General features: G+C 36.4%; 7 protein-coding genes across 16 annotated transcripts in view; all 7 read left to right on the forward strand.

The window, feature by feature from the left end:
* Window positions 1-25,882: 25,882 nt before the first annotated feature.
* On the forward strand, window positions 25,883-156,533 carry plcl5 (phospholipase C like 5). The gene is made up of 26 exons (XM_067364650.1): window positions 25,883-25,890; window positions 39,195-39,329; window positions 39,423-39,579; window positions 40,089-40,178; window positions 42,148-42,322; window positions 42,785-42,915; window positions 44,124-44,275; window positions 44,691-44,846; window positions 49,114-49,293; window positions 49,570-49,657; window positions 50,018-50,140; window positions 50,733-50,825; window positions 53,601-53,807; window positions 58,678-58,772; window positions 59,749-59,891; window positions 60,157-60,312; window positions 61,970-62,021; window positions 64,065-64,169; window positions 65,336-65,452; window positions 67,000-67,270; window positions 85,785-86,093; window positions 130,574-133,063; window positions 139,455-139,658; window positions 142,810-142,885; window positions 149,240-149,349; window positions 155,416-156,533. The coding sequence occupies exons 2-26, from the start codon at window positions 39,202-39,204 to the stop codon at window positions 155,608-155,610; spliced, it is 6,003 nt and encodes a 2,000-aa protein (XP_067220751.1). The 5' UTR covers window positions 25,883-25,890; window positions 39,195-39,201; the 3' UTR covers window positions 155,611-156,533.
* A 2,846-nt stretch (window positions 156,534-159,379) lies between these two features.
* Window positions 159,380-160,923, forward strand: hcrt (hypocretin (orexin) neuropeptide precursor). The gene is made up of 2 exons (XM_067373640.1): window positions 159,380-159,397; window positions 160,477-160,923. Exons 1-2 carry the CDS (start codon window positions 159,380-159,382, stop codon window positions 160,921-160,923), a joined length of 465 nt encoding a protein of 154 aa, XP_067229741.1.
* Window positions 160,924-163,977: 3,054 nt separating this feature from the next.
* Window positions 163,978-191,690, forward strand: kcnh4a (potassium voltage-gated channel, subfamily H (eag-related), member 4a). 2 transcript variants are annotated; one of them, XM_067381817.1, is made up of 16 exons: window positions 163,978-164,702; window positions 173,296-173,529; window positions 174,674-174,805; window positions 174,914-175,038; window positions 178,712-178,973; window positions 179,555-179,712; window positions 181,248-181,455; window positions 182,117-182,311; window positions 182,499-182,698; window positions 184,771-185,020; window positions 186,581-186,780; window positions 188,020-188,058; window positions 188,779-189,131; window positions 189,308-189,393; window positions 189,631-189,707; window positions 189,828-191,690. In XM_067381817.1, the coding sequence occupies exons 1-16, from the start codon at window positions 164,627-164,629 to the stop codon at window positions 190,701-190,703; spliced, it is 3,471 nt and encodes a 1,156-aa protein (XP_067237918.1). In that variant the 5' UTR covers window positions 163,978-164,626; the 3' UTR covers window positions 190,704-191,690. The 2 variants fall into 2 exon arrangements, with proteins under 2 accessions (XP_067237918.1, XP_067237919.1); XM_067381818.1 differs by lacking the exons at window positions 173,296-173,529; window positions 174,674-174,805; window positions 174,914-175,038.
* A 5,155-nt stretch (window positions 191,691-196,845) lies between these two features.
* Window positions 196,846-213,175, forward strand: rab5c (RAB5C, member RAS oncogene family). Its single transcript, XM_067381819.1, has 6 exons — window positions 196,846-196,969; window positions 204,956-205,320; window positions 208,643-208,794; window positions 210,839-210,961; window positions 211,040-211,133; window positions 211,327-213,175. Exons 2-6 carry the CDS (start codon window positions 205,152-205,154, stop codon window positions 211,452-211,454), a joined length of 666 nt encoding a protein of 221 aa, XP_067237920.1. The 5' UTR covers window positions 196,846-196,969; window positions 204,956-205,151; the 3' UTR covers window positions 211,455-213,175.
* Window positions 213,176-213,906: 731 nt separating this feature from the next.
* On the forward strand, window positions 213,907-226,398 carry kat2a (K(lysine) acetyltransferase 2A). Of its 3 annotated transcripts, none has more exons than XM_067373653.1 (18): window positions 213,907-214,175; window positions 214,692-214,815; window positions 216,955-217,100; window positions 217,221-217,310; window positions 217,423-217,604; window positions 218,371-218,562; window positions 218,651-218,757; window positions 219,290-219,394; window positions 219,690-219,826; window positions 219,955-220,163; window positions 220,290-220,416; window positions 221,868-221,978; window positions 222,083-222,226; window positions 222,480-222,594; window positions 222,689-222,725; window positions 224,356-224,419; window positions 224,510-224,594; window positions 224,762-226,398. In XM_067373653.1, the coding sequence occupies exons 1-18, from the start codon at window positions 213,957-213,959 to the stop codon at window positions 224,953-224,955; spliced, it is 2,388 nt and encodes a 795-aa protein (XP_067229754.1). In that variant the 5' UTR covers window positions 213,907-213,956; the 3' UTR covers window positions 224,956-226,398. The 3 variants fall into 3 exon arrangements, 2 of the variants coding, with proteins under 2 accessions (XP_067229754.1, XP_067229762.1); XM_067373661.1 differs by having other exon boundaries at window positions 222,692-222,725; XR_010893437.1 differs by lacking the exons at window positions 224,356-224,419; window positions 224,510-224,594; window positions 224,762-226,398 and having other exon boundaries at window positions 222,412-222,594; window positions 222,689-222,721.
* A 1,018-nt stretch (window positions 226,399-227,416) lies between these two features.
* dhx58 (DEXH (Asp-Glu-X-His) box polypeptide 58) lies at window positions 227,417-239,668 on the forward strand. Its single transcript, XM_067373677.1, has 12 exons — window positions 227,417-227,478; window positions 228,967-229,140; window positions 229,250-229,454; window positions 230,447-230,637; window positions 232,571-232,684; window positions 234,010-234,142; window positions 234,222-234,407; window positions 236,389-236,639; window positions 236,786-237,097; window positions 237,180-237,370; window positions 237,950-238,043; window positions 238,158-239,668. Exons 1-12 carry the CDS (start codon window positions 227,467-227,469, stop codon window positions 238,344-238,346), a joined length of 2,052 nt encoding a protein of 683 aa, XP_067229778.1. The 5' UTR covers window positions 227,417-227,466; the 3' UTR covers window positions 238,347-239,668.
* A 24,447-nt stretch (window positions 239,669-264,115) lies between these two features.
* Window positions 264,116-284,131, forward strand: part of znf385c (zinc finger protein 385C) — a 113,436-nt gene continuing 93,420 nt past the window's right edge. For 5 of the 7 annotated variants that reach the window (XM_067373690.1, XM_067373699.1, XM_067373718.1 and 2 more), the window contains exon 1: window positions 264,116-264,209. In XM_067373690.1, coding sequence (XP_067229791.1) covers window positions 264,161-264,209 — 49 coding nt within the window. In that variant the 5' untranslated portion in view covers window positions 264,116-264,160. Of the gene's footprint in view, window positions 264,210-278,833; window positions 278,871-284,131 lie in introns of those variants that run through there. The other 2 variants (XM_067373708.1, XM_067373746.1) reach the window with 2 other exon arrangements.

Here is a 284,131-nt window from a genome sequence, read left to right on the forward strand (position 1 = left end):
TCAGAGGCTTGATTTTAGTGAATTTGAATGATTGAAAAAAAGAAATGTTTCCTTTTTGATAAACAAGGGATTTGAGTGTCTTTCAGACTGTGGCCACGTAACCTCTTGTAAACTCACACTGAATGCCTGCATGCCGAGATAACCAAGGAGAGGAAAATAGAGATTATACTCTTTTTTTTTTTTTTTTCTTTTTTTTTTTAGATCTTGCTTGTTTGCAGCATGATTGTGTGTTTTCAAGTTGTTTTGCAAACCAGGCCTACCAGAGAACCTTACTGAAATTCAATAGGACTTGAAAATGACATCTATGAGGAGATGGGGCCCTTGTGAACCAGCCCTTTCCAAAGTGATTTGTGTTCATGTGACTGCATTTGTGTGTGTGTGTGTGTGTGCTTTTGTTTATATTACATTGTGGGGACCAAATGTCCCCATGATGTAATATAAACCTGAGTTCACCTACATCGTGGGGACCAGCCAGCGGTCCCCACAATGTAAATGGGTTTATAAATCATATAGAATGAGTTTTTGTGAAAAAGTAAAAGTTTGCACAGTTTCCTGTGAGGGTTAGGTTTAGGGGTAGGGGCAGGGTAGGGGGATAGAATGTACAGTTTGTTCAGTGTAAAATGCATTGAAGTCTATGGAAAGTCCCCACAATTCACAAAAACAAACATGTGTGTGTGTGTGTGTGTGTGTGTGTGTGTAAGCATACTAGCATGCTCAAGCATTGAACAGTAAACCCTCTTTATATGTGAGATGGGTAAAATAGAAAAATAATGAATAGAGACATTTATTCTGATTATGTTTCTTAGCCTATATACTGTTGAAAAATATGTAAGATACGAATGCAGATGCTGATTTAGAAATCAAATGTTGCTTTGTAATACTGTCAGAGTGTTAAAGTATAACTTCTACAATATCAAAAAATATATACAACATTTATTTAAAAAAAAATAAAATAAAAAACAAACATTGATGAAACATTTTGAATTTAATTTTTGTTTGTGTGCATGTGTGTGCTTTTTGAGTAAGTATGGGTTATGATAATAACCTAACTGACTAATAAATTAATTACTGTAGTTGGCTATCATGACTCATTTCCTCTCAAAACACACACATGCATGCACAAAAACAAAAAATATATGCAACCTGTTCCAAAAATTCTCTTCAACATTCATAGCCTGAGGACAAAAAAAACAAAAAAAACAAAACAAATCGTGTTCATTATATGCACACGCTAAAAGGGTTGGACAGTCTTTTAGCACCAGAACCTCAGCTGTCTCTCTATCTGTGTTTCTGGAGGCAATGTGTGTATGTGTGTGTGTCGTTGGCCCCTCTGCTTTTTTGTTATATAAGAAGATTAACACACTGCTCCCTCCCTCTCATGTGGCACACACTCGCTCACACACAAATCACTCATGCGCTTGTTGGTACTGTTCCCCTGCCTCTTCTAATAAAGTTCATTTCAGGTGACAAGGGGAAAATCAAAAGAATCCGGGACCCCCTTCTCAACAGGGATGTGCACTGTACAGAAGTGAATTAAGAAAGTCTTTTAAATTCTCATTCATTTCCAGAATTTAAATTGAATTTGAGTTGATACATCAGTCAGGATGCTGAATTGTAATTTGATTTTGATGAGCTAGAAGAATTAAAGTGAACTGAAATTCTAAGAAATTATAAATGTTTGCCCTTTTGTAGTTTTAAATAATACATTTCATGTTCCAGTATGAATTGTTCATAATATTATTAGAATTTTAGTCTAATCAATCATACAATAACAGGAAATTAAACATTGAGAATTAATGGGGCATAGTTAGTTCAAATGAATTATGGAATTATTTATGTTTTATCTGAAAACAGATTCCAGTTTAGAATCCAGTTCAACATGCTGTGGGTCAATACAAATTCCAGCTCATGAACTGAAAAGGAGACGATTTTTCCATTCTGTCCCAGTCAAACAGAGCTTACACCAGTGGCAAGGCCAGAAATTTTAAAGTGAGTGGATCTTGGCGGAAAAGGGTGGACCTTTTTGTCCGGAGCTGAGGTCTGCATGCTTACAAATGAAGAGTTCAGATGCAAAAGCCTCTAAGTGCCATCTGAAATTTTCTTCTAAAATGAGCATTTTTATCAAGCTTGCATGTTTATGTTCAGTTAATTCACTTTAATGGCTTTGAAAGTTACCTATTAATTGACATTAAAGTGAAATTACTGAACCTAAACATACAAGCTTGATAAAAATGCTCATTTTAGAAGAAAATTTCAGATGGCACTTAGAGGCTTTTGCATCTGAACTCTTCAAATTCTCGCAAAGTAAGACATTCACTGAGAGATCGTAGCATCACGATGAACTAAAAAAAGTGACAGCTTTTTAGTGATTAGTAGAAAAGGTAACACTCTTTTCATGCTTTCTAGACGATATATAATCAGTTCATAATTTGAATAAAACTTGGATCAATTAATACACAAATTAGCCCCGTCTCTATTCACTCACACAAGCCCCGAGATCCACTCGGTCAACTTACTGAGGTAAAGGCTGCAAAATGGTATCGCTCTTTACAACATCGGACACATAACGGTAATTAATATGATTAGCCTTTTACTTGACTATGTTATCAAACAGCTAATAATGTGTAGCTAATGTTCAAGTGTTGTTAATGTTCAAGCATGAAAAACTTGGCCACTGGTCAACCCTCTGCAAAGTTTCAGGAGTGACTTCTATATTGATATATAGGATAAGATATTATCACATATCTACCTTTTCTTTACATTCTTTATATGGTAAATGTTGTTTGTTTGTGTTAGCCGGCATCTCACTGTTGCTCTTTGGGTATTAACTTAAATAGACATTTACTAGTGTAATAATCTGTTTTGTGAGGGAGTGTTTGTTTTCTAACTGTTCTGTTGATGTTCCAGGACATGGTGAGTTGTTTTCCAGTATAAATTCCTGGGAACAGTAGCCTGGCCAGATGCTCTTTGAAGTCAGTATCCTGACATAAACTCTCAGAAACCTTAAGGTGTGCATGTGTGTGTGTGTGTGTGAGGGGAGATTTAAATGGGAATCAGGCCAAATCACAGAAAAGGGTTAAATCCAATTTATCCAAACAGATCAGACCAGTTTCCTGTCGCACTGTGAATATGCTTTATGTATCAAATTCATGTGTTTATGTCAGTGTTCTATTTAGGGCTCCTTATAGGAACCACACACACAAAACAAACAAACAAACAAACAAACAAACAAAAAACAGGCTATTTTATTAACAAAATTATAATTATGTAGTGAATGATTAGGTTAAAGTGAAGCTGTCTTAGAAATGGTTCAATGCTTTCAGGTCAGGTTAGTCAAGTCAGGGAAATCACTAACTAAAATGGACCCTCTCCTACATCCACTGGGATAGAATTTCAGTTTTTAATGTTGTTTATATGTCTGTGTTGTGTTTTTAATATACAAACCGTGTGCAAATTAATGTCAACACCATTGCTGAGTATTTTCTCCTTAAAACTGCAGTGAAAAAAGACAGTCTCAAACCCGCGGTTTGAATTCGCTGATGTCCGTGATGTCACAAACTACCTTGTAACCAATCACGCTTTTGGGCTTTTGCATATAATTAACACTGAACTAGCATTGGAGTCTTGAGAGAAGCCAGGTTATCCCAGTATATTTTTCTGTTGATATGAAAAATCGTGTAGATTTAGCAATATGGTGGGTGTATGATGTAGATTACGATGCTATTATGAATTAAATGCCTATATCTCCACCGATGTTCTGATTTGTTCAAATCATTTGAATAATTTTTAGAAGGCGGCTGTCTGACTCTGACATGGCAAATAGGAACATGGTTTGTGTAACAATAGCAAGCGATACCATTGTGCAGCGTTTACCACAGTAAGTTGACCGAGTGGATCTCTGAGCTGGCGTGAGTGAGTGGAGGCGGGGCTAATTTGCATATTCATTGATCCACGTATATTAAATGAGGCAAGGGTGTAGAGTTAAATTCAAGCTATTTTAAGGGATGAAGGAAAAAATATTTAAATATGTCATTTTAGTGATCAAAGATGAGTTTTAAGGGATACAATGACTGACTACAGGGGGACTTTAAGATACAAACAGAAAATAAAGGACATATGTACACAAAATGTTAAAAAATAAATAAATAAATAAAAAAAGTCAGTGTTTAGTGTGACCTCCTGAACTTCTTTCTCAGAAAATTCTAAGAAACTTCTCATCATACTTTGAAAGTTCTTGTCCTTTTCCATTCCATTTAAGTTTAAGAGAGCCGGTTTAAGGGCAGGTCATCAAATACTCGCCACTTTAGCCTATAGAAGATATATAGAAGATTTTTTTTCCTGTTTTTTTTTAATGCAGCATACAAATTTTCTAAATTTTCTAGTTATAGTCTATTAAAGATACTGAGAAATAATTATACATGGTCATTATACCATTGCTAAAACAACATCTGGTGGCCTAAGACTTTTGCATAGGTCAGATTTTTGTCACTCAGACCACCTCATGCTATAAAACGTTTCTCACATTCATCACACTTAAGGAAAAAAAAGAAGCATGGAACATAACCTTATGCTCCTGTTGTGTGACCTCTGTGTTGTTTTACTGTAAATCATTCAGTGATCCATTAATATAAGAGTCTTTTGCAGTCGGCAAACTGCACACAGACACATGCTCACTCTATCAAATGGAGTGTAAACTTTGTTTGCTCACGCACCTGGTTGTTTAGCACTTTTGCTTGTCTCTGTAGCCCTTCTGTGCTTAACATTCATTCAGATCAGAGAGCAACACCACTCTTTTCCCACAAAAAAGGGGCTTTTTGATTTCCAGTGAGCAGTGTCATGTGAAAATAAGAATCTGCCCTGTTGTGCAAGTTGTTTTGAGAATGCTTCATCTCTTTGACATGCTCCCTCAGGACAGATTTGTTATGCATGTTAGGGACTTTTGTTAGGAACACACTTCATTACAGATTTTCTCTTTTAAAATAATCATAGTTTAAGGAATGCTTGTAGTTGCTAATTTTCTTGAAAAAGATGCATGTGGTCAGGGTCCTTAGGAAAGGATAAATAGGAAAGGATAAATAAGGGTATCATGATTCATGACATTACAGCTCGATTTTGACATTTTTTGAAGAAAATATTCAAGGGTGCCTGCCAATGCAAAACCTTGAAGGCAAGTCAGATCAATTTATGTTTTTAAGTAGGTAATGGTAGCATATAATTACAGCTTTAATGTATTTGAATAGGGAAGGCCTGAAAGTCTTCAAAATCTGTTAGGATTAAGTGTTAATAACATGACATCAATACATTTAGTGACATAGAGCTTAGAAAATACCACTTAAATGCTTATGAATTCAATTGATTTGCCAAAAAAATGAACACAGGGCAGAGTGAGACTTTAGTGCTTAGCAAGAAGATCACATCAGAATCTCAGCAGAAGATGAACCAAAATCCAGTACCTTAAGTAACACTATATTCTGATATTTACACATGGAAAAGTTGTAAAATCTCAAATTATCTATCAGGAAGTTATTGGGAAATGCAGGATCATTTGTATAATGACTACTTCCCAAAGGAAATTGGGCAACTGTTGTACATGTTTGGCCAAGCTGTATTGTTACTCAGTCCCCCTCTGATACTGCTTTTCTGATTACACAGCAACCAGATTTTATGAAAAATGTGTGTTAAGTATTGGGTCACTCCTCATAGATGTGTATTTTTTACAGGGTACACTTTGACCGAGCGAAACATCGTTTTTTTTTTTTTTTTATGTGAATGATGTAACCAGGGTCCAAGGTCTAAAAAATTAGCTTTAAACTATCTGGTTTAAGTTCTGATGAAGACTCAAACTTCAGCATTACACCAGGTGCAACGAGCTTTTGATGTTTATTTTTCTAGGTTTGCTGTGAGGGATTCTTGATGGGTCTGGTGACTGCATGACTGTTTTGTAATAAATGTGGTCATAATTTCCAAATGCTGTCCCACTACTATTACACTAAGGGTTTCCTGAAACTTCAACAATCAGGTTATGGATTACCGAAATCACATCCCAAAAACAGCAGAAGATGACTCAGTAGATGCCATTGAATGGTGATGTACGTTTGTAAAGTGCCAACATTTCTGTGTCACAACTCGTAGCCTTGACCTTCTCAGTATCGTTTCAGGAATTTATGAGAACATTCACAACCCGATTGAGAAATGAGAAGGGGTTTTCGTTAGGTGATTTTTTTGTCAGTTTAGGTTTTCAGCATTCAATATTTTGAGGGAACTGCACTCATAAAAATATGTTTTCTAACTAAGGAAAAAATAGTCTTTGTTGGACAGCATTATATAATATATTGCCAAGGTTAACAGCGGTAGATGGTCTATTTCATCACAGCTTCTGGCACAACTGTAGCCTGTAAAAAAAAAAAATACTGGAACTAATAATCACAGAATGACAACTGCATTGACCAATAACTAGCCATGATCAAAGTTTTACACAACTCTGACAAACATTGTAACACCAGACAGGATTTATTGTATGAAACAAAGTCAATCTGATTGGGAAGTGCATTAATCTATATACAGTGCTTCACTTTTTCCTCATTTTGTTATGTTACAGCCTTATTCCAAAAGGGATTAAATTCATTATTTTTCTCACAATTCTACTAACAATACCCCATAATGACAACATGAAAGAAGTTTGTTTGAAATCTTTGCAAATTTATTTCAAATAAAACATTTAATAAAAATTCACATGTACATAAGTATTCACAACCTTTGCGCAGTACTGTGTTGAAGCACCTTTGGCACCAATTCCAGCCTCAAGTCTTTTTGAGCATAATGCTACAAGCTTGGCACACCTATTTTTGGGTAGTTTCTCCCATTTTCTTTGCAGGACCTCTCAAGCTCCATCAGGTTGGATGGGGAGCGTCGGTGCACAGTCATTTTCAGATCTCTCCAGAGATGTTCAACCGGGTTCAAGTCTGGGCTCTGGCTGGACCTCTCAAGGACATTCACAGAGTTGTCCCGTAGCCACTCCTTTGTTACCTTGGCTGTGTGATTACGGTCGTTGTCCTGTTGGAAGATGGACCGTCGCCTCAGTCTGAGGTCCAGAGCTCTCTGGAGCAGGTTATCATCAAGGATGTCTCATTGCTGCATTCATCTTTCCCTTGATCCTGACTAGTCTCCCATACCCCTTTTCCACCAAGGCAGTTTAAGTGCTGGTTCGGAGCCAGAGCCTAGTTTCAAATCAGTTCTTTATCTTTGGACACACAAAGCCCCAGCTCTGAGATCCAGGGGAGTGTTTGTAGAGCATACGACTCCTTGTGCTTTTGGATTGTTCTCGCCGTGCTTTGATGTCATGTGCCGATCGCTATGAGAGAAGCTGATGCATCTCGAACAAGCCTGGTGTGTTTGTGTTTGGCACTGTGGCGCTAGCTTTGCTGTGAAATATGAAACATATACAGTAACGTAAGACCTGGCTCTGTGGTGGCTCTCTAGCCCGTGGAAAGGCAAACCGGTTCTTAGAAGGCTCATCAGTTGAACCAATTCCTGGCACTAGCACTAGCTCTGAACTAGCACCCGGTTCATGCTGGTGGAAAGGGGGGCCCAGTTCCTGCCGCTGAAAAACATCCCCACAGCATGATGCTGCCACCACCATGCTTCACTATAGGGAGGGTATTGGCCAGGTGATGAGCGGTGCCTGGTTTCCTCCAGACATGACGCTTGCTATTCAGGCAAAAGAGTTCAATCTTTGTTTCATCAAACCAGAGAATTTAGTTTCTCATGGTCTGAGAGTCCTCCAGGCGGACTTTCATGTGCCTTTTACTGAGGAGTGGCTTCCATCTGGCCACTCTACCATACAGGCCTGATTGGTGGAGTGCTGCAGAGATGGTTGTTCTTCTGGAAGGTTCTCCTCTCTCCACAGAGAAACACTGGAGAAACACTCTGTCAGAGTGACCATCGGGTTCTTGCTCACCTCCCTGACGAAGGCCCTTCTCCCCCAGTCACTCAGTTTGACCAGGTGGCCCGCTCTAGGAAGAGTCCTGGTGGTTCCAAACTTCTTCCATTTACGGATGATGGAGGCCACTGTGCTCAATGGGACCTTCAATGCTGCAGAAATTTTTCTGTACCCATCCCCAGATCTGTGCCTCGATACAGTCCTGTCTCTGAGGTCTATAGACAATTCCTTGGACTTCATGGCTTGGTTTGTGCTCTGACATGCACTGTTAACTGTGGGACCTTATATAGACAGGTGTGTACCTTTCCAAATCATGTCCAATCAACTGAATTTACCACAGGTGGTCTCCATTCAAGTTGTAGAAACATCCCAAGGATGATCAGTGGAAACACCTGAGCTCAATTTTGAGTGTCATGGCAAAGGCTGTGAATACTTATTTACATGTGATTTTTTTTTTTTTTTAAATTTGCAAAGATTTCATACAGACTTCTTGTCATTATGGGGTATTGTTTGTAGAATTTTGAGGAAAATAATGAATTTAATCCCTTTGGGAATTAGGCTGTAACATAACAAAATGTGAAAAAAGTGAAACGCTGTGAATACTTTCCGGATGCACTGTAAATAATATTAAATAATCACATGAATTTACATAATAGAAAATAATATTTTATAATGGTTTCATTAGTCAATATTTAGGTGATACTTCTAAGCAAGTATTCCTGTAACCGCACCTTACTTTTCACTACCATTCTGGGTGAGTGCTATAGTAGGCACTTACCCAGCACAAGTTTTCTTTTTCAGTTTGCATGTTTTTAGCATGCTAGGTGAATAATAAAACATTTGGTTTGATAACATGAACATTTCAAGATAACTTTGTCGCCCCCTTGAGCTCAGTGCTTTGTTACCACTACAGTAACTCAAGAATGCACATAAAATAGTAAATAGTAAATACAAAACCACTCCAATGCAATGCATTAATACATTGGATAATGCTAACATTTGCTTTCTGTTTTGTAATTCCAGAGCCACTAGTGGCACCAAACGGAACTGCAATCTGTTTGTTTGACTTGGCAATATGTGCTCAACCAACAGTGTTAGTTTGGTGAATGACTACCTGTTTGTCTGTCTGTGTGACAGTGGCATGAACTTGTTTGAAAACAGACATTATTTTTGCAGTTCTGCTTGGTGTCAGTGGTGTTGCTAGGAAAAAAAAAGTGACGCGTAATCTAATTCACCTGTACGATTCCTCAATTATATAAGTTTAATTTTCTACACTCCATAGTAAAGATGCACAGCATGCAGTCTAAGTTATAGCCTGCTGCGCCTGTGGATTCTCTAGGCTGTCATCAGTCAGGGCTGTTGCATTCTGGGTGATTTACAGGGTGACAGACCTTTAATGGATCATGGGTCTCGGTCTGGCTGGATTAAAGTGCGGCTGGAATTTGATGACTTAGCATATGGTGGCAGGCGCTCCCTGCTTCAAGGCAGTAGTTTAATACATGGCCTCATGTTAAACTGGTCAGGATTTTGCCCTGGGATGTTTCTGTCAGTTAATTTTGCTGCAAGGTGTCATTCTCTACTTCAGCCTGTTTAAAGAGAATGAAGGAGAGTGGAAAACAACAACCTACAGAATGGATTTTGACATTTCCTATAATTAAAGGCTTTTGTGTAATTTTACAGTTTCAACCAGAAATGTTTTAAAAGGGAAGTGTATTTTCCTATATCCCTAAATGAAATTGCAAATACAGTGACTGTTTTCAAACAAGTTTTTCCAACACTTCCTTTCTGCTATTTGTCAAGCATACATATTATCCCGCTCCATGATCTCACATCACTGGTTGAGACCATGCAGGCCAGGACTCAAGTAGTGATTGGATCGGCTGTAAAAAGTTATTGTTATAAGTAGCTGAATGGTTAGAGATGCCTTACATCAAATGATTTAGATATAGTGTGTATTTATATACTTCTTTGCACTTTCTATTTAGGTTGAAATCACACCAGAATCACATAATTAATTTCATAGCTGACTCATAGTGACCATGAAAATTACATACTGTGTTGTGAAAATGTGTGCTACCTAAAATCCTAATTAATAATACACTGTTAAAAAGGTGTCTAATTAGAAAGTATGCCCTTTTTGTAATGACATTTTTCAGTTACATTTATTATATTGGGTAGATGCCATCTAAAGCAACCTATAAATGAGGAAAAGTATGATTGTAATTGCTGCTTTGCAAAATTTCAAATGTTGACCTAAAAGTTCACCTACTACACAGCTTAATTAACCTGAGTTAATTATTTCATTAGTCAGGCATCTTTATATAATTATATTAGTTAATCAGCAACTGTTGCACACTTAGTAGTGCACTTTTATAGCAGTGCACTTATAGTAGTGCATTTTATAGCAGTGCACTTTTATTTAAAAAGTACACTAATACAAAAAACGGTCCTGATTTTCCTGTATGGCAAAACATCACATAAATATATTTTTAAAGTTTAAGTGTTAAAGGTGCCCTAGATTAAAAAATTGAATTTACCTCGGCATAGTTGAATAACAACAGTTCAGTACAGGGAAATGACATACAGTGAGTCTCAAACTCCATTGTTTCCTCCTTCTTATGTAAATCTCATTTGTTTAAAAGACCTCCGAAGAACAGGCGAATCTCAACATAACACCGAATGTTACATAACAGTCAGGATCATTAATATGTACGCCCCCAATATTTGCATATGCCAGCTCATGTTCAAGGCATTAGACAAGGGCAGCCAGTTAACGTCTGGATGTGCACAGCTGAATCATCAGACTAGGTAAGCAAGCAAGAACAACAGTGAAAAATGGCAGATGGAGCAATAATAACTGACATGATCCATGATAACATGATATTTTTAGTGATATTTGTTAATTGTCTTTCTAAATGTTTCGTTAGCATGTTGCTAATGTACTGTTAAATGTGGTTAAAGTTTCCATCGTTTCTTATTGTATTCACGTAGACAAGCCATCGCATTTTCATTTTTAAACACTTGCAGTCTGTATAATTCATAAACACAACTTCATTCTTTATAAATCTCTCCAACAGTGTGTAATGTTAGCTTTAGCCACAGAGCATAGCCTCAAACTAATTCAGAATCAAATATAAACACCCAAATAAACACTAAACTCACATGACCCGAAGCAAGCATGCAGCATACATGATGAACATCTTGTAAAGATCCATTTGAGGGTTATATTAGCTGTGTGAACTTTGTAAATGCACTGTATTATAGAGTCGCGGTGCATAGTTAATGATGCCCCAAAATAAAAAAAATTTATTAAAAAAAAATCTATGGGGTATTTTGAGCTGACACTTCACAGACACATTCAGGGGACACCTTAGACTTATATTACATCTTTTAAAAAAACATTCGATGGCACCTTTAATTGCTTATATTTACTAATATATTTTGCATGTAAATGTTTTCATTCTAAATTTTAAACCTAAATTGTACTTTAAGATTGTTAATGTATTTTCTTGCCCCTTATTTTTGCCATTTGAAGGTTTAAACAAAATATACATTCAATTAAAAAAAAATCTTATATATTTGAAATATATATATTTGGCCAGAATATGGTTTGCCTCTACTTTTAATCTTTTTCTTGGTGCAAAATGTTGTCACTATTCAAGCATGCTGATGGCTATATCATTATTTAAATGTACATCATATAGCAAAAAAAAAAGTCACCAGTAGAGAAGTATCAGTGGTACTGTACTACTGAATGATCCCTCAGCTTATAATCTGTTTAAGTAATTGCTGCCAGCATGCTATATTGATCCTCTTACAGTATTAGCTGGTGTACATCTAGGAACTTGCTTCTCTCTTTTAGATTGACCTCTTTTTGACTACACTCTCCTTATGGTGGCAGCGGTCACAGGTGCTAGCATTCATCAGCAGATGACATGTGGTTCACAGCACTAGCACTGACCTGCCCTGAGCCTTGAACCTGTGATTTGTTAGCAGGACAGCCACACTCTTACACCTTTACTTTACAAGCACTGTACCTCCCTCTGCAAGTGTCAAGTTGCAAACTGTTAGTCCTCTATTGTTTCCTGAACCTGCACTCTCCCTCATTATGCTGAAACTCATCAAACTCAAATGTTTGTAACCCATATTTGAGTAAATGAAACCCATAATTACTGATGTTTTACAAGCACCTTCCAAGCATTTCATATTGATGTAATGGTGTTATGCCTGGTCTAAAGATGTATCTTTACAAGTGTTGGGTTACTAGGTTAAAATAAGCTTGTGGTCTGCAGAAAGAAACTGTCTGTAGGAGGACAGAATGTACAGTTTGTACAAAACCATTTTGCCATTATGCCTGTAGAAAACCATTCTGTTTCTTATGCTTGTGCAAAACTGTTTTTATCAGTAAAATAATCACACACACACACGCATATATATAGTGTATATATTATTTTGAAATATTATTTTAAATGTTTTATATATGTGCTGAATTTTCAGCAGCATTAGTGTCACATGATCCTTCAGAAATTATTCTAAAATTATGATTTGCTGCTCAATAAACATTTCTTATTATTTTTAATATTGAAAACATTTGTGCTGCTTCATATTTTTTTTGTGGAAACTGAAGTACATCTATTCAGGATTCAAAAGAACAGCATTTATTTGAAATAGAAATCACGTGTAACAATATATAAATCTTTACTATCACTTTTGATCAGTTTAATGAAGCTTTTCTTAATGAAAGTATTTATTGCTTTTGAACGCTAGTGTATCACATCCTGCATCATTTGTGCTATGAATATGAATGATAACACAAATGTTGTGCTACGATATTGCTCAAGTTTTTGGTTTTCACAGATAAAGTAGTCAACGAAATCCTTTTAAAAACTTTTAAAAGAACTCAAAACATATCTAGAGACTAGAATATCATCATAAGTATGTGCTCTTTTGACTTATGCCAGTAAGGAAACACTTAAGTAACCACCAAAAACACCATAACAAAAAATCAGCCACATGTTAACACCCATCCAGAAGACCCATAGTGAAAGTGGGCTTTACACACTCGAGCACAACACACACCTTTTCCTCTCACAAATTTGTTTAGTATCTTTTCAACGTGTTTGCCTATACTATTGCAAACGTCAAAGTCAGTGTCTTTGCTTCTTGCTGACTAAAATGATTGTGGTCTGTGAGCCTCAAATCTATATTTGCTTTGTTCCCTCTTTACATTACAACAATTCATGAAACTAAGAAAAAAATACAATGTCATAAAGTAATACCATTTCATGATTTATCAGTTATGCAGATCATTTGTTTATGTGGAGTTCCTGTTGACTGTAATAACACATATGGTGAAAAGTTTAAATTAAAAAATGTGTCTCAGATTTTATTAGTATTTGGTTTGTCCTCTTTTGCAGCACTTGAGCTGCATGAACTCCATGTTTGTGTCAAACCTGATGATTTGAGAAGATGCAAAGAGCATCTTGAGCTTCAATGGAGGCAAGAACGTCTGAGCGTCTGTAATATCGTGATCAAGTTACTTTCTCTTTAAATTCAGTTTTTTATTTTAGATTTTCATTGTGGTCTCAGGCGTTTGGATCCCATGTGTCTTTTTTAGCCTCAACTGAAAGTTGGTTATCAGTCTTACAAATGTGTAGTACTGTAAGTGTTCTCTTCCTTTTTAACACACTCTGAAACCTTTTTTTTTTAACACACCAAAGTTGAAGGAGGATGTGGAAGATACTAAGACTGCTAAGATGCTGCTTCTTTCAGTCATTCTGCAGAGATTTGATTGGATTGAATGAGTGGGTTTTGCCACTGCGGTTGGAGTATATTTTGGTGCATGTGCATTTCTCATTTTAAACATTTTTCAATAAAAATTCAGACTCCTTTGTTTTGGAGATGGTAAATATGGTAAATACAATTAAATAATATTTGGACAAAATTGACAAAATATCAGACATGCTCTTCGCTAGCACAGATGTCTGTTTAATAAACAAGTACAGTAACTTTTAATTACTGTAATTAATGATTTTAAATCATTTTGGTGGAAATATTGCCACAACTGTGTGACAGTCATAATTTAAATGTAATCATATTTTTTGAAGGCTCTTTAGAGTTCAAGATTAAAATTCTGGGGGAAATTGCTTAAAAAGTAGGAAAAATAAATTATGAAATCTGTTAGTTTTAATAAAAATCAAGCCCTGAAACATAAAAGTGGCCAATGCTGAAGATATCTCTCTCTATATATATATATATGTATGTGTGTATGTGTCAGTCAGTATGTTCATTTCTCTTTCTTTCTGTCTGTGTCTCTGGAATGCTTTATAGTTTTCTATGGCAACCAGTAGTTATGAAGTTACTTATTGATCATTTAGTCTTCCATTCCTCTCATTCCACCAGTGTTCAGCCTGTTTCTACACTTCACATGTCCAGACAGCACAATTTCAGCTCTCTTCTCTGTTTTTAACATCCATTCACTACAGCCTCCCCCAGTCTGTCTTTGCATGTTCATTTCGAAAGTACTGAACTTGAGTTTTTATCATTCTAGGAATATTGGGCTTTTAAATGGTTGTGTGCAGTGCGCCTTTGTTAAAAATGTATGTGTGTAGAAATGGCTACAGGAGAGTTGTATTTTTCAGAACTGGACCATCTGTCTATATTTAATACAGTTGCTTTGGAATGAAACACTATGAAATCCTCAGTTTGTCTTGAATGCATTTATAATATGCTATACTAACAGGTTGCTACACCTGCAGACTGATCTAGTTCAATAGAAGTTCAATGGAAATCACATTCTGTAACATATGCACATTTTCTGTACCATACACATCTGCTTGTCCCCCTCACACGCATAACACACAGAAACATGATCTGATGTTGTGCATTTAAAAAGTGTGTGAGGTTTAAAATAAGCTTCACAAAGGACCTGTTAATAGATCAGCAGACACAAATGCACAGAGACACACAACATACCAGTCTTGATAAATATCTGTCGTTGTTGTCCCACCCAGAACACTAAATTTAGAGCTAATGAAGATAATTTGGCTATTACAGTAAGTACTGAAGTCCCTCAGCTTTTGGCACAGTCAATCTCAGCATCCCAATTAACAGTATGATGGGTCTCATAAATGTCACTGGAATGCTGCTCATTTGGCCGAGGCCCTTCCTGCTAGACAAATAACAGCTTGCTTCAAGTTGCTCATCCACATTCATTGACATTTTCTGAATTTACAAAACTCAATTACATTCTTGACCTGATGCCTAAAACAAATCAGCAATTTAAAAATCCAATAATGCTTCCGTTTAAAAAGAAACTCAAATATTGAGTAAAATGCAATTTAAGAATAATAATGAATTATTTTTATTTTATATTTGTATTTTATTTTATCAAATCTTCAGCTTGCTTAAAGACATTCTAAACTAAGAACTAAAGGGTTTTGATACATTTTTGATATTTAAAATGACAAAGCTGTAAATAATGACAGTACTTATGTTTTCTTGAATTCATTTTATTGATCCTTACATAAAGTGCTAGAGTAGCCTACCGTTTCTATGGTTACCTCCTCAGGCGAATGCTACTTCTCTTTGCTGTTTAGTGCACTCTTAGTAGTATATATATATAACCATAGAACCATAGAAACAGTAGGCTACTCTAGCACTTTATGTAAGGATCAATAAAATGATGACAGTTACTTATTGATCATTTAATCTTCCATTCATGGCTCACATATTTGTACAGGTTCTTCCATTTATAATAATCAACACATTAAGGATAAACAAAACATCTCTGTCTCCATATTTGCATGCTCCCTATGATGGCTGAAACAGCAGAATTTTGCAAGCCTTTTTGCTTCCTTTTTTTTTTTTTTTTTTTTTTTTTTGCAGCCCCCCTAACTGCATCCCACTGATCACATTCTTATGGACATGGCCTAAACTTCCAAATACCAGAATTATTAATTTACAGTTGTATCCAAGTTGGTGAATGAGATCTACCAGTGGTTGATATTTCAATAGTTTAGAATAATAGCAAGTATCCATATACAAGTCAAAACAGCAGCCCACCTCAAAAATACATACGGATTTCATAACCTCATTTACAGTTACAATGTCAGGAGTATTTGGAATATTTTTAAAGTACTCACTGTCAAATGTGTTACAATGAAACCAGTTAAATTGTACAGTGCTATGCTTGTAAATCTTACTATCATGTCCACAGGTTACCTTTTGCAAGTCCTTTGCAACCAGATCAACCAGACGGCCATGTCTGGCCACATATAAATATAATTGTAGCATCCATTAAGTATATGAGCAAATGTTTCATTTTCCTGCTGAGTTGGATGTAATATACAGTAGGGTTCATGCTTTGATGGATAGCATTTAGCCAAATTATACTTTGTTGGAAGACACTGTAATCTTGCTTTGATCATAAATATTAGAATGTCATCTGAGATTGAGAAGTTTGTCAGGACAGAATGAGACACTGAATGGTCGGCAAATTGAAGTAATGCAAGTTTTCCTTGCAATCTGAGACCTGTCCAGTGCTGTCCGTTTAGAGTCTGACTAAGGTGAAGAATTGAGGCTCTTGCCTGTTTAATCTGTAGCTGCGGTGTACTATCTTTATTGAAGATCGCCAGGGTGGAGTCCAGCGGATCTGTGATTATGTTGTCGTTTAGAGTAACTACTTCTCCGTGGGGTCCCAGCCAGGACAGCTGTATTCCTGTACGGCAGCAGAGATCATTTAAATCTAGCCAGTCGGAGCGCACTCCAAATCCGGCTGCTCTGATGTCTAACTTTCCGTTCTGCTGTAGTTTAAATCCAAGAAACTGGGACTCGTTTGTAGAAGCAGCAGGTATTTTGCTTCGCTGTAGATGTAAAAACAGTGATTCGCGTGATAATTCTCTGGCAGTTATATCGTCATTGTTGAGCATGTTTAGAAGATGTCCTGTTCTGAAAGCGGTGTAGAGCCATTCAATGTTTGGGACACCGAGACCTCCATCTCTACATGGCTGAAAGATAATATCCCGAGTTGTACGACTATTAAGACAGAACCATTTCCTCACCAACTTCACCGTTTCATGTCAGTGAGTGTTTGTCCAAAGGCCTTAATAATAATAATAAAAAAACAAAGATTTGACTTCCAAAGTATGTAAGGTAGTACAACTAGATCTATTTCATTGAATCCAGAAGGTTTTAATTATTTTTTGCTATATATAAAGGTATTTTAAAGATTTTAAAGTGTCAAAAGGTCATTCGGTTTAACCCTCCAAAGGCCAATGCAGCCATTTCATTTGTGATAAAAATATCTTAAAATGTAATAAATGTATATATTTTTTATTCTGGCATGATTTTATAACATCATATTTCAACATAGTACAAAATGGTATTAAAATTATGTGTAGAAGCCGTTGCTTTGTTATGAGAAAGAATGTCCGGAAAAATTAATTTTATTGATGTCATTCGGAGTAACCGATATAAAGGGACCATTTTGGATCAAGTCATGCGGTCAATATCATGTGACAGGATGTGACATCATTCAGACACCTGCAAAGGACCACATGGTCATGAAGCAAAGTAACTAACTCTCTTTTAAATATTGTAATATTTTAAAAACTTGTACCAAATATAAAATATTTGATTGTCCTTTTGTTAGCTAGATATCAGCCTGTTAGCATTGGTTGAAAATATCGATAACCTAAAGTGTCATTCGGTAAACCGAAATTTTTTTGTAAAAAAAAATACAAAAGCAGTGTTAACTGATTTATAAAAAACACATAATCTCATTGTTAACACTTAATAAAACTTCAAAATTAATTATATATCCATTATTTACACTATAAAAAACCTTATTCGTCATATGGAAGAGCAGTAATAATATATATATATATATATATATATATCATCACTTAAAAAAATTCAGCAGCTTTTTCAAAATGTAAATACAATACAAAGTTCTGTCATGAAACTCTAGATGGTACTAGCTAATAGGTCAGTTTACTCAACCTGCTCGTAATCACATCGTTATCACATCTAAAGGGCACAGCTGATTGGTTCAGTAGCCGCTGAGCTTGTGTGCTCAACTTTCAAAATACTTTGGTAGCATTGCCTTAGCAGAAACCCTCCACCTCCCCCAGCTCCACCTGTACAGATCTGCTATGGGTAATTAATGTACGCTATATTGTACAGCAGCAGCATGTCTTACTTGCTCACAGCAGTGTGTAGTGTAGGTATTGGCAGTAGCAAGTCCCATACTTGCTCAACAGCAGCAGCAGCAATAAAAGCAGCAACAGTAGCAGATCTATTCCGCCAAAAACCAAACATATCAACATTGTCATACCATGCCAAACACTCTGACAGAAATATTTTTAATCTGTATTTTGTTTAGTAATGTGCTGAAAAATGCAAAGGTTTGTTGTCGTTCAGTTTGCTGTTTGCAGATGCTGGGATGAGTGTACAAGGTCTGTCATGATGGTGGTTTGTGTTATTAATGGTGATAACGAGACAGATACTATATGAAAGATATTTGTGTCCTCCCAGTTTCAAGCACTGTGATGTTGCTGTCCACCTAGTCTCAAGAAAACAATCCATTCGCTAGGCTAATTACATGAATGAATGAGCATCCCTATTACGGTCACTTTGGCCTTGGTCTTAATAGGGCCCAAGAGAGCCCTTATTGTACACTTTCTCTTTAAAGCATTACAGATGAACTGGGGAATAGTGCAGTGGAATCAATGTGTCAACGTACAAATCTCTGAATAACTTTGCTTAGCTAGTAGTCATTAATCATTGATCATTTAGAATATCCTTTTTTGTGAGTTTTGTAAATTTAGTATTTTTTTAATGTCATTACATTGTTTATGACATGAAAAAAAATTGACAAATGATATTTTATTCAAATGTTATGCTTTGTCCTCTGTAGAGGACACCAGGACTCAATTTTAAATAATTTTAAATAAAAAGACGTGCATAGACATGAATAGGCAAAAACAATGGGACCACCAATCAATTTTTATGTTTCAGGATATTTTATAACAAGCTTTGTATAAAGATGATTCTCAACTATGTTATGAAAGATATAACAGAATGATTTGATAGACTATTTTGCTTTATTCAATATAAATAAAATTGCCATAAACGTGTTTTCCCATTATTTCCAATGCATCTATACGCTGTATCTAATTTGCATATTATATTAATGTGTTCTTGGGGCAACATGTAATGAAAAAAGAAGTGTAATAATGGGAGTAATAATTGGCAAGATTTTCAGAATAATATCTAATATTTCATAGGAATATTGAAATATAATTTCTTTGGTAAAACTTTAGTAGGGAACACATATTCACTATTAACTGTGATTTTTCACTCAATAAACTCCTAATTTACTGCTTATTAATAATTAGTAAGTTAGTAGTTTAGGTATTTGGTAGGGTTAAGAATGTAGAATAAGGTCATGCAGAATAAGGCATTAATATGTGCTTAATAAGTACTAATAAACAGCCAATATTCTAGTAATATGCATGATAATAAGCAACTAACAACAAGACCCTAAAATAAAGTGTTACCTTTTTTTTCCCTATTCACTTGTTGTGTCTCCCAAAATACCTAATAAACATGATTCCAGATGTCTTCTACAGTGGACATGTATGAATTCAATGTCCTGTTTCGTAACAGAAAGTCATATTTTGATTATAAACCGCATAACATTTGAACAGATGTTGATTTATGACAAACAATTTGAAAAGTAGTCAGATTTAAATGATAATAACAAAATATATTATATTTCCATATGAGTGTTAAAGTTGATCACTGAATGAATGTCAGTCATTTTTAAAAACCAAGGAGAGGAAATTGTCATTGTGAAACTTCTGAACATTTGGAATCTCTAAAAAAAAAAAAAAAAAAAACCTGAATGTGCCCTTTACAGGACATTCAGACTTAAAACTGTGACATGTATGTTGTCAGAGAAATTCACAAAAATATAATGCCCACTGCAGAAGACGAAAGTCTATTCCTGGGTCCCAGGAGGATAATAGGGTAATAATTTCCCCATTTTTGTTATATTTCATATGTTTCTGTGTTGATTACAGGGAATGAATAACTGTGATGCTCTTCAGATTCAGTAACATCTGTTGTTTTGTGTTCCTCCTGTGCTTTAATGTAATCACTTCACAGAACACTTCAAGCCATTCATACTGTGTTGTGTGTGCGTCTGTCTGTCTGTCTGGGGATCACTGAATTTAAACACTTAACCTTCGGACTTCCATGTTCTCTCTCATTTTCACAGTTAATTATCCATCCATCCATTCATCCATCAAGCACAAATGTATGTTTTTCACCACAGATGAAAAATTTTTCCTCTCAGTTCTTCTCTGCACTCATAGCGGCTCTAAGCATTTGCATAAAAATGTGAAAAGCAGACTCCATACTGTGTGCTAATGGATATAAGATCAGGTAATCAGGGCAGTTTCATTAAAACGTGATAAGATGTCTTTTTTTCATTCGCATCCTAGAAACAAATTGCCTGTAAGTGTTCATGTTTTCTTGTGTGTGTGTGTGTTGTTTTGTTAGCGAGTTAGTGGCTGATAGCCTCTAGGCCTAATGCACCTTTCACAAGCGCTACGTCGTCATGGCAACCGGAGGTTAGTGGTAGGCGTGGCGATTACAGCGGTCGAGTCGTTTGCTATTGTTACCTACACAGGAAGTTTGATGCTTGCATTATCTTCTCACAGATTAATCTGCATCAGATGTGTGACATATGCATTCCTGTGTGTTGATTTTCTGACTTTTTCCTTTTCAATCTTGGAAATAATCTTGCTTGTATATTGTTTTAGGGTATTTTAGAGACCAAGGTATTTATAGATGTCATGAGGGACTCTCTGGAGGGTTTGTCTAACTTGATCAGATATGCAATGGCAGATGGTATGCAAACACACACACACACACACATCAGCTCACACACAGGCATGAGTCACTGCCTGTGTTCGCTCAGATAGACTGACCTTTTAATCAGGATTTAGACTAATGATACTGAACACACACAAACAGACACAGATTCTGTTCTGACGAGTTTTATAAATTGTAACCAGTAAATAAACTGTCTTCATATCTTCCACAGGGAATTTCTGGTTGATTCAATTTTATAGAAGCTCAAAAATGATTTCAACTTTTCCTTTGTCTGGTTGTGTCTTGAACTTACTTTCTAATGATTTCAACATAGCATCTTGTTTTACTGCTTTGTTCTGCTTTTCACTTTAACATGTTTAATGTGGAAGAAGTCTGCATGAAGTCAGATAAACAGTAGTGCTTGAGCTCATTCATATAAATTGTTTTGTTTCTATGATCATTTTCCTTCCTGGCAACCTGACTTCTTGTAATAGAGGGCTGTGAGACCGAGGCTTTTGGTTCATTTGGTTATTCTCATAATCCTTCTCCCATTCAAAAAAAAAAAAAAAAAAAGATTCTAGCTGTTTGCTCAGTTCATTTAAATAAACAACACAAATCTTTCGTTTTTTACTTAATTGTCATTTGCACTCAATTGTTAAATGAAAAGTAAATTTGTAAAATGTTAAGTTAACTCAAACCATTTGTGTTGGGACTACATGAATCATTTCTGTTGCATTGACTGAAACTGGGCAGTGGATTTCTAGTTCCCAGCATGCTTTGCATAGGGATAGATAAGGAGATTAAATGTTGAAATTGAGTGCTGTTTAATGTGTTTGTTTGTTTTTAGTAAAGGGAAAGGCTTGTTAGTGTTTAATGTTCAGTTATGCTAGACATGTAAACGATTTTTGTAGTGACCACTGTGCTGAAGAGTAGAGCTTGTTGTTAGGTTGTGGGTGGCGACAACTTTGTTGGCATCAATGCAGTGAAGGGTAACTTCTTGTTCATTATCACATGCTATAGCTATAAAAAGTTATGTATGAACATGTTCCAGACTAGCTATTTATTGTAACTTGAATTAAGATTAGTTGATTACAGTGCTGCTGCTCTTCTTCATACACAGATAAAGCATCTGTGTACAGTCTATGGCCCCGTCCCCCCTCAGACAATCATGGATCTCTCATGTGCACAACAGCTTCCCACAACTCTTCACCACAATGGCAACCACAACAACTTGATGAATTTAAGTCAAGGCTAAAAAAAATTAGTCCAAACTAATTATTTTTTGTTGGAAAAATATAAATGAATTTCAAACGTGTTCCTTACTTTAATTCAGTTCACTCAACAAATTCTTGAAAAGAACCTTAATTGATTGAGTTTGTTCAACAAACCTTTATTAGTTTAAATGGACTTGTTGTAGTCTTGTTGTATGAACCAGGGCCGTAACCACCATAGACATTGAGGGGGACAAGTCCCCCCTCACCAATAATTACAAATGACCAAATTGTTCCCCCCAATATTTAATATTATTGATGCTGCTCTGCTGTACTCCATTATGCACCACTCTGTTTGTTGTTAGGATGACAAAAAAGTTTTTAGGCTGGTCTGCCTCAGTGGTCTAACAGCGCTCATCACTGCCAGAATGAGTGAGCTGGCCAATCAAATTAAAGAAGGCGGGGCTTACCACTGACTGAAGAAAGAAGAGTGCGAATTCTAATGTGATGCTTTCGTTATAGCAGTAAAAGGGAGCGTGGCGAGTAAGTAGCTAAACATTTAATATTTGACGACTGTTTTATGATTTAAATATTTAGCAACTGACTAATATCCAGTGATGCAAACTACTCAACATTTTTGTGAAATTTCGCCGTTTTGCTATTATTTGATTAACATGATCTGATTAATGTGATTCATAACTGAATGTGACGAGACAAGAAACGTTTTGCGTTTTTGACATATCAAAGACACAAATTAAAAAAATGTCTTAATAATTACTTAATTAGCGTTCTTAGTACCTTTTACCATGTTTTTTTTCCCCCTTAAATCCCTTTTAATCCTTTAACTATTTAATTCCTTTTAATAAAGGAATCCCCCCCCCCCTCCCCCAGAAATAAATCATGGTCCATTCAGTAGTTCAAGTACCACATTTGATTGTTTTTTAGGATGAAGTCAAACAAAATGCTATGATTCATATTCCATTTATTAGAGTAGAACTTGGTTGCTGAATTAATTGTACTGTGTCAGTTTCGTGTCCATGTTTATTTATTACAGTGCTCTGTTGTCCCTTTAACTGGGAAGGTAGATTTTTCATTTAAAAAATTGGTTCACCCTGAAAATGAAATTCTTTCATCATTTACCCTCATGTCTTTCTAAACTCGTATGACATTCTTTCTTCCATGCAACCGTAAAAGGAGATGGTTTGCAGAATGTTCACTCTGCTCTTTTTCATATAATAAACATGAATGGTGACAAAAGCACCAGAAAATTGGTATTCACTAATAAACAAATTAAGCTAATTTGGAATGAATTTCAGTATGTTCAATTTAATTTTAGCATGTTAGCTATCAAATTACGACATAATTTTATGTTATTTTTTTATGTTGCTTTTTTTGTCTTTTTGAAGCTTAGCTGCTGGCCACTATTCACATTCTTTGTGTGGAAAAGATCTCATTTGGTGGTCCAAGGAAGAAAGAACCTCAAACGGTTTCAGATACTAGTACATGACTGCTGAATTATTTCTTGAAAGAGAAAAGTACTCTTTTATTGATTCACTCCTCTTTTATTCTTTGCACCATTAGTTTAATTTCTGTCATCAGATTGAGAGGAAAAATGGCTCATTTACTACCAGAATGCAAGAACTACATCTGAAGAGAACTGAGCTTGGAATGTGTGTATATATTTTTGTTGTTGCTGTTGTTGCATAAGGTCAGCCGGCATCAGTCCCTCCCAGCTGTCAGGATTTCTATATCCTCACCGGCCATAAATATGCTTTTATTCATCCTCCCGTAGAGAAAGCGAGTGTTAGTCAGTGTGGAAATGGTGGCGGGTTCATTTGGTGTTGGTTCATCATATTAACATTTATAGCTGGAGGGATGGAAGAGCGTAAGAGAGAGAGGAATGCTCTTTTGGATATCAGCTTGAAAGTATTTGCGCAGTTTGAGTGACGCGACAGCTTCAGGGTTGTCTTTGTGCAGCCATCAATAAACACGCACACACAGATGGTGTGTGTGTTTTTGGTTGTTTGAACATTACCCCTTAAGAAGATTGCCCTCAGCCCCTCTAGCAGCCTGTGAAGTGTCGGATGAGTGTTTTTGTGTTAATATGTGTGACAGTTCACTCTGTATAAACTGGTCACCATATGACACTACATACAAATGCCACTTTTCCATCTGAAGCAGGGTTTGTATTATCTCCTGCTTATCTGTTCCTCCTCACAAGCACTCTCACACACAAATGTTTGTGTTTGTGTTCTTCTCTATGCGCTATCATATCAGATCACGCACAAACTTCCCCTCCTCGCCTCATTAACATCTGTCGTGCATGGTTTTCTACATGGATTCCCTCTTATCTTACCATGGCCTCTGTCAAGAGAGGGTTTCTCTTTAAGATTACATAATCCTTCCCATGAGGTCTAACCCTGACTGGCTTTCTAAAGTCAGTTGTGTTGAAAATGTGCAAGAATCTGTACCTTTGGGTTTCATGCTTTGTGTCCAAAGGGATAGATGTGGATGTTGACTGAGTTGTCGATAGCTGTTGATCAAAACATAAGTGATAATTTTTTGGAGATAGAGTTATCTAAAGATGAAAGATGAAACTGCACACAAATTCATTGAATCTCACAATGTCACTCACTTGCAGTGTTTTTTTTTTTTAACTGTATTTTATATAATATAGATGAAATAGATTTTGATTGATTATGTAGATTTTTCCTTGTACTATATATTAGTGACAAACCACGCAGGTAATTGTGTCACTTGCAGCATCGTAAAAAAGCTAGTGACGGCTCCATCTGTCATTGAAATTGCACAAAAAAGTGAAAAAGCCACATTGTGATTTTATTCCTTTTCATTTTGAAAGTTGAATGTGAGGAATATTCCACGTATGTGTAGCCACATGGAGCTCTGGAGAAAAAATGACTCAAGGCATTCTGGAAGAAGGCACATGTGTTTTCTTCAGCAGAGTGTTTCATTTGAATCAAGCATGTCTCTTACATAAGCGAGGGTTGAATCTCATTCTTACCATGTGATTTAAACCATGCCGTTTCAAATAAAATTATCTGCCAATTGGCGAGCAACTTTATTTACTATTGGTGCTTGGCAAGTGTTGTTTTGAACCCTGCTCTCTTCTGGTGCAGTGCAGAAAATGCACGGCCAAAACTGACTGAAGCTGGTCATATTTTTGATTTAGAAGAGATAAGTCATAGTCTTAGTTCATGGCAGACACTCAGGCGATTTTCAGGGATCATTCCAGAATGCACTAAATCCTACACTGCTGTTTTTGTTGTTGTTGTTGTTTTTTAGAAAAGAACCACATTTTGCATTTATGCAAATGATTCATTATGAGTGTTCATTTTGCATATTATGTTCAGTTTTCCAATAAGTTGATTATTCTCTTTCCAGAGGATGTGTGTGTCCTTTAGTTTCCCCATTCAGCATCTGTGGGCTGTGAATGCACCCAGTAACCGTAGATCAAGATTTAATGCTTCACATTTAATGCTTCGACTGTCAGTGGACATATTCCTCTTTCTCTCACTCTCTCTCTCGTACTCTTACTCTTAGATTTTCTTTCCCTCTGAGAAAAGAACAACAGACTGAGAGGAAGTAACAGTCTTGCAGACCTTAAACTCTTGTATTCTTACCTCACATGTTTAGTGTGTGTATCTCTGTTTAATTAAACAGGACTGTTGCATTGTGAACTTTTTCATACAGAAATGTGTACTTCTCAATACTCAAAACTGCACATGCTAAGACAAAAGGGTTCATACAGTTCTCTCCTTCTCTCTTTCTGCAGGTTTTCCAGGTTTCCTCTCCAGAAGTTCCTGTTCTTAGATGGTAACAGAGAGCTTGAGATAAGAGGTAAAATATATGTCTTCATATGGGTCAATGACATGATGTGCATATTTTTTTTTTACATGAAGTGCCTTATTTCCTTTTAAAATAATTTGATAAATTCATTACATGTATCGCTTTATTCTATAAAACCTATTTAGTTTCAGAATTCATTTTCAGTACGTTCAAATAATAAATATTTTTTATGTTTTGGTATCTTAAAGCCCCAAAATGTCAGGGTGGCACAACTGCAAACATGGGTCTTTTAATATGAATTGCAAAGGTAATAACAGTAAGCATGATAATGCAGCATCCAGAGGACCCCAATTGATCCTTGTTGCAGAGAGAAAAGGTTTGTAGATCTTTCTCAAATACTGATAAAAATAGCTACTTTCAAGTATGAGTAGGTTTGTACACTTTCCATGTCAGGTGGTACAAACAATGTAAAACTATGAAAATGTTATTATATCGTAAACTTTTTTTTTTATTGTATTTAGAAATTCTCTGTATGAACTTGCTAGCATAGGCAAAAGCTAATACAGGCATCCAAATAGAAGCCTGTTCAATTAAGTATCAAGTATCTGTCAGGTGGTGCAACTGCAATGAATATCTCTATATGAAATAAAAAAAACAATATTTAAGCTAAATAAATCATTAATTTAAGCTAAGATTGTCTATTATTCTATTTTTTTTTTATTATTGCTCTAAAATGTTAGTTTTAAATTAAAGATCTTTTACACTTTCAATTATTTTCATGACAATTTTTAAATAATTTTATATGCCACTATCATATCAAGTAAAGAAAAATTGGTCACTTTTATATTTGGTGTCTTTGACTACCATGTACTCGCATAAAAAAGTTAGGTATGATGTACTTGTTCATGTTGTTTTGCAAAACACTTGTGCTGCTATTGACGTGGGATACGGGTAAGGTTAGGACGTGTTTAGTGATATGTGTAGGTATAAGCCTAAGGGGTAGGTTAAGGGGTAAGGGAAGGGTCGAAAGTGTAATTATGGACGTCATTACAGAAATTAATTACAGAGGTAATATGCAGGCATTTTTTTTTAAATATAAGTACAGTGTTAAATGGATATGTATACAATAAGTGCACTGTGTCAAATGATTAATTTAAATGTTAGTACATAGTAGCATTAGTACATGGCACATTCAATTTGAGAGTATCATATCTTCAAAAAAAAGGGTGATGAATCTTGTTTAGTAGTTATTTTATAGTGTTTCATTAATCATTAATGAATTAATTAATCAGCCTATTCCAGTTGTATCTGGAGTTGTATCAGCCTATCTGTTTGTTCTGAATGTGATGTCATGAGATTTATTCTGTTTTTGATCAATTTACGACTTTTACTTCAATAGATACTGTTGACTAAAACACTTGTATTTGTATTTTTTTTTTTTTTTTTTGCATATAATTGAAATAATAATAAATAAAAAAAATCAGGTGGTGCAACCATGTAAATTCTTGATTTAAACCAACAAATAATAGGTCAAAGTGAACAAATAGTTGAAAACTATTTTGTAAATAGTTATAGTATTGAATGCATTTACTGGCATACTTGTATGATTGTTTTTCTGTCCTTAAAAAGTAAAATCACATGCTAAAGATAAATACGTGGTCACAAATGCAATAATTATAAATTAATATGAATAAAATACAAAATAATAATGTGTAGACACTCTAACTTTGAGGGTTACTTTGCTAAGATTTTACTTATAAATTAAATTAGGAATATTTACAAATATTTGGTTGTACCACCATACAGTAAAACAGTCAAAAATTTAAACACTTTGAAATGTTATTTAACAACTGATACTTGTTTAAACACATTGTTCATGACTCAAAAATATGCATTTACATCCATTTTGAAAAAAAAAAAAGAAAAAAAACTTTTTTGAAGCTTTATTTGTCTGTTACCCATATGTGTGTGTGATTGATTGTCTTGTTTATTTTGGTGTGATTATAATTGCAATGTTATTCCTATTGTGATGTGATTGCTATTGTTTCTTTGTTGCTGTTATTATGATGTAATGATAAAGAAAATGTCTCTGGTTACTAAACGCAACCTCAGGTCTCTGAGATGAGAGAACGAGACATTATGTCAGAAGCTGAGGAGAAAGGTGTTTCCCCATAGCGTCAGCTTCTGACGTAATCTCAAAGTGACCAAAATCAAAAGGGAACTAAAACTATTACCTTGAGTTAGTTGGAATAATGAGTTACTCTTTGCATAGCAATGTACACGTTTTCATTAAGTTGAACACTTTTAACAAACAATTAAATTTCATCTACATGTTATTGTGATTCAGGAACAAACATTTTTTTATATATATAAAATAATTATCACAAAATGGCATTAATAAGTAAGATTATTATGATGATACTTAAAGATTATATTAAATATTAATATATTAGTTATTAAATATTCTTTCAATTAAAAGATAAAAATTAAAGGGTGCAGCAATTTTACAATGTTTAAAATAAAATAACACAAAACAAACAAAACAAAACAAGTATCAGTATCAACGAAAAATGCCCAAATCGATGCATCATTTTAGATTATGACTAAAAACCACAGGCTGATACAGATTCCAATATATTATATTATAAAATGAAGTAAATGAAAATACAAAAAAAGATTTGTGTATTTATAAAATGTTATGATAAAATACAATACCGTTTACTGCCCATTGACTTTGGCACACATTATAAACCATAAGACAAATACTAGTCAAAGCATAATTAAGTATCATAATTATAGAGCATAATTAAATCAGGACTGACAATATGCACTCAGTTCCCCCGTGGCACACCTCCCCTCACAGAGTTTGGCATTGTCCTTATGTAAAGGCTTACAGTTACTGGAATGAAAAAATGCCTTTGTAATTTGTTTTTACTGAGCGGAGGAATTATCCCTCCTCCCTGAAGGTGTACTGTTTGTGTATTTTATTTTCTTAGCCTCCTCCACGGTCGTAAAAGGTCACGAAGCCAAGGAAGGCCACAGGGCTTGATACACAGCCTAACTTTTACTATTAATTTAGTTATGTTTATTAGTTTGTTTATTTATTTATTTATTTACTTACATTTTCACTCTGTTTGAGCCTTAAAAATGTGTTTTTTGTTTATTTGTTTGCTTGTTTTGTCTTCCTTGATTGTAAGATTCGTATTTTTTGCAGTTAACCTTTTGAGACTACTGACCTTAAAGGGACAGTTCACCCAAAAATGAAAATAAAAACCTGTATAAATTTCTTTGTTCTGTTGAACACAAAAGAAGATATTTTGAAGAATGTGGGAAACTGAACAGTTTTGGGGCTCCATTGACTTCCATAGTATTTTTTTCCTATATGGAAGTCAATGGCGCCCCAAAACGGCCTAGTTACAAACTTTATTTAATATATCTTCCTTTGTGTTCAGCAGAACAAAGAAATTCATACAGGTTTGGAACGATTTGAGGGTGAGTAAATGATGACAGGATTTTCATTTTTGGGAAAACTATCCCTTTAAGTTTTTGGGACTTTTTGATTCCTATATAGAGTTTTGCTGTATACATTGTTCAAATTATAGATTTACAGATATTGGCATTTACCTTTATGTTTACTAGCACTGTTCCCCAACTAGATGTGATGCAACACAGTTGCAGACAATCAGAATATATTTGATGTTTAATATACAGCTATGTGTTGTGGGACTTTCAGCCGATGAGATTTTACTGTAGGCAGAGCTACTAAGTGTGATTCTGCAGAAATAGAAACCAAGAGGTCAATAAAATGTCATTTTGGTTGCCACTGCTTATACAGGACTCTATGCTGTACCTTAACCACACTTTTTATCTGCACCCTCCACCCCCCGTTCTTTGGTTTCCAGAGGCCTGTTGCATGAAGCTAACAAACTCTGAGTTTCAGAGTAGGTGTAGAGTTGACAAGACCAAACTAATTCATTTGATCTATTTTTATAGTTTAAAAATTGCATGACTGGTAGGATTCAGTTTATGGTTCTCATTTCTGTGGTATCCACAAACAGTGATTGACTCTCGAACAACTCTGAATGAAATTCAGTGACATTAAGGCTGTACTGTGATTGGTTATCAAGGAACATGTGATCCAAGTTAGCCACTATACTTTCTCCAATTGTTGAGCCAATGACCGTCGTACCTCCCAATAATGAGACCATCTCTGACGTCAGTTTGATTCACTTCTCTCTCGAGAGATAAAGAGATTGTTATAAAGAATATCAAGAATTTATAAATGTAAATACAAGGCAGGAATAAACACTGCTGCTGCAGCAAGAGTTCGAGAAGGCAGCTGAATGAAAATATAAATGCACGTAAGAACTGAGTTTAAATAATAATTTATATAGGTTTACAAAGAGCTCAGACAAATACACATAAGCTTAGTCTGTTGAAAAACTTTATTGTAACGAGGTTAGTAGTTATGGGAAGAAGGAGGCGGGAACCGGCGAACATTCAACAACACTTTAATATAAAATAAACAAAGAAACAAAACGAAAGTAACACAAACATAATAAAACATAAAATAAAGTCCAGGCCTGGTCCTCTCTCGTCCTTCACTGATGTCGCTCCTCCTTTTATGCCTCCGGAGCTCCTCCGTGAGAGACTCCCAGGTGATGCTCATTATCACTCGCGTCACCGGCCTCGCGCCGTTCCCTCACGGCTCTCGCCCGCCCTGCTTGTGACATTTATATATTAAAGATTGTATTTAAATATTTAAAGTTTAATATTAATTGTCAGTTACTATAATTATATAAATATGAGTCATACATAATTTTAATTCATATAATATAAAGACATGCAATTTTGTCTCTAAAATGTTTTCACTATAAACTGCTTTAATTTGGAGCGAGATTTAGAGCGTCAATTTGCTCACAGCTGATTTGTCCAGTTTTGGTTTGTGATCTCTAACCCAAAATAAAACCTGCTTAGCCTTGCAGCTAAAAACAGTTTCACCTTCTTGAACCCGAAAAAACAGGGTTTTTCAAACTAATCTCAAACTTACCTGGGGTGTTTCTCCCAAAAGCATTGTTAGTCTACTATGGTCGCAAGTTTTATTGAATTGTGTCAGTAACGACGAAGCTTGCGACCATATTGACTTCTGTCATCTACAATTTAAAGGTGCCCTAGAATCAAAAATTGAATTTATCTTGGCATAGTTGAATAACAAAAGTTCAGTACATGGAAAAGACATACATAGAGTTTCAAACTCCATTGTTCATCCTTTTTATGTAAATCTCATTTGTTTAAAAGACCTCTGAAGAACAGGCGAATCTCAACATAAAACCGACTGTTACGTAACAGTCAGGATCATTAATATGTACGCCCCCAATATTTGCATATGCCAGCTCATGTTCAAGGCATTAGACAAGGGCAGGCAGTATTAACGTCTGGATCTGTGCACAGCTGAATCATCAGACTAGGTAAGCAAGCAAGAACAACAGCGAAAAATGGCAGATGGAGCAATAATAACTGACATGATCCATAATATCATGATATTTTTAGTGATATTTGTAAACTCACATGATCCAAAGCATGCATGCAGCATACATGACGAACATCTTGTAAAGATCCATTTGAGGGTTATATTAGCTGTGTGAACTTTGTTTATGCACTGTATTATAGTCGACAGCTCGTGTGGCAGGGATAGCGAGGATTTAAAGGGGCCGCAGCCTGAATCAGTGCATAGTTAATGATGCCCCAAAACTGGCAGTTAAAAAAAAAAAAAAAAAAAAAAAAAAATATGGGATATTTTGAGCTGAAACTTCACAGACACATTCAGGGGACACTTTAGACTTATATTACATCTTGTAAAAACTGGTTCTAGGGCACCTTTAACAGTTCTTATCTGAATTCCTCATATTATGTGTATTTGCAGATAATAGCACTGGGAGGATCACAGTACCTTGAGGAGCCCCAGTAGAAACAAACAAGCATGAGATGGTAGTTTCTGTTGTTTAAACATACTGCTCTCAACAGGAGAGAAAGTCCAGAATTCACAATGATCTGTGTTTAAGCCTCAATGGAACAAGGTACTGTAGTTAAATTTAGATGAGAAGTGTAGAAGAGTATCTTCGTGTAAAATGGCTTCTTCAGATGTATTATGTATGATGTTCAGAGCTCCACTGAAAACCTTATTTGGTCCTTATAATCTCAAAGCTCAGTGGCCTGCTTGAATGAAGCTAGTTGAACAAACTCTGAGTTTCAGAGTAGACAAATCCAGATAAATCCAAACTGGTTTAGATCAGGCTAAACGGGCTTGGTATAAACGTTCTCTGTCAACTCCGGTTTTAAATAACTAACAGCAAATGATGAGCAATTTTGTCTTTACATTTTTTTCACGATAAACTGATTTAATTTGGAGTGAGAGATACAGGGGAAGTGGCTTTATTGCATCAGATATATGTCACTTTACTCACACCTGATTGGTCGAGTTTGGGTTTGTGATCTCTAACTCAGAATAAAACCTGCTCCGGAGCAGGTTAGCTGTGTAGCGTAAGTTACCATAGCAATGAAACCCGCTAAAAACCAACATATTGAACAGCTCCTCCCCTTTTTTTAAAATAGCGTTTTGTTTATATCACAGCTTGGCCAGAGCTGTTGAGCTTGGTAAAGCCACAGTTTCCTCCTAATCTCTAACCATTTCTCCTACTGATCTCCTCCATATTGCTTTAAAATATAGCATTCTGTGCAGAATTCAAATGGGTCCGATATGTTTTCTGTTTTGCACCGACTCGCGCATATGATCCACTCTTTACTCTCGTGTCTCTGGACCGGAGCAGACTATGTGCGCGCTGCAGCGGTTCACGTGACACTAACGGGAAACCAGATTTCATTCATCCCAGTGGACAGCATATTTACACTGTCTAAATCATTTCCTTTCCCCTATATAGTGCACTATGTGCCATTCACCATAGAAAATAGTAAATATATGAACAAGTTACTGTTTTAGCCACAGCTTCATTGTCTATCTATATTGTAGGGGGGAGGACGCTTTAAATTGGCATTTGATTGGACAGAAAATCTGATGAGAATATGAAGTGCATTGTGACGTGTGAAGTTTTGAATGCTTATATCTTCTAAATGCAAATTTTGTCATTGTTTTAGAGAATACTAATCAGTAAGGCTCACATATTCATACTAAAATCCAAAAACAATTTTGATTTCATGCATGGGGACTTTAAAGACTATTTAATGATATTGCTTTCTTCATGCAACAGATGTGACACAAACATGTAATTCAGTCAAACTAATGAATTGATCATTCATATCAATTGATATTCCAAATTAAAGCACAACAAGAAAAATACCTCAATTATTTACATGGCCTGACTTTACAAGAAGAATGTCTAAAATATATACATGGCCTGATTTTGTAATTTTTTTTTAAATTACAGTTAATTTACAATGATATATAATATCATCAGTCTAATTAAACTACATTCCTAATTGAACACTTTAAGAAAGATACCTAGAAAATGTTCCTGGACTGACTTGAAAATGAAGTGTAATTAATTGAATTAATTTGCATATCATGTTATTAATGCAATTAAACAACTTAATTTTCTTAATTTGACAAAGAAGACTACCTTTTTCCCATGAAACAAACTCAAATGTAAAAAAAAAAAAAAATGCATTCGCTGCTAATGTTGAACACAGCAACTCTCGCTGACATGTACTCTTAAGAGAAAGCACTTTCCTAAAAAGAGTAAATATTTGCCATAATCTATTGCTATCTCTTTAGGTTAGTGTTAGAGGATGGTGACCTAAATGTGTGGAAACAATTCAACATCCATACACTCTTAAAGGGTTAAAAAAAAGTATCTTTATTGGCCATGATTAAACATTTCAATTGTCGAAGGTTCTTTATAGTGTAATAGATCAGGGATGTCCAAACTCATTCCTGGAGGGCCACCTTCCTGCAGAATTTAGCTCCAACTAGCTATACAAGTTTCTAGTATGCCTTGATTAGCTGGTTCAGGTGTGTTTAATTGGTGTTGGAGCTGAACTTTGCAGCTCAGTGGCCCTCCAGAAGCAGGACTGGACACTCCTGCTTTTGGTTATTAAAATGTTCTTCACACTAAGAAACAAAAAAGGTCATTTTAAAGCACTGTTCACTGCAAGATTCTTTGGGAGAAGCAAAAATTGTTCTTCTACGGCTGTAAAACCTCCTTTTGCAACCTTTATTTTTAAGAGTGTATCAGCAGCCAACAAATGTTCATTAGGATTGATAGAGTGGTGAAGAGAGCAGGTGTGAGAGGAAGTGTTAATGGGTACAGTGAGCTGTCGTGGTCAAGAATGCTTCATAAGATCAGAGAGACATCTGACCTGAATTCAGCAGAAGCAACCATCCAAATCACATCAAACATCAGTCTCCTTAATCCATCACATCAACCGGAATCAAATGTTTGTCTTTGTGGTTAGTTGACTGGCAATGAGTGGCTTTTGTGTCTGCCTTCTTTATAAGTGTAGTGTTCGTGTGTGTGGTAAGCTGACTGGAAATCAGTGGTTATATTGTCTCTGTGTAGGTGTGCAGCTTTCAATTCATGTACATGTCTGTGTGGTTGCACTGCTTGGAAACACACACATGCTCATGCGAATGCGAACACACACACAACGAGTGGGACAGGAAGAGGCGGGAGAATTCTCTTCTCTTACAAGTTTCTTCCGTTTTGAGTGAAAGCTCTTATGCTTATAGGTGACAGCTCAAGCAAATCAAATGCAAAGGTTTCTCACATAGCTCATTTTAATTGCTGCTTTGTCTTAATCATTTATGTTCTTTGAAGACACTTTCTTACCACAGCGACTTCCAAGCAGGGGTTTTCAACCTGAAGTCCAGGGGCCCAACCAATTTTGATACAATTACAGTTTCATTTTCACTTTTTTCAAAAAGATTAGATAAACATAAATAAAAACACAATAATTATTTATTTAGTCATTTTTATTAATTAATCGATTAAAATCTAATATTAATATTAAGATTATTAAAATCTAGATTTATTATATAAAGATTAACACTCACAATAATTGTGTAATTAATGAGCATTAATTATTCATAACCAGAATGAAATAACCAAGATTAATTATAAGGATTAATCTCAAAATAAATTTATTTGAAAATGTAATCAGATCAAATTAATATATATTTATAGATTAATATAGATTATTATAGATTATAGATTAATATAGGTTTCTAATTTATTTTGGTTATTAATTATGTATTATTATTAATAATTAAATAATTATGATTATTAATCTTCATATATTTTATTTTTATATTAATCTAGATATATATATATATATATATATTTAGATTATATATATATATATATATATATATATATATAGAGAGAGAGAGAGAGAGAGAGAGAGAGAGAGAGAGAGAGATGGATGGATGGATGGATGGATGGATGGATGGATGGATGGATGGATGGATGGATGGATGGATGGATAGATAGATAGATAGATAGATAGATAGATAGATAGATAGATAGATAGATAGATAGATAGATAGATAGATAGATAGATAGATAGATAGATAGATAGATAGATAGATAGATAGATAGATAGATAGATATTATATACACACACATTTTTTTCTAGCATGTTATATGTTTGGCAATGGTTCTTTTAACCCTTAAAGATGGAGTGTGTAGCTTTCATTTTCACACATGAATTGGCACTGAGCTTCAATTTTTGGTCAAGATCTTGTATTGACAATGCAAGAGGTGAGCACTCTGTAAAGTCTACTCCAGCACACCCCAAACACATTCAATGAAATTAAGGTCTGGACTCAGAGGTGCCCTTTCATGTGTGAAAATGATTCTTCATGCTCTCTGAACAATTCTTTCACAATTTTAGCCCTGGTGAATCTTGACATTGTCATCCTGCTATATGGCCATGATACATCTTAATATATGGTTGTTTAAGAAATGAAAAGCTACACACTCCATTTTTAAGGGTTAAAAAAAACCGTTGCCAAACATATAACATGCTAGAAACATAATAATCACTATATTGATGATCTATCCATAGACTCTTAAGTATATATATATAAATATATATACACTGCCCGGCCAAAAAAAAGTCGCTGTTTGGATTTTAATAGGCAAATACTTAAGAGTATTTGGATCATTGATAAATATGATCAAAGATGACTGTAAAAATAAATCTGCATTGTTTATCCTTTTGATCTTTAATTCATAAAATTAGCAAATTTCCCTCTCATCTCTCACTTAATGCTCAATGAAATGCCTGTTTTTTTGTTTTGTTTTTAATTTGTGGTATAAAGTAGTATAAATTAGTGAGTATGGACATCTTAGTGTGTATCTGAGGATGGCACAAGATTCATTTCAACATTCATTTCCTTCCTCTTCACGTTTTCTTCTTGGCCAAACTGTCTTTGTTGACACAACACATTAAATGTGTACAGAAAGTGAAACTGTGAAACTTCTCACTACACTCTGCAAGAGTTATCCCTCAGAGTTTTTGATCTCAAGACGAATCAAACTTGTTCCTGTCAGGGTTAGCATCATGGCCTAGGCTTCAACATGTTGATATTTTTTTTATGCATTTGTTTTGTCATGTTTTTTTGTTTGTTTGATTTTTTAAATTGGCATATTATTTTTATTACAATTAAGCACACATTTTATGTCACTCTCATTATGATAGGATCTGGATTTTGTACATCTGAGCTTTTCCTTTTTTATAAATCATATTATTCACAAAAGAAAAAAAAAATTCAACTTTACCATTACAGGAATAAATACATTTAAAGCTGCAGTCCGTAACTTTTTTTTTTTTTTTTAAATGATCCAAAATCAATTTTTGAGCAAGTGCTTAACCAGCCAGTGAAATTCGGGCATGCATCTGTTCATCTTTGCGTCATTACGTCACGTCTGTTTACATAAAGAAGGAGTCCTAGCTAGTAGGCTATATGGAATTTGAGGATACAGCAGGCAGTGGATCAATTATAATCTTTTCTCACAGCAGCTGCAATAATTACACTTATTTGGTTGGCGGATTATATGGTATGACAAATTAACATTAGAGATTAGACTAGAGATGTAGAATCTGTAATTCCGAAGTACATTATCCACACCTATGTAATGACTTACAGCAAACATTAGATTCATACGGCATGAGGAACTGTGCCGAAGCACAACCCATGTAAAGATGATAATTCCACATATAACTGCAATTGCAGAGGCAAAATATATGGACTGCAGCTTTAAAATACATGAAAATAGAAAACTTTTATTTTAAATTATAATTATGTTTCACAAAATTACGATTTTAATCAAATAAATGCAGTATTGGTGAGCAAAAGAAGCTTATTATTAAAATAATTAATAAATCTTACCAACTTCCAAATTTTGAACGGTAATGTATTTTTAATTAAAGGGGTCATAATATGGATGCACAAAAAAACATATATATGCAGAAAAACTATAATTTTACATTCATTTTGACCCTCTGTCTGAAATGATCCGTTTTAAGGGGCGGCTCCATTAAGGCTATTATGTTTGGCTAACGTCTGTTATGATTGGCTAACCACTGTTCTGTTTGGCTAACATCATTGCATAGGATCAACGCCCACTCGCTATTGCACATGAGTAATTGTTTTTGTCATTTACAGACAAAGCATTATAAAACCACTTACTTATGGTTTGTGATGCTGCTGCTGTCAGATCCAATACAGTTGGCTTGGCTTCTTCAGCTTTCAAAATAAGTTTCTTCGCAAAATCTTCATTACACTTGCCTTAATAAAACAAAATGCTCCGAACCAACATAAAATCCTCTGACGCAATCCAAGATGCCATTAAAATAAACCATTAACTTGTTTCTGATGCTGAAATCCCACAATATACAAATAAGCGGTTTTTGGTAGGGCTGCATGATTTAACACACAATATGAAAAATAACATTAAAATTGCACTTAAACGTGATTATTAGTGTGATAATGAAATTGCAAAGGCTGCAATTATTTTTTTTATGCGCAGCTTGTCAATGAAGTATGGCTCCAAATGCTAATCCATCTAAAAGCACTGTGAGTTTGAGTCGCTTATAATGTACATTTGAAAAAGCAACACATGTCATACATCTTTCCAGACATGAGAAGCACTTATTAACATCTTGTCCAACAAAAGACAACATTTAATAACATGTTTTTTTCATAATGACAGTTGAGCGTCGTTCTGTGAGATGATGTGGCTTCTTACATAAATAAGGCAGTCATGTTTATTAGTCATGTTTAATCAATCAAAGCATTTCAATCTTCTGTTTATTCAGCTACAGCGATACATACATAAGGATTTCCTGGAATGACACGTGTTATCTACTTCTGCGGCAGGGCATCTGTGGAGTTTCTGTGCAAGAGCGCCCTCTGGCTTTCAGATGGAGAAGCATTTAATACTGATCACAGAACCGTACAGCTCTGACAAGCTGTGCATAAAATAATCACAGCCTTTGCCAAATCGTGTGTGATTAAAATTTGCAGCCCTAGTTTTTGGTGCTTGATAAAATAAATACTTTATTTATAATGAGGAGGTTATTTTAGGCTATGAAACTTGCAGGTAGTTTTAATGGTACAAAGATCTCTTATAGGTCAAATGATTAAGGCAAATTTTGATTTCTCATGTCATGACCCTTTTAAATATTTAATTATAATATTATTATATAATGTATAATTATAATATATATAATAATTATTTTAATTAAATTCAAATCAACATGAATTAAATTTAGTATATATGTAAAAAATAGTACAAATACTTTAGAATTTAATAAAATATAATATGATCAGTGACTGCCTAATATATTTTAAAAAATATTATAATGTAAAATATAATACAATATAATATATAATAACAAAATATAAAAAATGAAAATATTGAAAAATGTTTTATTATAATATAAAAATCTAATAATAATTTTAGCATTCATGACAAATTGGTTGGTGATGGGTTGCTTAATTATCATTATAATAATGTCACAATTAAGTCTTTGTTGACATCCCTACAGATTGTTGACATCCCTACGGATTAAGAATAGGATGTCATTAAAGTTCATGTGCATTTAAAGGCAGGCGTCCAAAAACTTTTAGTGTGTATATATATATTTAATTATCCTAAAAAACACTTCCTTTCTTTATTTTGATTTTGGTGTGAAATGTGACAAACATGTTCATGGTAATGTGAGCATCTCTTTGGTTTTCCCTGTTAACCTTTTTCAGCATTTCTCATGTTCCCCAACTCTCACCTGTTTCTTGTACTGTACCTGATGCTGACGTCCCACCTTTTCTCTGTCAGAGTGAAAATGGCAGTGTGGATCCAGGCCCAGCAGCTGCAGGGAGATGCTCTGCACCAGATGCAGTCTCTCTACGGGCAACACTTCCCCATAGAGGTGCGACACTACCTGTCCCAGTGGATAGAGGGACAACTCTGGTATGTGAAGAGTTTGTCTGAGCTAATTTGAACTGCAACTTCCATTTTGTAATTTTTTAATATATCAAACGGTGTCTGTGTGTTCTCTGTCAGGGATGCGATAGATTTAGAGAACCCTCAAGAGGAGATTAAAGCCAAGCGTTTATTGGACAGCCTGATCCAGGAACTACAGAAGAAAGCAGAGCATCAAGTGGGAGAGGACGGCTTCTTACTCAAGATCAAATTAGGACATTATGCTTCACAGCTGAAGGTTCGGCTAGTTCTTTGTTTGCAAGTACAGTTCAGGAAAGATGAGTTAAATAAAGTGATTGCCTGATAAACAGATCAGAGTTTTGATTTTTACACATTCAAAAGCTCCTGCATAAACGTTTGTATTTACACACTGAAACAGACATGCTGACTCACACAGATCAGATCTCCATTAAATGATTATTTGAGATGTTTCTCTTAAAATAGAGAATATAGATAGAGAAATAAAAACTTAATGAGACAGTTGTTGACATAGAGTGCATGATGATAAAGCCATTATTAAGAACAGGCCAGTCAGGAAAGTGCAGCCACAGTGTTTACTGTCATTACACAGTGTACTTGAGTTAAAGTAAAACATGACAGAGTAGATGGAGGGGTGTGTGTGTGTGTGTGTGTGTGTGTGTGTGTGTGTGTGTGTGTGTGTGTGTGTGTGTGTGTGTGTGTGTGTGTGTGTGTGTGTGTGTGTGTGTGATTATTTTCCTCTAATTCTGATTCCGGATGTGTTTTCAGAGCACATATGACCGCTGTCCCCTGGAGCTGGTGAGATGCATCAAACACATCCTGTACACGGAGCAAAGACTTGTCAGAGAGGCGACTAATGTGAGTGGACACAGAGTAGGCGGTCGCTTCATTAGCATAGTTCATTTCTAATAACTTGAAATTTGAAATCGTTCAGTTTTTTCCACTTGCAGATTCCACCATGTAAATAGCGAATCCGCCATGGCACGAGCGCAACTGGCTTTTAAAAGGAATGGGAGATGAGACTCTGATTGGTTTATTGCTTGTTACACCCAAAACACATCCATGACTCATTAAGAGAATAGTGACAACCCTTTTAGACCATGCGCCGGGCGTGCCGACCTTTTTCCGGTTGTTAAACTAGCAAAAGTGGGTTCAGACATGCCCTAAGTGCTTTAGACCTGAATGTGAACTGGAAAAAATGAATGTGCATAAACACCACACACACAAACAAATTTTGGGATAGGTAAGATTAGATAAGAAGTCTCTTGTGCTCAGCAAAGCATTTTTTTTTTATTCAAAATACAGTAAAAACAGTAATATTGTTAAATTTTATTACAATTTAAAACAACTGTTTTCCATTTTAATATATTTTAAAATGTAATTTATTCCTGTGATCAAAGCTGAATTTTCAGATCATTACTGCAGTCTTCAGTGTCACATGATCCTTCAGAAATCATTTTAATATGCTGATTTGATGGTAAAGAAACATTTATTATTATTAACAATTCTGAAAACTGTTGCTCTGTTTAATATTTTTATGGAATATTTTTTCAGGATTCTTGAATGAATAGAAAGTTCAAAAGAACAGGATTTGTTTGAAATAGATTTTTTGTAACAATATGAAATATTTTACTGTCACTTTTTTATCAATTTAATGCATATTTTCTTTAAAAAAAAATATTGTTCTAAAATGTTTGAACATTAGTCTATATATTGTGTTTTTGTTACACAGATTAGTGTAATAGTTATTAATAAATCATTTAATTCCAAGAACTGATACCCAACATGAAAATTGAAAACTGCCCTGAGATGTCTGTAAAATAATGTAGATAGATAGAATTTTTTTTTTTTTTTTTAATGTATAATATTAATCATGAAGACTGGAAAAGTCATGGAAAAGTCACAGAATTGCATTGATCAAAATGTGTGGGAACCCAGATGTGTGAATTGTTCCATTGCATATGATTTCAACATTTTACACACCCCATAATTTTACTCCCAGAGTTCTCTCTACGTTCGACTGATTTATAAACACTTCATTTGAACAAACCATTAAAAACGGTTTGTAACATCTCTTTATAAAAAGAGAGAACTATGTTATGTTCTTGGTTTAAATCAAAGGCATTGAGTTCAATGAGTTCAATCAACTCTAAAAAGCATTATGGGTAATAAACAAGGCTGTTGTACATGACTGACTTTTACAATCTTCAAAAATAAAATTTGTGCGTTGCTTTGTGCATGTGTAGATATATACACACTACACACAAATTCATGATAACTGCCAAGTGAGTGCTTAGTTTTATGAGAGTAAAAGAGGAAATTTTAGATTTTATTAACTGAACTGACATCCCATAAAGTCATAAAACTAAAGACGATATCAGTAACTCTAGAAGCTCACGTACACATGAAAATGCCCACTCATACCTTATGTTCTTACACATGTACTGTACATCCACTCAATGCATAATATTTATGTTCATGTTGTATGCACTACACAAACAGTATTTAGTTTGCTCAATCACACTTATAGCCAGTCTTACGTGAGCATAAAGGAAATCTCCTCTCCTCTTGCTTATTCTTACGCACTGGGCCAGAAATTAAAATGACTTACAGCACATATTGAAACTTTGGTTTGTGGGATTTTAGTAGAAGAACCATTGCTAAAAGAATCTACAAACCCCAATCTTTCTTCATCCTGCTATTTTATCAAAGCTAAGAAAAAATAATAATAAAAAAGTACAATTTTATCATGTTTCGATGCGTTTCTGAAATAATCAGATTGTAATTTTAGTGTTGGTTGTCACTCATGTGTGTCTGTGATTGGCAGTCAAGCTCACCGGTGGGCGGGTTGATGGACAGTATGTCACAGAAGTACCATCAGATAAACCAGGTGTTTGAGGAGCTCAGAGTATTGACTCAGGACACAGAGAACGACCTCAGAAAACTACAGCACAACCAGGAGTACTTCATTATACAATACCAGGAGAGCCTCAGAATACAGGGTATACATCCACACACATTTACATTTATACATGGGGCAAAGTATACTTGCATTCAAAGTATACTTTTCATCAGTTCTGGAAATCAAACTTTGCCGTTGCTAGCGCCATGCTCAGCTCTGCTGAGCTACAGGACATACATACAAACACATAACCATACAGTCAAATACACAGACTATTTTATCATTCTGTACTTCATACAGCAAAAAAAAAAAAAAAAAAAAAGTCAGTATGCTTGCATAATTTCTGAGAATACTATTGAATTCCAAATCATGTCAAATTGCAATTAATAACTGAAAATATGTCAGCTCAGGAACTGAAACTGTGCTTGCCAGGAATTGCTAGATTAATATCCCACTTTTTTCATACTCAGATGGCTCCTCTACATACAAGAGTATGGATTTTTTTTTTTTTTTTTTCAACGATTATGTTTGTGGACTAAATCTTCCTGTCTGCTTTGTGTAGCTCAGTTATCAAGTCTGGCCACGCTGCCTCCAGCAGACCGACAGCTACGGGAACCCAGCCTGCTCAGCAAGAGAGCCACAGTAGAGGCCTGGCTGACCCGAGAGGCCAACACCCTGCAGAAATACAGACTGGTACTCACACATACATGCTCGAGATGAATAGTGTGCATAGCATTAGCATCATACAACACTCAAACTGTAACATTCATAGCACATGCTTTAAACAGACACGTCTTAAACATTTGTATCATTATACTGTATACTACTATTATACTACTGTTCAAAAGTTTTTTTTTTTTAAGAAATTAATAGATATTATTACAAATTAAAATAACTATTTTCTAGTTTAATATATATATATATCAAAATTAAATAGATTCCTGTGATCAAAACAAAGCTTTTTGTAACATTTTGTACTCTACTACAGTTCAAAAGTTTGGTGTCCCATTCTCAGAATTTGCTCTGCATTTTACCCATCCAAGTTGTGAACACACTGTGAACACACACCTGGAGCAGTGGGCAGCTATTTATAATGAGAGTGAAAGAAACTAATAATATTTACAATATTACTGTTTTTTTTTGTTTTTTTTTTTCTTCAAATGAAATAAATGCAGCCTTGGTGAGCAGAAGAGACTTCTTTTAAAAAGTGTTACCGATCCCAAACTTTTGAATGGCAGTGTATATGTAAATTAACTTTTAGTTTTGATTAGCTAACCTCTTTTCGGGTAAAATGAGGAACACATTTATTTCAAAAGATACTGTTTTCCATTATATGTCTTGTTTAAAATGAAAGCAACACTTCCATTTCATGTTACCCATTCGATTTAAAGGACAGTACTAAAGTTGAGGGCCGTTGTTATTTACATGAGTACAGTACATATGTTCTCTTCTGTTTGTGTGTCATATGAGCTTGTGTGTGTGTGTGTGTGTGTGTGTGTGTGTGTGTGTGTGTGTGTGTGTGTGTGTGTGTGTGTGTGTGTGTGTGTGTGTGTGTGTGTGTGTGTGTGTGTGTGTGCTTTTGTTTATATTACATTGTGGGGACCAAATGTCCCCATGATGTAATATAAACCTGAGTTCACCTACATCGTGGGGACCAGCCAGCGGTCCCCACAATGTAAATGGGTTTATAAATCATATAGAATGAGTTTTTGTGAAAAAGTAAAAGTTTGCACAGTTTCCTGTGAGGGTTAGGTTTAGGGGTAGGGGCAGGGTAGGGGGATAGAATGTACAGTTTGTTCAGTGTAAAATGCATTGAAGTCTATGGAAAGTCCCCACAATTCACAAAAACAAACATGTGTGTGTGTGTGTGTGTGTGTGTGTGTGTGTGTGTGTGTTCTCAGGGCTTGGCAGAGAAACACCAGAAGACACTGGCATTGCTACGGAAACAGCAGACGGTGATTCTTGACGATGAGCTGATTCAGTGGAAGAGACGTCAACAGCTGGCTGGCAACGGTGGACCGCCTGAGGGAGGACTGGACATACTACAGTCATGGTGCGCACACATGCTTACTTAGGACGCATCAAATATATACATATATATATATATATATATATATATATATATATATATATATATATATATAACATGACATAAACATGACTAACCAAAGTGCTGAACAAGACAGAAAGTGAAGAAAAAAAAAAGAAATTACAAAGCAAAACATACATTCATACCAGAGGATCACTCACAATGAATTAAAAGCTAAATAAGACTTGGACTATTTAGCTAACTTCTGCCCACACTATACACATACAATACACACTAAGACAGTTATGTAAATAATCAGAGGCATGTGCTTTTGCACAAAACATTTGTGTTTACATTACACATGCACAACTTGTTCACACAACAGATCTTTAATTTATGCTTTCGTTGTGCATTTCTGCTTGTGTGTGTGTGTGCACAGGTGTGAGAAGCTAGCGGAAACCATTTGGCAGAATCGTCAGCAGATCCGGAGGGCGGAGCATCTGAGACAGCAGCTGCCCATTCCTGGCCCCATCGAAGAGCTGCTGACCGAACTCAACAGCACCATAACGGACATCATCTCAGCTTTAGTTACCAGGTGTGTGTGTGTGAGAGAAAGAATCGCAGTGCAGTTAAGCTTAAGTGATTGTAAAGTGGAGCAACACAACCAATATCCTCACTTTTATCAATCTTTCTAGGGATTGCTACAATTTCAGTGTGGTCTTCACAATGCATTTGAAGGCATCATATTAGCTGCCATGGTGACATTGCACCACATTCAAAGACATACATAAGCTTTCTTCCAGTTTTCTGTATGCGTGTGTATTTTTTCCAATAAGTATAGAGCCTACAAGTCTAAGTAGTATAGTATAAATGAAAGTAGTATAAATGAAAGGGTTCTTAACGGGATAGTTCACCCAAAAAATAAATCTCTCTCATTAAGTACTCACCCTCATGTCGTTCCAATCCTATAAGACCTTCATTTTTCTTTGAAACACAACTTAAACTATTTTTGATGAAATCCGAGAGGTATCTGAACCACACACAGAGGCAGCAACGTCATTGCATCTTTCAAAGTTCAGAAAGGTAGCAAAGACATCATTAAAACAGTCCAACTTCAGAACCTTATTGTTCTGAAGCGGCGAGAATAAGTTACGTTGTATAGAGTTCAACGCTTCCAGGTTCTTGCTCAGTATTGGCTCAGTTGATGCCTATGCATGGCTCAGATACCTCTTGGATTTCATCAAAAATATCTTAATATGTGTTCTAAAGATGAACAAAGGTTTTACAGATGTGGAACAACATGAGAGTGAGTAATTAATGACAGAAATTTCTTTTTTGGGTGAACTAACCCTTTAATAAATAATCTAGAAAGAATTATTAAAGGGATAGTTCATCCAAACAATACTTACTCTCATGCCATTTCAAACCATATGACTTTCTTTCATAACACAGAATGTGCTGGTCACTTTTTTGCATGAAATGACAATAAATGGGTGTCAGAAAGAATACAAAAGCATTATAAACGCATCAAAGTGGTAGATACAATTCATGTGCTATATTCCAAGTTTTCTGAAGCCATACAGTACAGTAGCTTTGTGTGTGAAACAGACAGAAATCATTATTAATAGAAAATATCTGCCCTAGTTCATGAAAGTTCATAAGAGAATTTTGATTTATCAAGTATCAGTAAGTGATCAGTAAGTAAGATCGATTCATTCATTGAAAAGATCTGACTCAAAAGACACAATTCATTCCTGAACTGGTCATTGCTACTTCTGTCATGAACCATCATTTATGCACCTTGTAAAAAAAGTGTTTTCTGTTTTAAAGGTGCCCTAGATTCAAAAATTTAATTTACCTCAGCATAGTTGAATAACAAGAGTTCAGTACATGGAAATGACATACAGTGAGTCTCAAACTCCATTGTTTCCTCCTTTTTATATAAATCTCATTTGTTTAAAAGACCTCCGAATAACAGGCGAATCTCAACATAACACTGACTGTTACGTAACAGTCGGGATCATTAATATGTATGACCCCAATATTTGCATATGCCAGCCCATGTTCCCAACATTATGAAAGGGATTAGACAAGGGCAGAACGTCTGGATATGTGCAGAGCTGAATCATTAGACTAGGTAAGCAAGCAAGGAAAACAGCGAAAAATGGCAGATGGAGCAATAATAACTGACATGATTCATGATTACATGATATTTTTTGTGATATTTGTTAATTGTCTTTCTAAATGTTTTGTTAGCATGTTGCTAATGTACTGTTAAATGTGGTTAAAGTTATCATCGTTTCTTACTGTATTCACAGAGACAAGAGCCATCGCTATTTTCATTTTTAAACACTTGCAGTCTGTATAATTCATAAACACAACTTCATTCTTTATAAATCTCTCCAACAGTGTGTAATGTTAGCTTTAGCCACGGAGCACAGCCTCAAACTCATTCAGAATCAATGTAAACATCAAAATAAACACTATACTTACGCGATTATATACTGTATGCTGCATGACAAACACTTTGTAAAGATCCATTTTGAGGGTTACATTAGCTGTGTGAACTTTTTTTATGTTGTTTAAGGCAAGCACGAGCTCCGTGGGCGTGGAGCACCAGATTTAAAGGGGCCGTGTACCCTGAATCGGCTCATTTATAATGATGCCCCAAAATAGGCTGTTAAAAAAAATAATTAAAAAAAAATCTATGGGGTATTTTGAGCTGAAACTTCACAGACACATTCAGGGAACACCTTAGACTTATATTACATATTTAAAAAAAAAAAGTTCTAGGGCACCTTTAATTTATTTTACACTGTAATTTATTCCTGTGATGGAAAAGCTGAATTTTCAGCAGCCAAGTCATATGTACCACTTTATGATACTTTTATCGTGCTTTTGCATCTTTTTTGAAGCTTGAAATCCCCGGTCCTTTTTTGTTCCAGAGGGAAAGATAGACAACACACTTATCAGTACTTTGGATCCGTGCATTAGTTCTTATTGTGGTTTTGCAGTGGCATGAGGGTGTGTATACGATGACGCAATTTTCCTTTCGGGTGAACTATCCTTTCACATCATTCCTTCTCACATTTTATGAAATCATAAGATCTCAATGCCAAATTAATGAGTCTTTATGTATTACTCACCCTGCATGTGGTCATGTGAATTCATGAGAAATCAACAGAGGCCGTTTGTCAGAGACATTCAGTCGTCACTTTTGTGGCACACTAAGGATGTCTACAAACTTCTGCTCTCCTTCACTCTCTTCCTCATAATATCTCATGCTAGCAGTGTTCACACCTACCACACAGGATGAATGTGGGGTTCATTCATGTGTGTGTATTTGGTGCCTCAGGCCAAACAGTCATTGAAACAACCGAGCTTAATGGAACTGTGCTTTTAAAAGACATCAATGTCTGAATGGATCTCCATCAAGTGTGACAAAATGGTTGTGTAGCTGTCTAACATGCAAACCATAACCACATTTCAAAATGAATCCAATTTGAATTACCACAAACTAGTCGGAGATGTGGCCTGGTGGATAGTGCACATGCTCTGATATTGCACAGTGACTACTGACTAACAACCTTACGCTTAAAACCTTTCATTTTTAGAAAATAAATACATTTATTTATTGTTCCTAAATAAAATAAACAATTTATGAACCATTATGTATTTTATTTGTTTAAAAGGGTTCCATCACATTCATCATACACCTGCATCTTGTGGGTTTCCTCACAAGTTTCTAAATAATATTCTATTGCGCTTTTCCAAATTTAATTTCAGACTTTTTAATTTGAATGGAATGCAGCAAAAATGCTCATATGGGTGAAATTAGTTTGAATCCCGCTTGTGACATTTCCTGATCCAGTTCCCCCCTCTTCCATGTCCTCTCTTTACTAGACTATTAATTGAAAAAGGTATGCGCATACTTTAATATTCTTTAATTTAATATCAAGCATTTACTTGATCAAAATACAGTTAAAACAGTAATAGTGTGCAATATTATTATGTTTTTTTTTTTTTACATTTTTATTTTTTTTGTAGCAACGTAAATGTCTTTAGAGGTGCACGATTCTGGATAAAATGAGAATCACACTTTTTTTGGTTTCAAATAGAGATTCTCCCACGATTCTGATTATAAACAAAACAAAATAACATGTAATTTACTACAGGTTCTGACAAAATTTGAATTGCTGGAATAATGTTTAATTCATTTGAATTCATAATTTGGGGAAAAAAAGGAAAAAAAATGGTTTGAATGAACTCAATGACTCATTAATAAATGCTTGTTTCATTACTGGATGAATCAATATTTTTGAACGAATCTTTTGAATAAATGATAAGTACACAAATACATTTTTTAACAATCACTTAGGAATTGATACAACCATTATATGAAGCGCCAACGCCAAGTTAGTTACAAAAGGTGGTTTGCTTCGCTATCGTTGACATCAGTGTTTATATCCTAAATTTCAACTTTTATCTTAGTACTTCTGTGATCATTTGAACATTTGTAACACAGAAATGTGGTGGTTTAAAACTGCTCTCTGGCTTAGCGCAGCAGTACAAACACATTTGAATGTTCCGCTTTGATTTTGTCATCATTAATAAAATAAGATTGCGTGGATGTTTGAATCGAGATCTCGATATTTTTATGATTAATTGTGCCGCTCTACTGTCACTTTTTTTTTTTTTATCAATTTAATGCATCTTTGATGAATAAAGATATTAATTTCTTTTTTTTTTTTTAAACGTACTGATCCCAGAACGATGGTGTACATGCATTTTTTCCTGTTTATATACAGTTTGTTTAATGGATAAGGATGTACAGTAAATATGTATGTGTGTTTTCTATGCAGTACCTTTATCATCGAAAAGCAGCCTCCTCAGGTGCTGAAAACACAAACTAAATTTGCTGCGACAGTGCGTTTGCTGGTAGGTGGGAAACTCAATGTGCACATGAACCCACCGCAGGTCAAAGCCACCATCATCAGCGAACAACAGGCCAAGGCCCTGCTCAAGAATGAAAACACCAGAAAGTGAGCACAAACACAACACATTGCATTTAGTAACTCCTTTGAGTGTGTTGATTACTCATTGTGAATTGGCCTAATATGCCTGGAGCTGCTAAAACCAAGCATGAGGCATCCCAATACACCATCCTACACTCACGAGCACACACAAATTTTTATGCACAAACCCAATTTTTACCTGCATTTGCTGATTAATGGACTCTGAACTTGGTTAAAATGCTTATCTCCATCTTTAGATCTACATGGAGAATAATATTCTCTGTATATGTGTCTGTCTAACAGTGACAGCAGTGGCGAGATCTTGAATAACAACTGTGTGATGGAGTACCACCAGACCACAGGCACCCTCAGTGCACACTTTAGAAACATGGTGAGTGCACTATGGCCGTCTAAGGGCTAACTTTAGAGAAAACTTCTGTAAGAGTGTGTGAACTTTTGTTACAATAAGGGGTTTCAAAGTATGCTGTAATCCACAATTTAAGTTTATTTGTAATTTACTCTGCCCATCTACTCTCAGCCACACATTAACCATAACAAACAATGACAAAATAATTATATTTCTGTAGATTTGTACACTCTTATTTATTTAAATCTCACTTTTTACACTATATTTTATTTGTTTGTAATAAAATGAAGTTTAAATTAAAATGTTTTACTTCAAGTTTATTAAAACTTTGTTTATAATAAACACTTGGTATATTTCTTTCTCTCTTTCTCATTTGTCTTATAGTCTCTGAAGCGGATCAGGCGTTCAGATCGCAGAGGGGCGGAGTCTGTTACAGAGGAGAAGTTCACCATTTTGTTCGAATCACAGTTCAGTGTTGGGGGAAATGAGCTGGTATTTCAGGTTAAGGTGAGATTGTGAAATCTCTTTAGTAAGTTAGAATGGTTACGAACCGCATATATGGATGTAGCAATAATATAACTTACACATGTTAGTCACAAAGATTGTCATTAATTTTTAAACATCCATGCCTTAATGAATGACTATGTAAAGTTTAGACCAGAGTTGCTTTTTGGTTCATTGATTTTAAAATGAATGTTTTAGTATATTTAGTAGTACAAAGCAAACAATTATAGTTGTTATATTTATGCTATACATTACCGTTCAAAAGTTTTTAAAACTTTTTGTTATTTATTTCTTTAATGGCAGCCATTACTCTAGTCTTCAGTGTCACATGATCTTTCAGAAATCATATTGATGTGCTGATTTGCTGTGCAAGAAATTTTTTTATTACTATCAGTGTTGAAAACGTCACTTTTGATCACTTTTAATGCATTCCTGCTGAACAAATGTATAATTTATTTCTTTCAAAAGAAAAAATCTTACCAACCTCAACCTTTTGAACGGTATTATACAATGAATATTATTAGAGTAATTATGTATAATAAAGTCAGTTACAACTGGTTTCATTCAGATTTCTCATCCACACATTTTTCCCCAGACTCTGTCTTTGCCTGTGGTGGTAATTGTCCATGGAAGTCAAGACAACAATGCTACAGCTACAGTTCTGTGGGACAATGCATTTGCTGAACCGGTTAGTTCCTGATAACATCAGTGCATCTTTGGGTGGGTGGTGTGGTGGTTAAAGTTCAGGCCATCATTATTGTGCCCTTGAGCAAAGTACTCAAAATACCAGGGAGGTTGTCCTTGTAATAAGCTCATGAGGCCGTTGTATGGCGACATCACATGAAAGTAGTGGAAATAAATTCCCAGGTCATGTGGCAATAAATAAAGATCCTATAACTTAACCGTGTTAAACATTAAAGATCAGCCCTGACTTGACAACACACAAGACTAATTCTTCAACCCATACATAAATGTAATTTCTCTCCCACTCTCCAGGATCTCAAACTCCCCACAACAAACAAACAAAACTGTCATGGTTCATAGCGTGGGTGTTGATTGGATGGCTGGTGGCATATGACTAACGTTCCTTTACTGTACCCTTATTCTCCTTAAAGGAAATGGAAATCCTTTCATCATTTACTCACCCTCATGTCATTCCAAACCTGTATTTCTTTTTCTTCCCTGGAACACAAAAGGAGAAGTGAGTGAATGGTGACCAGTGGCTGACAAACTATAAAAAAGCACAATAAAAGCAAATGTCCATATTAGTCTATACAGGTTTTGCAGGAGGTGTCTAGTATCAGATCATCATGAGTAGTGTTGGGGAAAGTTACTTTTAAAAGTAATGCATTGCAATATTGCGTTACTCCCTAAAAAGTAACTAATTGAGTTACTTAGTTACTGTTTATGGAAAGTAATGTGTTACGTTATTTTTGCGCTACTTTTTCTCTCCTGGGCTGCGCTTGCTTGTTTGTTTTTTAATTTTCTATTTTTGTCAAATGTAAAGACCCTTTCACACCAAAAGTGAAATGAATAAGCTTAAACCAGAAGGAAATGCATATTTACGTCTGTACAGAAGAGGGCGCAGCTCAAACAAACCTTTCAGCTGAGCTTTGAGTTCAAAAACATTCTTCTTTCTAAATCTAATCTAAAGTCATTTTTGCTTATTAGTATTGTTGAATTAGATAATTGAAGGTCAGCAGCAAACGCATCGGTTATTAATAAAGTGAGATTAAATACATAAAGTATATTTGTGTAATTTAATATATTTAATTACAGGTTTGTGTACAATTCTGAGATTGCATTTCACTGTTTTTTCATGTTGAGGAATACTGACTCTGTTTTTGTGCAAGTGAGATGAGTAAATGCATGTTCACATTTGGTCTAGAACTACAATAGCCATCATGTTCACACAGCGCACACAACACCTCTGCACTCCTGATTTCTCTCAACATGGGAAGAGGAGAGCTATCAGTCAATAAATGTGAAAACAAAGTAACTTGCGTTACTTATTTGAAAAAGTAACTTCGATATTTTGTATGTGTTACTTTACTAGTTACTTGAAAAAAGTAATCTGATTACGTAACTCAAGTTACTTGTAATGTGTTACCCCCAACACTGTTCATGAGTCACTAATAAAGTTTTCTCAGGGCAGCGGCATGCATACAGAACATGTCAGATTGGCTTATGCAAATCAAGCAGGATATTATGAGTTGATGTAATATATCCCTCTGCTAATAATTCCTTTCCTAAAAAAAACCCTTAAAACCAAGGGCGTAAGATTGATTTTGACATTGGTCGGGACATTTTTGCACTTTTGACTGCAATTTCAAGTCATCTAAAGCCTAAAGGACATGGTAGCCAACCCACTCATAACTCATAATTTTGATTATGTAAACCAACAACATTAAAATTTAGCTTTCTGTATTTTATGGCTAAATGAATATAATATGAATATCGTTAACACTTTAGCATGGCGAACAATTCTCACTTTTATCTAGCTGCTTATTAGCTTGCAAATTAGCGGTTTATTAGTACTTATAAAGCACATATTAATGCCATTTTCAGCATGACCATATTCTACATCCCTAAATCCTACCCCATACTTAAACTTAAACATTACAACAACTACCTTACTAACTGTTAATAAGCAGTAAATTAAGATTTTATTGAAGCAAAAGTTGTAGTTAATAGTGAATATGTTTTCCGCATACCAAAGTGTTACCAGAATATCTAAACAAGCATACATTCATCAGAAAAAAAAAACAGTTAAAAGTCAGTAATGACATCAAGAAGGCAGTTTAACAGATAATTAACTTTAACTTTACTCTGTTAACTTTACTCATATATTGCAATCGTCAACATACACAGTAAAATCCCCAGAGTTAAATTAACTCTGCTCAGAGTACATATGGCCCCTCTCTAAATAGTGTTAAAATAACACTAGAGTAGAGTTAAAGTTAATGAGATAATTAATCAATTAATAAGGCCGTGACTGAAGTCAGTTGTAGTTCTTGTGTTTCTCTTTTCTTCAGTGATTCTGCTTGTTAACAGCAGGTGTTCATCACTAATGCACAATCATCACTTAATTAATTGCTTAATTATCTCATTAACTTTAACTCTGCTTCAGTGTTATTTTAACACTATTTAGAGAGGGACTGTATGTACTCTGAGCAGAGTTGATTTAACTCTGGAGATTTTGCTGTGTACAGTACATCAAGAGCAAACAAGAGTCTACTGTTGCTATAGTAACAAACACAACTTTCACATGCATCTGATCGAAAGATAAACTGCACACTTATATTTCAGTGTTTTTTTTTAATTTTGTGGATATTTCAGTTTGTTATGTGCATTCAGTTTAACAACATTAAGTTAGAGAGGGTAAACTTTATCATTCAACTGAACTGTGCACATTTTAAAAACATTAAATAAAACTTTGATATATTTTTTTATTCTCTCTCAGGGACGGGTGCCCTTTATTGTGCCTGACAAGGTGTTATGGCCGCAGTTGTGTGAGGCTCTGAATATGAAGTACAAGGCAGAAGTGCAGTCAAATCGAGGTCTGTCTGAGGAGAATCTCGTCTTCCTCGCTCAGAAAGCCTTCAGCAGCTCCAGCGTCAACCCGGAGGACTACCGCAACATGACCATGACCTGGTCACAGTTTAACAGGGTAAATACGCTACTTACTCTCAACCTTGGTAATAGACTGAATTTCTGTGTTTAGCAGATCAAAACTCTTCTGTAAAATGTGTTTTTCCTTGTTCATCTATACCAGGAAAAAAATAGATAAAAGTAAATATTGAATGAAATGAAAACACAAAAAATAAGTAGATAAACAGATAAACAACCAATGGACTGTTGGTTTAGTGAGGTCAAATAGTTTATCTATATTTCAGATATGTATACACATACACATACAATATACACACACACATCACAATACATCCTGCTGTTATGAGCTCGAGAATTTAAAGTGACAGAATAGAATAAAAGTGACAGTTATAGAATAAACAGAGCAATATCGTCCGCTGGTAGGACGTTAATTTAGTTAAATTTATAGTTATCTTTATAGTTATCAATCTTGGTGTGAACAGGGCTTAAGTCTTTACTGTCACTCAATTTAATACATCCTTGCTGAATAAAAGTATTAATTGTAAAAGTATTATTATTATAAAAAGTATTAACTGACCCCAAACTTTTGAACTTTTTTCATTGGCGAAGCAGAAATAGACAAATTGACTGCCATTATTGGGTCCAAATTGTAAGTTGCAATTTTAAATCATCTGTTAATCAGTCATAATGATGTGTCCCATGCTGATTTTGAAACCCATATCGAAGTTTCTGCATGCCCTAAATTCAGTTTCGCTCCGTCTAGCTGTTCTTGAATACAAGTAGTTTTTTACTTCCCTATTGTTCATGAAATTACCGTTTTGACAGATTTATATGAGCCTGTTCTTTTGTAACAAATTCTGACCATGACTGTGACCTGCTGCCTCTTACCCAACAGCACTACCATTATAGAGCAATGTTCTCACAGACGGTTTAATCCTAAGCTAGTCTCTCATCATTCTGACTTTGTTTTCTTCATTTTAAATGGTGATCCGCCGACCCGGGGCAGCATGTTAGCCGATCTGATTGACATTGCTTCTCGTCCATTGCAATAGTTAATGGTTATTCAGGAAGTAAGGTTTGATCGGAGAGCTTTTGATGTGCAGGCAGGCCTAAGGCTGTGGCTGCCTTTGAAAATGGCCATGTGCTGATCTGCTACATTAAGCGGGCAGTGTTCCCAACAGAGGCTTTTGGAATGCAGGCATCGTTTGTGTTTATGGCTCTGTTTATTTACGCCGATACAAAACTCGCTATGCACACACTTGCACAGATAGACAGAAAGTAATCTTCAAAGCATGCAAATGATTGATGCTTTCATGCAATGGGGTCTAGAAGTCTGAGGACATTAGTGGAAAATTTAAATGTATATGAAAAAGTTAGTTAACTTTAGTTGATGTATTAACTAACATGAACTATCAATGAGCAATACATTTCTTACAGTATTTATACATTTTTGTTGAAGTAAATTGTTAATTGTTAGTTCATGTTAGCTCAGGACTATTAAATAATATTAATAAATAGAATTTTTGATTTTTAATAATGTATTAGTAAATGTTGGAATTAACATTTACTGTACTAAAGCATAAAATACCATAATATATTTGTTTCTCTGAAAAACAACAGCCAATTATTCTACTTTGAATCTGGATCAAAGTGTGTTCCGTGTCGGAATGTCTGTTTTTGTTTTGGTCTGTGTGATCCCACCCACTGACAAGTTACTCAATAGTATTTTGACACTCCAGGTTGGCAGTTGGTGGAAAACAAAGCATATTGGAGCCATGGAAGCCAGCAAACCAACAGGTTCAGAGATCGCAGACTCTACCAGACCTAAAAACCTCTGATATTATTACAATTAGCTAATTATCATATTAGTTAATATTACAACAACAGCATATCTTAGATCTGTGAGCCAATGTTACTCACATATGGAGCAAAACCAACGCAGCCTCGGCATCCATTTTCAGGCTTTCCCTCTCTCTCCAGTGCTGGAAAGATTTTCCAACATTTCCATACACAAGAGTTAGTTCAAAAATTAAATATCTGTAATTAATTACTTACCCTCATGTCTTTCCAAACCCGTAAGACCTTCATTCATCTTCGGAACACAAATTAAGATATTTTTGATGAAATCTGAGATGTTTTTTTTTATCCCCCATAGAAAGCAGCGTAATTACCATCATTCAAGGTCCAGAAAGGTATTAAAGACATTGTTAAAATAATAAAAATGGCTGCAGTGGTTCAACCTTAATTTTATGAAGCGGTGTGAATACTTTGTGCGCAAAAACAAAACAAAATATAATGACTTTATTCAACAATTTCTTCTCTACCCTGTCAGGCAGGTACGCAGTTGTCGCAGTGATCGCAGTTCAGCACTTCTGTGTTTATGTCCGAATACCGGCTCGGTATTGGACGGCTCCTGCATCAGCATTTTTTTTTTTCGGCAAATATTCACAAAATTGTCTGTTTGGGTGTTGATTTCAGTTCTCAGAAAATCACTTACTGCACCTTTAACAAATGGAATCTTATTGTAAAATGTGACCAAATATTCTATTTCCATGTTTCAATTAGATTCTAAATTCCAAATTCTCACATCTGAACCACATTGTTCATGTGCATCCATGTGTTTGTGTTTCTCTGTGTGGTCCACCATGCTAACTGCTGAAACGGTGTGGACACGGGACACCATGTTCTAAGAAATAGAGTGATTAAAGTGAAAGAGATCAAGACAAAGAGACAAACGCTTCCTGTCATCAGTCCTAAGTAATGTGACTTTGCTTGTGGATCACTGATTAAAAACAGAATAAACATGAGGCAGAGGATTATGCTATTATTTAGGCAGTCATGCCTTCATTTCTTAAACCCTGAACATTCACTGTAGCACACGCGCTTCTGTTTGTCTGATTCATGTCAACTCCATGTACATTTCCAATGAACACATCACTTGTGATGAACACGTACCAGAAATTCAGCAGATTTTTTTTTCATACTTTCATCGTGTGTGAGAAAACAAGCTTCATACATGCTTTAAAGAGGTTTTATTCTACAACATGCCACAAAGTCTTAATTAAAACTGTACATTTGCACTCTTTTTAGATTTAGTCTTACAAAAATAGATGTGGCAAAAAAATGAAGGCAACAGTTAGCATGGCTTTTTTCAGTCATGTTAAATTACGTAATTATTTTAAGTTAATATTGTGAGTGAACTCACCCTCATGATGTTCCAAACCTGAACAAAACACAAAGAAAGATATTTTGACGAATGTTGTTAACCAAAACATTTTGGTGACCAATGACTTCCACTGTATGGACAAAATTGATCAAAACAGAGAGAGAATTTCATACAATTCAAGTTTGAAACAACATCAGGATGAGTAAATAATGACAGAATTTGCCATATTTAAGTGAATTATCCCTTTAAAAATGTTGAGTGATTTAAAACCTACAGTCATTGTAACAATTAATCTATATTAAGTAACTGTAAGAACATTTCTTAAGTTGTATGAGCTCTATACAAAGTGTTCCCTTTATTTTAATCTCACATTTCTCAGGTTACTAAATATGACAAGAAAATCAGCAATAGCAATGTAAATAATGCTGGCAAAACAGTGAAACTAATAATTAATCATGCCCCAGTTCTTGCTGGGAATAGGTTGAAATGGACTGAACCACACACACATAAGAGAGAGAGACAGGGTTCCTACGCAGTTTGGAAAAGTACGGAATTTGATTTTAGTATTTTCCAGGTCTGGAAAAGTATGAAAAAAAGGAAAACAGAGTATGGAAAAAAAAAAAAAAATTTGTATTTCCAGACTATTTCCCCCTTTCAGTTTTCTGAAATATAGAATTAAGAATTTCTAAAAATAAATCTATCAAACAAGCAGAGTGATTTCATGGCAAAAGTTTAGTGATTCTCATACACAACTGAATGAATTAAAGGCGCACATATTCATTATGCAGAACTGTTTCTTTACTATAAGCCAGTCTGTTTTGAACTGCACTAATCACTCAAACCAGCAACAGTACCAGTATCAAACTGATGTGTCAGAGGTGAATATGTGCAGGTTAAAAATTGGGGTGCAAAAAAACTATTATTTTGATAAGCGATTAATCTAATGATTCTTAGAATGGTTAATTGATGATGATTATTTCACTGGTATGTTTGATCGATTATTACATTACAGTTGTATTACAGCGCCCCACTGGTCAAACTGCGTTATTGCAGGCCCTAAAAATAGGTCATATGAGTTCCACAAAAATATTTGTCCACAGCTTTTTATTGTCCACATTGTCAATAATGTCGACTAATCATTTCAGCCCAAGGTATAAAGGTTTTAGGTTTCTTCTTATCATGTAAGCTCGTTATCACTTTGAGAAAACCAATGGGAAAATTCCTGAGAAAATATTTACAGTTGATTGTACTATATACCAGATGTAATGCTTTATAATGAACCGTGTTTGTTAAAATAGGGTATGAGAAAACTACAGAGAGGTTTGGAAATTTTAGTCTGGAAAAGTATTGAATTTTGAATTTGAAAATGTATAGGAAACCTAGAGAGAGAGAGAGAAGGGAAAGGGAGATGATCCTCACTGCAGAACACAAGATCCAGGGGGGCGAGTTTGGATCCAGATCCAACTCCTCCCACTTTACATATCCCTAAACCTACCCGTTTCCACCCCCTGGATCTTGTCTTTTGCAGTGAGGGGCTACTGGGAAAGGGAGGATCAGACCTATTTGAACTGAAAAACTAAAATAAAACTAAAAAAGTATTTTATATTGAGAGTATTGAGATGCTTTAGTTTTCTTCCTGAGAGTTGTATGTTGTTAGACTTCCAGAATATAACTTTAGGTAAATCATTGTTGTTGTTTTTGTTGTTTTCAGCATCATATTTATTGATTTATTTAAAACCGGATTTACTTCTTGTCACTGTAGGAGAGTTTACCAGGAAGGAACTTCACATTTTGGCAGTGGTTTGATGGTGTCATGGAGCTTACTAAAAAACACCTGAAGCCTCACTGGAATGATGGGTAAGAAATTACTTCTGAGAGAACAAGTACAAATGTAAACATCACACTCCTACAGATTTAATATTACTGATAACAATTCATCCATGTGTAAAACCTAAAAAACACTTGTCTTAGTTGCTGCTCAGTCAAAGAACAAACAGACAGAAAAAAAAAAATGCTGTTGCTCCTCAATGCCCTCACATAACTATGAGATCTCTTACACTGAGAAATGTGCCATTTATGCTGTCTGTCCTAGCAGGGTGAATCTCACAAAGAAATAACAGTGACATTTGTTCATCTTTCCATTATATATGACTTTCGATGGAAAATGTACATGATTGACAGGCAAGAAAATGCCACAATTATTTATGATTTTTGGGTGAAATATAAATTTAATATAAATTATTGAAATATAAATTGGGCGCTTCTGATGGTGTTAGTATGTTTTACCTGAGTGGGCTACTGGAAGATAGTAATCATAATGCAGGGGTGTCCAATCCTGCTCCTGCTGGCCACTGTCCTGCAAAGTTCAGCTCCAACCCCAATTAAACACACCTGAACCAGCTAATCAAGGTCTTAATAGGCATACTAGAAACTTCAAGGCAGGTGTGTTGAGGCAAGTGACCTTTTTTTTTTTTTTTTTTTTTTTGGATATATAATGGATATATTCATTATGAAGTGCTTCTTTGCCATGGCAACTGGCTGATTAAGAGATAGTGCTGGTTGAGACTATACATTAATGCATTAAACCATGGATGGATTAACAAAGGAGTAAGATCTGAGAGACCTCTTGAGGGGTTGATAAGATCTAGCTCACTCGCTCACTCTCTTTTATTTTCTTATTTTTTTCTTGTGCAACCTCCAGTTGCCCATAACTTGTATACAAATCATGATAAAACTGAACGGTACACACGTGATAACAGCCTCTCTGCCCCTCTGTGTGCCCTTTTCTGCATGCATTTGTGTTCACGTGTGTTCATGTGCTTGTACGTCCCAGGGCAATTCTTGGCTTTGTGAATAAACAGCAAGCTCAGGACATGCTGATGTCCAAACCCAACGGAACCTTCCTGTTGCGCTTCAGTGACTCAGAAATTGGTGGCATTACCATAGCCTGGGTGGCAGAGAACCCTAACAAAGCAGGTAGAACCATTACTTTGCTCCTCCGCTGCCTTTTTAATATTCTGATTTATAATACACTCTTAAAAAGAAAAGGTTCTTTATGGGCATCAATGGTTCCATGAAGAACCTTTGACATTGATGGAATCGTTCCATTCCACAAAAGGTTCTTTATAGTGGAAAAAGGACATTTTATGTGCTGTATTCCAAAAAAATCCCATACAGTGGCTTTAAATTACCTTACAATTATTTGAGAGCTGCTACAAAAGAGTGTGTGTGTTCTTCACAGGGGAAAGGATGGTGTGGAACCTCATGCCATACACAACCAAAGACTTCTCTATCCGCTCCCTGGCAGATCGCATCAGTGACCTGAATCATCTCCTGTACCTCTATCCCGACCGGCCCAAAGATGAGGTCTTCTCCAAATACTACACCCCTCCTCTTTGTAAGCTTGATCTTTAATTACATATAGACAGAATTTTAAATAAACTCATGTCAAAAAGGATGAAATTTCATATTTTATTTATATATCGTTCAAAGGTTTGGGGTCAGTATGATTTTTTAAAAAGAAATTAATACTTTTATTCAGCAAGAAAGCATTAAACTGATCAATGTATTATTAATTATGCAATTATTATTAATATAAAAGTTTATTTATAATTATGCAAAAGATTTCAAATAAATGTTGTTCTTTTGAACTTTCTATTTATCGAATAATCCTGAAAAAAAAATGTATCATGCTTTCCACATAAATATTGAGCAGCACAACTGTTTTCAACATTGATAATAATAAGAACTGTTTTACTGTATTTTTGATCAAATAAATGCAGCCTTGGTGAGCAGAAGAAACTTCTTTCAAAAACATGAAAACATTTTACCAGCCCCAAACTTTTGAATGGTCGTGTATATTTACTTATTTATTTATTAATGTATTTATTCAAAATGACTTATATGTACCAATATTGCATTACATACCGCAAAAACTATATTTTAAAACATTAAGAGAATTATGAAGAAGATTAAGAGAGTTGAGATTTTTTTAAAGGTTCATTTAAAAGGTCAAAATGAAATGATTCATGAAGATGAATTAAACGTACCAACTTGAATACTCTTTTGCAAGTTTTAATTAGAGATACTATTAAAAACAAAATCTGTCTTAACACCTTACTCACAAGACAAGGAAGGATTGTGAAATTAGTATAATGATCCAGTCTATATGAAACTTAATGATCATATTAAAAGCACATTCAGATTCTCACAATATGCACAATGCTGCTTAATTTTATATACCCACTAAAATCATTATAAATACACTGCCTCTGTGTGTGTGTGTGCATGTTTTTGTGACATATCAGGACACAAATGTGTATAATGACATGGGTATGACATAGGTATTACAAAAAGAGGTGACTTATGAGGACATTACCCCATGTCCCCACTTTTCAAAAGGCTTATAAATCATACAGAATGAGTTTTTTGAGAAAGTAAAAATGTGCACAGTTTCCTGTGATGGTTAGGTTTAGGGGTAGGGGTAGTGTAGGGGGATAGAAAATACAGTTTGTACAGTATAAAAACCATTACGCCTATGGAATATCCCCTCAATTCACAAAAACAAACATGTGTGTGTTTGTTATGTTATGGGGATAATTTTTGGGTCCCCATGAATGAAGCAGCTTATGCATTATACTAAGTGAATTTTATGTTGTTGTTGTTGAAAATGTTAACATGCAGCACGTTTTCTGTGATGGGTAGGTTTAGGTATACTTTGTACAGTATAAAAATCATTATGTCTTTGTAATGTCACCAAAAAAACAAAACTCAACCTGTGTGTGTGTGTGTGTGTGTGTGTGTGTGTGTGTGTGTGTGTGTGTGTGTGTGTGTGTGTGTGTGTGTGTGTGTGTGTGTGTGTGTGTGTGTGTGTGTGTGTGTGTGTGTGTGTGTGTTTATATTCTGGGGTTTAAATGAAAGTGTATCACTCTGGGTAATCTAGTGTTTGTCTGTGTGTGTTCTCATTCACATTTATATTCATGTGTACACAGCAGTGTGAGCCAGTGTTATGTTATGGTTTAGGAATAATCTGTTTATCTTTCCCACTTCTCTAGCTAAAGCTGTGGACGGATACGTCAAACCACAGATCAAACAAGTAGTGCCAGAGTAAGTACACACACACACACCTCTGTGCATGTGTGTTTTTCTGATCCCTCAGTACAGGTCTTTACACATCTGATATTCAGGAGCTAACCTCTCATCTCAGAGCGGAAAACTTAATTGCACGCTTGTATATTAGCACTGGCCCGGCTCAGCGGGCAGTTACAGGTTGCCACGGATACTTGAGACTCTGCTCTCATTCCACTCTTCAGAATATACTTAGCTCAGTTAGCCTCATTAGCAGCATTATTTGTCCATAGGTGGACAACCCCGTCTATCTTGTTAGCAAGCCTTCCACTTCGGTCAAACTCAACAGGGAGTAATACACCATCAGTCTTATGGATAATTCAGTTCTTCTCATTAGCATTCTGAAGGAGTGATTTAATAAACAAGCTCTTACTTTTTACAAGGGTTACCCACTGACCGCTAGCACTCAACTGGAGTCTGTATCAAGCTGTGAACTAGAGCTGAACAGAATGAATGTCTTTTGTTAATTATTTCCGGAGCTTTCTGATGTTTTATTGAGGAAGAGAGAAGAGAGATGACAGGAAATGTTACAGGAAGCTCTATCAGTAACACAGACTGGATTCAAACTTGTTTTTCAACATTAGATGAAAAACCTAAACTTTAAAAATGCTATAAATATTTCACGAGTTCAATTGCCCATATAATTTTTAAGCTATTAAGGTTAAATAAATTTGGCTTGTGTCCGCAGTGGAGGCTTCAACTCGAGTTTAGATATGCCCCACAGTGGGACTACTAATGCTTGGAAGATGAGTATGGTAGAAAGATGCCTAAATTATGTTGGTGGAGTTGGGGAGGGATGCCAAAACAGCTGATGACGGAGCAAGGTGCTGTTTAAATGATCCGGCAATTAGCTGAAAGATTAGATGGGTTCATTACAAAACATTACAAGCGTTGCTTTATCAACTAACTGAAATAAAATCATTCTAAGTTGACATACTAAAATGACTAAAACCAAAGACTATAGAATAACACAAGACGTGTCACTCGTATTGTTTTGAATTGGAAAAAATATGGCGCAATATGGCAGAATAAGTCCCGCCTTCTAAATAAGAACCAATCGCCGACTGGTAAAGTCATCGCGTCACTGCAGCGGCCGTTAGAATCACTGGTTTCTATCCGCTTGTTAAGTCGTGATGTAAAGAACGCCGTTTCCGGGTCCAAGCCTCGACTCGTTTCACTTGAGAATGCCATCGACGGCCGTTTATGAGCGCTATTTATTCATATTAAACATCAATCATTTAAAAAAGTTAAACATTTTAAATACTTACAGTCTACACAACAGTCTCCGTGCTCACAGCGTCACAGATATTAATATTTTAATGATTTATAAAAGATGAATCATTGCCTGGCCATCTGGAATTTTGGTATGGAGATAAAGGTTATAATTATATATTTTTTTGTAGTATTACACCACATCGTGTATGTATATTAGCACCATTTGTTGTTTTCTTGTGGTATGAGATTGAGGGTTAGGACCCGGAAGTGCTGCCGCGTGACGTTAGACTTAACAACCGGATAGAACTCGCGCCTCCGAAATGAGGCACAAGAGATGCGCATTTAGGTTTGCGCATGCGCATTAGCTTGATCCAGCCTGAAAAATAGTTTTTTTGTCATGATTCGAGAGTTTGGAAAAACATTTATGAGCCGATTGTTGTCAGATTTCATTGGTGATTGCAAATATGAAATTTAATCGTAAGGTTGGCGAACAGCTTTGGAGAATTTGATGTTTCCCCATTCAAGGAGATAGGAGCTGCATGATGCCCAGGATGCCCGACAGGCGTTTCAAAGATGCCCGCCGAGTGAAATGACTTGTCTTAAAGGGACTTTGCTAAAACTAATACTGACATAAAATTAAATAGAAATATATAAAAAAAAATAAAAATCTGACAAAATTGAAATGAAACTGAAAATATAAAAATAAAATAATTCAAAACATTAATAAATACAATAATAGTATATAAATAATGCTAAATGTTAATGTTAAATAATTGACCATTTGTGTGTGCATTTCTGTTGATGCAGATTTGCGACACCTAACCCTGACCCTACAGCAAACCCCACCTACATGGACCATGCGGCTTCTCCAGCTGTCAATCCCCAACATGCTTATGGACTCTATCCTCCCATGTGAGTAGTGCACTGATATATGTGTGTTTCTGTCTGTCTCTATGTTTCTGCACCATTGTTGGTTTTGTTAAAGTGCCCTTATTATGCTATTTTAAAGCTTCCTAATTAAAGGTCTCCTACAATCAATTGACATGCATCCAAGGTCAAAAAACACTTGAATTTTCTCATAATATACATTGCAGCGTCATATCTTTTCTCAAAGCATCTGAAACACTTCGAGCCTGCTCTGATTGGTCAGATGGCCCATTCTGTTGTGACACTTACAGTGTGTGTCGGAAACGAAACGGCCATTACCATATCTGAATTTCAGCTCTGCGGGCTTCCTAAGCATTTGTGATAAGAACAGTAATGATGGTGTCGGTTTTGCCGTATCAATTCGAGCCTTAGTCCTGCAAAGTGGATTTTTCTTTCGCAGCACAGAAAACAGCGCCTTCTCGACATGTTGACATCATAACCCGAACTCTTCCAGGCCTCAGCTACAACTACAGTGGGTCAAAGTAGACTTTGTTTGCAGGCAACCAATAGCTGGTATTATGCAAATTTGTTGCAAACCTATTTGAGTTCATGCAGGAAGTACGACTGGAAGTTCAATAACTACATTTATCATGTATTTAGATCTTTGAAACTGCAGACATTTTACACTCACAAACAGCTATATCATAACACACTGCATTAAAGGAAATTTCTGAAAAAGCATAATATGGGCATAGTTTTCATTAATTGAAATAAAGCTGAAATAAAATAAAATATAAATATTAGACGAAAAACTTGCAAAGTAATAAAATTATTAAAACTAAAGCTGAAATAAAAAAATAAAACTAAATATAAATATTAAAAAGCAATAAAAATTAAAATGAAAACTGAAAATAAAAGCTTATTCAAAATTTTACTAAATACTATTAGCATATAAATAATGCCACCATAGTTAATTTAATATTTTTGTTAGTTAAGGAATTATGATTTCATTATGTGTTTAGCACTTTAGACATTTAAATCAATTCTCCATTTTTTTTTCCTTCAAACCAGCACAGAAAATATCTATTGATGTCACCTGGACTAGATAATAACAGCTAATATAGTAAATATTTAATATAATTACCTTCTATAACGTGCTGTATACCATGGAATTGTGTGTGAGTTACCAAGATTCTCTCTCTCTCTCTCAGTGGTGATCCTATGCTGGACCCTGATGGCGATTTCGATCTGGACGACACCATGGATGTAGCAAGGCATGTAGAGGAACTGCTCCGTCGACCGATGGAGGGCCAGTGGAGCGGCCAGCAGTCATGACCTCTTGACCTTCATCATCTGTGACTTTTCTCACTTAATAATGTTTTTTTTTTTTTAATCACATTTTCTTCTCCTCCTCTTAGTGTACTTTCCCCATTTGTTTCTGAGGGTGGGTCTTTATGACTTTCGGTTCTTTATCTCTTATTTTTTTCCTATCATCATACCTCTTATTTTCCCATCCCTTGTTTCTATAGAAGAGAAAGGAGCTAATGGAAGGAAAAAATACTATGAGCCTTCCTCTAATAAAATACCACCAAACAGTATTGTAGAAAAAAAAGAGAGAGATGCATGCTATCTCTTTTCCTTTGTGCGTGTGTTGTTTTTGTTGTTGTTGTTATTTTTCAAATTGACTTTTCGCAGAACAAGTCTGTGAAACCCTTAAAGGATTAGTTCACTTTCTAATTAAATTTTCCTGATAATTTATTCACCCCCATGTCATCCAAGATGTTCATGTCTTTCTTTCTTCAGACGAAAAGAAATGAAGGTTTTTGATGAAAACATTCCAGGATTATTCTCCTTATAGTGGACTTCAATGGCTCCAGATGGTTGAAGGTCAAAAAGACGAAACGATTGGTCATTTTCGGAAAAAAAAATGTATGTATATATATATATATATATATATATATATATATATATATATATATATAAATTATATGCTTTATATAAACAAATTATCGCCTTGCATGTGTTTCTGCCAAAAACGCACTTTCGTATTCTTCAAAAAGCTTACGCTGTATGTCCTACGCCTTCCCTATTCTACTTATGGAACGAACGCAGCGGCAGTTCCATTTTTTTCCGTAAGTAGAATAGGGAAGGCGTAGGACATACAGCGTAAGCTTTTTGAAGAATACGAAAGTGCGGTTTTGGCGGAAGCACTTGGAAGGCGATAATTTGTTAATATAAAGCATATATATTTACATTTTTTTCTAAATGACCGATCGTTTTGCTAAATAAGACCCTTATTCCTCGTCTGGTATCGTTTGAAGCCCTTTGAAGCTGTATTGAAACTGTCATTTTGACCTTCAACCGTTTGGGCTCCATTGAAGTCCATTATAAGGAGAATAATCCTGGAATGTTTTCATCAAAAACCTTCATTTTTTTTCGACTGAAGAAAGAAAGACATGAACATCGTGGATTACATGGGGGTGAGTAGCCTAAATTATCAGGAAAATTTAATTTGAAAGTGAACTAATCCTTTAAACCGAAATGTACTACTGTAAGAATCATTTAAATTTTTTTTTTTTCTTTCAAACTGTTTTATGGTTGTCATTTTATTTTGGGGGTGTTCAGATATCTATTGCATCTGAAGTAAATGCATATTGTCCTTTGCACTCTTAAACGAATGCTTTCTTGCCGACGACGACAACAACATTATTGTTACCATGGCAATTGCAATGTATTGCTTCTGTACACTAACGAGTGTTTAGGTTGCAAGGCTGTTCAGTGCACCTACATGAAGCACCGTCAGGCTGAATGGGTCTTATCGTCCCTTCACCGTCTGTATTTAATCTGAACCGTGTAACACCCGCATCCAACCCAGCAGCACACAACCTGTCACTCACTTCATTGAAACTGAGGCACACGTGGGAAACGCACATACACCCGCTCTCATCTGTCCCACGAAAACTGATGGAAACACATTGGGGAGAGAGAGGTCAGCTGACCATCTCGGCTCACACTACACTACACAGGCCATCACCGCCTCTCTGTCTCTCTCCAGCGCAACAGGTGATGACCTCATCTGTTCTCATGCTTTCCTCTCAGAACGTGCAAAACAAGAGAACCTGTTGTCATGGTTACACATGCTGCTCGTATGCTCTTAACTGGCCATCCTATAGGTTAGCTTGTTCCCAACCGGCATCTTTTTTCTCTCATACTCATACGCCTGCACAAAAGCCTTGCCCACTCAGGACATTGACGTCAAGTTGATGTAAAACACAAATAATAAATAAGAAACCAACAAATTGAAAAGAAAGTACCTATATTCAGAATATATGAATTTATTTTTTTGTTAACATATTTCTATTTTATTACTGTAGGATGCTAGATGGCTCCGTCCGTCTGTGTAGTGCAAAATTCTGTGTCCGATTCTCAGTAAAAGCCCTGACGTACTGATCCAAAATAAGTTTCTGCCATCCCCAAAACCTTTATCGGCACAAAGGGGCTGGTCGCTGTCATTTCTGCAGTTTCAAATCTCAGCTGAGTTTTCGCATGGAAGAAAAAGCCAAACAGCAAAGTTAACGTGAAGAGACTGTGTGCTTAGGCCTACTGTATGTTAGTTGCAAACCTGACTTATGACGCCCACTTTTAGATGCCTGTATCTTGTTCATTCTCAAACGATGGTTTGTTTCTTCTCAGTGGATGTTTTTTTTTTATTATTATTTTTGAAGTTTCTCTTTTTTCCCACCTCTATTTCTCTGACATGGCAGAGCCGCATAAGAAGTTGTGATTTTTCTTCATCTTTTTTTATTGTCTTTGTTTTCAAAGTGATCTGTTATGTTGTTGTTTCACACTGTAGGTGTCAATGTGTGTGAGAGAGTGTGTGTGTGTGTGTGTGTGTGTGTGTGTGTGTGTGGGCATGTTCAGCTCTGCTCTGTTCTGTGTTTGTCATATGTTTGTGGTTTGGCTGTAGAGAAGAGGAATTGAATTGACAATAAAGTTTTTTTTTTTAATACTTTGGGCTCCAGCACAAGTGGTGTGAGCACTTTGTCTTTTTTTGTGAGAATGAAATGAACTTGGGTTCGTAAGGTGCACACTGACATTTTAAAATTGCAAACCATTTTTTGCCTTTCAGTCTGGATCTTGTAACGCTTTCTAAAAGACTGACTTGAGCACATTAATCATTGTGTACTTTGAAACCATTCTTCCTAACAGCATGTTTCTGAGGAAAATCCATTTTTACAAGAGTTTGTCTTTTGCTTTATAAACTAAAAACAGACCATCCCTTTTATGGGCTCCAGTTGTGGGATTCTTCATGCTGGGAAGTGGTTTTCTGCAAGAAAATATTCAACATTCAGCGGATCAAGCATAAAAGTTATAGAATCTGTCAGTAAAAACAAATTTGATTGACTTCATGTTAATGGGAAAGACATTACAACCCTGATTTTCAGAGATGTTTTCCTGATTTTGAAGATTCCCATAATGGTGTGAAGTAACATGATGCCGCACTGCATGAATGGATGCCGAATGTGAACATGAATCAACATGCAACATCTGCGCTGTCAATTTTGCCAAATCTGAGCCATTCTCTCACACTCAGAATGAAGGTCATGTGTATGAGAGACGCACACGCAATGACACACAATGAAAATAGTCTTAGCTATTATCTGTTTTTCACACTGAAACACAATAAGGTTGTCTCTGGTTTTGGCAGTACAATATGAATTCAAAAGAGTTTACAAATGTGTCGGTAATGATAAAAGTTAGATTAAGTTAGTTGGTATGAATAAATATATACTTTAGCATATAAATAAAACTTTAAATGCAACAGCTAGCGAACAAAAGTAGCGTTCGTCTGGGAGGCAACATATTCACCGCAGCGCCATCTTAGTTTTTTAATTTAACGGAATGAAAGCGAGGCTGAGGACTAGGCCTACAGTAGGGGAGCGTGGGGTAAGATGAGCCAGTGGGTAAGTTGACCCACCCCCTGTATCTTGGCAACCGTACCCTTTTATTGTCATGTGACCATCTATTTTAGAACTACCCATTATTTCTGCCAGACTGTAAAGGAGAAGCACATGGGAGGATAACGGATGTAACGGCTGTTTCATCAAAGCAAATTTGTCCATGTCTAAAAATATTTATGATGCATATTGGTGATTTAGCAATGTATAAAACCATGCAAATCATTTAGCTAAATATTATTCTGAATTGGTAAGCTAGCTTGTTTTTTTCCCCCAAAATGGCAGCTATGGGGCAAAGTGAGCCAAATGCTGTGGGGTAAATTGAGCCAGCTTTTATCCCACCATAAGAAACTGACGTTTAGTTAAATCTCGGAAGTATAAACTGGTATAACTTAAATGTAATATGGTAAACTGGTTTATTTATTGTTTATTTTTTGAGTTAATATGATAGGAACAGTGTATAAATCCACCAAATCCTTCTCTAATATGAACCAGAAGATGTTTCATCATATATATCTTTCCACCTGTAGTCTCTAATGGCCTAATATGGTCAACATTGCAGAAAAACTACCAGACCAAGAACATTTTGACTAAAATATTTATTAGTTTCATTAACATTTATTCATTCTTATTCAGTTTTTATTTAATTTTACTCCAATTCTCTGTTTAGTCTATTTTTGGGAAGGTTACAACTTTGGTGTTCAACATATTGTTTCAGAAATGCAAACAATGAAATATATTGAAATTTCAACTTCATTTGGTTGGTTTTATGTTGTTTAAGGTAGCTTTAAAAAAGAAATATAAATACTTGTAAACGGAGATTTGATTATTAAATTAGTTCTACCAAAAAGACTCGGGGAGGTAAGATAACATGACAACCATATTTATTAACAATCAGCAAGCAAAATGTTGTAAGAAAGTCCTTTGGCGTAGGCCCCGTCCGTAGCTCAGATCCTTAAGGGTTGCGGACTCTGCATTTCCTGCCTGAAGATGAAAGCAGGGGCATAGCTGACCCCCAGGAGGTATGGACAGGGACCATTCTGGTGGTGGTGGGGAGGATGGAGGTGAAGGTTTTCGTCAGCATCTGTGGACTCAAACATGTGTCAGCAATCTTATATCCAAGTGCAAGATAATTATTGGTTAGCTCTAAACTAATTGGTGACGTAACATTGAGTCTTCCTGGCAGAACTTACGTTATAGCTTTCATTTTTCAAAAGGTAATCTTTTTAAAGAGGTTATCTTTACAATTTCACATGGGTTTGATTCAGATTCAGTTAGATGGTCAGTTTACACCAACCTACTGACTCGGCTCAACTTTACCTGTAACCTGGGGTAAATTGAGCCACAGGAACACTTTTTTAATAAGACCCCATATTTTTAGAACCCTTTGTCATAGACCTATTCTGATCATTTAAAATGACAGGAAACATCCTGAAATTACTTTAAATACATTCATTGTATTTCTGCCTTTTTCTCTTATCTTATCTTGAGGACCACACAAGTAAAAATGGCTCATCTCACCCCACTCTCCCTTACTACATCTCTTCAGTGTATTATAGACTACTATTAGGCCTTTAAAAACAACCCAAGCTGGGTAAAATATGGAAAAACCCAGCAGGTTGGGTTAAAAGGCACCTATTATGCCCTATTTCACTTGATGTATAATATAAGTCTCTGGTCTGGTCAAGTTTCAGCTTAAAATACAAATTTGCCCCTATTTGGGGGTGAGCAAAAACATGCCTTTTACTATATTATTATATTGCTGGCTAAAAAAATAAATCCAAAATTGGTTGAAAAAAATGGCTGGGTGAAAACAACCCAATCCCTGGTTTTGTCCATATTTAACCCAGCATTTTTTAGAGTGTAGCCTATAGTTTTAATGTGTTTTTGGATTGTTCTACTGACGAAACACTGCAAAAACATATTTCCAAGAAATTTCCGGAGACAAAATACAACATGAGCTGTGGAAAAATATAAGTGATATAATTTAGGAGCTTTCTACAGCTTTTTTTTTTTTTTTTTTACAGCGGATGCCATTGAAAACACGGTAATCCCTCAGAGCCTCGCTTTCATGGCGCTGTTTCGAGAAACGTCGACAAAACAATAGTGTCATACTCATCCTTTACCACTTTATTCTTTTCCTTTTTTTTTCTTTTTTTTACATAACAAAAACGGAAGTGTTTTAAAACGCCTTGAAGCTTTGCTAACTTAGCTAACGTCGTCGAATCACGCACAAATCAGATTTACATTTAGGCTAATCGTTTAAAATATAGGCTATCTATAAGCCGAAACTCCTTTAAAAATTACAGTCAGCCCCAAATGAAAGCGAATAAATCCCATTAATGGTCCTTATAGCCTACTACGGTAAGTGAACATATTTTATATTAATTTTATAAATTGTTGTAGGCTATAGCCTACACATTTGCCTTTCCTTCTATATAATTCACAGGATAACACAAATACAGATTTGCAATTTATTCATTGAGTCGGACTCATGTTCCCTTGAAATGAAGTAAACTTGCCCCCTCTTTTGGTCAAAGAGGATACAAACAATTCTAATGAAAAGCCCTCACCCCAGCGAGAGAACAAATAAACAAACTTAAATTATCTGGACAGCGTAGCTATAAGCTCAAACCTTCTCTCCTCACGCAAATGGTTATCCTTTCAGGCATGGTTTATAAAAACAATATGTAAGTTTACCGTCAGGCAGTAGCACTTGTTTTATTTTCTAATTGCAAAGAGAATATTGCTTGAGGAAAGAGCTCATCTGTTGCTTGGAGACGGAAATCTGCGCTTAATAGAGCCATAAATAGAAGAGCAGCTGAACCATAAGTTAGATCAGAGTCAACTGATGGAGGATCCGGTACTGTGAAACAAATAAATTCAGTTACTCGAACAATTCAAGCATGCAGAAAAGACATTTAACTATGATTGAGTTAAATGGATTTTCTGAAACAATAAGTGCCACTATATTATCTGAATTATATATATTGGATACATCAATTACGATTACATCTTGAACGATTTTAAACTAGCAATCTGAAATAGGATATACCTTGCACATATTAATGTTATATCAAGCTATAATTCTAACCCAAATATTATCCCTAAAAGCAAATTTCTTGCATTTTCAGAATTTTACAAATTAATATAAAAATGAACTTCAAAAATAACTACTCCCTAATGTAACTCTCAAACCCTTACTGAGCAATGACAAACTTTAGCTCTTTATCTCAATCCTGTCTGGTCTAAAACCTGTTCATTTACTCGTTCTTGTAAATAATCAACTAATAATCAGTAAAGTTTATCAGCTTGACCAGACCATAATCCGTAAATATAATACATATAATATTCATTTTTAGAAATAACAGACTTATAAAAGGATACTACATAATATGAATGACCCTCGTAACATTTGAGAAACAATTTATTTTATCTAGCGGGGGACAATATATTGCCTATAAGCCCAAAATTTTGTGTTAAAGTGAAATTTAATTTGGTGTTCCATATCCAAAATTATACATATCCCAGAACTTATTAGAAAATTCTCAGGAAAAGCAATCTTCTGCATCATTCTAAATGCTCCTAACTTCTAGCAAGAGCATTCTGATCAGAACAGCTGGTACAGATGTTTGCTGGTCAATTGAAAGTCATAGTTAAAACTGAGGACCTCCTGTTGTTCATTGTGGATACTCACAAGAAAAGGAAAGGCTACATAGGTATTCCCATGTTATCCAGTGGCCACTGTGCAAAGCATTAATAGAAAGATCAAGGATACATAATGCTTTTGGGGTGTTTTTCAGCCAATGGGCCAGGTAACCTTGTAAAAACAAATGGCATCATGAAAAATGAAGACTACATTAAGATTCTTGAGCAAAACAGTCTGCAGAAAAACTTGGCCCTCAGGATGCAGTGGACCTTCCAAACAAGATAACGATCCAAAACACACAAAAGAGGTCAAGTAATGGTTGGCAGAGAACAATATCAGCGTTTTGGAGTGGCCAGACCTGAATCCAATTGAGAATCTGTGGAGGGAACTGAAGACCAGAGCAATGGCAACAAGGAAGCCTTCCAACCTCAAGTACCTGGAGATCTACGCAAAAGAGGAGTGGTCCCTCAGTGGAATCCCAGTGGAAATGTGCAAAAAAACTTGTAAAAACTGTTTGACAACTGTGATGAAAAATAAAGGCTTTGCCATTGGCTATTGAGAAACTGTGGACATGGAATGTTTTGTCAGAATGAAAGCTAATATTATTTGTTAATAACATAGTGTCTTACTTTCTTTTGTCACATTTTTGTGTCATTTCCAGCCAGAAGATGCCTATTTGTCAAAAAAAAATTCACCTTAATTAAAAATTTGGCTTGGGTATGATTAATACTATATGAATAATAATATATATAATATGCCACACTATGATATTGTGGACAATGGTAAGAAATTAATAGCCTATAAGTTTTGCTAAAATAGGTAAATGCTGTGTATATACGCCTTTTTACCACCAGATGTCGCTGAAACATTACTTGAGAGTGAACTGATAATATTCGTTCAATTTCATGAGCTGTAGCCGTTCAGCGTCTACCAGCATAAGAATGATCGCATATTCTTGTACCAATCAAATTAAATTAATATCTAAATATAAAATATTGCTTAGTGTTGAAGAGTGCTTCAGTTTATAAAGTTTCTTTGTTATTCTGACGTCTCCACGTTTATTTATTTTTCCTCTCAGAGTTTTGCTAATTTTCCAAGAACAGATTTGTGAAAGATTGTGTTGCTTTCGATTCCTCATTCTGTGATGAGCAGATGACACAAACAGGAAATTACAGTTTTTCTCTCACCACGTTCTTTCGTTTCCACTGTTGCTTTTCAGTAGTGCACTTCATTTAATCAGTTAAAGGCACAATATGTAAGATTTTTGGATATTTTAATCTTTTTTGGATTAATTTTGGTTTTATTAAACAGGTGAGCAACTGTTTGGATACACTCATTGACAGAAAACTAATAAAGTAGGCCTAAGTCTTATTGTTTAAATCTAATTTTCTTGATTTACCACAAGTACCATGTTTTACCATGCCTAATATTGATCTAGATTACTGCAGTGTGCAGTAAGCGTCTCATAGTAGCCAATGAGCGAACGCAGAGTAGCACTGTAACAACACACAAATGTATCTAATATGATAAAACATAGTTTTTAACAACAGATGGCGCTCTAGGCTAGTTTTTACCCACACGCTCAAATGCTCACGAAGAAGAGCGCTGGTGCCTTCGGCCATGTACTTGCACCTCAGAATGCTTTTGTGACGCGGGATTAATGTAAACAGACCACTGCAAACAACATATTTTTATAAAAGATACACTATGTAAAATTTTGGCCTTCTAGCAGTTAAAAAACAAAACTGCATGCATTTTGCGAAAGAACAATCCACTTTCAATGCCCAGAAAGGTTGTAAAGACATCGTTAAAATAGTCCATGTGACTACAGTGGTTAAAACTTAATGTTATGAAGCGATGAGAATAGTTTTTGTGCGCGAATAAAACAAACAAAAATAATGACTTTATTCAACAAATTTCTTCTCTTCCATGTCAGTCTCCTATGCTGTTTACGTGGTATAGACAGTGGAGAGCTTCCGGGTTGTATGTCAGAATGCTGTCTCAGTATTGGCCGGCTCCTGTGTCAACATCACACGCATGCATGCGTGCTGCTCACGTGAACAGCGTTGGCCAATACTGAGCCGGTGTTCTGGCGTAGAACCAGGAAGCGCTGGACTGTGCGTACAACGTAAATAGTGTAGGAGAATGACATGGAAGAGAAGAAATTGTTGAATAATTATTTTTGTCATATGGACTATTTAAACAATGTCTTTACTACCTTTCTGGGCTTTGAAAGTGCGTTAATAACGTTGCAGTCTATTGAAGACCAAAAAACTCAAAGATTTCATCAAAAATATCTTAATTTTGTGTTCCGAAAATGAACCATAGATTGTAAATATCCCAATATGGCGCTGACATCTTGCGCTAAATCGGGGCAGCTGAATCACACTCCTGTTTTTATAGGATCAAAGTAACTAACAAAAACAAAAATTATTAAAAAATAAATGAACACTTGAACTTACATCAGCTTAAAAAACTACCTAAAATGACAGAAACCATCTTTGGAAAAAATTTATTTGAAGTGTAATTTATTTTTTTTAGTTTGTTTCACGTCCTTTGAGATTACACGGAGAGGGCAGGTTTATGACCTGACCAGCCACCTGGGGACGATCGAAACGTTTTGGCTTCACTTTTCAGGACTTGTGCAGGTCTGTTTGGAACAACATGAGGCTGAGTAATTAATGACAGATTTTTCATTTTTTGGGTGAACTAACCCTTTAAAGGTGCCCTTGATTCAAAAATTGAATTTTCCTCGGCATAGTTGAATAACAAGAGTTCAGTACATGGAAATGACATACAGTGAGTCTCAAACACCATTGTTTCCTCCTTCTTATGTAAATCTCATTTATTTAAAAGACCTCAGAAGAACAGGCGAATCTCAACATAACACCGACTGTTACGTAACAGTTGGATCATTAATATGTATGACCCCAATATTTGCATATGCCAGCCCATGTTCCCAACATTATGAAAGGGATTACACGTCTGGATCTGTGCACAGCTGAATCATCAAAAGTTATGCAGGTAAGCAAGCAAGAACAACAGCGAAAAATGGCAGATGGAGCAATAATAACTGACATGATCCATGATATCATGATATTTTTAGTGATATTTGTAAATTGTCTTTCTAAATGTTTTGTTAGCATGTTGCTAATGTACTGTTAAATGTGGTTAAAGTTACCATCGTTTCTTACTGTATTTGCGGAGACAAGAGACGCCGCTATTTTCATTATTAAACACTTGCAGTCTGTATAATGCATAAACACAACTTCATTCTTTATAAATCTCTCCAACAGTGTAGCATTAGCCGTTAGCACAGCCTCAAACTCATACAGAAACAAATACATCTTTTAAAAAAAGTTCTGGGGCACCTTTAAGAGAAATAACCAGTTTAGATGGAAAGGATCTCAGCTGAAAACGTTAGACATAGTACTTCCTTGAAAATAAATTCCAGCACAGCGCTACAACAACCATAATCAAATGGCCCTTCACAGTAGATCATGTTTTACAATCTTAGAGTGCTACATGTGGCAATTTATCTGTTCAGTAAAATAGCTTACTCACCCGCTTTTACAACATTTCAAATCCCCCAGTTCTCGCCATCTCCGAAAAGCCAAGCCGATCTTGATTCTTATTTTATGTCAACTTTAAGCCACTTTTCTTTTTTTACGGATATGAGGAGGCACTCATGAGGGTGTGATGTATGTACACAATTTCGCGAGAAAAAAAATCCCGGTGGGTCTAAAATACAAACACTTACAATGGGCTTACCATAGTAAATTATTATCAGACAATAACATGTTTTGGAATTAAGATTGATGGTGCACTGACTCATTTAAATTTTGTTAATTTTGAAATGTTACATAGTGCACCTTTAATATTAGGCTATATGTATGTTGTGCATTTTAGACTTAAATTAGTTTATGAATCTGTGGATTTTTTTTTTTTTTTTGATCATAACATTTTTATATGTAAATGTTTATTATTGTGTTTGAATGAGTCTTTGCATGACAGGTTCAGGGTGGTATTTATCAGCACATTTCAGCCCTTTACCACCTCCTCTCCATTAAAAAACAAACAAACAAACAATCATTTCAGTTACGCAGACACTTTTAAATAACCTGTTTTAAAGTCATCATGAAACAAAAATTTACCCTATTCACTTTGTTAGTGCATATTACTGGTATTGTGGTGAACAATTCATCTGTGCTAGTTAATACACAGAAAAAAAATTGTTTGCCATGGTAATCTTTAATCAAAATCTGAAAAGTTATTTCCGGTCTGGAATGGCGTTCCTTCTCTGATGACGTCCGTTTGACGGCTTGGGTTGAAAACGCTTAAACCACTCCCCTCCGACTGTTATTCTGCTATGAGCGAGAGATGGAGAGGAGGAGTGCAAAAGTAAACCCCTGCCCTCTATTCAATATTCCATTTGACTTGGAAATACGTCACAACACTGCGATAAAATAGAAGTATAGCGACTTCTCTTCTGTATCGTGATGTACATCCCAGTGTAATGGATTATCAAAAAAAAAAAAAAAAATGTATAGGGTGAGTAGATTTTGAGATGTAGATGAATGCAGCAGATGAACATGAGCTTGCAGCCTGATGTTTTCACAGGAAGAACCGGCTATGGCATTTTGATTAAATATTACAAGGTCAAAACTAGAGTTGTCAAAAGTAAAGACTTCGGCACCAATCAGTACTGAGATTTTAAAAATGTGATGCTTTAGTGCTGTTGAGCGGATTCGTAAACACCTCTGATTGGCCATTGTGTTCATGCGCTCATCAGATATGTCTGTGATTCAAACGCTCCCGTGTGTATCTGTGTAAGCGCTCGGTGAAGAGCGCCATTGATGACTATTTACATTTTTTTAAGCATTGATCATTGAAGCCAATCACAGATATATCCGATAAGTGCAACAACACAATGGCCAATCAGAGGTGTTTACGAATCCACTCAATAGCACTCAAAGCGTCACATTTTTTAAATTTCAGTACCGACTTGGTACAGAAGTCGGTACTTTTGACAACTCTAGTCAAAACTTTAAAAGAAAATTCAAATGCGCATGGATTAATGGTTCACAATACGATTTATCACATGCATTTACAAAAAAATGATTTTCATTTATTTTATGCCGACTTTGCTGTGTGATAACAAATAGCCTGATGTCATTATTAAATGGCACCTATTATGTGAAATTCACTTTTACATGATGTTTGAACATAAATGTGTGTTGGCAGTGTGTGTACACAACCACTCTGAAAAAATGAAAAAATCCACCCACTCATTTTTTTAATCCCCATAAATCACATGCAGTGTCTCAGAACAAGCCATTTGCAAATTCTGGGCAAAGTGACATCTAATACTCTGCTGTATTAGCATAGACCCCGCCCTGAGTGAGTTGTACACTGTCCGCCATTTTCTCAAGGCCTGAGCTGTTGTAGCGACAGCAATGTCTTGTAAGCAACTCAGGTGTTGTAAGAGTGAGCATAAAACTTAATGTACTCCCGACATCAGAGCCACAGAAGATGCAGTGGATTTGTTTTGTTTTTGAAGAGAATGCGCCTTCACATACCTAAATTCGTTTATGTCTGTGCAATTCATTTTACACCTGCAAGGGTCAATACAAAGGCACAATAGAAAACAGGTTGTGCTAAAAAGCTGTTACTCAATGATGGATCTGTACCAACTGCTCGTGATCTAGCTTATAGTCTCCGGAGCGATACGACAGTAATGAAAGGGAGAGCGCACACTTTATTACAGTTGTTTTATGGATAAAAAGTTTACCAGTTTAGTAAGATTTTTTATTGTTAAGACTTTAATGCACACTTCTTGTACTGCATTTTATTAAGCTCATACTGTGATTTTCTGGAGTGAAAATGGACACTTCATCTTTTGTGTGATGTACAATAAATTTCATAAAACTCATCAGTAAAGTTTTGGCCATCATTCGGATGTGGTCTGCTACAACAGGCTTGTACTAATATGGATAAAAGCAAGATGACAACATAATTTATAACCGGTTTAAAGCAGAACTAAGTAACTTTTTTACCTTCATAAATAGTTCTTACGATGGTTAATTGACTTGTAGTGGTGTGTTTGAGGCGAGCACTAACCCCATCTGGCACGTCTATGCCAGAAAACAGCACTTGCAAGTTGAGCTGCACCGACCCGACACAATCTCGCCTCATGTTCATGTGATTCACTGAAGGGACCTGTAGGGGGAGCTTCGCAAATCTTACTGAGTACCGCTGCCGACCGAACACAGCTTCCGACAGTTTTGGACATTTTCAGTGCTGAGTTCATGAAGCCCCACCCTCTTCTTGAAAGGGGGGGGGAGTAGCAGCAGCTCATTTGCATTTAAAGGGACATAGAGCAGTTATTTGATACAGTGGCTAAATTAACAAAAAATAAAGCTTCAACTTCTGATGTTTCCAAATAGCACAGCAGTAGTGACTTTATGAACTTTTTTACTTTCAAGATTGATAAAATTAGAGAGAAAATTATAACCATGCAACTGTCTACTACAGTATTGCGTCAGACAGTGCATTGTAGTATCCCTGAGGAAAAATTCAATTCATTCTCTGCTTTAGGATAGGAAGAATTGTCTAAACTTGTTAAATCATCAAAATCAACAACATGTATGTTAGACCCTATAACGACTAAGCTATTGAAAGAGATGCTTCCAGAGGTCATAGATCCTCTTCTTAATATCGTCAATTCATCTTTATCACTAGGATATGTACCAAAAACGTTTAAGCTGGTTATTATTAAACCTCTTATTAAAAAAAACACATATTGATCCTAGAGAATTAGTCAATTACAGGCCGATCTCGAATCTACCTTTTCTGTCAAAATACTAGAAAAGCCAGTATTATCACAACTACGTTCCTTCTTGGAAAGAAATAGTATCTGTGAGGATTTCCAGTCAGGATTTAGACCGTACTATAGTACTGAGACTGCTCTCATTAGAGTTACTAATGATTTGCTCTTATCATCAGATCGTGGTTGTATCTCTCTATTAGTGTTACTAGAGCTTAGTGCTGCATTAGACACTATCGATCACAACATTCTTTTAAATAGACTCGAAAATTATGTTGGCATTAGTGGAATTGCATTGGCATGATTCAAATCATACTTATCTGACCGTTATCAGTTTGTAGTAGTAAACGATGAGATATCATATCGATCACAAGTTAAATATGGAGTACCGCAAGGCTCAGTACTAGGACCGTTGCTTTTCACTCTGTACATGCTACCCTTGGGAGATATCATTAGGAAGCATGGCATTAGTTTTCATTGTTACACTGATGATACTCAGCTCTATATTTCTTCGCACCCTGACGAAAATCACCAATTCGCTAAATTAACAGAATGTATAGCTGATATAAAAAACTGGATGACCAGTAAATTCCTACTAAATTCAGAAAAAACAGAGATTCAAATTTTTGGACCAAAAACTTCTTCACGTAATAACCTAGAATATTGTCTAACACTTGATGGCTGCTCTGTTAAGTCTTCGTCATCAGCTAGGAACCTGGGTGTGCTCTTTGATACCAATCTTTCATTTGAAAGCCATGTTTCTAGCATCTGTATAAAACCGCATTCTTCCGTCTTAAAAATATATCTAAACTATGACTTATGCTCTCAATGACAAATGCAGAACAGTTAGTTCAAGCATTCATGACCTCAAGGCTAGATTACTGTAATGCTCTACTGGGTGGTTGTTCCTCCCGCTTGATAAATAAACTACAGCTGGTCCAAAATGCAGCAGCTTGAGTTCTTATTAGAACCAAGAAGTACGACCATATTAGCCCAGTTCTGTCAACACTGCATTGGCTTCCTGTTAAACATCGTATAGATTTTAAAATCTTGCTAATTACTTACAAAGCACTAAATGGTTTAGCTCTCCAGTACCTGAGCGAGCTCTTAATGCATTATAGTTCTTCACGTTTATTGCGATCTCAGAATTCAGGCCAGTTGATAATACCTAGAATATCAAAATCGACCGCAGGCGATAGATCCTTCTCCTATTTGGAACCTAAACTCTGGAACAATCTTCCTAACATTGTTCAGGAAGCAGACACACTCTATCAGTTTAAATCTAGACTAAAAACACATCTCTTTAACCTGGCATACACATTATTAATTTATGTTTTCAAATCCTTTAATGGATCGTTAGGCTGCATAAATTAGGTCAGCCGGAACTGGGAACACTTCCTATAACACCAGATGTACTCATTACATCAGAAGAAGAATGGCATCTACGCTAATATTAGTCTCTCTGTTTTTCCCGAGGTTTACCGTAGTCAGCCGGATCCGGGCCGTATCCAGGTGAGATCGAGGACCTAGACAAGACGACAATGCAGCCCTGAAGTGTCAGTAGAGATTGAGTCAACTAGATCATCCACTGTGTAGGCCTCACTGCTAATGTATCAAAGATGTGTGAGATAAAATTTAAAATGTTCAGACTAAACATTTTCCGGGCAATTGGAGAAAAATTGTTGTGTTAGTATTATCCCTGCTCTGTCCCTGCCCGACATCTCTACTCTCTATCTAAAGTTATGCTTAAGAGCAAAATCCCTTCAGACCATACTGTGGCCTGCTGGAGGCAAATCTATACTAAGAGATGTTTTCTTTCATTCTCCCCAATTAAAAACGAGTGGGGTTCTGTCTGTCTGTCATAAACTTCCTGGTTTTCTCTCTCCCTCTTCAGTATTCTCACACCAAGACAACCACATCATTCAATAAATCACTGCATTTCTTAGAGAACTCCTAATGAATCTGTACACTGCATGATGGTGGGGGTGGAGTGTCATCTGCAAGGACGTTTTGGGGTCATGGCAAGGCTGGTGTCCTCATTCAGCACTAGAGAAAGAAAAAAGTCGATGAAACCAAAGCATTTTTCAGTCTTATTAGAATAGAATGGCTTCATTGTGAAAGGAAACGTGACGTCAAACCCTGGCCAGAAAATAGTTTCTCAGAAGAAATGGATTCCAGGCAGTGTTTTGATGGCATCAACTGATTGTGCTGAGGGAATTATGGGCTTTTGTTCTTAAGGCAATTCCTCATCCATCACCCCGATGTATTAGTCTGACAATAAATAAATGATACATTTGTCTTGCATCATCTTCCAAAGCACAAGAACATCTGATCTCCTGTATGCTGAAAGCTGATGTTATACATTCCTCAACTCAAACTGTTGACGACTTTGCCACATTCTTCATAAATAAAGCAATAGCCTTCAGCGGCCAGTTCTTCACACCACAAACTGACAAACTCATCTTAACAGCAAACACACACACACTCTCCCCTCCTTCTCTCCGCTCTTGGAGGCAGAAGTCTCCAAACTCATCCTTTGCAAACACCCTACTACATGTCCGCTTGATCCTATCCCTACTCATCTCCTTCAAGCCCTTTCTTCTTTAGTTGTATCTGCACTCAAATCATCAACAGCTCTCTTCACACTGGTTTTCCCACACAATTCAAGCAAGCTCGGATAACCCCACTGCTTAAGAAACTCACTTTAAATCCAGCACTTTTTCCATTTATTGCTAAGACACTTGAGTGAGTCATGTTTAACCAAGTCTCTACCTATCTCTCACAGAACAAACTCCTGAACAACCAGTCTGGCTTCAAAAGCGACTTGTTACTGAAGCTCTAAGACTGGCAAGAGAAGCTTCCAAAACATCAGTACTTATCTTGCCGGATTTGTCTGATGCTTTTGACATGGTTAAAAGATTAGTTTACTTTCAAATAAAAATTTCCTGATAATTTACTCACCCCCATGTCATCCAAGATGTTCATGTCTTTCTTTCTTCAGTCGAAAAGAAATGAAGGTTTTTGATGAAAACATTCCAGGATTTTTCTCCTTATAGTGGACTTCAATGGTCTCCAAACGGTTGAAGGTCACAATGACAGTTTCAGTGCAGCTTCAAAGGGCTTTAAATGATACCAGACGAGGAATAAGGGTCTTACCTAATGAAACGATCTGTCATTTTCTACAAAAATACAACTGCATATGCTTTATAAACACAAATGATCGGCTTGCACAGGCACGCTTTCCGTATTCTTCAAAAAGCTTATGCTGTATGTCTTACACCTTCCTTATTCAACTTACGGAACGAACGCTGAGCCAGTTGCGTTTTTTTTGTTGTTGTTGCCCTATTGTTGATTTAATTCCTTCTATGATTCTCATATGTATATCGCTTTGGATAAAAGTGTCTGCTAAATGATTAAAAGTAAATGTAAATGTAAACATGCCATGCAGTTTTGTAGGAGTATGTGCCAATGGTGCTCTGGTCAGCTGTTAATGACCTTGTTCTGAGTTATATTGCTCTTGTCTGGCCTTAATGCCCCAGCTCTGCGTTTGATTGCAGCAGTCTGAAAGTGATGAATCATGCTGTAATGGCTGCTCAGGCAGAGGAGCATATGATTTCTATCATGCCATCACCAGCTAATTTGATTTGGCTTTTCTGGAGGATATAATTTGACAGTATAATATTTCCACTCTTTCTGTCTGTCCTTTTTTTTTTTTGTCTATGTGTACACAGTTGCCTATACAGTATATGTGCATGATAAATGTGTGGGGGTTAAATAATATAATTGAAAAATTAAAAATTAAAAATGCAAAAAGATTTGTGTGAAGGTCAGGTTCAGGGTTAAGGGATAGAGAATATTATTATCTTTGAATAAAAACAGCAGAGGTCAAATGAAAGTCCACAGTGTTTCAGTGTTCTGAGGATTAAAGGGTTAGTTCACCCAAAAAGGAAAATTCTGTCATTTATTACTCACCCTCATGCCGTTCCACACCCGTAAGACCTTCGTTAATCTTCCGAACACAAATTAAGATATTTTAGTTGAAATCCGATGGCTCCGTGAGGCCTGCATAGCCAGCAATGTCATTTCCTCTCTCAAGATCCATAAAGGTACTAAAAACATATTTAAATCGGTTCATGTGAGTACAGTGGTTCAATATTAATATTATAAAGCGACGAGAATATTTTTTGGTGCGCCAAAAAAACAAAATAACAACTTATTTAGTGATGGCCGATTTCAAAACACTGCTTCAGGAAGCATCGGAGCATAAATGAATCAGCGTATCGAATCATGATTCAGATCGTGTGTCAAACTGCTAACGGCTGAAATCATGTGACTTTGGCGTTCCGAACTGCGGGTTCAACACGCTGATTCATTATGCTCCGAATCTTCCTGAAACATTGTTTTGAAATCGGCCATCACTAAATAAGTCGTTATTTTGGGGGTTTTTTGGCGCTCCAAAAATATTCTCGTCGCTTTATAATATTAATATTGAACCACTGTACTCACATGAACTGATTTAAATATGTTTTTAGTACCTTAATGAATCTTGAGAGAGGAAGTGACATTGCTCCCTATGGAGGCCTCACGGAGCCATTGGATTTCATCAAAAATATCTTAATTTGTGTTCCGAAGATGAACAAAGGTCTTACGGGTGTGAAACGGCATGAGGGTAAGTAGCTAATAAATAACAGAACTTTCATTTTTGGATCAACTAACCCTTTAATCAATATAATGTATATATCTATGCAAGAATAAATGAAAAGATCTTTCATTAAGTGTTTCAATATGAACTCAAGCATTTATGATAAAAAAAAAAACAACTAAAAAATACAACAGTAAAAACAGTTTTTTAACTGTAAGTTATCTTTCCATATATGGTGACAATGTGTAATTGGTCTAACATTGCATTAAATTTAATTTTAATGTAAATAAAACCCTCCTAAATATATAGTTTTTGCCAGTAAAAACTATAAATTAATATATAATTTATGGTGAAAAACAGTAAAAAGACATTTCCTGCATGACACATCACATATGATTATATTTCAAATAAATATATATTTTAAAAAAATGTATTATCAGTAATGCATGTTTTGTGTTACAATTTTATGTTATTTAGTTATTGTTTATTGCATTATTTTTTAGTGACATGGCATGTCTTTGTGTATGGCCCTGCGCACCGTCGTAGATAGATAGATAGATAGATAGATAGATAGATAGATAGATAGATAGATAGATAGATAGATAGATAGATAGATAGATAGATAGATAGATAGATAGATAGATAGATAGATAGTCATGTTTCATATAAGAGCCACGCTTTCAAAAAAGCAACACAATTTTCCTCTGGGCTTGCCTGAAACTTTATAATCTGTCTTTGACTTTACAGGCTTGTGATAACTTTATAGTTATGTAATAAAAATATAGCCTATTTATATTATACTTTTATTTTTCCCATGCAATTAGGCATGTATTTATAAATCAAAACATCTATGGCTGCCTCTTTAAAAGGGGCAATTACTGGATAATTTCATGGTGTACTTACGTGTATACCACAGGCGGAGGCATTTGTGTTTGTTTATCATTTTCAGGCAGGCTGGAAGTCGTTGAGTAGCATGTTTATGAAAATCAGCTCGTGTTTATGGCTTCGAATGGTTCAGTTTAAGTGAGATGGGATAGTTTGCAAATCAAGTGGCAGGACCTGATTCTCCAAATGTGTTTTTAATCCAGTCACAACCATCTTCAGTCATCCTTGACTGGTTACACATAAGACGCTGGAGGGACAGAAGCGAAGTGACTGAACGCGTACTGACACAACACCGAGGCAGCGGAAATCCTTCCATCAATGCTTGCAGGGCGTCTGACAATCAAGGGACAGAACGGGTCTAATTGGCCCTCATAACCCTGTATTATCTCGGTAGTTACGGACGCCTACCCGCAGAACACGGCGCGAGCGCCATCTGTGCGCTTTATTTTCTCCTAGTGGCGACGAGGGGGTGAGAGGGAGGGCGACGAGGGGGTGAGAAGGAGGGAGGAGAGGGGAGTTTGAATCTATCCGCCCGCACAATCTATTCACCACCGAGGCTGGCAGAGAACGTGCGGTGCCTTCGCTGTTCATGGATTTTACGGTTTCACGAGGACGCACCGGACTCCGATGGCTGTTTGTCTCGCCGTGGGTTCTTAAAATCACAGGCTCACTCACTCCGATGGTGAGTTTTTTGGCGTAGCTAACGGCAGAGCGCGCGATGGCTGAGCCGCAGGCTTCCGAATCCGTGGCGGGACCCTTATACGAGCACGTCTCCGAGGCGACCACCCCGACCCGGGACGCGGCGGCGGCGGCGGCACTGAGCATCAGCGATACCTACCAGACATACCTGGACGTGTCGGCGGCTGCGCACCCAGTGTATGGGGCCGAAGGGGTATACTCTAACGGACGGTACAGGGAGCACAGCAGCCCGCGGATCGCTACCAGGAACCGCGACAGTTCTGCAGAGAGGTGCACCGGTACCGGGAATCCACCTTGCGGTATTATGAAGGTGAGTGAGTGTCATCACTTTGTTATCGACTGAGGACTTTCAGAGCTCTGCAGCGATGCATATGCTCATGGAACCGTCCACTGCTGGAAACACATTGTGTAGTAGCATTACTTAACTGTTTCTGTAGGATATTTGGTGTGTCCTCCTCCCCTGTTTTGGACTGTCTTGATACGTTGGCTCAAAATCAAGTGAGATGCCTATCTAGAACATTTTGGAATATCTTATGGACATCTTATGCCCTTCTAAGAGATCTAACTGATATTAGATAACTGACACACAATCATTAGGCTGCAGCAATAAAAACATACCGACCATTATGAATATTTTTAAGTGTTTAATTAGGATTATTTTGCCATTTATGTTCATGCATGTTTCTTTTGCTATTTAAATGTGTGTACCTATATGACTATTTTGAGTTATGTCAAAGCTTAAAAATCACTTGATAAAGAATGGCTGAAATGTGAAAAGTATTTCGTAATTAAACTGTAATTTTATTTTCTGTTGTTATACTAAACAAGTAAGCTATCCTTTTAGGTAAGCACCAAATCTGTTGACCTTATGTTAAAGAACCAATAACTGATAAGGTATTGATCTATATTGATCAAACTAATTCTCATGATAAAACAGAACTATTTTAAGAGGTGCCGATTCCATATGAATTTGTATAATGTGATTTGAAGAAACGTGATTTTGAGGGAAAAAATTAAGCATGAAGTTCCACCCCTAAACAAACCGTCAGTGGGACGTAAGTCATATGAAAATGTGCGGAAATGTGTAAATGTAAATTAGTTACTGATTCACCCACTGCATCAAAAATGCTGTCTAGGTAGGCATCTCATCTGATTTTGTCTGTCAGTGTATCTGGATGACCGACGTCCTGGTTACAGTCTTGGATCATAATGTTTTTTTATTATTTTATTGACGTCTATTAAGGTACTCAGAAACATATTTACCTGACAGCTTTATAGTACAGGCACTGTCGCAACTCAATGGCTGGAAGGACAGCTGTCAAGTGGTGTTTTAATTGAAAACAATATTTGTTATAGTTTACAGAGGGCCTGAACTGCACAATCAGTTGAGTTTATTGGATTTCAGTGCAAATCAAAGGCTTTGGGTTGGATCAGTGAATCTATGCAACTGATTGGTTGTCGTTTGGAAAGTGTCAATAATAGATGGCGTGGCTTAGTTGTCAAAGCACAATGCTGTTAGAAATCACTGCACATTGACCTATCACAACAAGGTTGTTCTCAGGTCATAGAAGAGATAGAAGGATGTAAAGAATAAGACGGTTTGAGTACAGTTCAAGACACAAAATTGAATTCACCCCTTTGTGTGTGTCATTGTGGGTCATTGCTGCTGTTTGAGATGAATCAAGAGCTGAACTTCAAATTTGTCATTGGGTTGATTCACTTTGCTTAGCAACAGACACAAAACAGCGTGGTACTCTCCCATTCCCTCGCTTTATTGAATTCCTATGCGACTGTGTGGGTGTCTTGGCACCCACGAGAGGACCAGTGTGACAGGGAAACAAGCGAAGTGTTCAACGTGCCGACATCTGAGCACTCAAAGTAGACTTGGTGTGAGTTTGTGGTGGTTGTGTAGAAGATTTAGCACACTGGAAGTAAACAGTCTTTACTCAAGAATTTAAGTGTCATCATGTGGAGAATCAGCTTTCACATGAATCTCCATTATCTAAGTTGTTAGAAATCGACTAGCTGTTTAATTGTCATAGGGCTTGGTCTGAGTGCTCTTTTGCTTAGGAATACTGATCATGTCATGTATCAAATCTATTTCGTCCCTGGTTTAAAGTGCTCCATTATGCTTTTTTTGGGGGGAATTTCCTTTCTTGCAGTGTGTTATAATATAAGCTGTTTGTGAGTGTAAAAGATCTGCAAAGTTTTAAAGATCTAAGCGAATGATAAATTTAGTTATTGAACTGCCTGAATCGAGTCATCAATAATTCCAGTCTTACTTCCTGCATACCCAAGTAAGTTTTTTAACAAATTTGCATAATGCCAGCCCATGTGGTTTTAAGTGGCTGCCCGGGAACGAGGTCTCCTTTGACCCGCCCTCAAACACTCTAGTTATAGCTGAGGCCTGGAAGAGTTTAGTTCATGTTGTCGACATGTCAAATTCAAATTCGAGCATTTCATTTTCGACAGACGCTGTAAGCGGTAGGCCAATCACAACAGACTGGGCCATCTGACCAATCAGAGCAGGCTTTCAGGAAAGGAATAACCTAACCATAACCATGTAGTTATTAGGGCTGCAAGATGTATCGTACAATGCGAAAAATAACACTGAAACGCGATTCTTAGTGCAATTATGAAATTGCAAAGGCTGCAATTGTTTTGGGTTTTTTTACGCACATCTTGTCAATGAAGTATGGCTCCAAATGCTAATCCAACTGAAAGCACTGCGAGTTTGAGTCACTTATAATGTACATTTGAAAAAGCAACACGTGTCATACATCTTTCCAGACATGAGAAGCACTTATTAACATCTTGTCCAACAAATGACAACATTTAATAACATGTTTTTTTCATAATGACAGTTAATCATACTTCTGTCAGATGATGTGGCTTCTTACACAAAATAAGGCAGTCGTGTGTTTATTAGTCATGTTTAATCAATCAAAGTGTTTCAATCTTCTGTTTATACATACATAAGGATTTCCTGGAATGACATGTGTTATCTACTTCTGCGGCAGGGTATATGTGGAGTTTCTATGTGAGAGCGCCCTCTTGCTTACAGATGGAGAAGCATTTAATACTGATCACAGAACCGTACAGCTCTGACAAGCTGTGCATAAAATAATCACAGCGTTTGCCAAATCGTGTGCGATAAAATTTGCGATAAATGGCGATATATCGTGCAGCCCTAGTAGTTACCTTATATTACCAGTACATTCTTGGGTAAGTACAATGTAAGTACACATACTGTAAAATAAAGTGTAACCATTCTGTTAGTTAAACATGCTGCAACAGATCCTCCAGTCAAACCACCTAGGGCCAAAGCAATCCAGCAATCCAGAGAGAAGAATCTGTCTTTCTTTTCAGCTTTCCTTCTCCTCACCTCTGCTCTTGAGTCTCGCCTTCTTGGCTTTTTAAGCCCAAGGCTTTAGCTTTGGTCTTACTAGTAATGGGATTAGGCTACTATAACCTGTGAGGGCAGTTACACTGACTAAGATGTAGAAGTTGTGTAGAAAGGAGATAAGAATAATGGCTGACGGCTATAAATCTCAATCACAGTGTCAGTCACAAATGTGTCAAAAAATCACTGCTCAAAAGACAAAACTTCATTAGTGACATTTCTGTTGGTAATCAATTCACTATCTTTCTAGAGTTCATATTGCCACCCAGAGAATAGCGGTGGATGATTTTTATCAATAGTATGCGAGAAAGGGAGAAAGTGGAAGAGAGAGGGTTGCGTGTGGGTTGTTGTGCGCTTGGTTGAGTGAACACAGTAGCATTTAATCAAATCAGATGCTGTTAAACCAAGCAAATGTCATTGACAAATGGAAAAATATCTAGACTCGGTAGCAACGTGCACGCCTCTGCATATTAGGAAACAACAGGTGAAGTCAGGCCACGGCATACTAACAAATGTGACATTTTCTTATTATGTTATTACAAATGTTTGTTTATATAATTGAGTTGGTGTCGAGCGGACATTAATTATGACATTGATAAGTGGTTGGCTTATGGCTGTATAATGGCTTTAGGCTGTAGTTTGTATGGTTCACATATGCTAATGTACCTGTACATTGACTACCTATAGGAGGGAAAATCACAAATGTGTCTAATGTGTCAAATGTGTTGTCTAGACAGCAATGAGAACAAATGAAGGCTGACGTCTCATGTTTACAGAATTTTTCCTTAAGAAAAATATTACCCGTGATTTCACAAGTGTCTCCTCTAGAGTTTCAGATTAGGTCTCAAAAATGCCACACATTTGCCAGAGAAGGTTCAAACTCAGATACATTAAAGGAATAGTTCACCAAAAAAATGAAAAAGAAAATTCTGTCATTAATTACTCATCTTCGTGTCATTCCAAACCCGTACGACTTTTGGAACACAAATGAAGATCTTTTTGATGAAATCTGAGAGATATGCAACTGACACTTTGATGCTTCAAAAAGTTCATAAAGAGATCATAAAACTAATCCATATGAATTGAGTAGTTTAGTCCAAAATTTCTGAAGAGACTCGATCACTTTATATGATGAACAGATTTAATTTAGGCTATTATTCACATATAAACATTCATCAACTGACACATCAGTTGTGGTAAACAGAAGCTCAAGCATTGGTTCTTTGCATGTGAGAACCAATGAGGTTCATTCTCGAGTGTTACGCAGCACGTTTCAGTCATTCGAGTTCGGTTGAACAATGTTTAAATGTGAATAAAAGCCTAAATTAAATCTGTTCATCATAAAAAGCGATCTTCGGAAAATTTGGACTAAACCGGTCAATTCATATGGATTAGTTTTACGATCTCTTTATGAACTTTTTGAAGCATCAAAGTGTCAGTTGCGTAGGCTGTCTATGGAAGGATGGAAAGCTCTCAGATTTCATCAAAAATATCTTAATTTGTGTTCTGAAGATGAACGAAAGTCTTACAGGTTTAGAACGACATGAGGGTGAGTAATCAATGACAGAATTTTCATTTTGGGGTGAACTAACCCCTTTAACATAAGCACTTCTCTTCAAATTCTTCCAATATATATATATTTTTTTGTTTTATTTATTTTGTTATTATTCGGTGTGCTTCAGTATTAGTTTAATATTATTTATAGTTTTTATTCATCTCTCGAATTAGCTTTCATTTTTGTATTTTCAGCTTTTGTTTCGGTTTTATTCAGCTTTATTTCAGTTAACAAAAATGTTTTTGATAGTTTTATTTAATGAAAATAACAAAATTCCAGTCCTGAGAATAAATGCACTGCTGGTATAAACAGTCCACTCAAATCCATGCTGCATCATTGATTTTCTTCAGTGTGGTAATGGGTTCGGGCCATAGACGGCTCTCCTTTTTGGTCTCATCTGGGGAGAGAAATGCTCAGGTCAGCTGTCTGGACGTTTTGAGATTAGAATGGCTGGAGGAATTTGCGTATTGGAGAAATCACCCTCTGCTGAATCTAATGCGGGTGAGTTGAGGTGGTCTGCGGGGCCACACCGTCTGTGAGACTGTGTGATAATGCTGCCTCACGCAGGCTTCCGCTAAGCTAATTTGTGCAGAGTACCACTCCATCTGCCCTGCACATAATGGGGTTTGACTTCAGTGTTGTTAGGCTGTCTCTGTTCATGTTCATTGTAAGTACAGAGTCCATATGAAAGTGACATTTGGAAAACACACATAGATGCTGAATAAGAGTACCGGTATGCTGGGAATCTGGGTCACAGGTCTCTGGAGTTCACACGTACGCTTTAGTGGAGACATCAAATGCACTCTGGCTTTTTGCAAGTGCGTGAAACTTTGTCTAGTCATGGATTTCCATGATCAAACATATTTGATGTTTGAGGGATCCCTATATTAGTCTTGTTATAATCGGCGTGCAGGATTTAAATACCGTATATTAAGCATATATGTGTGTTATGTTATGGTGGTAACGGTCCAGTCGATCCACATTTACAATTTGCTGTCACCAGGCTCCCAAAAGTTGCCAGAAGGACGTGTTCACTTGTCAGCATTACATAACACCTGAATCTTAGACAGCTGCAGAGTCCAGGATTCAGTGTGTGTGTGTGTGTGTGTGCATAATTGAGTGTGGGCATTTTTTGTGTGTGTAATGTATATGAATATGTGTATATAAAAATGGCAATGGACATTAAATAATTTTTAGTTGACATGTTGACATGATACAATATATTACTCTATGTGCAGTAAACTGATTTTTCTAATTCTTTTTATATTTAAAAAATATATTTAAAATATTGGCAAGCAAGGACACATTAAATTGATCAAAAATATACATGATGTTATAAACTGTTTCTGTTTATAATAAATACTGTTCTTTTAATCTTTCTATTTATCAGTGAATCCTGACTGAGAAAAGTGAATCAAGATTTTCAAAAAAATAAACAGCACAACTGTTTTAAATACTGATGATAATAATAATAATAATAATAATAATAATAATAAATGTTTCTTGAGCAGCAAATCATCATATTAGATTGATTTCTGAAGGATCATGTGACACTGAAGACTGGAGTAATGATGCTGAAAATACAGCTTTACCATCACACAAATAAATTACATTTTAAAATATGTAAAATATATAAAATAGAAAACAATTATTCTGTTCACAATATGACTTTTTGCAAAAAATTTTATCAAAATTACGTAGCCCTGGTGAGCATAAGTTTCTTTCAAAAACTTTTAAAAAATCATATAGCCCCCTAATGTAATGAATCGGGACATGACGTGGGATCCAAGTGCAGGCTTTATTAAGCAATGTTCGTGGTCAAACAGGCAAGGGTCAAATGGTGGCAAACAGGTACAGCAGGGACAAGGCAGAATTGTGGTCATGGAACAGGCCTGCCTGCCTTGTAGATCAAGGCAGGCAGATATCAAACACAAGTCCAAGACAGAACAAATAACCCAAAGGGCAGGCAGCAGGGAATCGTACACAGGAAACAGACAGGATCAGTAACAGGCCGACAAACAGAATGCTCACCACTCAGAAATGCAAACCGTAGTAATACAAGACCTCACGAAGTGTGTGAGGAAGAGAGAGGCTTAAATAGTCCAGGTAATGAGCTGCAGCTGGGTGTGGTGATTAGTGATGGGTGGAGTGAGTGCAGGTGATTGGTAGGGAGGATTATGGGAAATGGAGTCCGGGAATGACTGGAACTGTGACGCCTAACTTTTGAAACATATTTTTCATTAAAAAAAAAAATGTATATTTAAAATGTCATTAGAAAGTCGATGGACACATTATGCATACTACTGGTTTAAATTCCTTTCTCACGTTTCGCTTTTATGCATCATCAGCACACCAGACAGACAAAGTGCATCTGTGAGTCTGTTGTTCATGGTGTGTGAAATCTGGGCATACTCTCTCTCCTCTTCCCAGAAATGACCTCATGTGCACCAGATTAGGACCCTTCTTTCTTTCTCTCTTTCTCCTCTCACCTCCCCCCACAAAGCGTGTTTCCCCTCACCCCCTCTCAGTCATCCAAAAGCTATACTTTCAGTCTAGTATCCCAGAGACCAGTGTGTGGCCATGATGAAACTAGATACTTATCTAGCTGGAGCGAAACACTGTTCCAATGACAGTGTTTTTCTCACTCATAATGCTTTTTCATCTGGTGTGTGTTAGTTAGATGTTGTTCTGGCAAACCAACATTAGCATTATGCCAAGACAAAACCACGTTCCTGATGGCAAACAAGGCTTAAACCAGCTTAAGGTGGTTTTGCTGATCTAGCTGCTCTCATAGCCTATCCAAGCTGCCAAACCCCACTAAACCAAACTATACCAGTGTAACCACTGGTTTAAGCTATAGGCTTTATCAAGGTTTGCACTAAGTATGTACTTGTCTTAAAGCCACAGACCCCTTTATTGCATACTATTTGCATTTGCAAAGTATGTATTAGAATAAAGCTATAATCGTTAGCTTAAAATTAAATATTACTTTAAATAAGTATGCACTGATACTTAGGGCCCTATTTTAACGATCTAAGTGCATGGTCTAAAGCACACTTAGGGCACCATGCACTTAGGGCGTGTCCGAATCCACTTTGGCTAGTTTAAAGGATTAGTTCACTTTCAAATAAAAATTTCCTGATCATTTACTCACCCCCATGTCATCCAAGATGTTCATGTCTTTCTTTCTTCATTCGAAAAGAAATGAAGGTTTTTGATGAAAACATTCCAGGATTATTCTCCTTATAGTGGACTTCAATGGAGCCCAAATGGTTGAAGATCAAAATTACAGTTTCAGTTCAGCTTCAAAGGGCTTTAAACGATAGCAGACGAGGAATAAGAGTCTTATCTAGAGAAACGATTGGTCATTTTCGAAAACATTTAAATGTATATGCTTTATATAAACAAATGATCGCCTTCCAAGTGCTTCCGCCAAAACCGCACTTTCTATTCTTCAAAAAGCTTACGCTGTATGTCCTACGCCTTCCCTATTCTACTTACAGAATGAATGCAGCGCCAGTTCCATTTTTTCCATAAGTAGAATAGGGAAGGCGTAGGAAGTACAGCGTAAGCTGTGAACTGACATTTTGACCTTCAACCGTTTGGAGTCCATTGAAGTCCACTATAAGGAGAAAAATCCTGGAATGTTTTCATCAAAAACCTTAATTTCTTTTCAACTGAAGAAAGAAAGACATGAACATCTTGGATGACATGGGGGTGAGTAAATTATCAGGAAATTTTCATTTGAAAGTGAACTAATCCTTTAATGACAGGAAAAATGGTCTGCCCGGTGCATGGTAAAAGGGTCGTCCCTACTCTCTTAATGAGTAATGGTTGTGTTTTGGGTGTAACGTGCAATAAACCAATCAGAGTCTCATCACCTGTTCCCCTTAAAAGCCAGTTGTGCTCGCACCATGGCGGATTTGGTATTTACACGGTGGAATTTGCAAGCAGAAAAACTGAAAGCTTCTCTAGCGAGCAAACAGATCTGCTTGTGCCGGATTCCACTAAAGCATTTTTATCTTTATGCACACAATACTAATCTTTTACATAGTAATCCTTTTATTTTTAATATTTGGCATGTTTGTGTGCTGCTTCTCATCTCTGTGTGTGTAATAAGCAGAATGCACGCGCGTTGTACACCCTGGCATTTTAATAACGCGCTCTTTAAATAAAACAAAAATTGCGCCATTGACTTTAGACCAGGTTTTTGTTGGTCAATGGCGCAGTCTATTTCAGTTGCCTCAAAATAGCAACACGGCAACAATGCGCCTGAACACACCTAATTTTCAGACCAGCACGTCCATGGGCGCAAATGCATGTGCTATTTAAACAACGTGGCGCAGGACGTGAAAATGGTAACTGCATCGGGCTGAAACTGGCGAAAAACATGTCATGCCTGGTGCTGCATTGCGCCGGATGTATGATAGGGCCCTCAGTATGCACTGATATTCTGGCCTATACAATAAGCTGATAGTTATTTTCATGTTATTGCCACTGAAAAGGGTGATATTAAAATGTCTAAACTGTAAATGAAATGTATTATAATGTACATGAATATTTACATCCCTAAAGAGATTTCTTGCCTTTTGAAGTGCAGGATATTATGGAAAATGCATGCATGCATGCAAAAAAAAAATGCATATACTGTTTATATATGTTTATAGTTATATACTTATATATTTGTAATAGTATACCCTTTGGGTATTTTTTTCATATACTGTGATTAAAGGCACTTTTTCTACAGTATGGATAGTGTGTAAAGTGGTCCACAGTCCACAGCCATAGTCTTGAATTCAGTTAAGGTGGTCTTAAAATTCTCTTAATTTAACAGCATGGATGCTTTCTTTCTGTTCTTGCCTGTGTTCCCGTCTTTGATTCTCAGGAAGGCAGGTAGATGAGATATCTGCTGCTGGTGTAAACTCATACCAGTCATTGTGCACTTATTTCACGCATACACGACTGAAAGGTAATTCAAGAAACCCATTTTCCCCTCTTTCCAAGCCTGTCCTCTTTTTGCCTGCCCCTCCTGGCAGCAGGTAAGGCAGCTGGCTGCAAGCCCAGTTTGTGGCACTTTTTCATCGACTCTGATCCTCCGTGTGAAGCTCAGTATATCACATGCTACAAATTACCACAGTGACTTCATTGAAAAGGCAGGAGCTGTTTACATCTATTGTAAGTCTATTGGGCTGACCACACATCTGTCATCTTCTCAACCATCGGACTGGGCATATGAAGACTGTGAGACTGTTCCACTATGAGAGACTGCGGTATTTCATCACTATTGGTAGACAATTGCATTGCAGTCATGAAGATTCAGTCAGTGTGGATCAGTGTATTAGATAATCACCTGAAACTGATTGCTTTGGAAAACTTTAGGTTCTATGACTGAGATGTTTTGATTTTTTTTAAATAATTATTTTTTTGTCATTGTGACTTTATTTCATATTTAAAGCTGCAGTCCGCCATTTTTCCTCTTTGTCGCCATCTCTGTTTGAAACCTGCAGTTATCGTTGCGTAGGTTGTACTCTGTGTTCGGGCTGATTACCGAGCTCAGAGCCCTCTCCCTGGACAGCACGCCAAATATGTTTACCAATTAATTTACGTGACTTATTTGAAAGTGTGAACTCTTGAACGGGTGAATCTCCAGTTGTCACTGATGATTGTCAGTGTCATATTGACGTTTAATTATTTCAGCTGCTGTGAGAACAGACTATAAATGATCCATGATAAAACCGACTAGCCTGGACAAGACTCCGGCTTTTCTGTTTACAGACGTGATGCAATGACGCACAGAGGAACTGCTGCATGCTTGAATTTCCCGCAGAAATCCACCAGGTCGCTCTTATTATAAAACATTATTACAAGCTTACCGTTGTGAATCGAGCTAAGATAAGGAGATAGTTTTGAACACTGGCTGGTTATGTACTTGCTCAAAATTGATTTTGGATAATTTTTTCCCAAAAAAAGTTATGGACTGCAGCTTTAAAATCTAATGTTTACCTTTCTTATTTTTACTCTGATGATTAAATGGGCTTCCATATAATGCACATGTAGAATGTATTCCTCTTAAAATATCATGTGTCCCATAACATTGGATTTATTTAAGTGAATCTGTTAAAGGATTAGTTCACTTCTGAATGAAAATTTCCTGATAGTTTACTCACCCCCATGTCATCCAAGATGTTCATGTCTTTCTTTCTTCAGCCGAAAAGAAATTAAGATTTTTGAGGAAAACTTTCCAGGATGAGGAATCCCAGATGAGGAATAAGGGTAGCGAAACGATTGGTCATTTAAAAAAGCAAGACGAGCATTAGTGGTTAAAAAGTATATATATATATATTTTTTTTAGAAAATGGCTGAATGTTTCGCTAGACAAGGCCCTTATTCCTCGCCTGGGATCGTGTAGAGCCCTTTGAAGCTGCATTGAAACTGCAATTTGGACCTTCAACCCGGTGATCCCCATTGAAGTCCACTATATGGAGAAAAATCCTGGAATGTTTTCCTCAAAAACCTCAATTTCTTTTCGACTAAAGAAAGAAAGCCATGAACATCTTGGATGACATGGGGGTGAGTAAATTATCAGGAAATTTTCTCAAATCATTTAATGAACTGATTTAAAAAATAACATTTCTAACTTGACTTTGTATGTCAAAATATTTAGCTGCAGATCATTGCCATGATGCTTTATTAGCAAAAAAAGATGAACCACTTCTTAATTAATCAGTCAAAAAGATTTACAAAACAGCCTCAAACTCGACTAATGCAACTGTTGTGATATAACATCACACTCTGTGGCATTTTGTTTTTTTAAAAACATAAATTCAACATGTAACACTTAATAATACATCCAAAATGTACTCCACACTACTGTAAAAAGTTTGCATTCTTTTAATTCAGTTAAAAGGTCACATCAATCTTCTATTGGTCTTCACTTTGCAGGTCAGTCAGACTTCAACAAACGTAATCTTTGAAATGCAGTGAAATCTGAAACTTCTTTGCATGAGCTGTTGTGTTTCCTGTCTCCCACATTCACATGCATTTTAATGCAAGTCAGTATAACGAAAAGTGTAGTAGTGTTATCACCACTTTAGTCATTCGAATCTTACTCAGTGAGTTTATCACAACTAAGTTCACAACCGACTCCCTCACTGCTATAATCTAGACTCAGTTATATATTAGGGTGTATTCTAGTTTTTTATAGTTACTTTCATGTAAATGTATCTTTTGTTAAAGTTAAACGCTGTAATCCTTATTATTTTTGTGCCACAAAAATATGACTAAATTATTAATTATCATTGGATGGATATATGTTTGAAAAGATATTGATCCCTTACAGTAAGTACCTTTATGTCTGTCAGACTCTCAAAAGAAAGACCACTGTCTCTGGCAGTGTTAAATGGTTTTTTCAATCAGAGTCTCAGCATAAAATTCAGTGAATTGTTCATACATGCATACATAATTATATCCATCCATCAAGTTCTGTGACAGAAAGTCAGGTGTACGTAAATAGCGAGAGAACATGATGACAGAGAGAGAGAGAGAGAATCCCCAGAAAGGGAACAGATTTATCCTCTTTCATTAGAGCCCCATCTAATGTTCCATCTGATTGGTATGTTTACTTTGACTGCTCGTGCATTTGCATCTTCTCTCATTTTGTCCCCGTCATTCTGTCACATGATGAAGTCTTGCCGGGATGAGGAGTACATGAGGCTCGGAGGAAGTTGGCTGGCTTTCAAAAAGAAAAAAACAGGAAATGAGAGTTATCAGCACAGATCATGTTTCAGCACTGTATATGTTTGTGGTTGTCACATGCATGAGAAATCAGTGTATGTTTGCCTGTAGGCTACCTGTAGATCTTATTAGCATTGCAGATGCTTCTTGAAAGTTACATCACTGCTTAAAGGAAACATTAAAGCAAGAGTTCACCGCAAAATGAAAGTTACAAAAAAATAAACATTTGCAGCAATAATTTAAAATCTAGTTGCCGTCGGCAGTCCGTGAGGTGGCGCCCTGTGAGTGATTCCTTAATACATGAACACATCTCAGGGCATTACATTCAATTCTAAAAAAAAATTAACTGGTTCTTTTTAACGAGTCTGTCAGAAAGATTTGCAAAACAATCTCAAACGGAGTTCTTGATTTGAATGTGACTCACTCAGTGGTTGAATCGCTCAGAGCCCTCACTGATTACACAACTGACTCCCTCACTGAACTGGGAGTAATTTTTTGGTCATATCCGATTCAAAATGAATCATTGCATTTGACCTCTTAAGATTTTGGCTCCTAAATATTATATATTCAGAGCCAATTAGTCATCTAGTCTGGAGTGTAGTGTAAAGACAAAGTAATGTTAATGCAGAAATGATCTGTGAACATAATGGTTCCAAACGCAACAAAAAAACTTTTGCAGCAATAATTGTAAATTCTTGTTGCTCTTTGTGATCCTGTGAGGTGGCATTATGTTTTTTTAGAGTGCGTGCCAGTGTTTCCTTATCACACGAACACAGTTCAGGCCATTATGTTCAATTCTAAAAAAAACAAATACTGTTTTTTAACCAGTCAGTCAGAAAGATTCACAAAACAATTTCTCTCATGAATTAGCAGTTTGAAACTGATTCACTGAGTCAGAGTTTGTGCTGAAATCAGCCCCTATACCCTCATTCACTATTACTCCACTAATATAGTCCACTTAAAGGAAATTAATGAAAACGAGTGAGTGAGTTCGGACACTGAGGGTGCCAAAAGGGCTGCTGCTTTTGCATCATTTGTGCTTGCTAGGTTTAATAATCATTTGACACTTAGCAAACTGGCAGCTCCAGTAGTAAGATGGTACGATTTATCTTCAACTTTGTCATGGAAACTAGCATGTATAAACCCAAATTAAACAATTTAATAATCAGTTCAAAAGGAATTTATACCTGTATGATATTACACTATAGCCACATTGGACCAGAGGTTTAGAAAGGGGATGGATGGATGATTCAGCTGCAGGCGCCATCTTCTGGCAAGATGTGGGAATTTGTTCGGCATGTGACTCTCACAGTGGGTATTATGGGTATTCTTTAGCCATTGAGCATCAGTTGTATACTCGTTATTGAGATTGAGAGTGGACTCGATAACATTTTTTTTTTTTTACATCTGTGCTACCTGACTAGAGAAAAAAGGCTCCGTCTTCCCTTTTGCCAAATAGGTAGATAACCTTCAACACCCATAATGCACTTAGCATTTTGCTATGCAAGGTCACCCCCACCAGTTTGTTAAACTATGCTTACCAGAGTCAAATTACCACCTTGCTTTAGTAGGAAATAATTCTAAGCAAACTTTTAGTCGTTATGGTTGTATTGTTCCCAGGTGCAAGAATTCAAAGAGTAAACATTTAGCAGGAGTGAGTTACTTTCGGTTTCCAGTGAAGGATCCAGCATGTTGTAGGCAGTGGAGGAAAGCTGCAAAGAATCATAAATACGCAGAGAACTCTGTGTTTGTAGTCAACATTTCAAACTGGATAACCTCGAATATAGTGTTTTTAGTGCTAAACGGAGGGAGATATGGAAAATTTGGAGAAGGACTAAACATTGTTCATTTACATATACTACCAACAATGCGAATAAATAAATCAGCGAAGTAAACTAACAATGAACAACACTTTCGCTGCATTTATTAATCTTTGACAATGATCATTTCAACATTATTAATACATCTTTAAAATCTCAAATTGTATTTGTTAACATTTGTTAATGCACTGTGAACTAAGAAGTTTAATAAAAGCTTTAAAAATGTATTGCTCATTGTTAGTTCATGTTAGCTAATGCATTGATCAATGTTCACAATCTTATTGTAAAGCGTTACAGTGACGTATGTGTAAGCAATGATTCATACGTTTCTACACTATTGACAATGGACATTTTTTGCATGCAAAATTTGGCTGAAATTTCACTAATGTGACCACACCTTAAAGAGAAAGCTGTCATCATTGACTTGTTTCAAATACAATTTTGTAAGAAGTCCTGCATGGATTTGTATTTATTTACCCTTAACCGATGATCGAACATGCATACACACAAAGGGGTGAATTCATCATTAAAAAATCTCCCCAGATCAGTAGCTGCAGGGTAAGTTTATTTGTGCTGTGTAGACTCTTGGCTCCGTCCCCTAAAGACATTTGTTCCCACAAGGTAGAGTAAAGAACAGCGGGAACACTCAAACACTCTTTAAAAGTCACGAAGACACAATCTTGATAGTACGCCAACCCTCTCAGCCAGGCGTCTGGCTCGAATTCAGACTAAGCAGGTAGTGAATGAGGTTGTGCTGAGTAGACTGGTCTCAGAACAGATCTGCAAGATGGTTTTTAATGTGAGTCATTGTGATTGAGGTTGGGTCAGGATGATCAATCGCCATCCACCAACCTGACAACCTCAACGTGAATTCCCTGTTTATGTGTGTGTTTATGTATTGTAGTTGGCACTGTGCTAGAATGAACACTGTTCCCATGTTAGTAATAAGGCACTGTGAGTGTCTGTGTGCCTGATATAGAGTAGACATAAATACTTCTAATGTTTTATTACCTAATGTTTTATTAGTAATAAATTTGCCCTGTTTGCAGGCTCTGTGACGATCACATTAGACTTGGCTGTTCCACTGTTATATAAGTGTTTCCCAAAACAGTCCACCATAGTATTGCTCTGTTTTTGAACTAAAAAAAGACATCCACCAGAGCAGTAAACAACTAATGAAATTAAAAAATACATGAAGGAGGATCACACATCAAAACACCTCAGAACAAGGCAGCATTACTCCAGTCTGCAGTGTCACATGATCCTTCAGAAATCACTCTAATATGCTGCTTTGCTGCTCAAGAAGCATTTCTTATTATTTTTATCAATGTTTCAAACAGCTGTTCAAACGGTGATACTTTTTTCAGAAATCTTTGATTAATGGAAAGTTCAATGAACAGTATTTATTAAAACATTTATTAAATAGATATCTTTTGTAACATTAAAATGTCTTCACTGTCTCTTTTGATCAATTTAATGCACCCTTAATGAATAAAAGTATTAATTTCATTAAAGGGTTAGTTCACCCGTGTTGTTCCACACCCGTGAGACCTTTGTTCAGCTTCGAAACACAAATTAAGATATTTTTGATGAAATCCGATGGCTCAGCTACATCACCAGTAAGACAATTAACACTTTCAATGCCCAGAATGTATTTAAAACCATTCATGTGACTACAGAGGTTCAACCTTAATGTTATGAAAGCGACGAGAATACTTTTTGTGTGCCAAAAAAACAAAATAACGACTTTATTCAACATAGGTTGACCAGACGTCCCGAAAAATTTGTTGTCCCGAATCCCGAATCTGGCCCTAATTGTCCCGAAAATTATACTAAAGCAAAATCTTGTAGTTATTTTCTAAAAACATTAAAAACTGTCTGCGGAGGTTGAGTCGTCCTGCAACCAGCCCCCGCCGACTGCTCATTGGCTGCAGCATCTTTTTTCTAAGTTCTAAAAAAATACCGTAGGCGGCTAGGCGCGAATTTAGATATGCATGTCCTTTTTGTTTTAAGCCTTGATGAAGAGAGCGCAAGTTGCTGCAGCCGCGAGGAGGACAGTGATGCACGCGCACGAGTGATTGATTGTTCGCAGCACTGTGTACAAAAAAATACTTCACTACATTTATTTCGTTATTTTCGTTTAAGCTTATTAGCGTTAGGCTATACAGAAAGGTCTGATTTACGCACTGTTACTTACAACAGTCATTGTTTTTTTGTTTTTTTCACAATGACATTTGAGTTCATGATTTTAATGTTGTTTTTTGTGGCAGACTAAAGACTAATGACAGACTGTTGATCTTTGAATAAAAATATGTTTGGTTCAGAATTTGTTTGAAATTCAATATCTTTTATTATAGGCTACGCAGTCTAATATCATAGGAAGCCCCCCATCCCGTCACCCCAGACTGCAGACACGTCCCTGTCCCGAATTTCAGCCAATCTCATCTGGTCACCCTAATTCAACAATATCTAGTGATGGGTGTTTTCAAAACACTGCTTCATGAAGCTTCGAAGCTTTACGGATCTTCTGTGTCGAATCAGTGTTTCGGAGCGTGTATCGAACTGCCAAAGTCACGCCCCCCAGTGGTGAACCATTGAAATTTCGAAACACTTATTAACGAAGCCTCGTTTACTGAAATCACGTGACTTTGTCAGTTTGATACACGCTCTGAACCACTGATTCAAAACAAAAGATTCGTAAAGCTTCGAAGCTTCATGAAGCAGTGTTTTGAAATTGCCCATCAATAGATATTGTTGAATAAAGTCATTATTTTGTTTTTTTGGTGCATAAAAAGTATTCTTGTTGCTTCATAACATAAAGGTTGAACCACTGTAGTCACATGAACTGTTTTAAATACATCTTTAGTAGCTTTCTGGGTATTGAAAGTGTTAATTATCTTGCTGGCAATGGAGGCCTCATTGAGCCATCAGATTTTATCAAAAATATCTTAATTTGTGTTCTGAAGAGGAATAAAGGTCTTACAGGTGTGGAACGACATGAGGGTGAGTAATTAATGACGGATTTTTCGTTTTTGGGTGAACTAACCCTTTAAATTACATTAGACAGACAGACAGATAGACAGATAGATAGATAGATAGATAGACAGACAGACAGAGAGACAGATAGAGTAGTTGAGAAGGAATGCTTAATAACAGCCAACATTGCCAAAGACTTAATGACTGCCAATTTGCTAGATGACTAAATAAAAATCTCGATAAATAATGCCTTTAACACCTTATAAACCTCTCAGCTTTCCTTTCGGTAGTTTGCTTTAAAGTGCAAGAGTTCTAAATGAGTCTCTGGTATTACAATTGGCTGTAGTTAAGCTTGGTACTTTGTTGCCAAAGCAGAGCCAGCTCTATCCTCGCTTTCTCTCTACTCAAGGTGCCAGTACTGCTGGTACACAGATGGCTTCGATACGATGGCAACTAGTGCCATGAAAGTGGAGGAGGCATGTACAGTGTGTGTTTGTGTGCTGTGTGTGTGTGTGTGGACGCATTGTGTGTAGGATTTGGTCGTGTGCAAATGGAAATAGCATCCTTGTTTTGGGCTGTCATGTTGATTCAATCTGTTGCTCAAGGTTTTTGCTGAGATCCTGTGCTGTGAGCCTTGTTTATGTGTGTGTGAGAGAGTTTCTCTTCAGCAATGCAATGAAATGATTCCATATAGGCTTGGAATCTGGATCTAAACTGTGCCAGTTCCTAAAAATTTTCTGATACTGTTGGTAGATCAGCCGTAGGAGGGGGTAGTGACTGGTCACTGTACCATTAGTGCTTTTATTTCCATTTGCAAAACCTATTGACCTCAGTGACACATCCTGCCACTGAGAGTCTGAGTATGTGCTGTCAACTTCATGCATCAATGTCTCTCTGTCTTTCTATTTCTGTCCTCTGCAGTGTAATGTTGATAAGGCAATTCTAGACCTATGTACAGTTTGGATATCTTAATACTTTACAGTATTTTCAGCATTCAATATTTATCTTGTTGCTTAATTGCTCTGAAGTATTTTTAATTTATTTTAAAAATGTGACTGTTGCTAATTGGAAGACTTAAAATACTGTGAAAATGTATCTAAAAACAATTAAGTCATATTTTCCATGCATACTGTCACACAAGTAAAAATGATATTTAATATTTTTGATATTTAAAGAAATTGCTGATATTTGATATTTAAAGAAATTGCAAGAGAAAGTAGTAAACGATTGAAAAGATTATTGCAGCATGGCCTTTCCTGCCTTTTATTTCTGAGTAGAACAGTTTGTTGTTGTGTTTTTTTTTTTTCTTCTATTTGTTGCGCGAGTAACAACAGCCTCACCTCCCTTGCTCCACGTCAGCCTTCTGTATGTGTGTGTGTGTGTTTAGTGGAAAGGATGTTATCCTGAGGGATCTCAGCTGCATTCCAGCCTTTATCTCTGCATCTCTATATGTGTGTGTGTGTGTGTGTGTGTGAAAAATGTGTAAAAGTGGAGAACTTGAGGTATTGTTGATGAGGAACGCTGACTGTAGGCGTTTATGTGTGTGTGTGTGTGTGTGTGTGTGTTTGTTTGCTTCAGAGATGTATTTGTGATTGTGTGATCTCTTTGGGCTGAACAGTGATTCAAATCTTTCTAAGACGCATGTAAGATGATTGTCTCAGGCAGAAGCAACTGAGGACCAATTTAAACAGCAAAAGATGTATGAACCCCCTGTCCTCTTTTTTAAAAGCAGTAGGGCTCTGAAAATGACTGTAATTATTATAATGAGAGCGAGAAAGAGATTGTGCACTAGGTATGTTTTATTTTGGTAATTTCCTTGACCACAAACAATGTCATAAGCAGGCATGTGTGGAATCTGCACACACAGATTTTGATAGAGTCAGAATGCCGTCATTTACAAAGTTGTACACATCTCCAGCCCCTTGTGGGTTCATTTATTAAAAATGTCAGCCGATTTGTTTGTGTTTTCTACTATTCCTGTAAGAGCTATGTTTAACACATTTTTCCATGATTAAAATCATTCAGCATAATTTTCTCCTAGAATCAGCCCAGATACTGTGAGAATCATAAGTATTCAGACACATGCAAAGCCATTGGTTAGCTGTCAGAGAGCGAGAGAACATGCGAGATGAAGAACAGACAACTGGCAGGGCTTCGCTAGATGTGTACGCACACACACACATACGTGTTTGTTATAAATTGGCTTTTGCTTTATCCCAACAAGTAGTATGTGTGTGATCTGGAAAGTAAAAATGAATAATGGTGACCTGTAATCAGAATGTCCCCTTATGCGCACACGTACCATCTGTTTAATCTTCTCCTTAGTTTGTATATGATGAATATTTATGGTTAGACAGATGTCAACTGTACATGGAGGGAGGTGTCCTGACAGACAGAGGAAAGGAGACAAGATGAGGGAAGTGAGAGAGCAAGTTAGAGAAATCAATGGGGAAGGATGTTAAATTAGAGGATAAACATGATTAAATCAGATTAGGGAGCCATTTATCAAACATTAGTGCAAATACACTCACTAAACACACTTAGTGCAGATTGCCCTGAATTGGGGTTGCATTGTATACGAAAAAGTATGGCGTTTTATCATCATTTTGCAAATTTCAGTACCTGACCGGACAGCATAGTTCAAAAAGTTAAGGGTTGACATCTAATACTTACTGGCATATTTACACTGCCATTCAGTCTGTAAGATTTTTTAATGTTTTTGAAAGAATGTTTTTTTTTTCTTTTCAAAAACACGGTAAAAACAGTAATAATGTGTAATATTATTACAATTTCAAATAACTGTTTTCTATTTTAATAAATTTTAAAATGTAATTTATTCCTGTTATGCAAAGCTGTATTTTCAGCATCATTACTCCAGTCTTCAGTGTCACATGATCCTTCAGAAATCAGTCTGATAAGGATATTTGCTGCTCAAGAAACATTTCTTATCAGAAATTGAATGGAAAGTAACAATGTTAAAAGCCTTTACTGTCACTTTTAAGGCATCCTTGCTGAATAAAAAAATATGAATTTCGTAAAGGTGCCATCGAATGAAAAATTTAATTTATCTTGGCATAGTTAAATAACAAGAGTTCAGTACATGGAAATAACATACAGTGAGTCTCAAACTCCATTGTTTCCTCCCTCTTATGTAAATCTCTTTTGTTTAAAAGACCTCTGAAGAACAGGCGAATCTCAACATAACACCGACTGTTACGTAACAGTTGGATCATTAATATGTACGACCCCAATATTTGCATATGCCAGCCCATGATCGAGGCATTACACAAGGGCAGGACATCTTGATGTGCACAGCTGAATCATCGGACTAGGTAAGCAAGCAAGAACAATAGTGAAAAATGTCAGATGGAGCAATAATAACTGATATGATTCATGATATCATGATATTTTTAGTAATATTTGTAAATTGTCTTTCTAAATGTTTCGTTAGCATGTTGCTAATGTACTGTTAAATGTGGTTAAAGTTACCATTTATTTATTATTGTATTCACGGAGACAAGAGCCGTTGCTATTTTCATTTTTAAACACTTGCAGTCTGTATAATTCATAAACACAACTTCATTCTTTATAAATCTCTCCAACAGTGTGTAATGTTAGCTTTAGCCACGGAGCACCATCAAACTCATTCAGAATCAAATGTAAACATCCAAATAAATACAATGCTCACAGGAATCGATGTATGCATGATGAACACTGTAAAGATCCATTTTGAGGGTTATATTAGCTGTGTGAACTTTGTGTTTGCTGTTTAAGGCAGTTGAGAGCTCGTGGGGGCGGGGAGCGGGAGATTTAAAGGGGCCGCACACTTAATCGGTGCATATGTAATAATGGCTCAAAATAGGCAGTTGAGCTGAAACTTCACAGACACGTTCAGAGGACACCTTAGACTTATATTACATCTTTTGAAAAGGGGGTTCTAGGGCACCTTTAAAAAAAAAAAAAAAACATTTACTGACCCCAAACTTTTGAACAGTAGCGTGTATGACTGCTTCATTTTGTAATTGATTTAAATCAAATCCAGAAAGGGTGTTTTACAAAACTAAAGTTTTATTCTCTTTCTGGTGTAATTTAATAAGCATCAAAGATGAACAATTATGAAATGTTGTGTTTTGTACTTATGTAGACTGTTTCTTGCTTTATTCTTACCAAAGTAGAGGAAAAGTCATTTCAGCTCATTAAGTTATCTAGTCTTGTAAATGAGAAACATTTGTATGTGTAAATGCTTGTGTGTGTGTGTGTGTGTGTGTGTGTGTGTGTGTGTGTGTGTGTGTGTGTGTGTGTGTGTGTAATTGTGAGTATTTGTGAACATTAGCAGTGACATACACTGCTTTTTCAGATACTATTTCCCTAGAGATTGCTGATCTATACGTCATCAGGCAGTGAAAGCATCTCCTACCAACATATAATCTGTCCCTTCAGAGTCCTTGACTCTTAGAAATGTGGCCCCGGCTGTCTAATGACTAAATTGAATGGGTTTTCTATTGAATCTGGCCACAGCAATCCAGATGGCCCTGAGATACCCAATAGGTTTGTGGGTAACCTCGTTTGGCTCGCCACTTCATGAAATGATATTTCTTTTTCTTTTTCTTTCTTTCTTTCTTTCTTTCTTTCTTTCTTTCTTTCTTTCTTTCTTTCTTTCTTTCTTTCTTTCTTTCTTTCTTTCTTTCTTTCTTTCTTTCTTTCAATAATAGGAAGTGCATCCTGTCTCTATCACACTGATTTGATAGTGTTTGATTGAGTCTTTCACTAAAGGCTTGGACCAATATCAACACACCAGTCTTTTAAATTATTCAGCCTTAACAAAGTACCAATGGCTCCAGTGAGAGGCAATAATAGATTGTGTGTGTGTGTGTGTGTGTGTGTGTGTGTGTGTGTGTGTGTGTGTGTGTGTGTGTGTGTGTGTGTGTGTGTGTGTGTGTGTGTGTGTGTGTGTGTGTGTGTGCGCATGTGTGTGCTTCTACATTGTGTGGACCAAAATGTTATAAGGATAACAACACCTGAAATCATTGTTGGGACCAGGCAATTGTCTCCATGAGGAAAGCATACAAAGTAATGTCTTAATGAAATTATAAAATTGCTAAAAGGTTTCTGTGAGAGTTAGGTTTAAGGTTAGGCAACAGAAAATATAATTAGCTCAGTACAACAACAGTAGAAATCAAGGAAAGTCCCCACCTTAATAGAAAAACAACTATGACTGTGTGGGTGTGTGTATTTGAGGGTGTATATGATATGAAAGTTGAAACAGAAGAGACAGGAAATCAAATGTGATCTGTTAAACTGTTTTGTAGTCTGGGAGTTTCAGTCTGAGAATAACCCAACTGTTGAAAAGCTACAGTGTAGGATAAAAACAAACACATACATACACATAGAGACATATAGATACCTTTACATACACATACAGAGACTCAAACATCCGTACAGACACGTATATTTATGTATAAGCGTTTAAAAATCCTTCTCATTGCCAAAGATGAGGGCATTTTATATGATGCCCAGACACTTTTATGCATTTTACATGTTTGTATGTATGCGCCTTTCTTTGCACATGTCCAGCATGTCTGTACCAATGTTTGATTCTGAGGGCAGATGAGGTCAGGATTCCTCTGCTATCCTGCTGACCCAGCACACAAGGCCAGAGAAACAGATCCATCCCCTGCCGGGCAGATGATTCCTGTCTGTACTGCATTCCAGGGCCTCAGGTCTTCCCTTAAGCCACAGTCTCATTATGTGTGGAGTGTGGACAATATATATTCCTGTCAACAGTAGAAAACTGTGTCAGTATGATGGCTCCCTTTGGGAATTACAGTCATTAGGATCTGTTTCAGCCCTTCACCTTTGTCAATCCAAGTTTTACCAGAACTGTTGGGATAGAAAACATATTGTACAAGCTTTCTATTGCATTTTAAAGCAGAATATAAGGCCAAAGAAGTTTCAAAAATATAAAATTAACGGCAATTATTGTCTAATGTGCATCTTTGCATGTTCCCATTCACACTTACTATGGTATAATGCATTTCTTAATGAGAGTGGCTTGCACTTATTGCACTTCCTGCAAGTTGCATGGCATCTGCAACGGACAAGTTTTACAGTTAAACTGGCATCTTCTCCTTCTGAGTCATTACTCTGCTACGGTGATAAACAAGTGGTAGGTTGTCATAATAACATGACCCAAATACAATGGTGTACATCCAAACGAAAAAATCAGCTTACGACAACGCTCACGTGTGATTCATTAAACTTTCGTATGCGAATTCCGTTGCACGAATGAACGGGTGTTGATAAATGTGGCGGCTGAAAACAATCGTCATTTAAATTTCACGCCCCATAGTTTACTACACAAAGAAACATAACCTGGCCATAAAGAGGAAGTAATCTCATGAAAAAGAAATTTATCTTACTCTAAAAACACCTCTCAACCTCATAATTACACACAATAAAATTAATTTAAACAAAAATACCTGTAAATAAAACTAAATACTTACAAACATTATTAATATATATATATATATATATATATATATATATATATATATATATATATATATATATCTTGGTTATTTTAGTACCTCACTCCACAGAATAATATATATATATATATATATATATATATATATATATATATATATATATATATATATATATATATATATATATATATATATATATATATATATATATATATATATATATATATATATATACTTGGTTATTTTAGTACCTCACAGAAAATCCTTTAAATTTATTTTATTCAGAACAAGAACGAAAAATAATTAGCTATATATCATAAATTGAAACACAAATTAGGCTGTAGTAGCATTCATTATAAAGCAGAAATGAATTTATTTAAAGCAAAACTGAATTGGGCTCACATAGCCTACCGCTCTCATTCGGGAAGAATCCAAACATTTCTATATTCGCAATGTAACATTTATTGGTTGCTGATCTACTGTTCATTATGTAAACTAAGGCTTTGTATTTCACTCTTGTTGCAATATCCACATAAAACATCATCCTTCGCAAACGCGCAAAAATGTGTTTGGTTGGGCGTTGCGCTCGCCGACTGGTACAGATGTACTCCTATAGCGGACCATTTAAACTGAGCAGTGTTTTCTCTGCATTAGAGCTGGGCGATATATCGCATGCGATTGTCACGCGCATTTCGTCAGTAAAACTACGCAATATCGCGTTCATTATCGAAGCTGATTCATCTGCGATAATGAACGCGATATTGCGTGGCTTATCAGTGAACTACGGTTCTGTCTATTAAATGCCGCTCCATTTGAAATCAGGTGATGGCGATTTAGCGGTAATCAGGGAACCGGCTTTACTGATGAAATGCGCGTGACAATCTCATGCGATATATCGCACAGCCCTACTCTGCATTTTAGTTTGCTGATAAATGGCTGAAATGTAAAGATAGCGATGCTAGAACTGATATGTAGCATATGCGTGTGTGAGTGAGGCGCCTGCGCGATCAATTGGATTTAATAAAATAAAGATAAATATTTTAATAAAATAAAGAAAACGAATACAACGCATCAAATGAGCGTAGCCTGTAGTAGCCCTACTTGATGCAGTTTTACTCTTTTGTTTTGTTAATCTGTTAATTATTTCAGTGAAATATATATTTCATGTAGTCAGTGTGTGAATCCTTATGTTCTGTTGATGTTGCCATTTGTGCATGCAAAGCGAAATCCCTGGAAAGAAAAACAAAAACATTTGTGGTATTTTAAGACACATCTATTCTAATTTCATTTTAATTTGACATTTTAATCATGTCGTTTAATGGTTATTGATCGGTTAGTGAGTGATTGTCGGTCAGGAAAATAAACTAAATGTTCTCATAACAGTTCTCCACCAGATTTATTATTTATAAGTTCCCACTGAGTCAAAAACTTTCGTACACGGGCTGAGACCTGACGTGAGATTTAATTGTAACCACCGCTCAGTCTCATATTGATAAATGCCAAATTTTGCATGGAAACAAGCGTACGCACAGTTTTCTGGCATACAGTCGTTTGATAAATGAGGGCCATTGAAAAAGAAAAGAAATTGAAAAGAAATCGGTTTGAGTTTGCAAATAATCAAACATCACTATTTTAATTCATGATTCAGGCCACCAGCTTAGTAGTAGAGTTTTCAATGAGCTTAATAGGATGTGTATTCTATTACACAGTGACACTAAAATTTGAGTATTGTTGTGTGTGTTGCGAGCAGGTGAAGGCTGGTTTTGTTGCACTTACTCTTTGTACTGAGAACAAGGGGAACGTCTGAGGGAGGAGTCTTTGACCTTGCCATGTCAACCATGTTTTAAAAGACATTGTCATATTGCCTAGCAACCAGCCTTTTCTGTACTTCCTCTGGCTACTGTTTCTGTTTGCTGCTGAACTGCTGTCCATCACTGACTCCCTGAAAGACATCGATTTGACAGCACTAATATATATATATATATATATATATATATATATATATATATATATAGATATATAGATATATATATATATAAAGATAGATAGATAGATAGATAGATAGATAGATAGATAGATAGATAGATAGATAGATAGATAGATAGATAGATAGATAGATAGATAGATAGATAGATAGATAGATTGTATCTTTCATTTTTGTAGTCAAGAGGGTTTTTTGTTATGATGGTGGGGAAAATATCTTTAGCCTTTTTTGTAGCTGTAATGTCACCATGTCTATAAAGTCTGAAACGGCTGTCAATGTGGGCAGCTCTCTATGGTTTGAGACACCGTGTCTGACATCCATCGCTCCTCTAGCTCTAAAGCATTCTTGTCCAGCATTCATGATTAGTGCTTAACACTTTAATGAGATTGAGAGCTTCTCATGATGCGGATTTCCTGTGTCCCTTCTCTCCATGGCCTCTTTTTGTCAGTAGGTAATTTATAGCAGGACAATGAGGCCTTGACTCCATTGAGTCGCTTTCTGTTCCTGTTTAACTCCTCAAAGTCAAAAGGCTTGAAGAACTCTATTACCTAAAGTCAACATGAAATCAAAATTGACCCTGTTTACTTGTCTGACTGTGCATAATTCTTTGGTCCATGTAAATAACAAATAAGGCCAAAAATCTAAATATTTTGCTCTGAATCTTGCTTACAACTTGCTCCACAAATTTGCTTTTTGTTTGACTTAATCAGTTTCTGAGAGACAAAATCTGTTTTACATTTTGTCTGGTTGAAAATACGTCAGTTTACCAAAGTAAAACGGGATGAATGGCTTATGGGTTATTTCATGATGACTTAAAGTGTAAAGACTATTAAGGGAACACAACATGTTGACTTTACGCTGGTATTATGAGCTAATCTGGTATTATGATTCAGCTCATTAATTAGCTCAGCATTCAATTGAGTATGGCAAATGGTTAATAATCTAATTCAGTGTCAATATCAGCATGCACAGTTAGCAGAGAGATTACTGACTCCTGAGGTCGTTTAGTGCGGTGGTGTAGTCATTAGAGGTGTTGTGAGTGTGTGTGGGTTTACATGGCTTCATTTTGGTGAAAATTAATTTGAAAAAACCTTAATTGGGTTTTTGACCCTCTCTTTGAAACACTCCATTTTGATAGGTGTGCCACATTCAAGACTTGGAAGTAAATGGCCACTACTATGATTGGTTTTGCATATTAAAATAATTTTCAATGTCCATTACGCGTGTGAATTTGTTTTGAAAATGTCTGATGATGAAAAATCATTCTGGAGCTATATTAGAAATACAGTTCATCCATGCTTTATTAATGTTAAGATCACAAGCAAGGCAATGCAAAGACTGTGTTTTTCTACAACTTGGTACTTCAAAATGTCTTGTAATTCTTAAGAGCTGTTTACACGACACAGTTTTCAACTAAAAACGTAAAACTTTTTATGCATTTTGGGCGTTTATTTACATAACAATGGCGTTTTGGGTGCCTGAAAATGCAAACTTTTGAAAACAGGTTTTTAAAGTGCAAGCTTTTGAAAACAGTCTCCGTGTAAACTACAAAAACGCAAATCTGTAAAAACGATGATATCATGCACATGCGCATTACATGTTCAGTCTATAGTGTTTCAATCTCCATCTAATGGCCTGACAGCAGAATACAGCATTTTTAGTCATTTTCGCGGATCAGTGTGAATAGGGAGCGTTTTGTCATCTGTACACGGAAAACTGAAAAGGAAAACTTCTCAGAGATTCAGCCAACAGGTGTTCTGTCCATTTCTTTCAGTTGGAATTGATAGGGCAAAAACACTTTGCATTCTTATTGGCTGCTAGTAGAAAACTGCTGTAGTTATAAAAAATAAATAAATATATGATGAAAGCTGTTTTTGTTTTCTTTATTATTTGAATATTTTGAAAAATGGCAAGGCCACACTGAAATATTTCCCTAATGTTATTCCAAGCACACATCCTTATTAGCACTGTTATTATTACTTTGTCAAATGGCTGAATTCATTGGCTGTTTATGGCCTCTGGAGGGACATTTTTTTAAAAGCTTTTCTGCCTTTGGATAATTTCAGATGTCTTTTTTTACTTTTAATATTCAAAGACTTATTATCCTCTGTCAAACCTGCTGAATGCACATGCCTGCAAAAGGTTGACAGAATTCAGCTCTACGGCTCATATGACAGATGTGTCCTAATTGAGCTGAGCAGATTGATGGTTACAAACTGCTCATGTTTTATAACAGTGATATGCTTGACAGGGAGAGAAGGAAGGAAGGAAGGAAGGAAGGAAGGAGATAGTAAAAGGAAGAAAGAAAGAAAGAAAGAAAGAAATAGGCGAGTTTTTAAAGGGATTGAGAGTGCCCCATAGGCTCCATCATTGATTTATCATCCTTCAGTCTGATTCTTTCACTTTATCTCTTTCACTTTTGCCTTGCTTCAATGTCACTTAAACATTTGGAGGACATTATAGAGGGGAGGTTGTTGAAACGTTTGCAGAACATTAGTATGGAGTTTCTTCCTGCATTAATCAATTCCACTATGCCTCCGTCAGGCCCAGATTTACAACATTACAGATGACAGCGGGCCCTCAGACTCCCTAAGCATGATACGGCTGTGCATGCACGGATGACCTTGTGTCGAACAGATAAAAAAAACAGATATAGGAAATAATTCTGTTAGCAGCAGGATGGTAGGTCTCTAGGAGTTGTGACTTTTTATCATAACCTAATGTTACTAGTGCAACCTGCTTCATAGGAGCAGTGTTAAATTTGATCAATTTAAGGTGCCCTAGAATTAAATATTGAATTTACCTCGGCATAGTCAAATAACAAGAGTTCAGTACAGGGAAATGACATACAGTGAGTCTCAAACTCCATTGTTTCCTCCTTCTTATATACATCTCATTTGTTTAAAAGACATCTGAAGAACAGGCGAATCTCAACATAACACCGACTGTTACGTAACAGTCAGGATCATTAATATGTACGCCCCCAATATTTGCATATGCCAGCCCATGTTCAAGGCATTAGACAAGGGCAGCCAGTATTAACGTCTGGATCTGTGCACAGCTGAATCATCAGACTAGGTAAGTAAGCAAGGACAACAGCGAAAAATGGCAGATGGAGCAATAATAACTGACATGATCCATGATAACATGATATTTTTAGTGATATTTGTGAATTGTCTTTCTAAATGTTTCGTTAGCATGTTGCCAATGTAATGTTAAATGTGGTTAAAATTACCATAGTTTTTTACTGTATTCACGGAGATCAGAGTCATGTCATTATTGTTATTATTAAACACTTGCAGTCTGTATAATGTATAAACACAACTTCATTCTTTATAAATCTCTCCAACAGTGTGTAATGTTAGCTTTAGCCACGGAGCATAGCCTCAAACTCATTCAGAATCAAATGTAAACATCCAAATAAATACCATACTTACGCGATTAGACATGCTGCATGACGAACACTTTGTAAAGATCCATTTTGAGGGTTATATTAGCTGTGTGAACTGTGTTTATGCTGTTCAAGGCAAGCGCAAGCTCGGGGAGTGGGGAGCTCAAGAATTTAAAGGGGCGCAGCCTGAATCGGTTTGTTGTTGGTAATTGTTTCAAAGCAGCTTTACATATTAGAAGCACAGAAAAAAGAGAAGTGGTTAAAAATAAGCTGTACAAGCAGGCGTGGTAATATGTAACATATACAAGATGGTGCTACATTAAGCCAATGTCGGCTGACTTCCAGGGGTGGAAAAAAACCCTAGGAGAAAAACCCAACGTGCTAGCACTGGGAAAAAAGTCCTAGGAGGGAAAAAACCCCTTGGAAGATATTTATAATATATGGATATGGAGTTCAAAATCTGAATTATAAATTTTTATTATTGAGATTAAAAATAGATTATATATAAATATATGTATATGACTTGACTTTGACTATATAACTTTTTTTTACCTTCTAGGCATTTAATTAAGATTTCAAGTAACCCAAACATGCAAAGAGGCATGTCATGATTTGCACTTATTCACTTATAATTTATGATTTAATTCAGTTAATGAGCAATACTTTGAAGTGCAACAATTTGATGATGGACGAATAAAAGCATTTATCCAATTTTTTTGAAAAACTATAAAAATGGAAAAGAAGAAGCTACTGTTGGTGTATTTTTGTATTAAGGCGCATTCACATTAGTAACGTTTCATTGAAATTTCACAGGAAATAAAGATCTATTGTCTATTGTCAACAGTGTATGAAGCACAGCTCACACAGAAGTCACTTTCAAACCAAGAAGATTTCTGTTGATCAATTGTAAAAGACCAACTTGAACACAAGCAATACCTGTGTGAGGAACATTTCCGCCCTCACATGAAACTCCAAATGAGGCAGATTCCTATTTAAAAGAAAGAAATTTCACCAAATAACACTAAGTGGGACTGCACCTTTAGAACAAGTTTCCTGAAGTCTGATCGGAAAACAAAAGGCAGTGTTTGTGTGTGGTAGTAGCCTTGGACCTGCCTGTCTAAAAATACCCATAAACCGACAGACTCTTGACAGGAAAAGACCTCTGGCAAATATATAAGCAAATATTATTATTTCTACTGCAGAAAGCTGATGTGTGTGTGGGGAAGAGGGGGAGATCTAGCACAGCTGTAGGCAGTTTTGTCTGTGGTGTTGAGAGAAGAGGTCGCACCGTGTGGAGAAAGCAAAAAAGTGCATTTGTGTTCAGTGGAGGGCTGGCAGCATCTCAAAGCTTAAGTACATAACACCTACGCACAATCACTCTCTTTCTCCCTTCTTCTGGATAAGCTGTGGCAAAAAAATGCTGTTTGAGGAAAAAAGGTTTTACTACAGATATTTACTACAGGTTTACTACAGATAATAGCTAATAAAAGAACGTCAAGATTTCATTGAATTTAACGTGTTCTTGCATTACTGTGGTGGTAACTCCAAAACTCCAGGGGGCGATAGTTACTCCAAATTTCTGAGCTGTTAAACTGGATTTGTTGTTATTCTGGAAGTTAGCTATGTTAACTCTCGGTGCGTTCCAAACGGGATATATCGCACTTCGGTGTGAAAACAGTCATGACCGCCATATTGAAGGGTCGTTTCAAACCGAAGTGCTCAAAACTGGCCACTTCAAAAGTCCCTTCAGAATGAAGGGTTTCGAAAGGTACAACTGATGGACACTTCAGGCCCCCATGATCCTTTGCACAGGGAAGTTGTTTGACGTCACAGAATGGGTACAGGAGGCTCGGAGTTCGATTTGACCTATAAATGTAGATTATTTTTCTATACTACTGTAATATTTATACGAGTTAGATTTGGTACGTTATTATTTTCAAAATGACATTGTACTTCAACAAAAATACTTTACAGCTCCCTTTATCAGTCCATTCAAATGTTTCAAATACATAGACATAATATATATTATATTTAACATAAAAGACCAGTAGTAGCTCATAATGTTACTACAGTAAATTAATGTGTATGAATACAAAGAGTAAACCAGGGGAAAAAAGACGAAGGCCTTGATTGTCACGTTAAGATGATGCAAAAGTGCATTCCAAAAAAATACTTTTTTGACCCCTACACCCTTCATCCCTTCGAAGCTCTCAATTCAGAGGGTAAACCCTTTGAAGGGAATAGGGATGAGCCCTTCTGAATGGAACGCAAGGTCTAACTAACTTGCTCAGCAAGACTCTCTTCAAACAATTGAACACTGCATGACTGAAAGAGAAAAACTAAGTAGACAGTTTATCTGATATGCTCATTTTTTCCTTGCAGCAACACTGCCACGCAATGTGTAGCATTATTAATTGCATAATGATGACACATTTTGAAAGGCAACAATGTATGGAATTGAGATTGCTTAGCTATAGTTAGCATATATGTCAATAAGTTTTGGGGTCAGTAAGACCTTTTTATAAGAAGTCTCTTACGCTCACCAAGGCTGCATTTGTTTGCTTAAAACTAGAGTAAAAGCTGTGTTGTTCAATATTATTAGTTTAAAATAACTGTTTTCTGTTTTAATGTTTCAAAGCATAATTTATTCCTGTGATGGCAAAGCTGAATTTCCAGCATCATTACTCCAGTCTTCAGTGTCACACGATCCTTCAGAAATCAGTCTGATGATTTGGTGCTTAAGAAACATTTCTTATTATTATCAATGTCGAAAACAGTTGTGCTGCTTAATATTTTTTGTGAAAACTGTGATGTTCAAAAGAACAGCATTTATTTGAGTTAGCTGTCTTTTATGGCATTATAAATGTCTGTACTGTTTACTTTTAAGCAATTTAATGCATCCTTGGTGAATTCATTTATTAAAAAAAACAAAAAAACAAAACATAACCTCAAACTTGTATACAGTAGCGTAATTGGGTGCAGTGTGTTTCGGATACTGTAGGCAAGTATACAAAATCAGATGTGAACTCAGTTTCATTCATTCATTGAACACACTTAAAGGGATAGTTCACCCAAAAAAGAAAATTATGTAATTTACTCACCCCAAACATTATGTTTTTCTTTCTTCTACTGGACTCAAAAGAAGATATTTTGAAGAAACAGCTGACAGGAGCCATTAACTTCCATAGTATGGAAAAATGCCACTCCTTTAAATAAAGCTACTATAAAGCTAGCTGTAAATATGTCAACTGGATCTAGTCCATAACACTAGTTCAACTGACAGTAAAAAAAAAAAAACAAGAAAAGAAAAGAGTTGAAAAGGCTGTTTATGTCAACAACCACTTAGTGTGCCTCTTGAGGCAATACAGAGAATTCAATGCATACTTGTGTCATGTAATTAAAGGTGCTAAAGAGGATCTTTTCGTTGACTGAGAATCCAAAGACTGTTTGTGAGTTTTTGAAATGAGCGCATGCGTAAGAACAACCCCCTCCTTCACAGTTCATTTCAAGGGAACGCCTCCCAAAACTCGTAAACACTCGTATTGGAACACGAGTGTTTACCACCGGCATTCTCTGTATCGTGTTAGTGGATTCATTATGTCGGACTCACCGCAGGTAACTCATAATCTGCAGTTGTTACTCCTGTCTCCTGACAAAAACATTGCATGCAGCGCCTGTGGAGTGTGGAAAGTTACTGGAGTCATAGCAGTGATTGACAAGCCAGAGGGCCAATTGTTTATGCGATGATCGCGCAAACGATTGGCTGATGTTTTTAAGGCCCTACCTCATGCACAGATGATGTATATTAATATCATTCCTTTCAGTGCACCTAATAAATAGTCTTTTATCAGATAGTAAAGACAGTTTCAAGTAATATTGCAAAAATGTATAAAACTGTAGCACCTTTAACTCCATTCTGACACATTTGAAAACATTGTATAAAATCACAATTAGAAGCATTTGCAGTCACATACTAGCATAAAGTATGTTTTGGGCCTAAGTAATTATAGTAATATATATTTTTTGACAAATAAGTTTTGAATTGATGAACATATGTGCTTGGTGTGGTGGATTGTTCCAGAACATGTTTTCCACTTTTCCACTTTTTTTTGGAAAGTTCGTACAGCGTTGCTAATACCGCACAGCCCTCCTCCCCCAGACTGAGCGCTGCCGTCCACTCGACACACACCTCAACTGAAAGACCATTATTAAATGCAGCTTCGCCACAGTTTTTTGTTAGTCAAAGTATGGCCATTTACCTTTTGAAACATACAAACAGGTCCTCTTTCCCTGGAGAGCTCTGACTAATGCTGTACTTCACTGTGTGAATGTGTGTGTGTGTGTTTGAAGAAGAATACTTTGTACATGTTTATATCAGGCTCTTTGTGCTATTCCAGAGTTTCATTTCTTTTTGCTGTCTCTATTTCTGTCCGAGTGTATTTTGTGTTCTTCACAGAGTGAGGTCTCATTCTGAGAATGAGAAAGCACCCACTGACTTTTGTAAGTCACACTGTGCTTCAGTGCTTGTGTTCACTATGTGATACAGAGCTGCATGGTAAGCAGACGTGAGTCTTTTTATCGAAAGCTGGCGGCTGGGATTTTTTTTCTCCCACTTTAGAGTGGTGTTGGGAACTTTAGGACCTGTGAGAGTTCTATTGCTCCAACTCATATTGTGAAGTATGTGTGTCTTTGTTTTTCCATTGAATGGAAGGAAAATTGCTGCTGTTGACTCTGTAAAACAAAGACCCTTATTGTGAAGGACCTGTTCATTTAAATTATTATTTTGCTTGAAATGCAGCTGTTTGCATGCCATTTAAATCTGATGGTTAATCTTATTGTACAGGCATAGACACACAAGCATATGTGAATGTGTTTGAATGCTATATCTAGATCTGGAAAGCTGCTGAGGATATCCTTGAATTATTAGTCCATGTTAACCTGGGTTCTCCTTCAGTTCGGCCTGCATATGTTGCTGTATGGAAACTGTGAAACTGAATTCAGGTCAGATAGACTTTGTGCTGTTTGTTCTCTTGTGTCGACCCTTGGGAAACAAGGTGAGAAGAGTTGTTTCCGCTTCTGCAGAGGTACATTCACTCCTCCTTCTCCCATAGGAAGTAGCAAGTATACGTGCAGGGCTATCCAGCGTCCTACTTCCACAGGGTAGGTGGCCTTGATATGTGACCAGAGTGCATTCTGGGTAATCAGCAGGTCACCTTTACTGTGTGTGGATGCTGAGCGGTTTAAAGACAATTAAACATCCTGCATCTCCTTTAAGCAGCCAAATCCTCCATTCAGACGTGTTCTGACATGAATTATTGAACATTTTTATTCATATTCAATGCAATATTTGTCTCATAAAGCAGGTTGTTCACCTTCAGATTTAGTTATTGTGTCAAAAATCAGAAATAGAACAATACATAAAATACATCATTTTAAATGCTTTTTTTTCTCCAGCTTTAAATTCTATTCATCAGAACAAGCTCTCTCACAATCCTGCTCAAACTTCAGGCTTCTGGAGACATAATGTTCATGCAGAAAGAATTTAAGAACAGTGCTTTCAAACTCTGTGGAACATCAGGTACAAAAGAATAGCAATATCAAACAGCGAGAGCACACGGCGCAATCAAGACAACTGAGTGCAGTGACAGTTTACATAGTGCATCTGTCAAATCTGAGTCAAGTTAGGCTTATTCTTTGCTCTTCTGCCTTGAAAAGAAACCAAATACTGTAGCCTTTGCATTTTGGCAGCAAGACAAGGAAAAAGCCTTTTTCGCTTTGAGGCCTGAAGTTCTGGTCCATTGGAGCGTCAGGAGAGATCCAAAGGCTCAGAGGTGCTCAGTGGGCTGAGCAGCTTTATAGCAGTGCACCCGTGCTGGGTGTATTTATAGCAGTGTGTGGGTTATGCCATTGCAGGGGCGGCCCGCGTCACATGCCAGAGGAACCCTCATGTAGCAGAACCAAGCCAAGACTTCTGTGCTAAATAAAGAGATGCTTTCATATATTTCCACTCTTACAAACACAGAGATAAAGATCTCTGTCTCTCGCTCTCTATCTATTTATCTATTAATCACACATCAGGGAAGAGAGCATTTGAACACCTTTTAAAAAGCAGTGACACTGATTATTTAAATCAATATTGATTAATTCTAAATAAAATAGTCTTACTGACAACAATTGTAAATTGATGAGGGTTTTCTACTCATACATTGCTCAGCGTAAACGAGTACACCCCCTTTGAAAAGTAACATTTTAAACAATATCTCAATGAACACAAAAACAATTTCCAAAATGTTGACAGGACTAAGTTTTATATAACACCTGTTTAACTTATAACATGAAAGTAAGGTTAATAATATAACTTAGAGAGCAAAATTTTCAGTTTTACTCAAATTAGGGTGATGCAAAAATGAGTACATCCCACTGAAAATCTCTGGAGCAAAGCTAAATTTTAGACTACAAATGTCTAATTTAACAAGAATTCAACCACAGGTGAGTCGAATTATTCGTTACACGGGTGTCCAGCAGACAGTTGACTATAAAAGGGTGTTAAAACCACTTCACATTTCATGCTGTCAGCAATGGCACCACATGGAAGAGAAATGTCACAAGACCTGAGAAAGAAAATCATTTCTTTACACCACAAAGGTGAAGCTACAAGAGGATCAGCAAAGCTTTACTTATCAGTCAGGATACTGTAGCAAAAGTGTAAATGTTCAAAACTGTATGGTGTTGCAAAGGTGAGGAATACAAAGAAAAATGCATGGTGCCTACAGTGAATCATGGTGGTGGCAGTGTCCTTATGTGGGGCTGCATGAGTGCTGCTGGTGTCGGGGAGCTGCATTTCATTGATGGCATCATGAATTCACAGATGTACTGCTCTATACTGAAAGAGAAGATGCTACTATCACTCCCTGCCCTTGGTCGTCATGCACTTTTCCTACATGACAATGATCCTAAACACACATCTAAGGCCACTGTTGGATTTCTGAAGAAGAACAGAGTGAAAGTGATTCAGTGGCTCCTGATCTGAACCCAATCGAACACCTATGGGGAATTCTGAAGAGACAAGTTGAGCATCACTCTCCATCCAGTCTCTGAAAGAGGTCATTCTTGAAGAAAAAGATGCAAAATGTCGCCAACTTGGTCATTCCAAGCCTTGAAGACTTGGTGCTGTCATTAAAAATCATGGAGACCATACAAAGTACTAGATGTAGTAGTTTTTGTTGTGGGGTGTACTCATTTTTGCATTACCCTAATTTGAAAAAAACTGAAAAATGTGTAATATAAGTTATATTATTAACCTTACTTTCATGTTATAAGTTAAACAGATGTTATATTAAACTTAGTCTCATTTTGGAAATTGTTTTTGTGTTCATTGAGGTATTGTTTAAAATGTTTCTTTTCAAGGGGGTGTACTCATTTATACTGAGCACTGTAGTGTATATGCACACTCATACACACACACACACATAAGTGCATTAGAAGTACAGCAGAACTGGTTTGTCTGCCACCCGTCAGGTGCGGTGAGATGATATAAGAGGAGTTGAATAGCATCTGACTGACCTGTACAGCTGTTTTCCTCTAATAAAAAAAGATCTGCAGGTATAAGTGGAGAATAAGTTATAAATTCTGCAGGAATGTACAATTTATAACTATAGTCTTATGCACGTAGTATAATGCTGTATAATTATATAATGCTGTTATACAGTATATAATTTACTGATAGTAATCATTGATCTGTCTTTCTTGGAATATGAATAGTTTTGTTTTTGTGTATTTACTGCTGCAACTGTTGCCTTTTGGCTTTCTTAGTTGGGGACACTTGATATTCAACAATGAGCTGATGTTTAGATGAATTAACAATGAATAACTAGATTTTTACAAATAATTGAATCAATACTGAATTTACTTAAGTTGGACAATGACACTATTTTCTTCTAGAGCTGCTGTACAGCCAGAATTATTTTCCTGTTATCAATGTAAAGCTGCATTGTAAAAAGCGCTATATAAATAAAGGTGACTTGACTAAAAAAAAGTCAGTTGTCCCAGTCTGACAACTGAAAAGTGCTTGAAACCCCTCTACAACCAGCCGACAGACCAGCCTTACCAAGCTGTGAGATTTTTTTTTTTTTTTTTTTTACAGTTGTTAATAAGAAATATGTATTGAACACAGGATAATAAATGAACATTTTCAGTGCTTGACAATTGCATTCCCTCTCTTTATCTCCCACCGTGTTCTCTCTTTCACTCACTCTAGCTCTCTGTTCCCCTCTTTCTTTCAGTCGGTCGGTCTTGCAGTCTGGGATTGTGTTTCATTTCCTCAGTCTGTAATTTTAGCAGAGTGAGTTTGCTAAAACTGGCTCTCTTACATTTTTAACATACAAGCAAACTTGAGAACACAATGTGCGGTCACACGTATATAATAAGGAAATGTTTAATTTATTGGGCAAACAACTACTAAACAAAATTACAAATAATTACTGTGTCTCTGTAGTACTGTATATTACAGCAAGGAAAGTTCACACTTGCATGTGCTTTAATAAATATCTGATATATTGTGTGGTCTGTGTGCACACATATGGGTGTAAGCAAGTATTAGCATAATGCTTTTACAAAATGACAGCAACAGCAATATGATGAAATATATCAGTGTTCTTCAAAAGAAATGGTGACATTTATTATTAATATTAATATTTAGATCAACAGTTTCTACCATATAATATAGATAATTAATCACTGTAGGCTTTATGTTGTTGCCAAGAAACAACAATCTGGCACATTTCCCAGGTGAAAAAGTGCACCTCCATAATGTACTTAAAATGCTCTATTTTCGTGTACTAATTTTGTACTTAATATACAAAAAAATTCTTCTTTAGTACTTAAGATAACCTTAAGAACATCTAAGTGTACTCAACTGGGTTATTTTGAGACACCTTGAACTAAAATGTGTTTTTAACATGCCATCTCTGTATTAAAGAAATGTATTTAGTTACCACTTGTAGTACACTTGATGAAAAGATGGATTCACTGTATGAAAGATGGGTTCAAGTTTGCTACAAGTGGTAACTAAATACATTTTTTTAAATAAAGAGATAGTATGTTAAAAGCACATTGTAGTTCATATTCATTGTGTCTCAAAATAGCACAGTTGAGTACATTCATATGTCCTTAAGGTTATCGTGAAGGATTAGTTCACTTCTGAATGAAAATTCCTGATCATTTCCTCACCCCCATGTCATCCAAGATGTTCATGTCTTTCTTTCTTCAGTCGAAAAGAAATTAAGGTTTTTGAGGAAAAAATTCCGGGATTTTTCTCTTTATAGTGAACTTCACTGGGGTTCAGCGGGTGGAAGGTCCAAATTGCAGTTTCAGTGCAGCTTCAAAGGGCTCAACAAGATCCCAGACGAGGAATAAGGGTCTTGTCTAGTGAAATGATCGTCATTTTAAATAAATAAATTTATTTTAACCTCAAATGCTTGTCTTACACTGCTCTGCGATGCGCCACACATTACGTTGACGTAGGCAGAAGTACCGCGATAGGGCGAAAAACTTAATCTAATTTTCTCCTCCAACTTCAAAATCATCTGATATTGTTGTTTTACCTTTTTTTGTAAAGGCCGTTTGGCTTAATCTTTGCACATTCGCTTTGTAGACACTGGATCGGTACATCCGCTTACATCACCCATGACCTTTGTCACGTGATTATGTAATGTGTGGCGCATCGCAGAGCAGTGCCAGACGAGCTTTTTTGGTTAAAAGTATATAAATTTGTATACTTTTTAGAAAATGACACTAGACAAGACCCTTATTCCTCATCTGGGATCGTGTAGAGCCCTTTGAAGCTGCACTGAAACTGCAATTTGGACCTTCCACCTGGTGAACCGCACTGAAGTCCACTATATAAGGAGAAAAATCCTGTAATGTTTGAATTTATTTTTGACTGAAGAAAGAAAGACATGAACATCTTGGATGACATGGGGGTGAATAAATTATCATGAAATTGTGAAGTGAACTTATCCTTTAAGAAGTACTAAAAAAAGTACAAAATTAGTGTGTGGAAATAGAGCACTTTAAATACATAATGGAAGTGTACTTTTTTCACCTGGGTTCAACTGAATGATTTCAGCCCAATTACAATTTAGAGTCAAAAACATGTTTTATATGCATAGATTTTGGAAAACTGCTTTTTAAAAATAAAGTTTTAGTACAGCTTTGCTGTAGCTCAAACATAATGACATTAAGGATGCAAAGGTCATGAGTTTGATTCCCAGAAAATGCATGAACTGATAAAAATGCATACCTTGAATGCACTTTGTATAAAAACATCTACCAAATGCATACATGCATTATGCAATTTAAATGTCAGGTCAAACCCCATACCATTACAGCTTTGGCTTTCAGAAGTGACACATTCTCTATAAAGTAAACCCACGCACCGAGACCATGCTTAGATCCATTTACACAGACCAGGGGTAACGCACAAAACAGGCCCTGAAAGTGCGATATTTATTTATTCTAAAACATAAAGAGGATATTGAATGATTTTTTATCAATGTAGTGTATTGAACAAATGGCATTAATAGTCCGTATCTAATATTTTCCAATGTCTTGTACCTTTGACGGTGTTAACCATGGTGTCACGTGGATGGGAACATGCATGGAAATGATATGCACATGAGGTTATGCATAGTAAAACTAGGCATCATTTTATGGTGATTTCGGGGAGGAGACAGGGTGGAGATGCACATACTCACAATCTTCCTCTGACTGGGATTTATAAAGGGATTTGTGCGCAGGTTCTGGCGTACGCATGGTTTTATAAATCTGATTTTTTTTGTGTGAATGCAAAATTTAGCTTTTGCACGTGCATACACTTGGATGAAATCTACGCAAAGTTTTATAAATGAGGCCCCAGACCAGTCATTTGCCTCCAGAGGAGTGATTGCATTATAATGGATATGAGTTCAGACCTTCTGACCAATCAGAAGAATCCAATATATAGTACTGAATTTGGGACCTGGTTGATCGTCTCTAACAAGCTTTCACTTATACCAGTTGTCTGAGTAATGACCTCTCATAAGTGCCTGATTGACTAAAGCATAACATAAGCATATTCTGTGTAGGTAATTACTGATTCAGAACAGGTGCTCAGGTTATTTGTGTTAATTAACTTAATTCTAATGGATTACAGTATGCACAACTAATTAAAGCACTGCTAAACTGAATGGTTAAGTGTTTTTACTTAATTGGCCATTGAAAGAGAAATTTGTACAGAATGTTGTGGGGAAAAATCACAGGTATGTTCTAGTTACATCGGCTGTATAAACAAAACATGTCAGTGAAACATTTGAATCTAATGAAGGAAAATAGGAAAGAGAGGAAAAAGAGTAAATACACCACGTTGAGAGACAGAGACCTATAGAAGGTTTTATATTATGTGTTGGATGAGTAATATGCATTGCCTATACCTCCGCAGAAACCTTGACTGCAACCTGCATTGCAGTTGACAGAGAAAAATCACACTCGCACTCTCACACACACAAAGACAGACTGATTTACAGGCAAGAGACATGCATCACATACTGTTTGCACGCCGTACACATACATTAATGCTCGTACACATGCAGTTGAGCTGGCATGAGCAGTGAAGTATTACAGACAATGCTCTAATTGGTCCCTTTGGAGTAGATGCATGCCCAGGCTGGAAAAATATAAAAACACAGAGTGCACAGCAGATAACACCAAGGGGACCCTTCCTGTTCTCTTTAACATACACACATTCTGTGAACATTCACTGTTATGTGAATGTGTTTAATAGAATGTTTTTTTTAGTCTGAGCAGTTCCTATGCAGGGGTCAGCAGTTATATATGTATGAAGTCTTCTCATTTTTGCAGTTGTGATAATATATGCGTGTTTGTTCTTACATTACCAATATCATTTCAAAGCGCAGACATCAGAATCGCTTATGCTTTCATGTATGTTCTTTTTTTCAACAACATGATAAATTAACCTCTTTGAACTTCATCTTAATATGTGACCTTTGCTGTGATTTGAATCAAATGCACAAAGTAATACCATTCGTTGTCTGTTTTTTAATCATCTGCAGTGTTCATCAAAAACTCTTCAAATGAAGCAATTAGGCTTCTCAGCAAATGTCTGTTTTTTTTTTTTTTTTTTATTGGGTTTTGAGCCACATCACGACTCACTGATTGAAAATAAGTGTGTATTTAGCATGAACTCATTTAGCATTACTCATCCTCATGTCGTTCCAAACACGTAAGACCTTTGTTCATCTTTGGAACACAAATGAAGATCTTTTTATTGAAATCTGACAGGTTTCTGTCCCTCCATAGAGATCCAATGCATATACCACTTTCAAGGTCCAGAAAGGTAGTAAAGACATAATTAAAATACTCCATTGATTTAACCTCAGTTTTATGAAGCTGCGCGAGTACTTAAAAAAAACAAAAAACAATTTACCACATCATTGTTCCCAGTTTTTGAAAAAAAAGCGTATTATTGCATTCATAGAGTGAACATTTCACTGAAGTTACATCCGTAATTCGTGCAAAACGTCATGGGGTGTAGGAAAGGAGTGGATAGACACATATTTACTATTTGATAAGGATATGTTTGTGTATTCCTTTAGCAGGCACACAGACAGGATGACACTTTGACTAGTATAAATAGCTGTGAGTGAAGACAGTCCTGCACCTTCTCATGTCTTGTGTGTTTGTGTCTGTGTAGAGTAGACATATGTTCTGTTATCCTTTTAAATGACAGAGATCAGGGCACAAACATTCTGTCAACTTGGTGTACAGAGAATGTAACTTGGTCTCATCTGTGCCCTTAACCTCTCTGCCTTTTTCTCTCAGTTACTCCTTATCACATGGAGATCCATTCAAAATTGTGCTGACATTGCCATTCACTCTCAGGAGCGATCTGAATTCAGACACCATTCAGTAGTTCAGTGGAAACACGGCTGTGTTATGAAACAAGGCTAACGTGCAGACGACCCTCATGGATCTGCTCCCAGTAACATGCACATGGCTTGGTGAAATGAGTTCCTGTGCAGCGATGCCCAAATAATCCAAGTGCCCAAATAAGCTTAGAATTTTCCAGGAAATGAAATACAACCCTCAGCCTTGGTACTTGGTAGTTGCCTGGACTTTATTTTGCTAATATCATCTGGTTTCTAGCACAATACATCACAAGCCTGTTTGAATGTAAATAGTAAATACACACACATTACTTGAAGTGATGTTGAAATCATTTGACTGTTTCAAGTACGTATTTGTTTGAACATTTCAACCATTTCAGACAAAGCAACATTGGTTTAACCAATAGTGGGAGTTTGGGATGAGACAGGATTTTTAAAATAAAAATAAATATATAAAATATGATGTTGCAATTGCTCATTTATTCTCATCTGTGCAAAACATGAGTTAGTGATTTAGTAGCCACTCTGACTGATTCAGTGAGTTGATTCAGTGAAGGATTTGTCGTGTTCGACTTCATGCAGCACTGCGCCAACCGATCTGTGTATGACATCAAAGTACTGTGCGAATGATTGGAAAGCAGATGACATGTGACCCTGGACCGCGAAACCAGTCATAAGTCACATGGGTATATTTGTAGCAGTAGCCAACAATACATTGTATGGGTCAAAATTATCGATTTTTCTTTTATGCCAAAATTCATTAGGATATTAAGTAAAGATCATGTTCCATGAAGATATTTTGTAAATTTTCTACGGTAAATATATCAAAAAGTTATGTTTGTGAGCGGATATGCATCGCCTAATTTGGACAACTTTAAAGGCGATTTTCTCAATATTTTTGATTTTTTTTTTGCACCCTCAGATTCCAGATTTTCAAATAGTTGTACCTCGGCCAAATATTGTCCTAACAAACCATACACCCACTGGAAAGCTTATTTATTCAGCTTTCAGATGATTCTGGTTTTGTGGTCCAGGGTCACATATGCTTTCAAATCGCTCTCGTGGTACTTTAATATCATACACCTCACATCATACATCGGTCTGCACTAGTCCAACACACTTTACGTATTTTTTTGAACAATTCATTAAAATAATCAATTTATAAGAATCATTAATTCATGACTATTTGTTGCACAGTATGTTTTTGATTCACTAAATAGAATTGGCTCATGAGAGTCATTTGTTTGTTCATTCCCTAGCACTCAATAGAAAGGCATTTTCTTGCCAGCTGCATTTTTTTTTAAATCTCATTCATTCACGATCACAGCCTTTAAACAGTGTAGTATGACATTGTGCATGCTTTTGTATATGTGTGTCTAGCGTATGTGAAGCTCAGCTGTTATAACAGTCCTCTTCATCAGAGGTGGGTAGATGTGATATGAGCTTGATATGGTTCTGATCCAGCTGAAGATTTTCCTGGTTATTCTCTCTACATGTGCTTTGACTTGCAAAGACTCCAGAGCAGGAGTTCATATTTTAATCAAGTAATCAGATCTGTTCTGATGTTTCCTTTAGCAGCAAACATATTCATATCTCTGATCTTCTGTGTATGCATGCTTTTTTCGCTGGCTTGAGATTTGCTGGTTTGAGATTTCCATTATGTGCCTTAAAGCATGAATGTATCTGTAGGTGTAACTGTGACTTTCCTGTCTGTTTTATATTGATTAATGTGTGATAGACTACATTGACCTGTGATAAATTGGGTACTTCAGATTTCTAGCTGAGATAGCTGTAGATAGAAATGTATGTTAGTTTCCTTATTTTTATTCCAGGCCATAGCTTTCCTTCCTTTTTTACTTTGATACATTTCTTTGCTTTGTCTCTCACGGTTTACTTTATTTACCCTAATGTATATTTGTAATTCTTTTTTTTTTGTACTTTTTTTCTTATTTTAGTAAAGTCGATACCAGTGAAATTTTCTGATACTCATTATCAGTATATTAATACCACAGTGATATTCAGTGTTCAATCAATGTGACATTAATATGATAATGTGATGAATGACATGCTTGTTTATTATAATTAATGAAATTTAAATAAATATCAATAAATGCGATTACAAAAATGACTATTTTTCAGTTAAGTAAACATTGCATCCTGTTCAATTCAAGTAATTATTCAATTATTCAGTGAGTAAAAAAAGACATAGAAGGAGCAGTGATTAGTTTTATTTTTTTCTAGTCAAGACTTGTTGACTATGTATTGGTATGTAGGGACTCTAGGGAGAGGTATATTTTGTAGAGTATTAATTTATTGAAATTTACTGTTTCATTATTATGTTATTATAAAATAATTCTTGCTCTTTTCCCCAGCATTGTAAAACTCTAACATGTTTTGTTATCTTTGCTAATATAAGAAACCATTTAATGTAATGTTTCATTTTTAGATTGTCTATTTCAGCTATACTTATACCAGGCTTCTTTGTGCTCTTTCTGCAGGATGGTTCAAAGCAGAGGCAGGCAAGGAAGAAAACTGTCTCATTCAGCTCCATGCCAAGTGACCGCAAGATGAACAGCACAGCTGCCTGCATGGCCTTCATGATGGAAGGCTGTGAGATGAAGAAAGTTCGTTCCAATTCTCGCATGTACAATCGTTACTTCCTATTGGACCCTGACATGCGCTGGCTCCGCTGGGAGCCATCGAAGAAAGACTCAGAGAAAGCCAAGCTTGAGATCAAGAGCATCAAAGAAGTTCGGTTGGGAAAGAAAACACCCGTCCTACGCAGCAACGGCCTTTCGGATCAGTTCCCGGATGAGTGTGCTTTCTCAATTATATATGGAGACAACTATGAGTCTCTGGATCTGGTCGCAAGCACGGCAGAAGTGGTTAGCACCTGGGTGATGGGACTACGGTACCTGGTCTCATATGGGCGGCACATGGTGGGCGTAGTCGAACCCAATCAACCTAGTGTTAGAACATCCTGGATTGGGTCAGTGTTCGAGCTAGCTGATCCAGAAAGGCAAGGACATATTGACCTCTTCCGGGCCACCCAAATCATCAAGGGTCTCAATCCTGGCATGAGGGAGTCTCGCATTGAACTGAAGTTCAAAGAGCTACAAAAGGCCAAGGACTGCTATGGGGAAGGCATTGATTTAGACACTTTTGTAGAAGCCTACTGTGAACTGTGCACACGTCCTGAGATCTTTTTCTTGCTGGTGCAGTTCTCTAGCAACAAAGAGTACCTGGACTCCAAAGACTTGATGCTTTTTGTGGAGGTGGAGCAGGGAGTGGAGGGAGTCACAGAGGAAATGTGTCGAGAGATTGTGCACAAGTACGAACCCTCTGCTGAAGGACGTAACAATGGCTACTTGTCCATAGATGGCTTCACACACTACCTCCTGTCATCCGAGTGCCACATTTTTGACCCGCAGCACAAGCATGTTTGTCAGGATATGACGCAGCCCCTTTCACACTACTACATCAACTCTTCCCACAACGCCTCACTTTTGGAAGATCACTATTGGGGCTCATCGGACCTCAGCAGCTACGTTAGGGCGCTACGCATGGGTTGTCGAAGCATAGAGGTTGTAGTCTGGGATGGCCCTGACTGTGAGCCTGTAGTCTATGTTGGTAGCTCTGTTGCATCCCAGCTGGCCTTCTGTAAAGTTCTTGATGTCATTAACCAGTATGCCTTTGAGGGTTCAGAGTATCCACTAATCCTCTGTCTTGTCACACACTGCAGTGTTCCCCAGCAGAGGGTCATGGCTCAACACCTGAAGAAGATTCTTGGGGACAAACTGCACATTGAGCCTCCTAATATGGAGGACCATTACTTGCCCTCCCCTGAGAAACTCAAGGGAAAGATACTCATAAAAGGGAAGCGCCTGCCTACAGACTCTCAAGAGTCTGAAGGGGAGGTCACAGATGAAGAAGAAGGCTTCGAGATGTCCAGGAGAATGATGGGTGTAGACGATAAGGACCAGCTCAACGGTATTGGCTGCAAACGATTACGATTCTGCAAAGAACTATCTGACCTAGTCACCCTCTGCAAGTCTGTGCAGTTCCGTGACTTTGAGACGTCGAAACGGGAACAGAGGTATTGGGAGATTTGCTCCCTTAATGAGGTTGACGCCAACCACTTTGCCAACGAGTTTCCTGAGGACTTTGTCTCTTACAATAAGCGATTTCTGTCACGGGTGTACCCAACGCCCATGCGCATTGATGCTAGCAACATGAATCCACAGGACTTCTGGAAGTGTGGTTGTCAAATTGTGGCAATGAATTACCAGACTCCAGGTTTGATGATGGATTTGAACCTTGGATGGTTTAGGCAAAACGGCAACTGTGGCTACGTCCTGCGTCCGGCAATAATGCGTGAGGAGGTGTCGTATTTCAGTGCCAATGCTCGTGACTCACTTCCTGGAGTCTCAGCCCAGCTCCTCCACATCAAGGTGATCAGTGGTCAAAATCTACCAAAGCCTCGAGGCTCTGCTGCTAAAGGCGACGTGGTAGAGCCGTACATCTATGTGGAGATCCATGGAATTCCTGCAGACTGCACAGAACAACGCACAAAAACTGTCTCGCAAAATGGTGACAATCCGATTTTTGACGAAAGCTTTGAGTTCCAGATCAACCTTCCCGAATTGGCTGCTTTACGTTTTGTTGTCCTTGATGATGACTACATTGGCGATGAATTTATTGGCCAGTACACCATTCCTTTTGAGTGCCTGCTTCCTGGTTACCGGCACGTACCATTGCAGTCACTTACAGGGGAGTTTTTGCCTAACACCACATTGTTTGTTCATGTTGCAATTACAAACCGGCGAGGTGGGGGTAAGGCCCATAAGAGGGGTCTCTCTGTGAGAAAGGGCCGCAAAGCTAGGGAATACACCTCTACTAAGACCACAGGGATCAAAGTAGTAGATGAGCTCTTCAGGGCATCGACCCAACCACTACGGGAAGCAACAGACCTACGGGAAAACGTACAGGTAGGGTCTTTTCACGTTCAACGTTTTTAAGATTTGGTTGTTGAGTCTGTTTGCTCTGAATCTCGAGTCTTTTGAGAAATTAATGTTCTGACAGAAAGCATTGATATTGATATACAAGTATTAATGATATTTGTATATAGCTTCAGGAATCAGGAGTAATCAATAATAGTAGTGACTGTTCATAGTGTAGATTCCCTCTTCACATTTAAATAAAACAAAAAATACATGTTGTGTCAAAGCACAACATGTATTTGGTATGAAAAATGTGCATGTGGAAAAAATTAAAAATTCCTCCACTGAGGAATGGCATCAGCTGCCATTTTTAGTATTGAAATCTGCCTTGGCCCTAGAGGCAGTTTAAGGGAGGTAAAGGGGATGTAACAAGGATTATGACAACACAGTATTGAAAACACATGCTTAGAAGTACCTGTGAAGTCAAGGACAGGTAGAAAGTGAGAGAGTTAATGATGCAAGAAAGATCTACAGTGGAAGTTTTGTTGTTGAGCTCATTAGTAATGCCCTTAAAACCGGATACCCGGGTTTTGTTTCTAAAGGTGTTTTCACATCTTTCACAAAATGTGTTTTTACAGATGAGAGATTACAGATGTTTCTCAAATGCTGGAATATTAATCATGCTTTGTCACTGAATACTAGTGGAGGAGTAAAATTGCATTGTTATAAAGGCAGTACATCATTCCAATTCATGTCACGAAAGATTGGGTGAAAGATACAAATAATATTGGTTTCCAAATGACTTTTGCTCAGCAGATTTAACATGCTGTCCTCTAGCGCATGGTCCTAATTTAAGAAGACTAAAACCTCAAAGGACATCCCATTAGATGATTAGAGACAGAAAACATATGGCCAGCTTGAGCTGTCCTTCTGCTCTGGGTCTCTCCCCTTGTCTTTAAATGTGTGCACGCATGTGTGTAATTGTGTTATTTCATTTCTGCTGTTACTCTCATTTTCTTGGATTGTCCATTTCTCTGGTGTTCACACAGCTGACCTAGTTTTTTATATTAAAATATGCTTCTATTCATTTACTTGTTATAATTAAAGCTTACATTTACATTTATTCATTTGACAGATGAATTATCCAAAACTACTTACAGTGCATTTAATGTGTCCATAATATCAGTTCTTGCATTCCCTGACCACATCCAAACTGACCTTATGACACTGCTAGCGCCATGCTCCACTGTATGAGCTGCAGCCGATACTGGATTTCCATTTGTTACAAATTTATTTAGTTTAAAAAACTTCTTTAAGAAAGCTAGAATTTAGCCTCCTAAAAGTCACTGTGCAATTCAAACAGTGAATCCATTTCCTATTAGCCTGTTTCTCCACTGATTACTAATTGGAGAAACTGATGCGTGTCCACTAAAAAGGAGAGGAGAGGGCGGTGTACAGGAAAACACTCCTTTCATGCTCAAGTGTGCAAACGGTTAAAGGAAACACACTGCAGAATGTGTATAGGTTTTAATGCTGCTATTAAGAATTCATGTGTTGTGTAACACTTTTTTGTTATCCTGCTGTATCTTGGAATAAAACTAGGGAAGATGAGGGCAGAGCACCAGTATCAAGTGCCAAGTGATCCTGTTGTTGGCAGGATGTCATTCTGCTCAATCACTTATAAAGTTTCAACATCAAGCTGTCTGCTGCTTAGTTTTTCTCCATGCCTCTGTTACACACTTCAACAGCATGGTCTTCACGGTCTCTGTCATAGCAATCCCACAGGAAGCACTGCTTGTGTAGAATGTGAATATGCAGATGATTAGATTATGCTTCTCTGGTATGGATACTTTTACATTTTTATTTTTGAAAGCACATCTTGAACTATTTTAGTCTCACAAAGCCATTTTTAATTGTGGCTTGCGTGTCAGTTTTAAATTGGATACTATCGGTGTATCATGAGGAAGTAATCTTTCAATACAGAAAAAAAATCCCTAGTCAGGATTGTATTGCAACCATATTGAAGCCTGATCTAAATCTGCTTTGCTTTAAATATGGACGTATTGGCATGCACATTGCTCAGTGTTTACTATGCACACTGTCATGAGTCAGCACTTTTTGATTGCATAACATCCTGTCAAAAGTTAACGTGTCTGCTTTAGGCTGAGCTTTATAATTGTGCCTAAAGCACAGAGTCAGAAAGTGGATGAATTAGACTTGTGCTGCTGCAGCATTTAATGGGTAAATATGAGTATTTCATGGCCATGGGGCGACAGATTTATGCCACAATGACAATAATAAATCACAGCTGTCTTAGCACGAGAACTTTAAGATCATCAGTGGAGTTTCATGATTATGTACTTCCGCTTTAACTAGGAAAATGTTGCTCAAATGTTTCTTTTTATAGCCCTGAAGATAATTGAAGTTGTTGTTTGTTTCATTGTAGCATCAACTTAGGATTTTCTAAATTCTAAACTCATGTGATTTTCTTTCTTTTGGTGGAATATCAGCTGATTCATTGAAAGGATATGACTCAAAAAAAACAAAAAAAACAATTTGTTCATTAATCAGACATGACTAATTCTCTTGAACATGTCAGGGTGAGCAAAATTCAAAATGTTCTATGGACTCATGGACTTCTTTTATGATGCTTTGATGTTTTGTTTTGTTTTGTTTTGTTTTGTTTTGTTTTGTTTTGTTTTTATGTTAAAAGCTCCAGTCCCTATTTATTTCAACTTAGTCTTTTTTCTATTATTTTACCTATACTATTAAAAATGTATTAATCTCATGATTTCTTACCAGTGTTTCAAAAGTAAAAAGTGAAATATTGACATAACTTATTAATGTATTTAGTTGTTTATTTATGTATTCTCTTATTTTTAAAATTTAAAATTTCACTTTATTTATTTTTTTTTTTCTCATTGTTTTCCCCTAGCACCCCCTTGTGGCCCCATTTTAAAAACCCCTGTTCAAGATTACTCCTTTTGTGTTCCATAAAAGTCATCTGAGTTTTGGACAACATGGGGGAAAAATAAATTAATGTACTTACATTCACTTACAGTACATTCAAATTTGCACAATTTACATTCTCAATAGATCTTTTTGTGATTTCCCCCCCCCCCCTGTATTGGCTCACGTAGTAATTCAAATTCCACTTAATCCAAAAGATTTTTCATGTTCTCAATTACTTACAGGCTTGTACAATTACAATTTGCACCCAGATCTATAATCACGATAGCCTGTTTTTACATTATATTTTTGATCCATTTTCACATTATAGCTCAGCTAGTGTGACCCCGACCCCCCCCCCCCCCCCACCACTCTTCCTGACCCATGCAAACACAAACACCCTTGTTTTCACAAACACAGGACGAAGTGTCTGGAACACATTATCCGAGCGCTTGCCGGAAGCGGCTCTTTCCCGCGCTCTCCTGGCCTGAGCCACGCTGTTTGTGTGTGAATTCAATTGTGGAATTTGGATAATGCAGTAAAGAGTTCATTAAACTGAAAATAACAAAAATGAATGATAAATGGAGGGAAAAAATAGTGCATTAGATAGATAGAGGAGCTCTTCTTGAGTATATGTGTGGGTGGGTGTGCGAGACCGCTGATGACTCTTATATGAACAAATTGTCCAAATCTCTTCGTAAACACCAATCTTTAAACACTCCAGTATTTCCCTTACACACAAGCATCTGTCTTAGTTAAAAACAAGGTAGTAGGTAGGTGGGTGTGTGTGAGCATGTTTTGGTATTCCTGTGGGGAATTTCTGAAAATGTCCCACGAGAATAGCCAATCCTGTTGAAAGCGTCGTGCTGGGGTCATCTCCAAAGGGAAGACAGATTAATAAATGTGCTAAATATAAATTCTCGTGTGTGAAAGAGTATGTGACTGCATGTGTCTGGAAATGGTTGACGGCTTGACAAATGCTATCATGAGACCAAAAGAATATTGTTAAAGGGTGAGTTCCCCAAAAAATGAAACATCTGTCATCATTTACTCAACCTCATGTTCCTTCAAACCTGTATGACTTTCTTTTTTCTGTGGAACAAAAAGTAAGGTATTTTGAAGAAATATTTGTGTCCATACACTGGGGTCCAATGTTGTTTGAACATCAGCAGTTTTTAAAATATCTTCTTTTGTGTCCCACATGCAGAACATCTTCTTTCTTTGTACCTTACTTTAACAGTTGATAAAAAGACAACTCTTATGTGCACTCTGATGAGCTCTGGGTGTTTCTCTAATTATCAAGTTTCAAGCATACTGTATATGTAGACGCAAATGCACTCACAGTCGGGGTATGAGGTGCTCAAGGGCTCAAGGGGGAAAATTTTATTTTCTGATGAAAATTGCGATTTAAAATGCTTTTTTTTTTTTAAGCTCCAAGTTTGCAGTTCTTGTTTGTAGAACTGAACAATTTGGTCGAAATGTTGTTATTATAAAGCAATATAATTATAAAATATTATTATTATTATTATTAGTGGTAGCAGTAGTTGTAGCAATATTAAATTGAATATTTTATAATAGTAATATTTTACTGAAAGTATTTAAGGAAAGTATTTAACTAAAATTACAATACTAATATTTATAGCTAATGGCTAATATAATAATTTATTCATTTTAAAAAATGTTAAACCATCTAGCTTTTACTTTGTTGGAAACCTTCAGGGAAATCTTAAAGCTCCTCTTTTGTTGATGACAGCTGGTTTAAGTGCTTCTCATTCTAAGTATGGGAATATGGTTGCTGTATGTTGCTTTTTCAAACGCACATCATAAGTGACCGAAACTGATGCTTAAAGGTGGGGTATCCATTTTTTTCAACTATGCTGTTGGACATTGATGATATTTGAAATCAACCCAAACAAATCCAAACATCTCTTCATTGCTCCGCCTCCAAAACTCACCCTCCAATCCTAACCACCCTGCTCCGAGTCGGTCTTGAACCCCGGCCCATCTCCTGCTGGCATGCGAGGCGAATGCACTATCAATGATGCTAAACACCTCATTCTCTAGCGGTCATCAGTGTATAGTTTAACTGCACAACTCTCACTATCTATCTGGCCACTGTTACACACGCAATGCGAGAGTGGATGTCTGTTTATCACAGCTGACGCGCAACAAAATGCTTCACGAAAAATTAAGCGCAGTTGATGAACGATTGACAAGGAAGCACAAAAAATGAACGTACAGTACACAAGTGTGAATATAAACAAGTGTTCATTGTTAGTTGCAAACAGCACAGCAGCTCCAGACAATCATGACACGCAAACCCAGTGTTACTCACATGAAAAGTGTTCAAAGTTCAAAGCAGCCTCCGCATCTGTTTTCAGGCCTTCCCACTAAGCTCTCTCCAGCGCTGGAAAGCTTTTCTAATATTAACGCAGGTCTTAAAGCACTTGCCCAGTCATAAACCGTCATTCCAATGATATTCTTTTGAGCTCTTTTGTATTGTCTCTCCTCGACCGTCATACGCCCCCTAATGCTGATTGGCTACACGTTTGTTGTTGGTATCAGCCCGACTAATTTCCAAACTGTGTAGCTGAAAAAATGGAGACCCCACCTTTAATGTGGAGCAGCACTTACTGCAAACCATGCCTCTCTGAGACGTTAAAAACACCAGATCATAATATGCTCATTTGTAAAAGGACACAGTTACATAATCACACTAAGCCATATCGCAATTTTGGTTTTAATCCTATCAATTGTGAATCCCTAAGGTCTCAATGTGTGTCAGGAGACCAGGAAAACATCTTTGTTACTGTATGATCTGTGTCAAAAGCTTACAAGCAGCTGTCCACCCTCTCATTCATAAATCAGAACTCTTGCTTACTTGATACTCTTGTTAATACACACAGAAACACAGCATCAGAGTGCAAACAACCCAAAAGCCAAGTGGTCTGAGATCTTAATGTCATGGGAACTTAAACCATGCTGCTCTTCTCTCAAAGACCTTCTGTGTTTACAGAACTCTCATAGAAACATCATTTTTCTCAGATGGGTATGATATCATCCCTAATCATTTCCTGAAATAAGGCAACATTGTTGGCAAGAGCAGATCTTAGAGTCTTAGTGGTGATTTAGCATTAGTTACTAGAAGGCGAAGCTTTGTCCTTTCTGCGTCGCTCTGGGACTCGATGTGCTGAATGCACTTTCATTACGATCTAGTGTGTGACTTTGATCTGGCCTCCAGCTTCACTGAGTGCTGTGTCCTCTTGTGCACATTCAACAATTACTGAGCGAAAATAAAGAGGAAAGTTTAATTTCCTTGGTTGAGGTAAACATGAGCTTCTCCATGGCCAAAGGTAGATGTATTTAAACAGAATCACACTGTGTGCTGTTGCTGTGATTAATCACACATTTATCTTGAATGTGAAACTGACCTGCAGTTTTTCATATAGGTCTCTAAAGCTAATGTCTGCTCTGCTATCTTTTTCTCCAGAATGCCATGGTGTCGTTCAAGGAGCTCTGCGGTCTGACTCCGGCAGCTAACATGAAACAGTGTATCCTGACTGTGTCCTCCTGGCTGATGAACAGCGAGCGAGCGCTACGGGTAATGGTAAATCTCAGCGAGGCCTACCCCACCATGGAAGCCCATGGCCCCATTCCAGAGCTACTGCGTAAAGTGCTCACCGCTTATGACACGGTAGGGTGAAATTCAACAGCGTGACCCTAAGAGTACACATGTGAACCATAAAAATATGTTAGGATCTGGCAAAATACCGTAGGACACAACATGATAGGGTAATGCATGATAGTTCAGCTCGAATATTCTATTAACTTGTTTAGTAGTTGTAGTGCAAAAATGATCAAAAACAAGAAACAAGCATGATAAACTTATAATGAATAACAATATGGCTGAATTAAGTTCCAGCAAATCTTGTAGTATATATAAACCTTTGTGTTGTTTTAGTTTCATCAATTGTCGTAAATTCTGAATCTGTAGTTTCTATAATGCATATATATATATATATATATTATTTATTATTTATTAATAAAGTTTATTCACTATAGTTAAAAAAAATGGTAATAAAATATGACAAGATCTCAGTTAAAATGTGTCAGAAAAAATTAAATGATGTTAAATAACACTTAAGCAAAACATGGTCAGGTCAAAGTGTCTGAATAATTTTTGGTTCCAAATCTTTATCAGTTTTACTGGTACTGGTAGTACATTCACTGTATGAAGAAATTTTGGGTATAATATGTCACAGTTTACTTTATTTTGCTATCCTCACTTATATAAATGAACTATATTGTCCTAGTAAAAATATATCAAAAATATAAAAAATGTCTGAATAATTGTTGGTTTGACTGTATGTATGTACAGTATGTATGTATGTAAATACATAACATAATGTTAGAAATAATGAATTTATTTTTGTAAATCTGAAAGTATAGTTGTCAATATAATTCAATTTTCAATTCAATTCACATTTATTTGTATAGCGCTTTTCAAAATACATATAGTTTCAAAGCAGCTTTACAGAAAATGCATGTCAACATTACAATTTAGAGTAATCTGTTATCAGAGGCGACTGTGTCCAAATTATGTAGTTTCAAAATGTACAAATGCAAATCATGCAGTTAGCTAACAATGTATTAATTTAAGGCAGAAACAATGAACTCATTGAAGTAATGAATACATGTTAACAATGATTAGGATATATAGCAAAATTTGCATTGGTGCAAAAATGTATATTTAGAAATACTGAATATATATATATATATATATATATATATATATATATATATATATATATATAGAGAGAGAGAGAGAGAGAGAGAGAGAGAGAGAGAGAGAGAGAGAGTTCCAAATCTGAATATAATGTCATAAATCCTGAATATATTGTTTAAATCAAAATTTATTTATATAAATCCTGCATATATAGTTGTATATAGCTGCAGATCATAATATACTGTCATAACTGTATATTCAGTTTATATGATTATTCATACATATACAACTATGTAAATATAATGTCATAATATACTGTATATCATAAATGTCAATCCAGAATATATCATAAATCCTGAATATGTAGTTGTAAATATGAATATACAGTGATATATCCTGGGTATATTGTTGTAAATCTATATATACAGTCAAACCAACAATTATTCAGATATTTTTGATATATTTTTACTAGTGGGTGCAGGACACTATAGTTCATTTATGTAAGTGAGGAAAGCAAAATAAAGTAAACTGTGATATATTATACCCAAAAATTCTTCATACAGTGGACTACCAGTAAAATTGATACAAATTTGGAACCAAAAATTATTCAGACACTTCGACCTGACCATGTTTTGCTTTAGTGTTATCTGACATAATTAAGATTTCTGACACATTTTAACTCTGAGATCTTGTCATATTTTATTACCATTTTTTTAAACTATAGTGAATAAACTGTATTAATGAATGAAATGTTCAAGGTGTCTGAATAAATTTTGGTTTGACTGTATATATGTTGCCATAAATTCATAATATATACTTGTAAATCTGAATATGTCATAAATCCTGAATAGAATATTTTCTATAAATATTTGTTTTCTATTTTTATTAATTTGATTTATACTATACTTAATTATAAAGCAAGATCTGCCTTTTTTTACTTGGATTTTTATTTAATCCAAATATTTATTTATATAGTTATATCGTACATCAGTACTTGTGTAGATTAACTGGAGCTGCGTTTATGAATTCAGTCATAGCCTACAGCAGAATAACTGCAGCATTCTACTCTGTCTTGCTTGTTCCTTTATAATGGGACTTTACTACAACAGATTAAATTCTGCAGAGATGTGAGAGTGTGTTTGATTGTATTACACACACACATCCCATACCCTGCTCTATCACACCCTGCTGTGTATTTTCTCTTTCAATGCACAGTTCCATTTTGATATGAGTAGACATCCTCATATATAATGTATGCAGGAATATTGTGTGTGTGTGTGTGTGTGTGTGTGTGTGTGTGTGTGTGTGTGTGTGTGTGTGTGTGTGTGTGTGTGTGTGTGTGTGTGTGTGTGTGTGTGTGTGTGTGTGTGTGTGTGTGTGTGTGTGTGTGTTCGTGTGTGTGTGTGTGTGTGTGTATCAGATTGGCTGTGTAGGATTTCCACTTTGTATTAGACCTCCATCAGGGTCAAATTAACTATGATTTGTCAGGTGTCAAAATGTTTTGTTAGACTCTGAATAAGGAATGTAGAGCCCTGAATCACAGTAGTAATTTTGAAAATTTAATTTGACAAATCTCTGACAGCACCAACTTTGACCAACATGATTTTCTATGTTGGTCCAAGCTGGTTTACAGTGGTTAGTGCATTCAGTTTCATGACATACTGATTCACATCATAAAGAAACTCAATGCCTAAGCAGTTTAACAAATGTGTGCGCAAATACTGTACAGTATATTAATGCGAGTATGTTCTTACTTGATTCTAAATGTAGCTATAAACAGCATCATTGCACTAGTAGCAATAACAGAAGTGAAAGGGCTTTACTGCAAGAAGCTCGTCTCATCTGGCCTGTGGAATGCAGCTCAATCTCTTCTGTCAATACAGCTTATTACTGAGTGTGTGTGTGTGTGTGTGTGTGTGTGTGTGTGTGTGTGTGTGTGTGTGTGTGTGTGTGTGTGTGTGTGTGTGTGTGTGTGTGTGTGTGTGTGTGTGTGTGTGTGTGTGTGTGTGTGTGTGTGTGTGTGTGAGTTTGAGCTTCTCGGGGGAGGGCATGCCTGATCTGGAAGACTTACTTCCTGCTGAGACCTGACTTCCTGTTTCCTGTTTTTGGTTTCTTATAGATGATCCAGACAAGTCGTACACTGATCGAATCAGCCGATGGTGTGTACTCTAAACTTACACAAGCACAGCGAGCAGGTATCGTTGCACAAACACACATACAGTACACATACAGTATTAGCAGTAAGATTAACAGTGCAAGCACAACAATGCTTGATCATTTACAGTACTTCACAATAACAATTAGGCATTGTTAATGGCTGTATGTTTTTGTCCGTTTATTCATGGAGCAACAGGAAGCATAAACTCTTGCACACACACGCACACATATTTTCTTGCAGTTAATAATTAGTGTACCCCTTAATAATCTATTTTGAAGCTGAAGTGAATTTTTTTTCCAGAGTTTCCTTTTTGTCTCTTTTTGCATGTTTTGAAAACTTTTAATCATCTGACCTTGTGGATAGTATTGAATAGCCTGGGGGCTTTTTTTATTATTATTTTTTGTATACCCATTTTTGGCATAAAACACACAATACCAACAGACACAATTGTCCATTATTTTTTTAACTGATGTGCCTTCTACTGTGTTCACTTAGATAAAGCTAAGATTTGAGCAAGAGAGAGAGAGAGAGAGAGAGAGAAAATGTTATTATGACAGGATGTTTATTTGAAACACATAACTTAACTTGAGATAACATAACATAACTATTAATTATTTTTTATCATAAATTAATAAAGTGATACACCAAGAGGGCTCATGAGATGCAGTGATTTTACAGTGGAAAAGGCCCAGAATCCCATTAGACTTTAAAAACGCAAACATTTTTAAGACACCGCAGAGAATAGGATATGATATCACTCTTTAGGGCTTCTGTTTAAAAAAAAAAAAAAAATGAAAATATTAGCACACTACAGTTCAAAAAAGAAAAGGCTGCATTTATTAGATCAAAAATACAGTAAAAACAGTAGAAATTGTGAAATATTATGACAGTTTAAAATAAAATAACTGTTTTCCATTTTTATGTATTTTCATTTTTATATTCGTAATTTATTCTTGTGATGACAAAGCTGAATTTTCAGCATCATTACTGCAGTCTTCAGTGTCACATGATCCTTCAGAAATCATTCTGATACACTGACTTGCTGCTCAAGAAACTTCTTATTTCTTTGAATAAAAAGTTTAAAAGAATATTTTTTTTTTTTTTTTTGGAACAATGTCTTTACTGTTACTTTTGATCAATTTAATATGGAAGCTTGTTTCCGCCACTGAATAAAAAATAAAAAAGTTAATTGCAAATTTTTATCCTGACATTATTTCTTGCAACTGTGAGTTTATATCCCGCAATTCTGACATTACAACTCATTATTATTTCTCACAATTGCAAGTTTATGTCTCGCAATTCTGAGAAAAGAAGTCAGAATTGTGAGATAAAAAGTCCCAATTGCCTTTTTTATTTTTTATTTAGTGGTGGAAACAAGCTTCCATAATGTAATGCATCCTTCTTACTGAAAATCTTACTGACCCCAAACTTTAGAATGGTATTACTCATTCAAAATGTGAAAATATATCATCTACTCCAAGTTTGTGTTAGTCTGTGACATTTAGATTTATTCTCATGATACAAATTCACCAGTCAAAGTTCACCAAATTTTAACTGTTGTACAAACAAAACGTGATACTTCTGTACATGAGATTTTATTGCTGGTCTCTGGCGTCCACATGCTTGTGTATGGAAGTTAATTGAGTGCAACGTCTAGTGTGACCTTAGGCACAATTAAGTCTGTAATTATTATTGATAAAAATGTGAATAAACAAAAATCTTTCGCCAAGAACTATAGTTCATTGTTGCAACCTCAGGCTATTTGGGGTTGCCAAGCAACATAATGCATTAATACAGAATGTGTGCATTAATATGTGTGAGTGTGTGTGTTTATAGTCATTTTACAGCAGCTAAAGATGGAACAATCAGTTTTATAACGTTCCGTCAGAATCCATAGTCGGCTATGTGTCACCATGTTAATGGAGAAATCTGCTTCAGAGAGCAATAGAGCGTCAGTAAATAAACAAGGTTGGCGTGCTCTGGCGCTGTCTCCTCGCCCACTCTTTCTCATCTCATGTTCTTCCACCTCCCTCCATCTATCTCGCGCCGGTGGAGAGGTTGAATCATGGCTTTGCTAATGACCTTCTCTGCTCTTACTGGTTTGGGCTCAAAAATAAACACGTTTCTATAGCACTCGCCATCTCTCACATTCTGCCGTGCGGATCTGGACTTGTCCAGCTGAGTGTCACAGCTGCCGATCTGAACCTTAATTAGCAGTGTGAGGGGAGAGGGGCAGCTGTTTGAGAGAGATGGAGAGCTGTGGAAGGCGCTGATAGCCTTGTCCAGCACCTCTCCATTCTAATAAACACTTCGGTCAAACTCTGCTAATTAAAAGTGAGTTAAGTAATTAAGATTGAGAGGACTGAGAGCTAGGACAAGTATAAATGTCTGTTTCTGCTCACATCTTCAGATAATTATCGTGTCCCATGGTCGCTTAAAGGTTTAGTTCACCCAAAAATGAATTTCTGTCATTAATTACTCACTCTCATGTCGTTCCACACCCGTAAGACCTTCGTTCATCTTCAGAACACAAATTAAGATATTTTTGATAAAATCTGATGGCTCTGTTTTTGAGGCCTGCATTGACAGCAAGACAATTAACACTTTCAGATGCCCAGAAAGCTACTAAAGACATATTTAAAACAGTTCATGTGACTACAGTGGTTCAACCTTAATATTATGAAGCGGCGAGAATACTTTTTGTGCGCCAAAAAAACTAAATGACGACTTTATTCAACAATATCTAGTGATGGGTGATTTCAAAACACTGCTTCATGAAGCTTCGAAGCTTTACAAATCTTTTGTTTGTGCTGAACCATTGAAATTTCGAAACCCTTATGACGTAACGAAGCCTCGTTTACTTTCTTTGGTAGTTTGATACACGCTCCGAACCACTGATTCAATTAAGTGTTTTGAAATCGGCCATCACTAGATATTGTTGAATAAAGTCGAAAAAAGTATTCTCGTCGCCTCATAACATTAAGGTTGAACCACTGTAGTCACATGAGCTGTCTTTAGTATCTTTCTGGGCACTGAAAGTGTAAATTATCTTGCTGTCAATGGAGGCCTCACTGAGCCATCGGATTTTATCAAAAATATCTTAATTTGTGTTGCGAAGAAGGTCTTACGTGTGTAGAACGACATAAGGGTGAGTAATTAATGACATAATTTTCATTTTTGGGTGAACTAACCCTTTAATGCAAGGGTCTTCAACCAGGGGTCCGCGACCCCTAGGGGTCCACAGTGGTATTGCAGGGGGTCTGCCAATTAATGTTTGATCACACAATTTTTTGTTAAAAAATGAAAACATGGGGGAAAAAATTACAAAATTAAATACTAAGCACCCTCAAATGAAAGCCAGAGCACTTTCAGTTGATACTGTAATAATATCATATTGGAGAAACAGATTTGGCAAACAATTGCCTAGGGGTCCTTGCCCTGAAAAGTGTTGAAGACCCTGGCTTAAGGCAAAAAATAAACTCATCTGTATGATTACATGCAGTTTAGTCAGACTAAAATAATACTTTGCCTTTTGTCATTAAATAGTTTAAAACCAAAATGATCTATTGTAAAAATGTTGTTAATGTTACCATGAACTGCTTATGTCCACCCAACTTTATGAAAAAATATTAACATAACATAAACTTTTTTTGTGAAGAAAAGTTGTGATTTAACACATTAAACAAAAATTTGAATTAGTATTAACCATAATACCAGATGTTTTTTTTTTTTCTGCAAAAATACTAGTTTCTCTTGAATTTGCATTTACCTTTGTTTTCCCTGGTGTCCATGATTCATAAAAATAGATCTGTGACCTATTTGTGCTACAACGTGTCGGATGGATGAATGTAAGGATGGCTAGATGGATAAATGGATGTTTCAGGCCTAACTCTCAAACTTACTTGAAATTTAAACACACTCTTGCATGGATCTAAATATAACTGCATGCAGTTTAAATTCATAATAATCTACTTGACCTATGAAGAGACGGCACCAACTCCTGCGAGGACTTCAGAAGACGCAATCATCTGGATCAACATGCACATTCCCAAATTTCTATATATCCTAATTATTGTTAATATGTAATTCATTTTCCAGGAGCTCATTGCTTCTATCTTCAATTAATCTGCTAACAGTTATTGTAAATTAATTGCCTAAATTATTACATTATTTGCTAACTGCATTCTTTAAATTGTAATGTTGACATGCGTTCTCTGTAAAGCTGCTTTGAAACGATATGTATCGTGAAAAGCGCTATACAAATAAATTTGAATTGAAAAAAACATAACGATAGTCCATTTGCAAGGACTTCATCCTTTACACATTGAGACGGCTATTCAATACTGCCCGTAACTAACACAGTCTTTCTTTCAGTTCATTGCAGTTGTTCAATCCTGTACTTTATCCTGTTACTTCAGCCCTGTCCTTATTTTTTTCCTTTAATCCTTTTCTCCATCCAGCTCTTTTTCTCTTGCCTTCATCATGACACCTCTGACTCAAAGATTCCATCCCACACGCAAACATGTCACAACCGATCATCCAATCAGGATCAACCATACATCATCATCGCCATAGCAACCACATTAACTGTAACAAGGCAACTTTGTCTGTCATTAAACACACTCTCATCTGTATCGAACTTCAAAGGCTCTCAGACACAAATACATGTAGATGTCCTCTCATTTGGTGACAGCTCAGAAAGGTACATTGTGAGAAAATGATGGTTTTCCCGGCAAATCTCTTGTCATTTGCAGCCCTATTACTCCTTCCTTTTTTTGCAAGCCCTTCCTCGCTCTGTGCCCTTGAAAATGTGGAGCTCCAGATGAGCTCATTTAGATAACAATGTTGTCAGAACACTGACATAGTAAGAAAATAAATTTGAGCAAACATAGCTGTCCTTGTTTACAGCTGTGGCCTCGGGGCCTGTGTAAAATCATATGAATGCTGAGCAACTACAGCCGATTTTACTTAAAAAGAGTATTTATGACTAGCTAGCCTTGCAGTAGCAGCATCTCTTGGCATAAATTTGGCTTTGGCTGTGGAGATGAGAGGAGCTGTTCTTGGAATGATTCCCAGCTGAGCGAAGTGGACGGTGGGCAGGTGTTAGGGAACGTTTTGACACCTTCAGGCTTAGCGCCCGGAGAGAGTACGTCTGAACTTGCCCAAATACACTCTCAGACATTTCTCTTAGACATGTGCACTAGCTGCTGCATCTGATAGCCCATATCTACCATTTCATTCGGGATGTCACAAGTGTATGTTCTGCAGGGTTTTTTTGGGGGGGTTATCCATGAAAGAGAGTGTGAAAACTATAGTAAAGGTCAAAAAGGCAGGGCATTCATGAAAGAAAGTGTGAAATGTGTGTATGATTGCAGCACCACTTTGCTGTTGCTTCTTTTAACCTTTGTCATATTTATGGAAGCCTGTTTCCACCTCACTGTAAAAAAAAATAAGCAATAGTTGGAGCCGATAGCCTTGTGGGCAGCACAACATGAGTGGACATCCAACATGAGCTCGAGTCCCGGCCCGCGGACCTTTCCCAAACCTGTCCCCCTGTCTCTCCCACTTCTCTTCCTGTCTACTCGATACTATCTCAATGAAGGGAAAAACACCAAAAGTAAATATATAAAAAAGAAGCAGAAATAGTCAGATTTTGAAATATAACGTCGCAATTGCAATATGCAAACTGAAAGATAATTGTGACAGAATTCATCAACAGAAAGTACCACGGTATTCTCTGAAGTGCTTTGGAGTACCATGTAAATACCAGTAATCATTTAATTACATGGTTTATATCAAAGTACCATGGTATTGACATCTGATACCTTCACATGTGCTGCCATAGTAGACTGATGGCTGTTGGTACAAAGTTGGCTTTTGTTTACATCTTTTTAATAGAGCGTCGTCTGATATAAACTGTTATACTTGAGAGAGCATTTGTGCCACTTTTGATAGACAGATTTTTGTCAACATAAGCAGCGTTTCTTCATCTGCCTTCAGATTGGCTTACTTTCTGTCACTGAGATGCTGTTAACAAATGTTTCTGAATCGTACAGTTCTATTGTTCGAAGCGGATACTTTTTATTTTCACACACAGTACATCCATCTGTCCATCCATCCATTCGTCACAGTGCTTTTTCCTGTCTCTGGCTGTTTCTGCTATGAATGATATATGGAGTGAGTCACTACTGTGATTTTGTTGCCCTGTGGCAGCGTGTCAGGAAAAAAAAAACAGCTTCTAACAATAACAGTACGCCCATATTACTCTGTGATGTCTTTGCCCATATGTTTTTACAGAGCATATTCTTAAGATTCACGTTGTGCTGGCTAGGAATTACTGTCTGTATCTTTCATAAATACTATAACAAATGTTGCTTTATTGGACTTTCAGGATTGGACTTTCATGAGGATCTGCATCGAATCGGGGCAAGAGAAGGACTGAAAGGGAGGAAGTTACAGAAGGCCATGGAGAGTTACGCTTGGAACATTACTGTGCTGAAGGTTTGTACCTTTTCTTTATATTATGGACTGAGGGATGTATATACCAGGTACGCTTTTCTATTGGGGATAATCATTACAGGGTTGCTAATAGGTTTGCTTTAAGTGCTACTACTCAAAGTGTTTCCTGGCAGGCAGCTCAACCACAACCAATCAGATTTCATGCTAGTCGAGGCCACAATTAAATAGCTTTGTCCTGATAACGTTGTGTACCTTACAATGTAGATGATCCATAAACCTGCACTATGAAGCCAGGGAATTACGGAACATGATAATTTATAAAAATTAACATGTGTGTAGATTATTATGAAAGACATGAAAATCAGTGTAGTGCAAATTGCATTCATATCATTGTTTAATATTACTGCTCATACAAATGTTTAGACAAGTATAGTATTGTCCTTAATATAGGATCTCCATATTAATTAAAATATATATACATTGTATGTATGTGTATACTGTGAGTGTGTGTATATATATATATATATATATATATATATATATATATATATATATATACACACTTCTCTTTTAAAGTTTAGGGTCAGTAAGACCATAAAAGGGACCCCTAAAGGGGATTTTTTTTTTTTTAAGCAAGGATGCATAAAATTCATATTTTCTAACTTTAACTTCAGCAAAGAATTTTGAAAAAATGTATTACAGTTTCCACAGAAAACTTTAAGCAGCATAACTGTTTTCAACACTGATAATAATCATAAATGTCTCTTGAGCATCAAATCATCATATTAGAATGATTTCTGAAGGATCATGTGACACTGAAGACTGGAGTAATGATGCTGAATATTCAGCTTTTGCCATCACAGGAATATATTACATTTTAAAATATATTACAATAGAAAACTGTTAAATTACAATGTTAATTTGTAATATTTCACAATATTTTGAGAGCACGATTAAAAAAAAAAAAAAGTGCAGATGGGAGGTGGAAAGTTCTGTGTGTGATCTACTGATGACGCGCAAATTAAAGACAGACGCAGCCAGATCATTTCCATAATGATCAACATAATCTACCTAGAGCAGTGCAAATTAGCATCTTTTAAGACATGAAAAAGACAAATTGACTAGCGCATGTAGTATATCACCTTGTATGGTTCATTTAAAATGAAAATTTTGCGTCTAAAAGGGAAACTCCTACAAATGCGTATGCATTATGGTCAGCCGCAATAATACCTGTCCATGCCTTTTCAGTGCTAATATTTCACTGCTTGTCTTTAGTTAATCCTGACAATAGTTTTTTAATGTCAAAAGAGGGTTTGCGCTGGTGCAAACTGTTATTAAATATGGCCCTAAAAGTGTAGTGTGTGTATAAACATATTCGTTTTTGAACATTAGATGACTGAAATGCTTTCCAATATATTGTGTATCTCTAAACCACAGTCAGCTACCATATAAAACATACAGTAGTAAGAAAGAGAATTAACCAGCAATGATGCTCAAGGACCTTTCCAGTCTTACCCGTTTTCCCACCAATACTGTGATAGTTAATTTGTGCACATTGCTAACAACATAATCAGACATTTTTATATGTAGTCCTGGCTAAAACATAAGATCACCATAAAGTGAAAATATCCTCTCCCCCCCTCTGTTTAATCACGCTTGCTCTCTCTTATCTCTCTGCAGATGTGTTGATATATTTATGGTGTTCATGATAAGATAAGCTTTGCTAAAGTGCCATGTTTTCTAACAGATTAATTGTGTCCATACTTATGTAAACAGATAAACCGGACACAGTGGGAACAAAGATTAGATGTCACCTTTAGTGTGCGATAGTGTTAATGAAAGTGTCAAATTGCAGAACAACAATACGGATGGGTCTCTGGTCTAGTTGTGGATTTAATTGCACTATCAATGGCAATTTGTTCTTGTTGAAATCTCTAGATTTTAAAATATTTTTGTAGTAGATTTAGTAGATGTTTTACATATTTAATATAAAGAGAGAGAGCTTTTTTGTGTGTGTGTGTGTGTGAAAATAGGTTTGTGTGCCATTGCAGAAGAGGTATGTTGCACAAGTGTGGGACAGATTATTGTCTTAATTAAGCCTTTAATAAAATTAGATGACTAAAGAGGCCTAAAAGGGATTGAACTGTGAATCTCACATAAACCTTCATGTTTGTGTGTCCTATTGTGCATGAGCTGATTTATTTACTTGCGTTTCACATACACAGGGCTGAATGCAGTTATATACATTCTTAAGCCAAACTTGAAATGTATGACTGTCTCTGCATTAGAGCAGGATTTCTCAAACCTTAACTAAAGTATAAAGGCAGCAATATATTTTCTTGTATAAAGATTCATTTGTAAAACCCATTTATACTGAGAAAATATTATATTATATTATATTATATTATATTATATTATATTATATTATATTATATTATATTATATTATATTATATTATATTATATTATATTATATTATATTATATTATATTATATTATATTATATTATATTATATTATATTATATTATATTATATTATATTATTAATGTGATATTATAAATTAGAGATGAACCGGTAATACATTTCTCCACCGATACTGATAGACAATTATTCAGAGTGATATCTGCCAATACTGATAGTTTGGGGGTTCTGCCTTATATACCTTCTTTTAAGTTAATGATAATTTCATTATAATTTATAATTAATCATTATATTTTTAATTATTATATTTTGAAAGAAATGCAAATATAAACTTTATTCCCTCAATTTCATCCACTTGTTTCAGAGTAACTGGTATCAGTTATAAACAAACACTAAATTCTGAAGATTAAATTAAACTTTCTGAATGTTAATTCATATAATTACTATTAATATTGAACGTCAAACTGGTTTTTAAGCATTTTCTTTCCACAAAGTATAAATTTAAAATAAAATAAATTTTCCTGCCCTCTTTTGATTGACAGGATATATCGGCCCTGACTATTGGCTGTTTTTAAACTATCGACCAATAGTGTGAAAATTATGGAAGTAAAATAATGCCATATGTTTTTGAAACAAAAAGCATCTTGAAATGCACTACTTGAAAAAAATATGCATTGCATTAACCGTGCTTGTATTTTAATTCATTGTATTTTTAGGGCTTGCATTTTTATGGGCTGCAATTCAACATGGTTGTGTATTTAAGCTGTGAATATTTCAATTCAAAACATTTCACACACATTTTCATTGTTAAAAATTCAATAATCCATATTCACCTTTCAGATTTCACTTCCAAAATATTAATTCTGTTTAAACATAAAACCTATACTATTCAGCAGGCAATTCTTGGTCCATTTTATTTAGTGTCCACAAAATCAATAACTCTCCAAAAACCCACATTAACAGAAACTCTTCTAAATTAGCATAACAAAGCATTAATCGCTACTAAATCTCCCTTACCATTAATCTTGCACAAAATATTATATAACACTTAATTTTAGCATTTACTCTCCCTTTGGAGTGCTGTGGGCAAAGTATGCTGGGAAATAGAAATCCCAGCCCAGTTTCAGTTAAACTTAGTCTAAATTAAAATGTGTCAGTGCTGTGAACTCAAAAGAAAAAGAAAGTTCTAAATACTCACAGCAGTTAATTTAACTGAACTAATTTGTTCAATTTAAGTTTGTTCTACTCAAACCAATTAAGTATTTTGAGCTTTTTTGAGCAGGTTTACAGTGCATTCTGGATTAAAGAAGAAATAGGATACAGGAGATGAAAGTTCTTATTTCACTCTTTCTAAATCGAATCTAAAGTAAATTTGCCTATTAGTATGGTTGAATTAGATCATTGAAGGTCAGCAGCAAAGACATTGGTTAATAAAGTGAGATTACATAAAGTATATTTGTGTTAATATAATTAATTATTACATACTTGCGCAAAATTTCACAGTTTTTATTCATTTCGAGGAATGTTTTTGTGCAAGTGAGATGAGTAAATGCATGTTCACATTTAGTCTAGAACTACAGTATGTACCACCTTGCCTGCACTTTATTTCTCTCAACATGGGGACAGGAGAGCTGTAAAAAAAAAAAAAAAAGTAACTAGCATTACTTATTTGCAAAAGTAACTTAGGTATTTTGTTTTACATTGAAAAAGTAATGCATTACTTTATTAGTTACATGAAAAAGAACTTGTAATGTGTTACCCCAACACTGTGTGTGTGTGTGTGTGTGTGTGTGTGTGTGTGTGTGTGTGTGTGTGTGTGTGTGTGTGTGTGTGTGTGTGTGTGTGTGTGTGTGTGTGTGTGTGTGTGTGTGTGTGTGTGTGTGTGTGTGTGTATATATACATATATATATATATATATATATATATGTAATTTTGTAAGCACCAGTTTGATAACCCCTGAATTACACAGCAAAATATCAAACCCAAGTGGCCTTTTTTTTGCCAAGTAAGCAAGCATTGGTATGTTTTTTTTTTTAGCAAAGGGCTTTTTTAACTAATTACTCATTTGAAATACTGTGTGCTTCATTGTGCTCATAAACCACTTCATTTTATGCTTAATTTGACCTTGTGTCACATTTGGATGAGTTAGACGAGTCCTGACTCCAGAAAGTGACATCAAACTGTCACCCAGTACATAGAAGTGTTTCACCCAGGCTTTATAAAGTATGTACCACCTTGTCTCGCTGCAGTGCTCTTAGCCTCTCTTCTCCTCACAGTCTAAGAGTCTATATGCGTCATGCCCATATGCATAATTCATCTGTTTTAAAATATATCACTTATTTATGGCAAAAGACTCCTCTATCCAGGTCAAGGAGCCTCTTCGGCGCTGGGCACCCATGCAGGTGTCCTGCGAGAATCCATACTGAAGCACATGCAGGAAAAGTATCCAGCCGCATGTACTAGTCTCACCTGTCCTGTCTGTTTCACATTAGAGCGCATAAAAGAGTGTTACTGCAGTCTGAATGAGTAAAAACGCAGTGCAGCTGATGTTGCAGTGCTCTACTTGGGAGTTGTCATCATGTTGAGTAAAGTTAAGTTTGTTTTATTCTGGTAGACCAATAAGAACGCTAGGTGACCTCATGATGCAGTTTTCCTCTGTGTCCTGAAAGCGCTTCATCAGCTGGTTCGTGTTTGAATCATAAATGATAACTCAAAGGAAGTCATTTTGTGAAATTGTTTTGGTTACATTTGGATTTTAACTGCTGAAATAGACAAATAAGCTTCACTCGATCATATCTAATCATTTCTTTTCCAGTCATTTGACAGGGAAAATGCTAGTTTTGTCGAAAAACAAGGCTGGGAAGAACCGGTGTCCTTGTGAGAGAAATAAAAAGCAAATTTATGTGTGGTTATGGATGTTTTGCAGGTGAAGGTTTGCGTGGTTTGGTAATATGTCCTTGTATATTAGCATTTATTTATTATGTCCCTTCAAAATGTCTTCTTACACACATAAATACATATATACAAGCTTATAAATTCCCTTGCTGGCACACTGATTTAAGCGACACACAGGATGAAGAGACATACTGTCCTTATCCTCCTACCCCTCCCTTCCCTGTCCCATCCACTTACACTGTCTCTGTCCCCGTCCCCTTCATCCAGTCCCCTCTGGGACGTTTCCAGAAAGAGATGAAGGGAAGAGCGTTGATATACATAGGGTATTGGGTATATTCTAGCTGTGCTGTGTTGTGCGTGCAGTGCCACCTTGTGTTAGACTGACCCCTGTAGGCTGGATCCTTACAGTGCATATAAAGATTATATATGACAGATTTATTCACAGTAATTTAATTTAGCACTTCTGTTTATTAAAAATGAACTTTAAATATATTTTCACATCTTGTTCTGGCGTGATGGCCAATGTTCTGTCTAACATCTTGTTTCTATTGCGCAGACCCTTCGGTCATCTGACCCCTATATAAACAGAACCATTGCAGAACAGTTCAGTTTTTGGTCATAGGGTGTTTTATTTGCAATTATAGTCACGCTATGTAAAATATGATTATATTATTTAATTCATTTATGAATGTATTTTATAATTTTTTTTTATTATTTTAATCAAAATATTTTAAAATGTATTTTTAAAAAATGTATTGAAACTTCTCTTTTTTTTTCTTTTCTTTTTTTTAGGGCCAGGCAGACCTGTTGAAGCACGCGAAAGGAGAAGCGGTAGACACTTTGCGACAGATTCAATGTGCTGCTCACTCGTGTGGCTTAGCCAAGAATGGAGCCTCCACGTCCCCTGCCTCTCCTCTACTGCCGCCTCACGCACGGCCCCTCCACACCATCCACGAGACTGAGACGGACAACACCACCCTGCACTGAGAGAGAGAAAGAAATTCTAGTTTTTTTCTTCACATTGTGAAGAAGGGTGGTATTAGCTCTTTAGTCCAGAGAAAGGGAACAGTAAAGGAGATAGTCAGGTGTGTTGAGCCAGTGAAGGACACACTGGAGACAGTTTAACTTTGATCAGCGCGCTTTACTCTCTTCCCAGCTCCTTAATGCCTGCCGGGCTCGGGTCTTAAATTGGTATCTCCACTGTGGAGTCGTGTTTTAAAGGATTCTGTGACACAGCTGCTGTTGAAAATTAGCTGTGATCACCTTAACTCCCATAAGCCTCAAATCTCAATTGAATGCACTCATTTTAAAGGATAATTCACCCAAAAATTAAAATTCTGTCATTATATAGTCTCTTTCATGTTGTTTCTAAACCATTATGACCTTTATGGAACACATAAGAAAATATGTTAAAAAATTATTGTTTTTGTGGTTCTTGTCCATACAATGAAAGTCACTGGTGTCCAAAGCTGTTTTGGAGACCACTGACTTTCATAAACAGTTCTTCAAAATATCTTTTTTTGTGAAATGTTATGTTAGCCTGCAGTAAATCTGCAATAAAGTCTGAAATGGGATGAAACCACATGGAGGGTATTGACCTTAAACCAACAAAAATTGAGCAAGATTTTTCAAAAAGTGCAAAATGACTCAGCTGAAAGAGCAGTAAAGCATTTTGAGCTTACAAAGAGATCAAAGAAAGCTTCTGGAAACGGAACCTAACAGAAAATAGAATGTAAATGGGAACTCACATATTAAGGCGAAGGCCTCCTCAGTTTACACCAACATAGAACTGAAGACTCTCACTCCCCCTGCTGGCTTCTCCATGCATTTTTATTCATTTAAAAACTGTCAGCTCAGTACACCTTGGTCCTAAAAGGGCCTTTCTCCAGGGTCGTGTGTGTGTGTGTGTGTGTGTGTGTGTGTGTGTATATATATATATATATATATATATATATATATATATATATATATATATATATATATATATATATATATATATATAATATGTATGTATGTGTGTGTGTGTGTGTGTGATGTGTTTGTTGTGTATTTTCAGAAAAGTATGTATATCGTTTCTAAACTGGACACGTCCCAATGAGATAGGCTCTACTGGTAGAAACTCTGGGAAAATACAGATCTCAGTCGCTGAGAAACGCACCACTGATGATCAGAAAAGCAAATAAATATTTCAATAAATGAAGAATTAATAATTTTAAGTCAAAGTAAAGACACTTGACCATCTCATTAAGAACACATCACACCCAATAATACACTCTGTTCATGAATATTGTTATTACTGCTGTTAATATTGTGGGTAGGTGTTAATTAAAATGGAGGTTATTTTATATTTGTGTAAACAGGTGTCATTCTGTACAATTTTTCTTTGGTGGAAACCTCACAGGAACAGGAAATGTGAATGTCGGGGAGACAAGGGGGTGGGAAATATAGTTTGGGTCAAAGAATTTGGGTGTTTACTGTCACATTAATGTCAAATAACATCTGACTGAGATGATGTCTGTCATTTATAAAGCCCACATGATATCAGAAATGTCTCCAGGTCATTTATTTATTTTAATATGTTGTATTACATTGTTAGAAAATCAGTGGACATACACTTGCTTTCAGCATCATTACTCCAATCTTCATCGTCATCCTTCATAAATCAATCTAATGTGATGATTTTGTGCTCAAGAGAAAATTCTCATTATAATCAATGTTGAAAACAGTTGTGCTACTTAATATTTTTGAGGAAATTGATTCTTTTATTAGAAAATTTAAAATAACTTTTTCATTTATATGAAATAGAAATCTTTTATAACATATGTATTTACTGTCAATTTAATGTATATTTTACTCAATTTAATGCTTTTCTTTAAAGGTGCTGTAAAATGGAAAATTGAATTTACCTCGGCATAGTTGAATAACAAGAGTTCAGTACATGGAAATGACATACAGTGAGTCTCAAACATCATTGTTTCCTCCTTATATAAATCTCATTTGTTTAAAAGACCTCTGAAGAACAGGCGAATCTCAACATAACTGTGTAACAGTCAGGATCATTAATAGGCATGACCCCAATATTTGCATATGCCAGCCCATGTTCAAGGCATTAGACAAGGGCAGCCAGTATTAACGTCTGGATCTGTGCACAGCTGAATCATCAGACTAGGTAAGCAAGCAAGGACAACAGTGAAAAATGGCAGATGGAGCAATAATAACTGACATGATCCATGATATCATATTTTTGATTATTTGTAAATTGTCTTTCTAAATGTTTCGTTAGCATGTTGCTAAAGTACTGTTAAATGTGGTTAAAGTTACCATCGTTTCTTACTTTATTCACGGACACAAGAGAGCCGTCGCTATTTTCATTTTTAAACACTTGCAGTCTGTATAATTCATAAACACAACTTCATTCTTTATAAATCTCTCCAACAGTGTGTAATGTTAGCTTTAGCCACAAAGCACAGCCTCAAACTCTTTCAGAATCAAATGTAAACATCCAAATACTTTACTTACATGATCCGATGCATGCATGCATACTGCATGACGAACACTTTGTAAAGATCCATTTGAGGGTTATATTAGCTGTGTGAACTTTGTAAATGCACTGTATTATAGTCGAGAGCTCAGGGGGCAGGGAGCGTGAGATTTAAAGGGGCCGCAGCCTGAATCAGTGCATAGTTAATGATGCCCCAAAATAGGCAGTTAAAAACATGAATTAAAAAAAATATGTGGGTATTTTGAGCTGAAACTTCACAGACACATTCAGGGGACACCTTAGACTTATATTACATCTTGTGAAAGAACGTTCTAGGGCACCTTTAAAATATATATATATATATATATATATATATATATATATATATATATATATATTTACCCGAAACTTTTAAACATTAGAGTAGATTACTATGCATTCATGAAAATCATTTTGTCAGTGTGTCCTCTGGGAATCAAACCCAAGACTTTGGCATTATCTTGAGCAAAAACCACTAAGATCCACAGTCACATGATGTTGTAAAAACCATTACAAACATTCATATACAAATATTTGCAAGATGATATTTGTGGCATCATTTTTGAATTCCTACATGTTTACATTTCTCTACACATTTCTTTATAATTAACTGTCTGAAAGACTCCAGAATACATCCAAAGACATCCATTTTACATATAATGTGAATACCATTATTCATGCAATCCACAACATAAAAAGTGATCTTCCTCTGTGGTGTAATGCAGGTGTATCTGTATGTGTTCAGAGTGTCTGTCATCATTAACTAACTGCTCTCTGACCTTCTGCTTCACACAAAGGCATCTTGCCATCCATATTCCCCTTCTTTATTTGTTAGTGACGCTGCTGCTCTTTTGTTCCATTCAGGCTTTTGTTACTGTCAGGACCCTCTACATTTGCAGCTAATTAAGTCAAGGCCTTGTCACACTCATTCTGTTGGCATTCGCTAACGAAGCTTGTCTGCCCTTCCATAATAGTCTTAACAAAACTCACTTTACAATTCCTTGGATACAAGCAATCCTAGTTACACGCTAATGACAAAATGCTAACAACCCTAGCAATTCTTTATTGTGTCATAATCCAGCTTCAAATGAGAATGAGAATAATTAACTTCAGAGGATGGAGCAGTGGGTGGCATGTCTCTATAAAAACACTGGTCCCAAATCAGAGAGCTAAAGGACCATCGACTTTAAACATCAAGTCCATCAGATACACTACATTTGTCTATCAACAAGACTCATGGACTGCACAGCCAAGGTAAGACCAGTCAAAGACTGAGTTCATGCATTATTTCAGCAATTTAAACTGAAGGCTATGGGTAACATCTGGATTATACAGTTTAAACTTGAATGATATTCACGCTGATCATAAATTGTCATTGACATCAAAATAATTATAAAACCGACCAATGCAAAGCTTAACCGAACAATTTAAAACATTTAATTAAACATTAACTGAAATTCAGTGAGACTTTTTCAGAAATTGATTGAATGTCAGAAATTATGCCACAAGGCTGTTAAACTTATAGTAATTGTGGGAATGCACTAAAGTTGATTGCTTTTGAGTTAAAATATTGAATATCATAAGCCAAATCATTGGTAAAAGAACTCCTCTTGATCCAAAGCTGTGTATATTGCATATCTGCCCTCTTAATTTTAAAATCACCCAACATGAAAGATTATTATTAATTCTCTGTTTGCTAGAAGCTAAACATGTAATAGCGTGTACTTGGAAAAATGAAAATGTTAACTTTTGATAAATAAAACTTATAGTAATTAAAACTCAGAATTGTTGATTCTGAGATTTTTTAATGCACTATATATAATATAATATAATAATGATAATAATAATAATATAATATAATGGAAAATAAATACAAACAAACAAATACAGTTGCAATATTTAAAATAAAAATTGCTGGTTGGTCTTATATATATATATATATATATATATATTATATTATATATATGTGGTAAAAAATTTCCTTTTTCATGATGTAGCCAACCAACTGAGCAATAAGGTGGAAAAACGAAAATCAATTTCATTCGTATAACAATCAGATCAAGGAATATTAATCAGTTACATTGTTTAAAATGAACACATTTTAGCTGATTGGTATTATTTTAATTTAGTGTGGTAAAGGTTTTCTTGTCTACTGAGTAATGGTATAAAAATACAATTAAATAATTTTCAGTAATAAAAATTAGATAGGCCTACAAGTTACCATACAAAATCCTTTGCATTGTGATTCTCTGTTATTATCTAAAAACCTTTTCATATATTCATATATGATATGATATTCAGCATTTATTGAATGCATTCTCTCTTTACAACAGAGAGTTCAGCTGCTCCTCTTCATGGCGCTGTTGGCACACCTGGCGCGAGACGCTGAGGGCGTGGCCACCTGCTGCACGAGCTCTTCTAGATCCTGCAAAATGTACGAGTTTCTGTGTCGCGCGGGACGCCGGAACGATACTTCCGTGGCCAGGCATTTCGGTCGCTTTAATAACGACGCTGCTGTCGGGATTCTGACACTTGGCAAACGTAAAGTGGGCGAGAGACGCGTCGAAGACCGCCTGCAGCAGCTCCTGCACGGCTCACGGAATCAAGCAGCGGGAATCCTGACTATGGGAAAGAGATTCGAGGATGGCGGGCACCTGCAGCTCGTGCACGAGGGAGGGACAGGGAGCGAGAGCGCGCCCGTGAGACTCGGACTGGAGCGTCCGATGAAATATCTAATGCCCACGGTACTAGAAGATTTGGACGCTTATGAAAAACGATGACACTTGTCGCTTTTTAAAAACCACAGTAGAGCTGTTCGTTCGTGACTGCAATTGCCAAAACCGAAATGAGTATTTTGAAATAGCGTTTTTGATTTAAGTAAAAGCTGTTTGTGGTTATCATTAGCCTACTTGAAGAGACTTTAACGGGTTTTTTTTTTATTTTTTTTAAATATAAATCACATGTAGTCATACCTCAGATGTTATTTGTGTGTGTGCCTTTTATGAACGATTGTAGGCTACATAATTTTACGTAAATACTGTTCATTTCAAAAAACCCATTAAAACAACTGAGGAAATTTTCCCCTTTAAAATTCTCCTGAGGCTTTCTCAAACATGATAAATCCTTTCCGTAGTTAACAGTTAGGCTACCTGTCATAGTGGGCTTTTGTGAAATAGTACGATTTCTGGTCCCACTTTATATTAAGTGGCCTTAACTACTATGTACTTACATTTAAATTAATCATTTGATACAATGCACTTATTGTGTACATACATGTTTTTACATTGTACTTATATTTTAAAAACACCTGCATGTAATTACATCTGTAATTACATTTATAATTACACTGTTGACCCATCCCTTAACCCTTATCCCTACCCTTAAACCTACCCATACCACCAAAGCTTTCCTTAACCTTATACCATATCACACCTCAATAGCAGCAAAAGTGTTTTGCAATTCAATATGAACCAAATAAGTACATAAAGTAGAGGTTAAGGCCACTTAAAGGGTTAGTTCACCCAAAAAGGAAAATTCTGTCATTTATTACTCACCCTCATGCCGTTCCACACTTGAAGACCTTCATTAATCTTTGGAACACAAATTGAGATATTTTGTTGAAATCCGATGGCTCCGTTAGGCCTCCATAGGGAGTAATGTCACTTCCTCTCTCAAGATCCATAAAGGTACTAAAAACATATTTAAATCGGTTCATGTGAGTTCAGTGGTTCAATATTAATATTATAAAGCGACGAGAATATTTTTGGTGCGCCAAAAAAACCAAAATAACAAATTTTTTAGTGATGGCCGATTTCAAAACACTGCTTTAGGAAGATTCGGAGCATAAATGAATCAGCGTGTCGAACCCGCAGTTCAGATCACCAAAGTCATGTGATTTCAGCCGTTAGCAGTTTGACATGCGATCCCAATCATGATTCGATACACTGATTCATTTATGCTCCGAATCTTCCTGAAGCAGTGTTTTGAAATCGGCCATTACTATATAAGTCGTTTTTTTGGGGGGATTTTTTGCGCACCAAAAATATTCTCGTCACTTTATAATATTAATATTGAGCCACTGTACTCACATGAACTGATTTAAATATGTTTTTAGTACCTTTATGGATCTTGAGAGAGGAAGTGTCATTGCTCCCTATGGAGGCCTCACGGAGCCATCGGATTTCAACTTAAATATCTTAATTTGTGTTCTGAAGATTAGCAAAGGTCTTATGGGTGTAAAACAACACGAGGGTGAGTAGTTAATGACAGAATTTTCATTTTTGGGTGAACTAACCCTTTAATACAAAGTGGGACCTGAATTCTTGTTAATAAAACAATTACATTTAATATAGGCTATGTTAGTAATGCGCATTTTATTATAGTAGCCTATTATTTATATTATATTCATGGTCAGGGCGGAATCTTGATTTATAAAAATGACTTGTTGGATTTCAGTAATGTGTAGTATGTTTTGTGGTCAGCAGATGGCAGATGATGTAAATACTGTAAAGTAACACTAAGTTCAGAAAAAAAAAATGGAAATACAATAAAAACTCACAAAGCTTAAGGGGTGAGAAACAAGAATGTAACTCTTCCACAACATATCTGTTTATTAAAATATAAAGCATATGTGATATTTAATGGATTATCTGATATACTTGTTTACTTTTAACTTAATTTTATTATCGTGAAAGTTTTCTATTTATACAGATATATTTATCAGGTAATTTAAAATATATAAAAAATAATAACAATAAGATAAAGGGCCACGTTTATTTGCAGTAATTAAAATAGCATGAAATGTTATCTTAAAAAAACACACCACATATCTGCAGGCCTATTTAAAATATATAAGGCCTATATGTGATATTTAATACAGTAACAGCTTATACAGCAAAACAATAATAAACACAAAATAGTTCATGAATCATACACAAACATAAGTGACAACTTGCCCCACTATCACTGTGACAGCTTGCCTCAACCTGATGCTTTTTGGGAGACAATTAGTCTCTCTCCACCCCCACTGCCTGAGAAAACAAACACATTTTCAGATTGTTCCTGCTGCCCTGCCACTTAGTATTGACCCAGAGCTGTATCCTTTCAAATTTCACCCGTTATAGAAATTCCCGTGTGTGTTGTGGGAGATGTTGCTTTTGTCTGGTAATATATGTAAATATCTGCTCAGCACAGATGGCTGTTCTGCTTTCCCTTTCGCACCATCTCTCTCTCTTTCTCTCCACCTAATTCTTGTGCTTCTCGTAATGTCGCTGTCTCTTTAAACCCACTTCAGCCCTTAAAGTCTCTTTATTTGTGGTTTTAAGACTCCGTACTGCTCCCGTTACAGCCTCTATAACTGTCACTGTCACTAGAGAGATCTGCTTGTGCCACATTAATATGGTCGTATGAAAAAGATTTTTTTGCAGGCTTTCAGGCAGATTATTGTCTCGCAAACAAAGACATAATTGCATCCACTCAGCAACAACCAGTGCTTCAATGTTAAGGTAAATTCAGTCATTGTTTATTATTATTTAATAATTATTAATGAACTATTATACAATTTACCATACAATTTTGTGTGCGTATACGTTCCACACACACATATATATATATATATATATTCCATATTGTATATGTTCCAATCATTCTAAGATAAAGAAAAATAGTTTAAGAAAAAAATATAAAGTACATTTTGTATGTCTTTTTAACAAACCATTTTCACTGTGATCTAATTGAGCCAGTTTTCTTGTTACTCTTTGTGCTTCTTCGTTTTGAAAGAGAGTGGGAGAAAGAACGAGAGAGAAAGAGGGAGGGACAGAAGAGTAGAGAGATAGCAGTGTGTGGAAGAGAGATGCAGTAGAGATTGTGCACCTGCCTCAGAGAGGACACAACTGATGAAAAGGAAGGGAAGGACGAAAAGAATCATCCGACCTTCTGTTAGGACCTAAGAAATTGACAAAGAAAATGAATTAAAAGAAAACAATGAGTTGTGGACTGTCAGCTGTGTGAAGATGCAAGGCATTGAAGAGACAGAAATTGAATGCAAGCAACAAAGGAAAGAGGTGAAGGCTATGTTTTGAGCCTGTTTTTGAGAGAAGAAGACAAAACCGTACTTTTATTGAGGAGACAGTGCAGAACAGCTTGTATTAAACTGATGGGCTGTAGGGAGTAAGCAACAATATCCCCACAAACTTAATCATCTGGACATACACTGCTGGACGTCAAGAACGCATCCTACGGCTTAGTGTAGCATGTGATTGCTGAAGTGCGGAGACATGGAGGAATGAAGTGAAACTGCTTTAGAAGGCTTTCCACTGAACTGATGCGGTTCTTAACAAGCAGCCATTCACTCCTTGTAAAATCCAGACGCCAACACAGTTTGAACCTCGGACAAAATCACCTCAGCTCTCTCCTCTCTACTCTCTCTCGCTGTCGCTTTTATTTCTTGTTCTGTATGCGATGAAGGTCTGAGGATTGGTCATCATGCCAGTGATGAAAGGGCTCCTGGCCCCTCAGAACACCTTTCTCGACACCATCGCCAAGCGCTTTGATGGCACACGTGAGTAATTCTGCTTTTCTCCAACCTCTGTCTGAGTTTTCATCCTCTTTCTCTGCAGCTTCTGACCTACAATAATGTTTAGAAAGGAGTTTGAAGTCTGTGTTATTTTAGCATTATTCATATATTATTAAAGTATTAATAGCTTTTTATTTTTTCATTTTCAGATATCATTTTAGTTTTAGTATGAACTTTTGTCATTGATGTTAGTTTTTTTTAAATAGTTTAATTTAGCTTTAATGTATTTTTAATGTTTTAGTAATTTTATTAATTACAATTATTTAATTCAGTCAGTTGCCAAAGCAACACTTCAAGTTTAAGTTTACATTTTCCATCATTATTTTATATTAATTCAAGTATATTTCAATTACTGAAATTGATTTTTGATAGTTTTAGTTAATAATAACAACACTCTATCGAGTTCTCAAGAATTGTTCATTTCTATGTCTGTGAAAGCTAGACTCCATTTTATTAAAAATCATTTTTGTTCATGAAATATTTTTCACAATATTTTAAGTATAAAGTTTAAAAGAAATCCTCAAGAAAAAAGATTAAGTCAGAATGTCTAGCAGATTCTATTTGCTCTGTGATTTAAGATCTTCCTCCATTGTGCTCTTTTCATGTTCATAGCTTACAGTTTGTACCTTCGTTCAGAGAAAGCTGTTGGAGTTTTGTGACAAATTTAGTGTACATTTTAGGCTAATAAGAACATCTTTACGCTTAGATTTTTTTTTTTTTTTTTTTTTTTAAGTAGAAAGTGATGTGATATGGCCAAGTATGGTGTCCCATACTCAGAATTCGTGGGCAGTGGGCAGCCGTTTTTGCTGCGGTGCCTGGGGAGCGATTGGGGGTTCACACTTGTCAAGGGTGCGTTCACACTTGTTATGTTTGGTTCGATTTAAACGAACCCTGGTGCAATTGCTCTGTTAGTGCGGTTCATTTGAACATGTGTGAACGCTGCCATCCGAACCCTGGTGCGCACCAAACAAGTGGACCGAGACCGCTGAAAAGATGGGTCTCGATCCGCTTCCAAACGAACTCTGGTGCGGTTCGAACGATATATGAACGCAACACGGACCAAAGACATGTAAACGAAACAAAAACAGGAAGATGACAACCTAAAAAGGACAAAATCCTCACGCATGTCGGTTTTTCTTGTCATAGACGCGAGTTTGCCGATCACAGGCATCAGGCGCGTCTCCACGCAGCAGATCATTTGTGTATGACGGATGGATTCCCGCCGCTGTTTTGACTACTTTGCACATTTTATAAGCTCTTCACGAGTTCCCAGCTGGCCAAAATACCATCATATGTAGGCTAAGCACCGCTACGCACACACAACGAGCGCATTTACCTCAGAAAACAGCACTGTTTCGGATGTTCTGTAAGTTCCGTCTCAAAATAGGCAATACGTCATAAAATCCGACCAATCACGTTGTGAATGTATCCCTATGCCTGAAGGTTCAGTATCTTTTGGGTTCGGTGATAAAATTGCCAATCTGAACGCTAACCGGACTAAATGGTTTTTTTTTTCTTCTCTGGTCCGGACCAAATGAACCAAACGAAGCGAACTACAAGTGTGAACGCACCCTCAGTTGTGAGTAATGGGAGTAACCATTAGGCCACAACTGCCAGTACAGTATGAGAATTGTAGTGTTTACTATGGGGTAATTCACCATCAGTTTCACTTCATGAAGCAGGCAAAAATGTTTGCCATCCTAAATGGTTGAATGTCTTATTTTAGTGTCAGTAGGTCAGATGAGGAATTATATTTGGCATTGCTCTGGAGTAGTGATATTTTGCAATGTGCATAAATCATGGCTGAACTGTTTGTATTTGAGTGTTTGTGTGTTTACATTTGAGAGAAGAACTACTTGAAAAACCCCTGAAGTGTTATTCATTGCAAGAATGCCACTCAACATTCAGTAGTGTGGGAGTTATGCTCTACAGTTCTGTGCAAATACGAGCGAACAAAAGATGGAGGCCAATAGATGATGGGATCATTTTGTATAAGTGATCCTCACTCCCCTCTCTACCTGCCATCATGTCTGTTGAGAGAACTCAAAGCGTACTAAAGCCATGGCGGTGAGCATGACTAAACCGTGAACATGCGATACTGTGTGCTGAAGTGTTGAACTTGCCCTATCTGCTCAAAACTGACAGACACAATGGCATTAGTCATTGTGTTACAGTCTGATCCGTCAATACATGAGATGAATGAACCTCATGTACCAGATGTTTATTCACCTCATATAGTCATGTATAAGGCCCGTTGACTCCAAGAACGATAACAATAACTATATTAGCATACACACCAATGGATAATAATATTCTGTGGTTATGACGTATACCACTTTAAAGGGTTAGTTAGTCATTAAGTACTCACCCTCATGTTGTTCCACACCCGTAAGACATCTTCAGAACACAAATTAAGATATTTTTGATGAAATCTAAGGTATCTAAACCATGCTGTGATATGCAGTAACAGCATTGGCCCAGAAATGTAGCAAAGTCATCATTAAAATAGTCCATGACTGCAGTGGTTCAACCTTAATGTTATGACTCGAGGAGATTACTTTCTGTGTGCAAAAACAAAAGAAAAATTACGACTTTATACAACAATTTTTTCTCTCCCCTTTCATTCTTCTACGCTGTTTACGTTGTTTAGACAGTGCAGGCTTCCAGGTTCCACGTCAGAACACCGACTCATTATTGGCTGGCTCCTGCGTCAGCATCACACGCGTGCGCCGTGCTGCTCACATGAACAACGTCGGCCAATACTGAACCAGTTCAGAACAGGCCTTTAGTCAAAGCTTTGTTCAGCTGCACCAAATTCTGGCTCATTTTTCAAAATCCAGTCTTTAAAACTGACTGAGAAGGGATGAAATTAGATGTATTTGTTCAGTGAATGTGAATTTGTACATGGTACTTTGTCAATATTCAGTATTATGGATTGTATTTTGTGAAATACGGGGGCGAAAAAAACATTTGAAATCCATTCTCAGCATTCAAACTGAAAAGTGTCAATTTCAAACCACTTATGAATGGTTTGTAAGACTTGTTTTATTTATACATATAAATATTTTTACTGTTCACACTACAAACAACTAAATTGATTTGAAACTGTTACGGCCTTGAGTGTGTGTTCTCCTGCATGTGACGTGATGTCTCTATTTATCTTTCTCTCTGATGAGTCTGATTGTTTAGGTCCGCCCCTGTGCACAGTGCTGATTAACTATATTAAGGACGCTGAGGTGGAGCATGGCAATGGCAATTATTATTATTATTATTTTTGCATTGTATTTTGGATTCACGTGTCCTTCTTTATGTTGCGTTCCCCTTTCTGGCTAATTTAAATAGGGGTTTGTAACATAAATTGGGGGCTCGTCCGGGATAACTCTGTTTAATTTTGTTTTGTTGAGCAGATAATAATAATGGTGCGAAGCGATCTCTGGGTAGGTAGAGTAATTTGAATTGGATTCACTCTGAAATGTTAAAGTGGCTCTTGACACCATCTGCTGTAACATGGTAAATTTGCTGTTTCACTGTTGGTGTGAAAACACCATTAGTCTGTGGTTCGTTCAGCAAGTTTGGTCTGAAAAGAGACATTTAACCTTATGATCATGTAACTTACGAGTCCTGTGTACGGTTTTCCATTTCAAACAGACAGTCACTAAGAACCATGTTCTGGTCTAATAAGAGCTCACATCAACCAGTCTGAATATCGGATAGATTGAAGCATCTGGTGTCAGTCTCCTGGTTAGACAGTAAGGAGTCTCTTAATGAGCTCTCTGGAGTATTCTCTAGTAGCCTTTCACCTTCTGTGCGATGATGCTATTAAAACAAGAAAAATTACAAACCAATGACAGCATCAACACAACAAGCAGAAATATTGATTAACTAAAACATGCAAAAGTCTTGTGCTTTCTCTTGTCCTCTCCTCCTTAGCTATTGTTGTTTTTTTTTTGTGCAAGGAGATGTTCTGGGGGACTTGAGGGAAATTGTCTCTGTGTGATGCTCTTTAATAAGAGCAATGTCCTTAGCTCGCTGTACAGCCAATCATATAAATCATATGAATCATTCCCTCTGTCGTTCCTGAGGACAGATTTTCACACTATGAAATGTCACGCTGACCATTTGCTCTCTCACTTTTTAGAACAACCTCCTGCTATCGTGTCACACCCGTCCTAAGCAACACTGGCTGTCTAAATTTGAGTGTCAGTATGTGCATGTGTGAGCGAGAGACGTGACGTTGAGTATGTGTATGCCTCGGCATCACCATTCCTCTCTCTCTTGTTTTTTTCTTTCTCCTTCATAATCACTTTAATCACTTTTAATTAGCTGCAGCAGACTAAAGATCTGGAGAGGCTTATTAGAACAGAGAGGTGCTTGACAAGGCCTTAATGTCAAGGCCCTAATGCTGATGTTGTGTTTTTCAGCCAGTACTTCATTAAAACTGTTGTATTGATCAGACATAAATGTTTTTCAATCTTTCACTTAGACCTGAATACAGTCAAGTTAAAATCAAAGAAAATCAAATCAAAGTGTGGAAGTTTGCAAATGTTATGTATTGTGGCAAAAAAAAAAAACAAACAAAAAAAAACATTTAATTATTGTGTTCTGCAAAACTTTGAGCATGATTTGAATCATCATAATATAGATGAAGGCACATGTGATGCATGTGTAACAGTTTATTTACATTTTCTTTAAAAAAAAAAAAAAACACTATACAGTACTCTGCGGTTGGTAAGATTTATTTATGTTTTTCAAAAAGTATCTTAGGCTAGTATCAAGTGTAGTATCAAAGTATCAAGGCTACATTTATTTGATTAAAATAGAGTAAAACTACGGAAGAGGATTAGGGCCAAGCAATAATAAAAAAAATAAAACCATCTCGAGATTAAAGTTGTTAAATTTCGAGAAAAAAGTCTAAATAAAATGTTGAGAATAAACTTGTTAAATTACGAGAAAAAACTCGTTAAATTTCAAGAAAAAGTTGAGATAAAATGTTGAGAATAAAGTCATTAAATTACGAGATAAGTCGTTACATTATGAGAACAAATTTGTTAAATTATGAGAAAAAAAGTCGTTAAATTTCGAGAAAAAAAGTCGAGATAAAATGTTGAGGATAAAGTCAAAAAACAAATTTGTAATTTTCTCGAAATTTAACGAGTTTTTTCTCGAAATTTAACAACTTTAATCTTGAGATGTTTTTTTTTATTATTATTGCTTGGCCCTAATCCTCTTCCATATAAAACAGTAATATTGCTAAAATGTAAAATAACTTATTTCTATTTTATATATTTTTTATTTATATTTGAAATGTAATGTAATTTATTCCTGTTATGCAAAGCTGAATTTTCAGCATCATTGCTCCAGTCTTCAGTGTCACATGATCCTTCAAAAATTAGTCTAATATGATTATTTTCTGCTAAAGAAACATTTATTATTATTATCAATGTTGAAAACAGTTGTGCTGCTTGATATTTTTGTGGAAACAGGATTTTTTCAAAATATAAAGTTCAAAAGAACATAATTTACAATATTTGAAATAGACATCTTTTGTTACATTATAAATGATTTATATTTACTGTATTTACTGAAACTTTTGGTTTGCATGTTAAATAAAAGTATTAATTTCTTTCAAAAAAAATAAAAAATCTTAGGCCTAGTTTCACAGACAGGGCTTAGATTAAGCCAGGATTAGAACTAATTTCAGTTAGAATATTTTAGTAGCTTTTATAAACATGCCTTAGAAAAAACATTACCGGTGTGCATCTTGAGACAAAACAATGAAACTGACATATTTTAAAATGTCTCAGTGCAAGCTACTTTCAGTTAAAACAGCTCAAACATGCATTTTAGTCTGGGACTAAGGAAAGCCCAAGCTTTACTCACCCTCCAGCCATCCTAGGTGTATATGAATTTCTTCTTTCTGATAAACACAATCGGAGATATATTAATAAATATCCTTACACATCTGAGCTTTATAATGGCAGTGAACAGGGGTCACGAGTGTGAGCTGAAGAAAGTACCTCCTTTCATCCACATCCATCCATCATAAACGTATTCCACATGGCTCCGGGTGTTTAATAAAGTCCTTCTAAAGTAAAGCAATGCGTTTCTGTAAAAAAAAATCCATATTTAACAAGTTATGAAGTAAAATATCTAGCTTCTGCCAGATCGCCTTCCGTATTCAAGTTACGAAGTAAGTGTAAACTGGTGTCGTATCAGTTAAGCTTTTTTGTTGAACAGGGAAGGCGTGGGACGTAGCGTAAGCTTTCTGAACTGCATGAGTTTTACACTTTCTTCGTAAGTTGAATACATAAGGCAGTCTGGCGGAAGCTAGATATTTTACTTCATAACTTGTTAAATATGTTCGCTTCAGAAGGCCTTTATTAACCCCCCGGAGCCGTGTGGAGCACGTTTATGATGTATGGATGTGGATGGATGCACTTTCTTCAGCTCATGTTTACTGCCATTATAAAGCTCAGATGTGTCAGGATATTTATTCATTTAACTCTGATTGTGTTCATCAGAAAGTGGAAAGTCAAATACACCTTAGATGGCTTAAGGGTGAGTAAAGCTTGGGTTAATTTTCAATTGAAAGTGAACTAATCCTTTTACAACTTATCTGTGAAACCTGCAGTTGGTGATCCTACATTTTTACCAGTTATTTGTGTACTGCACTGTCAGCCGGTTTTGAAGAAAGAGCATAAGTGTAAATGCCACAGGAAAACTTCTTTATGTGCGGGTGTATATTTTCCATTAGATTGCATGGAAATGAACCTGTTTTTACAGTTTCTATTAAAAATAAACTGTAGACAGTTTCTTGGTAACCTCAGTGACAGAAATAAGCACACTGACATATGGTTTTTTTAAAAATATATATTTCCATAGCAACCAGATACCAAGAACATCTTGCCTTAATACCACAGCACATAATAATAGTTTTCTTAGCCGTCAGTTACACCACGGTATCATTTCACCATCTTGGAAAGCTGAATCTTTTAAAACCGTCGGCTTCTGTGGCATTAACAGTGTCTATCTGAATGGATCGATAGGGAAAGACTGTATGCGTGAATAAACACACACATGGTTTGAACACCAACTTTAGTCTCTCTATATAATTTGTGAATTCAGTGGCAAGTTTACATATGCAGCATGTGTGTATATACTATTAATGTACTGTGTGTGTTAATACAACATTTTAAAAGTATTTTCATTGAATATGAAATTTTCATATTATACAATTTCAAATACCTATAGTCCTGCATTACATGATCATTTACATTGAGACATTCTGAACAAATCTGTAGTCTACACATTGATGCCTGAAATGTTTCTGTGCAGAATTTAAAAACACAATGTTCTTTTTAATGCTGACTTCTTGTCTGATTTTGGCCTTTTTTGGGCTTGATCTAGCTCTACAGGTTGATATTAGGCATATTTTTTGCTTTTACATCTAGAGTAGTCTAACACGCAGCATTCTTTCTAGCTTATCTGATACCACAGACAGATTCCAGCCTCTGATAATGATCAACATTAAAAACGGGCAGACAAGAGCAGACAAATTGGCAATCTCTCGTACAATCTTGTACCTCAACTGTAACAGAATAATTTTATATCAATAATATCATTGTATGAAATAATATTAGCAACAGATGAAGCAAAACCCTATCAGATGTCAAGGGCTTTCTCTTATGTATGCATATGAAATCTGATCCCCCTGAATAGTTTTATTTGCTCATTTAGAAAGCTCAGTGGCTTCATACTCTCATACTCCAGTTCATTTATGTATTCATTAAGTCAGTGGTGCAGATGCAGCACTCACACTACACTTGTTCTGTGTACTGAGATTGATGGTGAGGTCAGGCATCTAACTTAAGCTTTATTTATAGTTTCTCTGCACCAGTGCCGTCTATTGATTCTTACCCAAACAAGGAACAATTGAATGTATGGATGAATGAAATGTATTTTGTAGATGTATAAAGAGTAACATGATACCAATCCACTGCATGTTTTCCATCTCTTTAATAATGGCTTTACATTACGATTATTTATCAAAGCTCATCTGAATGACTAACCGAAATGAAATGTGTATAGAGAACAAAAACGCTGGGTTTCGGTTCATATATTATTTCCACTTGTCTTTTAGAATACTTTGTGTACATATTCAGGGAGGTTTAATTGGAACCATTTAATTGGATCCATGAGGGGAAAGGAGGCTCTTTAGAATCGAGAACCATAATACTTCTTTTTACTCATGCACAAACACCCACAGTCAATCAATTCTTATATAATTTCCACCCCTGCAAAACTTAGGTGAAATGAATAGCAAAGTTGCCATGGAAACAGTACACAGATCTTTTAGTTTTCTACACCAGTGATCTAAAGAATTTAGAATAAAACAGGAAATCTATAAATAGCATGTTAATGAAAAGGCAAGAATGAGAGCGTGCTAAATGGCACACAGCGTTCTATATGAGAATTCGGAATTTACTTTGTACGTTTAATGAGAGGCAAAGCAAGTGACTTTTTACATCTCACCTTTTTCCAATTCTTTTCTTTGTGTGTCTATATTTGGTGTGTACAGACAGTAACTTCCTGCTGGGAAATGCTCAGGGGAGTCGCGGGTACCCCATTGTGTACTGTTCGGATGGGTTCTGCGAGCTCACCGGGTTTGCACGTACCGAGGTAATGAAGAAGACATGCACATGTCAGTTCCTGCACGGACAGGAAACAAGTGAGAGAGTCACTCAGCAGGTGGAGAAAACCTTGGAAGGACAGAGAGAGTTCCAGACGGAGGTCCGCTATTACAGGAAGAACGGTAACAACCATTTAAAAGAATAATGCGTTGGACACATTTTCAAGACTTGTATGTTTAATATCATGCGGTATTAGGTGGTTATTCAGTGAACACTTAATTAAAGGTGCTAAAGAGGATCTTTTCGTCGACTGAGAAACCAAAGACTGTTAGTGAGTTTTTGAAATGAGCGCATGCGAAAGAACAACCCCCCTCCTTCACAGCTCATTTCGAGGGGAAGCCTCCCAAAACTCGTGCACGAGTGTTTACCACCGGCATTTGCTGTGTCATGTTAAGCCGACTTTCCGCTGCACACGACAAACGACAGCCGTTGGACCGGAAGTCATTCATTTCCAATGGAGAGTACGGGGTCTGTGTGGAGTTCCGATCATATGCCAATGCGGAAATTTCGGATCCGATTTGAGCTTCGGATGTATGTAAACACTATTTCTTTAAAATGGTCGTTATTAATAATTATGTAAAAATGTATTTTATGATTATTAAACCAATTTTTACATTGATTAGCTCTATAAAATCTACAAGTATGTTTTTATTTTAGAAGTATTGAGGGTAGTTTGCTTTATGGATATATGCATTAATGTTACATTCATTAAAATCGTTCAGTATACCATGGTGGTTGCTGGATTGGAATTAGCCGAGGGTAACAGTTGCTTCGCTACCAATTTCAAAGTTCCGTGCGATGGCCGCTAGGGGGGAAAATGCGACAATGTGGATGCCAATGTCGTGTGCAGTGGAAAGGCGGCTTCAGTGGATTCATTATGTCGGACTCACCGCTGGTAACTCATAATCTGCAGTTGTTATTCCTGTCTCCTGACAAAAACATTGCATGCGGCGCCTGTGGAGATTGGAAAGTTACTGGAGCGCGCAGCCGCGCTCGTCTCGCACAAGGAACGTTACGGCAGTGATTGACAAGCCAGAGGGCCAATCGCGTAAACGATTGGCTGATGTTTTTAAGGCCCTACAATGCACAGATGATGTACATTAATACTATTCCTTTCAGTGCACCTAATAAATATCTTTTATCAGTTAGTAAAGACAGTTTCAAGTAATATTGCAAAAATGTATAAAACAAAACATCCTCTTTAGCACCTTTAAAGAGAGGGCTGATTAAATACTAAAGTTTTCATGGTTTGCCTTCTGTGACCAGGTACCACATTCTGGTGTCTGCTGGACATTGTCCCTATTAAAAATGAGAAAGGAGAAGTGGTTCTGTTTCTCTTATCCTTCAAAAACATCACTGACTCGTATGGCAAATCACATCCCGGCTCCACCACAGAAGGTAAATGACTGGCCGTGAGCCAACAAAGCAACTTTTGGACTTTTATAGGTTTGGCATCTGTTATTTTGAGACTTAATTTACTTGATATGTGTTTTGCTGTTGTGTCAGAGGATGGTGCTCACAACAGGAAGTCTGGTCGAACTCATCTGAGTCAGGCTCGTGAGCGTGGCCGCAGCGTTCTGTACCACCTGACCTGTCAGTTCACCAATAGGAGCAAAAGGAAGCTGCCAAATGTAAGCAGATATGAAAGTCACAATCATTCTCACTCCTTTGTGGAGATTTTTGTGTAGTAAATCAGAATCAATTTTCTATAGAAGTTGTTTCTACTATGGAATAAAAAATTAAAAAGGTATTTGAATCTCACGATTCTGACTTTTTTTTCTTGCACTCTGCAAGTTTACATCTCACAATTCTGGTGTAGGCCTAATTTCTCAGAATTGAGAGATATAAACTTGCTATTGCAAGGAAAAAGGTAAGATTTGCGAGATAAAAAGTCGTAATTACCTTTTTAATTTTTTTATTCTGTAGCGGAAACAGACATCTATAATATTCTCAGGTATTTGCTGAGTGAGTTGCAAGTAATCTGGCATCCAGTTAAAAATTCATAGTCTTTCAGTAGCATTAATGAAAGATTAGAAAAATGACTGACTGCACTTACATAATATGCCAGAGTAGCAAAATATGTGTGAAAATTAACCTGAATTCAGAGAATATGTATTTAATAAAACTTAGCTTACTCTATCATCAATAGTTTTTCCTAGTTTTAAGCATAAAATTCAGTACATTTTAATTTATGCTTACTAACTTGTGCTTGTGCTTAAAACAGGAAAAATACTTACTTAAAGACTTTAATGAACTTTACTGAAATGTCAAATATTCACTGAAATTACTCTTTATCACACATAATTTTGCTACTCATGCAAGTTAATTGATTATTTTTTTTTACTGGAAAATAGATGAAAATACTGATAAAGAAAATGCAATTTTGCAGTACAGCATAAAGATGGTGAACCATTATGTTCGGTAATGACCGACCTTACAAACCCGTTGACACTTTTAAAGTGTAAATGTCCTTGTGCTTCCAGCTAATGAGATGAAACAGAAGTATAGCTGTTAAAATGAAAAGGTCAGACTCATTGAATGTCTGGAATTGTGTTGATATCTAGCAGAATATATTCAATATTTATGTCCAGCTGACGATTCTTACTTTCATAAATGAAAATTCCAGACACCAGCCCTTTGTACAGGACAATCAGTCCTCAGGCTTGGAAAATAACACATGGTTCCCAAATCATTACAACTCACGACTGAACACCTACATTGTGATGTAACATGGATTTTCATGCCTTTTAATACATTTTATGTAAACCACTGGTTTTGCATACAAAATCACATCCATTGAAATTCCAGTAAAAAAGAAATGACTCACAGCTATAATGAAACTACATCAATTTAAAACCTAAAATATCAGTGTACTCAGGGAAGAAAAAGAAGCTAGGGTTAGACCTTAGTCAAAGTGAAAACAATTCAAAACAGCCTATTCAATATTTTGTACTTTGGCATCAGTTGGATTGAAAATGGTGGATTGTGAAAGGACAACACTTAGAAAATATTGAATAGACTACACTTAAAATCACATTTTTTTTCAAAGGACTAATGTCAGAAATATCTGCCAAAATCCGAATGTACTTTTATATTATTTTAAGGCTTGGGAAGAATATTGATTATCCAATTAATCGCTATCTTCATTAAACCTTTGATTGTTAAAATCCAAAAATTTATTTTGTTCTCTGCCTATTTCAGCGGCTGTGTGACTGTATTTTTATAGCACTTCTAGTCCTGCACTTCATAGCTAGAAGGTTCAGTGCTTTCTGAGTTTGCAGTCTGTACTGAATGCAACACAATGAAAGAATACTGGTATGTTTTTGCTTGCAAAAACAAGCATAGAAAAAACAAGACTGTACAGCATGACCAGTGTAGTCTGATGAATAAATGACACTTTTGAGACCGTTATTTTAATGATTCGTTCAAATGAAGATGATAACTGTATACCCTATATAACTTATAGCATTAGCAGTGGAATATAACTGAATGATAAAACGGTTAGTTCCTGTCCTTGATTCTGATTGGTCAATAGCTGTGTTTTATTCACAATAAAACATGGTTATGACCGCTTCACCCAACAGTTCTGTGTGTCACTACACAACACACTTAGCAACCACTCTTAGCAATGTAAACTGTATGTTCTCAATTGATATTGTTCATTGAAGCTTACTGTATTATGTATAATTGTGAGAAAGAGATCAAGCGAGTTTATTACCTCCATTCAGATTTAGCATTTTCCTTCAGCTCAGTCCTATGTTCATAATAAAAAATCTGTTTAAATGTCCGATATATTATCCTGTCCTTTTAACATTTAAGGGGTTTTCCCGTGACTAACAGCGCTAGTCAAAGCATTTGTCAGTTGCGTCTTGTTCCGTTTTCAAAACAAATCAGTCTTTTCAATATAAAAGTCTTCACTACTGACTGACACACTCATAAAAACTTTATCTAATGGCATAATAATGTGACTTCTTTCTGGCAGAAGAAAGGCTTTTAGTGAAACTTTACTTCATGAAAGTTGCATTGATATATTTCTGGCTTTAATATTTGTATTGTGTGGTGACCATTTAATAAAAGCAATTAGGTACTCGAGGCTAGTGATGTATCGTGAATAAGTCACAGCTGAAGGAATTACAGGGTTACAACGCCCTTCAGCCGTGACTTATTCACGGTACACCAAAGCCTCTCATACCTTATTGCTTACATAAACTCCACTGAATCAGAATTGGATTGAGAGCTTGTGAATCAGAACCAAACAGGAATTTAAAGACATTATCTTTTGTGCTGAGGTATGGTTAGCATTAAGAGTTGCCCTGGCATTTCACAGCGAGTGTTAAATGTTCCTGCTGTGTGTCATTATGAGATGTACCTGCACCTTTTCAAAATGTCTCAAGCTGTTTTTTTTATATATATGTATATTTTCTAAATGCTGCAGGTGTGGAGAGTCAATGAACATTCATTCCTGCTGCACTCAGGAAGTTAGCAAAAGTTAACTAAACCTTTTGATTTTTTGCAAGTGGCTTTCAGTGCCTTTGGGGCAAATGATTGAATCCACATTTAGCTTGTTGCTTTCATGAATCATTCAGCACTAACTTCTTTGGACTTGCAAGCAATGTTTGATATCACCATGTTTTTAAAGCACCAATAGTAGTCTTTTTGTGAATTTCTACACTTTTATTTTTCTCTAAAACTTTTTAAATAAAGTTAACTTCATGTAGTTCAAGTGGTTTTAACTGTGAGAACAGAACTTTAGCTGAAGGTCACTCTCTAGTAGCAAGGTAGCCCACCTGTGTCTATCATAACTAAACCTTCTAAAAGGTTACTGGTTCATGCTTTTTTGTAGCGAGAAACAACAATTAGGCTGCTATTCTTTTTCCTTTTAATGAGGTGACAGCACATGCACATCGAACATTTGGGCATGCTGGGTCACCAGTTAATTTAAAAACTCCAATAATACAGGCACAGCGCGGCCCACATTCACACAAGAGACGTATTAAAGAATATTTGGATCAGCCGTCATTAAGTCAGAATACTACAGGCTAAAAAGCTGTATTACTCAGAAGAAATTGCATGCAGCTTTTATGATTCATAACAAATTCTCAAATTGCCAACTGCTGAGAAATAATTTGCTTGCGCATAAAAAAGTAACCCTTCCACTTAAGAGGCTCTTAGTAATAACGATTATGTCCTAGTTTCGAACAACTTTGTTCCTGAAATGTGTAGGGTTTATAATTCAAATAAATGTGGAGGCATGTTTGTTGGTGTAGAAATAAAAAGATGCTTCTTTTCATGTTCTTTTCACAGCATGTTTTTTCACAACCAACTCTCCCGGAATACAAGGTGGCGTCGGTGCAGAAATCCCGCTTCATTTTGCTTCATTACAGCGTGTGCAAAGCATTGTGGGATTGGTTGATCCTCCTTGCGACATTCTATGTAGCTGTCACCGTCCCCTACAACGTCTGCTTCTCCACTCCCGATGACGACGAACATGATGACCCGGACTGTGACTCGGCCTCCAGAACCACCATCGTCAGCGACATAGCTGTGGAGATGCTCTTCATCCTCGGTATGTGCCACCGTTGTTGATTTTGTGGAGAATTGGTGTCCTACAAATCTTTTTTGGGTTTGTTTCCACCTCTGTTCCATTTTTAAACAGTGTTAACTTCCGACATCTGCAGAGCTTAGAGCTGCTTTCACCTTAAACATGTTAACGAAGTGACAATCACACCCTTGTCTCCAACTGAGACCACCACACTCCCTATATAATCTGTTTTTACACAAAGCATTAAACTAAATCTGTTTTTACTCAAAAAGATAATACAGAAGCCCCACTGTGACCTAAAGCCAGTAATAATTTGATAAATCTCATGTACACAGATGTGGTAAAATAATTGCTTGATAGCACTAAATGTTCCATGTAATAAGGATCCGCACAGGAACCATGAATATTTATTTAGTCCAGCATGTACAAGGCTTCATCGCTCCAATTAGCATCTTTTAATATTCATGCACCCACCGTCAATATTTGTCTTCAATTGAAAGGGCACTGTTTATAAACTTGTGAGTGCTCTGGTGAGTAATATTTTTCGATTTTTGAATAACTAAAATGACTTGTTTTTTTGTTGTTGTTGATTTGTTTTTCTCCAGATATCATTCTGAATTTTCGAACCACCTACGTTGGGCCTGCGGGTCAGGTGGTTTATGATGCTCGCTCGATCTGTTTGCACTACTGTACTACCTGGTTCATCCTGGACCTCATCGCTGCTCTGCCCTTTGACCTGCTCTATTTATTCAACATCTCAGTGGTAAAAATACATATTAAAGCTTTAAATAGTATAAAATATGGTTGTTTTGTATGCCTGTCTCTTTTCTAAATTTATTTAAAGTTCCTTTTATTACATGCACATCGACAAGCAGCAACACCCACAAAAATATATACAAAAAAATGTAATATTCTTCGCATATTTTTGATATTTCAGTATAATTTTAAACCTAATGCTTAAAAAAATGACACATTTATTACTCATATAATCATGTACATACAAATTCAAACATTTATTTTGTTGTGACTGGTTGAGAACTGATCATATGCCTTCTATTAACACTCTAAGGTCTGACGGTATCGCCGGCGATACCACCGTGGTTTTTTTCTTATCAGTGTGAAAGAGACTCAAAATACTCCGTCAATGTTGCACATACAATTAAGAGTTATACACCATTTTAATCTGTGGAATATCTTCTTTCATTTGTGTACACTCAGAGTAAAAACAGAATGTTGTGCTTTTTGTAAAATAAAGAAAACTAACATGATGCGTGATCTCTCATCTCCCTCTGAACAAACTCCAATCTGATAGTTCTCAGAAAATGAACTGTAACTTAGTGAATACTAATGACAAAAAAATTACACTTATGTCTAAAAAAACGTTAAGATGTCAGGTTTTAAATCATGTAAGTCAAATCGAAAACAAACCTTCTGTGTTTATGTAATCTGTATGAAAAGAGAGCCATGTCAGAAATCCGTGATTCAGCTCATTACCCGCTAATGCGGCCACGCCCACGCTCTCATAAGCATATGAGAATCCAATATTTCTCCAAATGTGCATGCTTTTAAACTAAAAGCCTATATTCAGACTCTTTGCATCACAGAAATACATTATATTTTAAAGTATAATATAAAACCATTACTTTATATTGTAATAATATTTTTCTGTATGTTTCATATATCATGATGAGCTTGAGACATCACAGAAGGTTTTTTTTCACAGCCTACCTGACTGAAATGCCTCATTAATATGCAAGTCATTTCAGCTCATTACTATCCAATTCTTTTGTCTTCTCAGGTGAGAATGGCCCATTTTCAGTGGTGATTCACGCCTCCTCGCATACTGTGTTTCTTGGCAAAAAGTGTCCTACAAAAACTAAATCAATATATTGTTTTATATGAAGGAGTAGGCAGCATAATTTTTACATAATTTTGAAGCAAAAACTCTAGTCTACAACCTCCAATACCCTAAAGTCTTATGAACACAGATTTATTATACTTTTTTTGGCCTTATTTCAGTGACTTAAGTTTTTTGTTTTTTCAACAACCACGCATAAATGTTATTCCTTCAAAAACACAAACATGTACATACATGTTCCTCACATATTATTGTAGCCTAGTTTGTGCTGAATACAGTGTAATGACACTTTTTCCATTAATATGTTTATGAACAACTGAAAAAAGCACAAATGTCAGGGCATGTGAAAACTTCTCCAGGCCCCAAATCAGCCTCAGACTCCAGAGGGTTAACTGATGTTTGGATATTTTAATCTCTTAATGTGTGTGTTTGTTTTATAGACTTCCCTCGTGCACTTGTTGAAGACTGTGCGTTTGCTGCGTCTCCTGCGCTTGCTGCAGAAGCTGGATGGTTATTCTCAGTACAGTGCTGTGGTCCTGACACTGCTAATGTCTGTATTTGCCCTGCTGGCACACTGGTTGGCATGTGTTTGGTATGTTATTGGACGCAAAGAGCTCGCCAGCAATGACCCTCTGACCTGGGACATCGGTAAGGGACTGTATAATTCCTCTGTGTATTAAGATGCCAGTTAAATACTCTACCGTTCAAAAGTTTGGGGTCAGATTTTTTATGTTCAAAATCTGATAGAATAAAGTAAAAATAGTAATATTGAGAAATATTATAACAATTTAGTATAACTGTCTTTTATTTGAATATATTTTAAAATAAATTATTCCTGTGATGCAAAGCTGAATTTTCAGCGTCATTACTCCAGTCTTCAGTGTCACATGATCCTTCAGAAATCATTCTGATATGATGATTTGATGCTCAAGAGCCATTTCTGATTATCAGTGCTGAAAATGTTGTTTTGAGAAAAACAATCATATTTACAGAATTCTTTTATGCCTATAATGTTCCAAAGAACAGCTTTTTTTTAAATTGAAACATCATAAAATGTTAATGAAAAGGTAATACCTTAATATAAAAAGTATAATTATTAAAAAAAATAAACATTATAAAACTATCAATTTTGATTAATTTAGTGAGTCAATTCTGAATATAGTTTTTTAAATACTGATCCCAAACTTTTGAACGGTAGTGTATACCAACTGTTAGCATCTCTTTTAGATCACTGGATTTTCAAGTCAGTATTGAGTTTGTTTCAATCCCTTATTTTTTCTTCTTTTTCCACTGTTCCGGTCCTCTGAAGGTTGGCTGCAGGAGTTGGGTAAGCGTCTGGAGACTCCTTACACGAATGGTACAGTTGGCGGCCCATCTTTGCGCAGCGCCTACATCGCTTCGCTCTACTTCACGTTGAGCAGTCTGACAAGCGTCGGGTTCGGAAACGTCTGTGCCAACACAGACGCTGAGAAGATCTTCTCCATCTGCACCATGCTTATCGGGGGTGTGTTCACCAGTGAATATTTCAGGCCTAATGTATAATTAACTTGTTTGTAGGTCAAACAATCCTCTTTCTGATATCCATTTTGAAAAAAATATACAAGTGTTTCATTTCAGAAAGTTTAGTGTCTCATTTAAGATGCAGAACACATTGTTCACTGAGTTGATTCAGACTCTCTCTCTTGTCACAGCCCTGATGCATGCAGTGGTGTTTGGTAATGTGACAGCCATCATCCAGCGCATGTACTCTCGTCGCTCACTCTACCACACACGCATGAAGGATCTGAAGGACTTCATTCGTGTGCATCGCCTGCCTCAGCAGTTGAAACAGCGCATGCTGGAGTACTTCCAGACCACCTGGTCTGTTAACAATGGTATCAACGCCAACGAGGTGAGACCCAACAAACCATCACATGACCTTGGCTCTTTAGTAGGGGCTGTGAAGCGTGACTGAAATATTTACACAGTGGCATGACAGTTTAATTCACTGGCTTTATCTTCCATAAAATGTCTGGAGGCTCAGATTGATTCTTTTTATTTTTGGAATAAAGTGTTCTATGGAGTTCATTAAAGAACAAAAATAAAGGGTTAAATATAGAACCCCAATTAACTTTTTTTTTCTAAGAGTGTAAAAGCCCCCATCTGAGTTGATGATAGCATACTAGCATCATCAGATGGAGGACAATTCATGAACACAGATCTGGGTCACATCTACTTTCAATGGACTAATTATAGCTTTTTCTGAGACATACACTAATGCAGAATCCTGTCATTGTTAAAGCAATAGCAGTGGTAATTGGATAGCCCACAATGAAAAGACCCATATTTAATTAAAACAGAAAAAGGAAGACCTTGGGTGCAGTGTCGGAAAAGCTACTTTAAATTATTAGCTTGTAACTTGGGATGCTACAGTTTTAAAGTATTTCGACTAAACTCAAAGCTACTATTTTAAAAAAGTTATTTAGCTATGCTGTACTAACAAGAAGTAGCTAACTACATAGCTTTTTTAAGGAGGTCTTATATCTATTATATAAGTAGTCACCTCCCTTAATAAAACTTAAAGGGTTAGTTTACCCAAAAATGAAAATTCTGTCCTTAATTACTCACCCGCATGTCGTTCCACACTTGTAAGACCTTCGTTCATCTTCGGAACACAAATTAAGATATTTTTGATGAAATCTGATGGCTCAGTGAGGCCTGCATTAACAGCAAGATAATTAACACTTTCAATGCCCAGAAAGCTACTAAAGACATATTTAAAACAGTTCATGTGACTACAGTGGTTCAACCTTAATGTTATGAAGTGTCGAGAATACTTTTTGTGCGCCAAAAAAACTAAATGACGACTTTATTCAACAATATGTAGTGATGGGCGATTTCAAAACACTGCTTAATGAAGCTTCGAAGCTTTACGAATCTTTTGTTTCGAATCAGTCGTTCAGAGCATGTATCAATCTGCCAAAATCACGCCCCCCCAGTGGTGATCCATTGAAATTTCAAAACACTTATGATATAAAGAAGCCTCGTTTACTGAAATCACGTGACTTTGGCAGTTTCAAAAACACTAAAAAGTCTTTCCTCTTCCAAACGTGGTTCACAAATAGTAGTGTATATAAAGAATGTAAATAAAGACATAAAATTATATATTTTTTTGTAATCAGACCAGTCATGTGGTACAGTAAAAAATAACTAGAATGAGATTAATATAAATTATATACAGTACAAGTAAAAAAAAAAAATAGAAAAATAATCCAGTTTATATTTTTTAGTTGGCAGATTGTTAACAGCAGCATTTAAGTAAAAATTGTATAGAATATACCTTGCAGGGGTTTAAAAGAATCAGTTAATTTTTGTTGTTGTTGTTGTTGTTGCTGATTGAGTTGATTTACATGAACCATCTGAACGAACCGAGTGAATGAAAATCAATCTGACTTTTCCAGTAGTAGAGATGTCAGTTTAGAAGTGTGTATTCAATTAGTTTGTCAACTTGCTCAGCTTTAAAGCTTTGTGAACAAAACAATATTAAGGCAAAAGTTGCATATTTCTGTAAATCTACACTATTATTAAAGCACATTACTAAAAATGTTTTAGTTTAGTTTAGTTAGTAGCATAGTTACTCCCCAGCAATGTTTATCTGTGAGAAGAAAAAAACTGACAAGTGTGGCCTAGCTCATTTACACTCTCATCTGTCATGCTACTAATTTATGCAGTGATTGAAAAACAGCAGCTTCTGTAGATGGCTGGTATTGCATCAGTTTCAGATCATACAGAAAGAGAGATTCTGATCTTTAAGAAGAGGGATGACCTCATCTAATACTTGACTGAAACAATATTACTATTTCATAATGATCTGTTTGGACTGTGTTAGAGTACAACAGCCTCTTTGTTTTACAACTGTAAACATGATCTTTACATCACCTAATTGTATTATGGTTAATATCCATCTGTCTACCTGTCCGTTAGCTTTTACATGACTTCCCAGACGAGCTGCGGGCAGACATCGCCATGCACCTGAACAAAGACATTCTGCAGCTGCCTCTCTTCTCCTCTGCCAGTAGAGGGTGCCTGCGTTCACTATCATTGCACATTAAGACCTCTTTCTGTGCACCTGGAGAGTACCTGATTCGCCATGGAGACGCCCTGCATGCGCAACACTTCGTCTGCTCTGGGTCTTTAGAGGTCCTCAAGGACGGCATGGTGCTTGCCATACTAGGTACGATTCAGACACTGTATAGAAAAATGCCTACATATAAAAAAGCTGTCCAGGGGTGTTACCAAAATAGTCACCAAGTGAAGCAACTTGCCTTAAAGGTGCAGTAAGCAATTTCTGAGAAACATTGTTGATATTTGAAATCAACCCAACCAAACAAACCCCTCCCTTCATTTCTCCACCCCCAAAATACATGAACACACAATGCAAGAGTCTCTTTATAATAGCTCAAGTGAAGCAAATATAATGCTTCCTGAAAGATAAAGTGAAGATGGCGAACAAATGACAAGGAAGCAGAAATAAATGAACATATGTTACACAAGAGTATATACAAGCAAGAGTTTGTTGTTAGGGTACGTTTACACGACAACGATATGGTTAAAATGGAGACGGTTTCCGCGTACAGACGACACCATTGTCAAAACGATCCCCATTCATACAAATTCGTGAAAATGACTAAAAACGATGTATTCTGCTGGCAGGCCATTAGATGGCGATGAAACACTAGACTGAATGTGTAAAACGCATGTGCATGACATCATCGTTTTCACAGATTTGCGTATTTGTTGTTTACACGTTTTCAAAAACTTGCACTTTGAAACCTGTTTTCAAAAGTTTGCGTTTTCAGGCTGCCAAAACGCCGTTTTCATGTAAATGAATGGCCAAAACGCATACAATCTGTTTTTAATTGAAAATGGTGTTGTGTAAACAGCCCCTTAGTCGCCAGCAGCACAGCATCTCCAGGGGCCTGTACCATGAAGGGTCTTTGGTATGTTCCTCCATCTTGAAATACAAATCCAACCAGCTTCCTGCAGGCAGTACTTTCAGTCCATTTAGGTCCAGCAGCTAGATCTCGGCAAATCATTATTTTAAAACAATTAAGGGTCAGAATTACTAACAGCTTGCGCCAGCGCCTGTGGTAAAAAATTACTGTCAGTATTTACTAAAGACCCGCAATGAAAAATTAGCACTGAAAAGGCGTGGACAGGGGTGTTTTTGCGGCTGACCTTATTGCACATGCATTTGTAGGAGTTTCCCTTTCAGACCCAAAATTTGTGGGAGGAGAGTATTTAAATGAATCATGCAAGGTGATTTACTAAGGTTTGCGCTTGTCAGTTTACTAAAATACCATATTTGCGCCATTATTTACCACCCAAAAGGAAAAAACATGTAATAAACCAGACGCTAATTTGCACTGCTCTTGGTAGATTGCGTTGATCATTATGGAAATTATATGGCTGGCTGCGTCTGTGTTCTTTAATTTGTGCGTCGTCAGTAGATCGCGCACAGAACTTTCCACTCCCATCAGTGCTTTTTTAGAATTGCGTTCACACGATAATTTGCCCTGTTTAGTAAATCTGTCCTTAAATGTTAGTGATAGCTGCAGCGGTTGATGCAGCTGTTTTCATCTCAAAAGTAGACATCTGGCAGTCAGAGTGATAGATAATGAATTAAAGTGATAAGCTCACTTCTCTTTGTAGTCTTTTTTTTCTTTTTTCTAGCACAATTAAATAAAACAACAGCTTGACTCGCATGTAGTAACATGTTTTTCCTGCTATACAGGTAAAGGAGACCTGATTGGTGCTGACCTGCCAGGGAAGGATCAGGTGATCAAAGCTAACGCAGATGTAAAGGCTCTGACCTACTGTGACCTGCAGTACATCAGCGTCAGAGCGCTGCAGGAGGTTCTAGAGCTCTACCCAGAATATGGCAGCCGCTTCAACGAGGACATACACCAAAACCTCACCTACAACCTCAGAGAGGTAAAGTGCCTTACATTAACACACAATATAAACCAGCAATTAGATTTATAATAATAATTATATATTAATTCAAATAATTTACATACAGTATGCAAATTACATGAATGTATGATACTTTTGAGTGGCCAATCACTGTTTTTAGGAGTCAAATATTTTTTGTGTCCATTAAATATTTTAGATTTTTTGTGACATTTTAATGACAATTAAACCATATAATTGTACTATTCAACTGACTTCCTACAAAGCTTTGCTAGTCTCTCGTATCACTCGGCAGTCTCTTTCTTTTCACATAATTAATCATTTAATCTTAAATCAAAGATTTGGGGTCTCTTGTGCTCACCAAGTGAGCATTTTGATCAAAAATACAGTTTAAACAGTAATATTGTCAAATAGTATTACAATTTAAAATAGCTGTTTTCTGTTTTATTATATATTAAAATATAGTTTATTCCTGTGATGGCACAACTGAATTTTCAGCATCATTACTCCGGTCTTCAGTGTCAAATAATCTATCCAATATGCTGATTTGCTGCTGATTTGCTGCTTTTTTTAAAAAAAAAATATTATTCTCCAAAACCATTTTGCAGCCTAGTATTTTTGTGGAAACCGTGAAACATTTATTTTCAGGATTCCTTGACAGCATTTATTTGAAATACAAATATTTTGAAAAATTACTGTCTTTACTGTCACTTTTGGTCATTTTAATGCATCCTTGCTCAATAAAAGTATTAATTTAAAAAAATAGATATTACTGACAGTAGTGTATATAAAATTAATAATACTAATAATAATATTCAAATAATTTTATATGCAAATTAAATCTGGATTCTGTAATACTTTTGACTGACCAGACACAGTATTCGGCAGTCAAATATTTTTGTGACTTATATTAATGACCATTATATAACTGTCTCATTCAACTGACTTCTTTTCTCTTGCATTACTTGCTAGTCTCTTTCTTCTGACATAATTCAATTTCAAATAATTATTTCATGTTCATTTATTTATTTGTTTTAGTGCTGGCCTAATAGGCAGGATCATGTACAATTAATTTTTAAAAATCAATATCTTTTACATAGATATTTAATACATACTTAGAATATATACTTGTGTATATATTACTTCAATATATACTATATATACAATATAAACTTGCATGATGTGCACTGGCAGTGTGTATTTGTATTCGGTTTGAGCTTGACTCATAATGGTACTCAGGATTTTCTTGTCTCTCAACAGGGCCAAGCCAGATTCTCTCGCTCTACTCGACTCCCACAGGTAACAAGCAGATTTGGCAACAAACATTTCCTTAAATTTGACTTCTTTTTTTCATTCTTTTTAACCTTTTGATTCACACTTCGTACTCGCACACAAGCGCGTGGCCATACCCGTACTAGTCAAATGGCCATATTACATAAGCTCCCAATTATTAGTGTGTGTGTGTGTGTGTGTGTGTGTGTGTGTGTGTGTGTGTGTGTGTGTGTGTGTGTGTGTGTGTGTGTGTGTGTGTGTGTGTGTGTGTGTGTGTGTAACACATCAGAGCTGGCAGACAGCAGCTCATCTGGATGTTTCTGAATCAGGTGAATTAGCAAACTGTTTGTGGCCCTGATGCTCTGTCTTATTGCTGTGCCAGCTGACTTAATGATCAGAACAGCTACACACTCACACACAAACCAAAGGAAGGATACAGAAGCACGCTCACACATACTCAGAAGAACACAATGACATGAACAGAACAGTGACTCATAAATAATTTTGAGTGTTCTTTTGCAAAAGCAGAAGAGATCTTGAAACCCCACACAGTAAAAAGTATGGTGCAGAGCATTTCCTGTGCTCTGCAAATGAACTAAAAACAATTCATGAAGCCTTTAAGGCTGTGATAATGACATATTCAAATACATTCTGCACTGCTAATACAATAGTAAAAAAAAAACATTGCAACCAGTCACCTCTAAATCACATTACCTTTGATTTTTTTTCCCTTTCTATCTCTCCTAGGAACGCTTTGACTATTCCAAGTTGCCCTTTATTGTGGAGGCAGAGCAAGAGGAGGATGCTGGACAGAACCAGGGCAGGAAACCCCTGCTGTCTGGCTTGGGCGGTCTTTCATCTCAGTCTAATCTGAGTGCCATGCTAGGGGAGGAGTTTCGGCACGTTAACATGCTCCGTCTCTGCAAATCACCTATTAAAAGCTCCCGGGTACAAAGCCCTGCTTCTCAGATGCCACTTCATGAGGATCCGTCTGCAGGTGCAGTTCCTGCCCCAAGAATAGACAAGAGCTCCAGCTACAGACCAGCCAAACTGCTCATTCCTACCCTGAATTGTGTCAGCCCTCTGGACCTGAGCCCTCGGTAAGAAGAAACTAGAATTCATTACTACTTTTTTTATTATTTAATTTTTTTTTAATTATTTGTATTCTTTGCTTTAACTATATCTGCAGTGGCACTACCTCTAGAAGAAGGAAAGATACTGACAAAAGATAATACTGATTTTTGATGCACTAATATCCTCATGTCTGTTCCTGTAGGGTTGTCGATGGCATTGAGGATAACGAACATGCTTTTCACTTCAATGTTGAGCACAGTGAGCCATCTCCTAACACAGAGGTCAAAGGTAAGACGGACTCTCCCTTAGTATTAGACTAGTACAATATGGTTTAGATCATTTGGTTTAGAAGGTATTTTGGAGTTAGGCATAACTAGAAAAATGTATATTCATTATTATGATGCCCATGGTGTTATAATATTTTATGTATATTTTTGCATGACTATTCCAGGCCTGTATATAATGTATAATATATATTATCTGCACATAAAACTGTCAGGTTCTCTCTTGTTTTGGCCCTTTTAGACCCATTTCAGGTTGGCGCAAACCTTCTCCTTGAGACAGAGGAAGTCAGACAGAGTCTCCGTCAACTCAATACAGAGGTATGAGGACATACCTCCTACAAATCAACAGAAATAAAATAGGTTTTCTTATTTATGACATTTGTTACCGTTATGTATCATTTATTAATATTCTGACATTAACATTTGAATCTGTTCCAGATGAACCACCTGAACCAGGAAGTGTCCTCACTGACCAAGGAGCTCCACGAAATGATGCAATTCCTACATACACATGTGACCCCACCGCACTTCACTTCCTCTTTTACTCCCTTCAGCTCTTTCAACTGTCATACATCACCCAACTGCACCAACGTGGCCTCCTCTACTGCCGACTGGCCGTCGAGGCTGGCCTTTAACATGTCGTCCGGTCCTTGCCTGGAGCCGGATCCCTTTCGGAGAGATTCTTTAGGATCCAGGCACACGTGCATTTGCAGCATCAGCCATGCCCAGGAAAGAGGCTCCGTCTTGGGGCAGGAAGGGGACATAGAGCTCCTCAATCAAGCCCCCAGCTCTCACTCAACCTATTTTCCATGCTGCCCTGACCAGGAAAGGGTTGCTACCTTGGGCGTAGATAGTCAGCCAAACCCATATCAGACTTCTAAGACCACACCAAACTCTCCTTATCTAGGACATCATGTTCCCCCCACTGGTGGGTCACTCCTGGGATTGGCGGCAGCCTTTCCGTCCAGTGGTTTGGTGCCTCAGGTTAGGACTGGGGGTCCCAGCAACACATTGTCTCTGTGCACCCATAACATCCAGAGTCAGTCACATCCATCTCTAAACGCGCAGATGACCTCTGACCTGCACTCCAGGGCGCCCACACCCATCCATTTATCCGTTACACCAACCGGCCCATCTGAGCCTCTCATAGCAGTCAGTTCACATTTGCATTCTGGGATTTGTAGTTCCAGCTTGCTACATTTCCCTACAGGCCCAAGACAGAATGATCTGGTGGGATCAAGTCCTGTTCACACACTTGAGCCCATCGTTTCGTCCACTGGAGAGAAACAGGTGAAACCAGGACCTGCTGAGTAAGGACACATTGATTGAGCCAACGCTGAGCAGGAGTGATGGACATATTAAAAAGAGTAGTCTAACATGCTCTTTTGCTACTGCATGGATAATGCCCGCATTTAAGCCAAATGCAATGCATTGTGGAAGCAGCGTACATGGGTTATGCTAAATATGCACGATAATGTGCACAACTGTGCCTATTGTTTCAAAATCGCCACTTTTTTGATTAAAGTAGGACATTAAAGTCAGTATGAGTCATGCTTAATTGTATTTAGGTTAAATCAGTTTCCACTGGTTGGGTTTATTTTACTCCATATGGCTTGATTTTACACTGGCAGTTTCACCGAGTAGGTTTTGTATAAGACAAGGTTCCCTTAGGACTGAGTCATAGACTACGAAGAGCCAGAATTTCCAGGCTGTTATCACGCTGCATCTTTTTCAAAGCCTCACTTTAAAACTCTTTCAGTTTGAAAATCTTTAAAATGTATCTAATTGCATGATATAATAGTTTATGTCCCTTGCATTTTCAAGGGACAGATCACCCAAACATGAAAATTCTGTCATCATTTACTCACCCTCATGTCACTGCAAACCTGTATGACTTTTTCTTTTGTGGAACATAAAAGAAGATAATTTGAGAAAAGTCTTTTTTTGTCATACAATAGAAGTCAATGGAAACCAAAACATTCTTTAAAATAACTTCTTTTATATAGATATAGTTGTATAGGTTTACCAAAAACTACTTGAATTGTGTGTCTCTCACACGCAGATTATTTATAAAAGCATGTGCAAAACAATATACATTTATTTTTGTTGCTGATCCTCTTTTTTCATTGTCAGAAAGTTTGGAAAAAAAGATTGATTTATTCTTTCTCTACATACAGTATGTCTTTTCTGGGCCTGTTTCATGGCTATATTGTTAAATAAATCTTCCATTTTCTTATCTCTCGGTTGCGCCTGCCTAAATTAAATGCCTTGCGATTGTAAAAAATGAATTTGCCTGTTGAAAATGCCCTCTTCAGAGAATAAAACATAAATTTGTTTGCCACCCATTGCTCATTTAATGGAGTAGGTTTGATTGGCCAATTACATGAGAAACCAGGCTGTCCTCCTTTGTATTGGCAGATTGTATTGGCAGTTAATTAAGCTGCTTTGTGGCTGATAGCGGCAATAGTTTTAGCTCTACAGTATTTCTCAAGCTGATCGATTATCCTTAAATAAAATAAAAAATTCTTTCAACAGGTTGAAAGATACAGTCCAGTGCCTTCCACTAATACTGGCAACCTTGGTAAATATGAGCAAAACAGGCTGACTTTCATCTAAAATATTCACAAAATCTAACCTTCAGTTATTTATAGGCTTTACACTGTCACATGAAGAGAACATTGGGTTATCATTTTCATAGAAACTATCTGAAATCAACATGATAACTGTTGTTTTATTATTCTGTTTATGTGACTGTAACATCAGAATATACTTAACCTTACATCTAAGTAAAGATATTGGAAAAATCTAGTTTAAACAGCACATACTGAGAACGGCTATGCTGCACAGACCTTCTCCAAAGAGATGTTTCTTTAGACGCCCACGATCTCCCTCTTTCTCTCTTTCTGTCTACATCAGGGCTCCAGACACATCATTAGCCGCAGGAGGCTACCCACACATGCTGCTTGGTAGTGGGATAATCTTACTAACAACCTGTTATCTCTCAGTTCCTCCCCAGGCCCATGAATGCCTCATGTCAACATTTCATAAAGGCTATCTATTTCTATATCCATATATTTGTAGACTGTGCATCTTTTTCTGTTGTTTTATCTGAAATGCAGCTGGAACATTGGCTGATGGGTAGAGTCTTGCCAGCATATGGACAGACGAGTAAGACATTGAGGTAGAAAGTATAAAGTAGGCCTACTGTATACTGTCAATCTTTTGTCCATATAGTGAAAGAAATGTATTTTTAAAGGTATTCATTTATTGAATATTTCTCAGATAATGAGTAGAAACAGTTGCTGTGTGTCTGAGTAAAATTTAGTGCATTATTAAGAGCATAAAGCAGTGGTTGAGAAAATGGCAGCATATGTGTATTCACCACCTACGCACAACTTTAATAACACGCTGCTCACTGATAGTTCTACATATACCACTGGGTGGTAATTATGTTTGTTGCATCTAACATTGTAGAAATGATCAGATTTAATTTGACAGATGTGAGTGGGGACAAATAAAGGCACAATGACAGAGTTTGTAGCCCGTTGAAACATCAAATATGCGTAATGAAACTATAGGGGAGGAGTCTTCAGTGGTCCTCAAAGATGCCGTAAAAATGTATTAAAAAATTATTTAATAAATAAAATGTTAGAACTTTAATTTGAAATGCGAAAAACATCATATATTGACGTAAAAGACGCGAGGGATGAATAGTCGCGCAGGAAATCCCTTATGGTCAAAGGCATCCAGCTATGGCTGTGTAGCTGAATAAAAAGAAGAAACGTTTATGACTGATGAAAGGCGAAGACAATAAACACACGATTGCGCCAACATGCGTGTCGGTGTACATGTTTTTCAAAAAAAAAAAATTCCTTAAAATAAATTATATGAATAATGCAGTACTAATCGACATAACCTTTATTACAGTATAGAAACTGTAAAATATAGCATATTTTCTGCCTTATTCTATGATTTTTATACTTTATATAAATTCCATGATGACTTAGTTCACCCAAAAATGAAAATTCTGTTATTAATTACTCACCCTGTCGTTACACACCCGTAAGACTTTCGTACATCTTCAGAACACAAATTAAGGTATTTTTTGATGAAATCCGAGAGGTATAGGCTATGACTTGTCCATAGACAAAAAATAAAATCAACATTTTCAAGGTTCAGAAAGGTAGCCTACTAAAGAAATCATTAAAACTGTTGACGTGACTGCAGTGGTTCAACCTTAATTTTATGAAGCGACATGAATATTTTTGTGCGCAAAAACAAAACAAAAATACCAACTTTATTCAACAATATCTTCTCTTCTGTGTCATTCTCATATGTTGTTGATCATAAAATGTTTGTCCAATCATATCCCTCGGTCCAAAGGATACGATAGGATGTCCTACTGCCTTTCAATGTATGTTTTTACATACCCCGGTGCACCCTGTTCGTGCAGACGTATCAGGGTGTTTCATGAGTCAAGACAAAACAGCAGCCACATTTTACAGTTCCTCCTGAACCTTAACAAGCTAATTTTGGAAAAGCTGTGACTTTATACTCGGAGCGGTTCGTGACTCGAATGTGTCATGCGTTTCAATAGCAACACTATCAACGCCGCAACAAAATAATAATAAAAAAAAAAAATGTATTTAGAAATCTTATTAGAGTGGTTCAGCAGTGTATTTCATTTCTTAGGCAATTAAAAACATGAGTAAAATATATCCTGTCAATTAGGCAAAGGTCGGGAAAAACTGGTAGGCCTATTAGTCATTTCTGTCCCCCTCACGTCTGAAATAGCTAATGCTACGCCCCTGACATCTCAACAACACAACATCCCTTTTCCCCTCTAATTATAGTTTTAATTGAAGAACAAACAGTTCTTGAAAACTCTGTAATCACAAAATGAGTCGTGTTTAATTAAATATATTATATAAATACTCACTGTTTCTTATAATAAAAAATATGGAAAACAAGCTTTTGAGATATAAAAAAAAGTTTAATTAGCCTGTAGCGCCCCAGCTTGGTGATTATTGGTTAGTACATGACCTTGAGCCACTGATCTTGTTTTCATGCATTTGTTTTGATTTGACAACACAAGGGTCAGTTCAGATCAGACTAAAATATTGATATTGCCGCTTGCTTCTAATAACCACTGTGGGGAAGACATCTTATTACCTTATTATTGTTAAATATGAAATGACTGTATGCCCACAGAGTCCTGTGGGTCCTCAGATGACTGTGGTTAACAAGTGGTTAAAGTTTTTAAAGTTTATTTAGTTTATTATTATAAAACAGAATATAAATTCATTCCAGACAAATGGGTGAATTACAAATAGGCTAGGCCAACAAATAAAATACATCATGCTAAACTTTAAACTGACATCACATGTGATGGTAATGGAGTCATTCCACGAAACCGGTACAATTTGAGTTCCTTTGACCTTTTTCCAGTGTATTTTATCTACTGGGTCACCAAAATATATTTTTAAAAGCTTTTTGTATTAATTGAAATGTCTCCTTTAATAATGTTAAAAAACATGACATACATTTTATTTTCATATTAGAAATTATTTTGTTTTTTTCAGTCGACACCACCTATTTTGTCATGTCCCTCAAGGCCTTCTATGAAAGTATATTTAGGATATGAATAATAAAATGAGAAAAAAGTCATTCATTCATTTTGCCATTACCATAAATATCCTTCTGTGCTTTTTTGCCGGTAATGTTTTTTTCTAAGTAAATTCATGATTATTCATTAATTCACATTATTTAGTTCTGTACCTCATTAACCCCTCAGCCCCGTCACACAAACCATTCTCCCCCGATAAAAATAATGAACCGATACTTATAGGAAGTGACATCATAGAAGTCTTCTGAACAACATTGTGAGTAGACACAGGCAAGTTACCACCTTCTTTAATAATTATAACTAAATTATGTTGTCAAATTGTGTTGGTCAAGCTTAATGACTCAACCCTGTTACATCATTTAACGATAGAAAACTATTACTAGTGAAAATTATCTTTGTCATTTCAGCATTATTCATGATTCTTTAATATCATGCATGTCATGCGCTCTCCATTTATTCACTAGGTTTTGGGCAAAAAAATCACAACCCCGTCACAGTCAACCCTGTCATGCCTACATATTTATTTATTTATTTATTTTGTTAAGTTTATGAAAAAGTAATTTAAAGTTTGTTAAATTCTGTCTGAAATGTTCAGATCATAAGAATACTGATTTTATTTCAAATTCTGAAGTTAAGCCTTTGATCAAAAATGATGAGGTTGCTGTCACAAAAAGTGCCCAATTCAGGCTTTAGTATAGCAAAAGTGTGAGATTTTATGTAATTTTTATATTTGCAATTACTGAATTAGTGTGAGGGACATCTGATTAATAGGAAAATGTTGATTTTATCACAAATACATTTTATAATAATATTCAGAGAGCTCCCATAGTGTACATAACTTAAAATAATGACCAATAATAATAGGGATTTGATGCCTGAGATGGGAAAATATGTTTTTCTGGAAGTTAAATATGTCATTAATGTTGTGGGGTGTTCAGAAAAGTAATACATTTTGGTAAAAAATCTAAAAATGTGTAAGTCCAAATCGTACCGGTTTCGTGGAATGACTCAATGACATTTTTAAAAGAAGGTTTTTGATTTGCCTTGTGCTTCATCAGTGTTATTCATTTATATACTATTATAGTATTTATTAATATCTTAATTAAGCTAAAATATTTAATTTTAACTTTATGTATGCGGTTTTGTCATTTTTAATATTTTTATTATTATGTTTATGTATTACTATATTTAGCCCTTTTTCTTCTTCTTTTTTTTTCGGTTTTAGCTTTAGTCATTTAATGTTGCGTTGACATGCTATCGGAAATTTGATAATTCCCACTTCTGAAGTCGTGATTACGAGATCGGTGGGCGGAAACTTGTATTTACGATAATTCCGAGAGCACGTGAAGGCGGCATCAGCGTAAACTTACTCATTTCAACATTTCGTGTTTTTTTTTTTTTTTTTTACTCAAAATGTAGGCTAATATAGCTAGCCTATTTTGTTTTATTTCAGCTTTATGTCAGTTAACAAGAATGATTTCAATAGTGTTAATTTTAGTGTTAACACACGAAAGCTATAAGTCACATTTTTAGAAAAATAAAATCGTCGTGTCTGAATTAAAATTCTGAAAAAAAAAAAAAAATTGGAAATGACAAAAAACTTGCTCTCAAAACATGTAAAAGTTTTAAGGAAAAACATAATTTAATATGCAACCTTTCAACAAATAAAATGAGAAAAAGTATAGGCAAATATTTAAAATATATATATAAACTATATAAATATATATAAAGTCTATTATATTCTTGTTGTGGATACGAAATGTAACTGTTTATCAAAAACAAGCCCCTCCTCCTCGGAAGAAGGTGGATTACGGAAGTTCGTCCCTTAAAGCGGAAGTGAAGGCCAAGGCCCGTCGACAGGAGACGCTTCAGGCGGCTGGAGGGGAATATTTTCTCTCATTCTGACAGTCAGGGATTTGACAGAAAGAGGAAAGCGCCGCACTCGTATCTCAAGGTAACCGCTGTCTGGTTTTAGTATTCATGCAGTATGTTTATAGGTAGGTTACTGTTAGCCGGTCGTTGTTTACTGATACAGATGAACTGTCAAGACTGTTAGCCGATGCTCATGACGCTCCTGAGCCGCTCCTCTGGATCTTTCCCTGGGCGACAGAATAAAGGAGTAATTCAGGCCTCTCTTTCTATCTGTCATCTTCTGAATATGAATCTTACGGCAAAGTTCAGTGTAATGGAGAAGGCTTGTATGGGTGTGTAAATATATATATATATATATGTGTGAGATCAGATCCCCGATCAGCAGCTCTGAAGTTTGACCATCTACAGCAGCGCTTCCTTGCCTTCATGGCTTATCACTTGACCGTTGTGGTGCAGGCGAACACCCATCTCTGTGTGTCGCCGAGCGCAGATTGTATTGCGATTAATAAGGTGATACTTCTGCAAACGTCTACAGGTCTTACATATCTACGTGTCTTTTTATCTCTTTCGAAAACTTTTTTTTTAGCAGCTCTTTTTATTAGTGTAACGTTAGCAGGTTCACCGGCGTTGAGCTGAAGCTTGTGGTCAGAGCTCGTGCAGATCAGAAGTGAAAGACATCGGACTTCATGAGGAAGTCAATAATGTGGCCTGAGGAGGCTTGATTGACAGGTCAGCTAGATGAGTCATCATCAAGATCGCAAATGCATTGATATGAGCTTAAAGCTGTTTGATTGGAGTGACAATATGATTTTATGACAGCACTCCACCTCTTAGCTGGGTCATTTTGAGTTTACTGAAATATAAATGTATTTAATTCAATCGTATTACCTATTCAGACTTGTATTTTGTGTGTGTGTGTATATATATATATATATATATATATATATATATATATATATATATATATATATATATATATATATATATATATAAAATATGTATTGTCAATTATAAATGTTCACCTTTTGATTTCTTGTATAACACCTATTCACTGTCCTTTTGCACATGGTGAACTTTTGCTCAGTGGAGGCACTTGATGCACACATGACTTGTGAAACCTGCTTTCTTTAGCGCTGTTTTACAGTCTCGTAATGTCTTTGAGATATAGAATCTGGAGTTGCGCCATATTTGTGGTTGGTTGGTTCTGGTGTGTGAGGATCTACATATTGCTTAAAATAACATGATGCGAATTAATATAAAAAGAGATGTCATTATGATGGAAATGTATCTCACTTACTGTGTGCCGCTTTCTTGTTTTTGGCTGTCACTGCAGGTGAGCAAACAGGAACAGAATATTACTTTCATCTCCTAGTTCTGCTCCGGAGAGCATAGTGGCTTTTCCCAGCATGCTTTGTAACTGCTTGAGGCATTTTGGGTCATCAAGAAGGCTGTTTTTGTGTTTCTTCCATTAAAGCAATCAAATTCATTTCTTTCCACATTGGATTTAAATGGCCATTACTATATTGTTCCTTTAACGGATGACTTTTACGAGTATGTGTTGTTGTTGAGGGTTTTATGAGAAACCAGGGTGTGATCAAGGTTATTTTTTTACCATTGAGTGTTTGTTAGTCTCTTTCTTTCCATTTATGATTATGACTATTTCAATTATATTGTTTTACGCAGGGTTCACTGGAAGCTGGCACTAAAAAACAAACTAAAACAGGGTTCACAAAATGAATAGGAAATTTTATAATTGTGATTTACAGGAATAGTCATAGAGCAAACAATTGTTAAAAATGAATAATTCATGAAATAAAGCTGAAATAGAATAAAATATTAGAACACTTAAACTTAAAATGTGCTTGAAAATAAAAAAATTTCACAACACCATTTTCACCAAAATACAAACTTTTGAAAACAGGTTTCAAACTGCAAGTTTTTGAAAATCATGCAGTTATCTTCACCAGGTAAACTACTAGGGCTGGGTATTGACACACTTTTCACGATTCGATTCAATTTCTATTCACATGCTTTTTATTCAATTCCGATTTTGATTCGATATCGATTATTTTTGGATGTAGTATATCAGGTACAGTACATGGCAAATTTTCTTGAGGAAAAAAATCGGACCCACTTTATATTAACTACATGGCCTCTTAACTACTATGTACTTACATTTAAATTAATCATTTGATACAATGCACTTACTGTGTAAATACATGTTTTTACATTGTACTTATATTTTAAAAACACCTGCATGTAATTACATCTGTAATTAATTTCTGTAATTACATTTATAATTACACTGTTGACCCATCCCTTACACCTTACCCCTACCCTTAAACCTACCCATACCACCAAAGCTTTCCTTAACCTTACCCGTACCCCACCTCAATAGCAGCAAATGTGATTGCAATTCAATATGAACCCAATAAGTACATTGTACTTATTTTTTGATGTAAGTACATAGTAGTTAAGGCCACTTAATATAAAGTGGGACCAAAAAATCTCTCAACTAATGCTGTAAACTACACATGGGAGTCAGTTGGTACTACTATAATAATATTGAAGATTAAAATTAACTTATTTATATACAAACACTTAAATTACAATCAATTGTGTTTTTTATAATAAATAAAGTTTAGAATTACATAATCATTTCTACTCCAATTCGTTTTTTGAAATATAAACATTTAAATTGTGGCTGTCATAACTGATTTATTCAAACATGCTTTAAATATTGAAGAACATTAAAAATGTATAAATATATGCACCGTAACATATTCATGATCAGAATGCTGCTCTCTATAGTTAATTTTTCTAGCTAACTAATGAGTTTATGGTCACTGAATATGTTTTTCTGAGGTAAATGTGACGTTACGTGACATTGTTTACAAGCTGTTTTATTGACGTCTTTCCGAGGTTGAGACACTGAGTGATCACACGAGACATGATACTGATTTCGGTAAGTTGTACTGTATATTTTAACATGCCTTCAGATGTTTAGTCGTGTTTATTTTGCGCTGTAACTGGTATTAAAGTGGAGGAGAGGACGATCACATGCGCTTCACGCTGCCGCTTCTCTTTAAATGAGGCGCTAAAGCGACCTGTCACAACGCATTAAACAGCGCCAAAACTGTATTTATTTTTTTTAATCTAATAATAAGATGGACGTCATTTAAAATCTGAGACTTTGCTTTATATCAAAAGTAACAAAGCACAAAGATTATTGCGATTTATTGGATGGGAGGCGCTACATGTTCTGTTCATTCATCAACACTAGACTAATCGATTCTTGGGATTTAAGAATCGATATCGGTTTGTAAAAATGAAAATGGATTAAAATCGAGATTTTTTTTTTTCACCCAGCCCTATAAACTACATAAGTACATATTTATGGAAAAAAATGGTGACATGCATATGCATATTACACGTTCAGTCCAAGTGTGCCACACAAGTCCTGAAAAGTGAATGTAATCTAATGATCGTGGGGCAAACTAAACAGTCAAATTACACATCAAATATTTTTTCTTCCAAAGATGGTTTCTGTCATTTTAGGCAGTTTTTATCACGCTGATGTTAGTTAAAGTGTTCTTTCTTTAAATAAGTTTAAGTTAATTATTTAATGCTATAAAAACATGGGTGTCATGATTGACAGCTGAGATTGACAGCTTCTCTGAGCAAAGTAGTCACAGAAGCACCAACAGACTTTTCTCTGCATCTTTGGGAGGAGATTGGAGCTTTAATTTTAATTTCTACATTATCAGAACTGTTTTTCACACCGACATAATGTGTTGTTCTGCAGTATTAACCGATTTTGCAGGAGTGTGGGCGAGACCTTGATATCACGGCTCAAATTTGCGTTCACTACTGTGCAAACTCGGGCTCCAAGTTCACTATGCTCGAGACTCAAGGTGTCAGCGCCATATAGACACACTGGCGACATCGGTTACTACAATGGAGTAGGAGTGAAGGTGCGCCGTCCATCTTTTTTTACAGTCTGTGGTTCAGTCTTTAGGCGCATAGTGTTTCTTTATAAAGTAGCATCGCCAACTAGTGGCCTGGCAGCATAATACAGCATTTTTAGTCGTTTACACGGATCCGTGTGAATTGGATAATTTTGACAACATTGTTGTCTGTACGTAAAAAAACACAAAGGAAAAACTTTTCCGTTTTTAGTACATTGTTGTCGTGTAAACATTCCCTTAATCTTTAGGTCATGGTGAACAACAGACAAGTACAGGAATGTTTATTACCACCAGCATATGTGGAAACATGTTTATTACAAGTACAAACCAACTAACATGTGTCTGAACAACCCAGATCTGCTGAACCGAAGATGAAATGTTTGAACAGGAACAATTGGAGCACAAAGTAGATTACATGCCGTAGATTACATGCCGGCACAAACAGACAGAGATGGAAAAAAGGCATTGTCTGATAGAGAGCACACAGTTTTTATGCAAGACGCATATAATAGCATCTGTTAAGTTGTATTATTAATGAATGCAGCTGTTGAGCACGTCAGTTTGCCCTTCCAGGCGTTGGGGAGGGTGTGGGTGCGTTGTTATCTGTGTGTTTGCTCTGCAAAATTGCAACAACTTCTTAGACAGATAGACTGACAGACCGTCCTCTCTAACACACCCTCTCAGATATTTGTTTTAAGATCGGGACGGCTTGGTGATGCATGCGATTTCCTTCCAGCTGGTCAGTTTCCTGAAAAGCATTTCCTATTTCCACACTGACGAGATCCCTCCCTCCCAGTGAACTGTGGGGGAGGGACAGTATTAATGCACTCTTTCTTGTTGGATTTAAGGGTCATACCACTGAACTGTATATTCAGCATGCGATTTTGCATAAAAAGGAAATGAGCCACAATGATTGGAATGCTGGTGCCAGCGATTCAGGCCGACATGCACGCACAGGTATCAGCACGGTGGCCTTACCGATAGATGACAGGAAGTGAATCAGGTGTCTCTAGTTCTGGTAGAAGACGTAGATTAATAATTACACTGGAAATTACATTGGTTCTCTGTGAAGAGTTTCTTTGGAATTTCGTTGTTGTCTTTGCCTGGTATTTGGTCACTTGGTTTCAGAACAGAGTGGCATTACGGTAAAAACCATCCTTCCGTGGTGGGTGTCTGATGTCATGAATGACATTGCGAACTCCATTATACTGTAGATACTGTTTCAAGTTTTCATTATGATGTCTGTCCTTCTGCTAATAAGATGCTTCGGTCATTTGGTAAAAATCAGAACATGAAAATCACATAAAATGTTTCATAAACATGCTCTCTATTTCTCCACCCCCTCTCTAGTGCAATTATTCCCATATTTTGATGCTTCTTTGCCTTTGTTGTAAGAATTAATCTGAAGTATTGTTTTTACAGCTGAGTGATATATTCCAGGTTTTTATTTTATTCATTTTTAAGGCATTTATTTAGACATTGTCAGTCCAGTTTTTGAGTCCTTAAAGGGATAGTTCACCCAAAAATCATTTACTCATCCTCAGATTTTTCCAAACCTGTATGAGTTGAAAACAACTCTGCTGAAACAAAAGAAGATATTTTGAAGAATATGGGCAACCAAACAGGGACCCCACATATTATGGAGGAAATCCACATGACTCCAGGGGGTTATGAAAGGCCTTCTGAAGCGAATCGATGCATTTGGGTAAGACAAGTATCCTTATTTAAAACTTTATAAAGTAAAATAATAACGAGCTTCTGGCGCGACAGCCAAACGCATTCAACATATGTCCAAAAAACGTTAACTTCCATGACGTAGTACACAATGACATGACATACTACGTGTTATAGCGTTGGACATAGTGTAGTACGTCATGGCATTGTGTACTACGTAGTGGAAGTTAATGCTTTTAGGACGTATGTCGAATGCGTATGGCTGTCGCGCCGGAAGCTCATTGTTTTATTTTAAAAAATAGGGAAAAAAAGGATGTTTGTCTTACACAAATGCATCAATTCGCCTCAGAAGGCCTTTCATAACCTTGGAGGACTAAGGATATTTTTAAATATATCTCAGATGGCGTTTGTCTGAAAGAAGATAGTCATATACACCTAGGATGGTTTGAGGGTGAGTAAATCATGGGATAATTTTCATTTTTGGGTGAACTATCCCTTAAATACAATTCACACAGTGTTCGCAGAGTGACATCCGCATTCTATAACCAAATTCAAGCCTGTAAATTTTCAGAACTCGCAACCACATTCTTGGAAAACCTGCTCTGTGTAAACGAAACTGTGTGAGTCTTGAAAGGTCCCGTTCAAACAGAAACTTACAGTAGCGTCTGGAATACTGAATGTGCAACGAGAGTCAAGCCTATATTCTTATTCTCTTACCATCAACTAAAGCAACAAATCTTCATTAGATTTGCAGGATGAACTTGCGGCTCACTTGGACTCTTATTGTGTCAAAAGTGATGAGACTTTTCAGTTTTATGGACGTCGCCATCTTATGATATTACTTTGGTCAATGTTGCTTTAGGTGATGGTAAGAGAATAAGAATATAGGCTTGACTCTCATTGCACGTTCAGTATTTCAGACGCTACTGTAAGTTTCTGTTTGAACGGGACCTTTCGAGACTCACACCTGTATGTTAATGCGGTTGGCATTCCCAAAAACTGACAATGTGAATGCAGCCAGTATATAAAACAACTAGATTTTTGCTGTATTTGATGACTTTTACTGAATTCAACTTTAAACATTTTGAATCTAATTAGCTACAATAAATGTTTGAAAAAGAAACAACAAATATTGAGTGAAATTAATCATATTCAGACAGCTGTATAGTCAAGCCAACCCTTTTTGCCATTCTTGTTGTGTTTCTGTTTTACTACTTTCTGTGCAAAGCACATTGAACAGCATGAGAAGATGCAGTTTGCAGAAATTTGTGTGTGAGAGCGATTTTAAACCTCCGTCACATGCTCTGGATCAGATTGAACCTCAAGACCTGATGCTGGCAGCGACATCTCACTCTCTATAATCTCACTCTTTTTTGCTTGCCTTCTACTTCCTACTTCCATTGGCCTTTTCTTGCAGTTATTAACCGGAGATACAGACCTTTCACCTTTCATTTAATGTTGCTTATATGAAAAATGTGTTTTTTTTGTGATAGCCCAGGCCTCAGTACCTGAATATTCTCATATTTAGTATGGAGGTCCATCCATCCGTTTATTGATATCTATCTTCTCTTCTCTTCTTCTCTCCCACTGCTCATTATTGTGTCTGCTGCAGCAGAAAGAATATCTGGCCCGTCTTTAACAAGCTGAAATAATGACCTCAGACTGAGTTGCTGTGTCTCTCTCTCTTGTAATAATCACATTCATTTCCTCTCACCTTTATTTGCTCTGTTGTTTTTGTGATCTACTTTACCTCTGCTGTCTGTATTTGGCTACTTTATAATAAACAAAATGTAACTCTGAAACCCAGTTTGGACAAAAATAAATGTTTCAGAAGTTGAGAAAACTTTCCCCCCAGCTGCCATTATATTTATCAATTTCAAAAGTATAAAGAAAATGTTACGCCACAGTCCTCAATTCGTTTGGCCCCAAGCTGAGCTGAATGTTGCTCTGTGTAGAGCTCCAAATAACAAATACACACATAACACAAAACACACACACAAAACAGGTTCTGACCCTTTTTCAGCACCTTTTCAGTTGATTTGGTGCAGATAATTTTGGATCAATGATAAGTGTAGGTTATTTGGGGAACTAGGTTAGTATACGTGTGACATGACACTCTGATATTTACCTAGCGTTTTTTTTTTTTTTTTGTATTGATGCTTTTACTGTAATTGCGACACAGTGTGGGTGGAATCTGTAAAGGAGATTGTTTTGTTGCAGTGAGTTTTATTGGAGCATTATGGGGTGGCTGGTTAATGGTTAGTGCACTGGAATGGTGTGATGGCTGTTAACGGCCTGTAATGAGTCTGTCCTTTCCGTTCACTCAACTCGGGAGCATCATAGTCCAATGTTTTATAATATGACCAATTATATCTGGTCATTTATGTTTTTTTTGATCAACTTCCTTTCTTCTTTTTATCCTCTAGGTTTATTCATCCAATTGGGGCCATCTCTCCATCTTTTTCTCACTTCCTTTCCTGATTCTTTCTCTCTCTATCTCTATCTCTCTCTTGACCCTGTCCTCCCCTGAGCTCCATTGATCCTGGTTCAGGACCCCTGTCATATCCAGTGAGGACCCCTATCAGATCCAATCAGCCCTCTCCTGTTGTCCAGCCTGTTGGCATGGCGGGGCGAGGTGGACCAGCGCGGACCAATGGTGCCGCCCCCGTCGGGAACAAAATCTGCCAGTTTAAACTGGTCTTGCTAGGAGAGTCTGCCGTGGGCAAGTCCAGCCTGGTGCTCCGATTCGTCAAAGGCCAGTTCCACGAGTACCAGGAGAGCACTATTGGAGGTGAGCCAGAGCGTGTTAATGTCCAAGCTTATTCTTTCTAAGGATGGAGGATTTTCCTCACATTTTTGAATATGAACTCGCATTACAAGAATGCATGCAGGCCCTAAACTCCTCACTAGTATATTATCTTCAGCTATGGCATGAAAGACGGAAGACATCGAAAAATATTAGGGATGCATAATATATATTAGTACCTAATTGGTCATCGGCTAAGTTATCGGTATTGACTGACATTGAATATTTAATTGTGATGCTCATTTCTTCCTATTTTTGCATTTATACCTAACACTCTTTTATGGTTGGTTTTTAAAAAGAACAGTGTATTCTTTGCAAATCTCAAAACGAATATCATTATCCATGAATATTCGATATCCATGCTGTACATTATAATGTTGTGATGCCTAAATTCACACATATATATATATATTTGTGACTTGACTTGCCCTGATGATCGCAAAAGAGGTCATTGGTATAGCTTTAAAGGTACTGTAGCAAAGACTGCCTAGGACAATTGCTTTGGCCGTGGGACCCACATTTTCCCATGGTCATTAAGCCGCAACCCAAATTAGGAATTTGAACAAAAGTAAATGTAAACAAGTACCATTAGTACTTAACATACATATACATTGTAAGAATATCACTAACACTAATGAAAACACAGTATAAGGTGAAGTGTATATTCAGTAGCAGTCCCAAACTAGTATTTGTTAATACAGTTAAGTTGGTATGAGCCACCAGAGTCATCAAAAATATAGAAAATCACACAAAGTGAAAATAGTGGTATTTTGGCTTAAGGTTATGGAAACTACTATTAAGGTCACAATATATTTCAAAGGAAATCGAAGAACGGACTGATTTTATGTCCTTCCAAATAAAATCGGGCCAAAACAAAGTTTGATTGGAGTACGTTTTGGGAGTTCGAAACAGCTTGCCAAAGCGAACTTACCAGAAAAGTAAAACACCTTTGTACTACCACTGGTCCGTGGAGATGATGTACTAGGTAGGTGTGTGCTGAGGCTTTGCCTTCTTTGACATGTACATTTTTTCCGGTTCATTTCTCCTGTTTAGTCTGTCAAGGACAACACATACTAACTATACTTATTCGTTACACTGTTACACTAAAAGTATAGAAAGAAAAAAATCTTTGCAGTGAGTATATTGGGGCCTTTTACTGTGGTAAAACACAATGCTAACATGAACTGTTAGACATATGAACACTGATCCTGATTAATAGAATGAACATCCTGCATGCAAATCCTTCCCAGTTAACACACGACATACCAGTTATGTAATTTATTGGTACCTAAGACGTTGCGTACTCGTAATTTAATTTACTCTTCAAATATAGTGAAGTGACATACAGCAGACGTCTCTATTTGCGAGCGAGCACAATATAACGTCTGACAAGACGAATGTTTGTTTTTCTGAGGTGAGAGACTTTATTTTATAACAAAAAATAATGTTAGAATAATGACACTGACATACAGCCTGACAACATCCCATCTGACCGCAGATATTGAATCAGGACAATGAAGTTGCTTTACTTAAACTGCGTCTGACAGTGTTCACGCATAATAAATAACTTGCATCGGAAAAACATTTAGAACTAAGTTTTTTTTGTTTGTTTGTTTGTTTTTTGTTATTATTTGACGGCACACTCCGAGACTCGCACAACAGTCTTGCTGCCCACTTTTGGTTTGCGACCCACCAGTTGAGAAACACTGGCCTAGATAATTTTAAAGAGAAACTTCTCCAAAATATTTGGTGCAAATAAACCTTGATTAACATAATTTATGGATTTTAAGGGGAATATGCTTTGAAACTGTTGAATATGTCTTGTTTAAAAGATTAGCTACGGGATAATATTTTATAACAACATAGTGAGATTGTGTTGAACACTGCTTATAAGAGATTGTGTGGCTGGTGTTGATGTGTGGTGAGAGGGCTGGGCTTGCTCTGAAGCAGACAATCTGGTTCTTACTTGCTAATCACATGACTACCACATGAGTTATACTGGAGTATTAAACAGACAATCAGTTATGCATGTGCACATTTCTGATCTCTTAACCAAACATGTGCGTATACCACTTGAATTGGTATTCATTTAAAAGATAGATTTATGTTATCCACTGATTCACATGGATAGAGGACAGAGTTCAGTGACCAGAAGGAAAGGGAAACGGTCAACAATAGGATTTCCTGTGCTATTGTGTCCCTCCATTTTTAAGTCGGTGTTTTAGGGGAACTTTAAGCAAATTAGATTATGGACATTAGTGGATTTGTTCCATCAGGGCTCAGTCTCACATTTAGCAAAAGATTCTAGAATAAAGTCAGACATGAGGAAAGAAAAGTGCTGGGAGTGACATTTGGTACAGGCAGGATACCGCATGCTTACACAATAAGGAAATTCTCAGCACTTTTTTTGTCCTTCTAAATATTTTCCTTCAATGCCATCATCCTGTCGTCAGTGAGCAGGTCAAAGATCGCAGCACGCAGTGCTTTGGAGAAATTAATGTGAGCTACAAACATGTGACCATGGCACCTGACTCAGCACAAAGTTTGAGGTTGAAGGGATTAGAAATAGCGATGGTCTTTCTTTTTCTGCGCATCCGCACACTTCCTGTGTCTGCGTCATTTCAGTGTGTATTCTAAAATCTACATTTTTTGAACAGTCATGATGTGAAGTGTTCTGTGTGGGTGCCGTAGTGCTTCTGTGTGGTTTGTTCTAGTGGTTGATAGATGTTTGCTAGGGTATCATCTCATATAATCTGTTATTTTATATATATATTAATACACTACCAGTCAAAAGTTAGATTTTTGTGGAAACCCCCAGGATTCTTTGAATAGAAAATTAAATTTAACTAATTAAAGCGAGTGTAAAATGCAAATGTAATGAGATGCATTATATTAAAGGGGACTTTCTGTTCCCTTTGTGATTTAATGTCCATCCCTTCTGCTCTATACAAAAAGCAACTTTGTAATGATTTGATCTTTTCAACAACAAGGTTTTATTTATTTTTTTTAGGATGTATTTTTGCTGTTTTTGCCTTTTATTGGCTCCAACAACACCAAATTTTTTGTCCTAGGCAGCTGTGATGAGTGCCAGAACATTTTATTGAATCCTGCTCCACATAACTACATAAAACGTCAAATACCTTCTAAATGGCCTGATCATGATGACGCATGTTTCTCATTCTTCCTCTCTACACGTCCAGCCTTAAATAGCTTAGCAGTAAGGAAGTGCTGAAAGTATCATTTTGATCGTACAAACTGATACACATTGCAGTCATCTCAAACATTTCTGTTTTTCTTTCCCTTCTAGCTGCTTTCCTCACACAGACAGTCTGCCTGGATGATACAACAGTAAAGTTTGAGATTTGGGACACGGCCGGACAGGAGCGATATCACAGCCTGGCCCCTATGTATTACAGAGGAGCTCAGGCGGCCATCGTCGTCTATGATATTACTAACACAGTAAGTGCCCCTGATTACGAAATCAAAACCTTTAAGTCAGATTTAGATCAGGCAGGTGTCTTGTACAGACAATCATTCACCAGCTGAGAGTTGCATGGCACCTCAGCTGCACTGTGACTTTGTCAGTTGTGCATTGGCTCTAATAAAGGCTGACATCACAGTGTTGTGCTCAGCAGAAGGGTAAGGTCTGAATAATAAGGTTTTACCTGACTGACTGCCGGGGTTAATTATTATTCTGTAGGATACAGTCAGACCTTTGCTCAAAGTCAAGCAACAGTCACCGTGGCGATGCAATTCCTGTTGGCAACCTTAAGCTAATGTATGTAGTGAGTGTATGGCTTTTTGTTAATGATACTTAAAATATAGTGTTTTATTAAGTTGTAATTTTTAAAATATTATATTTTTAAGTCTTTTCAAAAACATGCATATGCATGTGTTTTTAGTAAATAAATAGGGATATCAGTTCATTATAAATATATGGCAAAGCTGAATTTTCAGCATCATTACTCCAGTCTTCAGCGTCACGTGATCATTCATAAATCATTTTAATATGATGATTTAATGCTCAAGATACAATTCTTCATATTATTAAGGTTGAAATCTAAACTATTAAAGTTGTCCTGCTTAATATTATTGTTCGTCATACTTTTTTTCAGGATTCTTTGATGAATAGAAAGAACAGCATTTATTTGAAATAGGAAATGCATTCAAATAAATGTCTACTGTCAGTTTTAATCAATTTAATGCATCCTTGCTAAATAAAAGTATTAATTTCATTCAAATTAAACCCCAAACCTTTGTGTTCTGTATATATATAATGGTGACACTTTATTTTAGTGTCATTGTTACACGTTATATGTAGTTACTGTAGTAATAACTGAACACTAAACCAAACCCTCATCCTAACCCTAAACCTATAATAAGTCTATGCAGTTAAAGGGTTCGTTCACCAAAAAAGAAAATAATGTCATTAATTACTCACCCTCATGTCGTTCTACACCCGTACGATCTTTGTTCATTTCCAGAACACAAATTAAGATATTTTTGATGAAATCCGATGGCTCTGTGAGGCCACTATAGACATCAATGGTACTTCCTCTCTCAAGATCCATAAAGGTACTAAAAACATATTTAAATCAGTTCATGTGAATTACAGTGGTTCAAACTTAATATTATAAAGCGACAAGAATATGTTGTACGGCGGCAAAAAAAAAAAACATTTTAACAATATCTAGTGATGGCCGATTTCAAAACACTGCTTCAGAGCATTATGAATCGTTTGAGTCGAATCAGTGATTTGGATCGTGTATCAAACTGCTGAAATCACGTGACTTTGGCGCTCCGATTCACTGATTTGATTCATAAAGCTCTGAAGCTTCAAGAAGCAGTGTTTTGACATCAGCCATCACAAGATATTGTTAAAAAGTCATTATTTTTGTTTTTTTGGGGCACAAAAAATATTCTCATCGCTTTATAATATTAAGGTAGAACCACTGAACTGACATAAACTGATTTAAATATGTTTTTAGTACCTTTATCGATCTTACTGTCAATGCAGGCCTCACTGAGCCATCGGATTTCATCAAAAATATGGAACGACATTTTTGGGTGAACTAACCCTTTAATTATTATTAATCAGTACTTATATCAGTACTTATATCAGTAATATATAATTACACTGTAACACTGACACCTTAAAATAAAGTGTAACCTATATAATTTGACATGCACTATTAAATTGACATTCCATTGTTGCAAGCAGGTAAAGCATTGAATATACATTCCCAACAAGCTTTGCGTTTAGACAGTAAGTTACGGGTTTGTGTCTTGGGTTTGGCTAAATGCATTAAAATTATTAATTGCACTAAATTAATACATTAATTTGACATCCCTACAAGTCATCCATGATTCTGTAGGTGCTCAAAACCATTTGAACAAGTTCAAGAAGATAGCACTTCACACTTCTGTTGATCTATGATTGGTCCTTAAACGTTTGTTTAACAGTTACTCTCCAACGGTTTTTCTCTCTCTCTCTTTCTCTTAGGACACATTCACTAGAGCAAAGAACTGGGTGAAGGAGTTGCAGCGTCAGGCAAGTCCAAATATCGTCATTGCTCTGGCTGGCAACAAGGCAGACCTGGCCAACAAGAGAGCTGTTGACTTTCAGGTACGTTTATATGAACGCAAAACAACCTCTGTAAATCTGCTTCCAAATGTTTTTAACACATCTGCATGCTTTGTTTAGGAGGCGCAGGCATACGCAGACGACAACAGCCTACTCTTCATGGAAACGTCTGCAAAGACCGCCATGAACGTGAACGAGATCTTCATGGCTATTGGTACGATATCATCTCTGCTGTTGACTCTCTTCAAGCACAGAGCAAAACACAGCAACATGACACCGGCTTCACCTGCCGCAAAGACGCTCAACTAGACACCACACCAAATCATTCAAATACCGCTGTTGATTTAATTCAGATCAAAGCAACCTAGTATGTTTATGAAGAAATGTCTGATATTTTTCTTCTGTAGCCAAGAAGCTTCCGAAAAACGAACCGCAGGGCGGGGCGGGGAGTGGCGGACGGGCCAGAGGAGGAGTCGACTTACAGGAGACAGCACCTCAGGGCAGAAGCGGCCAGTGCTGTGGAGGCGGCAACTAACCATTGGACCAATCAGCTGGCAGATGCACCCAAGGACTGATACAGATACACAAACACAGTATGAATCCATAGTGTGAGATCCATTCACTTATGACCCAGCTCTATACTTTGGCCAGTTAGAGCTTCAGAACTGGAAACAGGCCACCGATACCCTTGTAAATCAACACGGTAATGTTTCGACCATTTATCCCTCCCAAGAACAGTACATGCAAACATTCACATACACACACACACACACGTCTCTGCCATCTATGAGTTGTTTGATTTGTCTTATATAGTTTTGACAAAACAAAAAGGAGACAAATGTGACCAGATTTAACCAGTCGCACTTAAAACAAAAGAAATTCCAGACTGCTGCTGGTGGAAAAACAAGTTGTCTCTCCCTTATATTTCCTTATGCTCTCATTTGTATGAAAAATCTAGTGGCGATGCCACTATTTAAACGCGCTCTCCCTTTTGGTGGATGCATACTGCCAGTATTGAGTTACATCTCATCTTTCTCCTGCTCTCCTTGATCACATCCCTCCTTTGTCGGAGAGAGGAAAGAGTGGAGAATGAGAAAACAGGCTGGTTTCCATCTACGTCAGGCTGTTCTGTAGATCCTGTATTATTTCTATTGTATTAGTCTCTCAGACGTCCACTACTCCAGCACAAATGAATTCAGTATATGATTTGATAGGCTAGACTTCTTTTCTAATCATTTACATATATCTACTTGTATATCTAAATGCATTAACAGGTGGTATAACTCCAATGTGTTGTTTTTTTTTCCTTTGCATTAATGAAATGTTTTTGAAATCATTCAGACTTGGAGAAAATACCGTACATATGAATTACACAAGGCAAAATCAGCCTCCTCTGACCAAAATCGCAAATATTTACGAGGGGAAAATAAGATAATGTTGATGTTCCTTTACTCTTTTTTTTTTTCATTTATTTTCCTGTGAATATGACCCCAATCATTAGCCATTTCAATTCAGCACCTTTGTAAGAATTTACTTGTTTTTGTAATTAAGGTCTCTTAGAGTGCACTGGGTATTTCTTTGTCCTCTGACAACATGTGATTTTTCTGTCAATATTGTTCCCTCCTGTTTTATGTCGAAGGACGTCTATTTCGACCGGCATTTTCAGCATCACTTGTGACCTAGCACAACACACGTGAACAGTGACCCAGATGTCTCAAAGCCGGGTTTGAGGAATGAGGGACGCAATGGACAAAAGCAAATAAATGGAAAAAACACAAACCTAGTAGAACTTGTAATTTTACCAATAAAGGAGGGGAAGGTATAGATTCTGTCTGTTGTGTTGTTATTTCTAAATATAGGTGGTGATTTGGAGGCATTTTCTTATTCCTCCCCTAAATAGGGTTGGGAACAGAACCTTAATTGTTCACCAATACTAAATGAAGTTAAAAGGCGCTCAGTTTAATTAACAATTCTCAAATATGAATTCTTTTGCTGCTGTGGAAGGGAGGACATCATGGGTAAAGTACTCGGTGTTTGTGTTGTGCTGGCAGTTGTTTTGTACTTGACACCAAACGCAGTAGTTTTGAGTTACTGATCCTATTGTAGAAAGTCACTATTCACAATCAATCATGATTAAGTTAATCCATGAATGAAAGTGTCTAATAACAGGGTGGTTATTGAGATTAGGCAAATAGCATCTGACTGGTCATGTGATCATAACATGGCAGCCCCCATGAGAGGACCCTCTCTCCATGTACAATAAAACTTATTTCATAAGGTTACAGATATGCCTGGAGTCTTATTCTTATCTGAGTGGTTTGATTTTATACATCAGGTTCTAAATGACTACGCATTTATTTAGGAGTAGCCTACAGCTTGTTAAAAAGGAGAAAATATACTGTGCGTGACACCTTTTAAAGGCTTATCATGAGACATTCTTGCTGGTAGTTAAAAATACACATGAGTTTTTGTTTTAATGATGTTTTATCTAAATAAATCAATTTTGTTTGTAAGGCAGTAAATGGATAACTAAACCGCAATCGTTTCTAGCGATTACCATCTCTAGTTCCAAATGTAAATTTATTTACAGATTTATTTTGGTGTTTTTCTAAAAAGTCTGTCGGCTAATGTATTAACCACATTAGCTGACTAGTTTTAAAATTTATATTATATATATATATATATATATATATATATATATATATATATATATATATAAGGCAGTTTGCTACTAAAATAGTTTATACAGCTAAACGTTTCATAAGCTTATTTTCTCCTAAAAAAAAAAAAAAAAAAAAAAAAAAAGTGATATAGCACAATAAGTAGCTCAAGTGTTTAATGCCCCCCAGTGGAAAGTATTATATAGTTTAATTCTGTACTACAGCTTATAGTACTACATCTCCCAGCATCCTCACACATTGCGCACGCGCAGTGCAGTGGTCAGACCGTGTATCGAAAATCATCACAAAACTTTATTGAAACGGCACTGGGTGGAAGTGTACGCGGCGATCCTAGGAGGGGAAGTGAGGCTGCTGATATGGCGGACCCGGCGGCACAGACCTCCGCGCAGCCCCGGCTTCAGCAAGCTCATTCCAGCGGCCCGGCAGGGTCCAACCCAAACCCCGGAGCTGGGAGCAGCGACCCGGCCCGACCAGGCCTGAGTCAACAGCAGTGGTCCAGCCAGAAGAAAGCCCAAGTCCGCTCGTTTCCGCGGGCTAAAAAGCTGGAGAAACTCGGAGTGTTTTCCTCCTGCAAGGTAACCGAGAGCTCGGCTCGTAACAATAGAGCGAGTTCCCTGGCCTTTCATGTGTCAGTGCTTCACTAACAGTCTGCAAACTCGTGACGGATGTTCCCTGCTACGAACACAAATAATAAAAGACTAAAGACGATTTAAGGCTAGAAAATAAAAACACAGGACTTTGAAAACCTCCTTCCTATGAACTTAAGAGTGGAAAATTACTCACATTTCTAGTGACCTCCTACCCATGCAGAAATGCTGTCAAAATGGGGAGCTTAATAGGTTTTGAGACCGCCTATGTGGTGTAAAATCAGTCTGTGGGGGTTAATTGGATGCATTTATTATGTATGTTTTCATAACATGCTCCATATGTTGGGTGTATTTTTGTATATCCCTTTTTATTATGCCATGTTATCATCACGGCATACTTATTCATAAGAATGTTTGGACAGTTTGATCAACATCTAACTGAACCTGATGTTTACTGTCCTCATTGACAGTTATTTAAATCACAGTCATGTTCTCTAATCACAGGCGAATGACGCTTGTAAGTGTAATGGGTGGAAAAACCCCAATCCACCAACAGCTGCTCGTATGGAGCTCCAGCAGCATGCAGCCAGCCTGACAGAGGCCTGCCGAAGCTGTGGACACTCTTTGGGTAAGATTAATGCTTCTGTGGCGGTTCTGTTACATCACACTATTATCAGACCCAGAATAGGCTGGTGTAGCATGATGGAGTGCAACAGCGCTTGCCCACCTGCTTTTTCAGTGGCCTTGGTTCCCCAAGTATTTTTCCAATTCATTTTTTGAATAGGTATTTTTAAAAAGTCTTAGTTAAAGAGTTATAACCCATGAACCAAACCAACCAGCTACATCACACAACAACTTTGATTTGAAGAAAATCTGACAAAAAGACAAAGGTATACAAGACTGTACATAAATGTATACAGTGCTGTAGTTTTGTAGTACTCCAGACTGGTCTTGGTCTCGAGATCGGTCTTAAGACCATTTTTTGAAAGTCTTGGACTTGTCTTGGTCTCGGTCTTGTCTTTGTCTCAGACTAAAAGGACTCAGGATTTTATTTCAAGACCTGTCAAGACCAAAAATGCGGGATATTGCTAAATTGCCATTGCATTCATTGTCTGATTTATTTGTTAACATCATTATTAATAATCATATATAAACTTCTTGCTTCAAATGCAACCGATAACTTATTTCTAATTTCACTTATTTTGTTACTGTTGTGCCGGGTCAGAAATCAACAAGGGATTTAATACAAATGCCCACAAAATTCATGATAGGATTGCAAATAAGTACTTGTATATGATCTTGATATTTATATTATAACATATGATATAATTAAGCAATATCAAAAGAAAGAGGGCTGTTTTCACAAATATGAGAACAATTGCAAATGTGATATTGATATATATATATATATATATATTTTTTTTTTTTTTTTAAACAATGTTCAGTAAACAATTTTTTTTTTAAAACAAATCTCAACATTATTTATGCATTTGTAATTGTACCAATTCAGATGCAACTTCTGTTTTGTTGTTAGTGATTTCAGTTGATTGGTAACAGCTCTATATAGTGTCTTATTATTCTAATTGTAATTATTGATTAAAAATAAGACATTTCTCAGGCATCTTTCAGATAAATTTGAGGAGTGCTAGTCTGGTCTTGGTCTTGACTTGGCCTCGACTTGCCTTGGTCTTGGTCTTGATTCGGTCTCAACCCCCCAAAGTCTTGGTTTTGTCTTTGTCTCGAGACGACCTGGTCTCGGTTTTGGTGGTCTTGGTGACTACAACACTACAGTGCTGCATAGATTACTTACAAAATGTAGTCCGTTACTGATTCCAAATTACATGACAAAAATTGCAGTTAGTAACGTAATCCATTACATTAAACATTTTAGGTAATATAATCTGACTACCTTTTTAGATTAAAAGAAAATTTTCTTAGAAAGAAAATATATATTTAATTCTTTATCGACAGCAAGTGCATTAAATATTACATTACTTCAGGGTTTGCGAGTTTAATGAAAAGCTAATAATTAAAATTAAAAAACGTAAAATTTAAAATAAATCATTTTAAAATAATAAAAATTATAATAAAAATGTGATTGAAAGACAAATGCCTTCCAAAGACATAGCAATACATGGTTAAATGACCTACTGATAATTAATAATTAATGTGTTCGTCAGGAGTTGATTAGATATGCATTGCTGAGAAAACGCTCCTTAAAAGTGAAATGATTTCTGTAAATTCAGTGCTCAAATGTTTTGTGGCGTCTTTTTTCCATGTAATTATAGCCACCTGACTAATGACTGAACTAGAAGACTTTCTGAATTCAACATGCTTTTTTAGAAATGAAAAAGGAGAATTAGGGAGAATCAATAAATTATGAATGATTTACTGCCATTGTGCGAATAATATGTAATCATGTAATCAATTAAAAACTAACTGTAGTCTGAGTATTTTAAAACGTAATGCAGTCTAATTACAAGTACCTAATTTTTGGAATCTGATTACGTAATCCAGAATTTCATATAAGTGATGTGTGAAGGCCAAGTATGGCAACCCATAATCAGAATTTGTCCTCTGCATTTAACCCATCCATGTTAGAACATGTATTTATGAAGTATAAGTCATGCAAACCAGAGATAAGCAGCATAAATGCCTTTGTGGTTATACGGGCCAGTATATGTTAACTGTGTAGTTCACAATCACATAACGCATAGTTATTATTGCTTCAGGTAGTGTTCACATTCTCTTGTGTGTTTATCTTTAGCGGAACACGTGTCTCACCTGGAGAATGTGTCTGAGGAGGAGATCAACCGGTTGTTGGGGATGGTGGTGGACGTGGAGAATCTCTTCATGTCTGTCCATAAAGAGGAAGACACAGACACCAAGCAAGTCTACTTTTATTTGTTCAAGGTAAATGGGCAATTGACATCTGCATCCTTTATTTTTTTAAAAGTGCAATCATGCTCAAGGTAGTTACATGTTAAGAAGCCTTTTAAGATTTTTTTGGTGGCTGTTTGTTTCTTTTCTTAGTTGCTGAGGAAGTGTATTCTTCAGATGGGGAAGCCAGTGGTGGAAGGCTCTCTCGGGAGCCCTCCCTTTGAAAAACCCAACATAGAACAAGTATGTAGTGTATAAGAAAGTGTGTATCACAAGCAAAGCTTTCTGCCAGTCATTTGTCATTTTATGCAGAGTTGTTCTGCACTCAAGAACTCTCTCTCTTTCTCTGTCTCAGGGGGTGTTGAACTTTGTTCAGTATAAGTTTAGTCATTTGGCGCCTAAGGAGAGGCAGACCATGTATGAGCTCAGTAAGATGTTTCTGCTCTGTCTGAACTACTGGAAGCTGGAGACTCCGTCACAGTTCCGTCAGAGGGCTCAGAAAGAGGATGCAGCCGCCTACAAAGTTGATTATACTAGGTGTGTGTTTGTGAGTTATATTGTAAATGAGTGTGTGTTTGTGGGTTATATACATATAGATGCTGAAACTGATGCTAATAGTTGCACAATAACTAGTTGTAAAGAGGAAAAGATGATCAGTTCACTTATTTGAAATGAGTCACGCCATCAAATGTCAAAATCTTGACAGCATAATTTTATATCTAAAAAAAAAAAAAACTAGAGACATTTCTCCACAAATGTCTCATTGCAACCCCTGACTCAAAATGATATATATTGATAATGAATATACCATTTAAAAGTTTGGGGTCAGTATTTTTTTTTTTTTTTAAGAAAAGAATACCTTTTATTTAGAAAGGATGCATTAAGTTGATCAAAAGTGACAGTAAAGACATTTATTGAAGATTTTACACAAAAATATTAAGCAGCACAACATTGATAATAATTATATATGTTTCCTGAGCAACAGTTCATCCATATTAGACTGATTTCTGAAGGATCGTGTGACATTGAAGAGTGGAGTCATGATGCAAAAATTTAGCTTTGCCGTCACAGAAATAAATTATATTTTAAAAATATATTCAAATAGAAAACTTTTTTTTTTTTTTTTTTTTTTTTTTAATAAATTCTCTGTTTCTACTTTATTTGTGATCATACAAAATGCAGCCTTGGTGAGCATATGAGAAATGTTTAGTTTTAATTCATTATTATAATTTTGATGTGTATGAATCCATACAATTATTACAATTTTGTGAATTTGGTGTTTGTGTGTGTCTGTGTGTTTCAGGTGGCTGTGTTACTGTCACGTTCCTCAGAGCAATGACAGCTTGCCACGGTACGAGACCTGTCAGGTGTTCGGCCGCAGTCTGCTGAAGTCCATCTTCACCGTCACCCGCAGACAGTTACTGGAGAAGTTCAGAGTGGAGAAAGACAAGCTCCCACCAGAGAAACGCACTCTGATCCTCACACACTTCCCCAAGTAAGACACATCGTATCAATACATGCTCCAAAGCCATCGCTCTCACATAGCCCAACTGATTATATGTTTGCTTGTGTGTGCTTGTTAGGTTTCTTTCCATGCTGGAAGAAGAAATCTATGGAGAAAACTCCCCCATTTGGGAGGCGGACTTCACCATGCCAGCCTCAGAGGGGGCACAGCTGGGCCATCAAACAGGTGCGTGTTTAGGTGGTTATTAGGGATGAGCATTTTGTAATGTTTCAACAACTTTCTCAAATTTACATTGATGTTAAAAATGCAAGCATGACATGTATTTTTATTCAGAAATATTAGGCTATATCAACCTTGTAATGGTTTCAGATTAAGCCAACTTCCTTTGTCTTTAGTTACCTGAACTAAATTCATTACTAAAAACATCAAAATTTACAAATAATAAAGATAACTTCAAGTAGACTGCCACCATAATGCATTCTATGTCATTAAAGTCTACAATAAATTAGGTTTTTATCATTCTATATGTTCAAAAAACATTGTCAGATTAATGTGACAATTTGTAATTTTCATTCTCCAAACATTCAATAATCCAGACAAGATTATTACAAGCAATTCTCACTGCACAACATACTAAAAAATTGTGCAGATGGAAATCTCTAATGTATCTGCCAGTGTGTGAGCCACCATAGTGACTCAGCTTGACATGCTTTATTTTGGACTATGTTGCTTCAAACCCCTTCTCTTACTGTCTTAGTACTGAGTCCAGTCTCGGTGTCTGGCTCTCCTCTCAGTAAGGGTAGCAGCGGTTCTGGTCTGAGTGTTACAGGTTTGGATGTTGCTTCCTCTGAACCAATACCCGGTAAGAAGATTGCATATTTATTTACTGCGCACTGTGAACTGTTTACTTTCTTGGCATTACAACTTTAAATATACAATCATTTATATGCAGTAGATCCAGTGGTTCTCAACTCTGGCCCTCGAGGTCCACTTTCCTGCAGAGTTTAGTTCTAACCTGAACAAGTTAATCAAGGTTGGAGGTAAACTCTGTAGGAAAGTGTATCTCAAGGGCCAGAGTTGAGAACCACTGTGGTTGACTCATGATGACAATGATCATGTCAGTCACTCGTAACATTGTGTAAAACATTGTCTCTCAGGAGAGAAGCGAAAGCTTCCTGAGGCGCTGACTCTGGAGGATGCAAAGCGGATCCGGGTGATGGGCGACATCCCAATGGAACTGGTCAATGAAGTCATGAAAACCATCACAGACCCTGCTGCCATGCTGGGGCCAGAGGTCATCACAGCTTATCACACCCTTATGATAGCCTTAATCTAGCATGAGGTTTTTCCGTTTTGTATTTACAGTTGAAGAGTCAAATTTTATCTTCTTATCTAACAGTGGTCTGTTTTCTGGTTTCCCAGACTAGTCTGTTGTCTGCAAACGCAGCTCGTGATGAGACGGCTCGTCTGGAGGAGAGGAGAGGCATCATTGAGTTCCATGTGATTGGTAACTCTCTCTCTCAGAAGTCCAATAAGAAGATTCTAATGTGGCTCGTGGGCCTGCAAAATGTTTTCTCCCATCAACTTCCCCGCATGCCCAAAGAGTACATCACACGTCTTGTGTTTGACCCGTAAGTCCTCAGTGGCCCCTTTCTTTTTCCAAAGAGCCCACTACTTGCCTCAACCTTTAGCTGTTGTCAGGTGTCTCGCTAGCCTCCTCAGCCTCTTTTGACCTTGCGCCCTCTGTGTGACTGCAGGAAGCACAAGACTTTGGCTCTGATTAAAGATGGCCGTGTGATTGGGGGGATTTGCTTCAGGATGTTCCCCACTCAGGGATTCACAGAGATCGTCTTTTGTGCAGTCACCTCCAACGAGCAGGTCAAGGTATGGAGATGCACTTGATGGAGGCTGACTTACTCTAAACTAGTGGCTCTCAACCAAGGGGACAGGATGACTTAAAAGTTTTTAAATGAATAAATTATTATAAATATATATTAAATTATCGAACTCTAAATTAAACTGCTAAAAAAAAGCACCAAATTTATAGTACTTGTTTCCCTTCTCAAATACAGTTCTATCAAAATGAATCTTGGTTAATTAATTTAATATATCAATACTCTGTTTCCCTTAAAGGATTAGTTCACCCAAAAATGAAATTTCTGTCATTAATTACTCACCCTCATGTCGTTCCACATCCGTAAGACCTTTGTTCATCTTCAGAACACAAATTAAGACATTTTTGATGAAATACGATTGCTCAGTGAGGCCTCCATTGCCAACAAGATAATTAACACTTTCAATGCCCAGAAAGATACTAAAGACATATTTAAAACAGTTCATGTGACTACAGTGGTTCAACCTTAATGTTATGAAACGACGAGAATACTTTTTGTGCGCCAAAAGACAAAACAAAACAATATTGATGGGCGATTTCAAAACACTACTTCATGAAGCTTCGAAGCTTTACTAATCTTTTGTTTCAAATCAGTGGTTCGGAGCATGTATCAAACGGCAGTTTGATACATGCTCCATAGTCACATGAACTGTTTTAAATATGCTTTTAGTAGCTTTCTGGGCATTGAAAGTGTTAATTATCTTGCTGTCAATGTAGGCCTCACTGAGCCATCAGATTTCATCAAAAAATTTCTTAATTTGTGATCTGAAGATGAACGATATGAGGGTGAGTAATTAATGACAGAATTTTCAATTTTGAGTGAACTAACCCTATAAATAACTTTAAAGTAAGCAGCTTTGTCATAATTACAACAGAAATACTGGAAAAACTTAAACAAAAACCTTTTATTAGCCTTGCTTGCTTCCTAATCTAGTTGTCTTTTTTGACCTGTTTATTCAGCATTAACATGGTCAGAGTATTGTCCACAAGTAGAAAAAAACAAAAATGAGAAAAATAAAGATAATCATTAGTCATACAATCCTCAAGATCATTGTTATATGGATTTTTTATATATGGTATAAAAGCAATTAAAAGAAAGTAATAATGAAGACAATAACAATAAAAACAAAAATAATACCATTTACAGACTGTTAGTATAAGTTACTGCATAAAGTCACATAGAACATTCAACAAGCAAAACATACAGAAAAGCCCATGGAAAGGTTTCTCATACATATTCATCTCCACTGACAAACACATTATGGATACTGATACATTGATAATGACATGCTTTATTTGTTTTTTAAATTACTTAGAACACATTGATTTCAGAAATTAATATATTATGTTAATATGTTGTATGGTATAAAAACATCCTTTTTGTTATGAGTTGATGTCTTTCAGTTGATTTATTGATAATTGTTTGTGTGTTCATGTTTAGGGCTATGGCACACACCTGATGAATCATCTTAAGGAGTACCACATCAAGCACAGCATCCTGTACTTTCTCACTTATGCTGACGAATACGCCATCGGCTACTTCAAGAAACAGGTACGGGTCCAGCCACTCACCTTCCGACTCCACCAGCCTCTCTTGTCATTTTCTGTTTTTTCCACTGTACAACTCCATCTGTTGACCCCTCTTTCTGTCGGTAGGGCTTCTCCAAAGACATCAAAGTGCCGAAGAGCCGCTACCTTGGTTACATCAAAGACTACGAGGGAGCCACGCTGATGGAGTGCGAACTCAATCCCAGAATACCCTACACCGAACTCTCACACATCATAAAGAGACAGAAAGAGGTGAGAGTGCAGAGATTTCCCCCGCTGCTGGATGGGAATTACATTGTGTTGGGAAATATAATTGTATCAAATTTTGGATATGGTTTTTGGAGAGGGATATTTGTCACTTTTTGGCAGATCTCAAAATATCTCAAAATGGCTGGACATTAATCTTTTGTCAATTTCTCTGAATGTCTCGGAGAAAGGCAAGGCAGCCAGTCTTTGTTACAGTATATGACTTCCAGTCCTATGGGGTTGTTGTCGTCTGCTGTAGATAATCAAGAAACTGATCGAGAGGAAACAGAATCAGATCAGGAAAGTGTATCCTGGTCTCACCTGCTTTAAAGAGGGTGTGCGACAGATTCCTGTGGAGAGTATACCAGGCATCAGTAAGTGTGTGCTTGTCTCACATTAGTGGTTATTATGCACCCACAAAATCCTTCCATTTACAAACACTCACTCCCTCCTTTTTGTCTTCTTGAGGAGAGACTGGTTGGAAACCTAGTGCCAAGGAGAAAAGGTCAGAGAATTTATGTATATTCATTCTAAAATCTAAGACCATCTGTGTGTCTGTACTGAATCATCTTAGTGATTTTACAGTGATATCATGTTGTGTACACTACCTTTTGGGGTCAGTAAGATTTTTTTTTAAAGGAATTAATTCGGCAATGACACATCAAACGGTTAGTTCACCCATAAATGAAATTTCAGTCATTAATTACTCACCTTCATGTCGTTCCACACCCGTAAGACTTTCGTTCATCTTCAGAACACAAATTAAGATATTTTTGAAAAAATCCAATGGCTTCGTGAGGCCTGCATTGCCAGCAAGATAATTAACACTTTCAATGCCCAGAAAGCTACTAAAGATAGCTCATGTGACTACAGTGGTTCAACCTTAATGTTATGAAGTGACGAGAATACTTTTTGTGCACCAAAAAAACAAAATAACGACTTTATTCAACAATATCTAGTGATGGGCGAATTCAAAACACTGCTTCATGAGGTTTTAAAACTTTTCAAATCTTTTGTTTCGAATCAGTGGTTCGGAGCATCAGTACCAAACTATCAAACTGCCAAAGTCATGTGATTTTAGTAAAAGAGGCTTAATTATATCATAAGTATTTTGAAATGTTTTGAAATTTCAATGGTACACGTGACTTTGATACACGCTCCGAAACACTGATTCGAATCGAAATATTCATAAAGCTTCAATAAAGCAGTGTTTTGAAATCACCCATCACTAGAAATTGTTGAAAAAAGTCGTTATTTTGGTTTTTATTTTATTAATATTAAGCAGCATAACTGTTCTCAACATTGATAATAATAAGAAATGTTTCTTGAGCAGAAAGTCTTCATATTAGAATAAATTCTGAAGGATCGTGTGACACTGAAGACTGGAGTAATGATGCTAAACATTCAGCTTTGACATCACAGGAATACATTATAATATATTTAAATAGAAGACAGTTATTTTAATATCACTGTGAAATTTACTGTATTTTTGAACAAATAAATGTTGCCTTGAGCATTAGACATCTCTCAAAAACATTAAAAAAGAGCTTTTGAAAGGTAGTGTATGTGTGTACACAGGGATTTTTGCCAGAAAATTGAATTGAGAGTCTAGTCATTTAATATTTTTAATTGCAATGAAAATTATATTTGCCATTATTTATTTCTAAGCGTATGTTTTTGTAAAAATTATTTAGCTGTTTTTCCGCATACTTGTGACAATAGTTGGTCACTCATACAGTGCTCAGCGTAAACGAGTACACCCCTTTGAAAAACTTAGATTACACATTTATATAACTGAAAAATGTGTAATCTAAGTTATATTATTAACCTTACTTTCATGTTATAAGTTAAACAGATGTTATATTAAACTAGTCTTGTCAGTATTTTGGAAATTGTTTTTGTGTTCATTGAGATATTGTTTAAAATGTTTATTTTCAAAGGTGGTGTACTAATTTACACTGAGCACTGTATATGAGATGAGCCAGTCTCTTTGCAGTTCCTAGTAAAGTTACCAGCCATCTGCGAGAGTAACCATTTTATTGGCCAAGATCAATTTTTACTTGCTTTTGGTGTTTTAATGTGTTATTTTTGCACCCTGCATGTATCCATCATTCCCTCTTATTTTATCTCTGCAGTAAAGAGCTGAAAGATCCAGATCTGCTTTACAACATGCTAAAGAATCTACTCGCACAGATTAAAGTAAGAGGCCTGTTGTCACGCTCAATCGCACATTCATCTAAACTACACAATATTCGGTTATATTCTTACTATTTCATTGTGTGTTAACAGACGCATCCAGACTCCTGGCCTTTCATGGAGCCAGTGAAGAAATCTGAAGCTCCTGACTATTATGAGGTTATCCGCTTCCCCATTGGTGGGTACTGATATGATCTGCATGTACAGTAATGAGATTTTAACCATTCTGAAGAGCTGCTATTGAATTAGTTAAACCAGCTGGACAGCCAATATTAATCAGTAAAAAGCTATAGTTTTAACAACATCAAATTGCATCCAATAAAATAAACCTCTCCTCCTACTCAGACTTGAAAACCATGACGGAGCGTCTGAAGAACCGGTATTATGTCACAAAAAAGCTGTTTATCGCCGACCTGCAGCGTGTGATCACGAACTGCAGAGAATACAACCCTCCAGACAGCGAGTACTGCAAGTGTGCCAACACACTGGAGAAGTTTTTCTACTTCAAACTGAAAGAGGCTGGGCTCATTGATAAGTAACGGACATCTAGCCTAGGACAAGGGACCAGTTAGATAATATAGAGAGTGTGATCACATACACACATACACCTTTTATTTGGATGAACGACATCCAAACCTGTCGAAAGTTGCTGCATTCTGTTACTGTTTTTCTTTATACAATATAGTTATAAAACACAAGGTTATATTCATGTGTGTGACTCTGCCATGCCAGTGCATTAAGGGAAAATGGAAACTGAAAGTGTTCAATGTGGGCGTTAGCATAGACAGAAATCACCAATAGCAGTTCTGTACTTCTTTCTCGTCCTCCACCATAAAACGAAGGACTCACGCACACTGCAAGCTGTTGCTCTACATACACAAACATTCAGTTGTGTAACTTAAAGTCTTATCCTGTGAAACTCCTCTGACCCGAGATGCTGCAGCCAAAGACGGACAATATTTGGCCTCTAGTGATGTCACTGCGGTGGCACCATTCTCTGCCAAAGCTGTTTGAAACAGCCGGTCAGTCACATACAGGATGTGCCTCTTCAGTATAAATCTGAAAATATGAGGGAAATCTTTTTTCTTTTCTTTTTTTTTAGTTTTTTGTTTTGAGTTGAGTTCCATCAATGGCTTTTATTGGACAAAAACGACGGCTCCTTCTGTGACAGATCACTTCAAGTAACAATAGCCGTGCTTTTTTTTTTTTCTTCTCCTGGGAAATTACTGCTGTCCACTTTGCTTTGTCAGTGCAGTCGTGAAGTGTTTATCTTTTTTCACAAACCAATATTTGTCTTCTTTGAAAGCTTTCAGTGTGTCATGACCCCAGGCGTAAGCATTCACCATTTTTGCAACCTGCTTTTTACCCCCCCTTTGGGACCACGAACAACTATTTCCATTTCAATCTCAACTGCACAACACTTTGTTGGCTACTACCTAAAATACTCAGAAAGAACAACTGCACAAACCTCTATATCCAAATATGTATGTGATTTCTGCAATACAGCATGTTATCTGCTAGTTTACCACTCTCACACACGGGACAGGACAGCTAGTTTATTTTCAGTCTCTCGTAAAGGGCATTTACTTGAATCATGACTTTGACAAACTGCTGCAATGTTGATGTATTATCAGGGTTCTTTTGGATTTACTGTGTGTCACTGATGACCCCTCTCATGAAGAGGACAGACGGGTGTGATCGAAAGTGGTTGGATATGGTTACATTTGGATGATGCATGTAAATTGCTACGGTTCTGTGTACTATAATTGTTTTTTTTTTGTTGGTTTTTTGTTTTGAAAATAAACAATTTTTTATCTAAGTTTTCCTTGCTGAGAAATGATGCAGATTTGAGCTTTTCCAATTCTGAATTATGCAAATAGAGATTTATAGAATCACAATGGATTGCAAAATGGAACAGATTTATTAGTAAATTATAAATGAGTCTGTGGTTATAGCTTTTATATACAATACCGTACAAAAGTTTGGAGTTTATAAATTATTTTTTAATTTTTTTTTTTTTTCCCAGAAAGGACACATTAAATTGATCAAAAGTGAGCATAAAGACATTTATAATCTTTTTATTTATTTATTTATTTATTTTTTATTTAAATGCTGTTCTTTTGAACTGGGTTCATCAAAGAATGTGTTCTTTGATAATGTATCATGGTTTTTACTAAAATATTAAGCAAATTAAACTTAGATACTAATATGTTTCTTGAGCTGCAAAACAATTATTTATGAAGGATCATGTGACACTGAAAATTGGAGTAATGATGCGGAAAATTCAGCTTTGCATCACAGGAATAAACTAATATTTTGCAATACAATTACTATAGAAATATTAGGATTAATAATTTATTATATTATTTTTAATTTATATTTTTATACTTTATTTTTAAACCTTTTAAAACTAAAAATTAGATTTCAAAATTTAAAAGATTTTTTTTTTTTTTTTTTTGTAAATGTGTATCTCTGTAAAGCTAAATTATAAACAGCAATCTAGTTGTCAGATTACACTCCCATTATTATTATTATACAATGTCATCATTTTCTTTCTTTCTTTTTTTTTGTTTTCATTAAACTCAATATTGTTTCAGTTTCCTTAATGTATGACTAACAGGCAGATGACAAAGCCAGTTCCTTCAGTTTCATTTCCTAACGTCAGTGACTGAAAGATGGGGCCCCATCTAGGTCTTTCCATTACTTTCTCACTGCAGCGTCTGCCTGTGTTTCTCGCCACATTTACAAATCAAATTCTGTTTCAGATGTCCACATTACTGCTGTGCCAAGTGACAATCGAAGAAAAACAAAGCCCGGATAACAAAAAGCAATATTACTAATTAAAAAGTTTCTTTCATTTCTTATACTAACAGCCCACAGCCACCTGCTGTCATTGAATTTAGCCCCTTTTGTTGTATGTCATTCATCTCCTCCTCCTGGGCCCTTTCTCTGTTTTTGGTTTCGTTTTTCTGTTCAGCTGGCTCATAAAGGGACGTTTTAAAGAGCAGAGAAGGTCCAAAGTAAAACACAGACCTCTCGACACAACAGTGATGGCAGCACAGGTGAGTTTATCTGCTGACACATTCAGATATTTCTTTGATCTAAATTGTTGTTTTTCAATACAAAACCATAAGCAGAATAGTAGCTTTGATATTTTAACATGGAATATTCACATTGTTCATATTTATCCTAGATGCAAACTCCTCACCTTTCAGTGACAACTCACCTTTTTAAGATCAAAATAGGTCACCTATGGGATTTGCATAGATCCAGTGAGAAAGGGGGTGGGGATGGTACTTGTGAACTTATAAGGGTAAATAAAGGCTGTTTCAGAAAGTACTGTACAGTGTTTCCTTTACTTAAAAAACTGTCTATAAAGGGAAATATTTGAGTTGTGGTATATGTGAGATGTGGGAATGGTGAAGAGAGAGGGCAAACAGTTTGCAGTTCAGCTCAGTATTGCTATCTAATCAGCCAATATTGTCTTAAGTAGCCTGAATAGCACTTCATCTTTTATAACATGAGATTTTGACCAAATGTATTCAATCTTGATTTTGGTAAAATGTTGCAACAATATGTTTTTTTTTTGTTTTTTGTTTTTTTTTGTGAAAAATTACCATTTTGGACATATAATGTAATAAAAAAACAAAACAAAAAAAACCTTAAAGTAACTACAAATGAACATTTAAAGCAAATATCTTTAAAAAAAAAAAAAAAAAAAAATCAGTGTGGAGCATGCCCCCGCCCCACGCAATGTTCTCACCTTTTTTCCTCTTTACCTGTTTGTATCCCTGATATTCATTTTTGGATTGATTATTAATTAGCCCTATGACTAGGCCGCAAGTTGTTAAAAGAGCAGAACTTTATTACTGGTAAAGCTACTAGTAACATTTCACCTTTAAATGCTTATAAGAAGGTTATGAAAGTTGCCAAAAGGTCTAAAACTTTGTGCAATTTTTATTGTACCTGTACTTTACTGTATGTTCAGAATGGCTCAAGGTTAATATAATCACTTTCATACTGTACTGTTTTTTTGTTTTTGTTTTTTTTTCTTTTTAACCAGAAAGTAACAGGGAAACTCTTACTTGGTTAAATGATGTAAATACAGCACATGACTAGATGCATTTTTCTTTTTCTTTTTCTTTTTTTGTCTGAATCTTCAAGAACTGTGTCAGTCATTAAATTCAAGGATTTAAATGTGGTAATGAAACTTTTAATTGATATTACACTCAAAATTTTATATAAGTTCTGTCAGGTGCTTCATATGGAATCTTCATGGGATCCCATCATGGGATAATTTTATGGATTTATTTTTAATTAATTTTGTTTTAATTCATTTTTTATTTTTATTTTTTAATTAAACACTTTATCACTTGAAAAAACGCCTTACATAGAATCTTTCTGACATTAAGAGTTCTTTAAAATTGTGTCAAGAACCCTAAGGTTCTATATAGAACCCCACTGAACCTTTTTTTTTTTCTAAGAGTGTACATGAACACTTACAATTTTTGATTAAGAGTAAATGGTTTCCACTGTGTTTGTGAATGTAGGAGGAGCTCACTCTTAGATCATACCAGGAGGAAGTAGTGCAGAAGGCTCTAAAGGGGGAGAACAGCATCATCTGGCTTCCCACTGGTGGAGGAAAAACCCGTGCTGCAGTTTATGTTGCTAAGAAGCACTTGGAGACTAGACTCAATGCCAAAGTGGCAGTACTCGTCAACAAGGTGAAGCCAGATTAGTGCATAATCACGTTGGGTCCGTACATAATGTTGTTTGTGTCTTTTTTTACTTTTTAAGATTTACATGCTGAGTTTATATACTAATTGTTCTCAGGTGCATCTGGTAGACCAGCACTTTAAAAATGAATTTTACCCTCGCCTTGGGATGGCATACAGGGTAAAGGCCATCAGTGGAGACAGCAGTGACAAGGACTTATTTAGGTGTCTTGTCATAGACTCAGACCTGATCATCTGCACGGCTCAGATCTTGGAGAACGCCCTGAACAGCTCGGAGGAGGAAAAACACGTGGAGCTCACAGGTAACAGAAGATTTTGTAAGACACACCATAACATGATTTATTTCTAGCACATACATGTAAAAGTGGCTCTTTAAATGAATATTGTAACATACTATTATCCAATAAAACATTTGACACAGCCCCTCACATACTTCACAAGTCTCGTCTTGACTGTATCAAAAAAAAAAAAAACTTTGTAGTTTTCATTGTGAAAAGCTATTTTAATTATTAATTCAAAGATATTTTTAGCTATGAACTACGAATATAAGTTTATCAATAACAACAAACCAGCATTTGGTCTTAAACTACCTACTGAGTGCCATTTAGGCTTAATCTGCTATTTGGGTCAGTAAGATTTTTGCAGGATAAAAAAAGAAAATGATTTTGAAAGTCTCTTTATGTTCACCAAGGCTACATGTATTTGCTCAAAAATACAGTAAAAACAGCAATATTAGTAAATATTACAATTTAAAATAACTTCCTATTTTAAAGGATTAGTTCACTTTCAAATTAAATTTTCCTGATAATTTACTCACCTTCATGTCATCCAAGATGTTCATGTCTTTCTTTCTTCAGTCGAAAAGAAATGAAGGTTTTTGATGAAAACATTCCAGGATTATTCTCCATATAGTGGACTTCAGTGGAGCCTAAACGGTTGAAGGTCAAAAAGACAGTTTCAGTGCAGCTTCAAAGGGCTTTAAACGATACCAGACAAAGAATAAGTGAAACGATCAGTCATTTAAAATAAAAATGTAAATGCATATGCTTTATATAAACAAATGATCGCCTTGCACGTGGTTCCGCGAAAACCGCACTTTTGTATTCTTCAATACGCTGTATATCCTGCGCCTTCCTTATTCTACTTACGGAACGAACGTAGCGCCAGTTCCATTTTTTCCATAAGTAAAATAGGGAAGGCGTAACTACAGAAGAGTGAAGTTTTAAATAGGAAAAATAAATGTTTTGTCTCTTTTTTCTCCTGTTATTTACAAAAATAAATCATCTCTACTCAGATTTCAGCCTGCTGATCATAGACGAATGCCACCACACGCAAAAGGAGAGTGTCTATAACAAGATTATGGGCCGCTATGTGGAGAAGAAAGTGAGAAAAGAAGGGAATCTGCCTCAGGTTTTGGGCCTCACAGCATCACCTGGTACAGGAGGAAATAAGACACTGGCAAAAGCTGTGGACCATGTCTTGCAGGTGTGTGGGCACATGTGCAAACTAGGGATGAACAATAAAGATAAAATGATTATATTTTGATATTTAACATAGTCACAAGATTAAATATCAAAATATTTGCTAAATATAAATATCAAAATCATAGCAAATACTTTGTAATTATTTAATTAAAAATCGAATGCATGTTAATACAGAAACCCAATTTTTTTTTGCTTTTTGAATTAATGGTAACATTTAACAATAAGGTTTCATCTGTTAAAGGGATAGTTCACCCAAAAATGAAAATTTGATGTTTATCAGCTTACCACCTGAGCATCCAAGATATAGGTGACTTTGTTTCTTCAGTAGAACACAAATTATGATTTTTAACTGCAACCGTTGCTGTCTGTCAGTCAAATAATGCGAGTGGATGGGAACTTCAACAATAACTGTAAATAAAACCTGCACAGACAAATCCAAATTAAACCCTGCAGCTCGTGATGACACATTGATGTCCTAAGACACGAAACGATCGGTTTGTGCGAGAAACCGAACATTATTTATATCATTTTTTACCTCTAATACACCACTATGTCCAATGGCATTCATCACTCGATTCGTTTGGTCTGATCGCGCTCTGACAGCGGCAGTGATGTCTCGCTCTCATTGAAGTATATGCGCAAGACATCACTGCCGTTGTCAGAGCGCGATCAGACCAAACGAATCAAGTGATGAATGCCGTTGGACATAGTGGTGTATTAGAGGTAAAAAATGATATAAATACTGTTCCGATCGTTTCGTGTCTTAAGACATCAATGTGCCGTCACGAGCCGCAGGGTTTCATTTGGATTTGTCTAAGCAAGTTTTATTTACTCTTATAGTCCAAGTTCCCACTGACTTGCATTATACCACTGACAGACGGCAGCGGTTGCAGTTAAAAATCATCATTTGTGTTGTACTGAAGAAACAAAGTCACCTACATCTTGGATGCGCTGGGGGTAAGCAGATAAACATCAAATTTTAATTTTTGGGTGAACTATCCCTTTAACATTACTTAACAACATGTCATGAACTAACAATGAACAAATACTTCTACAGCATTTATTAATCTTTAATAATGTTAATCTCAACATTTTAAGAAAAAAAATTGCATCTGTTAACATTAATGCATTTTTATTAACATCAACAAAGGTTAATAAATGCTGTAAAAATATAACACATTTTTAATATTAAAGGCAGGGTAAGTAGATTTTCAACAACGCTGTTGGACATTGTTGATATTTGAAATCAACCCAAACAAACCTACTCCTCTTGTCGTTGCTCCGCCTCCAAAAAATCTCCCTCCTCCTCCAAATCCTAACCACCCTGCTTTGAGTCAGTCTTGAACCCAAGCCCATCTGCTGCTGGCATGCGAGGCGAATGCACTATCAATGATGCTAAACACCTCATTCTCTAGCGGTCATCAGTGCGCAGTGGTTTACCTGCACAACTCTCACTATCTATCTGGCCACTGTTACTGAGAGTGGATGTCTGTTTATCACAGCTGACACGCAACAAAACGCTTCATGAAAAATTAAGCGCAGATGATGAACGAATAACAAAGAAGCACAAAAAATGAATGAATGGTACACAAGAGTAAATCCAAACAAGAGTTTGTGGTAAGTGGCCAACAGCACAGCAGCTCCAGACAATCATGACACTCAAACCTAGTGTTACTCACGTGTCTGTTTTCAGGCTTTCCCACTTAGCTCTCTCCAGCGCTGGAAAGCTTTTCTAATATAAAGCACTTGCCCAGTCATAAACCTTCATTCCAGTGATATTCTTTTGAGCTCTTTTGTATTGTGTCCCATCTCTCTTTCTGCAGTTTTTTTTAACTTCCTAACAGTGTTTTTGAAAAACTCCATACCCCACCTTTAACAAATGAGAAGTGTTACCGAATTAATAAAAGAATTCTTATTCTTTCTCTCTCTTTCAGATCTGTGCCAATCTGGATTCGGAAATTGTGTCCACCAAGAATTTTGCACCAGAGCTGAAGGCAGTCGTCCCTACACCCAGAAAGCAATATGACATTGTTGAAAAAAGAGCTCTGGTACTGACCTCTGTTCACTGTCAGACTGCACCTCAGTCACAATTAGGGTTGCAAAGGGGTGGAAAGTTTCCGGTAAATTTCCGGAAACTTTCCACGGAAACTTAAGCTGGGGAATTTTGGAAATATTCCAATTTGGAAACTTAACAGGAATTTATGGGAATTAATTGGAAATTTTGGGAAATGTATATAAATTTATAATATTTATATAAAAAGTATCATATAAAAAACAAATATAAACATTTTGTTTGGTCATAACATGAAATAACAGTTATTTATTTTTCGCATTCAATTAATTCTAATTTAGTAAATATGTAAAATAAATATATTTTTATTGCAGCAATTGTTATGTGTTATTTATTTCAGTGTCACATGATTCTTCAGAAATCATTCTAATATTCTGATCTGATACTCAGTTTTTATCATTGTTGGAAACAGTTGTGTTGCTAAATATTTTTTGGAACCTGTAATACTATTTTCAGGATTCACTGATTAACAAAAAGTTAAAAAGACAGAATTTATTCAAAATCTTTTCTAACAATATCACTTTAATATCACTTTTTGTTTATCAATCTCACACATCCTTGAATAAAAGTAATCAACTGACCCCCCAAATTTTGAATGGTAGTGTATATTGTAACAAAAGATTTCTATTAAAAAAATTCTGTTCTTTAAATTTTTATAGAATCCTGAAAAAGTATCACAGGTTATAAAAAATATTAAGCAGCACAACTGTTTCCAACATTGATAACTGAATGATCATGTGACACTGAAGACTGGAGTAATGATGCTGAAATCAGCTTTATCACAGGAATAAATTATATTTTTATGTATATCAAGATAGAAAACCATTATTTTAAATTGTATTGATGTTTCACAATATTACTGTTTTTTCTGTATTTCTGATCAAATGTGCATGTTATGGACTGGGGGAATGCACAGAGCATGCAGGGGGCATGGCCTCAATAGCCCTGTAATAAGTCATGTGACTGTGATTGAGGAATGTGCAGGGTAAAAATTGAACTAAAATTGCATTAAATATGGTTGTTTAACTAAAACTATGCAGCAAGATGTTCTTTTCAACTACATTTAAGTACCCTGTTATAGGCTAACCTGTAATTTTGCGAATTCTCTGTTTATTCCCATTAATTCCCATTAATTCCCATATATTCCCGTTAATTCCCATTTATTCCCGTTAATTCCCATGGAAAGTTTCCAGCTTTGAAAATTCCTGGAATTTTGCAACCCTAGTCACAATGTCATTCTTCTGCACCAACTGCTTGAACATTCAATACCAAAATGTGTGTATGTTTGTTTGTGTGCAACAGGATCCATTCGGCGACCACTTGAAGTTAATGATGTCAATGATTCATGAGTTCATGCCATCAACGGTGAGCCGTAGCCTGCGGGAGGTGGGCACCCAGGAATATGAAGCTGATGTGGTGGAACTAGAGAAAACAGGTTAGAGGTCATTGTCACTACAACTTTGAGTTGTACATTCCTAAAAATGACTTGATCTGATGGTGTGTTTGTGGATCAGGTGTTAAGGTAGAGAACAGACTGATCACTCAGTGTGCGCTGCATCTGCGCCAATACAACGATGCTCTTCTCATTCACGACACCGTTCGCATGGTGGACGCGTTCAATGTTCTGGACGAGTTCTACAATTCAAGGAGCAACAGATTGCTGGATGGAACAGACTTCTTTCTCCAGGGACTTTTTGATGGTGTGGATTTTTTACTATTCTGTTGATTATTGTGATACTCTTAAAGGGACAGTTCACACAAAAAAATCATAATTTACTCAGCTATATGCTGTTACAAACCCATCTGAAACGCACCTCTCTCTCTCTCTCTCTCTCTCTTTCTCTCCCTACCCCCTCTCTGTGTGCACGTGCACACACGTGCGCGTTTCAGGTGTGGCACAAAGATAACATTTCATGAGTCCCGATTTTCGCCTCTTCTTCCGCTTTTAAAATCGTTTGAATGTGTTAGTTGGCGAGACAAAACACGCCCAAATGATAAACTTTCTCTCTTTGATAGTTAAATTTAGCAGTTAATCTGCAAATCACATGCGTGCCGAACCGTTGGGCCTTATCCGTACAGATCACGGATTGACTGCGATCCGTTGCACCCCTAATAATTAAAGAACACACTTATCATCATGATTGCTATCTTACCAGAGATGGAGAAAAGTCCTACTCCAGTAAGTAAACGTGTCCCTGTAGAAGCTATGCTATTTTTTCATATAATGAAAGCATTTAGTTAAGGGACTGTTAAAGGGTTAGTTCACCCAAAAATGAAAATAATGTCATTATTACTCACCCTCATGCCGTTCCACACGTGTAAGACTTCGTTCATCTTCAGAACACAAATTAGGATATTTTGATGAAATCCAATGGCTAACACTCTAAAAAATGCTGGGTTAAAAACAACCCATTGGGTTGAAAATGGACAAACCCAGCGATTGGGTTATTTTAACCCAGCAGTTGGGTTAAATGTTTGCCCAACGTGCTGGGTAGTTTTATTTAACTCGACTATTGTTTAAAAATCACTATATGGCTGACTTAAAATGAACCCAAAATAGGTTGGAAATTAAAAATCAGACACATAATTACTAGAGGCAACAATAATAATCAAAAGGTGAACATTTATTGATAATAATCAAACAATAAACATTTATTAAATTGCTTATTCAATAAACTTATTAATAAATGTTCATTTATTAAACATTAATAATTTCCAACATAATTTGGGTTCATTTTAAACGAGCAATACAGTAATTTTGAACAATATTTGGGTTAAATAAAGCAACCCAGCAGGTTGGGCAAACATTTAACCCAATCACTGGGTTTGTCCATTTTCATCCCAACTTGGGTTGTTTTTAACCCAGCATTTTTTAGAGTGCAGTGAGGCCTCCATTCACAACAATGACATTTCCTCTCTCAAGGTCCATAAATGTATTAAAAACATATTTAAAACAGTTCATGTGAGTTCAGTGGTTCTACCTTAATATTATAAAGCAATGAGAATACTTTTTGTGCACCAAAAATACAATAACGACTTTTCAACAATATAGTGATGGCCGATTTCAAAATACTGCTTCGGTGCTTTACAAATCGAATCAGTAATTCAGATCTCCTATCAAACGGCTAAACGGCTGAAATCACTTGACTTTGGCGCTCCGAACCACTGATTCGATTCACATATTTATGGGGCTTGATCACTATCAACACATTTGTGTCTTCCAAATGGCCTTTGTAGCAAGAAAGAGGGGGTTGAAACAGTAAAGCAAGTGTCTTTGTTCATTTTAAAATATCTTTTAGATATTTTCAATCTTACAGTGTTATACTTTTTGTAATGCATCACTCAGTATTGGATCTATATCTGCTGATATTGTATATTTACTTTTGCCTACTCATTTCCCCTATTTTTACATTTCATTTACCTTTCTGTCGTCTCACATAGTTAACATGATTTGTGCACTATATTTCAAGACTTGCAAAGTCATACAGTAGCTTTGTCTAGGAAAAAGGCTGAAATTAAAGTCATTATTCACTGATAACTTTCCTTTCGGCTAAAATGTTTTATGAGTGAACTGTCTCTTTATTTGCAGTCTGTTTAATCCAAATGTTGATGTAATGTATATTACTAGCAATAAGCTAATAAAATCTCAATGAAGTGGATTTTTCTGCTCTTACTACGCAGAGAACCGTGTGGAGCTAAGACAGCTGGCACTGGATGCCCGCTACGAAAACCCCAAACTGGCCCAGTTGCAACGCACGCTGCTGAAAGAGTTTAGAGAGAATGAAATGTCTCGCGGTATCATCTTTTCGAAGACGCGCAGGGGCACACACTGTCTGTATGACTGGGTGAACGCCAACACTGAGCTGCAGAAGGTCAAAATCAGCGCTGGCATTCTCACGGGAACGGGTACTGGGGTAAACCACATGAACCAGGTACAGCAAGAAAACATCTCAAATGGTTTTCTAAAGCATTTGTTGGTCATGTTTAGTTGAAAAACATGGGAATACAGACTAATTCTGAATCTGCTTATACCTTTCTCTACTTGTAATTTGTTTCTATTTTTTGTATTTGTTCTTAGAGTAAACAGAAGAGTATCATAAAAGAATTTAGACTAGGACACCTCAACCTCCTCATCTCTACCAGTGTAGCCGAGGAGGGACTTGATATTGCAGAATGCAACTTAGTTGTCCGTTACGGGCTGTTGACCAATGAAATCGCTCAGCAACAGGCCAGTGGGCGGGCTCGAGCTCTGGAAAGCGTCTACTCGGTGGTGGCTGAAGAAGGTGGGCGTGAACTACGCAGGGAACACACCAATGAGTATCTAACAAGTCTGACCTCAAAAGCTATTGACCAAGTACAGAGTATGAGTCCCAGGGAGTTCAGAATTAAGGTGACTTTGCATGTCATATAATAGAAATCTCGAAGCATTAAAATTCCATTCCCTAAAAAACTTTTCTCTTTCTGCTCGTCAGATATCTGAGCTTCAACAAATGGCTGTTCTCATTCGGATTGAAGCCGAGAGAAAAAAGGATGCGAGGAAGCAGCGCTACAGTCCTGGTCAGGTTCAGCTTCAATGCAGAGGATGTTTCGTTTCTGTTGGCCTTGGAGAAGATATAAGAAAGATAGAGAATACACACCATGTCAATATCAAACCCGAGTTTCGGTGAGTTAGTCCTCAGCACATCACACTCCACATCACAGACCAAATAGACATGAAATAATTCTGATAAATGTGAAACAGTGATGAATATTTTAATGACATACGGTACACATTCCTGCAAAGAAGTCTCTTTTGCTCACCAAAGTTGCATTTATTTGATCAAAAATATAGTATACACAGTAATATTGTGAAATATTATTACAATTTAAAGTAACTTTTTGATTGGAATTATTTAATTTAGAATGTTTTCCATTTCCAAGAGTAAAGCTGTATTTTCCGCATCATTACTTCAGTCTTCAGTGTCACATGATTCTTCAGAAATCATTCTAATATGATGATTTGATGCTTTCTTATTATAAGTGTTGAAAACAGTTGTGCTGTTTAATATTTTTGTGGAAACCGTAATTTTTCAATATTCTTTGATAAATAGAAAGTTTGAAAGAACATGATTTATTTGGAAATCAAAAAAAATTGTAACATTATGAAAATTTTTAGGAAAATCTAAAATTAGCTTAGAAAAAAAAAACAATAGCAAAATCACTGGTTCCCACTATGATTATAAACAAACTGTCTATTTCATAGGAGGCATTATAGTACTGGTGGGCAAGTGTCTCTGGAGAGAACCTTTGAAGACTGGGAACCTGGACGGGTTATCAACTGCAGTAAATGTGGAAAGGTTAAAAAGAAGAATAGATCACAATTTATTGTAAATGTATCCAACTAAACATAGGAATAAGTCCATAAGAATACTGACCTACTTTTCCTTTATCTCTCTCTCTCTCTCTCTCAGGAATGGGGAATGGAGATTAAATTCAAGAAGGTGGCAATCCTCCCCTGTTTGAAAATAAAGAGCTTTTCCTTGAATACTCCTGGAGGCAAATTCACTCACAAGCAGTGGAAAGATGTTGAGTTTCAGGTGACAGAGTTTGACTTTATTGACTATATGAGCCGTTTCTCTGACCTGGACTTAAGTGACTGACACACCAGCTAAACTCCTAATGCTGTAGCCGCCGTCACTTTGCCTTCACTTTTGCTGTAGCCGTCACTTTGATTTTCTATAGTGAGTATCTCTATATCAGTGGTAGATCGTGAAGGTACTTCACCATTATGATTACTGTTCATCAGCAGAATTTAAATATGAAATTATCCATCCAGATTATGCTGATTTTACATCTTGGTTGGTCATAATTGTTAAAATACAATTGGGAACGTCTGTTCAATACAATATAGCTGTTTGTAAATGTGTGTATTTCAAATTCTAGTATTTAGTTTCTGTTTTGTTGTCTGAGAAAAGTGTGTGAGTGTTATATGCTTTGATAGTATGATAGTCTTAGTCTTAACGTATTTTTTCATGGATTATTCTGGTGTCCATCTCGGGGATCAAGACTGTGCTGCTCTATGATTATTAGTTATTGTTGAGATTACTGTGCAATATGTCTATAAATGCACTCCAAGCTCTTAATGGCCCTCATTGAACACTAGTTTGCTCAGACCGGCGCTTAAACAGTGACATATATTCACTTAACAGATGCTTTTATCCTAAGTGACTTACAAATTAAGATAAATATGAACACATTTGAAATGTGTGAGCCTAGACTGGGTTCAGGTTTGTTTATTGTACTTAAAACTGTTTTCCAAAAAAAAGTGAAATATGTATGATGTCTGTCTTTAAAATTATGACCTTTTTTAATTTCTACATAACATTAACATATGAGATTCTGTGTATTATATCAGCAATATGTGCATTTTTTAAATAATTAAAACAATTATGCTCTGTATGTGATGTGTTTTCGTCCTTACGGTAGCTACACAAGTGTTTACTGACTGTTATGAACTTGTAAGGGGAAAGACTAAAGTCTTAGATTTGCATGAGGAGACAACAAAAACAAAAGTTAAAGATAAGCTCTTCTGTATTACACGATGTTGAGTTTCTCAGATTGATAGATTTTCATTAGAATTGTGTCAGCCACTAGATGGCGCCACGCAGTCTTGCTTTCTTTCCGTGTTAATTGTTGTTAGTTATTATATGCACATGTGATCATTTGCCTTACCTGAACACTCTTGGGTTTGTTCTTTGCTTTTTTTATGTACAAAAAAAAAAAAAAAAAAAGCCTTGTTGTCCTTGTTGACAACCATCATTCATGTGATGAACAATTACTGCATTAAAGGTGCATTGTAGTAACAACATAACAATCAGTTATAAATATTTCATTGGTTCTCTCATTTTTGTATGCATTCATAATTTCTTTAAATGACAGCCTGGCCAAAAATTGTTGCCTTATCACAAATAAAACAATTGACTCCAAGTACATAATATTCTTGCAAAATCTTTAACAAATATTTGAATAAAGGGTGAAGATGACAGTTTTCCTATAGTCCAGCCATCACTTTGGGCCACTACTGTGTGCATTGAATGTTGAATGTCTAATTACCAGAAAGAATGAAATGATAATTTAAATAATTTAATTAAAAAATTATAATTTATTACATTGATTAATTTAATAGAGACATCAATAGCAGTAGCAGTATACTAGCCTTCATTCCTAGTACTTAGTAAAAAATATACTGTCTTAATGTATTTACCTCCATTCATTTGGAGAATATAATGATGAAACTGTAAAATGTAAGGTTAGGTGTGATTAATTACAGAAAACTGTGTGATTAATTAGTAAACAGTTATATATAATAATATTAGTGTTTTATTCAGTGTAATCAAAGCAAAAGAGAGCCAGAGCCATATAGGCCTTCGGGTTGACAGGGTTAAAGGGTAGTGTTGTGCCAGTGTGGTTTTGCATGGATCAGTGCTTCAGCAACGCCCACAGCACACATTTAAACACACATGCACACACAATGCCCGCAGAATAAATCACACGCATCCACATACACATGCTGCTCATTTACACAGACTTTAGCAAAGACTTTCAAAGTCAAAGCTAAAATTTGAGAGCTCAATCACAGATAATGGCATACCTTCACTCGATTTGACTTCATTTACATGGCATATTGATTTTCTCATCATGTCTATATGTGTAATTTTTGTATTCTGTGTGTGAGTACATCACCTGAGTGAATTTTACAGTCTGCAATGTAAAGCTGTGCTTCACCACTGACTAGACTATATATATATATATATATATATATATATATATATATATATATATATATATATATATATATATTAGGGGTGTAACGATACGCTCAGGTCACGATACGATACGTATCTCGATACGGAGTTCACGATACGATACGCATCACGATATTTTGAACAAAATAAAACTGAAATTCAAACAAGATTTATTAAAAAAAAACATTAAAAAATTTCAATAATTGTCCTTGTTGTACACACAAGATCACATTTCAATAAAATAAATAAATATAAAATTTTAATAAAAACCTTCTGTAATCAAATTAACAGTTGAATAGGGCTGTCTGTCACTAAAATTTTTGTAAAAATTTAACATGAACTTAGAATTATGAATAGGGGCCGTTCACATATCGCGTCTAAAAACGCGTGGAAGGCGCGGCCGCACCGCTTCTCCTTCTTTCCAAAGCGCTTGCGCTCCCGTGGCTTTGGTCGTTGCTATGCAACCTTGAACTGGGCTCTCCAAGAGGATCAGGATGTTTCTGCAAAGGATAAATGATTTCTAGCCCTTGCATTAGTTTTACTACGAGATATATTGATGGAGATAAGATATAAAAACCACCATGTACAGCTATGATCAGCTGTTCGGCTGAGCTTTTGATGTTTTGTTACGGAAAGGCCATAGCTGATCGGTTGATTCTTGTCACACGACCTGCGGTGCGCTTGCGGCATTCTGAGAAGTTGAGAATTGTATGCGCGTCGATCCCATTATGAGCGCGCCTGCCTACATTTGAAAATAATAACTGACTTGCACGCGGAAAAGACGCAATATGTGAACGGCGCCACAGAACTTAAAGCAAAGCATCGCAAGCGTCTTTTGCTTTTCTGTGAGCACAGCTGTTGCTGTGCACTGCGGTGAAAGAAAGCCACGACTTTTCTCACGCGACCATGCAAGAGACTGACATGAGAAACGTTTAAACCTGCTTGTAAGATTCAATGTGTGCCCGAAACACTTAACGTTACTGAACTAGAGAGCTGTTTGAGACACACCATCTACGATCGTTACACCCCTAATACTTATAGTAATTTAAAAATGTGGTAGCATTGGATCTGGACAGGAAGGATAACTCTGGGAGTTGGAAGGGGTGTGTCGCGATTCTGCCTTCTCACATCGCGATACAGGTTCGTGGACCTGCGTATCGCGATTTCGATTTCATATCGCATATCGTTACAGCCCTAATATATATATATATATATATATATATATATATATATATATATATATATATATATATATATATACACCTAACCTTCTCCACGGCTTCTCCAGACCCTTTCACGTCTGTCACGTGAGCAGGGTGAACCTGCTCTCATCTCTGAAAATCACAGGACGCCAGTGGCAGACCTGCTATTTCTGGTGTTCAATGGCAAATGCCAATCAAGCTCCATGGTGCCAGGCAGTGAGCACAGGGCCCACCAGAGGACGTCGGGCCCCTTAGGCCACCCTCATGAAGTCTGTTTCTGAGACAGAGACATTCACACCAGTGGCCTGCTGGAGGTCATTTTGTAGGCCTCTGGCAGTGCTCATCCTGTTCCTCCTTGCACAAAGGAGCAGATACCGGTCCTGCTGATGGGTTAAGGACCTTTTACGGTCCTGTCCAGCTCTCCTAGAGTAACTGCCTGTCTCCAGGAATCTCCTCCATGCTCTTGAGACTGTGCTGGGAGACACAGCAAACCTTCTGGCAATGGCATATTGATGTGCCATCCTGGAGGAGTTGGACTGCCTGTGCAACCTCTGTAGGGTCCAGGTATCGCCTCATGCTAGTACCAGCAGTGACACTTACCCTAGCCAAATGCAAAACTAGTGAAAAACAGTCAGAAATGATGAGTAGGGGAAAAAATGTCAGTGGCCTCCACTTGTAAAACCATTGCTGTTTTGGGGGTCGTCTCATTGTTGCCCATCTAGTGCACCTGTTGTTAATTTCATTAACACCAAAGCAGCTGAAACTGATTAACAAACCCCTCTTCTACTTAACTGATCAGATCAATATCCCAGGAGTTTAAGTGACTTGATGCTATTCTCTGATTAAAAACACACATACAGGGCTCGGGCAATGGAACTGAAACACTGGTCGTTGGTGGTTTCACGCCTATATATGTGCAGCCCGGTGGCCAATCTTCACTGGTTTTACATTCCATCAGTAAGATCAGAGTGTGAAGGTTGAATTATCAGAGCGAAGACATATCAGAGGTTAAAAAAAAGAGGAGAAATTGTTGGAGTGCATCTCTCTGGCTCATCTGTGACCAGGACATCAAGTCTTTGTGTATGGTGTCTAGGGTAATGTCAGCTTAACACCGCCTAATACGAAACATCCAACATGATGTCGACGCAGGAGGAAGCTGTCTGAAAGGGATGTCCAGGTATTAACCCAGATTGTATCCAAAAAACATAAAACCACAGCAGTGCAACTCACTGCAGAATTAAATGATCCCCTTGACTCTCCTGTTTCCACCAAAACTGTCAAGCTGCTATAGCCAAACCATTGTTCACTCGTGCTAATGCCAAATGTTGGTTTCATTGGTGCCAACAGCACAAATCTTGGGCTGTGGACAACGTGAAAGATATATTGTTCTCTGATGAGTCCATCTTCACTGTCTTTCCCACATTTGAGGGGTTCAACACCCGACTGTTGCTGCCCAGAGTGAAGCACAGGGAAGAATCAGTGATGATTTCAGCTGCACTATCATGGCATTCCCTACTGTGTTTGATGGCACATCACTTCCCAAACCATTCTGGAGGACCATGTGCACCTAATGGTTCAAACATTGTACTCTGAAGGGGGTGCCGTGTATCAGTTTGATAATGCATTAATACACACAGCAAGACTTGTGACAGAATGGTTTGATGAACTTGAAAGTGAAGTCGAACATCTTCCCATGGCCTGCACAGTCATCAGATCTAAATGTTTTTGAGACACTTTGGGGTATTTTGAAAGAGCAAGTCAGAAAACGTTTTTCTCCACCAGTATCACATAGTTACCTGCCCACTGTTCTGGAAGAGGAATGGCTCAAAATCCCTCTGGCCACTGTGAAGGACTTGTATCTTTCATTCCCAAGACAAAATGATGCTGTAATGGCCGCAAAAGGGGGCCCTACACCATACTGATAAATTATCATTGATTAGCTGAATAATCATTCTGAAAGTGATTTGGTTACTTCCAAATATCTTCCTTTGTGTTCAGCAGAACAAATTAATTTATACAGGTTTGGAACTACTTAAGGGGGAGTAAATGATGACAGAATTTTCATTTTTGGGTGAACTATCCATGTAACTACAAATGTTAGGGGGGTTAAATTGAAAGACCCTAAAAGAGTCTAGCAACAGCTATAAGTCAGTAATTTAGACAACACTACAGCATGCACATAAGCACGCACGGCGCAGATGTTGTTGGTGTGTGTGCGCTCTAGACTGGCGTTATCAGACAGGATTAATCATGTCAGCAGGGTTCATAGGTGTGTTTGGGTCTGTTTGTGTAAGTCTCTCTCTCTAGCTTTTCCTTTGTGTGTGTGTGTGTCCATAGAGACCCAGGTGCAAAAGAGATGACGAAGGAATGGGGATGGATGAATTGACTCCGCCAGGAAAACAAAACCAAATATTTCTTCTGCCGTCAGTTTAAAATGACTCAGAGTCAGCACACATATAGAGACTGAGAGATATTCCTCTTAGTTCAACAAAGAGTCTGTAATCAAAACCAAATGTTATAAAAGCTCCTACCCAATGGTTATGGTCAGTTCAAAAGAATTGTAAAACAGCATTACATGTAAATATGGACGTCTCATAAAGCAAATCTATATTTCCGAAATTCCTTTTCTTCTTCTGTCGTAGCTAAGCTTGGTTTTTAATTACTGATGCTTACATGCAAAAGCGAACCTATTCAGAGACATATGCTTTGCTTTTTGTGTCCAGCTTGTAAACCCTGTTCTTTCAGTCCATATATAACTATCCGACCACACTAACATGCTGAGACTGTATATAGTTTGGTTATATAAAAGAAAGTGATTGTAGTGGAGTGATTAAAGGAATAGTTTACCCAACATGAAAATTATGTCACTTACTCACCCTCATGTTGTTCCAAATCCATGTTCTGCTTTGGAGCACAAAAGGAATTTTTAACAAGTCTTTTCCTGACCATAGTGATTTTTGAAGAGCCCAAAAGAAAAACATAAAAGTGGCCCATAAGACTCATGTGCATATTAGTCTTCTGTCTTCTGAAGTAAAACTGTAAAACTGGGGTGCTTGGTTACAAACTGTCACGGCTACACAACCTGCACCTTCAGACACGGACACTTACGCCACGCCCACTCGTTCACAATCACCGGAATACTGAACACCTGTGCATCATCACCAGAGCCACATATAAGCACACCAGTCCCATTCACTCATTGTCTGGTCTTGCACCGATCCCTACACGTCACTCGACCTCGTCTTACCTGAACATTGTACCTACTGTTGCCTTCATCGTCTTCATCTCCAGTCCTGAGTCCTCCGTCATCATCTGTGTCACCATTGTCATCTGCCAAGGAAAGTTTACATTGTTATACCATTCACCAGTTCTACGTGTCAAGATTCTTTACCTGTGTCTTCACCTGTGTCTGAAACCTCTGTTAATAAACACTGTTGCACTTACTTCATCTGTGTCCTCGTCTGTGTCTGACACAAACATTCTTCCAAATATCTTCCTTTGTGTATTGGTACAGCAGAACAAAGAAATTTATACAGGCTTGGAACAACAACTTGAGAATAGCTGTAACCTGATCATCACTCTTAAAATAAATAAATGTTCTTAATTAGCATCCATGATTCCATGAATAACCTTTAATATTCATAGAATATTTTGAATCCACAAAAGGTTCTTTATAGTGGAAAAAAGTTCTTCAGAAGTTCTTCACTGAGAAAAAATAAGGTTCTTTAAAGGGGATGATGCATGGGCCAAATTTTTGAGCATTTTGCAGTCAATGGGCAACCTGGTGAGACCCCCCCCCCAAATCCCCACCTTGGCAGCAACCAATCAGAGAGGAGCAAATCTATTGCCAATCCAATAAATACTTTATTATAAACACTGTTAGGCACTTTATTTCAACTTTTCAAATATTTTTTTCGTTTTTATTAAATATAAATGCCTTTCTGAACTGATTTGTGATATGAAAAGTGAGAAGAGCGAGTTTGGCAAAAGTCAAACGCGTCAAATCCTACTTTCATATGCCATACACCCTACAGCTTACGCCACTTCAGGTATTAAACAGAACTCGTCTTTTTAGTATTTAACTGAAAACATTCGATGGCTAAATTTCAGCACATTGGACATAAATTGGACACCTGTTGTTATTTTAAGCATTAAATGAGGTAAATTCCATGTTTTGGGTTGACACATGACAGCTTACCAGCATAAAAAGATATAGTTTACTCTCCTTTTTTTTCCACTCCACTGCCACTGAGAGGCCGCCATCTTTTTTTCTGAAATCTCCAAGCCGGTCACGTGATCGGCTGCTAGCATTCTGATGAGAGGATCTCAAAAAATTGCCCACGATCGATCTAAAGTATCCAGATAGAAATTTGTTGCTCATTCTCAATGGGAAAGTGTTTGGATTAAAATGAATAATAAGTTTTATTTATATAGCACATTTTCAAAACTCAAGGTTCACAGAGGTAAAACGTAAATGTGAACATTCTCCTTGAGTTCCACTCCCTGATATGCTTTAACAGCTCAACAGACTATCATTGAAATTGACCGCATGACTTCAGAAGACTTGGAATATACATTAGGGTGAGTAAATAATAACAGAATTTGTTTTTTAGGCTGACTATTCCTTTAAGAAGGCCAGAAACTCATTTTTCCTCAGTGTGCCTGTCATTATCGGAACAGTCACACTGTCTACCCATTTTTCCTTCAGTCTTTCTTTTTCTCCTGCTGTCTTTGTCTCTGCCTCCCCTCCTTCTCCTTTTGTCCATCTCTCTCAGGCTTCTATGAAAAACACCCTGTCAATCTTGTTTTCTTTTATTCTCCCTATTCTATAGTTAATAGGCTCCTATTTTCTCTGCTAAGAAGCTGTGTATTAATGATCAGGTGGACTGGGCTGTTTTTTTTTTTTTTTTTTTTTACAATGCTGAACGAGACTAAAGAAGAGAAAGAACAGTGTGCATAGACTGTGTATTCGTGTTTGCGCAAAAGAGAGGCTGAATGGATGTGTTGACTCTCTTCAGATAGCCAGTAACAGCCAGTAAAAGACAAGGAAATTGGCCCAAATGGGGTATGGGTAATTTCACATCTGCTGTGTTCAATCAACCTCTATCTGGCTTTTGTACAGGCCAGCTCTCGACAAACAGGCAGGTGTGTGTTAGCATGTGTGTTTCTGACCATGAGTGAGAGAGAGAGAGAGATTGCTAAGCACAAGACAATGTGTAATATTGGAAAACAAAGCATTCAGTGCTTTAGTTTGTTTGGATAACGCATACAAAACAAACACTTTCACACAGTACTTTGGTTGAAGATGTACTGTACGCATTGAACATAAAATGCCTTCGGAACAACAACAACAAAAAATATATAGGACAAGGTTTGATTTTTATGGTTGGATAGCAAAAAGTGACCAGTATGAAATCAGTGGATAAAAACATGACACACTCTAAAAAATGCTGGGTTAAAAACAACCCAAGTTGGGTTAAAAATGGACAAACCCAGCGATTGGGTTGAATCTTAAACCCAACCTGCTGGGTAGATTTATTTAACTCAACTAATGTTTAAAAATTACTTTATTGATCACTTAAAATGAACCCAAAATAGGTTGGAAATTAACATTTATTAATATGTTTAATTAATAATAATTAAATAATAAACATGTATTAAATTGCTTTTTAATGAATGTTCACCTTTTGATATTATTGTTGCCTCTAGTAATTATGTGTCTGATTTTTAATTTCCAACATATTTTGGGCTCATTTTAAGCAGCCATATAGTCATTTTTAAACAATAGTTGAGTTAAATAAAACTACCCAGCAGGTTGGGTCAAACATTTAACCCAACCACTGGGTTAAGACAACCCAATCACTGGGTTTGTCCATATTTAACCCAACTTGGGTTGTTTTTAACCCAGCATTTTCTAGAGTGCATGCAAGATAATTGTGCTTTTTCACAATATTTAAAGATCTAGAAAGATGGTGAGAACTCATTATTTTAAATACTCTACAAATGTATTTATTTACTTGGATATCTGTAAAATATGTTGCAGAAGATTCACTGAGACCAGTAACTTATAAACCAAAAAAACCTGAGCTGAATGCTTAAAGGTAGGGTAGGTTATTTTTGGAGAGGCTAGCAATAGCAAGCTCGAGATCCCACCCTCCCTTCAGAGCATCTCCGAAGCCACACCTCATCCAAAACACATGAACATGTTACACGCACAGCCAGAGTCTGCAAAGCGTCACGAGAGACGCCATTAAATTGCCTTGTGTCTCAAAGCACATAACATTACAATAATAATGAACAAAAACAACATACAGAGCTCTTATTTGTACCACCTGACTTCTGCAGATTAATTTCGGCATTAATAGTGTTGACAGTGTTGACATTCAGACTGAATGCAATGATTGTACGAAAAATTTTCGGTCCTGAGACTTCCACAGAAGATTTTTTTATTTTTTATTATTATTATTATATGCTATCAGGATGTGAAGAGAGTTTCAATCAGTATAACAAAAAGTGTTCATAAAAATAAAAAAAATTGCCTATCCTACCTATAAGCAGATGACACTAACAGACGACAAGGAGAATATATAAAAAACAGCAAATAAAGTAGACAGACAAATGTATTACATGAAGCCTTTCATAAATGACAGGACAAGATGACAAAATCAACATATACTAATTTTAACAAGTAGCCAATAACTGTAGACATAGACGTATATAGTACAAAGAGGTCGACTTCTTTTTGGCACAAATGGAACCTCATATAAATAAAAGCTGTCCTTTTCAACTTTCCATTTATCAAAGAATCCTAAAAAATCCATCTCAGTTTACACAAGAACATTAAGCAGCACAACCATTTTCAACATTGATAATAAGAAGAAATGTTTCTTGAACATATCATCATATCAGAATGATTTCTGAAGGATCATGTGACACTGAATACTGGAGTAATGATGCTGAAAATACAGCTTTGACATCACAGGAATAAATTACATTTTAAAATATATTCAAATAGAAAACAATTATTTTAAACTGTAATTATATTTCACAATATTACTGTTTTTACTATATTTTTGATCATATAAATTTAGACTTTACCTTAACTTACAAATTTTGAATGGTAATTTAAGCTACTTTTGTTGTCCATGTGATGATGGCGCACAAATAAACAGTCAAAGAGTATGTTGCTAACACAATAAAACATCTGTAACCAAGCACAAACAATCATTAGTGCTTTTGTTTTCCTGAGATGCAATATAGTGTGCAACAGCGTTGCTCTCTTACCTCATGCTGTCATTCATGTCTTTGCTCTGCATGTGATTAATATAAGCCTAAAATCCTATCCCATGTCTTCTTCCTCAATCTCTGATAAAAAATTTTTTTTAGCATTGTCGTAATTTAGCTTGTTTAGGTAATCAAAGGATTTTTTCTTGACCAGTTAGCACTATGCTAACAGAGTATAAGCTTGCTAACTGAAGGATAATGGAGCAGGGAGATGTTTAATTTAACAGATTTTAGCATCATATTAGCTGTTTTTATAATTAAGAATAAATACTCAGTAAAGAAAGTTTATACCACTTCAGTCAGCCCCTGAATAGAGCTTTCTGGAGAAGGAATAGATCATGCGTGGCATTTTTCTTCATTACTATTACAGCTCTGTAAGTGTTCTGCTATTTTTTATTTTAATTTTTTTTATTCCCACGATGTCTCTCTAATCTTTTCTTTTTATCTCTCTAATTGTGTATGTGCAGTCCTTTGTGTTGCTTTGGTCCCTGTTAAGTTGTGATGGTGTACATTTAATTTTACTGTTTGTATACAGTATAAGGAGGCTGACATTCATGTATCACAATAATCACCTTAGAAAGACTAGGGAATCTGTGATAATGTATTATAATAACTTTGCAGTCAGTCTAGTGTGTGTGTGTGTGTGTGCACGCCTGCTGGGACTAGTGTGTAAGGTGGGTGTTGGGAAAGTGGGTTTGCTCTGGCGGGAAATGGCTATTTATGTAGCTGCAAATGGAGTGACACACACACACACATGCTTTTTCTCTGTTTCACACACACACAGACAAGTAACGCACACTGCCCTGCAGGCATAGGTAACCTTCACTAGCCGATGTAAGCCATTGAAAGGACAGGAAAGAAGTGAGAAACAAGTGGGGAAGGAAGGTATGCCGGTGTTGTACCGAGTCATGAGAATGAGGTAGATGAGAAGATGGATGGATGGATAGAAAAATATCATTCAAAATACTGTCAATAGAAAAACAGAAAGAAGTGGTTGTTTTGAAAGGCAAGAGCATTTCAACTGGCCACTTGTATTAAACAAGTATCCCACTGTTTCTCTCAGAAGCTTTTGGCTCAAAGCTGTCCACTTCCACCCCACCTCTACTCCACACTGGCCCCCGGTCACCACACCTCCACAGAACTCAACTCACTCCCAGTTCTGCTTCCATATTCAAATCTATGTCTCCTCGGCCAGAGGAAAACTGCACATTTTTGCAATAAAGTGATATGTAGGAGGACTGGGGATGTTCATTACTCCAGTCTTCAGTGTCACATGATCCTTCAGAAATCATTCTAATATGCTGATTTGCTGTATTTATTTTTACTATTATCAATGCTGAAAACATTTTTCTTCATGATACTTTGAATAGAGTTCAAAAGAACAGCATTTTTGAAATAGAAATCATTTTTGTAAGAAAATATAAACTTGCTCCACCTCATTTGACCAGAGTTTTAAGTGTGACCCAGAGCAACTTTTTTTGGCAACAAACCGTTAACGTGAATGTGCCTCTGATGCTTTTCAATCATCTGAGCGGTGGAGGATTAGAGCTTTTTCTGGGGCGTTTAGATTGAAAATGAAAACGCACTGAATGAGAGAACAACAGCGAGAGAGGATTAAGGGATGAAATTGTGTTTGAATGACTAGTTTCTGGGTATATGTTAGTATTGCATCTAGTACTGCTCCTTTACTGTGGGTCAGTAATTAGAAATGATGCATTCTATGTGCTAAACGATGTTCGTAAACTGACAATGGATCTTTGGCAACAGAATCGAATTAATGCATTTTAATGGGTTAAATGTGTTGCAGGTGCAGATCAGGACGTTTCCTTGTTTAACGGTGAGTTTAGGTAATAACAGACCTTCACACATGGCACATTTCCTAATGGGTTGGCAGTCAGGGGGCTTGGAGGATCCAGCCCTGATATTATTCCACGATTTCCCGGCCGTGAGGAGTGGCCACAGTGATTGGAGCACTGTGAAAGGAAGTGGTTTTCCCTGGTCCACTGATCATATCAGTTAGGTCCCGGCTCATTTCCTATGAATGCTTTTGTGTGTTTTGGAAGAGTTTAAGTGTATGAAGAGGATGATTTAGGTGAAATGTTAGGTTGTTATACTTGCGTCCATGTTATTAAATGTCTGAAAGGGTGCTGATTGCATTTACCATATTGGTGCATGTCTTACACTCATGACAAAAATGCTGGGTTAAAAACAACCCAAATTGGGTTGAAAATGGACAAACCCAGCAGTTGGGTTAAATGTTTGCCCAAACTGCTGGTAGTTTTATTTAACTCAACTATTGTTTAAAAATTACTATATTGCTTGCTTAAAATGAACCCAAAGTATGTTGGAAATTAACATGATTAGGTTCAATAAATGAACATTTATTAATAAGTTTAATGAACATTAGTTAAACAATAAACATTTATTAAATTGCTTATCACTAAATGTTCACATTTTGATTATTATTGTTGCCTCTAGTAAATATGTGTCTGATTTTTAATTACCAACCCATTTTGGGTTTATTTTAAGTCGCCATATAATCATTTTTAAACAATAGTTGGGTTAAATAAAAAACTGCCCACATTCTAAAAAATGTTTGGTTAAAAACAACCCAAGTTGGGTTGAAATGGACAAACCCAGCAATTGGGTTGTTTTAACCCAGTGGTTGGTTTAAATGTTTGCCCAACCTGCTGGGTAGTTTTATTTAACCCAACTACTGATTAAAAATGACTATATGGCTGCTTAAAATGAATCCAAAATTTAAAATCAGACACATAATTACTAGAGGCAACAATAATAATCAAAAGGTGTACATTTATTAAACATATTAATAAATGTTCATTTCCAGCATATTTTGGGTTCATTTTAAGCAAGCAATACAGTAATTTTTATACAACAGTTGAGTTAAATAAAACTACCCAGCATGTTGGGCAAACATTTACCCCACCACTGGGTTAAAACAACCCAATTGCTGGGTTTGTCCATTTTCAACCCAACTTGGGTTGTTTTTAACCAAGCATTTTTTAGAGTGCAGCAGGTTGGGCAAACATTTAACCCAACTGATGGGTTTGTCCATTTTCAACTCAACTTGGGTTGTTTTTAACCCAGCATTTTTTAGAGTGTTTAAACATTTTTTAAAAAATTCATTCAGATTTAAATTCTAAAAACTGATGTTTTATGCACTGGTTTGCATTCCTCTTGGTGGTGGAAAGCAGGATCTTTATGGACTGTGTGTTGAGATCCGACTTTAAAAATGCTGATGTAGGCCTACAGGTATCTGAACTGAGTTTAAAGTTGCGATGTGACGGAAGTGATTAATGATTAATTAACGAGAAAATGATTGTATTTTCAGTTTGTGCATGCATGTCCATTATGTTTGAATATCTGTGTGCATGTAAGTGTCAGTTTGTTTTCTGTCGATGTGCTGTAAAGTTCAAATGTGCTTTTGTGTGGGTGGATTAGGTAAAGCCACTAAGCTGCACTCTCCAGGCCTCTAGTCAAGGACTCTTATCATTTGAGTATCTCACTAAAGGTGAATCATCCCTGGGTGACATTCAGCCTCCCTCCTCTGGTCTGGGTCCGTTTAAGAGCCTCTCCATCATCACATCTTTCACAAGCTTCACATATAATCACCCTAAAGATATGGCAGTATCAACACCCATTACTACACAAGTTTTGTGTTATAACCAAGGGCTCGACTATTAATTCAGTTTTTTTTTTTTTTTTCAGTTTTGGCTTCCAACGATTACATAAACAAGATAATCGAGATAAAATTATTTTTGTGCCTTGATTCTGTTATATTAGTTTTTTGAAGTGAATTACAACATAGTGTACCTTTTATTTTTATAAAAAATGTTTAAATATTTTTTATAGAATTTAAGTATATATTTATTAAGTGACAATGAATATAAAGCTAGAGAAAGAATGTTATTGGTTGGAATGTGTGTGTGTGGAATAAAATTGTTCTTTCTACTCACTCCCACACTCATATCAGCACTCACCAATGACTCACTCCTTTACAGACACTTACAGTTCATGTTGGTATAACACTGTGCATATAGCAAACTAAGGGGGTTTACTCTGCTCTATAATTTATATTCAGTATATGTTAGGTGTATGTTTTGGTAGCCTTAATGTAAGGAACAAAAAGCATGTATTCTAATATAATTGGGGGCTGAATTAATAAATCAGTATAGCCTATATAGCCTATTTAAAATGGCCTAAGTGATCACAGAGGGTACTTTTGACCTTTGTTCAATTAATAACCTGACTGATAAATCAATTGAAAAACAATATAGTGCATTTCAGGAATAAAAATGAGAGGGTGAGCATAGCAATTACATTTTATATTGTAAAAAAAAAAAATCTATGCTGGCATTATCACAATATCGATGCATCTTCATACCGTTTTGACACGCGTTGCACCTGTTATCTTGCTGATCAAAGAAATTATGCGATTGTTGAAAGCGATAACTGTGACTGAACAGGACCTGTATATTCATTCATGAGACGTTCATTGGGGTGTGAAGGTGACCAGGGTCTTTCGATTACACTCTGTACACCTTAATGGTTTATTGATTAAATACAAAATAATTAAGAGGCACACAGTCAGTGAAATGAATGGACTGGAGCTGGGCTTGAGGACAGCTCCCTAGAACAAATTACAAACCAAATGCTCTTCATCTACTTCATTAAGAGTCAGATGTGTTTTAAGTATTTACTGCTTGCAGTCTCTCACAGCAGGGAAATGGATCCCAGAAGGCTAAAGCTTTATTGACACAATAAACATGGGTTTACACTGATCATTAATAAACATGATGCAGGTGTACACAAACATACAACATCTGTAGTGGAATCAAATCTTTGAAACAGTCAGAGTTTTGTTTGAAGCACTGATTCATGAGTCAACTCCGTGTCCACAAGCAGAGCTACTGTACATCTTCTTCTGTGTATAGACATTGCAGCGCCATTACTACTGTATATTTTTTTTCACACACGTTTTTTATATTATTGTGGTTAATTACACTGGTATGGAAGCTTGTTTCCGGCATGGAATAAAAAAAATAAGGAATTGTGGGATAAAAGCACAATTACCTCTGCTGCTGCTGTTGGTAATTGCTTCTGCAACAATCAAAGCAAACAATGAATCAGACTATTTAAATGTTGAGCAAGCAATCTTATTGGCTGCAAGATCAGCAGAGGCCAATCAGCTTGTGTCATGCAGTAATCATGTGATTGCTTTTTGCACCTGATTCTTGTTCATTTTATTTTTCCTATGTATTTAAGTTCTTAATGTAGTTCTACTGATTGTCCAGTATTATCTTTGCTTTGGTAAAGCTATTGTGTTGGTTACCTCCTGTGGACTGTTTTCATTTTGGATTGCCTCCTTTGTATTTGTTAATAAAGTTATGGTTGCAGTTATTTATCCACTTCACCTCTTCCTTACTTACTTACTTACTTACCTTAAAAATGTACATTTATTATTCCTGAGCTATATATATACTTTCTATCTATCTATCTATCTATCTATATATATATATATATATATATATATATATATATATATACACACACACACTGTAAAAAATGACCGTGATTTTAACAGTAAAAGACTGTAAAAATGCTGCAGTGAAAAACTGTCAATTGGTTTACAGAAAGTTTCCGTACTATATACGGTGAATAACTGTAATAGATCTAAAGGTACATTTATTGTAATTTTACGGTAAAATACCGTTAAATTCACAGTTTTTGGAAGTGAAAAATAACAATTCATTGTAAAAATTTACAGTGAAAAACCGTATATTGACATTCCCACAATTCCCTGCGTGACACTTCACATTTGATATATTTTCGTTGAAATAACTGTTTCTTCTTAGTTTTTCTCATTTTTTTCTAATCATTTATGTACATTAGGGTTTTATGTTACATCTAATGTTGTTAAATTAATGTTTATTGCATTTTTAAAATTTCATGCATGTTACCATGATGGTGTTTAGTGTGTGTGTGAATGACACTGTGTGCACCTTCTATATATTAGTATTGTCCTTCTCAGCTTGAGATGAACTTTGATTCATCATGTGACTCTTATCACCACTGTGATTGGTGACTGTTAGTGTATTATAAAGGTACAAAACAGATATTAGTACTTCATTAGGTTGGCAAATTAACATTATATCAGTTAATGAAATACGTTATTTTACCGTAAATGTAACATTTTTTTTTTTTTTTACGTTGCTACTGTATTTTTTTACGGTAAAGTTATGGCAACCATCCCAGTAATAATAAATGTACATTTTTTTCATTACATCATGGAAAAAACCTGCCTCAAGACAAAAAAACAAAAAAACTGTGATTTGTTGGTCAGACAGTCACTTCCTGTCTAAGCGGGTGATTGCAAAGTGGAAGTGAACGAGTCTCGTTCTCAATGTGTAATTACAAGGGTAGTTCTCTTTCCACATCATTTTGCATTTAGGAGCAAACTTTTCTTTTAAGGCTAGACACTACAGACAAAACCATTGTTTTTTTTTTCGTTTTTTTTTCTCTTTCTCTTGCTCTGGTCCCTTTGGGCTATTTTGCTTTAGACTAGTGGAAAAAATACACCCAAAATACACATTTATGCCTTTATTTTATTACACTTCACCTATATGTGGTATCCTTTATCTCTGATATACCCCCCACCCCACTCAAAATGTTGTTAGAGCTTGGCATAACTAGAAATATTAATTATAAAAAGAACAAAATAGAAAGAAATATCTTGAATTTCAGTTGTTTTAGCTTATTTTAATGCTTGTTTTGTTTTATTTAAAATCATTTTAAGTCTGGAGGCCCCCTTGGAAGTCAATTGAGTCCTCCTAGTGGCCCCGATGTTCCTGGTCTACAACCACTGCGTTATGAAGCAATGGTGATTATGAAGCAAATTCATGAACAGAGGCAGTTCATCAAACTCAAGTGTTGAAGTAGTTGTTCACATAATCATGGAGCAGGGTGGATGGAGATCAAAATGAGGTGTGTCTTAGTGATTTCATAGTGCCTTGAGCTCACAAGTGTTTACGAGGATTCAGGTCTGCTGGAACAAACAGTGTGTGTGCCTATTCGCATGCTCAAACTGGGGATAGTGATCCTTTGCAGTGCCTTTAAGCATATAAGGAAAATGAATCATCTCCCTCTCTCTCTTTAAACCCTCTCTTTCTAAGAGTAATGGAGGGTGTACAGAATAAAAGCATTCCATCAGTTTGCTCTCTCATTGATTACACCTCTCTGAAAAGGAAGCTGAGAAATGACAGGGGAGTGAAGGAGAGTGAAGACTGCCAGAAAATTGGAAGGAAAGGATGAAGGAATGCCAGAGGAGATGCATAAATTTTCTGTGGTCTCAACAAATTGTGTTTTATTTCTCTTAAAAGCATTCACAACCAACAGCGCATGTATCTACATAAATATTAGGGTTAAAATTTCAATAGATTATTTTATTCATCAGTGTCAGCTGATTTTGGATATTTAATTGTGCATACTAATATTGTGCGTCCCCTATTCTTATTTCCCTAGATTTAGATTACCCAAGTCTTCTTAAAAAGTTTATCTTTAAAAACACTAACACTTACTCTTAAATGCAATCTTAGCAAATATATCATCCATAATGTAAATTTTTGATGTTGTGATGATTAAATTCACTTGCAGCATTTAAAGTGACTGATTGTAGTTTTTAGTGTTTTACTTAAAGGTGCCATCGAACATGTTTTTAAAAGATGTAATATAAATCTAAGGTTTCCCTCTGAATGTGTCTGTGAAGTTTCAGCTCAAAATACCCCATATATTTTTTATTATTATTTTTTTAACTGCCTATTTTGGGGCATCATTAAATATGCACCGATTCAGGCTGCGGCCCCTTTAAATCTCGTGCTCCCTGCCCCCCAAGCTCTCGACGATAATACAGTGCATAAACAAAGTTCACACAGCTAATATAACCCTCAAAATGGATCTTTATAAAGTGTTTACAGCATGTCTAATCACGTAAGTAACTTATAGTATTTATTTGGATGTTTACATTTGATTCTGAATGAGTTTGAGGCTGTGCTCCGTGGCTTAAGCTAACATTACACACTGTTGGAGAGATTTATAAAGAATGAAGTTGTGTTTATGAATTATACAGACTGCAAGTGTTTAAAAATGAAAATAACGAGTCTTGTCTCCGTGAATACAGTAATAAACGATCGTAATTTAACCTCATTTAACAGTACATTAGCAACATGCTAACAAAACATTTAGAAAGACAATTTACAAATATCACTAAAAATATCATGTAATCATGGATCATGTCAGTTATTATTGCTCCATCTGCCATTTTTCGCTGTTGTTCTTGCTTGCTTACCTAGTCTGTTGATTCAGCTGTGCACATCCAGACATCCTGCCCTTGTGTAATGCCTTGATCATGGGCTGGCATATGCAAATATTGGGGTCATACATATTAATGATCCCGACTGTTACGTAACAGTCGGTGTTATGTTGAGATTTGCCTGTTCTTCGGAGGTCTTTTAAACAAATGAGATTTACATAAGAAGGAGGAAACAATGGAGTTTGAGACTCACTGTCATTTCCATGTACTGAACTCTTGTTATTCAACTATGCCAAAATAATTTAAATTTTTAATTCTAAGGCACATTTAACACTACTTTCATTTTAATATCATGCATTCACTGGTTGTCAGCCATAAAATTTACAACAAACAATTATTGGCTTGTTTTAAAAGTCAATTTTAATATTGGTCGGTGCTGTCTTTTCCTATAAGCTTATATTTTATTACAACATAAAATCAGTATTATATAGCTATATGACAGTGTATAATGTTGAATTTATGGAGAATAAAAGTGGAACAATAATATAAAAAATTAAAGTCATAAACAAGACTGAGGGTTTGTGGACAAATAACTATCCTTAAGTTTCCAACAACTTTCAGAAAGCATAAAACACATATTCATGTGGAGAAGAGAACTTTTTTTTTTCCTTACAATCATTTAAGCTAGAGCTTTTATATCAAACCAATATAACACCTTGTTCAACCCAGAGAGCGTTGGACTTCAGCTTCTATTGTCTTTGTCTTGTTCTTTCACTTCTCCTTCAATCCATTAAATTTAATCTTTTCACAGTCCCTCAAAAGGCTCCATTCAACTCTAAATTTGAAAGTCCCTACTGTTTGAAAGCATGATGTGCACTTTACTGCCAGTTACCATGGAAACCAGGTGATTCAAATGGAAACTGTGGATTGGGTTTGAAAGCCAAAACTGATTGGATATGTTTTGATTTTACTGACATTGTGTTTGTGTGTATATATGGTGACTCTGTATCAGTATGGTGGCGAAATACAAAAAGTGGAAGTCAAAAAGTGGAAAATCCCCAAAACATAGAAACCCAACGTGTGTGTGTGTGTGTGTGTGTGTGTGGTCCTGGTAAACCCTGCATTATGGGGACCAATTGTCCTTACAAAGATTATTCCCCACAAAGATTATTATAGAGATCATTTTCACCATGTGGGGACATTTTTTGTCTACATAAATCTATCTGGTTTTTGAAAATGTAAAAATGCAGAAAGTTTTTTTTTGTGATGGGTATGATAAGGGTTAGGGTTTGGGTTTACGTTAGGGGATAAAAATACAGTTTTTACGTTATAAAAATCATTGTGTAAATAGAAAGTTCCTATAAAATGTGTGTGTGTGTGTGTGTGTGTGTGTGTGTGTGTGTGTGTGTGTGTGTGTGTGTGTGTGTGTGTGTGTGTGTGTGTGTGTGTGTGTGTGTGTGTGTGTGTGTGTGCAGTTAGGTGGGGTGTGGTATGCTGTTTTGTCCTGCTCAGGGTAGGACTGTCATTTTATTTTGGTTGGCTGCTTGCTGTTGGTTGATTAGAGCATCAGAGTAGAGAAAAGGATCAGTGAAGCTCTAAGTGTGTTTACAAGAGCATCCATCAGCCAAGTGCTGAAAGCAATAAAAGAGCACACAAACAACAGCTACGATATTCTACCTCGATCCAAAAGCATTAAAATATATATCCTCAAATGATACATGTGGCATGACCAAAAGTAATTTTATTTTTAAGTATATGTTTATACCTTTTTGTATGTGTTTGCTTCTTTTGTTAGTATGAATAGAGCTTTAGTTTTGCTCAATTTTGATTGATTCGGTATTTAGAAAGACAATATGAAGCAAACCACAACCTCTTTGTTGTTTAATCTACATTTTAACATGGCCATCTGAAGTAATGTTTGTACTACTCTGAATTTAAAGGGCTATTTCTGTAAAGGCAAAGATAAATCTTTTCCTCATAGGCATCTCAGAAAGTTCTTGAAAGTCAGATGTACTCAGATAAGATCAATAACAATTTCAGAATGCGTTGTTTAAGAGTAGCCACCCACACTATTAAGATTACAAATTAATCATGGTAGGCAGACCTTAACAAAAAATTATCAGATTCTGATTAATGGCAAAGTTGACAGTGTGGTGATTATAGCAGTTGTGACAGCTATCATTTTCAGCAGCTTAAATTGAAACTGTTGTCACTGTGGTCATTAAATATGGACAAAGCAGTGGCGCACATGCAACTCACAGATGGGCAGGGGGAGCCCTTTATGGATGTGTGGGGATAGTCTTTGTAATCGACACACTCTTCAGCTTATCTTGCTGTCCTTGAGATGGGAGCTTTGAGGAAACCCTGCCATACCGACGCCAGGCGCATTAGGGTGTGTTGATGGGGCTTACATTGAATGCATAGCATAATTTATGACCACCAACCAGCCAGCATGTGGGATGTTTGGCACAGACCACTCCGCTCAGGAAGAGGTGTCATTCTGAGGTACTGACACATTTGAAGGGTCAGTAATTTATAGTTCTGACCTATTTATTATTTTAGCTTATTGAGAAACATAAAACATGAAATTGCAGTGTCTCAAATTTGGATGAGAAAATATTCAATAGTACAAAAATGTTTTATTTTGTAAAATTAAACAAACTTAAAAAAAAAAAAAAAAAAAAAAAAAAAAAAATCACCAACATTGAGGAATTTTACAAACCCGATTCCAAAAAAGTTGGGACACTACAAATTGTGACTAAAAAAGGAATGCAATAATTTACAAATCTCATAAACTTATATTTTATTCACAATATAATATAGATAACATATCAAGTGTTGAAAGTGAGACATTTTGAAATGTCATGCCAAATATTGGCTCATTTTGGATTTCATGAGAGCTACATATTCCAAAAAAATTGGGACAGGTAGCAATAAGAGGCCGGAAAAGTTAAATGTACATATAAGGAACAGCTGGAGGACCAATTTGCAACTTATTAGGTCAATCGTCAACATGATTGGGTATAAAAAGAGCCTCTCAGAGTGGCAGTGTCTCTCAGAAGTCAAGATGGCCAGAGGATCACCAATTCCCCCAATGCTGCGGCGAAAAATAGTGGAGCAATATCAGAAAGGAGTTCCTCAGGGAAAAATTGCAAAGAGTTTGAAGTTATCATCATCTACAGTGCATAATATCATCCAAAGATTCAGAGAATCTGGAACAATCTCTGTGCGTAAGGGTCAAGGCTGGAAAACCATACTGGATGCCCGTGATCTTCGGGCCCTTAGACGGCACTGCATCACATACAGGAATGCTACTGTAATGGAAATCACAACATGGGCTCAGGAATACTTCCAGAAAACATTGTCGGTGAACACAATCCACCGTGCCATTCGCCGTTGCCGGCTAAAACTCTATAGGTCAAAAAAGAAGCCATATCTTAACATGATCCAGAAGTGCAGGCGTTTTCTCTGGGCCAAGGCTCATTTAAAATGGACTGTGGCAAAGTGGAAAACTGTTCTGTGGTCAGACGAATCAAAATTTGAAGTTCTTTTTGGAAAACTGGGACGCCATGTCATCCGGACTAAAGAGGACAAGGACACCCAAGTTGTTATCAGCCCTCAGTTCAGAAGCCTGCATCTCTGATGGTATGGGGTTGCATGAGTGCATGTGGCATGGGCAGCTTACACATCTGGAAAGGCACAAAGGAGGAGCCGAGGAGCTGAAGGGAACCACTGGAGGCAGGGCCGACAGACTGGCTGGTTTTGGAAGAGGTGAGAGAGGCAGGCTGGGTGGGACCTATGGAGACAGAGGAGACATGGAGCTTGCCGGGAACAGCGAAGACACAGGATATTTGGAGCTGGGCAGGACCAGTGGGGATGGGAGATTCAGGTAGATATCCTCTTGCAGTTTCCAGAGGCCAGCTGCAATTCACCCTCTGCAGCAGGAGTGTGGGTGGGGCTTTCCTCCATGCCCTTGTACACTACTAGCAGCCCCATGGGGACAATGTTGCTGGCTCACACACCTGGTCAGACTCACTGTGGGGCTCGGGCTCCAGGGTGATGGCTGGCTCAGTCCTTCTATCTGGCTCGTACATCGCGGCAGACCCGGGCTCTCTGTCTGTGGTGGGCTCAGGTGTTTGCTCCATGCAGAGTGGGGGAGGTGGCTGGCTGGGCTCCGAGTCTAGTGTGGAGATGGTGACATCCTCCTTGGCTGGATAGATGGTGAATGGTGATCCACAGTTCACCAGCACCCATTCCACAAACGTGGTGAAATCCCCCTGAGGACCAACACCAGGCAGGCGTGCATTTATGTGCTTGTTCAGGCTGGAAATGAAAAACATGTACAGTGAGTGGTCTGGAAAGATCATGAGGCATGGCAGATCTAAAAACTCCAAGGCTTATTTGTTCCTGCTCCAGGCAGAGCAGTTTGACAGCTGGGAAAAGGGAGAAAAAAAAAAATACTCTAATCTAGGTCTTGCGTTCTGTGACACTATGCTGGGCAGTGTTTCCCAAAAGCATCGTAAGCCTAAGTTGATTGTAGCTCCATTGGTTTCAATGCATGATCAACTTAAGCTTACAATGCTTTTGGGAAACGCTATCCTGGTCAGTAAACACTATGACAGAGATCACCATTAGTATATATATTTACCATTAGTATATATATATATATATATATATATATATATATATATATATATATATATATATATATATATATAATATTTCTTTAATTAACTGACAATCAGGAAAATACAGGAAACACTAACCAAACATGCAATGTTAACACAAGACAAAACACTGAGGAGAAATAAGGGCTTAAATACACAAAGAGAGGTAATGAGGTAACTAAATGAACATCAGGTGAACGTAATCAGTAATTAAGGGAACAAACTGGCACACACTAAGGAACTAGGTCAACTTACAATGACAGGGAACTTAGTCAAACAGGAAAAACAGAACCAAAACATTTTCATTTTTGACCAGAATGAAACAAGGCAGTGAGGGATAGAAGTACATTCAATGGATTGTTGCTTTCTAAAACACTATCAGTATTAGCTGTAATTATGAGCTTTTTGAGGACGTGTATGCTTTTTACAAGTTGAAATCTCATAATTATGGCAATAACAACATGGCGTGAACACACCATTAGTAAAACTACATGTGATTTTTAAACAGTGCATGCCATTTTAATGACTGTCTGTACCTCACAGCCTAATTTTCATCTGTGTAAAATTCAATATGGCATCTATACTGTTTAATGTCTTTTTTTTATTAAGAAAACCAAAAAATTTACAAGATGTCATTTAAATTACATTCAACTTTCTCAGCATTATAAGCTATTTGAGATCTTTTTGACCCCAAAGGTTAGGGTTGATGTAGTGGCTGGCACATGCTAGTTCTACAAACAAAAACAAATCAATTGGAATGATATCTGGTTGTATGTTAGCATGAAAAAAATCCCTCTCAGGGTTGAAATGAATGGGGAACTGAAAAAATTGTTACGTTTTTAAAGGATTCGTTCACTTTCAAATTAAAATTTCCTGATAATTTATTCACCCCCATGTCATCCAAGATGTTCTTGTCTTTCTTTCTTCAGTCGAAAAGAAATTAAGGTTTTTGATGAAAACATTCCAGGATTATTCTCCTTATAGTGGACTTCAATGGAGCCCAAACGGTTGAAGGTCAAAATTACAGTTTCAGCGCAGCTTCAAATCGTTCTACACGATCCCAGACGAGGAATAAGGGTCTTATCTAGAGAAACTATCGCTCTTTTTCTTAAAAACAATAAAATAAAATAATAATAAGTTTTAACAAAGCTCTCCTCTTCTCCTCTATTATAATTCCAGCAGTGTAGACACTGCTAAGTGTATTACTGCCCTCCACAGGTCAAAGTTTGAACTAATTGTTATATACTTGCACGAGCATATTGTATATGATAATTTAGTTCAAACTTTGACCTGTGGAGGGCAGTAATACGCTTAGCAGCATCTACACTGCTGGAATTCAAGAAGAAGAGAGCTAGTTCAAGATGAGCATTTATGGTTAAAATGTATACATTTTTTTTATTTTTTTTTTTAGAAAATGAGTGATGGTTTCTCTAGATAAGACCCTTATTTCTCATCTGAGATCACTATAAAATGTAATTTTGACCTTCAACCGTTGAAGTCCATTGAAGTCCCCTACAATCCTGGAATGTTTTCATCAAAAACCTTAATTTCTTTTCGACTGAATAAAGAAGGACATGGACATCTTGGATGACATGGGGGTGAGTAAATAATCAGGAAATTTTAATGTGAAAGTGAACTAATCCTTTAATTGGGCTAAGTGATCTCTAAAACAAGGAAGTAACATGGAGGATAGTGAATACATTGGACAAACTCCGTCGCTATGCTCCCAGACCACAAGCGTGTAAATGCAGCACTGTTGGTTCAAAAAGGTTAGGGTTAGGTGATTAATAATAAAAGCTGAACACTTGTTTAAAAACGATTAAACTTGAGATTTCACAGCAGTTTTTCATAGTAGGTACACTAATGTTTCAGCTGCTTGTTGTATAATTATAAAACCTAAATGTTTACTGGACAAAACTGAGAGGGGGGACTTCTGCCTCATTTCAAAAGACCACCACACACCACTACTCTGTAGCTACAATAATGCGTAATAGTCTTTAAGAAAGAAGAAAAGCCTGGAAAGTTCCCCTGAAGAGAGAGCTTTACGCGCGCCGGCAGTGTGAATGACACGAGCTTTGCTGGAGAGCTGTAGGTTTGTGACGCACGGGTGACCACTGAGCTGCGCGAGGTACTCAGTATCAGTTCAGCTCAGCTCGGCAACACCGGAGAGCGAGAAGTACGGTAGTAATGTTGGGCTCAGAGGACCACGGAGAGACTCGCAAACGCAACGGTACGGGTAAGCACCCCTTTCATTCACTATACTTTCATTACGACTCTCAGTTTAGATTGAAACGGCAGGTGTTGCACCAAACCGAAAGGGGGATAAGTTTGGATGCGCGAGTGACATGCTCTCTGACGAACACATCAATCATATCTGTGATATCAAATTCCGACTGTAATTAACTTATATCGTAAGAATGTAGAAACAATGTAGAAAAAGTATAAATGATACATAGTACAAGGAATTATTTTGGAATAAATTGATTTTTTTTCTTCTTCGCCGAGCTCTGTGATGAAGCATTGCCTTGTTTACTTTGCTGTCAAAACAGGCAATATTCCTCTGGCATCCTGCAAATAGATGAAACTTCAGTGAAATGCGGTGTGAAAGCTCACACAATCTCATTGCTTCAGACAAGCAGTATTACCCCGTCATGATGAATGTGCCTTGACATTTATCATATTTTTCAGTTCATTGATTTTAGTACAAACACATTAAGGGGAAATAGGAGGAGGGTCTTGCTTTCCCCCATCATAACTTGGGAAAATAAATATAACCTGTATTTTAATATATTTTTTTAATTCTATGACCGTACTGTAGTTCATGATATTTGAATGCTATGAGCTGCCTTTGGTGTTTTTATTATGATTTTTATCTAGGGTAAAGTAAAAGAAAAGGGAACAGTTAACACATTAATTCCAGTAGTCCTTAAGTTTATTGATTTGATCAGTATGCTGCAAATCTGATGACCTACCAGTGGTTTAAACTCTTATCTTAAAAATTACAACATGGCAGAAAACAGTGCTTAGCATTACCAGTAAATGTGCTGAAAATGGGTATTGCATGTCTTGTCCTGTTGGAAAAACCCGTCTGGATGTGCTGGTTGTGAGTTAAGTCAGATTCACCAATGCGGTCAGACTCTCATTGCTTGCATGTTTTCTTTTTCTATACTTGGGATGAATTGTCATCCGGTAGAACCTCTTTCTTGGAGCAAATTTATTCTTCTAAAGAAGGATTTAAATGTGATCTCCTCTTTCAGATTTGCTCATGTTTGTTCACTTTGTGTATTTGGTCGGTGTGCCGTCAGTCTTCGCTTTGGATTTTATTTAGATGAGTTAGTTGCAATTAGAATTGTTAATTTCTATGGAGATGCCCACGTCTTAATGTATCCCTTTACATTTCAAATCACTCCTTCGCTTATTATCTTTAATGATAATTTGAAATTGCTGAACACCCATTTTCCACATTTCACAGTGGCAGAGTGAAAGCATCGCATAGCAGGTGTGATATGAGAGATGATGCATAGAGTCAGCCAGTTTATTCGTCCACTCTGACGGGTTTGATATTGACAAGTCTAGACCGTTTTAAAAATGTTTTCAATACCTTACTTATTTAGCATTGCTTTCACTCTTTCATTATGCATGAAACGTGCCAAGGTTGAAGCGTTTTGCCGTGTCTGTCACGGACATGTTAAACATAAAGGGCTTTTTGAAAAACTGTGTTGCGTATCAGGAAGTAAATTGCTCACAATTTAAAGCAATGCTTGGGCTTTTTCAAGCACAGACTTTTTTGAAGAACACAATAACTCTAAATAACATAATACACCTCTTCTCCTCAAGCTGCGTGACTCCTAGTGAATGCCACATTGTGATCTAAGAGAGGAAGTTCTTAGGCCCAAGGCCATTGCTTCAGGGTGAACACAAGAAGATGATTAAGGATCTTTGCTCAGCATAAAGTGGAGCATATAAACTCAAATAATCAATGTGCAGTTTACTCTTGAGGTTTCATTACATCGATTCTTAAAGTTTTAAGAACAAACCACATTTAAACAAACCACTTTCCTACTCCAAGGTGAGCGATGTCGGTGTTCACGTTTACTGGATGTTGATGATCTTCTTGTGTTCTGAGCAGGCGCTGTGGCTGGCGGCACAAACGGATAAATTACACCAGGAACAAATGCGTTCAGCTGGGGCAGGATGATGTTTAGGTAGTGCCGCTTCTGCAGCGATTGTGACTTTATGCACCTTGCTTTCTCCTCTTCTGAAGATTTAGTCCTGCAACCAATCTCAGTTATAAAATACGATTGGGACTGATTTATAAATAGAAATATGATTTTAGAGGCACTGATTTGTTGGCAAGGGGTTGTAAATGTCCAGTTTCAGATAAGTATACAGACCACGTAAGTGAGTATGCCAGCTATCGGGATATAGCGTGAAGAGGCAGTTGATTCTGTTGGCAGTACAGTCGGGTGGAAAGGCTGGATTTTCTCATATTCTCCTCCAGTCAGTGTATAACATCTGATTACAGACTCCTGTATTTTGGCAGTATATTTGTGATATGCTTATTTATGTTTTGACATTCTGTCTGGGTCTCTTTTTAAAGGATTTAGATGCTGTACATCTGTCTTATCTTTTATTCAAGTAATACTGAAAGAGGCTGTGTATCAAGAAATATTACAGTCTGAACTGATCGTTGTCTCACTTGCCGGGACTGTAAATCACCACACAGTTTCATGGCCTCTACATCTAGGCCCACAACCGCTGTTTGTTTGGTTGATTGGTTAGAGAAAACATTACATTTCTGCACATTTAATAAAAAAAGATATAGAGCCACTGCCATTTACAGTACTTAAAGGCAAAATATGTAAGATTTTTAGATTAAAATAACCAAAAACCAATAGAACAACTTTATATATTTTGTTCATGTGTGCACTTGCATTATCCCAAAAGTTTCCAACAATATTTAAATCCAGAGGAATCAAATTTTTTACCAGGAGAGTAGACAAGTTCTGATATTCGGTAATACGATATATCACGATAATGAATATGCACGAGATTGTTATCGTGGGCACTTCAAAATACCGTGAATAATTATTTATTATAAATAATTCAAATTTTATAATACATTTTAAGAATACTTTCCCCATCAACCATATAAAATGCACAACACCACGTCAAAAAAACATGCGCCCAACATGCCCAAGCCCAATGTGCATGAGAGAAGAGATGCACTGAATGAAAGTGCACATTCACTCTCTGACAGCAGTGGGCGCTGATGGAACAGCAGAAATACAGTGGTACCCCGGAAACCTGTAAACAAAGGAGCTACTGAACAGTATTTAAAATGCCTCAAACAGCCATTCAGTTTTTTGTATTTGCAGGGTTGTTCATCACAGCACCAAATACTTAAAGGTGCAATATGTACTATTTTCTGTCCGCTAGAGGTCGCTAGAGGCCTATTCAAAACAAAGGCGTAGCTTGATGACGCCGAGTTTGAGCGCGGAATCTTGGGACATGTGGTCTTCCTCTTCACATCACAGCCGGTGGAAATAATTGGGATAGGACTCGGGCAGAAATCATGTTCATGGATGCGATTATTAACGTTACTGTAGTGTGAAGCAGAGCAGGACCGAGTGTTGTGGGAGCTGAACGAGGCCGCTTGAACGATTGCACAACACACGCCTCACGAGCAGCGGACTTTTTTATGACACAGTCACCGGCGCCGCTTCCGCTTTTCCGGTCATGAGAATGAGGTAACGCAGCTCTGTTTATCATATTAGATACATTGAGTGTGGTGAAAATGATGTTATAACGTTACTCTGTGCGTTCGTTCAGCGGCTGCTGTGAGACACTGTTGCACACTGCAGTAAGATAGATCGATTCTAGAATATCATATTAAATATTGGATGTCTTGTGTTGATAAATGGCATGAAATTCATTTTAAAATGCATTGTATGATGGAGAAAATACTGTACTAAAATACAGCTGCATCTGATTATGCTGTGTTAGCTACTTGACAAAGTAGTGTTTTTCTCTGAGGCATGGTAAAGCATGGTAAATCGAAAAAAAAGACTAAGCGTGTTGAGCTATTTAACAACAATTAGTTTTCTGTCTATAACTATATCAAAACAGATGTTCCCTTGTTTATTCAAACCTGTAAATATTAAAGCGTCTTTGGTGTTTCCATGGTTTAAACAAAATAAAAGCGTAAACCGAGGGTAACGCGGGTATGACGCAATTGACAGGCGACTCCTCACACGTCCCGGAGCCTTGGTTAAAATTGCAATTTTCTCACGATTTACAAATAGTTGGAAACATTTGGGATATTGTAAGTACTCAAGTGAACAAAATATATAACACTGGCCTAGTGGTTTTTGGATATTTTACTGCAAAATTCTTACATTTTGCACCTTTAATACTTAAAGACTTAATAGGCTATTTATTTTCAAATTTAAACATTTTTATATTTTAATCTGGACTACAACATGCCCTTTAATGATTGAAAATGTTCTGATTATTTGTTATTGTTCAGTAAAACTTAGTGACATAAGGCTTCATTAGTTAACATGTTAATTCATTATCACCAAACTGACATTGAAAAATACTTAAAGCATTTTTTAATCTTAGTTAATGTTAATTTCTTAGTTAATGTTTAATAACTAAAATCAAAAGTTATAAATATTATTTAATGGAAAAACTAAAACTAGCTAAAATTAGCAATGATCAGTTTTATTTTTAAACTAACATTAACAAAAATAATACCTTCTGTAACAAATGTAGCTATCGCTCATTCTTAATCTAAGTTGATGCATTAACTAACGTTAAATAATGAGACCTTAGTATTACCTGTTGTTATTTATCATTCTTTTGCACTTTAATCTGTTTGAAACATTTTACTTTGAACTTTTAAATAAAGCATTACACAAAAAAATATAGAGTTCTTTTTATTATAAGAAAAAGTTCCTAAACCTGTTATACTATGACAACACTTTTTTTGCAACTTATTTCAATATCGTGTTAATACCTAAAGCTAAAGCTTCGGCAATTATTGCAACATGAAAATTTGATACCGTCACATGCCTACCAGGACATGGACCGCGTCATTGCGTCATCTGTCAATGACGTCATACCCAAGTTACCCTCTATTTCCAATTTTACTAATATAGATCTACATTACTGCAAAGTGCAACAAGTCTCTCATAGCAGCCACAGAGCGAACGCACAGAGTAACATTAAAACATAACTTTCAACACACTCAAATGTAGGGGTGTAATGATATTAAAACTGAACCAAAAAGACGTGATACTCTCATGGCGTATCGAATACCCTCCCTCCCTGCTGCCCCACCCAGTCATGGCCCATTGGATCTACATGATGAATACAGCATTGTAGTCTAACCAGCATTAACAACCAATAATTGCAATAAGCTTCGCATTTATTTTTTAAACATCTGTCCATTTTATCACGAAATTTAAACAAAAAAATGCCATTTTGACGCTCTTGTGTGACATATCAATGTACAGCGATCATCTCTTCCTCTTTAATACTAGTTACAGAATAAACATAAATGAACATCTGAAGGTATGTTGAAAGATACAGTACAATTTGAAACATATAATCGCTCAATCAGTGATTCAAAGGCAGAAAGACGTCAAAAAACATTGTAAATACTGTCACGAAGCGTTTACCTCAGATGAGTACACAGCTTGTTAGTTCGCCAGAGAAATGCACTCTCACTAAATATGTGCACTATAGTAACCTATATATTCATTATATTTTACTTAACTTGTTAGTGATGTCTTGATTATTTAATGTATGTTTAAAAAAATCTGTCATGAAAATGACTGCCACTTATGCGACTGCAGCATAAGTATAATAAAAGCTCCACTGGACTCGAGATCGGTGTGTATCACAGGTGTCTTTCATTAGCATTTGCTCCAGAGGTCTCATTCTGCTTATAAGTACATAGTATATTTTTACTATTTTTGTTAGCCTTTTTTGATTGAGCGAAGACTAATAAACCAGTTTACACCAGATATTTGAGTCCAACATCTACTCTGGGAAAGTTGCCAGCATCGCTGCATGAGTATTTACCTTCTCAGTAGGTACAAAAATGGTTTTGAATGTGATTTCTTTCAATGAACTGCTCTTTCGCAACCCATTCAACTTCTGATTACGGTGCAGTTCCTGTGTCTGGTGTTGTTTTTGACAAATGTGTGAGAGACAGTTTTGAGGTGTAAATAAACAAAAGAAGGGCTGTTTAGTATTTATCCTTCTATTTTTTTTAAACCTAATTTTCTTTTTTGTTAATAAGATAAGGAACTTTTAATAAACTGTCTAAAAGGAAACAAATATCAATAAGAGCTTAGTGTAATGATGTTGTTTGATATATTATTTCACATTATATTTAATTTTCTTTGATTGTTCTGAAAAGGATAATTTTGAATTATTATATATTCTACAAACAGCAGTTGGTGCTCGTGTTGGTGGGGAGTGAAGGCAAATTTGAGAGGTTACATTATGATTGATTAAGAATGAATGATTGATGTAACTAGTGTTAGAATCTTCCTGGTAGAATTAACACATAGGTTTCCATTTCTATTTGCACACATGAGGGACTGATAAGAACTATCAGTAAGGACAGATAGTGGTGTTTGTATGTGTGTTTAGTTGTGTGGATCTGTTTCTAAGCTTTGAAGGGCATGAGGGTGATGACACCTGTCGGGTAATAGCTGCACTGGAATGTAAACTGTTGGGCAGAATGCTTTGCTCTTAAATATAGGATTTTCTCTCTGTGTCATTTTGCTCTTCTCAGCTCATCACTCTCTCTTAATCATTCATTACCTCTTCAATCATTCTATTTTCATGGCGGTGAGTGAGCTGGTGATAGAGAGAGACGAAAGGTGAGAAACAAAGAGAGAGAGACTAAACCTAAATTTGTATTGCAAATAATTCAGAGTACAGAATAGCAACACACATTAAGTGTGTACATTTTATTGTATGTTTAGTCATTTAGGAGATGCAACCAACAAAATAGCAACATCGCAACAATATTCGCAGTACACAATACCAAGTTTCAAGAGTAAGATACAGTAGTAAGCTGGAGCAAAAGGGAAATGCAGAAAAGAGAGAACAGTTTTTTTTTTTATTATTAATTCATATATTTAAAATGGGACTATGAGCAGTGCCTCCTTCAATATTGTTCTATTTGTTTAACCATCGATCCATCTAGTGAAATATCACTGAAAACAGGATTTTTTTTAACTTAGTTTCAGTGTCGACATACTTTAACAAACTAATGTACATATTAAACAAATATATGTGGGTCAATGACGTGACGGGTCATTTTTTTGTCCAAAGGCTTTAATAATAAAAAAAAAAAAACAAAGATATGTCATCCAAAGTATGTAAGGTAGTACAACTAGATCTATTTTATTGAATCCAAAAGGTTTTAATTATATTTTGCTATATATAAAGGTATTTTTAAAGGTTTTGAAATGTCAAAAGGTCATTCGGTTTAACCGTCCAAAGGCCAATACAGCCATTTCATTTGTGATTAAAATATCTTAAAATGTAATAAATGTGTATATTATTTAATTCTGGCATGATTTTATAACATCATCTATCCACATAGTGCAAAAATTGCATTAAAATTATGTGTAGAAGTCATTGCTTTGTTATGAACAAGAATGTCCAGAAAAATAAATTTCATTGATGTCATTCGGAGTAACCAATATAAAGGGACCATTTTGGATCAAGTCATGCGGTCAGTATCATGTGTCAGGATGTGACATCATTCAGACACCTGCAAAGGACCACATGGTCATGAAGCAAAGTAACTAACCCTCTCTTAACTATTTGAAAAATTCATGTTTTCACTTGCTCATACACATGTCCCAAAACAGGTCATTCGGTACAACCGCTATAAAACATGGAAAATGTAATATTTTAAAAACTAGTACTAAATATAAATGTTTGGTTGTCCTTTTGCAAGCTAGATATCAGCCTGTTAGCATTGTTTGAAAATATTGTCATTCGGTATAACCAAAAGTATCATTCAGTAAAAAAAATTTTTGTTAAACCAAATTACTTTTTGGGTGAAATTTTGTCCATCTTGTAAATGACAAAAACAGTGTTAATTGGTTGTAAAAACCACATAATCTCATTTTTAAAAATTCACAATTAATTATATCTCCATTAGGTTTACACTTATTTATCAATGACCCATGTACAGTAGCCAGAATAAGCATTTTAATTCTAAAGGGTGGAAAATGATCTGGACAGTTTTTGGTGTTAAAAAAACTAGACAAAATGTATAGATGGACTTCATAGATGGACACGAATGCTCCAGAAGTACATGGTCTCTTTAAAAACTTTTAATAATGTCATTCAAACTTTTTGTAATTTTTTTCTTTATATAATATGAATTTTTTTATGATGTTTATTTTTACAATTACTATCTCTGCTTTCCTACAAATTTTCAAATAGCATCAATAAATCTACTCAGCTGTTTGACCAGCTAAACTGAGAATTTTAAGCAGGCAATTTATTGGATGGCCTGGGCTTTCCTGTTTAAATGAGCTGACAGACATGTGACAATGTGACTCTATCTTAATGAGACATGAGATGATATAATGAAAGCGTTTAAAGTTAACCCTCGTCAACATACTTTTTTTGGCCTAACCAGCAGCAACAAGCTGTAGGTTTTATTTTTTGTTTTTATTTTCTGTGACAGCCTGTTCAGTAGCTCACAGTGAAATCTCATTAAAAATCCCACTCCAGATAACGAAATAAAAAATGCAGGTTAAAAATAGGTTCCTATTGGCTGTTATTGTGCTGCGTCACACAGCATATTCTCTTTCAGTGTAGACAGACGAACTGCTTGTCATTGGAATGTGGTTTGGACAAGGTGTAGTATGTGCACACGTGTATATGTACACCCTACTCCGTCCTGGTGGCTTTCATCACTTCAGCAGACAGTGCGGTCAAGTGGGAGAACCCCTGTCAACTCTCTTTCCCCTTTCCCCGTAGCCCCAGCTCTGTTCTTCTCACCCTCTGCTATGCTTTTCCCCTGTGTATAAGTGTGTGTCCTTGTACATGCGCTTCTGTAGCGTGTATGCTATGGTGTATGACAGCTGTCTAGGCCCCAAGGGCACACAACCTGCCCTTTTCTGAAGTGAGCCTCCAGCACCCCCTCATCATGCTGTCTGAGCTCCCCGCTGGTGAGCGCTCGACTCTAGGCCGCGGTCAGTGGGAACTGGCCTCTTCTCAGCGGGGGCCAGAGGTCTGGAGGGTTAATGTTTCAGTACTGTGACCTCTCTCATTTCTCATCACCTGACAGCCGGTGGCTACCGCTGCCTTTCTCTTACCTACTGTACAGGACACACATACATATGGAGACACAAATCAAACAGCCTCTATATATTTAAGTGTTCAACGTCTGCATGGGTTACAATTAAAGGTTAAATGTTACAATTATCAACAGAGCCCAAATTATTAAATTATTTTTCATTTATTTTTAGATGTGTTAATCAACACTTGTTTGCAAATTGTGTGCAAATAAGGCAGTATTTGCATTAACTTCTAAATCTGTTTCACTGATGTCTTTCCGCGGTTGAAACACTGATTGAGTGATCACACCATACCTTCAGATGTTCATTTATGTTTATTCTGTAACTACTAGTAAAGAGGAAGAGATGATCGCATTCACTTGCGCTCTGCGCTGCCGCTTGAACTGAAGCCTGTGCAGCGATCTGTCACGCTACATTAAAGAGCGACAAAACGGCATTTATTGTTTGAATTTCACTATAAAATGTGTACCATTTGTGTACCGAACCGAAAGATGCTTACCAAAAATTTTAGGTATGAATACGTGTACTTTTACATCCCTATATGTAGTATAATGAAGTTTTCAAGCAATGGAGATTACTGAATTATTGACTTCCGAGAAACATTAAACTAACATTTATAAAATGCAACACTCAAATTTTAAAGACATGTAAATGAAATTTCTTCTTCTGTTGTTTTTTTTTATTTACAGAACTGTTAGTTTCCCTGTGTTGTGAATACATTTTGTTGGGTCTTTGTCCATCATGGTAGTTCTAATTTTCAATTTTAAGTACCTTTTTATTTCTACTACTTTGGATGATTAACATTTTGGTACTACGTTATGTCAATACTTTGTCCAATGTAAAATCCAGGTCCTGCAATAAAACCATATGAGAATCACTGGCTTGCTCAGTGCCACAGAGAGGTTTTGTGCTGGTCGACAGGGAGCCAACAAACACTCTGTAAACAGAGATGGTGTGTGTGTATAGGAACAGGTTGGCATTTTTCTTCCAAGGCACCTTTAAGCCTGTCTAACATAAATGAGGGCACTGTTTGCCTTTTAGCAAGCAGCAGAGTGTTTTTATATGTGTTATATGTGTGTGTGTGTGTGTGAGTACCAGCAGCTTTTTTCCCTCAGAATGAGTGGAGTGTTAAGCAGCCACTCCTTCTCATAGAAGTGTTTCAAGGTGAGCTGTGTGTGTGTGTGTGTGTGTGTGTGTGTGTGTGTGTGTGTGTGTGTGTGTGTGTGTGTGTGTGTGTGTGTGTGTGTGTGTGTGTGTGTGTGTGTGTGTGTGTGTGTGTGTGTGTGTGTGTGTGTGTGTGTGTGTGTGTGTGTGTGTGTGTGTGTGTGTGTGTGTGTGTTTGTAAATGCCAAGTAGATGCCACGCAAGTAGATATCTGGAGAAAAGGGGTTCACCCTTGAGAGATTTTACATCTGAAGCTGTGTTAAGTTTCAGAATGGAAAAAATAGACTCTTTTAATTATGTTCAAGGTGTACCGTGCACTTTCCATTTACTCAAATCCAAGATGTTTGTCTTTCTTTCTTCAGTCGAAAAGAAATTTTTGGCTACCAATGGGTTGAAGGTTTCAATGCAGCTTCAAAGGGCTGTACATGATTCCAGATGAGGAATAAGGGTCTTGTCTAGAGAAACTATTGGTCATTTTCTAAAAAATTAATAATAATAATAATAATATTTAACCACAAATGCTCCTCTTTCACTAGCTCTGCGGTGCGCCACGCATTTCGTAATCACGTTGGAAAGGTCATGCGTGACCTAGGTGGAAGTACCGATCAAGTGTTTACAAAGTGAACGCACAAAGACTAAAGGTCACACCAAGAACACTAACTATAAAGATAACTAAAACAATAACTATATTTGCGTCCACACCAACGAACGACGACGGCCTGTTTATTCTAATCTCACGCGCGGCAGTTTTAAAGTACAACATTTTTTTGCTGTTCTTGTTGCATTTACATGGCTTTAACCAGCAGATGTCCTCAGCGTGCTATGTTTCAAGTGAATAGCTAGTGCAATCAATCTAATCTAACAGTGCATTTAGTCGAAAGTGGAATAAAAACAACACCTAGTGGTTTCAAACTCAATTCCTGGAGGGCCACAGCTCTGCACAGTTTAGCTCCAACCAACTCCAACTCACACCTGTTTGGAAGTTTCTATTAATCCTGAAGACCTTAATTAGCTGGATCAGGTGTGTTTGATTAGGGTTGGAGCAAAACTGTGCAGAGCTTTGGCCCTCCAGGAATTGAGTTGGAGGGAATCCAGGAATCACTGCAGTTTCAAAGAAAGCAAGACAACATGTTTTCAAAACTTGCGCTGGATACCTGAGGTAATTTTATGTTACACTGTTTGCTAGCCTGGCATAATGATCTTTTTCTGGACCTTGGGGTTTAACTTCTCCGTAATGACATCTGCCATTTTAAATGCACAAGTGCTTAAAATAGAACAGATTCTTATTGGCTGTCAGTATTTTAAAATGTTGTGAAAGTGATCCCAATGATATCGTTTCTCTTTATCATTATTGTTATAGCTGTGTTGTGGACAGTGCTATTCTTTTATATTTAGAAACATTTTTAGAACCATATCATTATCATTATCGTTATCTTTATAGTTATTGTTCTTGGTGTGAACGGGCCTTAAGTCAAACGGCCTTTACCAAAAAAATGTAAAACAACGATGCTGAAGGGTTTTTCGCCCTACCGCGGTACCGCGTGACGCGTGACCTTTCCAACATGATTTCTTAATGGCATATAATGGCGTGGCGTGTTACAGAGCTTGTGCAAGATGAGCATTTATGGTTAGAAAATGACCGATTGTTTCACTAGATAAGAACCTTATTCCTAGGCTGGGAAGCTGCAGTTTGGACCTTCAACCCATTTGTAGCTGTTGAAGTTCTCTATATGGAGAAAAATCCTGGAATGTTTTCCTCAAAAACCATCATTTGTTTTCAACTGAAGAAAGAAAGAAAGACATAAACATCTTGGAAGAAATAGGGGTGAGTAAATTATCAAGAAATTTTAACTCCTCCTTTAAAAGTGAAGTTATGGGAAGGTCTCCTACTGACTTCCATTGTTAGTCTGTTCACCTTGAGAAATTACATCATTGTAATATTTGCATATTGAGTTGCAACTAGTTTTCTTTCTTTAATTTTGTTATTGGTCTTTTATTCCTTGCATCTGTTTTATCACCATAGTCGCCTTTAGGTTGCAGAGAAGCTGCATTATATATGGTTTTGCATGTGCCGCTAAATGTGTGTCATGACATGCATTTATTCGTCAGTTTAAATTTCAAATGTGTTCGTGACTGCTGAGTATTTTGTATAACTCCATCCCCACTGCTGTTCAGAAGTGTAATCATTAATGATGTTTAATGAACTACATTGTTGTTGAAAAGCAATAAGCAGATGTTAAGCTGAAAGACAAACCTTCATTTGAACTGTCTCTCAGTCTCTTAGTAGAATGAGGTTTAGAAACGACAGTAATAATTCTTTTGTGTACGTGATGTGTGTGTGTGTGAGTGTGTGCGTGTTTTTGTAAAACATCGGGACACAAATTTGTATATGACATGGGTATGACATAGGTATTACAAGGAGAGAGTGACTTATGAGGACATTACCCCATGTCCCCACTTTTCAAAAGGCTTATAAATCATACAGAATGAGTTTTTGTGAGAAAGTAAAAATGTGCACAGTTTCCTGTGATGGTTAGGTTTAGGGGTAGGGGTAGTGTAGGGTGATAGAAAATATGGTTTGTACAGTTTAAAAACCATTATGCCTATGGAATGTCCCCACAATTCACAAAAACAAACCTGTGTGTGTGTGTGTGTGTGTGTATGAGAGAGAGAGAGAGAGAGAGAGAGAGAAAGAGAGAGAGAGAGAGAGAAATGAAATGAATGGTAAATGAAACTGGCATGAATTCCTAGCATCCCTGTGGATTGAGAGAAATGATAAGTGTTAGTCAGCTGCATCAGGCTAGGATTATTTTTTATCGCGCACACACACAGCCATTTTGGAGTATTGACATACACTTCTGCCGTGGTTAGAAGGCTCTCAAATAAACTTCCAAATCATCTGTATTAGCATGTTGAAGCACTCTCTAATGGCATCAATGCTCTTCTGATGTTTTTATGAATGTGCGTGTGTGTGTGTGTTAGACAGGGAGAGACAGAGAAACCAGAGACTGATTGCAGTAGAGATGATTTAGCTGTGTCATGATCAAAGAGCTTCTTGAACCTTCCAATTTGCTGTAGTTTTCTTGCTTCCTTCCATCTTCAGGTCCTCCTGTATGAACCTCCAGACTAACCTCTCTGCCTCTGTAATGGCTTACAGCGAGCGCTGCTCTGATTAAAGCTGAGATTATGGGAGTGATTGTTCTGCACTCGCACTAATCCCTCCCCATGCTTGTTACTCTCTGATACTGTCATGCATGTGTATTCACTCTTTCTTCACACGTGTACATCTGATTTCACCTAAATGGATTTTGTATGCATTTTATATATGTAAGGATGGATGGGTGGTCAGATGGATGGATAGATGAATGGAAGGGTAGACAGTGTTGGCAACAGCATATTTGCGTAACACGAGTTACATATTATGACTAGCACTTAGTTTAAGTTTACCTTTGCAATTGTAATGTGTTTATGTGGCCATAGCTATTAAGTCTTACAGTATATATACACTACCGTTTACCATTTATTTTTTTGGGTGAAATAACCCTTTGAAACATTTTCTTTAGAAAGAATAATTTTACTGACCCCACAATGTATGTATATATCCCAAGATATGGATTATTTGAATCTATCTTTTTTTTATCTTCTAAATACATTGTTAGTGCATCTTGATGTGATATTTTTCTGGTAACTGCTAAGAGTAAATAGAAGATACTGTATAAATAGCAACAAATAGCTTGTTGTTTACAGTAGGTGTAAATAGAAGTGTAAATAGAAGTGATATGCTATTTGTACTAAGGGCAAATTGTCTGAGAAGCAGTGGGTGGTGTTAGTGAAAATAGCCTCTGGCATCATGTTTGACTATGTGCTTTTAGTGTACAGTTCCTTATTGTAATATAAATATAATTGAGGTATTTGTCATTATTGTTATATGATCTTGAATGAATGGCCTTGTCTTCATTATTGCTGACAAAATCAAAAGTCCTGCATCATAGGAAACAACAAAGAGGCAAAGATCATCTCAAAATCTTGATGTGTTGGTGTTTATTTGTGGAGGTGCTGCAGTGGGGAACAGTAATGAGGCTCTCAAGGACAAAACACACCCCTGCTCCTCCAGGTCTCCCCATGTGACCCCCAGCCCACTCCCATATCCACCTCAGGCGGCATGCTTGTGAAGCGGGCTCTGGAGGAGATGGTGACGTCTAGACCGGCTGACTCACGCTGAGCAGGCAGACTCTTGACTTTATATCCCCTTATCTCTCCATTTTTCTTCCTCCTTCCATCTATTTTTACTTTCCTCTGTGTCTCTATATCTCCTGATCTTTTTCCTGATGACTTCCTAGCAGGAGAGCATGCAGAACCACGGATATGGGTTTCAAGATGAGAAGGTGAAATTGTGTTTTCTATCAGCTTTTTTTTTTTTTTTTGCAGGGGTTTTGTGATGTTGGTACATAGGCATGAAGAATCCACAGTGGGTGATTAAAGATTGAGCTGCAACACTGAGTGATTCATACTCTGAGCAGGAGAGCAGCTTTTGAATGTTCATATCAGTTCATGAGAGGAGTGGATGAATAGGTACTTCTGTGTGTGTGAGCTCCTACTTTTGTAGGATGTTACTGTTGGTGTGTGTGTGTGTTTGGTCAGTGAGTGAACTTTCCCTTCACCTGATGATTAAATATTCCCTTTGCCCATGTAGCACACACATAGAGCCAACACTTAGAACAAGACCACACTGTGTGTGTGTGTTCATTTATGTGTGTGTTTGTGCTTTAGATGGTGATCTGGGTTTGGTGCGGAGGAGGTATGGGTGCAGGGGATGAGAGGGTGGAAAACAGTGGAGCTCTGTACCTACCCAAACACGCACGCACACACAGTACATATGCTAAATGAGGACTTGCCTTATAGATTTTTGTTGGTTTTATAAAAAGCTAATTATAATTATTAGGGACAAACCAAAAGCCTTGAGTTTAAACGTTAAAAATGATTAATTAATTAATAATAATAAATATTTTAAATTCTAAAATTATACAACTTTTGTAATAATAAAATCAAAATGATTTATTATTATTATTATTATTATTATTAATGAATTAATTATTATTATTATTATTATTATTATTATCTAATTCATGCTATATCAATGGCAGCTGAATTGGAAAAGTATAAAATAGTAAAATATTTATTTTTGGTGGAAATGTACGATGTATTGTTATCTGCTGATTTTTACATGCATTTTTGTGGATATATATTGGCCATTTTTGGATTCATTCTGTTCATACTCTTACTCTTTATTTTTACATTTAGATTACCGTCATCTACCGTTGTGTTCAGTTAATTAAACACAATGAATAAAACTGATAAATGTAATCTTATTAATCTCTATATGAATAGGCCTGTATATTTCTCCTGCTGTACTTTATAATGTGATGTGTTTTTGATTGATTTAAAGGTGCCATCGAACGGTTTTTCACAAGATGTAATATAAGTCTAAGGTGTCCCCTGAATGTGTCTGTGAAGTTGCAGCTCAAAATACCCCATAGATTTTTTTAAATAAATTTTTTTAACTGCCTATTTTGAGGCATAATTAGAAATGCGCCGATTCAGGCTGCGGCCCCTTTAAATCGTGCGCTCTCCGCCCCCTCCCGAGCTCTCAACTCTATCACTGCATAAACAAAGTTCACACAGCTAATATAACCCTCAAAATGGATCTTTACAAAGTGTTTACAGCATGCCTAATCGTGTAAGTAACTTATAGTATTTATTTTGATGTTTACATTGATTCTGAATGAATTTGATGGTGCTCCGTGGCTAACGGCTAATGCTACACTGTTGGAGAGATTTATAAAGAATGAAGTTGTTTATGAATTATACAGACTGCAAGTGTTTAAAAATGAACATAGCGACGGCTCTTGTCTCCGTGAATACAGTAAGAAACGATGGTAACTTTAACCTCATTTAACAGTACATTAGCAACATGCTAATGAAACATTTAGAAAGACAATTTACAAATATCACTAAAAATATCATGATATCATGGATCATTATTACTCCATTTGCCATTTTTCGCTGTTGTTCTTGCTTGCTTACCTAGTCTGATGATTCAGCTGTGCACAGATCCAGATGTTAATATTGGCTGCCCTTGTCTAATGCCTCGAACATGAACTGGCATAAGAAAATATTGGGGTCATACATATTAATGATCCAGACTGTTGCGTAACAGTCGGTGTTATGTTGAGATTCGCCTGTTCTTCAGAGGTCTTTTAAACAAATGAGATTTATATAAAAAGGAGGAAACAATGGAGTTTGAGACTCACTGTATGTCATTTCCATGTACTGAACTCTTGTTATTCAACTATGCCGAGGAAAATTAAATTTTCAATTCGATGGCACCTTTAATTTGTGCACGTGACTTACATCATCATGGGCTGGTTGATCATTATTTCTACAAGCTGACTTACTGTAAGTTATGTAATATTGCATAAAGTTACAGGCCTCTTTACGGGCATTTGGTAAATGTTTTTTTTTTTTGTACCCTGGGACGTTTTATCAGATTTAGCTAAGTTCTAGAGACAGCTTTTTCCTCAAAGATCTATGAAATCACACACATCTTTGTTAGTCTTGGTTGTATTCCTCTAATGTCATACAAAATGCACTGCTCGTGACACATTTTTACCTTTTCTACTACTTTCTCTCTCCATCCTTTTCTTCTTCTCTCATTCTTTCCATCAGTGTTCTTAAATAGCATCAGAATGGCCCATTAAATGCTCTTTTAATTATTCTTTCTGCCTGTCTTTGACCTTGGCACACATTATATCCTTCAGTTAATTGTGACATGTGATTCACTCCAAACACAGCTGATGGAAAGATGGTGCACAGTCTCAGCTCAGGCCTCCATCATCTTGTAAAATGCGGATGACACAGCACATCATGGTGTTATAATCTACACCGAGTGGGTGTTGTTTGAAGACACACAGAAACAGACATTGATTACTACTTTGGCCAGTTTGACAGCGAGGATGGTGGAGGATAGCTGTAACCTCCAGAGACTCTTTAGAGCCCTCCATCGTATGCTTTGACTCTCTGTCTGTCTCTGTGCTTGTCTCCTTTGTCCCCTCTCTCTTTTTAAATGTTCTGTTTAACCTGGCCAAGTGAGCCACTTTTGCTTTTTACCCCCCACCAGTTTCCCTGAAGGGGAATATCTCACAGACCGGTACACATACACACACGCACACACACACACACACACACACACACACACACACACACACACACACTGCTCCTGTACCATTTCTCATTACTGACATTGTTGCTGCAGGTTCAAAACCATGCCAGGGATAGTACACACATACATAGTGAAAGTACCTGCAAAGTACCAGGAGGAAGTGTGTGTGATTTAAGTGTTCGTCGCTCTGTATGCGTTTGCATGTGTGATGGTTGAAAGCAATCTGTCTGTATGCTTTTCTTTCTATCTATCTGTTCATCCATGTGTCTGTAAACCTGTCTGTCTATCTATTATGGCTGCAAGATATTGGAAAAAAATGACATTGGGATATTTTGTTTTTCTGTGATATGAAAAAAATTCACCTGATGACTTCAATATCTCTGTTTGGAAAGAATTAAAGGATTAGTTCACTTCTGAATGAAAATTTCCTGATAATTTACTCACCCCCATGTCATCCAAGATGTTCATGTCTTTCTTTCTTCAGTGGAAAAGAAATTGATGTTTTTGAGGAAAAAATTCCATTATTCTTCTCCATATAGTGGACTTCATTGGTGTTCACTGGGTGGAAGGCCCAAATTATAGTTTCTGTGCAGCTTCAAAGGGCTCAACGCAATCCCAGATGAGGAATAAGGGTCTTATCTAGCAAAACGATTTGTCATTTTCTAAAAAAAAATAAAATAAATATATAATATAAATATATATTTTATTTATATATTTATTATATATATATATATATATATATATATATATATATATTTTATTTATATATTTATTATATATATATATATATATATATATATATATATAAAATATATACTTTTTAACCACAAATGCCATCTTGCACTGCTCTGCGATGCACCATGCATTACGTTGAAAGGTAATGCATGACGTAGGCGAAAGTACCGCGGTAAGGCGAAAAACTTAATCTAATTTTCCCCTCTAACTTCAAAATCGTCCGATAACTTTGTTTTTCCTTTTTTTTGTAAAGGCCGTTTGGCTTAATGTTTGCACGTTCGCCTTGTAGACACTGGATTGGTACTTCCGCCTGTGTCACGCATGACCTTTGTAAGGTGATTACGTCATTACCTCAGCGCAGAGCAGTGCAAGACGACAATTTGTTTTAGAAAATGACTGATTGTTTCACTAGATAAGACCCTTATTGCTCATCTGGGATCGTGAAGCTGCACTGAAACTGCAATTTGGACCTTCAACCCGTTGAACCCCAGTGGAGTCCACTATATGGAGAAAAATCCTGGAATGTTTTCCTCAAAAACCTTAATTTCTTTTCGACTGAAGAAAGAAAGACATGGACATCTTGGATGCCATGGGGGAGAGTAAATTATCAGGAAATTTTCATTCAGAAGTGAACTAATCCTTTAATCATTCTTGATTTTGTAGGGGAGTAAATATGCATAAAAGTATTCAGGTACAGAAACTGAATAATTGTAATTGTAAAAAATGTAAAATAACAGTCTTCACTGTATAAATGAAATGTAATTAGTCTTTGTTACAGCTACAAAAGTGATTTTCTCTTTGTATTTTGTTGTTTGATTAACATTAATGACAAGCAGCAGCAGGGATATTAGGCTGATGTCACTTTAAGATCAAATGCACAGATCCAATATAAGGTGTAAGGTAAAATAAGATAAGGTGTTTTTGACTTGATGCGATGCAGCGCAGACACCAGTGTATGACATCAAAGTACCACGAGAGCAATTGGAGAGCAGATGACTCCATATTCTTTCGAATCACTCTCGCAGTGCCGCTTCAAGCCGAACACACTTACAATGATATGCATCAGTTTTCTTTCTTAATTGTTTACGTAAACCATGAGCGACTGTGTTTACGAGGATACTTGCCGAGTTTTGCATGTATGTGTCCATTTAAGCACAAATAGTCGTGAATAGTTGCATTGAACTTTCAGCGCTGTAACTTTGCAGATACTGTTTATGTTCAAGCAGTAACATTACACACTTAATAAAGTTAAAAAAGTGAAATAGCATTGAACCACCTCTTTAAAGGTACAATTTGTGATTATTTTTTTCCGCTAGAGGTCATCAGAAGCCTGTTCAAAACAAAGGCGTAGTTTGATGACGCCAAGTTTAGAGCGGAAACTTGGGACATGTGGTCTCCATCTCAACGGACGGTGCAAAAGAATAGGGATTGGAGTCTGGAAGAACTCATGTTCGTGGATGCGATTATTAACGTTACTGTAGTATGAAGCAGAGCAGGACCGAGTGTTGCGGGAGCTGAACGAGGAGCTGGAGCGATTGATCAACACACGCCTCACGAGCAGCGGGACTTTTATTATGACACAGTCGCCGGCGCCGCTTCTGCTTTTCCGGTCATGAGTTTACGGGAGCTGTCCTTGTCGACAGAACCAGTGGCAGATGGTAAACAGTAATTATGTTCCATAAATAAGTAACA

The sequence above is a fragment of the Chanodichthys erythropterus genome, chromosome 3, assembly GCF_024489055.1.
Source record: "Chanodichthys erythropterus isolate Z2021 chromosome 3, ASM2448905v1, whole genome shotgun sequence".
Classification (NCBI taxonomy): Eukaryota; Metazoa; Chordata; class Actinopteri; order Cypriniformes; family Xenocyprididae; genus Chanodichthys; species Chanodichthys erythropterus.

Excerpts from the sequence above, each read along its gene's own strand:
- dhx58 (XM_067373677.1), top strand. Across the intron at positions 232,685-234,009 it reads TTGTTGAAAAAAGAGCTCTG|GATCCATTCGGCGACCACTT; the intron begins GTACTGACCTCT and ends TGTGTGCAACAG. Across the intron at positions 237,371-237,949 it reads AATATCAAACCCGAGTTTCG|GAGGCATTATAGTACTGGTG; the intron begins GTGAGTTAGTCC and ends TCTATTTCATAG.
- plcl5 (XM_067364650.1), top strand. The coding sequence starts at position 39,202 with ATGGCAGTGTGGATCCAGGCCCAGCAGCTGCAGGGAGATGCTCTGCAC. Across the intron at positions 42,916-44,123 it reads CCCTGCAGAAATACAGACTG|GGCTTGGCAGAGAAACACCA; the intron begins GTACTCACACAT and ends GTGTGTTCTCAG. Across the intron at positions 59,892-60,156 it reads AGAGAACCCTAACAAAGCAG|GGGAAAGGATGGTGTGGAAC; the intron begins GTAGAACCATTA and ends TGTTCTTCACAG.
- rab5c (XM_067381819.1), top strand. The coding sequence starts at position 205,152 with ATGGCGGGGCGAGGTGGACCAGCGCGGACCAATGGTGCCGCCCCCGTC. Across the intron at positions 208,795-210,838 it reads TCTATGATATTACTAACACA|GACACATTCACTAGAGCAAA; the intron begins GTAAGTGCCCCT and ends TCTTTCTCTTAG. Across the intron at positions 210,962-211,039 it reads AGAGAGCTGTTGACTTTCAG|GAGGCGCAGGCATACGCAGA; the intron begins GTACGTTTATAT and ends TGCTTTGTTTAG.
- kat2a (XM_067373653.1), top strand. The coding sequence starts at position 213,957 with ATGGCGGACCCGGCGGCACAGACCTCCGCGCAGCCCCGGCTTCAGCAA. Across the intron at positions 219,827-219,954 it reads CTGCCATGCTGGGGCCAGAG|ACTAGTCTGTTGTCTGCAAA; the intron begins GTCATCACAGCT and ends CTGGTTTCCCAG. Across the intron at positions 224,595-224,761 it reads GGTTATCCGCTTCCCCATTG|ACTTGAAAACCATGACGGAG; the intron begins GTGGGTACTGAT and ends CCTCCTACTCAG.
- kcnh4a (XM_067381817.1), top strand. The coding sequence starts at position 164,627 with ATGCCAGTGATGAAAGGGCTCCTGGCCCCTCAGAACACCTTTCTCGAC. Across the intron at positions 164,703-173,295 it reads CAAGCGCTTTGATGGCACAC|ACAGTAACTTCCTGCTGGGA; the intron begins GTGAGTAATTCT and ends TGGTGTGTACAG. Across the intron at positions 189,394-189,630 it reads TCCTAACACAGAGGTCAAAG|ACCCATTTCAGGTTGGCGCA; the intron begins GTAAGACGGACT and ends TGGCCCTTTTAG.